The sequence below is a fragment of the Suncus etruscus genome, chromosome 19, assembly GCF_024139225.1.
Source record: "Suncus etruscus isolate mSunEtr1 chromosome 19, mSunEtr1.pri.cur, whole genome shotgun sequence".
NCBI lineage: Eukaryota > Metazoa > Chordata > Mammalia > Eulipotyphla > Soricidae > Suncus > Suncus etruscus.
The window spans coordinates 37,620,056-37,908,413 of record NC_064866.1 but is presented as its reverse complement, the minus strand read 5'-3'; the positions used below and the strand labels follow the sequence as shown (position 1 = coordinate 37,908,413).

The 288,358-nt window shown below is 36.8% G+C and overlaps 3 protein-coding genes across 3 annotated transcripts; all 3 read right to left on the bottom strand.

The window, feature by feature from the left end:
- Window positions 1-223,497: 223,497 nt before the first annotated feature.
- LOC125997184 (uncharacterized protein DDB_G0271670-like) lies at window positions 223,498-228,376 on the bottom strand. The gene is made up of 3 exons (XM_049765622.1): window positions 228,350-228,376; window positions 226,603-226,716; window positions 223,498-224,568 (listed from the first exon to the last, which is right to left on the bottom strand). Exons 1-3 carry the CDS (start codon window positions 228,374-228,376, stop codon window positions 223,498-223,500), a joined length of 1,212 nt encoding a protein of 403 aa, XP_049621579.1.
- Window positions 228,377-229,423: 1,047 nt separating this feature from the next.
- Window positions 229,424-230,995, bottom strand: LOC125997350 (induced myeloid leukemia cell differentiation protein Mcl-1 homolog). The gene is given in 4 exon segments (XM_049765796.1): window positions 229,424-229,553; window positions 230,254-230,433; window positions 230,435-230,490; window positions 230,566-230,995. Coding segments are annotated over 4 exon segments (783 nt in total). The 3' UTR covers window positions 229,424-229,436.
- Window positions 230,996-234,442: 3,447 nt separating this feature from the next.
- LOC125997182 (uncharacterized protein DDB_G0271670-like) lies at window positions 234,443-236,390 on the bottom strand. The gene is made up of 3 exons (XM_049765621.1): window positions 236,375-236,390; window positions 235,829-235,965; window positions 234,443-235,723 (listed from the first exon to the last, which is right to left on the bottom strand). Exons 1-3 carry the CDS (start codon window positions 236,388-236,390, stop codon window positions 234,443-234,445), a joined length of 1,434 nt encoding a protein of 477 aa, XP_049621578.1.
- Window positions 236,391-288,358: the final 51,968 nt, after the last annotated feature.

Genomic DNA, 288,358 nt, shown 5'->3' with positions numbered 1-288,358 from the left:
TTTGATTTATTTTAACACTTATTATGGTGTCTGGCGTTGAAAGACTTCAGAAGTAAATTTATTTGAAATGTTTTGCAAAAATCAATACAACACATTAAAACAAGTATTAAAATATAGCAAATGAGAAAACAGTTTATTACTAATTAGTAAACCCGAATAGCTTGGGAGGACAGCTTTGAACACACAACATAATCCAGCACAGATATATAAATCAATTACCCCCTGAATATATATCATGTGGTTTTTCCATAGACCAGGAGGAAGTGGAATGTGTAACTAGAATATAAGGTAGAATATTATATAATATTTCTGAATTTCTTCAGAGATTCACAAGTGAATGGGAGTAGAATTAAAATCTTTATAAACAGAGCAATTAAAACTACATTCCAGTCATGCCTACCATCTTTTATAAAAATATTGATTACTTATATATGTTTGTATGTGTCACACTTGGAAGTGCTCAGGGGCCACACCTAGCTCTGTGTTCGTAGGATATAATATGTAATGCTGGAGTGAATCACTGTCAGTGCTGTGTTATGTGCAGAGCAAATACCTTAATATCACTACTATTTCTAAAGAAATATAGTAAAGTGGGGCTGGAGCTGTGGTGTGAGCGGGAAGGCATCCGCCTTGCCCGAACTAGCCTAGGATGGACCATGGATTGATCCCCCAGCATCCCATATTGTCCCCCAAGCCAGGAGCTATTTCTGAGCGCATAGCCAGGTGTAACCCCTGAGCATCACTGAGTGTGGCCCCCAAAACAAACAAAAACAAACAAACAAAACAAAAAAACAAAAAAGAAAGAAATATAGTAAAGTATCAACAAATGATTAAAGGAAACAACTTGAGAGTTTGCTGCACAGTTTTGAACTTTCTTAAAAAAGGGAGCATTGGGCTGATCGGGAAAAGTTCTTTGGGCTAATTGAGAGCTTAATTTGTTGTTTTCATGAAACAATATCATCAACATTATTGTAAAAGTCATTCAATAAAAATGAAAAAAATTGATAACATAATGAGCTTATTTATCAATTGATTTGCTTCTTTTACAATTATCAAATTATCAAGGTAAGAGAAATCAAGGCTGATAAGGCACTGAATGTTAATCCAAGTTGTCCAGGAAAAGAAAGCTAATCAAATATATATCATGTATACATATTATATAAATGTATATATGTTTATATCTGTCTATATGTATAAATACAAACATTTCTATTAAGTTATATTAAATTCATATGAAAAATTTAAATTTTAACTATAATACATATACTTTAAATTATTTATATAGAGAGAAATATTTTAAACAATTATCTTAAAGGACTGTGAGTCTAAAATGAGCAGACCAGCAGAGTAGGTGAGGAGATTTGAGACTGTAGATAAGTTACAACTGAAATTCAAAGAAGGATTTTCCTCTTGCTTGAAGAGGTGCATCTTTTTAAATCAGAGCCCTCAACTAATTAAAAAAGTCAAGCCACATTACAGAGGTTAATGCTCTTTCATCAAAGTCTTCTGGTATATATGTTATGTCATAAAAATTATAAAAATCTTAAATAGTGTTTAACCATAAATGGGTGATGTTCTGAAACCAGTTTGACAATAAAATGGATCGTCACAGATGTCTTCTTTGCCTGCAATGGTTCACAATATTGAGTATGGTGCATTAGTAAAACAAAAAGTCCCTACTCTGTGTAATTATTATTGACAGAGAATTTCCAGGTGCCATAAAGGCACAGAGGGAGCAGCTAATTTAACCCTGAGGATATGGACTTGCAAGTTAGATCCTGAAAGTGTAGACACGTAAAGGTGTGCATGGTTTGAGAACAAGGCAGCTTATCAGAAAACACAAGGGGCTGTAAAGGAGAATTAAACACACTCACAGGCATACAGACATACGACTGCAATCATAGATTAAAAACTGAAAGTTAGTGAAGGCCACCTGGCTATTGTAACTGACATTTGTATTATTTATTTCTGTGCAAAAACATTTATTTGTTGTCAATAGTTAATATTCTCATTCTAACCATATGGTATTCTAGGTCATTTGCATAGAAAAAATGCATAAGTGGGGCTGGAGAGATAGCACATGGCCAACCCAGGACAAATGGTGGATCTATTCACCGCATTCCATATGGTCCCCCAAGCCTGCTAGGGACAATTTCTGAGCTCAGAGTCAATAGCAACCCCTGAAAACCTCAAGAAAAAAAAAAGAAAGAAAAAAATGTATGTGTCTTTCTCCATAATTTCATATTTTTTCTCTCTCATATTTTTCCCCTGCAATTTTCTTCAAGGAAAATTTTTATTTCAAATCATATTATAGCTTTGAGGAATATGTTCAGTACTTTAGAAATACTGTATTTAAGTATCATAGAATCCTAAATAGTAGACACTTGGGATTTGTTTCAATTGTAGGGCAAAAATCTGGTATGCATGAGGTCCTAAGTTTGATCTCTGGACAATAGAAGCCCTCTGCACACTGCTGGGTATGATTCTCATGGCCCAAAGTGCTGGTAGGTCCACACACCACTGAGAATTCCCCTTATTATAATTAAAATTCATAGTATTAAACTTATGTCCATATACACTAAGTATGAAGAATGAGAATTTCATGTAGCTTAATTTAGCCTAATTATTTGTTCTACAGTTAACTTTTCTACACATCACCAATATAGAAAAATTGGAGTCATTCTTATCAAATCCTGATTTCCACATCTTCTGTTACATCCCTGCCACATTATCGTGTTTCTGTACATTGGCCATCTTGGAATTTTTCTAAACACCTCAAAGGGGTCATACAGTCTTTTCTATTGTCTGATTTTTTTTCACCTTTATGCATAATCTTCCACTTTTATCCTAGCTTATTTTCCAGTTCCTGGCTAAATTTAATCCTATGTCCTTATTAGGTAATTCAGGTGCCTCTATTATATGGTCACCTATATAATTTAGAAAACTTCCTACCTTTGGTAAGGCAGTAATCAATACTGATTTCATTCTCAGTGTGTCTCCCAAAATTAATTGTATATTTTATGCCCTGTGCTGCTAGTAAAATCCAGGGCTCCAAAAGAGAATCTTGTGAGTCTCAGGTCTGAAACCAAACATTGATGCAGGAAATAATTCACATAGTGAAAAGGTACAATAATGGGTTCATGAAATCCAGTACTCAAGCAAGGAATCCAACCACGCAAGCCTTTTTCTCCTAAGAAGGGATGCAGTTTAGTGGAAAGAGACCAAAGAATGAGCACCTGCCTTCCTCAGACCCCTGCTTTTATTGACAAAAACTAGGCCAAACCCTAGTGTGGGAGAGGAATACCAAGTAGGGAATAATCCAATAATGCCATCACCAGGTCACACCCTAGGGTGGAGTATGAATATTGGCTAGTAATCCGATATTGTGCTATACTTTCACTAGTATTAGCATGGAGTTGCTCAGAAAATTAATGAATATTTAAATAAAGGCATTTTGGGGCCAGAGTGATAGTGTCGCAGTAGGGTATTTGCCCTACACTCACCAATTCAGGACAGACCTGGGTTTGATTGCTAGCATCTCAAATGGATCCTTCAGCCTGCCAGGAGTAATTTCTAAGTTTAAGGCCAGGAGTGACCCCTGAGTGCTCCCAGGTGTGCCCCCAATATCAAAATAAATAAATAAATAATTTAATAAATGAAATAAATAAATAGAGGCATTGTGAAATTTGTTTGCTTAAAGACAAATTACAGAACTTAGTAATAATTCCAAATAAAAGTAACTATGACACAATATCCTTTAATCTAAAAGTTTTGAGAAGAGAAAGTTGGCCTCCTTGATTTAAAAAACGTTGGCTTCCTCTCTATCATTTCAGTTTATTTATAGTTCTAATTTAAAGATTAATATTTATAAAATTAGTTTTCTAAATTGAGTGTAGCCCTCCTTTTGTTGAAGGCTTTTCTAGATTTCTTATTGAGAATAACAGGCCATCTACCTTTAAATAAAACTCAATAAATTGTTTGGTTCAGGTCAAGATGACCAAACTCCCTAAGAGCATGAGGAATTGCTTATTGGCCCAAACTGCAGAAAACGCATGTGAGGAATTTTTGGCTCAAACTGGAACTGAATCTCTTTAGTTGGGGTCAGTCTGCACAGACAAAGAAGAGAGATGCAATCTTTGAAGTAGACACATGTATAATTTACACATAGCTGGACATGCTTGACTCCCATTGCTTCTAGCAAAATATCTTCTCTGACCTGGCTTATGATTGCTTAATTGCCCCATGAAGTCTGGTTTATCTCACACAAAAAAGTGAAATCCACTGACACTAAGTAGGTCAATAAACCCAAAGTCTACCAGTATTGTAAAGCTTGAAGTGTGCCTTAGGAGTGTGAGACATCTGAAACATGGGGAATGGACATTGAAACCTTACATTTGTCTATCACTACTCAGTTTATAAATTACTCAGTTATTACAGTTTATAAACTACTCAGTTTATAATTATTGGCTATATTTGTATTCTTTAATTCCTACAAAAGTCCAACAATTTAGGTTTGTATAGTCTGAGCAGTTTATTATTCTTGTTCCATACTATGGAATGGTCCTTATCTATTGCAGCAGGAGATAATGGAATGAATTTGTCATTAGATTAAAACTTTATAAAGGAGACTGAGTGAAAGTAAATAAATTAATTAAAAAAAAGAGGAGTTAGAGCAATAAAACAATGGATAAGACATTTAAGTTGCATGCAGTGAACCCAGGTTAAATCTCCAGAACCCAAATGGTCTCATGAATGATCCCTAAGCACAGGGCCTGGAGTAAGCCCTGAGTGCTGACAGTTGAAGTGCCCCACCCCAACAATAAAACCTTGAGGACAGAACAAAAATTAGACTGAAAGTGTGACTTCTTGGCCCACTTTAAACTTTTTTTACTCATCTTAACGCTATGAAGCCTTCAAAGATCATTTTATTTCTCTGAAACTCACTTTTCTCATCTAAAGAGAGTATTAGAATAAATTTTCTTACTACCCAATAAAGTTCCTTGGGAATTTGATAAGTTAATTATAAGTGGGGATATTTACACAACTATAAATTCCAATATTTTATTAGAAATTATTTATTATTGGTCATTTATATTGGTCCTGGGATAGGTTCTGCACTGAAACATATTGTTAGGAAATGCTGCCACTGGAGTCTCTGGCTTCCAATCATATTCTTCTCCAGCATCTGTATATGAGCTCCCTAAGACTTTATTATAGGCCTTTGTAGTAAAAAAGACCTTTGTATAAAAGGACTTTAGTCTAAGCTTTGGCCTACGACATGTACAACAACCAAGATCTCTAATTCCAGAGACCTGAGTGAAACAACTGCAACTGAGCAGAATTTCTGGAAACATAATGAAAGCCTATCCTGGGCTTCACCCTAGGATTGGTGCAAAAACCAAGACCACCAACTACAGAAGACTGATTAAAACAACAGTGATGGAACAGTACTTCTAGAAACATATTAAAAGTCACCCACCCTAGGCTCCATCCTATGACCTGTTCAGATACCAAGATTTTTAGTTACAGAGGCCTGATTTTATCATCTACGACTGAGCAGAAAGTTTCCAGACATCACAAAAAAACCTAATATATATGTTCATTTTACCTATTTTTTAGGTATGAGAAGGCAATAGAGATTTGTCATATACTAGAAGTTTAATACTTGATTCAATCAAGTTTTGCATCTAGAAATTCTCTAAGTATAACACTGAGATTGAATGCATAAAATTATATTATAAATACCCATGTGTATGTGTGTATGTGTATCTAAATTGTTTCCTGGTGTATTTAAACTATAGGCACATAAATTAAATTAAAGATAGTACCTTTAATTGAAGAGACAATTTTATCCTCAACACTATTATTCTCTATCTTAAATCCATTACTTTGGAGATTTTTAGTTTCTTCCAAGGAAATTACTTTCTCAGTGATAATTTGTTGATGGGAAGGGAAGACACTTTTTATTTATCCTTTGTGTTTCTAAGCACTGTTTCTACACCCTGGATTATAGTTATAAAATATTCTCTTAATGAATTAATTTCTGATGCTTTTTTATTACTATCTTCCTATGAAAAATTTTATAATATGAATTAATATAATTTTTACTTAATTTGAAAGTAGACAAATTATTTTTCTTAGAAGTCATTTTATTGACCTCTAAATTAGTACTTCTAGTATGGTGATTCTATATACCTAAATCTTTGAGGATATGGCAAAGGAATTATTGATTTAAGTAGATTCAACAAATAGTTGGTTATCTAAAGTTTTGATGGTTCATTTTATCTTCTGTGAAATTAGATTCAATAATATTTAACATATCAGTATTAAAATGTTATGTTCTTACTCAAATAATTGAAATACTCCCAAAGTAATTTATTTTTTAAAAATCCTAGCTGTATGGCTATCAAATTTTCTTTGCCTACTTTAATATATACTATTAATGAAGTTGCAAAATGGACACAAAGACTGATGTCTGTCTGAATGTTCTCCTTAGAAAGTAATGATTATTCTTCAAGGAATAAGTCTGACATAATAGTTTCTATAAAGTTTCTTCTAATACTCTTCTGTTCACACTATTTGAATTTTCCAGATTGAGTAGGTTTCTTATCAGTAGAAATTATAGGGTCCTCTTTAGCCATGAACATGCCACACACACACACACACACACACACACACACACACATATCTTAGATTTAAAGTGATTTATTTAGCTATTGTCTCTACTAATTTGTGATTACCTGAAACAGACTTTGTTTCTAACTCTTAAAGTTGCTAGATGCATATATTTTATTTACTAATAAGGAAGCATACATGAGATAAAACAGAGTCAAGAGAGGAAATTAAGTGTGTATTGACAACATGGTTAGAATATCTGCATCCAGTTGTGTCTGAAATGACATACTTTTAGAGTTTTTATTTAGTTGATAAAACCAAACATCCCATCTTCCATCTTGTCATTGTCCTTCTCTCCTTGTCCTTCTTGTTTTATTCTCTTGCTCTCCTAATCCTCTGTGTTCTCTCTTCTACCTTTCAGTCTCCTATTGTCCCTATTCTTTCTCTTCTCCCTCCTCCTCTTTCTGATTCAGTTAAATTATTGTCACTTGCAAAATAAACATTGTTCGATTTTTGAACTGAACTGAGGTGAGTGAGCCCAGACAAAAGCATGACTGGGAGAAAAAAAACCAAAGGACTGCTGATTTACAGTGGCAGGAGTGACTGGTGGCAGTGTTTGGACTAAAAAGTGCCATTTTGAACTGTATTAAGGTGAGTGAACAGTCAAGAGTTTGGATGGGCGAAACTAAAAAGAGCTGTTGACCTGCAACAGCAGAAGGCTGTGGACTGCATTTAGAATGAAAAGCTTCATTTTGAACTAAACTGAGGTGAGTGTAATCAGGCAAGAGCATGGCCAATCCACTTTGCTCTACAGCCACACATTTCAACTAGGCTCCACAATACAAAAAAACACCACCGCACTACAAAAATCATGATGGGAAAACAACACAGAAACACATCACACGTTGTGAATGAAGATGGTAGTTTGAAGATTTAACTAACATCAGCCACCTATATAGCCACATTGATCAGGTCTTTAGAGAGGAAATGCTAAGGCTGTTCAAAGAACTCAAAGAAATCATGGAACAGACAGCCCATAAAACTAAAGCGAATATGAGAATAGAAATGAGAAAACTTTAAACTGAAATAACAGGTTTGAAAAACTTGCTATGTGAAATAAAAACTTCCTTAAGCTCCTCCAGCAGAATAAGCGGCTGAGGATGAATCCGCGAGTTGGAACATGAGCTGCAAAACACTTCCATTCCACAGAATCAACTGGAAAAGAGTCATAAAACAAAGAACAGAAGATGTAAAACATCGTCAAAATAAGTGAACAAAATACAGTAGACCTTTGATAAAGTTAACAGGAACAACCTAAAAATCATTGAAGTCCTAGAGGGCCAGGAAGAAAACTTCTATGAAAAGCAACAATCAAAAGACATCATCATCGAGAAGTTCCTAGAGCTGAAGAATGCTTGCACCCATATTCTGGATGACCAAAGAGTAACAGCTAAAAAAGACCCAAATAAAAGCTTCCCAAGGCACATCCTAGTCACAATGATGAAAACCATAGATAAAGATCGAACACTGAAAGCAGCAAGATAAAGAAGAGAAATGTCATACAAAGAAGCAAACGTAAGATTTATAGTGAATCTGGGCCTGGAGCAATAGCACAGTGGCAGGGTGTTTGCATTGCATGTGACCGATCTGTACCGAGGTCTGATCTCCAGTGTCTCATAAGGTCCCCTGAACCTGCTAGGAGCGACTTTTGAGCACAAGGCCAGGAGTAACTTCTGAGTACTGCCAGGTGTGGTTCAAAAACAAAAACAAAAACAAAAAAATCCCTCCAAATATGTAATGCATTTATAACAGGTCATGCTCTAGGCTCCAAGTCACTGGTGAGATAAATAGTCAAAAAAAAAGAACCTTAATGAAATGAATGCCTCACCAAGAATACTTCACCTAGCTAGACTTTAATTCAAGTTTGAAGGAAGGATACCCAGCTTTGTAATGAGACATTCTTTGGGAGTTGGGTTGAGGTTTGGTTATTCCGCAGTTTTCAAAAGGGAAAGGAATATCCCATACTCTCTATCCAAAGAGGACAAGAGAAGCTGGTTTGTTAACAATGCTCTGCAATAAGTAATCCACACAAATATGGAGGATATAGCTAGAAGGCAAGAAAATTCACACCGCAAGCTGTTCACCCACAAGCCAGTTACTACAACACACAGAACTATAAGTTCGATGACAGCCCCAGCTAAACTTTCCTGCCATCCATTTATTGAAATCCAATTCAAGCCCCCTCCCAAGGGAAGGGGAAAAATAGATGAAAGGCAATGGGAAAACAAGAACAGTAAAGGAACCAACTATAGGTTCCAGACTAATTCTCAATCCCCAAAGCACATTCTGCAAAGTTCTCAAAAAGTCTTCCTTTGTAGACCAGATGACAAAGCCTGAGTTCAGAGTTCATGGATCTGGAAGTTTATGAAGCAGTCTATGAAGCAGTCGGAGAGTCATGTGGTAATTCACAGTTAGAGAACTTAGGAGGAGATTTAAGGAAGTCCACCTAGCAGGCAAGATAAAAGTTTTTTTTTTTCAGGTCATATTCAGGATGACACAAAAGTCAATGTTAGGGATCAGTTTTGAGCCCATTCCTGGAAGATGATATATGTACCCCCATATGTCACTGGAGATAAAACTGCAGTATCTCACTAATGGTTTCTTGGGTTTTTTATTTGTTGGTTTTTTGGTTTTTGGGCCACTTCCGGTTATGCTCAGGGGTTACGCCTGGCTGTGCTCTCAGAAATTGCTCCTGGCTTGGGGGGGGGGGCATATGGGATGCCACAGCATTGAAATGCAGTTTGTGGCCTAGTCTTTAGCCAGCAAGGCAGATGCCTTACCGCTTGTGCCACCACTCTGGCACCTACTTGGGGGTTTTGGCACTGAAGAAGAAAAAGATCTGTCAAGCTCTTCATTCTTAGCCAGAATTCATGCAGAATTCTATGATAAATCAAAACATGAGTTACAAGGTATAGGGCAGTTTGGCTGATTATTGATTCATGGGAGCCCAAGTCAAATAACTAAGACAGGACGCTACAGGTGACGAGCCTCCCTGTTTTAAGAAAATATGTGAGGTTCATTCTTAATGGATAGAAACTCTTTTCTGTACCTACAAAGTTTTCCAATTTATGCACCCATGCAAAAATCTTGCCACAAAATATAAAAGAGGCTAATTGAAATAATGATGATAAATCAACAAAAATCAATAACTCAGTTTAAGAAAAATTCTAAAAACATGTTATGTAAAGTAGAATCCTACAAGTAAAATAAAAATAGGGGGAGAGCTATAATTCCATAAGAAGATAGGAAGTAATGGTATATACAAATCAAAGAAAATACACCCATATGAAATATACACAAGAAGTCAACATCTTCTAAGGGTCCATTTCAAAAAGATCTGAAAAAAATATCTGGAAAGCCATTTGAGCCATCAATGGAGTCTCAAGGAACCTGAGCAAATGGTTCTTAACTATCACTGGCAAGCAGAACACTGAAAGAGGTGGGTCTCTTCCAAAGGCTGAAACAAGAAGCTTATCGCTGAGCAAGGAGGTGATAACTGGTGGAGATGAGAGGGTTTCTGTATGGATAAAGTTAAGGACTTAGATAAGAGATTAGTTCTGGCTGAAAGCATCAATCAGTTATGAGAGAATATATATAATATGGACTAAAGACAATACAAACTATGAACAGACATTAAGGTGGACACCACACATATTTATAAACCACACATGAAATAAAAATTTCAATTTCAAGGGATCCAAAGATAACAAATGAAAAAGCCAGCTGGAATGATTTAAAGCACTTCAAAATATAATAGCTGGCAAAGTAGGTAGAATAATCACTGCAAAATCACAGAATTTGTTTTCAAGAGTGAAGAAAAGCAGAACTAAAAGGGGGGTGTCACTACAGACACTACAGAAATTCAAAGAGTAATCAGAGATTACTTTGAGAATCTTTATGCCACAGAACAAGTGAACCTGGAGAAAATATATTAGATCTTGGACTCCTATAACTTCGCAAGGTTGAATCAAGATGAAGTGAAATACCTGAACAGATCTATCACTATTGAGGAAATTGAAAACTAATCAATCCTCTGGATCCGTTTAGGTTTTGTCTGTCAGGAACAAAGCTCTGAATATCTGAATACATGCCTGTGAATATATGTATTACATTCTCTTGGATATATACCTAGAAATTGAGCTTTGAGCAACTAAGAACATAAATTTACACATAACAACTTTAAGTACTGTAATGTTTAATGTTTGTAGGTCATATGAAGATTTCTGAACTTCCTCATCCTCACTGTTCTCTCTTCTTTACTAGTGTGTTCTTTTAAGTAATTGAATGAGTAACACACATTATCTTATTGTGGATCAATTTCATGTACCCCACTATTGAATATAGTTATAAGCATTTATTTTTTATTTAATGATCATCCATATATTTCTTTTAGGTAAAATCTCTATTGCAATATTTTAAATTGGGCCATCTAGGTAGGAGGTGGGAGTGACTCCCAACATCATACTGGGGGAATTCTCCTGAGGTTGTTCAGGAGAAAATGCTATTTGGGGGACTGAACCATATTTATAGATGTGCAAAATAAGTGCCAAAATCTCTGTGCTCCCCCATAGTGCCATTTAAAAATGATATTCTTAGGATGGGGGAGGGATATGGGCAGCACTGGTGTTGGAATGTTTCAGTGATGAAGGGGGGTGTTCTTTTTATGATAGAAACCCAACTACAAACACGTTTGTAAACATGGTGCTTAAATAAATAAATATTATTTTGATTATTATTATTATTACTACTCTTATTTTGTTTCTTTGGGTCACACCTGGCAGCACTCAGGGGTTACTCCTGCCTCTGCTCAGAAATCGCTTCTGGCAGGCACAGGGGACCATATGAGATGCCGGGATTCGAACCATAGTCCTTCTGCATGAAAGGCAAACACCTTACCTCCATGCTAACAGTTTCTTTAGCCATTCATCTGTTGAAGGGCATCTTGGTTGTTTCTGGAGTCTGGCTATCGTAAATAATGCTGCGATGAATATAGGTGTGAGAAAGGGATTTTTGTATTGGATTTTTGTGTTCCTAGGGTATATCCCTAGGAGTGGTATAGCTGGGTTGTGGTTATATATTTGAGATGGTAAAATCCCAAGGTGGCAGGAGCTGTGAGAATAAGTGACACAAGAAAGGCAAAGATGCCAAAGTTACTGCATCTCAAGGTACATTAGACTGAGGTGTGATCAACTGAATTAAAGTATCTCGCCATCTTAGGGGGAAGAAGTATCTATTGATTCTCTGCTTTCATCTCTCATTGACTCAAATTTTGCCTCTTCGATTTCACTTGCAGCCAGAGTAGTTCAGGTATCTTAGACTGTAATAAGGAGGAAACCCCAAGCAGTGACTGACCCTCTGTTAATTAAACCTATTGAAGTCTGACTGCAGCATTCCAGAAGCCTATTAAGTACCCAAAAGTACAGAGAGGGGTAAAAAGGATTGTGATCTTATTCAATGTTGTTTAGGAGGTGTTGGCTCAACCTGAGTGCCACCAGATGTGGCTCCAATCGTACTTGGCCTTCACAAGAACTACACTGCGTCAGAACTAAATCTTGTAGAATTGAGTGTTGCTGGGACTTGCCAGTTCTCCTGAACTCGACTTGAAAGCATCATACCCTTCAAAATGGAAGGGTGGGGTATTGACATAAGACATTATTATTTAGGTACTGTTTTAATAAGCACAAATGTTTACTTATTTTTCTATATATTTTCATAGAGTGGATGGAAAAATCTATCAAAATGGTTCACTTGAATTCTTGAAGGCACTAGAGATATAGAATAATAAAAATACACAGCTATTAAAATATTAGTACTAATAATTTATTAATTTTAATTAATTAAAATTAAATTTAATTAATTAAATATGAATATTAATGCTATAAATCTCCTGGAAATGTTTTTATTGCCATATTTTCAAAATATGCCAATACTACATCCAAAGGTATGTCTTTGATCAAGAAATGTGATCAGGTAAAATATTCGCTAATAAGATATTTTTGGGATATATATTGTCTTGCCTTTTTTTTGAGCCACACCTAGAAGTGCTCAGAGTTTACTCTAGGCTTTGTATTTAGGAGAGCTCTTGATGGGGTTCTAAGGACCACATATAGTGTTGGGAATAGAACCTGAGAAGTCTGCATACAAACAAGCACCTTACCCTCGACTTCTGCTCTGGTTTCATGAGGAATTTCTTAACCATTTATTTATTTTTAATAAATAATTATTTAAGGTCCATGATTACAAGTATTTTTGTCGTTGGGTTTCAGTCATAAACAAAACACCCCCTTCACCAGTGCAACCTTCCCACCACCAATGCCCCCTCTTCTCCCCCACCCCTGCCTGTATTCGCGACAGGCATTCTACTTCTCACATTTCTTTTTGTTTTTGCTCAGTTCCCAAGATATACTTATTTTTATGTTATTTTGTCATTCTCTAAAATTCTCTCTATATAAATTATTGTATCATCTAAAATTTACCTTTTCTTTTCCATTATTGTTTTTTGAACTATGCAATACTACTGGCTCTAATCTAAGGGATTACTTTTGGAAATGCTCCAGGGAATTTATGGGATGCTGAAGATTGTACCTGAGTTGGCAATGTGCAAGACAAATACTCAACCTGAAAGGCCTGTCATTTTGCTCTTTCTTTTTCAATTCCTGTCTCTGTTTTTTTCTTTCACTTTTTTTTTTTTTGGTTTTTGGGTCACACCCGGCGATGCTCAGGGGTTACTCCTGGCTGTCTGCTCAGAAATAGCTCCTGGCAGGCACGGGGGACCATATGGGACACCGGGATTCGAACCAACCACCTTTGGTCCTGGATTGGCTGCTTGCAAGGCAAACAGTGCTGTGCTATCTCTCCGGGTCCTCTTTCACTTTTTTTTTTTAATTTTTTAAGTTTTTAACTGAAACCTAACAACAAATATGTTTATAATCACAGTGCTTAAAAAGACACTATCTGATTTTACCATCCAAGATGAAGCAGAAGTCTTCCATACACCACAAATGCACTGAGGGGAGAGAAAATGATCATACAAGGAGTCTACAGTTAATCCCATGACAGTATATTTCAGGGGTGGAGAACCCTGTAACTCCTAGGTCAAGGGAATTTCCTCTATAATATCCCCAATACTTAATGTGCCTATGCAGGGGGAAAAAGAAAAAAAACACAAAATAATCATCTTTCCACACATTTATTGATTGATCGATTTTTTTTGACGTCTTTATTTTGGTGTAGATATTGAAGTGATAGCTCCAATTTTATTTTATTTTATTTCATTTTATTTTATTTTATCTTATCTTTCTCTTTCTTTTTGCATTCGGCATGATTTGATTTCAGAACCGAGACTATTGTGTGTTGCTTGTCTTTATTGCTGTATTGCTCACTGGATATTTAATTTGATATTTCTTTCTTATTGTTGTGATGTTTCAATTACCTTTTTCATGTCCTCTCTCAAACTGAGTTTGAAAGCTTCTAGAAGGTCTCCACCCATTTTCAGCATATTTGACTTCTTTTATTGTTTTTTTTTTATTTTTTTATTTTGTACGCCATTATATTGCTTTTCTTTCTTTCAAACAAAACCACATAACTCACTTTATCTAGCTCTGCCTCTTAAATATAGAGGGAAACAAGGGAGGGTACCAGGACCAAACAGATATATGACCACTAATAGTAAGCTTGACAAAGAGGGGACCACCTACTATAGCAGCCCGGGAAGTGATGCTGGTATATATGGAATGCAGAAAGGGAACTGGGATGGGGGGAGGACAAATTTGGTGATGGGTATTCCCTTGATTCAATGTTAATATATACCTAAAATGAGGGAGGGACTTCAGAGCATAAAAACCGGCTAAGCTTTGCAAGAGCTGGCTCCCTGTGTGTGACACCAGGCGGGGAAAATCCGCGAAAGTACACCGGCCCAGTGGGGCTCAACTGTGAAAGACTGTGAGTGTGACCTGTCTATGTCTGTCTACTATCCTCTTGCGTGAAACTCTTGCGAGTGGGGCAAAAAGAGCCTCCAGAAACCTCGCTCGCCCAGACACCATTTTCAGGGAGTGACTTCAGAGCATAAAAACCGGCTAAGCTTTGCAAGAGCTGGCTCCCTGTGTGTGACACCAGGCGGGGAAAATCCGCGAAAGTACACCGGCCCAGTGGGGCTCAACTGTGAAAGACTGTGAGTGTGACCTGTCTATGTCTGTCTACTGTCCTCTTGCGTGAAACTCTTGCGAGTGGGGCAAAAAGAGGCTCAGAGGAGCACGGCCGCTCCGCTTCGCTACGCGGCCGTGCACTCTTTCTAAGGAAAGAACTCCATTGCAACAAGAAGGAAAAATCACACTAAGAACGGCGCTATATCACAGAAGCAAACATTTCTCTCTGGACTGTCTTCTCTGTTGCATGCTCGGGCCTAAGATTTGACCCAGTGTGAGGCTTCATCCACGGAGGACTCCCCTCCCTTAGAGGCAAGTCAGCCCATCCAGAAAGGGAGGAGCCAGAGGAGTGTGCTGCCTACATCATATAGACAATGAATACCACCACAACACGTAGAAAAACCCACAATACAAGTGTGACAATGGGGAAACAACGCAGGCCAGCATCAGACATAGAGAATGAAGATGACAATTCTGAGGACCAGATAATGACTGAACAACTAATCAACCTCTCAGATAAGGACTTTAGACTAGCAATATGGAAGGTGCTCAACAGACTCCAAGAAACCATGGATCGAGTTGAACAGAACACTAATAAGAACCAAGAAAATATGAAGGCAGAAATGACAAAACTCCAAACTGAAATAACATGTCAACTAACAGGACTGAAAAAGTCAGTAAACGAAGTGAATGACAAAATGGATAAGCTCTGGGACAGGGTATCAGAAGCTGAGAATAGACTTGGTGCTGTGGAAGATGAGATACATAACAATTCCATACAGCAGGAGAGATTGGACAAAAAACTTAAAGCAAATGAGCAGACAATGGAAAAATTAGTCAAAGAATGGAACAGACGAAAATAGAAGTCTATGATAAGATCAAGAGAAACAACTTAAGAATCATTGGAGTCCCAGAGACCCAGGAAGAAAATTTCCAGGAAGAATCAATGGTCAAGAACATCATTAAAGAGAAACTTCCAGAGCTAAAGAATATATGTGATCAAATCCTGCATGCCCGAAGAGTACCAACCAAAAGAGACCCCAGAAAAACCACCCCAAGACACATCCTAGTCACAATGACAAATCCCACAGATAGAGACAGAATTCTGAAAACAGCAAGATCAAAAGGGGAAATCATGTTCAAGCAAGCTTCCCTGAGATTTACAGCAGACCTGTCACCAGAAACACTCAATGCCAGAAAGCAGTGGTGGGATATTGTGACAAGACTGAATGAAATGAATGCTTCACCCAGAATACTATACCCAGCAAAACTCACTTTCCGGTTTGACTGAAGAATACATGGTTTCACAGACAAAAAACAGCTCAGAAACTTCACAGACACAAAACGAGTCTTAAGAGAAAAACTGAAAGACCTAATCTAAGACAAGACTACCCAAAAGACACACCAAATTTTGAAATAAAGATGGCGTTAAATCCCAGGACAATTCTTTCTCTCAACGTCAATGGACTAAATGCACCAGTTAAGAGACACAGAGTGGCTAAATGGATCAAAAAACTCAATCCAACCTTCTGCTGCCTACAAGAAACGCACCTGAATAGTCAGAACAAACATAGACTCAAAATAAAAGGCTGGAGAAAAGTTATCCAAGCAAACAACACCCATAAAAAAGCTGGAGTGGCCATACTAATATCAGATAATGCAAACTTTATACTCAGGAAGGTTGTAAGGGACAAAGACGGACATTTTATATTAATCAAGGGGTACGTAGAGCAGGAAGAATTCACTCTCCTAAACATATATGCACCGAATGAGGGGCCAGCAAAATATTTAATACAACTGTTGACAAATCTGAAAAATAATATCAACAACAACACAATAATTGTGGGGGACCTTAACACGGCTTTGTCAACACTGGACAGGTCAACCAGACTGAAACCCAACAAGAATATACTAGACCTGAGGAGAGAAATGGAAGAAAGAGGCCTAGTGGATATATATAGGACACTCCATCCCCAGAAACCTGGATACACATTCTTCTCCAATGTACATGGGACATTCTCCAGGATAGACTACATGCTGGCACATAAAACATACCTCCATAAGATCAAGAGGATAGAAATTTTGCAGGCTACCTTCGCTGACCACAAGGCTCTGAAATTATTTGTGAACTCCAAAGGGACTCAGAAGAAACACTTTAACACCTGGAAGTTAAACAGCCTCATGCTCAATAACCAGTGGGTCCGAGATGAAATCAAGGAGGAAATAAAAAGGTTCCTGGAAACAAATGACAATAAAGACACAAACTCTCAGAACTTATGGGACACAGCAAAAGCAGTACTGAGAGGAAAATTTATAGCTTTGCAAGCACACATCAGGAAGGAAGAAGGAGCTTACCTGAGTAGCTTAATGACACAGCTAATAGAACTAGAAAATGCTCAACAAAAGGACCCAAGAATAGGAAGACAGAAGGAAATAACAAAGCTGAGAGCAGAAATCAACGAAGTGGAAACTCAAAAAACAATCCGAAAGATCAACGAAAGCAGAAGTTGGTTCTTTGAAAAAATAAACAAGATTGATAGACCACTGGCAAACCTAACAAAGAAAGAGAGAGAGAGAAACTTGATAACTCGTATCAGGAATGAAAAAGGAGAGATCACTACTGATATGACAGAGATTCAAAGGGTAATCAGAAACTACTTTGAAAAACTCTACGCCACTAAAAATGAGAACCTGGAAGAAATGGATAAATTCTTGGACTCTTATAATCTTCCACGGTTGAAGGAAGAGGATGTAGCATATCTAAACACCCCCATCACCATTGATGAAATTAAAACAGTAATCAAATGTCTGCCGAAAAACAAAAGCCCAGGTCCAGATGGATTCACTAATGAATTCTATCAAACTTTTCAAGAGGAAGTACTGCCAATCTTGGCAAGACTCTTTCATGAAATTGAACAAACAGAAACACTTCCAAATAGCTTTTATGAAGCCAACATCACCTTGATACCTAAACCAGACAGAGACGCTACCAAAAAAGAAAATTACAGACCAATATCACTGATGAATGCAGATGCAAAGATCCTCAACAAAATCCTGGCAAATAGGATTCAATGCCTCGTTAAGAAGATCATCCACTACGATCAAGTAGGTTTCATCCCAGGAATGCAAGGCTGGTTTAACATCCGTAAATCTATCAACATAATACACAACATCAATAACAAGAAAAATAAAAACCACATGATCATATCAATAGATGCAGAGAAAGCATTTGATAAGGTCCAACACCCATTCTTGATCAAAACTCTCAGCAAGATGGGAATGGAGGGAACCTTTCTCAATATAGTGAAGGCTATCTACCACAAGCCAGTGGCAAATATTATCCTCAATGGAGAAAAACTGAAAGCCTTCCCTCTAAATTCTGGCACAAGACAAGGCTGTCCTCTCTCACCACTCCTATTCAACATAGCACTGGAAGTACTTGCTATAGCGATTAGGCAAGAAAAGGATATCAAGGGAATCCAGATAGGAAAGGAAGAAGTCAAGCTCTCACTGTTTGCAGATGACATGATACTCTACATAGAAAACCCTAAAGACTCTATCAAAAAGCTTCTAGAAACAATAGACTCATATAGCAAGGTGGCAGGCTACAAAATTAACACACAAAAATCAATGGCCTTTCTATATACCAATAGTAATAAGGATGAAATGGACATTAAGAAAACAACCCCATTCACAATAGTGCCACACAAACTCAAATATCTTGGAATCAACTTGACTAAATATGTGAAGGACCTATACAAAGAAAACTATAAAACTCTGCTCCAAGAAATAAGAGAGGACACACGGAAATGGAAACACATACCCTGCTCATGGATTGGCAGGATTAACATCATCAAAATGTCAATACTCCCCAAGGCATTATAGAGATTTAATGCCATCCCTCTGAAGATACCCATGACATTCTTCAAAGAAGTGGATCAGACAATTTTGAAATTCATTTGGAACAATAAACGCACTCGAATAGCTAAAGCAATCATTGGGGAAAAGAATATGGGAGGAATTACTTTTCCCAACTTTAAACTGTACTACAAAGCAACAGTTATCAAAACAGCATGGTATTGGAATAAGGATAGGTCCTCAGATCAGTGGAATAGGCTTGAATACTCAGAAAATGTTCCCCAGAGATACAACCATCTAATTTTTGATAAAGGAGCAGGAAATCCTAAATGGAGCAGGGAAAGCCTCTTCAACAAGTGGTGTTGGCACAATTGGATAGCCACTTGCAAAAAATTAAACTTAGACCCCCAGCTAACATCATGTACAAAGGTAAAATCCAAATGGATTAAAGACCTCGATATCAGCCCCAAAACCATAAGATATATAGAACAACACATAGGCAAAACACTCCAGGACATTACAGGCATCTTCAAGGAGGAAACTGCACTCTCCAAGCAAGTGAAAGCAGAGATTAACAGATGGGAATATATTAAGCTGAAAAGCTTCTGCACCTCAAAGGAAATAGTGCCCAGGATACAAGAGCCACCCACTGAGTGGGAGAAACTATTCACCCAATACCCATCAGATAAGGGGCTAATCTCCAAAATATACAAGGCACTGACAGAACTCTACAAGAAAAAAACATCTAACCCCATCAAAAAATGGGGAGAAGAAATGAACAGACACTTTGACAAAGAAGAAATACACATGGCCAAAAGACACATGAAAAAATGTTCCACATCACTAATCATCAGGGAGATGCAAATCAAAACAACGATGAGATACCACCTCACACCACAGAGAATGGCACACATCACAAAGAATGAGAATAAACAGTGTTGGCGGGGATGTGGAGAGAAAGGAACTCTTATCCACTGCTGGTGGGAATGCTGTCTAGTTCAACCTTTATGGAAAGCGATATGGAGATTCCTCCAAAAACTGGAAATCGAGCTCCCATACGATCCAGCTATACCACTCCTAGGAATATACCCTAGGAACACAAAAATACAATACAAAAACCCCTTCCTTACACCTATATTCATTGCAGCTCTATTTACCATAGCAAGACTCTGGAAACAACCAAGATGCCCTTCAACAGACGAATGGCTAAAGAAACTGTGGTACATATACACAATGGAATATTATGCAGCTGTCAGGAGAGATGAAGTCATGAAATTTTCCTATACATGGATGTACATGGAATCTATTATGCTGAGTGAAATAAGTCAGAGAGAGAGAGAAAAACACAGAATGGTCTCACTCATCTATGGGTTTTAAGAAAAATGAAAGACACCCTGGTAATAATAATTTTCAGACACAAAAGAGAAAAGAGCTGGAAGTTCCAGCTCACCTCAGGAAGCTCACCACAAAGAGTGATGAGTTTAGTTAGAGAAATAACTACATTTTAAACTGTCCTAATATTGAGAATGTATGAGGGAAATGTAGAGCCTGTTTAGGGTACAGGCGGGGGTTGGGTGGGGAGGAGGGAGATTTGGGACTTGGGTGATGGGAATGTTGCACTGGTGATGGGTGGTGTTCCTTTTATGACTGAAACCCAAACACAATCATGTATGTAATCAAGGTGTTTAAATAAAAAATATATATATATATATATACCTAAAATACTACTGTGAAAGATATGTAACCCATTATGATCACAATAAAAATTAAAAAATATATATATTTTAAAAAAGACACTATAATAAGTGAAAAATTAAAAAATAAATCTTGAGTCCATTTTCCTTTTTTCTCTTCTTTTTCTTCTTCCTCCTCTCCTTTTCCTCTTCTACTTCTTCCTCCTTTATTCAACTTCTTCCTCTTCTTTTTCTTTCTCCTCTTCTTCATTTTCTTCTTCATCTTCTACCCCTTCTTTGCCTTTTCTTGTTTTCTCTTCTCTTTTTCTTTTTCATATTTTTCCTCTTCTTCCTATTTTTTATCCTACTTATCTTCTTCCTTCTATTCTTCTTCCTCCTCTTCTTTTTCTTCTTCCTCTTCTTCTCCCTCTTTTCTTTTCTTGTTTTCTCTTCTCTTCTTTTCCTTCTTTTTTCCCTCTTCTTCCTATTCTTTTTCATCCTCCTACTCATCTTCCTCCTCCTCTTCTTTTTCTTCTTCCTCTTCTTCCTTTATTCTTTTTCTTCTTCTTCCCCTTTTTCCTCTTCTCGATCTTTTTCCTCTTCTTGCTCTTCCTGCAACATTTCTTTTTTTTCTTTATTTTTTTTCCTTATTGCTTGCACAACCACTTCAGCCCCTATTTTATGATTTTTTTTTAATTTTTTTTTTACACCACCCATCACCAGTGCAACATTCCCATCACCAATGTCCCAAGTCTCCCTCCTCCCCACCCGACCCCCGCCTGTACTCTAAACAGGTTCTCAATTTCCCTCATACATTCTCATTATTAGGACAGTTCAAAATGTAGTTATTTATCCAACTAAACTCATCACTCTTTGTGATGAGCTTCCTGAGGTGAGCTGGAACTTCCAGCTCTTTTCTCTTTTGTGTCTGAAAGTTATTATTGCAAGAATGTCTTTCATTTTTCTTAAAACCCATAAATGTGTGAGACCATTCTGCGTTTTTCTCTCTCTCTCTGACTTATTTCACTCAGCATAATAGATTCCATGTACATCCATGTATAGGAAAATTTCATGACTTCATCTCTCCTGACAGCTGCATAATATTCCATTGTGTATATGTACCACAGTTTCTTTAGCCATTCGTCTGTTGAAGGGCATCTTGGTTGTTTCCAGAGTCTTGCTATGGTAAATAGTGCTGCAATGAATATAGGTGTAAGGAAGGGGTTTTTGTATTGTATTTTTGTGTTCCTAGGGTATATTCCTAGGAGTGGTATAGCTGGATCGTATGGGAGCTCGATTTCCAGTTTTTGGAGGAATCTCCATATCACTTTCCATAAAGGTTGAACTAGACGGCATTCCCACCAGCAGTGGATAAGAGTTCCTTTCTCCCCACATCCCCGCCAACACTGTTTATTCTCATTCTTTGTGATGTGTGCCATTCTCTGTGGTGTGAAGTGGTATCTCATCGTTGTTTTGATTTGCATCTCCCTGATGATTAGTGATGTGGAGCACTTTTTCATGTGTCTTTTGGCCATCTGTATTTCTTCTTTGTCAAAGTGTCTGTTCATTTCTTCTCCCCATTTTTTGATGGGGTTAGATGTTTTTTTCTTGTAAAGTTCTGTCAGTGCCTTGTATATTTTGGAGATTAGCCCCTTATCTGATGGGTATTGGGTGAATAGTTTCTCCCACTCAGTGGGTGGCTCTTGTATCTTGGGCACTATTTCCTTTGAGGTGCAGAAGCTTCTCAGCTTAATATATTCCCATCTGTTAATTTCTGCTTTCACTTGCTTGGAGAGTGCAGTTTCTTCCTTGAAGATGCCTTTAGCCTCAATGTCCTGGAGTGTTTTACCTACGTATTGTTCTATATATCTTATGGTTTTGGGGCTGATATCGAGGTCTTTAATCCATTTGGATTTTACCTTCGTACATGATGTTAGCTGGGGGTCTAAGTTCAATTTTTTGCAAGTGGCTACCCAGTTTTGCCAACACCACTTGTTGAAGAGGCTTTCTTTGTTCCATTTAGGATTTTTTGCTGCTTTATCAAAAATTAGATGATTGTATGTCTGGGGAACATTCTCTGAGTATTCAAGCTTATTCCACTGATCTGAGGGCCTGTCTTTATTCCAATACCATGCTGTTTTGATAACTATTGCTTTGTAGTAAAGTTTAAAGTTGGGGAAAGTAATTCCTCCCATATTCTTTTTCCCAATGATTGCTTTAGCAATTCGAGGGTGTTTATTGTTCCAAATAAATTTCAAAAGTGCCTGGTCCACTTCTTTGAAGAATGTCATGGGTATCTTTAGGGGGATCGCATTAAATCTGTACAGTGCTTTGGGGAGTATTGCCATTTTAATGATGTTAATCCTGCCAATCCATGAGCAGGGTATATGCTTCCATTTCCGCGTGTCCTCTCTTATTTCTTGGAGCAGAGTTTTATAGTTTTCCTTGTATAGGTCCTTCACATTTTTAGTCAAGTTGATTCCAAGATATTTGAGTTTGTGTGACACTATAGTGAATGGAGTTGTTTTCTTAATGTCCATTTCTTCCTTATTAGTATTGGTGTATAGGAAGGCCATTGATTTTTGTGTGTTAATTTTGTAGCCTGCCACCTTGCTATATGAGTCTATTGTTTCTAGAAGCTTTTTGATAGAGTCTTTGGGGTTTTCTAAGTAGAGTATCATGTCATCTGCAAACAGTGAGAGCTTGACTTCTTCCTTTCCTATCTGGATTCCCTTGATATCCTTTTCTTGCCTAATCGCTATAGCAAGTACTTCAAGTGCTGAGAAACTCAGTAGATGAATTGAAGAAAAACATGTTTGAGATTTCCCACAGGTTAACAGCAGCTGAGGATAGAATCAGTACACTGGAAGATGAGATACATAACAATTACATACAGCAGAAGAAATTGGAAAAAAGCCTCAAAGCAAATGATCAAACAATGGAAAAATTACTCAAAGAATGGGAACAGATGAAAATAGAAGTCTATGATAAGCTCAACAGAAACAACTTAAGAATCATTGGAGTCCCAGAGACTCAGGAAGAAAATCTCCGGGAAGAATCAACAGTCAAGAACATCATTAAAGAGAAACTACCAGAGATAATGAATACATGTGATCAAATCCTGCATGCCCGAAGAGTGCCAACTAAAAGAGACCCCAGAAAAAACACCCCAAGACACATTCTATTCACAATGACGAATCCCATAGATAGAGACAGAATTCTGAAAGCAGCAAGATCGAAAAGAGAAATTACATTTAAGGGAACATCCTTGAGATTTACTGCAGACCTGTCACCAGAAACACTCAAGGCCAGAAGGCAGTGGTGGGACATAGTGACAAAACTCAATGAAATAAATGCTTCGCCTAGAATACTGTACCCAGCAAAACTCACTTTTTTCTTTATTTATCCTCCAATATTTCTTAATATAATCTTCCTGGGTCTCTGGGACTCCAAAGATTCCTATGTGTTGTTTACGTTGGGTTTATCAGACTTCTATTTCCATCTGTTCACATTTTTTGTTTGTTTTTTTGGTCACACTTGGCAGTGCTCAGGTGTTACTCCTGGCTCTATGCTCAGAAATCATTCCTGGCAGGATCAGGGGACCATATGGGATGCTGGGATTCGAACCACCGACCTTCTGCATGCAAGGCAAATGCCTTACCTCCATGCTATCTCTCTGGTCACTTCTGTTCACAATTTTGAGTAGTTTATTTATTGTCTGATTATCTGCTTTACGGTTCCTTTCCAATCTCTTCTGCTGTATGGAGTTGCTCTGCATCTCATCCTTTGGCTTGCTGACCCCATCCTCAGCTGCTGTTACTCCTACGGCGTGGCTTTCCATTGAGGTGTTCATTTCATCTACGGAGCTTTTTCCAGATCTCTTATTTCAGTTGTAAGTTTTGTCTTTATACAAAGACCTGGTACAGGCCTCAGAAGAATGGGCATTCTCCATTCACCCCTGATCTAGAAAAGACATCTACAAAACATCCAAGGTTGTATATAACATCACCTGGAGGCATTCCTCTACCAGGGAAGACCCTACAGCTGCTCTGACATCGATCTACTCAAAAAAGACTTCCCTTAACACTAAGAAGACTTAACAAAAACAATGACCTGCTTACTGGACAGGGCTTGCTGTATTGCCCCTTAATTGTGAGGTTTGTCTATAACATCACCTGTAAGCAATTCTCTACCACGGAAGACCCTACCACTGCTCAGACATCGTCCTGCTGAAAAGAGACTTCCCTTAACAATGAGAAGACTTAACAATGACCTGCTTACAGGACAGGGCTTCCTACACTGCCCTTTCATGGTGAGGTGAAACGAGAAGACACTCCACATCATGACTTCAATTTAGGATATGCAGATTGCAGAATCTTTAATACAGAAACATGATACCAACAACAGAGACTGTGTGAAAAGTGTGTTGGCACTACGGACAATGTCTTGGATCGGACGATAACTTGCCTGAAGCCTAGAGTTGGTCTTATGCCAGGAAACTTCAGGGGTAGGATCTCTTTGTATTTAGGTCAAGGTTATTCCTTTCCATGCCTCTCATATTTTGTTGGGCCTATGCAAACAACAATTGCCACTCTAACACCGTTTTTACTGTGCTCCTTTGACTCTAATTCTTAAAATGCACCCACTTAAAATTTGAGGTTAAATGCACCCACTTAAAATTTGAGGTTAACTTAAGCTAATATGCATGTACATGGAAATGTAAAAAATACTATGCCTCTAATGTTTAAGGAGTTATGTAAGTTTTATGGCTTTAGATTGCCTTATGTGCTGTTAAGAAATATTATAATGTGCTACAATCTGGGAACTTGAGGGACAAAGTAATTGTACATGGATTTTGTTTTATTTATCTTAACGTTCTTTGGCTAAAAGTTCCAAGTTAAGATATAAGCAAGGGGACTTCTTCTGAGAATTATGTTATGGGTGATTGTCCTTCCACTGTAACTTTACCTTGTCCTCTTTCTTTGCATCTTTTGTTCTCATAATTCAAAATAAAAAAATTAAAAAAAAAGTTTAGTCTTTATATTCTGGTCAGATCTAACTGTGCTTGCTTTGAGTTTTTTGAGCATTCTCCATAGTAATACTAGAAACTTCTTATCTGAGAAGCTTCTCAGGACATATTCATTCTCTATGTGTGATGTTGTCCTGCATTGTTTCCCCCTTGCATCACATGTATACAGATTTCTACTATGTGCTGTGCAACAGCTTGTGAACTAGAAGATGCACGATGATGCAGAGCATCTTGTGCAGGACAAGCAGGAAAGTAGACAGGGAACAAGGCAACAGTCCTTGAATGGCCCTCCTTGTTGGGGCCTTGAAGATTGTGTTCGATGGCTTCTTCTTGGCTGTCTTGTGCAGGCAAGTCTACTTCTCTCATTCTTGAACATTGTCATGCTAGTTGTTGGTGTAGTTATTTCCCTAATAGAGTTCACCACTCTTTGTGATGGGCTTCAAATTTTGAGCGGGTCCTAACTAAACACAACAGTTTAGTTCTTTACCAGTAAGTAGTCACTTGGATTTTGTCTGTTAGGAACAAAGCTCTAAATATCTGAATACCTGTCCGTGAATATACGTATTCCATTCTCTTGGATAAATACCTAGAAGTTGAACTTTGGGCAACTAATAATATAAATTTATATGTAACAACTTTAAGTACTGTTATGTTTGTTTGAACGTCATATGATGATTTCAGGAACTTCACATTCTCACTGTACTCTCTTCTTTACTATGTATGTTCTTTAAATAATTTAATTTATCTTATTGTGGATCAAATTCTTGTACCCCACCATTGAATCTCATTATAAGCATTTATTTTTCATTTAATGATCCTTTGTTTATTTCTTTTAGGTCAAATATCTATTCGAATGTCAATATATAGAGAACAACCTATGTGCTGCTCTATATACCTTATTGTTTCAGGTCTGATATCAAGGTCTTTATTCCATTTGGATTTTACCTTCATATATGGTGTTAGCTGGGGTTATGAGTTCGCTTTATTGCAAGTGGCTAACCAGTTGTACCAACACCACTTGTTGAAGTGGCTTTCCTTGCTCCACTTAGGATTTCTTGATCATTATCAAAAATTAGGTGATTATATGTCCGGGGAACATTTTCTGAGTACTCAAGCCTATTCCATTTATCTGATGGGTCGGTCTTTATTTCAATACCATGCTGTTTTGATAACTATTGCTTTTCAATACACTTTAAAATGGGGAAAATGCTTCCCATATTTCTTAATTTCTTTAAATTTTTATTTTGATCATATTGGCTTACATATATTTCACTGTAGTATTTTAGGTACATATTAACATTGAATCAGGGGAATACCCATCACCAACTTTGTCCTCCCCCCATCCCCGCTCCCTTCCTGCAACCCATATCCCCCACCATCACCCCCTGGGCTGCTCGAGTAGTGGTCCCCTTTTTGTCTAGCTTACTATTAGTGATCATAAATCTGATTGGTCCTGGTACCCTTCCTTGTTTCCCCCTCTATTTGAGAGGTGGAGCTAGATGATTTGAGTTTTGTGGTTTTGTTTGAAGGAAAGAAGAGCAATAGAATAGGGTAAAAAAATGAATAAATAAAAAAAATCAAATAAACCGAAAATGGGCAAAACGCGCAGCCGCAGGCTGTTTGCGGCCCTCCGTACAACATTTTGTGGCCCTGCCCTAGAAGAATCTTTTTTTGTTTTGTTTTGTTTTAGTTGTTTGGGTCACCCCCCCCCCAATATTCAAGGCTTACTACTGACTTTGCACTCAATGATCACCCTGATTTTGCCTCCTGCGGCCCCCAGGTAAATTGAGTTTGAGACCCCTGTTTTAGAGGCTTTCAACCTCAGTTTGAGAGAGGACATGAAAAAGGTAATTGAAACACCACAACAATACAGAAAGAAATATAAAATTAAATATCCAGTGAGCACTACAGCAATAAAGACAAGCACCACACAATAGTCTCGGTCCTGAAATCAAACCATGCTGGAGTGCAAAAAGAAAGAGAAAGATAAAATAAAATAAAATAAAATTGGAGTCATCAACTTCAATATCAATAAAGAAGTCAAAAAAATCGATCAATCAATAAATATATATGTGGATAAAATGATTGTTTTGTGCTTTTTTTCTTCTTCTCCCCACCCCCACCCCCACATAGGCACAGTAACTATTGGGGATATTATAGAGGGAATACCTTGGCCTAGGAGATTCAGGGCTTATCCACCCCTAAAGTATACTGTCATGGAATTAACTATAGACTCCTTTCATGATCATTTACTCTCCCTTGATGCGTTTTTGGTGCATAGAAGACTTCTGTTCTGTCAGACCTCTGTATCTAGAGATCTTGGTGTCTGTACAGCACAAGGAATGGGGTTTATGATTAAGTCTTTCTTTGTGGTTCTAACAGTCCTGCTTCTTCAGTGTCATTTTAATCCATCTTCTGTAGTTGGTGGTCTTGGTCATTATGCTGCTGCTAGGATGGAGCCTGGAATAGAGTCTTTCCTTATGTTTCTGGAAGACCCGTTAGGTTGCGATTGTCTCAGTCAGACCTATGGAATTGGAGATCTTGACAAACAGGGTTTTCTACACCATCTCAAGAAATAAGAATTCTAACAAGGAAGGCTTCACTACTACCATGGCACTGACTTACTCCAAAGATAGTACTAATGGCACCCTGATAACCTAGGAACAGCAATAGTCTGCTTTTAGGCAGGATTCTCTGCAATGCAATGGTGGAAATGAAGGCTAAATTGATCAGATGAGGTTTGTTTTGAGTCACAGAGGCTTTTTAAAATAGCAGTTCAAATTATTTTGAGGGGACTTTAGGGCAACCTGATGACTTCAGTGACTGGAAATCCACGTTAGACAGAGGAATTCAGTATAAAGCTCTCTTAGCATCCATTACCCTGAGGAGCGATTCACTTCCCTGATTTACCATCACTACAGTTAGAAAGCCTTACAAATTACCATTGATTTCCCAAACACGTACTGACCATATTACATTCTCAGTAGTCACATTCTTTCTTTCCCAGGATTGATGGGGTTTGCCTCTTAGAGGCCAGTATTGAACTGATTCAAGAAGGGGAATGGATGATAATTCTCACGCCATTCCCTGAAGACCACTTCTGATTATGTCGTGATATTAACAATAATCAGTTACTGCTTGTCCTTGAGTCATTTTCACCATTGACCAAAGACATGGTTTGGCAGAAAAGTTTTCTTCTTCAAGTTGTGGTGCACATCTTTTGTAATATGTGAAAATATTGGACAAGGTGGGAATTAGGAGAAAACTGTGGTTAAAAAGAGAAGCAAGATGAAGTAGCATAAATTTAGGGCATGACATGGCAGAGTCATTTTGCTTCATGAATAATGGCTGATCAACATTTAAATCAGAGACTATTTACTAGCTCATTCTCATAAATCAGATTTGGGAATTGTAATTTTTATCAGTGACTAATGTCATTTGATTTTAATATAGCCAAATATTTTAATAAGATTGCAGACTTTTCAGACCCAGATGTTCTACATAATGTCAGATCTCAAGGCACTAAGGAAAGAATTTGAAATTAAGCACTGCACTTTAAATATTGAACTTTATTGATATCTGTGTTGTCTTCCCATCCCAGACCTCCTGTCCCCTCCACTTTCAGCAGCTAAGATGTGATCAGATTTATGGTACCTGGATCATTTTCTTGACGACCTTTTTCCATTTTATACAAGCTACTAAATGTAATTTATGCATGAGAAGCATACATTTTAAATTTGAACACTTTTACAACTATTGAGGTGGTTCCTATGAAGTAGTTTGCTTAAAGATGCAGAGAAAGAAACACTGACTTGTGAGACCAGAGTTGTCACATTCAATTTAAACCCTAAGAACTTTCAGTGTGACCTTGAGCAAATCACTGTTTATCTCTGGTCTTTATTCACAAATGAAAGTATTGACCTACATAGCTATTTGACTTACTCTCAAGAGCTATTTGGCTATACAGTTCCTAAACTGAAAAGATACTATTTCTTTTGTTTTCTTTTGTTGGGGGGGTCACACCTAGTGATGCTCAAGGGTTACTCCTGTCTATGCGCATGCTCAAAAATTGTTTCTGGCTCCGAGATCATAAGAGACACCAGAGATGGAGCCAAGGTCCTTCCTGGATTGCTGCATGCAAGGTAAATGCCCTACTGCTTGCTATCTCTTTTAAATTTTAATATTTTATTCGAATGTCTTATAGAAGGAAGAAAAATGTACATCATGAGGAAATTATTAGGTGGTGTTCAGAGAAGTAAAAAGGATACAAAAATATGTTGTTTAGGATACGTAGGGAAATGAATTAAATAAGATATTAGACAAATTTTTCCAGCAGTATTTTCATAATTTATTAATAAATAAATTAATAAATCAATACATTCACTAATAAATGTTCATTTTCATATGCCTGCTATATGTAGAATGAAAGATGGAATAGTTTTTATCTCTGTGTTTATCAGCTGACATGGGGAATTACTTATACAAATAATGTATCTCGCATAATCACTATAGAATATTATTGGTGGGATAAAATTAACTTTACTAGAAATCTTTGGGAGGTAAGTATTAATTATGTTAGTCCTGGAACATTTTTGGCACATATTAGTTAAATGAGTTATTAGTTCCTGAAAAAATAAACCTAAGTGTATGAAACTGAATTGTGGAAAAAAAAAAAGGTAATAGGACATTTTAAGAATTGGGGGATAAGCAGCTGGCAAAAACTTTGGCTAATTTTACTATTTGAGCTAGAAGAGCATTTCTAGAAAAGAACTACTCCATCTTCAACCACAGTCAAGTTTTTATCACTAGATATTGAAATGTGAGGAGTAAAGGACTTGAAGATAGAAAATGAGAATTGTTGAGTTCCTATTAGCAAAATTAGTGTCATGCTGGAAAGAAATAGAAACAAAGTTTTTGCTTTTCGTTTTCCTGGATGGGGAGGGGACTGTATATTTTGCGCTATCCCCAGTGGTGCTCAGAGGTTACTCCTGACTGCTGAGGAATCATTTCTGGCAGGTGCTGGGGACCATTAGGGGTGCCACGGTTTGAACCTAAGATGGCAGCAAACATAGCAAACAACCTACCCACTTTACTATCACTCTGGCCCTAGAAATAAAGGGTTTTTTCTATTTCTACTTCAAGAAGAGAAATCAAGGGGATTTCATATTTACACCAAACTTTTATATTTACACCAATGTTCTGTATAAGTGAATTTTCTTTTTCTTTCTGATATTGCATCTATCACATAAATATAGATAATTATTCTAGCTTATTTTGTGCCCCTGGCTAGAAGAGTTAGCAATTTCAAATACATGAGTAGGTGTACATTACATTTTTACAAATACACTATATGCAACTTCCTGGAAAAGTTTGTGGAATAAAAAAGAGATAAGTCCTTCCTAAAAGAGTACATATATAGTTTCTTTACAAAGATAGACTATATATATTTAACCTTGCCACATTTTCTTTTCTTTTTTCACTCTTTTAAGTTTATATTTATAGCCTCTAAACAGAAGCTCCAGCTAGATTTTTAATAGAATCATAGAACATAAATTATATGGTTCTTCCTCATATTTATATGTCTTCCTACAAATTGAGAAAAAAGAAAAGTCGATGGTACCAGGACAAAGCAGTCTCATGAGCATTGAATGAAATTAAAAAGGATCAGACCTAAATACCCTACCCACAGTCAATGACAATAGAGTCAAGAGACCCAAACTACATACAACAAGCTATATACAGAGGGGACCTGCTACACTAGCAGTCCAGGGGGCTAAGGGTGTAGGTATGAGATGCATGTTGAGAACAGTGGCAGAGGAAGATCAACAATGGTGGTGGGAATAGCCCTAATTCACTTTACTATGTATCTTGAAAATTACTGTGAAAGACTTGTAATTGTTAAAAAAAAAGATGGACTATAAAAAAAATGCTAAAGGAAAAGAACCTAACAGAATAAGGTTTTCAATACAAGTTCATCAATAGGGTAAGATAGGAGAAAGAAGGAAATAAAATCAATAGTTAAGACAAAAAAAATTTTCTTTTTTGTTTGTTTTGTTTTGGGGCCACATCCTGTGGTGCTCAGGGCTCTGCATTCAGGGGAGCATACAGCTAGGGATTGAACCCAGTCAGCCACATGCAAGGCAAATAACCTACCTGCTTTGCTATATCACTTGAGCCCTGAAAGAATTATTCTTGGGACTGGAGCAACAACACAGCGGTAGGGCATTTACCTTGCACGCAACAGACCCAAAACAGACCTGGGTTTGATCCCTGGCATCTGATACGGTCGCCCAAGCCAATGAATTTTTTCAAACCTTTCAAGAGGAACTCCTACCAATCCTAGCCAGTCTCTTCTATAAAATTGAAAAAAAAAATGGAAACACTTCCAAACAGTTTTTATGAAGCCATCATCACCTTGATACCAAGAAACAGACAGAGATGCTGCCAAAAAAGAAAATTACAGACTAATATCTCTGATGAATGCAAATACAAAGATCTTCAACAAAATCCTGGCAAATAGGATCCAATGCATCATCAAGAAGATCATTCACTACGATTAAGTAGGTTTCATCCCAGGAATGCAAGGATGGTTTAACATCCATAAATCTTTCAACATAATACACAACATCAACAACAAGAAAAATAAAAATCACATGATCATATCAGTAGATGCAGAGAAAGCATTTGATAAGGTCCAACACCTATTCTAGATAAAAACTCTCAGCAAATTGGGAATGAAAGGAACCTTTTTCAATATAGTTAAGGCCATCTACCACAAGCCAATGGCAAATATTATCCTCAATGAAGACAAACTAAAAGCCTTTCCTCTAAACTCTGGTACAAGACAAGGCTGTCCTCTCTCACCACTCCTATTCAAACATAGTACTGAAAGTTCTTGCTAAAGAGATTAGGCAAGAAAAAGATATCAAGGGAATCCAGATGGGAAAGGAAGAAGTCAAGCTCTCATTGTTTGCAGATGACATGATACTCTACATAAGAAAACCCTAGAGACTCTACCAATAAGCTTCTAGAAATAATAGGTTCATATAGCAATGTGGCAGGCTACAAAACTAACACACAGAAATCAATGGCCTTTTTATACACCAATAATGATAGGGAAGAAATGGACATTAAGAAAACAACTCCATTCACATTTGTGCCACACAAAGTCAAATAACTTGAAGTCAACTTGACCATAGACATGAAGGAACTATACAAAGAAAACTATAAAACTCTGCTCCAAGAAATAAGAGAGGACACACGGAAATGGAAACACATACCCTGCTCATGGATTGGCAGGATTAACATAATTAAAATGGCAATAGTCCCCAAAGCATTGTACAGATTTAATGTGATCCCTCTAAAGATACCCATGACATTCTTCAAAAAATGAATCAAATACTTTTGAAATTCATTTGGAACATTAAACACCCTCTAAACTTAAGCTAAAGAAATCTTTGGGCAAAGGAATATGGGAGGCATTACTTTCCCCAACTTTAAACTACATTACAAAGCAATAGTTATCAAAATAGCATGGTATTGGAATAAAAAGAGACCCTTGATCAGTGGAACAGGCTTGAGTACTCAGAGAATGTTCCCCAGACATACAATCACCTAATTTTTGATAAAGGAGCAAGAAATACTAAATGGAACAGGGAAAGCCTCTTCAATAAGTGGCATTGCAAAAAAGCGAACGTAGACCCAAGCTAACATTATGTTTGAAGATAAATTCCAAATGGAGTAAAGACCTGAATATCAAACTTGATACCATAAGTTATATAGAACAACATGTAGGTAAAACACTCCATGACATGGAGACTAAAGGCATCTTCAAGAAGGAAACTGCACTCTCCAAACAAGTGGAAACAAAGACAAACAGATGGGAATATATTAAGCTGAGAAGCTTCTGCACCTCAAAGGAAACATTTCCCAGGATACAAGAGACATCCACTGAGTGGGGAAACTATTCACCCAATACCCATCAGATAAGGGGCTACTATCTAAAATATACAAGACACTGACAGAAATTTACAGGAACAAAACATCTAATGGGGAGAAGAAATGGACAATTTGAGAAAAAAGAAATACAAATGGCCAAAAGGCACATGAAAAAATGCTCCACATCACTAATCATCAGGAGATGCAAATCAAAACAACTATGAGGTACTATCTCACACCACAGAGATTGGCACACATCACAAAGAATGAGAACAAGCAGTGCTGGTGAGGATGTGGAGAGAAAGAAACTCTTATCCACTGCTTGTGGGAATTCCATCTAGTCCAACCTTTATGGAAAACGATATGGAGATTTCCCTAAAAACTGGAAATTGAGCTCCCATAGGATCCAACTATACCACTCCTAGGGATATACCCTAGGAACAAAAAAATACATTACAAAAATTCCTTCTTTACACCTTACACTTCATTGAAGCACTATTTACTATAGCCAGACTCTGGAAACAACCAACAAGCCCTTCAACAGATGAATGGCTAAAGAAACGGTGGTACATATATACAATGGAATATTATGCAGCCATCAGGAGAGATGAAGTCATAAAATTTTCCTATACATGGATGTATATATAATCTATTAGGCTGAGTGAAATAAGTCAGAGGGAGAGAGATAGACACAGAGTAGTCTAACTCATCTATGGGTTTTAAGAAAAATAAAAGACATTTTGCAATAATTCTCGGAGACAAAAGAGGAGGGCTGTAAGTTCCAGCTCACTACATGAAGCTCACCACAAAGAGTGATGAGTGCAGTTAGAGAAATAACTACATTGAGAACTTTCATAACAATTTGAATGAATGTGGGAAGTAGAAGCCTACTTCGAGTACAAATGAGGGTGGGGTGGAGAGGAGGGAGATTTTGGACATTGGTGATGGGAATGTTGCATTGGTGAAGGAGGGTGTTCTTTACATGACTGAAACCCAACCACAATCATATTTGTAATGAAGTTGTTTAAATAAAGGTATTAATTTAAAAATATTGAAGCATATAAATACTGGGGCTGGAGAGGTGGAGCTAGAAGTAAGGATTCTGCCTTGCAAGCACTAGCCTAGGGCAGACAGCGTTTTGATTTCTTGGCATCTCATATGGTCCCTCTCAAGCCAGGAGCAATTTCTGAGTGCATATTCAGGAGTAAGTCAAGAGTAGCGTCAAAGGGGTGTGGCCCCCAAAACAAACAATAAAAAGCATATCAATACTGAGAAATGAGAGCATATGGGGTAGTAAGTTATAATTTTGATGGAAGAAAAGTTGTGATAACAAAGTGGAGTGATAGAATCAGTAAATTCCAAAGTAGAACTGGTCTAGGGGATGAGAACCTGTCAGGTGAGTGATTATAATATGACAGTTTTTAGCAGAGATGAAGTAAAAGTAATCTTTAGATGGAACATCAAGATATTGAAATTGCACAGAATTGAGTCAAGTGAATACTGAATCAAGTGCCCAGTTCTGTAGTGAATGATATGCAATGAAGGATTCCTAAATCATAGACAAATAGGTGAAAATGATTATTATTTTAGGTCACTAAATATTGGAGTGGTCTATTACCACAAAAGTAAACTGACAAAATTGAGTTGACGGGGAGTAGGGCAGCAGAAGTCTAAAGCAGAACATAAATATCAAGAAAAAATAGTTCTATCAAAACAAGTTTTTACTTGTATAGAAAATGTTATATCTTTATATAATTAAATTCAATTAACTTGATTTTAATATTTATGTTACAGACTCAAGCTTCTTAAATGTATAAATTGAAAGAATTCAAAGCATCTTAGTAAAGATTCTAGATCATTTAGAATTTTGAACATCACAGGGTCTTGTTGCTATGACCATCACAAGCAAAACCATGGTAATAAAATTGTAGGATCTTTTGTCTAGAGAGATGGCTTGTTTATTTGCAAATGACTTACTATAGTAACTGATCTAGGATCTTATTCCTAGTCATTCTTTCATTTAAATAGTTTTTTTTCTCTCTATCCTATTTGCTACATACAGTGTTGAATGAGGAAGAAATTATTTTCTTTCCTCTACTCTTCTTTCAATAAATAGATGAATAGAGTTATCTACCTGTTTCTAAATTTGAGTTTATAATCTCTACTTGATAAATTTATGTAATCATAAAAAGTCTACTTAACTAAGCTCTAAAGTGGATAGTAATATTTCTATCTGAAGATTTTTTCCCCCTTGGTAATAGGAGAGAATGACATGTGAAAAGCACAATAAGCCAAGGAAATTTATGAACTGGTTCACCTACCTATCTACAGACTTCATGTTCTTTGAAAAGTCACTTGCAGTCATTTTCTAGGACTGATTCTGGGGCCTTTTCTTTAGCCTTATGCACTGAATAAAGCTGATATCTCGTGAAGCCTGACTGCCTGTGAGTTTTCTACCGGCGGCTCTCCTGAACCCAGATACCTGCCGGCTGAACAGGGTGGCAGCGTGGAGCTGGAGGAGAAAGACCTCATCCTTCATTCCACCATTATCCAGCCCCATCAAGGGCTGATTTGCAATAAAAGACCAAGATTTGATTAAGAATTTACTAGGATTGGGGCTGGACCAGTAAAGCAGCAGATAGGGCACTTACTTACCTGGCTCATGGACAACTTGGGTTTAGTCCCCAAAACTGCTTATGGTCCCTGAGTTCTGCCAGAGTGATCTCTGAGTACAAAGCCAGAAGAAAACCCTGATTTCTATCAGATGTGACCCCCCAAAACCAAAAGAGATAAAACCAAGATAAAACAAAAATACAGGGTTAAAACAGTTGTCTCAGTACTGCTGACTCCAATTAGAATCCTGAGCACATAGAGTCACTTAACAGAGTGGCCTATAACAAAAATCTCTACAAACATTTCCTCTTCCTGGGTCACATTTCTGGCCAAGGATTAAACTTTATTTTGTTTTTGTTTGTTTATTTGTTTTTTTTTTGTTTTTAAGCACACCTGGTGATGCTCAAGAGTTACTCTTGGCTCTGTGCTCAGAAGTGATGCCTGGCAGGCTTGGGGGACCATATGGGATGCTGGAATTCGAACAGGGGTTCCTTCTGTGTTGGCCACGTGCAAGGCAAACGCCTTACCGCTGTGCTATCGCTCTTGCCCCACAGATTAAACTTTAAAGACTCAATCTACTGTTGAAGGCAGAAAGCCTCTACCCTAATAGTACTGTCACCCCTAGTCTGATCTTTGTGTCCCCCTACAAACTGCCTTACTGCCTGGTAATCACACTTTGTAATCTAAATTCAATTCTTTGGTATTAGGTACAGTTTATTTCCTCTTTTGGTCTCTAACTACAGATTAGCAAGATCATCCATTATTTGTCCTTCTTTCTCTAACAGTTCACTTAACATAATGCCTTCTAGTCCATTCACAGTGCAGTGAGTGCAAGATTTCATTTTTTCTGGCTGTACATTGTTTCTGCATTGTTTTGCATCCAAGTTCCAATTTTTTTTTAAATCCAATCATTTGCTGTTAGATATCAGAGTTGTTTCCACATCCTGGCTATTATATTCAGTGCTACAATTAACATAGATGGTTGTATTTAGGGGATAGATGCAGAAGATCCAGGTTTGATCCCCAGTACTATATAACCGAACCCTCCAAAAGCCCTTGAGAACAGCCTCCTACAGCCAAGAGCATGGCCCTCAAACCAGTATGATAGCATGACAGTGGTGGAGCAATAGCACAGCAGGTAGGACATTTGCCTTGCACACAACTGACCTGAATTTGATTCCTGGCATCCCATATGCTTTCCCCAAGCACTCCAGGAATAATTTCTCAGTGCAAAGCCACAGTGTAATGTTGGGTGTGGCCCCCAAAACAAAAAATATACTAAAAAAAAAATAAAATGGCACCTTCCCATTGAGCATGTCTTTGTCCCTAGATTCCCAGCGTACAGAATTTTCAACCTATTTTTGACAGAGGATAGAGCAATTTACAGTCCACATACCAATGTATCAGACCATTTTCTCCATATCCTCTAGTTGTTTCTAATCTGTTTGATACATTCTGTTCTCATGGGTCAGAGGCAATATCTCACTGTGGTTTGGATATATATTTTCCTAATTTTTATAAAACAATTTCCATATCTATTGTTCCTATCTCCACAGGGTTATAATATATGAATATATATACACACATATATAACTTAGGAAGGGGAATATGAATTTCAATATACATAATTAACAACTTGCTTAAGATATGACCAGAGAGCCTAAGAGCTGGCTAAGTCATTAAGAGCATGTGCCTACCAAGGCGGAGGCTGTGGATTTCATATCTAGACTCACGTAGACTGGTCCTTGGGTCACAGTTGATTAAAACCCCCAACACCACAATGATCAAGTATGTCTTCTGCCATAAACAGCAACAAAGATGTGAGAATAATGTAACCAGAATGGGTGATTCTTGGCCAAAAAAAAGAAAAGAAAAGTCACTTACCTCTGTTTTCTGATTTAAATAAAGTTAATACTTCACGTACTTTCTAGGATTTGACAAAAGACACAGTAAAATTAAAACTATTGATGTAAAATGAACAGACAGAACATGTTGCCCATTGATTTACTCTTCTTCCTCCCCTACCACCTTGGTTTATTAAGTCTCATCTAATTATAGTGATTACTAAAATAAAATCTATAGTAATAAAAATATGTATTTTTAGAATTTTTTAAGATGCTTGTATCTTTAGAAATAATATAAATCTCTTTTTTATATTAATATCTTTACTTAAACACCTTGATTACAAATATGACTGTAGTTGGGTTTTAGTCATGTAAAGAACACCTTTTTTATAAAATAAATTCAAAATGAACTTGTTTGTATTCAAACAACTAGTTTAAGACTAAGACATTGTAAACTCTGAAGTTAGGAAGTATTTAATATAAAATATAAAAGATGACATACATTGTATTTAGTAGTTATACACATATGTAGCACATATGTTTATATATGTTAGATGTTAGATGCATGCTTTTTATGAGGAGACTCAGTGGAAAAGTTTGATTTTAAAATATGGTCAGCAAATGAGGGTTTTGTTCATGAAAGATTGACAGTGCAAATGACAAGTACCATAATGGTTACATGCCCCTGCTGAAGCCAGAACATAGGCCACCAGACTTGGAAAAGGCCACATGTCAACAACTTTGTATTTTTCTCCATTTCAAGATAAAGTCTTTCAAGTTATATATCACCCTGGAAAGGCCATCTGTCTAAAATTGCTTAGACTTGGGTAAGATATTTTTAGGTCAGATGTATTACTCTTAATTCTCTTGAACTTTATGGGGTTTGTTTTTTTTTTGCCCCTTGACCTCTTAAACTCAGTAGTTTGTCCTGTTTTATATTTCTAAAGATTTTGAAAAATATTCATAATATAGTAACCAAGAACAACCTCCAAAAGAATGATTTCCATATGAGAAATCCTCCAAAGAGGGCATAGTACTCATTAGATAGGGATAAATTTGTTATCTTCCATGGGTATCTTTCCTTGCAATGAGAGGCTTTTCCTGAGAACTGCCCACTTCTTAATTTACTATATATTCTATATATATACTATATACATGTACATAAGCTCATGTCTTCTGATTATAATTTAGACTTTTCTTCATAAATTACTTCTAAAACATATTCAAAGAAATAAGAATCATAAGGGAACAAACTTTATTTCTCAAGTGCAACTACACTGTAATTTCCTAAGTGTGAGCAGGAAACTTTCTGGATTTCTTTCTTGCCATCTACATGTCTTTCAGTGGTTTCTCTTTTCCAAGATCTTATGTCTTTATATAAGATATGTACATCTCTTAATAAGATTTCACAGGGGGACCTATGTTGTCATATTTCTGAAGAAGAATAGAAAAAGTTTCTAATTACATCTCAATCTCTTACAACTTAAGAGAATCTTTTAGGTTCCCTCTCAATTGTTCTATCACTCCCCACTCTCCAGTCTCCACCATGGCATTTGCGCCATTTACCTTTTTTTTTTTTTTATCACAATTTGGGACTGATATCCAGGCATTATTATGGATTTATTAAAGTATTGTTTCCAAGCCTAGAAGAGTTAGTACCTGAAGATTATGTATAACTTATGACCGTTTATGGCATTTGGTGTGAGATCAGTGTTAATATTTCACTATGATAGAGTTTTGTGGGATGAGAAGGTGTGTCCTGGAGTTCAATTAGCCTCTTATTTTCAGTATAACACATTGTCACAAAACTAGTGGCTTGAAACAATGTAAATTTATTATCCTAGTTTTAGCATCCAGTAAAGAGCTAAAATCAAGGTGGCAAAACCTTTTTTTTTTTTTCTGTTTTAGGTTTTAGGGAATTGTTATCTTTCAGAGGGTTCTTACATTTTTAAAATTTGTTATCCTTTTCTCTGTATTCAAGTCCAACAGCAAAGCACCTTTCAATCTTTATTTTCATCATCTCGTTTGTTCTCTGACTTTGCCTTTTTGACCTCTCTCTTGTGCCTTTTAAGGATCCTGTGATTATATTGTATCTTCCTGGGTAGCTCAGAATTAATTTCCCATCTCTGGCTACTTAATCACATAGTATCCTTTCCTCTATTTTTTTTTATAAGTTATGGATATTTGGATATTTATAAAGGACCACATTCAGCCTATCACATACATCCTTCTGATCCTTCTTTCTTTCATTCATATTGTACATGAAAAATAAATTTACTCTGTCTCAATATCCACAAATGTCCATCTATTTCTGCATCTATGTCAAAAAGCTTATTCTTTTTTAAATCTTGTCAGTTTAAGAGTCCCAAATCCCATGACAGTATATTTCAAGGGTGAAGAAATCCTGTATCTCTTAGGCCAAGGGCATTCCCTTTCTAATCTTCCCAATATTTATATGCCTATGCAAAAAAAAAAAAAAAAAAAGAAAAAGCACAAATTAATTTTTGGATCTGTTATTGTTTGTTTGTTTTTTGTTTGTTTGCTTTTTCCACTTTTTTCTCTTTTTGTGCTTTGTTTTGTTTTTATTTTAGGACCATAGTTATTGTGTGGTTATCTTTATTGCTGTGGTCCTTTTCGAGTTCTTTGTTTAATTATTTTTGTATTGTTGTTATGTTTTTCTTCCTTTTTCCCTTTCCTCTCTTAAGTTGATATTTATAGCCTCTAGAAGGACCCCTCCCATTTTTGCTTGCTTGATTTCCCCCCCCCACCATTTTTTTTTCTTTTCTTCAAACAGAACCACATAACTTGAACCATCTTGTTTCACCTCACAAATTGAGGGGAAAATAATGAATGGTACCAAGACCAAACAGTCATATGTGTTGTCTTAATATAAATTAAAGAGTTCTAGAGTTGGTGTGGGGATGGTGAGGGCTTTCTGGTCTCAACCCGGCTCCCACAGCCCCTATGCCTGTCGGGTCTGAAGGTTGCAGAGTGAAGGCAAAGAGATTCCCAAAGCAGTCATATAAAGTTCCAGGAGTCAACCAACCTTATTTCACAGTCCCTACTGCCATGCACACCTCCTCATGGCCTCTAAACTAAGCCTTTTCCTAGCAGCTACTTCTCTACTACTGAGCTCTCTTGGCTTCTGTCTCCCTTTCAGCTGCTTTTTCCAGGCTTCTTAGCTGGCTTCCAGGCTGACTAACTCCCTCTGGTGATGCTGCTGCTGCTTCTTCGATGATGCTCAAGTGCTAATGCTGAATCTGATGCTGTATCTCTGATGATGATGGCTCTCTCTCGCTTCTCTCTCTAACTTTCCTTCTTAACCCATCTCTCTCCCCGCTGCAGACTCCTCTACCCGCCCACTCCAGGTGTGGGCAATTCTGATCATTCAGGTGGGATAAATACCCACGGTATGAACATTAAGTAGAAACAAAAATCGATCAGACTTAAACACCAAATCCAAAGCCAACGACAACAGAATAGATACCCAATCTACAACAAGCTGGACACAGAGGGGACCACGGATACTGGCAGCCCCGGGGGGGGGGGTAAAGAAGGGGGATGTGGGATGCATGCTGGGAATGGGGGTGGAGGGAGGACAACATTGGTGGTGGGAATGCCCCTGATTCAATGTCACTATGTACCTAAAATATTACTGTGAAAGATTTGTAATCCACTTTGGTCAAAATAAAAATTAGAGGGGTCCACCTACTCTAGCAGCCCGGGGGTGATGGTGGGGTATATGGGTTGTAGAAAGGGAACTGGAATGGGGGGAGGACATATTTGGTGATGGGTATTCCCCTGATTCAATGATAATATGTACCTAAAATACTACTGTGAAAGATATGTAAGCCTATATGGAAAAACTTGTGTTTTTAATCAGAAACTTTCTTTGACTTACATGTATTATTATTATATCAATCATATTATATGTTATGTCACTATATTATGTTATGTTAGTTTACCTCATTATGCTAATCAATTTTGTCTCTTGAATAAATTCTTACAATAAAAAATAAAAAATTTCAAAAGCAAAAAAAAAAAAAAACAAGAGTCCCAAATCCTATAATCTCAATAAACTAAATCTAATCTGAGTGAGAAACTGAATTTTATCTTTTCTGGGTCAAAAATATTCTACCTATTGAAATAGGAAATGAACTATCTGCTCTTAAGAAAATAATAAAAAGAATATAATGAAAGAATAAATAGATAATTAAAGATAGTTCAGCATTGAAAGGAAAAACACAAAAGAATGATTAGTCTGAAGACCTTTTCAGATTTGCCAAGAGAGTCTATATATATATATATATATATATATATATATATATATATATATATATATATATATATATATATATATGAATAGTCTGTCTTCTGTTGTCCTTGAAACTCTCTTTTGGGCTCATTTCTTGGCTTTTAGAGGTTTTTTACTTTTTTATTTTTTTAAAATTACTTGTATTTGCTGCTGATTACTTGTATAAGCTACATAATTCTTGTAGAATTTTGAGACTAATAGCCTTTCTTCATTAATTTTTCATATATGTCTATGGTGTTTTCTCATATGACAGAGGAACTATATATTCTAATCCCATTGATTGGAATCAGCCATGTGACTTGTTTTAGCTTATGGAATGTGGTTAAAATTGATATGTGTAGGTATTTAAAATATGTGTAAGTGTGTCCTGGCTAGAACTCTAATACATATATCAGTTTCTATGAGAAAATGCTGTAGGTAGCTTCCCTGTCCCTAGAGTAAACAAACAAAACTCAAAGCCTAGACTGACTCTATCAATCCCAGATGAACCTAGAAGAATCTATTGGAGATTCACAGGGGACAAATAAATCCTGTCAAAGAATGTGAAACATCGCAGATCTAAGCAAACAAGATAACCTGCTGTAAATTCATGGATGCTGACGGGAGACATGAAACGTACAGATGAAAGACTGGGTTTGATTATTCAGAGCAATAGTCAGAGTGTCAGCATTTTCTGATATCAATTTCATACACTCCAATACCCACAGTGAGCCAGTGAGGGTCAGGGGACAACTATGTATATTGTTAGTTTTATTACAAATAATGTTCCCTCAGCTTAAGGAACTCTTTTTTTAATTAGACAGCAAATGCGCATTACCATCTGCTGTGAAGACAGATATTATCTTTTAATATTGGACAGTAAGCATTACTTTGTTCTTCAGAAAGACACTATCTCTGTACCAGTCTGTTCACAATACAGATATCCTTGTAAGGAAGGGGTTTTTGAAACAAAAAGGCAATTACTGTCTTGATTTGCAAGATAAGCAGACACACAAAAGAAAATAAGCCCAAAGTCCTCAATGTGACAAATTCACTTTAAGGTAATGGTGTATGCTTAAAAATATATAGTAGTCACGTGTACAAGATAATTTCAAATAATTTTGAATACACATGATTATACCTTAATGCTATCCAGCATCATGGTGATTTATTCACAGTTTTCAGCTTATATACCTATATTGAAATATTGGTCAATTAAAAATAATGCTGAGGGTCTTTAATTTTATGCTATGAAAATTATACCTTCTATTAATACTTTTTCCCACTCATGTTTTATGCCCCCTCTTTAACTATTCCAGTAACAGTGTGGTTGGAATTTTTCTGATTACTGTATAGAGATTGGAATAGGCAAATTCACAGGGAATAGTCTCCTCTTGGCATAAGAAGCCAGATTAGGACAGGGATCATATGTTATTCTAAGGCTTGTGCTCTTTCCATGTTCATGAATTTCTATTCCCAATTTAAATTAAAAAATTTTAATTGCCCTCACAAATCCCAAGTCTCAATGGAGAAGTCTATATAAAAAAGGAAGTAATAAAAATAGAACCAAAATTTTCTGATTCCTAAATTTGAAGCTTTTATATTCTATTGATAGCCTAATATGTGCAAGAGGGTGAGATTTAATACATATACATACATAATATATTCAGGGGTCCTCAAACTTTTTAAACAGGGGGCCAGTTCACTGTCCCTCAGATCATTAGGGGGTCTGACTATAGTAAAAACAAAACTTAAGAACAAATTCTTATGCACACTGCATATATCTTATTTTGCAATGAAGAAACAAAACAGATACAAATACAATATGTGGCCCGCAGGCCATAGTTTGAGGGCCACTGAATATTTATAGTTATCATTAGAGAATCAAGGAAAAGAAATAAATATTTTGCAGCCCCCCCCCAAAATGGTATTAATAAATACCAATAGAAAAAGGACAGAAGCATGAATTTCCTCTTTATTATGGTTTACACTAATGAAAGGAAAACAAAAAGAGAAATTTTGGAAGTCAATTTATTTATGAATTTTCCCATGAGTAAATAAATAAAGCTTTTAAAAACATAAATAAAAATTTTATAAGTGGATGAGGGATTCCATAATGTGACATCTGGTAAATTCTTTTTGTTTCTGTTTTTGGTTTTTTTTTTTTTGGGGGGGGGGTCAGACCTGGCAGCACCCAGGGGTTACTCCTGGCTCTGTGCTCAGAAATCACTCCTGACAGGCTCAGGGGACCATATGGGATGCCAGGATTTGAACCACTCTGCTTCTGCATAAAAGGTTAATGCCCTACCTCCATGCTATGTCTCCAGCCTCACATCTGGTAAAATTTGAAGAAAGACCTTGCTAACAAATAGTAATTTTTGCTCCTTATTACTTAAGAATAAGTCATTTTTAGTATCCAGAAATAATTGACAGAAACAAACAGAAGAAAACATTATTTCCTTTTTAATCAAAGATCTTTTATTCTTACCTACCTACAGGTATTTATACCTGTTCTCAATGAAATAATAAAAATCAGTATGTTACATGATATTGTTTAGTGCATAAGTATTTTTAGGTCAAATATAGTAAATATATTTTTTCTTAACATATAGTGAGGACTTACATATAATAGAACCAATTTTAGCTTTCAAGTTCACAGGTTAAAATTATTTTTAAGTATTGAAACATCATCATCTCCATCATCCTTATCACTTATTTATTCATTTGTTTATTGGTTTTTTTGGTCATACCTGGCAGTGTTTGGAGCCACACAGAGTCCTGAATTGAGGTTGGACACATGCAAAGAGAGTGCCCTAGGCATTGAATCTATCTCTAAATTCCTCATTATCACTTATTCTATCATCTTATTATATGTAAAAATATTTGCCAGGATCTGTAGAGTTCCTTTTTTGATGTTTTCATTTATAACTCTCTATATTATTAAGTCTATAATTGTCTTTATTTGATAACTAAAACAGTAGGGCAACGCATAGGCTAGAAGTAAGCCTTCATATTATACAGTGAGCAAATAGCATAAAAAGAATTCAGACCTTCATTGAGCTAATCCGTGGGTCACTATCTACAAAATTCAACTTATGGTTATTTGATTATTAGACACTATCTTGTGATTATAACTATTAGAAATAGATTAATACAATTATAAAATGAACTCCCTCATGCTTTATCACCATCCTAGTTCTACATTGTCTTTTTGTTCCTCAAACATGTATGCTTAGATCTTTCCTCAGGATAAAGGGTTGCTGCTAGACTGAGCAAGCTCATTGCTTTTCTTGTCTGTTGTTCATATTACACTTACTATTTTTCCTTATAATTTTTTCTCATTTATTAAATTCTGTCAGAAATAACTGCTGTACATTATAGCAAGTATTGAGGAAGGGCTTGGAGTGAAATTGAAATAATAAAACAAACTGTTGACTTAAAGGGAAAACTATAGGTTTGAGGAGTTGGAACTAAAGTCTTTGTTTGCTTTTCCCTGGAATTCTCTAGGCCTCGAGTTCAATATTTTGAAAGAGATTTTACCAATTGCTATGAGGAATAAATATGGAAATGTTTGATGTTTACAACATGATAGCAGGTGCACAGTAAGATTACAATTCACCTAAAGATAAAGGAAAATACCCCTCTCAAAGAAATAGTTGAACAATATTTTTGGATCCAGACACTTCTTTGACATTTCTTCAAAAAGGAAGAATAATCTTTTTTTGTGTTGCAAGCAGGCAGGTAGGACAGTAGTCCAGTGTCAGAACTGTACTGTTGTCTACTTACAAACGGGGAAGACATTGGAATACTGTAAAACCAATGGGAAATGAGAAGTCAGTGAGACAGCACCAAAAAAAAAAAATGTCTCAAGAGTGAACACTGAGGAAATGGGGTATAATATGCCATGCTGATCAGTTTGCGTTTTTATAGAGTTATTTCCAGGAATGAGCTTCTCAAGGACGAACGCTTTTGGAACCCATGCTCAAATATTTCAGCAGCAGTTTACAAAAGTAACTTTTCTCTGTGCTACATCATCTACTTGTATGCTTGTATATCTTTTGCCACTTTTCTAAGGATGAGTTTCTCTAAAAGCAATCCTGAGGCTAATAGACAAACTCATTACAGGTCAGTTAATTGTAAGCATTTTAAATAAATTAATTCATTAAAAATATGCTCACTATGTACTTACTATATTCTACTTATTATTTTGAAAGCAAGGAATACAGTGGTGATAAAAAAGGCAATATTTTTATCATCAGTTTCAGTATTTCCCAGACCTGAAAAAGGACATACTTGAAAATAAAGTTAAAAAATAATGCTTAGCTCCTGATCTATCTTCATTGTCCGTGTGTGTGTGTGTGTGTGTGTGTGTGTGTGAGTGTGAGTGTCTTGTGGTAGACACTTATATGTCTGTCTAATGTCCATTTGTATTGTACATGATGTCTGTCTATGTTGTATATTGTCCTTTCCCATTATATATAACTTTCCTTTTCCGCCGTCCCTGCTTACCACTTTATCCTTTTCTAGCCTTTCACTCTCTAACTTCTGACCTGCTGTTTATCCCTATTTAACCTTTTTTAAACCCTCAGTTCTTAACTCCTTAGGAACCTGAAAGTTCCCTCTACACCACTGCCAGCCAAGTCTCAAAGTGAAAGGACAGCCTCCAAGCCCTACCTTGCTTCAGCCAAGGAAGAACCAACCACTGCCACTGCGAGGTTAGGTCTTAGCGATGGCTGCCCAGCCTCCTCTCCCCATGACCCCATCTCCTTCACTGTGGACTGTTGCTTGCTACTAGATTTGGCTTCTGAGAAACCCTATACTTGAGGACTTTTCCTAATCCATGACTGCTGTGGATTTTTTCAGACCCCACATGACTATGTCAAAGGCTAAAGCTGTGCTCCAGATTTTATCCCCTCCCCCGACTATTTCAAAAGACTTAAAGGTATGTATATGTAAATTTGTATATTTTAGATGTATTTCCTTAATAGATATAATTTTTTTTGCATATTTACTTATGTAGATGTAGTTTTCCCCACCTCTTTTTTGGATTTATTTGTTAGGAAATTCTAGTATATAAATTTCTCCTGGGTTCTGAGTCATGTTAGAACCTGGTTATAGAGATTGCTTAGCTTGTTATTTTTACCCCTATATGCACCATTAGTATCCTGTGACATTGTTCCTTTTTGCAGAGGCACATTCAAATAAAACATTTTAGGTATAGAAAGAAGTTCTTATCTAATAGGGATAGGAACTCCTAATTTTTTTTTTTTATTGCAGGGGCCCTTTCACCCTGAAAGGCTATTTGTCATAGTGACTTGACTTACGCATCAATAAATTGGATAATGGCCAATCACCTCTGAACCTTGGATTCCATCTTTGGAACCAGCATCGTTTTCTGCACCAGCACCAGGAACTGAACTTCTACCAGGGAAGGTCCTAATGCTGCTCTGGCACCAAATTGTTTCAGTGTGGGTTCATTTGACATTCTGATTACTTGGAAACAAGTTGTTTTCAGACTAGGTTTTCCTGCCTTGCCACCCAATGTTGAGATAAAACCATTAGATGTTCTGTGACACGCTTACTTCAATATAGGGTCTGTGTAAAAACCAAAATCTCTAATTGCTGAAGTCTGTGACAACCACGATTGATGAAAACTTTTCCTGGAACCACGAAGAAAGTCTTTGGGGGACAAATGACTTAGTATGCCTAGAACCTATAATGGGTCATATGGCTGCAGGGTTCCAGAGTAGAAGGACGAGATCACACAACTGGAATAAAGTTTAATACTTTAATCCATCTGCCAAAAAGATACCCTAGCCTTATCAGCCAGAGCTATCCCCCAAAGGAGATGAGTCCAGCCCAAGGTCATGAGGAAGATTATATGGGGAAGGCATATAGGGAGGTTCCAGCTTTCTGATGATCCTTAAAATGATTGGCTCTTGTCTAGGAGGTACCGTCCTACTGCTCCCTTGTCCTTCCCTGATAGCCTACCTGGAATGTCCAGGTATATTGAGGCGGGGTCTATGGAAATAGGTTTGTGAATCTCTAGCATATGGTTTATACCATGTGGTCCTTACAAAATTGTGTCTCTCCCTGCTCAGAACCTAAAAAGAAGACTGGCATATGGGTTCTACAAAATGGCATCCCTCCTTGTTCAGAATTCAGGCAAGATGATTCATGGGTAGGGATACTTTGTTTTTTAGACCAAATATTTTCTATTTCCTCAAATTTTCTTGTGCCTATGCATTAAACTACAAGACTTTGTTTATCTTTTAGATAGGGGCTCCTGACTTTTTCTTTTTTTTATCCTAAAATTTATTTTTTATTATTATTTATTTATATATTTTATTTAAACACATTGATTACATACATGATTGTGTTTGGGTTTCAGTCATGTAAAGAACACCACCATCACCAGTGCAAAATTCCCATCACCAATATCCCAAATCTCCCTCCTCCCCACCCAACCCTCACCTGTACTCTAGACAGGCTTTCTATTTCCCTCATACATTCTCAGTATTAGGATAGTTCAAAATGTAGTTATTTCTCTAACTAAAGTCATCACTCTTTGTGGTGAGCTTCATGAGGTGAGCTGTAACTTCCAGCCCTTCTCTTTTTTGTGTCTGAAAATTATTATTGCAAGAATGTCTTTCATTTTTCTTAAAACCCATAGAAGTGTGAGACCATTCTGCATCTTTCTCTCTCTCTCTCTGACTTATTTCACTTAGCATTAAAGATTCCATGTACATCGATGTATAGAAAAATTTTATGACTTCATCTCTCCTGACAGCTGCATAATATTCCACTGTTGTTTCCAGAGTCTTGCTATGGTAAATAGTGCTGCAGTGAATATAGGTGTAAGGAAGGAATTTTTGTATTGTATTTTTGTGTTCCTAGGGCAGGATTAACATCATTAAAATGGCAATACTCCCCAAAGCATTGTGCAGATTTAATGCGATCCCTCTAAAGATACCCATTACATTCTTCAAAGAAGTGGATCAGGCACTTTTGAAATTCATTTGGAACAATAAACACCCTGGAATAGCTAAAGCAATCATTGGAAAAAGAATATGGGAGTAATTACTTTCCCCAACTGTAAACTGTACTACAAAGCAATAGTTATAAAAACAGTATGGTATTGGAATAAAGACAGGTCCTCAGATCAGTGGAATAGGCTTGAATACTCAGAGAATGTTCCCCCAGACATACAATCACCTAATTTTTGATAAAAGAGCAAGAAATTCTAAATGGAGCAAAGAAAGCCTCTTCAACAAGTGGTGTTGGCACACTGGCTAGCCACTTGCAAAAAATTGAACTTAGAACCCCAGGTAACATCATGTATGAAGGTAAAATCCAAATGGATTAAAGACCTCGATATCAGACCCGAAACCATAGATATATAGAACACCACCTAGGCAAAACACTCCAGGACATTGAGACTTAAGGCATCTTCAAGGAGGAAACTGCACTCTCCAAACAAGTGAAAGCAGAGATTAACAGATGGGAATATATTAAACTGAGAAAATTCTGATGCTCAAAGAAAGCAGCACCCAGGATACAAGAGCCATCCACTGAGTGGGAGAAACTATTCACCCAATACCCATTAGATAAGGGGCTAATTTTCAAAATATACAAGGCACTGACAGAACTCTACAAGATAAAAACATCTAATCCCATTAAAAATGGCGAGAAGAAATGGACAGACACTTTGAAAAAGAAGAAATACAAATGGCCAAAAGACACATGAAAAAATATTCCACATCACTAATCATCAGGGAGATGCAAATCAAAACAACTATGAGATAACACCTCACACCCCAGAAATTGGCACACATCACAAAGAATGGGAACAAGCAGTGTTGGCAGGGATGTGGAGAGAAAGGAAGTCTTATCCACTGCTGGTTGGAATTGCCGTCTAGTTCAACCTTTATGGAAAGCAATGTGGAGATTCCTCCAAAAACTGGAAATAGAGCTCCCATACAATCCAGCTATACCGCTCTTGACTTTTTCATAGAACCTTAGAATACAAAATACTTTATTTTACCTCATATTTATGTATTTCTTTATAAAATTAAGAAGGAAAAAAATGGGGGCCGGGGCCAAGTGGTCTCAAATGAATTGATGGAAGAAAAATAGGAAGGAACTAAATATCCAAGCCAAAGACAACAACAATAATAGATTCAGATATCCAAAGTATAACAATCTAAACTTAAAATGGGTCTTTTTATACTGTCAGGCAGGGGGTCACAGCGTGGTTGTGTAGGATGCAATCTGGGAACAGTGCTGGAGAGAGGTTGACACTGGTGTTGGGAATGGTCTAGATTCTAGAAGATTCATTGTATGTCTGAAAATCAGTTTCTAAATCACAATGGTTTCAATAAAATATAATTAAAATAATGCTTATAGTTTTGCTAAATTTTTATTGTCTGGGAAATACAGTTCAAAATAGATGCTGTATAAAGCTACTTTGGTTTTTAGTGTGCCAAAGTATCACAATTTACACAAAATATGTTTAATAAAAATAGATTTTAGTCTCTTGTTATATGAGAAATATGGTAGCCAATACCCCCTTTGTTGTTTCTATTCTTTGGGTCCACACCGAGAGGTGCTCAAAGCTTTAATATGGTGTTCTGAGAATTGAATGAAGATTAGCTGCATACAAGGCAAGATCCACCCCTTGTACTAGTTTGTCAGCCTTGTAGAAAATTTTCTAAAATGTGTCTTTTTTTGCACAAGATGTTAAAAATTTGTTGAAGAATAAAAGCTCATTATTTTCTTTTGTATTTTTCATTTTTTATAAATATTTAAGCACCATGATTACAAGCATGTTTGTAGCTGGGTTTCAGTTCTGTTTATGGCTATTTATGAATGACTCATTATTTTTTTAAATAAGAAATGACCAATTTGCTATGGAGTAGTTTCTCTGCCTACTGCCTTCTCTTAGAAGTATTCTGTGGCCACTTTTTTTCTGAACTACCTCTGTTTCATTCAGTCCCAGGTGCAATAATTCCTTTAAACATGCTATTCAACTTTATTTTTTTAAGATAAAGAATTCAAGTACATATATCATTGAGGAATTTCCTTTACACCCTAAGTTATATGGCACAATGTCTTTATGATTCTTAGAAACCTCTTTTTCTCCTTTAAAGAGCCTAATTTATGAGATACTACTCTAAACCTGTTCTGAATACAAATCTTCATTTTCTTCCATTTATTTTTACTTTATTAAAAATAAGCTATTCTTGCATTTTTAAAATTAATATCTTTATTTAAACAGCTTGATTACAAACATGATTGTGGTTAGGTTTCAGTCATGTAAGAACAAACCCCTTCATCAGTACAACATTCCCATCACCAATGTCCCAAATCTCTCTCCTCCCCATCCTACCCCGCCTGTACTCTAGACAGGCTTTCTACTTCCCTCATTCGTTCTCATTGCTATGATAGTTCTCAATGTATTTATTTCTCTAACTACACTCATCACTCTTAGTGGTAAGCTTCATGAAGTGAGCTGGAACTTTCAGCCCTCCTCTCGTTTGTCTCTGAAAATTATTGCAAGAATGTCTTTTATTTTTCTTTAAAACCCATCGATGATTGAGATTATTCTGCATCTACCTCTCTTCCTTTGACTTATTTCACTCAGCATAATGAATTCTATGTACACACATGTATAGAAAAATATTATGACTTCATCTCTCCCGTCTGCTGCATAGTATTCCATTGTGTATATGTACCACAGTTTCTTTAGCCATCCATCTGTTGAAGGACATCTTGGTTGTTTCAAGAGTTTGGCTATTGTAAATAGTGCTGCAATGAATATAAGTGTGAGGAAGAGATTTTTGTATTGTATTTTTGTGTTCCTAGGGTATATCCCTAGGAGTTGTATAGCTGTATCGTGTGGGAGCTCAATTTCCAGGTATTGGAGGGATCTCCATATTGCTTTCCATAAAGGTTGGACTAGACAGCATTCCCATCAGCAGTGAATAAGAGTTTCTTTCTTTCCACATCCCCTCCAGCATTGCTTGTTCTCTATTCTTGCATTTTGTCTTGGTTTTGCATGTAGAAAGATCTATAGAAAATTTTCCCTATCAAAGTAATGACTTTAGTAATTATTTACTGATTCCTTTGTATTTACCAAGTACATGGCCATAATACACACAAATAATTCTAATTTTGCCACATTCTTTTGAATTTTTTCTTTCTTTTGAGTTTTTTAAAATTTCCTCCTTTCTCCTAAGTCACTCTATCAAGTGAAACCAGCAGGTTAGAGTAGAGGTAGTTGTAATGATATGAACTAGGTCCAAATTAAATTTCCCAAGGGGTGTGTAATTTTGATACTGATTCCGTGATTCCAGAACCTTACAGTGACATAAACATGACTTGATTTAAAGAAGACTGAATGCCTTAAAAATTATTTTGTATATAGACCTTGACTTTGGCAAATCTGTAGCTTTCATTTGTGCTCACAGTTGTACATAAATGATCATAATTTCAATATTGCTCTCTCCACATTTGTTCAGTTGTCATTCACTTTATTTTTTCAGTTACCATAAGTACAACAGGAGCTCCTGGTGGGTAGGAATTGTGTGTGTTTGTGTGTGTGTATTTACACTCTATATCTCAAGTAGCTAGCAGGATGTCCTCCAGTTTTGTAAAATACTTGCTAGTATTTTGCTAAATTGTTGAATGTGCAATGAATGAATATGTGCATAGATAAAGCACAGTTTTTAGTTGAGCATTGAATAAATGAACAGAATCCTGATATCATTGAGGTTCTCATCCCCAAACAAAATACTGAATGAAATTGAGACCTTACTTCCCCTTCCCTGGATTCATAGTTAAGATAACTAATGGGTCATATGAGCTTGCTGACTTACTGACTTCCTTTGTTGAACTTCCTTTTTTTTTTAACAGGATTAACAGTAGAGACACATTTTAATAACAATATCTCCTTTTCCATTTTGGTGAAGAACTACTAGATCTTATGAAAACTGAATCAAGCATGACAATTTATGAGCCTTCAATAGGCTCTTGCATATTAGATTTACTTCCAGTATTATCTAAGTATATTAGTTTTTTTTAAGGAATATTATCAGGGATAGGTAATCAGCTATTGGGGTAGGCAGTCTGAGATCACTTTTCTTCTTCATAAACATCACAAAATAAACTTTTCATCTCTCTACTATTCTTGGATATTTTTTATACTAGATCTACATGTTCACATATATAAAGTTCAATGCCTTAGTTTTGTTTGTATAGATTTTATAAAATACTAGGTTCGCTGGATTTTATTTAATTTGTCATTTTGCTTCTACCAGAAGGACCAAATAAGTAAGTCTCTTTGGATCCAGCTTATAGTATTGATATATAATATAGAATATGAATATAAATTATCTCCTTATTGCCAAATGTGGCCAACTAATAATGACCATCTCATGCAGATATTGCTGGGTTTTGAAAGGTAGGTGATATCTAGGCTTAATGAGTACAAATTCCATGGTTAGAAGAGTACAGTCAAGTTCATATAATATGTTTATCTTTTATCCTCTAATGTTCTAACACTTAAATACAGGATATATTTCCCAAATCAAATTATCTTCTCTCAATTCTTTGGTCACTTCATCTCACAATAGTATCATTCTTCTCAGACCTCTTGCAGCATATACTGTTTGATCCATTAACTTAGAGCTTCCTAAGGTTTTTCAATAATTTGATCAAACCAGCAAGTTGAATTCCCCAAGTTGATGGCATTGGAAGTGGAATTCTAATTGAAACCTGAAATGGTCTTTGATAACCTAGAGAGAATCCTCATCTTATCAACTTAGAATCTTATTATCTCAGGTCCTTTCCTAGGATCAGTGCAAAGACCAGGACCGCCAACCACAGAAGACGAATTAAAACGACACTGAGGGAACAGAACTTCTAGAACCACAAAGAAAGACATAATCATAAGTTCAACTCCTTGACTTGTGCAGATACCAAGACCTCTAGATACAGAGGTCTGATTTTATCACCCAGGATGAAGCAGAAGTCTTCCATACACTACAAAAGCACCAAGGGGAGAGTAGATGAACGTGAAAGGAGTCTATAGTTAATCCCATGACAATATACTTTAAGGGTGGAGAAACCCTGTATCTCTTAGGCAAAGGAAATTCCTTTTTGAATGACCCCAATATTTACTGTGCATCTGCAGAAGGGGGAAAAAGAAGCACAAAAATTATTATTATTATTATTATTATTATTATTATTATTAACCTATTTTTTGGTTGATTTCATTGTTGTGGTTTGGCTAATGAAGTGGATGTCTCCATTTATATTTATTTATTTATTTTCTTATGTGCTCTGCCTCAATTTTTTATCTCAATACCATGGCTTTTATATGGTGCTTACCCCTGCCCCTTTTTTTTTGAATGCTCACTGGTTATTTTATTTGACAGTTCTTTATGTACTGTTGTGGTGTTTCACCTTCTTTTTCCCCTTCGTCTCTCAAACCAAGGGTGAAAGCCTCTAGAAGGTTCCGCCCATTTCCGGAGTATTTGATCCTTTTTTTCTTCTTTTTTCCCCAGGTTATTACTTTTCTCTTCTTCAAACAAAACCACATAACTTGAACTATCTAGTCCCGCCTCCCAATTAGGGGAGGGGAGGGAGGTACCAAGACCAAACAGGTGTAAGACCACTAAGTAGTAAGCTAGGCACAGTGGGGACCACTTACTCTAGCAGCCCCAGGGGTGAGGGAAGAAGATATGGGAAGTAGGACAGGAACGGAGGTGGAGGGAGGACAATTTGGTGATGGGAATTCCCCTGATTTTATGTTAATATGTACCTAAAATATTATCGTCAATGATATGTAAGCCACTATGATTAAAATAAATATTATATTAAAAAAGAATTATATTATCATAGAGCAAGGCATTATTTTGAGGGGAAATCAACTGGTAGTATTCAGTAGTTACTTCTGGTTATGTACTCAAAGGTAATTCCTGGCAATGGTTAACTATAAGGGAAAACAGAGATCAAACCAAAGTTGGCCACATGCAAAGCACATAACCTACCCACTCTGTTATCGCTCTGGCCCCTAAAGCAAAGCACTTAATCTAGTTTACTTTTCTGAAAAATAAAGCTCACATAATTGTGATGAATAAATGAGAAAATACAAATATTTTACAAGTCACTTTAGACTCTTGAAGAACTATATGACAAAGAAAATCAAGAACCTATAGGCATAGAAACATATTCTAATAACAATTGGAAACAATAAATACTGTCTGATTTTTTAAAAAATAAATACTTTATTTAAAAACCATGGAAACAAAGTCATTTATAATACAGTTGTTCTTTTTTACATATACAAGTACATATTCATTATTAAATTTCACTCATGTAACGTACAACACCCATCACCAATGGACATTTCTCACTATCAATGTTGCCAGTTTCCTCCCCAAATTCCCTCTCTTCGTATGTGAGTTTTCTTCTCTTTCTCTCTCTCTCACAAACTACTTTTCCCCCTTTTAGACATTATGGTTTGAATTATTGTTACTATCACTTTATCTTTTTCAGCTTCCAGTTCTTGTCCAGAGTCATCATTTTCAACTAGAATTGTCATTGTGGTAACTTCTCTGCCCTCACTGCACTCTGGCTATTTGTGGGAAATTTTGTACCATAAACTGACCATCCTGGCCCATATCTCTTATTTAAGTCTTGATATGAAAATACTTTGAATTTTTCCTATATCCCATGAAGAGTGAGATCATTCTTTGTCTATTCCTGTCTTTACTCACAACATATTCTCTGTATACATCCATGTATAAGCAAATATCATAACTTCATTTTCCCTAACAAATATATAGTATTTCATTGTAGTTGTTGGATCACAGTTTTTTTACATATAATATTTATTTTAATCATAGTGGCTTACATATCATTGACGATAATATTTTAGGTACATATTAACATAAAAACAGGGGAGTTCCCATCACCGAATTGTCCTCCCTCCACCTCCATTCTCGTCCTACCTCCCATATCCTCCTCCCTTACCACCGGGGCTGCTAGAATAAGTGGTCCACTCTGTGCCTAGCTTACTACTTAGAGGTCCTATACCTGTTTGGTCTTGGTACCTCCCTTGTTTCCTGCTCTAAATGGGAGGCGGGGCTAGATAGTTCAAGTTATGTGGCTTTGTTTGAAGAAGAGAAAGGTACTAAATTGGGGGTAAAAATCAAATACGCCGAAAATGGGCGGAGTCCTTCTTGAGGCTCTCATCCTAGGTTTGAGAGATGAAGGGGAAAAGAAGGGTGAAATACCACAACAGTACTAAAAGAAGTGTCAATTAAAATATCCAGTGATCACTCCAACAATAAAGATAAGAACCACATAAAGACCATGGTCTTGAGATAAAAAAAAAAAATGGCAGAGCACATAAAGGAAGAAAAGAAAAGAAGAAAAAAAATATATAAATGGAGACAACAACTTCAAAAACCACACCAAAACAAAGAAATCGACAAAAACTGGATAAATAACTAAAAAAAATTGTTTTGTGCTTTTTTTGCCTTTTTTTTTTTTTCTTTTTTCTTCTCTCCTGCACAGGCACAATAATTATTGGGGTCATTCGAAAAGGAATTCCCTTGGCCTAAGAGATACAGGGTTTCTCCGCCCTTGAGGTATATTGTCATGGGATTAACTATAGACTCCTGTCAGGTTCATTTACTCTCCTCTTAGTGCTTTTGTGGTGTATGGAAGACTTCTGTTCCGTCCTGGGTGATAAAATCAGACCTCTGTATCTAGAGATCTCGGTGTCTGCACAGGTCAAGGATTGGAAATTATGATGAAGTCTTTCTTTGTGGTTCTAGAAGTTCTGTTCCTTCAGTGTCGTTTTAATCCTTCTTCTGTGGTTGGTGGTCTTGGTCTTTGCGCTGATACTAGAGTGGAGCCTGGGGTAGCGTCTTTCATTATGTTTCCAGAAGACCCATTCCGTTGCAAATTGTCTGAGACAGAACTCTGAAACTAGAGGTCATGGTTGTTGTGCAGGTCATAGCTTAATCCCTAGACTAGGCCTTTTTTATTGTGGACCATAGTTTTTATATCCACTCATCTTATCTTGGTAAATTGGGTTGCTTCGAGTTTCTGGCTATTGTGAATAGTGCTGAAACAAACATAAGGTTGCAGTGGGCTTTACTACATTGTATTTTTGGTTCCTAGAGTATATTTCTAAGAGTGGAATATGTGGATCATATAGATGTTCAATTTCTAACTTTTTTAGGATTATTGTGAATATCCACATTGTTTTCCAAAAAGGGTGAACCAGTTGGCATTCCCACCAGCAGTGAATAGGCATGCCTTTCTCCTCACATCTGAGCCAAAAACTCACTATTCTTGTTCCTTGTGACATGTTCCAGTCTTTGTAGTTTGGAATAGAAGATTCTTAGTTCAGTGTAGTCTCATTTGTTTATCTTTGCTTCCACTTTGCCATTCTGCACCTCTTACTTGTGCATTTAATCCATTGACATTGAGAGAGATGATTACCATATTTTGTACTATCTTTAGGTAGAAATTTTGTGTGTTTGTTTTGGCTGTCTTGCCTTAAAGTAGAACCCATCATTACTTCTTTTTTTTTTTTTTTTTGGTTTTTGGGCCACACCCGTTTGACGCTCAGGGGTTACTCCTGGCTAAGCGCTCAGAAATCGCCCCTGGCTTGGGGGGACCATATGGGACGCCGGGGGATCGAACCGCGGTCCTTCCTTGGCTAGCGCTTGCAAGGCAGACACCTTACCTCCAGCGCCACCTACCCGGCCCCCATCATTACTTCTTTTATGGTTGGCTTTAAATTGCCTGATTTAAATTTTCTGTTGAAATTATTTGTAAATTTTCTGAGCTGTTGTTTATCCATGAAGATGTATATCTCTCCTTCAAACCTGAAAGAAAGTCTTTCTGGGTGAAATATTCTCGGTGAGGCATTCATTCCATTGCATTTTTATTCACTATATACTGCTACCCTAGGGCCTTAAAGGTTACTTGTGATAAATCTGCTGTAAATCTTAAGTTTGCATCTTTGTATGTAATTTCCTTTTATGACCTTGTTGCTTTCAATATCTACCTCTATGTTTAGTTTTCTTCATTGTGACTAAGATCTGCCTTGGGGTGCTTTAATTTGGATCTCTTTTAGCTGAATTCTGATATTCTTCAGCTCTGGGAACTTCTCATCAATGCTATCTGTGACTATTCATTATTTTTTGTTCTGTTTTGTTTTGCATTTTTTGGCCACATCTGATGACGCTCCGGGGTTACTGTTAGATATGTGCTCAGAAATCGCTCCTGGCTTGGGGGACCATGGCTTGGGGTCTATCCTGAGCAGCCACATGCAAGGCAAAGACCCAATTGCTGTGCTATCACTCTGGCCCTGACTATTCATTCTTTAGAGGGTTTTTTTTCCTGGCCCTGTGTGACCCCAATGATTTTTACTTTTTTCTGTTAATATATCTCAATGGTTTGCTTTTGTCTGCTTGCTTACTTTGAGGATATTTTCTCATCTTCTGTTCATTCATTTTAAGGCTCTTTTCAAATTTTTTCTGTTGAATGGGCTGTTATGCAGCTCATTTTCCATTTTCATTTTCCTCATTTCACTGATTTTATCCTCAGCAGTTCTTACTCTGCTGTTTTTCTCATGGCCTTTCTCTGATCTTTACTATCATATTTTTGATGATGACTCCATGTATGGGGTTATGGAAATGTGGCCAATATTTGTTGTTGTGAATTCTGTTTCCATTATCACAACTTCCATAAGCAAGAAAAACATATATCAGAATTTCTTGATGATTTGTATTAAGCATGTGATATCTTAACTCACATATCCAAAATTCCATCTGCCTGCTTATTTTGATTTTTTGCTGCTGCATAGGAAAGAGTAAAACATTGTATATAGAGTGTATACCTGAATGTTCTGGTCAGCCAAGACAAATTTGCTAAATTCCAAATGTAAAATAGGTTGATTATGAATGTGTGGATGTTATAGTCACTGTGAGGATAATTTTTCATTACAAATTAATTAGTTGTTAATTCAGTAATCTCTTTTTTAGGACATTTTTACATCATTATGTTTTACCATCAATACTATACTGAAGTAAAAGCAGACAAATTTATTTACTCTGCTTTATATACACAAGTGTTCCCAAGGCTATTCTCAGCTTTTAATTATAGATTAAAAATTGTTTATTAGGTCTTCCTAAGAAAGGAAGACATTATGTGCTGTCAAAATAACTTCTTGTCACTCATAATTGTTATTAATATCTTTATTTAAAAACCTTGATTACAAATATGATTTTTGTTGGATTTCAGTCATGTAAAGAACATCCCCCCACCTTCACCAGTGCAGCATTCCCATCACCATTGTTACAAATCTCCATCCTCCCCACCTCACCCCCACCTGTATTCTAGGCAGGCTTTCTATTCCCTCATTCATTCACATTGCTATGATAGTTCTCAGTGTAGTTATTTCTCTAACTGCACTCACCACTCTTTGTGGTGAGTTTCATGTCGTGAGCTGGACCTACCAGCCTTCCTCTCCTTGTCTCTGAGGATTATTGCAAAAATGTCTTTTATTTTTCTTAAAACCCATAGATGAGTGAGACTATTTTGTGTCTATCTCTCTTTCTCTGACTTGTTTCACTCAGCATAATGTATTCCATGAACATCCAGGTATAGGAAAATTTCATGACTTCATCTCTCCTGATGTGCATAATATTCCATTGTGACCATGTACATAGTTTATTTAGTCATTCATCTGTTGAAGGGCATCTTGGTTGTTTCTAGAGTCTGGCTATTGTAAATAGCGCTGCAATGAATATAGGTGTGAGGAAGGGGTTTTGTATTGTATTTTATGTTCCAATGGTATATTCCTAGGAGTGGTATAGCTGGATTGTTTGGGAGTTCAATTGCCAGCTTTTGGAGGAATCTCAATATTGCTTTCCATAAAGGTTGGACTAGACAGCATTCCCACCAGCAGTGAATAAGAGTTACTTTTTCTCCACATACCTACCAGCACTGCTTATTGCCAATCTTTGTGATGTGTGCCAATCTTTGTGGAGTGAGATGCTACATCATAGTTGTTTTGATTTCATCTCCCTGATGATTAGTGATGTGGAGCATTTTTTCATGTGCAGTTTGGCCTTTCAGTATCTCTTAATGAACATCTTTGAATGATACTGTCCTTTATACCATTCAACAAATCTGAAAAAGTGCAAGCTGCTCTCAGAGTGATATAAGAATTTATTAGAAACAATACTCTAATATTATGTAGAGTAGACTGTTCTTTTCCCTCTTTGTGTATCTAAAGTAACCACTGGTAGAATTTAGAACGTTTTCTTTGAATTTGTGATATAAATACCTTCTTGCAATTGAGCTCTTACAATTCAAGGTTTCTTGGTTATAGGAGTTTTGCTATCTGGCTTAGCAATCCAGACAACATTGGGTGATCACTTATATGTGCTTAAAATTCCACAATAATGCTATTATTTTTTTGTAGTTTCATTCCATTTTACCCATGGTGAAAAATCCCATAGGTCACTCAGGCAACATAAGGGAAGAAGAAAGATGAGTAAGGAAAAAAATTAATTATTTCTATTGAAACCAATTTGAATTACAAATCTTATCATGTTATGTTTAAGGTATGTTGTTATGTTGAAGTTATGTTTAAGGTACATAGTGACATTGAATTGGGGCATCCCTCAGCCATTGTTCCCAGCATGCCTCTCATGCCTCCACCCTTAGTCCCCTGTTCTGCTGGTGTTAAAGGTCCCTTTTGTGTAAAGCTGTTGTAGTTTGGGTCTCTTTGATTCCATTGTCTTTGACTTTGGGTTGGGTATTAGGTCTGATCATTTTTTATTTCCACTCAATGTTTGTGAGACTGATTGACCCTGGTACCATCCACTTTTTTCCTCTCAATTTATAGTCAGAACAGGTGAGTAAGAAATTTTATGAAGAAAATGAAACAAGAAGGAAAAACGGAATGCCACTGGAGATAATTAGAGGGATTCAGCAGTCCCAGAAGCGGACAACAGTCACACTGAAATATTTGTGTGGATTTTTATCTGACCATATTTCTTTGTTCTCAATTTTGGTAGTTTCTATAGTATCCCTTTTGCTTCCATTGCTTCCTAGGTGACACAGTTCTAGTGATAGGATATGGTAGCACCCTTTGATTCTTAAAATGAACTGTCTGTAATAATTCTGGTCATTGGCCTTCTTAAAATTGAGCTTTTATAATTCAAGGTCCTTTGATTATAGGCAGTTTTGCTATCTGGATTAGCATTCCAGAAAACATCTGGTGATCACTTATGAATTAATAAACCAACCCCTTAGTTGACTGCATTATCAAGTTTGTAAACAGTAAATTATCAGTCTCTGAACATTTCTTTTCTCTTTGTATAACTTCTTAAATAATGGAAGGTTCTGACAATCAAAACTAATAATGTATTTAATGTTCCATGAATACTTTGGGAGTACAATGGTGACTATATGAAGCTTACGGATGGATTTAGAAATGCTTTATATTTTAGAAATTGTTCTTCCTATTTAGATTCCATGAAAACACATAGCTTTCCCCTTCGAATCTAGCAATTTTGCTCTCATCTTTTACTCTTCCAGGAAAATTCAAATCCCTTTTATGCTTACAGAAAATCTCATTACTATCTTCAAACAGAGCAAGGAAATTCCATATTGTGACTGTCTATTTACATATCTTTCTTTTCCATTACTTTCTATTTTCATTAAATCAATAACTATGCCTGGTTTTTATTAAATCACTGGCATCTAGCACAGTCCCTGGAAATATAATAGATGCTATCACATGTTTACAATACAGTTTGAGGGTGAGATTTTAGTCTTGTTTTGGCCAGTGATGCAACTATTTCCAAATCATGAACAACCAACCAACCACTTCATACATAGGATTCTACATAAGAAATAAATAAAAATGGAAATATAATATAGCAGAATAACCTCATAATTGCTCTCAGTAGAGAACCCTCAAACCAAAACTATAATAAACTATATGACCAAGGATTGAGGCCAACAAGAGTACCCTTGTTTCTACTTGTTTCTAAGTATATATAACTTAAACATTAAATTTAAATTAGAGAAGCAGTATATCCATTTGCTTTTAAAGAGAGAGTGGAATTGGTAGATCCCCAGAAAATCCCTAAAAATAAATACTCATCTGACTAGATACAATGCTTAAAAGAGAGAAATGTGAGTGATTAATAAAGTATGACTATTAAGCACTATCCTAGATGTGAGAGAGTAAAGGAAGAATAAAAGCACAACCCAAGTGCTTTTATTTTTAGCAATAACAACATATAGCTACAATGTCTAACCAACCAGTGGCTTTGATAGCCATTGAATAGATTAACCAAACCTCTCAGTACCAGACACATATGAATGAGCTAGAATATTCTTAAGCTCTTTTCCACTTTATTCTGCCATTGTTTTAAACCTAATACACAGTTTTTGTAATTTATTCTGTCCGGAGTTCTGCCAACTGGAAAACTTGGATTAGCTTAACACTCTATTTCCCTCCTCCTTGCCTACTCGCACTCCCCTTACCTTCTGTATCTGGGTTTGTTTGAGAACCCAAGACTCTCTGGACCCCAAAAGTAGGTAATGCATTTTTTTTCTCTAACCACTCTGACTACTAGGAAGCAATTATTGATACAGCTTCTCTCAGTACAATCTCCAAAGATGGATCAATTTACACAGTGGTGATCAGCTCACATGGTTTATGACATTTTGCTACCTTAAGTTTGGAGATTTATGAAAGAAGCAAATTTAGGTTTGGGAGAGAATGCTAGATTATTGTTTACATAGAATTAGTTAATTAATTAATGATAAGACCAGTATTAATGGAGTTAAAAATTAAAATTGTCTGGGTATCTTCATTTTACTTTAATTTTGTGGTAACGGGGATTTTAATCAGGGTCTAATTTGTGAGTTCAATTGCTCTCTATCTTCATCTGGTTATCTTAGAACATACACAAGTCTAGGTCACACCCTACAGCCTTCAGTTAAGAAATTATCCTTCAGTTAAGAAATACAAAGATATTATCTTTGTATGACAAGCTAGGGAACCACTGTGCTGAATGATGGCAGGGGCAATAAAAGTTAAATAATTTGTTATAAGTTTTAATTAAACATTATTAATAAGAACTGAATATTAAATTACCAGCTTTTTGTATATGATCAAATATATGACCAGTGATTCATGAAAACTCTTTGGAAAGCAGATAAGGAACATATATATGCAAAAAGCCTTGAGCCACTGCAAAATAAAATCTGTCATCTAGCATCTTTATCATCTTGCACCCAGAGTAACCTTTGCTATGGACAAAGGAAAGGCTGATAGACAAATCTAAGTGCCTTAAGTTGTCTGTGGCTTTCTTTAACATTTGGAAATGCCCATTTTTCAACTCACCTCTTATAATTGGCATTCAGAAAAGAGATTCACTTCATTAAAATCAGTGGATAAGATCTCTTGGTCAGGTCACCTGCTTTTATATTCCATGGCAGCTGGCTGTGCTAAAGAAGGAATTTTACAGCTGGCTATCTAAGGAATAAAAAAAGAGAGAAATAAAAGGAAGTTTGAAGATGACATTTTATATTTGTGGAGATAGGGCCTGGAAGGAAGAACATTTATTTTATTCACCCTCTTGCTTTTACTAAACTATGAACTTAACTTTTCAAGTTCAAAACTTTATTTATTTCAAGTTCAAAACTTCACATGTAATGACTTCACATTATTCAGAACATTCCCTAACATTGGGCTTGGGAATCACCATGAAATAGAAAAAAATTAAGTTTAGTAAAGGCAGGACTCAAATGTCATTTGCCTTTACAGCTAAGAACTAAAAATGTATACAAATATTTTTGAGATTACTCATAATTTAAAAAAATGGTAAAATATTACCATCCAATGAGATTATTTTTGAAGCAAAATTAGCCTGTGTTGTACTCCTGAATAAAGGTTTGTTGCCTTTTATATTTTCTTTTGCACTTCTCCTAACTCCATATTTCTTTTGTAGATAGGGTTGATAAATGTACAATATAAAGTTACTGGACAGCATGATTTCCGAACAAATAATATAAACTGTCTTTTTTTATGTTGCTTAACACAGTTTTTAAGTCATAATAATTGATTGAAACACTAGGATGTAGTGAAAAGACCACAGATCTCCAATAAATATTTTTGTTTCTTTTGGTGGTAATATCTGATTGTGTTCAGAGTTTAATTCTGCCTCTGTGTTCAGAGGTCATTCCTGGCATGTTTAGGGGACCAGGTAGTATGCTGGACATTGAACTGGTGTATGATGCTTGAAAGGTAAGTATCTTATCCACTGTATTATCATTTTGGTTTCTTAAGCTATATTTTTAAGTAACTACATTAAAGAATGTTGTACTGGGACATATGACACATGGGGTCAAGTTCAATGTATCCTAAACTGAGAAGCTTTATTTCTCTCCAGATTTCAATTTTTTTTGTGTAAAACAGTGGGAAAAATTAAGTTTACTCTTTCCAATCTAGAATTCTGAGATTTATTTGAGATGTAAGCACTGCACTTCTTAAACACCACTTGTCCACATTGAAGATAAGGGACTTTTGCAAGCAATCTTTTCTCTGTCTCATGCTTGATGTGAGTGATAGAGAACTTAGCTGCTTGTACATTGGAGCAAACCTATTAGTTTATTTTCAGTATTTTTACTTCATGGTTGCCTGAACCTAACTAAAGCATACAACTTTTGTGTTTCAGTTTTATCTTTTATCAAATAAATTTATGATTACTTAATCTTTTCCTAAGTGATAGTTAGAATCCTTCTGGAGAGTGAGGCATGTTCTATGCGTTAATTCTCAATGCTAATTTTTCTTCAATCTTCAGCACTTACCTGTAATATCTGAATAATAAAAAGCAAATATTTGTTCAATATATGAATGCATGCACAGGGAATGTATGCTTTATTCAAATATGTGATACTTGATATGAACTCATGGGTTTCTGGTAGTCTTAAAAATGCATGGCTATAAAAGATATGTTGGATGCCAAGAAATTTTCATTAGACAGTTTGAAATAGTACCATTTTGAATTCTGACTCTGGTTGTTCCATTCATGTTCATGACTGTCATCAGAACAGTCATGAGAGGTATCTGACACTAGAGAGTGAAAAAATGTGTAATTTAGACAATTAAGGTAAAACAATAGAACATCTCTTTCTTGAATAGGATGCTATATTGGTTGTCTCCTTATCTAGTTTTTCCTCTCTATTTAATTACTTGCCAATCCACAATTTATTCATATAACTGGTATTGATTTCTAGTATAAATGTGTGTGTTCAATGAGTAGGAGTAGTTTAGAGTGGCTTAGAAAGTTTCTTTAAAAAAGAGCTTTCTGGGGCCGAGTGGTGGCGTAAGTGGTGGGGAATTTGTCTTGCAAGAGCTGACCTATGATGGACTGTGATTCAGTCCCCCGGCATTCCATATGGTCCCCCAAGCTAGAAGCGATTTCTGAGTGCCTGAGAGTTAAAAAAAAATAGCGTTGTACAGCAACCGTGACTGAGCAGAACTTCTGGAACCATAAAGAAAGACTCTATTCCAGGCTTCATCCTAGGACCTATTTAAAAACCAGATCTCAATTACAGAGGACTGACTTTGACAACTATAACTGAGTAGGGCATTTACTGGCACCATAAAAAACCGTGGGGTTTGACAATGAACATGTCTAGAGCTTGTAGTTGGTCTCATGAGAGTATGCTTCAAGGGTTGAGACACTCTGTATCTTTTAGGCAAAGAGAACTTTCTTTCTAATTTACCCAATATTTACTGCGCCTATACAAACAACAACAACAACAACCTTGCCACACCAGCCCCTCTTTCATTCTTTTCTTATTCTTTCTTTTAAATTTATATTTATAGCTTCTAGACAGGGGCTCCTGCCTGATCCCCCCTTTTTTAATAGAACCATAGAACATGAATCGTCTTGTTCTACTTCATATTTCTATATCTTCTTATAAACTGAGAAAAAAATGGATGGTACCATGGGCAAAGCAATCTCATGAGCATTGAGTGTAAATAAAAAATGATCAGACCTAAATACCAAACCCAAAGTCAACAACCAGAGACTCAAGAGACTCAAACTACTACAAGCTATACACAATAGGGACTTGTTACACTAGCAGTCCAGGGGGCTAATGGTAGAGGTATATAATGCACGCTGGGAACAGTGGCAGACGGAGGTCAACATTGGTGGTGGTAGAAATTGCCCTAATTCGGGCCGGTGAGGTGGCGCTAGAGGTAAGGTGTCTGCCTTGCAAGCGCTAGCCAAGGAAAGATCGCGACCGTGGTTTGATCCCCCGGCAAACCATACGGTAACCCCAAGCCAGGAGCAATTTCTGAGTGCTTAGCCAGGAGTAACCCCTGAGCATCAAACGGGTGTGGCCCGAAAAAACAAAAACAAAAAAATAAATAAATTGCCCTAATTCACTCTCACTATGTCCCTTAACTATATCGCTTATAACTCTGAAAGACCTGTAATTCAAAAACAATAAAGCAAAATTTAAAAATTAAAAAAGTAGAAACAAAAATTTAAAAAGAGCTTTCAAGAGAAATAATTAAAATACTATATAATTCATATATTTAAAGTACATTTTCAATGAGTTTTTGTATATTTACACTTGTACAATCATCACCACACAATTTTTTTTTTTTTTTGGTTTTTGGGCCACACCCGGTGACGCTCAGGGGTTACTCCTGGCTATGCGCTCAGAAGTCGCTCCTGGCTTGGGGGACCATATGGGACGCCGGGGGATCGAACCGCGGTCCGTCTCCTAGGCTAGCGCAGGTAAGGCAGGCACCTTACCTCCAGCGCCACCGCCCGGCCCCAACCACACAATTTTTAAAACACTTAAATTCAAGAGAAACCTTATGTTTATTAGCAATCATTATCCAGAGAACACAACTCTGTAAAAAAAAAAATCTTGAATTTTTCTCCAGGATGTAAATTCTCAGTATTTCATATAATATATAATAAAAATGATGCTGAGAAATATACTTTTTTAGGTTCTTTGATAGGGAGACAGAAAGCAATTCTATCACTCAGGAACCTTATGTTCCATATTGAACTATACAGATGGACCCCAAATTAAAACTAAGCAGCATAAAATTCCTTAGAATGAATGGTGCAAGAAGACATATATTTATATTCTTACGATATGTCAAGCTCTTTGCCAGATCACTCTGCTAGTAAGTGATGGACTGGCATCTGTCTAACTTCAAAGCCTGTGTTCTTAAAAGAAAAGCACGAATAAGAAAGAAAAGTTGAATATGACTGCTAGATGTTTTGCTTTAGCCAGCTGTGCAAATCCCTGGATTTACTGGCTCCCAAACCAGCTGCCTCCTAAAATGTTACTTCCTGTTTTTTCAAACATAAATACAAAGTAAACAACTCCAAGACCTTTGGTCATCGGCCACCAATGTAAAGACTTTTCTCTCCTGGATACGGTCAGCTAAACCAATGACATCTTTGTTGGTAGAATTATGGGAAAGGGAGTAAAGAGACAAGAATAGAAGGGTAATCAAAATGATTTAAAGTTCTCTTTTTTCCTGCTGTAATCCTGAGGATTTGAATTCTCCAACAAATCAAATTCAGTTTGAGTTCTAACTTTCTTACTTGAAAATCCAGGTTTAAAAATAGCTTCATGCTCCTATGATTGTAAACAAACAGTTGAGTATGGAGTCGACCAAAGGGCAACAGACATTACATATTCCTGTAGGAATGTGGAATTTAATATAAATGGAGGAGATTTTATACATATGTGCTATGTCCTTACTCTGTTAGCAAAGTTCTCTGGAGGAGAAAGAAGCACCATAAAGTATTTGCTCTAAAAAGTCTTTTTAAATCATGTAGACACTGCTTCATTTTGGAAATGATAGACTTGAGACCAAGAGACAGTGAGTGGAAGCTTATCTACTTAGTGCAGAGATAAGGGGAAAACATAGTTCTCCAGAAACTCTGGTGATTATAAATCTATGACATATAGTGTATGCTATGGTTGTTCAACGCTAGAAAGGAATTTTATAACTCTGTATTAATTGATCAAATAATTAAGATGGTAAATTTTATGTTACGTGTGTTTTAGCACGATAAAAGAATGAGGAGGAAGATGAGAAATATTTGGAAAATGAACTAAGTGACCTGTATATGTCCCGATTAAATGAGATGCATTATAGGGTGATTCATTGAAGTTGATATGTTTCAGGGGTCATAAAAATAAATCTTAATTAAGATCATGAATTTAAAAAAGATCATGAAGTAGGATGTTTGAAAAATTAATTAACTAAGCTTTTACTTAACTTTCTAGTAAAAGAGTCAAAAAATTTACTCCATCTTGAGTTTTTAGACTGGTTAAATGATATCTAAGCTTGACATCTGATATTTAAGTGCCCCTTTTCTTATCTTTCTACTCAGCTTTCTCTTCATTCAAAAGATTTAACTTACATATTTCACATTTTTGAATCCTTAATTAGACTCTATTAATAAAAAGTAACACTTTGGGGAACGCTGCACTTGTGAAGGGGGGGGTGTTCTTTACAATGACTAAAACCCAACCAATCATGTTTGTAATCAAGGTGTTTAAAAAAAGATTAAAAAAAAACATAACTAGATATACTTAAGAATGACAAATTTAAAAACAATGAAGAGCTATAAAGAGACCAAACAAATCCTGATATCTAGGTTGAGGATGGACACAACAGTGGAAATAGCTAGGGCCTGAGCCTTCTATGTCACGATTTAGGAAATATCTTGGAACTTTAGAACCTAACACAAAGTGAATAAGCAAGAACGAATTTGCAAAGGACACAAATCTGAGGCAGGACACATGGAACTTCAAAGGAATGAAAGAGGGATATGATTACATGAATAAAAGAGCTACTGAATTTAAATATGAAAAAAATAAAATACACATCGATTCATTGATAGGTACGGTATTTTTAACTCATTACAAAAGAATATCTCATAATTTCTAATATCCCCTTTCTCTGAATTCTTGGTTTATTGTTCTTACAATGCCCCATGGAAGAGCAACATTTAAATTGCCCCTTTAGTATTTATCTTGATTTGACCACTATCTGCTTATACTATAAGCACAACTAAGATGGATAATAAAGGAGATTTCCTTGAGATTTTGCTGGCAATTAATATAAAAAACCCAGGTAATTTTCTTCAGGGCCCTCAGATTCCTAGTGAATTGACTTGACTGTGTAACAATACAGACATAACAAGGATAGTACACATATAGTAACTGTGTAACTGTACTGTATACCAATAATACAGCCATAAAATGGAGAGGACCCTTCAGAAGGTACAATATGTGTTAGGATGGAGCACATCACTGGCTATAACAGTCACTTCAAGCATATTCTATGAGGATTATTTCTCTTTGTATTAGAAGCATATTCTATGAGGGTTCTTTCTCATCAGTATCAAAGTTTAGGGTCATAAAGTAAGAACAAGAAGTATTATTTTCTAATAAATCACATGTGATATATTTTCTAATAAATCATCTGGACTATGAGTAACATAGTTTGTTCATTATTTTTTCTTCTATTTTCCTTGGCTACTAGGATATCACAATTACTTCTTGCACATAACTGCTTTATCTTCTTTAACTTTTTTTTTTTTTTTTTTGGTTTTTAGGCCACACCCGGCGGTGCTCAGGGGTTACTCCTGGCTGTCTGCTCAGAAATAGCTCCTGGCAGGCACAGAGGGACCATATGGGACACCGGGATTCGAACCAGCCACCTTTGATCCTGGATCGGCTGCTTGCAAGGCAAACGCCGCTGTGCTATCTCTCCAGGCCCACCTTCTTTAACTTTTTCAATTACAACTTCTCTACTCTTCCAATGAATTTTCACCTATAATTTTTTCACATTTGAAAATGAAAAAAAATTTAAAATTTTTATTTATTCATTTTATTATTTTATTATCAGCTGCCTCCAACTGCCTATTTCTATAATTAGAGAGATAAATGCCCTAGATATAGAATAGTTATTCATAATTCTGGATCCTGAGAACAGAAAATACAAAAAGATTATGATCATAAAAGAAATGCTAATATTAATAAATAAAAAATCAAAAAAGAAAGAAATATAGTATTCACTAAGGGAAATATTATAATTTTTATGAACTATGGAAATTAACATGCATACATACTATGCTATATCAGTGTAAGTAAGGAATACATCCATAAGAAATTGTTCCCATGCATTTCTGTTATTAATCATTTCTCACAACTAGAAATGTGAGGTAGTTTGGGGTTAGGATGAAGCCTTTTTTTTTTTTTTTTGGTCACACCCGGTGGTGCTCAGGGGTTACTCCTGGCTTTCTGCTCAGAAATAGCTCCTGGCAGGCACGGGGGACCATATGGGACACTGGGATTCGAACCAACCACCTTTGGTCCTGGATCGGCTGCTTGCAAGGCAAACACCGCTGTGCTATCTCTCTGGGCCCTAGGATGAGGTCTTAATTGAAAGATAGCACATCATCACTTATCCTTAGTACTATGCCTGCAACAGTGTCTCACGTATATTTAAAGAATAAATGCACAACCTATAGAGCTAGTATAGTGGGTAGGGCATTTTTCTTGCACAAAGCTGATTTGTGAATGATCCCTGGCACCATATATATTTCCCCAGGCACACCAAGAAAGCCCTCTGAGTACAAAGCCGGAACGATGTCCTTCGTATTGCTTGGTATAACCTCCAAATTAAAAATTAATAGATAATAATAGTCAATAACCTTAAAGATTACTATGTAGGAGTCATTATACTCAAAGATTTGCAAAGATAATCCTACTTAATCTTCACAATAATTTTATAACTAAAGAGTTTATAAGATTATTTCTACTTTTCACAGATAAATTGAAATACAGAGAGGTTAAGTATTCTGTTGGTAGTATATGGCAAAGACCATGCTCTCATTCTAGAGTAGAATGAAGGAATAAAAGAATAAATGAATGAAGAAATAATTTTCTTATGCTGTGATTCCAGGAATAATTTAAGGATATTATAAAGCCATACCCTCTGATAATATTCCTCTAGGTAGAAGACTTCTATTATTTCAGAAATAAGCCTGAATTATAAAAAGCATTGGTATGCCACATTTATTGAACACAGTTTTCGTTATCTATCATGTGTTCTCAATCTACTATACAAACGTAGGTTTTTGTCTATACTTTCCTTCAGTATAGTACCTGCAGAATAGCAATTTAAGCTCATTATTTTACTGTTATTCTGCAATGTCATTGTGAAACTAGAGAATTTTGGAGAAAGTCTAAATTCTCAATGGTTATGAATCATGTATAATTAATTTACAGGTCTATAAAAGGCATTCAAATTTAAGACTCTGATCTAAAGATGAGTGTAATTGCACCTGGTTTGAGATGATTTTTCATTCTGTGACTCCATTTTCATTTTACTACCACTTAACTTTGCGTTGTTTAATTGGTGCTCTGAAGAATGATGTTTGCAGCCTATGATTTTACACTGAAACAGCCTCCTTGTAAATACCACACAGCTTCAGCAGCATTCTCTTGGGCTATGCAGGTAAAAACGTATTATTTACAGAAGGAAAGGTAACCCAGATTCTGGTGATGCTGATGTGATTTGGGAGACATTGTTTGCAGAGAACAAATGGAATTTATAGCAAACTGAAAATATTCCCATCTCAGAACTTTGCTTTAGTGCCTATCTCATCATGACCCCAAAGAATATATTGCATAGAAATATTTCCTTCTCTTTGAAAGATCTCCAAACCATCTGGAAAATCTTTTGTCTATTGCTTTTACAAATGACATTCTGGCTCATAAGCAAATTGTTAAGGGGGAAGGCAACCAACATGGCAACTAACGATCCTTGCTCATTTGCTTCATTAGATAAAATAACATAAGAACACCTAACACAGAACCTGGCTTTGAACAGAGACTGAGATTAGTTGTGGCATGCACGGCAAATCATCATAATGTTAAACATAAAGATTAACATGCTTTTCAATGAATTCTGCAGATCTCTTTAACAATATATGTTGCTTCTCTGTTAGAATATATATTCAAAGTTCAAGACAATTTCAATTTGCTGCAAGGTGACAGGTTAAGACCTCAGTTCTATTGACCTTTAATTTATAGGAATTGCAGGCACTTTTACCCTCTAGTCATGTATTTCTGACACTGAAATCAGAAAAGTACAGGCCTGAATTTCGTCTTGAAACATTATTTTCTTAAAGGAGAGACTGAGTTCTCAGAAGTAGCTAAACGGGATGTAAGATCTTTTGCAATTTTCAAGAGAAAGGGCACTCTATGTGGTGCAAATGGGATGCTCAGAGAAAACTATAATGCAGGTGGAACATTTCTCATCTTCATAACTCTGACAGCAGACTCCATATGCAAGTCCTCTTCAGGTTAAGCATAAACGCAACCAGAACCACTTTTATGTGAAAAAAAAGGAAAAGGAAAAAGAAAAAGAAAAACTTCCAGGGATGCTTTCCTGGTTCAATCTGTCACTGAACAGTGAAGGTACTAACTTTCTATTCTGTTCTTTCATAAAGTTAGACACTTTAATTCTATAGAGAACACTTATTTTGACCACTCAGATTCAACTCAGTGAAGAAATTAACACTGTTTTTAGGATGTATTAGGATTAAGTAATTAAGATATCAGAAGTTTGTGTGTGTGTGTGTGTGTTGTATTCCATGGGAAAAACAAGTTATTATTTTTGAAATTGTATGATTTGGGACTGCTAACAGTATATATATCTATACATCTTTGCCTTGTTTAGAACAGGGCATGAGAACTTCTTGCTGAACTCTTCTGGGATCTTTTTTTCTCTGGATTTGGACAAGTTTTACTGTAGAAGATAACTAACAGCTAAATGATTTGAGGGCTCAAAAATTCCATCTTGCTTCAAAGTGGAGCAACTCTATATGTCTGAAGTTATACTTCAAAACTCACTGTGGAATCGGGTAAGAGAAATATGTGAGTTTATTGAACTCTTATTTTTGGTCCTCTTCTCTTCCTGTCTGTCCTGGGGCACTCCTTATGTTATACCTGAGATTCACTGCTCACAGGCTTTCTTTTCTAAGAGTAGACTGTGATAACTTTTATCTGGTGTAAAGCATGGGTTCAAAGATCTCTAGCTTAGTTTCCTTCTGCTCCTTCCTCCAGCAACTATATATAATTCCTAGATTTTTTGTTCTGAGAAAAATATTATTATAAAAACTCCAGAACCAGTACCAAAACATTGAAATATGTGTAGAATGAATTAGAAAATTCTGTCAAGTTATTTGCCATATGTACCCAAATGTTTTAAGTTTTGCATTCAGTTAAAGAAATACAAGAAAATTAAAAAGCAACAGAAAGAAAACAATGGAGAACAAGGTCTGTCAATAGAAAGAAAACCTTGGAGAACAGGGACTATTAATTCACAGAAAAGGAAACTGGAATGGCCAAGACACACATGAAAAAATTAATCTCAGTAGGAAAAATGAGATTTTGAATCTATTCCTTAGGCAAAATTAAAATGTCTAATAATATTGGTTTTGGCAAAAATATGAAACAGTTTCTCATCTCACTGGGATGAATGTTCATTAACATTGCCACTTGAATTGAAATTTCTAAGTATTTTGTAGGCTTGAGGATATTTTGTAATTCATCAATGATATCATCGAGAATTTACTACTCATGACTGTCACAGACAATCAAGAATTTTCTTGGCAGCATTATTGTCAAAGCAAAAGCAAACTAAAAAAACTTGAGAGCAACCTTAATATTGTTATTTAATAAGTAAAGCCTTTGAAGCATGTTTGTGGAATGAATACCAGAATCTCTAAAAATGGATGTAATAGAACATGTCGTACATTATATACTGAATATAATGTGAAGAAGAATGCAGTTGTGAGAAGTATATTCAGTATAATGTTTTAACTGCTATAGTTCAAAATTTCTATAGGTGTCTCCTCTAAATATTCAGAAATGTAGATATGTACAAATACAGATGCAAAGAGAGACTTTAACCTTAATCTAGAAAAAGAAGAGACCCTCTAATGAACATTAGCAGAGATGAGGGTTTCAACATCATTTGTAATGTTTGAACTTTTCTCCATAAAATTTGGAGCAAACATAGGAAAAATCTTAAAATGCATTCTCTCTGACTTGTGAGAATAATAATCATTTTTCTCTAAGCTTTCTCTTAATGTAAAAAATATGCTGAAAAATAGAACTCAACTACTGGGCATAAAACTTAAAGGGCAGAGCTCCGCCCCCTTCCTCCCTCCACGGAGCACCGCCACCCGAGTGCTCTGAGCCTGGTCGCCACCCTCCCGACCTACAGATGGGCAATACAGCTGAGCCCCCCTGAACCCTGAATTGGAGCTTGGACCCCAAGGGGCGGAGGGAAGTTGTCGGCCCTTCCTGAGGGGGCAGGAACTCGATTGACTCCTAGGCAGGGGAGGAGCCAAGGGAGCTAGGCTCAACAGTGGCCTCATCCATTGTGGCCAGGAGTGGAACTCCACTGGCTGGTAGGTAGAGGGAGAGGGTAATTGAGGCTGCACTTGCACTGGAAGAAGTGAGAGGGGCCAAACCTCACTGAACTCACCCAACTCAAAAGCGAGCTGAAATCTGAAGAAATTGCACTCCAAGCCAAACCAATAAATGAAAAGAAATATGAGTAAACTAAGGAAGACTTTAACACCTGTGGACCTGGAGAGAAATCCTAACAAATTCCCAAGCCCACCAAAACACACAGACACAACAGAGGGACAGTTAAAAGAAGCCACGAGAAAGGAAATACAAGCCATGGTGAAAGAAATGAGAGAGTCACTATCCAGAGAGTACAACAAATCCATGGAGGAACAAATAAACAAACTTAAAGAAAACATACTACAAGACATGAAAGAAATCATACAAAGAGAATTGAAGGAAATAAAAGACAAGGTAGAAAGCCACATGAGCAAAATCACACAGTTGGAGAAGCACATAGAAGAATTCAAAGGAAAACTGCAAGCAAAAATCAACCAAGAAGCCAACAAGGAAATAAAAGGCAAGGTACTGGAAGAAAAAGTTCAATATTTTCTGAACAAAGACAAAAGAAATAATCTAAGATTTGTAGGTATACCAGAAGGGGAGGAAATAGGGAAAGGGGAAGAACAAGTAGTCAGGGAAGTAATAGCAGAAAACTTTCCCACCCTCTGGAAAGAAGCTTCAGTGTAAATGCAGGAAGTGAAGAGAGTTCCTAATAAAATAGACCCTAATAAACTAACACCAAGACATAATAACCTAAATGACCAAAAACAATGAGAGAGATGACTCCTTAAAGCAATAAGGGAGAAAAAAAGTCCTCAAGTACAAAGGAAGGGACATAAGAATCAAACCAGATCTCCCATTTGAAATAATCCAAGCAAGAAGACAGTGGAATGACATATTTAAACACCTGAATGAAAGAAATTTCCAACCTAGGGTCCAATACCCAGCAAAACTCTTATTCATAATGGAGGGCAGACTAAAAACATTCTCAAACAAAAACAAACTTACATTATTTGCGCAAACAAAGCCGATCCTAAACGACGTACTCAAAGATGAATTACAAAATCCAAACCCCTGATTGTAACAACAACCACCCTACACAACCGTCCTCTCTCTCAATAATCTCCCTAAATGTTAACGGACTAAACTCTCCCATTAAGAGACACATAGTGAGGCCTCCCCATGTGCCAGCGGCCTTTTGGTCCGGCCTAGGGTCAGGGGGGCCCGGACCTGGGTCTCCCGACCCCCCTCTCCCCCATTCCTCCGGATCTCCAGGTGGGTTCCTGGAAGGAGTTGACGGGGCACCCTGGGTTTTCCCCACTCCCAGGCCAGGCCCGGACACTGGCCTGGGGTGGGGTCAAATCCCTGTCCTTCGGGCTTGGGAAGGTCCCTCTCCCTTCCTGGAGCAGGATTTTTAGCCGGCATGGACGGGCAGCTGGCAGGCCTCCCCATGTGCCAGCAGCCTTTTGGTCCGGCCTAGGGTCAGGGGGGCCCGGACCTGGGTCACCCGACCCCCCTCTCCCCCATTCCTCCGGATCTCCAGGTGGGTTCCTGGAAGGAGTTGATGGGGCACCCTGGGTTTTCCCCACTCCCAGGCCAGTCCCGGACACTGGCCTAGGGTGGGGCTTAGGGGGTGGAGTTTGATCTGGTGGGTGGCAGATAGCTGCTCAGCTATACTCAGGCTGTCACTGGAAATTTCATACCAGTCTACATTTTGCAAACCCAACCATCGGTACCCCAGATTTACCCTTCTTAACTTTAGTAACACATAGTTTTAATCTCTGACCTAAGACATACAGTAGTTCTAACAAATCTCAGAACTATTTAGAAGGACACAAATTGAACACATATTGAACACATATATCTCTTGAATACTTTATGGGTATTTTCTTTAACTGATGTAACTTTCTATATATTTTTCTACCATGATGTTTCTATCCACTTTTCATCTTGTCTTTTCTTTGTAAGCTGTATAGTAAGGATTGTTGTTGGAACTGTCCCTCAGTTTGATGCCTATGATTGAACTATGTCATGGAAATTGCTGGTCTTGTCCCTATTGCCTCCAGATGCACCAATAATGCTTCATGGCATTGATCCTTGTTTGCATAGACACATTAAAATGGGAAAACACCATACATATAGATAAGTTCTTATCTAATAAATCTCAGTACAATGTACCTTACACCCTGAACATTGATATAATAACCTGGCACAGGCCTCAGAAGAATGGGCTTCCTCCATTCACGCCGGAACCAGGCAAGCTATCTACGAAACATCCAAGGTCTTTTATAGCAACAGCTGGAAGCAGTCCTCTACCAGGAAAGACACTACCAAGGGTCTGACATCGACCCCCTAAAAAGAGACTTCCTTTTACACTGAGAAGACTTGACAACATCAATGACCTGCTCTACAGGACATGGTTCTCTCTAGTGCCCCATAAGTGTGAGGTGAAACGAGAGCATGCTCTGCACCATCCTGACTGCAATATGGGATATGCAGACTCCAGGATCTATAATACAGAAGCATGATACCAACAACAGAGACTATGTGAGGAATGGAGGTGTATTGCTACTACAGACGATGACTTGAATTGGACAAACTAGTTTGCCTGGAGCCTAGAGTCAGTCCTGTGCCAGGAAACTTCAGGGGTAGGGTCTCCTTGTATTTAGACCATAATTTGTCTTTCCAAGTCCCTTATGTTTTGGTGGGCCTATGCAAACAAATGCCACTTTAATACCGTTTTTTACTAAGTTCCCTTGACGCTAATCCTTAAGAAAAATAACCCACTAAAACTTTTGAGGTTAACTTAAACTAGTTAGCATGTGCATGGAACTAGAGAAATGTACTTTGCCCTCAATGTTTAAGGAGTTACATAAGTCTAATGTCTTTAGATTATATTGTGTGCTGCTAAGAAATAGTATGTACTACAACTGGGGATTTGAGGGACAAAGTAATTGTATTGTACATGGGTTTAGTTTTATTTTTCTTAATGTTCTTTGGCTGAAAGTTCAAGGCTGGGATATCATCGATGGGAATACTGTGAATTTTGTTTATGGGTGATTGGGCTTCCACTGTAACTTTACCCTGTCCTCTTTCTTTGCATCTTTGTTGTCATAATTAAAATAAAAATAATAATTAAAAAAAAAGAGACACATAGTACAGAACTGGATTAGAAAACATAAACCGGACTTCTGCTACCTGCAAGAAACTTATATACAAATACAGGACAAGCACAGGCTTAGAATAAAAGGATGGAAATAAATTATTCAGGCTAATGGAAAACAAAAAAGAGCAGGAACAGCCATTCTTATATCAGACCAAATTGCATTCAACTTCAAGAAAGTGAACAGAGGCAAAGAGGGTCACTACTTACTGATCAGGGGAACACTAGATCAAGAAGTACTAACCCTGGAAAATATGCACCTAATGTAGAGCTAGCAAAATATGTGAGGCAACTGCTCTCAAACCTGGAGAAACACATGAAGAGAAATGTGGGAGATCTTAATACCCCACTATCCCCCTGGATAGATCCACCAAACAGAAAAACTGCAAAGAAATAAGAATCCTAAATTAAAAATTAGAAGATCTAGGGCTAATAAACTTATATAGGACCCTCCATCCTCAGAAAACAGAATGAACATTCTTCTCAAGCCCACATGGAACATTCTCCAGAATAGACCATGTCTTAGAATACAAATCTAATGCATATAAGACCACAATTGTAAGGATCATTAGAAGCACCCTATCAGATCACTATGCAACAGAGGTCAAAATTGACTGCAAGAAGAAGCAATGAAGGAAAACTAGTACCTGGAGATTAAACAACATGCTGCTCAACAACAGCTGGATCAAACAGAAACTCAAGGAAGAAATAAAAGACTCCTTGAGACAAAGGATAATAAAGAGCAACTAGTCAAAATTTGTGGGACACAGCAAAAGCAGTAATTAGGGGGAAACTCATAGCAATACAGGCCTATGTCAAGAAAGAGGAAAAATGAAAAAAATCAACAACTTAAAGGATCATCTCAAGGAATTGAACAACAGCAGCAAAGAAATCCAACCACAACCAGAAGGCAAGAAATAATAAAAATCAGAGCAGAAATAAACAACATAGAAACTATGAAAACAATACCAAAAATCAATGAGACCAGGAGTTGGTTTTTTGAAAAAATAAACAAGATAGACAAACTACTCGCAAAACTCACCAAAAAAAAAAAAGAGGGAAACACCCAACCCCAAATCAGTAGGATCACAAATGAAAGGGGAGAGATTACAACAGAACCCCAAGAAATACAACATATCATGAGATCATATTATGAACAACTATACTCAGTCAGACTAGAGAACCCAGTAGAAATCAACAGATTCCTGGAAAAATACCATCTTCTGACACCGTAAAAGGAAGACCTAGAAAGCCTAAATAGACTAATAACTCCAGATTCCTGGAAAAATACCATATTCTGAGACTGGAAAATTAAGACCTAGAAAGCCTAAATAGACCAATCACTCAAGAGGAAATTGAAGATTTAATTAAGAAACTCCCTAAGAACAAAAGTCCAGGCCCAGATGGATTTACAGGTAAATTATATCGAACATTCTGAGAAGACTTACTACCACTTTTACATAGAGTCTTCTAAACCATTGAAAAAACAGGAACCCTCCTCAACTCCTTTTATGAGGCTAATATCACACTCATTCTCAAAGATGGCCAAGACACCACCAAGAAAGAAAACTACAGACCAATCTCACTAATGAACATAGATGCAAAGATACTCAGCAAAATCTTAGCAAACCGAATCCAGAAATTCATCAAAAAGATCATACACCATGACCAAGTGGGTTTTATCCCAGGAATGCAAGGTTGGTTCAACATACGCAAATCAATCAACATCATACATCACATCAAAAACAAGAAAGATAAAAACCACATGATCATATCAATTGATGCAGAGAAGGCATTTGATAAAATCCAATACTCTTTCATGTTGGAGACACTCAGCAAAATATGGTTAGAAGGAACCTTCCTCAAAATAGTTACAGCTATCTATGAAAAACCCTCAGCCAACATTATCCTTAATGGCAAAAAACTAGAAGCATTTCCACTAAGGCCAGGAACTAGGCAAGGCTGTCCACTCTCTCCACTCTTATTCAATATAACATTACAAGTCCTAGCAATAGCAATCCGACAAGAGAAGGGAATCAAAGAAATCCAAATTCTGAAAGAAAAAATCAAACTTTCTCTATTTGCAGACAATATGATGATATACATCGAAAACCCTAAAGAGTACACTCTTTAGTAAAACTCCTAGAAACAACCAATACAGCAAAGTGGCTGGCTACAAAGTCAATACACAAAAGACAGTAGTGTTTCTCTATACAAATAACGAAGTTTAGGAGAGAGAGATTAAAAATACAATTCCATTTAAAGTAGTATCAAAAAATATCAGGTACCTAGGAATCAACCTTAAAACTGAAGGAGCTATTCCAGGGAAACTTCAAAACACTTCAGAAAAAAATTGAAGAGGATCTAAATAAATGGAAGAACATCCCATGCTCATGGGTAGATAGAATTAACATAGTCAAAATGACTATCCTATCCAAACTAGTATAGGGATCCGGGGTCTCAAACTCACAGCCCGCGTGCCACAAATGGCCCTATGTACAAAATGTGTGGCCCTACCCTAGAGGAATCTTTTTTGTTTTGTTTTGTTTTAGTTGTTTGGTCACATGCCCCAATGTTCAAGGCTTACTACTGACTTTGCACTCAAGGCTCACCCCGACTTTGCCTCCTGCAGCCCTCAGGTAAATTGAGTTTGAACCCCTGATATAGATTTAATGCAATCCCTATCCAAATTCAGACATCATTCTTTAAACAATTAGAGCAATAAATCACAAAATTTACCTGGAACCACAAAAGACATAGGATAGCAAAACACGTAGTGAAAAACAAGAAGCTGGGTGGCATCTCTTTACCTAACCTAAAAATATACTATAAAGCCATAGTGATCAAAACATCATGATACTGGAACAAAGACAGGACCTCAGACCAGTGGGTCAGAACAGAATTCCCAGACATAAACTCCTAAATATGCAGCCAACTAATATTTGACAAAAGAGCCAGGAACTTGAAATGGAACAAAGAAAGTCTCTTCAACAAATGGTGGTGGTACAACTGGAAAACCACATGTAAAAAATTGAAAATTGACCCATACCTCACTCTTTATACAAAAGTCAACTCAAAATGGATTAAAGACCTTGAAATCAGATCCGAATCTGTAAAGTTTATTTAGAATTAAATAGGCAGAACACTCAAAGATCTTTATATCAAAAAGGTCTTCAAGGATGGAGCACCAATGGCAAAAAATTTAGCATTAAACATAAACAAATGAGACTACATCAAAGTAAAAAAACGTCTGCATGTTGAAAGATACACTACTTAACACAAGAAGACAGTTAACTGAATGGGAAAAAAAATCTTTGCACTCAGCATGTCAGATAAAGGGCTGATATCTAGAATATACAAAGCACTCAGCAAGCTGAGCACCCCAAAACCAAACAAAGCCATAAAAAATGGGGAGATAAAATAAATAGACACATCTCGGAAGAATACAGAAGAATAGCCAACAAACACATGAATACATGCTCACATTCACTCATCATCAGGGAAATCCAAATCAAGACAACTATGAGGTACCACCTTACACCAGTGAGGATGGCTCACATCAAAAATAATGGGAATAATCTCTGTTGGTGGGGATGCGGTATGAAAGGCACTCTCATACACTGCTGGTGGGAATGCCCCCTAGACCAACACCTATGGAGAAAAGTCTGGAGAGTGCTCTAATAACTCAGAATTGAGCTGCAATTTGACCCAGCAATTGCTCTCCCAGGTATCTACTCCCAAGGTGGAAGGACATTCATTCCAAAGTATGTGTGCACCCCACTCTTTATCACAGCACTCAGTATAATAGCCAGGTCTTGGAACCAATCTCAATGTCCAACAACAGATGAATGGATCATTAAGATGTGGTATCTATACACAATGGAATACTACATGGCAGTCAGAAATGATACAATCACAGACTTCGCAGCAACGTGGATAGTTCTAGAACATACTATGTTAAACGAAGCAAGCTAGAAGACGAAAGATAAACACAGAATGATAGCACTATTCTGAAGCACCTAGAACATACACCTTATATACAACTAATACACAACAATCAAAAAATAGGGTTTAATAGAGTAGAAACTCCAAACACTGTAACAATCAGCATATGAAAGAGGAACAACAAAAACTCTTGACTACACATTATACCAATAAGAAACCAGCAACAGCAGAAAGAGCAGCATAGAGAGAACAGGTTTGTAATCAGCCTCTACAACAAAGACCCACAATAATCCATTAGGGATCTTATACAGGATCACAGGTAAAGAATACCATGGGAAATTACTGACCTCAATGGAAGCATCCCATAACAATATGTTTTAATGACTTAATCTTACTATATTTAAAATAACCTCTTAGCTTTTCTGTCAACAGGCATTCTTTGATACAAAGGGTGGACAAACTAAGATGGCATCTCGGGGCTCAGTCACACGAGATAACATACCCAGCTTGTGTTACAAGAATATCTCAATAAAACTCTTTAACATACCCTTTATCTCTAGGTTATACCTTCTTTTAGGACTTGAAGCATGTGACCAGCCAGATCACTGAAGCAGCACTGTGACCTTCAGACTTATACTACAGGCTCTACTCATTGAACACATCCAAGCAAACTAGCATTCCCTTGTTCTTTTTTCCTCTCTTCTCACTAATTTCTTTTATTATTATTATTATTTATTATTATTATTTTTATTTTTTATTCTCTCCTGCCCCTTCCATATGCATTTTCCTTTCCCCCCTCTGGAAATATGACTATCTCTTCACCCCTCAATCCCATCCAGATTTCCCACCTTATTACAATTCTTCACCCTCAGTTCTTATTCAAGTAGGCATCAAGACTGACCTCCTACCCCAACAAACCAGTACCTAGCACCCAAGTAAAGGGACACCCAGTCAACCCACACCTCGTCCCTGGCAAGGAAAGGCAACCAACTCCCCTGCTGACTCATGCTACTTGACCCTTCTTACCAACTCCTCCGAACTTGGACTGTTACTTGAAACTGAACTTAGCTCTATAAGGATCCCCAATGCAAGAATTCTTCCCAAGACCTCCCTGCCGCAAATTGTTTGCCAATCTCAAGAAGGTCAGGGTGTGTGATGAAAGGGCGCCCGGGAACCCACACACCACAAGAAAATCTCAAAAGACAATAGGAAAACCTACACTTCCATCATAAGTATAAGTCCTGTATTACAGTACCTCTTAACTGCTTTGCTCCAAAAGTAGTCTCTTGCATCACTTTGTTCCTTTAATTACTCTTTTATTTCATTTTTCTACATCTTTTATATATATATATATATATATATATATATATATATACACATGTTGGCTCATATATTTTTATTTTATTTTTACCTTTTTTTGGGGTGTGACCAGTTTTTGTTTTCTTCTCTCTCCATCCCCAAACACACCGGCAATATAATGTAGTACCATTTCTCCCTGCAAAGGCACACTAAAAAGGGGAAATCTTACGTATAAAAACGAGCTCTTATATACTAAGGATAAGAACTCATACTTGTTTACATTAGAGGGGGAAATAAGGGAGGTACCAAGACCAAACAGCTTTAAGATCACTAAGTAGTAAGCTAGGCACAGAGAGGACCACTCATGCTAGCAGCCTCCGGGGGTGAGGGAGGCAGGACGGGAACGGAGGTGGAGGGAGGACAATTCAGTGATGGAAATTCCCCTAATTTTATGTTAATATGTACCTAAAATATTATTGTCAATGATATGTAAGCCACTATGTTTAAAATACAAATATATTATTAATAAAAAAGCTCAAAGGGCTAGAGAGCAAGCTTCTTTTTTTTTTAATTGTGATTAATGTTACAACTCTTTCACAGTAATGTTTAAGGTACATAGTGACATTGAATCAGAGATATTCCAACCACCAGTATTGTTTTCCCTCCAACCCTGTTCCCAGCATCCCCCATCGTTGTCCCCTGGACTGCTAGTATAAATGGTTCCCTCCTGTTTATAGCTTGTTGAATATTAGGTATCGGTTCTGTTGTCGTTGACTTTGGGTTTGATGTTTAAGTCTGAGCATTTTTTATTTCTACTCAATGTTCATAAAACTGTTTAATTCTGGTACCATCCATTTCCCCCCTCAATTTATGAGGTAGAACAAAATGATTCAAGTTATGTGGCTCTGTTTGGAAAAAAAAGAAAATAAAAAAAGAAAAAAACAAAAACAGGAATATAAAAAACAAAACCAACAAACAAAAAACTGGGAGGAGTCGATATAGAGATTATAAATATCAATTAAAAAAAAGGAAAAAAAATAATCACAAAAAAGTAAAAAAAAGCACATCCCAAAAACCCAAGACACAAAAATCAACAACAACCAAGTAGACAAAACACAAAAAGAAACAAAAATATTACACAAAAGACCATAACCAGCAACTACAACAAAAGCACCATAGCAACAAATGCAACAACCAAACAACAACCACCAGACCAAAGGGGAAACAAAAAAAAGAAAATACAAAAGGAAGGAGGGCTGGTGTGGTAAGTTTTTGTTTTTAGTTAGTTTTAGTGATTTTTTGGGGGAAAGGGGCGTCTTTGGGCCACATCCAGCTGCGCTTCCTGTCTCTCTGCTCAGAAATCTCGCCTGGCAGGTAAAGGGGACTATGTGGGATACCAGGATTTGAACCACCACCTGTCCCGAATGCAAGGCAAATGCCCTATTGCTGTGCTATCTCTCAGCCCCCCCCTTTTTTTTTACATAGGCACAGTAAATATTGAGGAAATTAGAAAGGGAAGTCGCTTGGCCTAAGAGTCAGGGTTTCTCTGCCCTTGAAGCATATTCCCATATTTATGGGAATAACTACCTGCTCTGTACACACTCACCCCAAGGAATTTTTTCGGTGCCATGGAACTTTCTGCTCAGTTGTGGCTGATAGTATCAGGCCTCAAACTAGTATTTGCACAAGTCATCGGATGAAGCCTGAATAGCTCTTTCTTTATGGTTCTAGCAGTTCTGTTCCATTACTGTTGTTGTAATCAGTCTTCTGTAATTGGTGGTCTTGGTTTTTGCACAGATTCTAGGGCAAGCCTAGATAGAATCTTTCATTGTGTTTCCAGATCTGCTCTGTTGCAGTTGTCAAAGTCAGAGCTCTGGAATTAGAGATCTTGTTTATTGTACAAATCTTAAGACGAAGCCTAGGCGAGGGTCTTTCTTATTGGTCCCAGGATAAATTCTGCCCAGTTATGGTTGTCAAAGTCAGTCTTCTGTTGTTAGTGGTCTTGGTTTTTGCATAGATCAAAGGATGACATGTCCTCTGATTTCATCTTACCCTTAGGTGATTAGAAGGCCAACCTGCTCTTAAATCAAGTTGTTGCCATTTCCTTGTTGTCAGGATGTCATAGGAAAACAGGCACAAGTTGGTGCTAGAGTGGTATTAAGAATTTCCCAGGGGTAGTTTGGTTCCTGGTGCTGTCACAGGGAACTGTGTCCATTCTATATTTGGGCTCTAGGGCATGGGATTGGACCATTGCTGTCTGATCACATGAAGTCTACGTTGGGTCCACATGACACATGTTCAGGGTGGGAGTTACCCCTGTATTATAAAATGTATGGGTTCTTATCCCTAGTAGATAAGAGCTTGTTTCTATACATAAGATTTCCCCTTTTGTTTAGCAAAAAGGAATGGTGCCATGTTATATTGCTGGTGCATTTGGGTGTAAGAAAATCTGGCTACACCATCTACACCATGACCTGAAATTTAATTCCTGGCAAAATATTTTCTTGTACATTTTCATACTAAGCAGAACCAAAACAGGTGATGTTAAAGAAAAAAAAGAAAAAGATATAAATAATAAAAGAAATATATTAAAAAATATTGGAGAAAAATACAGTGATGTAAGAGGCAACCTTACATTTGGGGATAAGCAGGCTCAGAGGTATTATTATAAAGCTATTAAACATATGAGGGAAATATAGGCTTCCTTGTTGTCTTTCGAGATATTCTTGTTGGAAGTGAAATCCAGGGCACATTTTCATCACACACTCTGGTCCTGTTGTGCTTGATAAATGATTTGCAGCAGAAAGGGATCAGGTAGAATCCTTGCCCTGGGGGTCCTTTGGGAGCTGAATCTGGTATCAATCAACAGTCCACATTTGGGAAAGTGAGAAAAACGGCCACACAGCATGAGTCAGCAGTAATGTTGGTTGTAGTTTCTTGCTGGGGCACGAGATGTGGGGCTGAATAGGAGTCCTTTCTTTTTTTTTTTAATAATATTTTATTTAAACACCTTAATTACAAACATGATTGTGGTTGGGTTTCTGTCATATAAAGAACAACCCCCCATCACCAGTGGTGAAAAGGTGTCCTTTCACTTTGGGAGCTCAGTGATGACTTATTGGGGCAGGAGGTCAGACTAGGTATCTAATGAGTTAAGAACTGAGGGTGAAAAGAGATAAATAAGGAGATATATTAGATCATAATTGGGGGATGAGAGGATAGAAGGATTTCTGAGGGGGGAAAGGAAGCTTCTGTATAAGAAATTGGGATTCAATCCCTTGCACTCCATGGTTCCCTGAGTACCAAGTATTCCAAGTATGGAGTAGCCACAATCTATATAGGCCATGTGTAGTCATAATGAATAAACAAAGAAATAATTATATTGCAGTGCTGATGACAACTCTGGGGTCAGGGTTTATGCTTAAGCAAGGACACAAGTTCAATTCCTGACAGCTCAAAAACTGAAGTTTTATTCCTGCCATCACCAATGTCCCCAGTACAAGTGGTCATATCCCTGGAGGTCCTTGAACACTGCTGACTTGCCCCTGGTTTCTTGCAACCCTCTTGGCCTAATCAGTATACATTATTGACCAAACATTGAACCATCTGTCCCAGTTGGCTGAGTTTTTCTGGGAGTGGACCCAGATCCTCTGGACATTGGTTGGTACTCATCTCCCTTCCCAATAGAACATTTCATTGATTTCTATAAATAATTTGTACTTGCATTAATAATGAAATATTTTCTTGTTGTGTATGTTCACACCACTCTGATTTCAGGTCTAACTTTAATAAATTCCTTACTAATATATACAACATCATTAAATCCTAAATCCATCTCAGTTTTTCTGTTTTCCATGAAATTTCCTGGATGACATAGAAGGATTTGATCAAAATCCTTTATTAAAAACTGCAGCACCCTTATTAGACCAATGACATGATTATAATTACTTTATACATTTTTATCTTTAAGTTTATCTTTAAGTGTTTTAATATTGTCTACTTTTTTAGAATTTTTATAGAATTTTAATAGAATATTTTTATATATTTTATAGAATAATTTTTATAGAAGTAACACCTCTTATGTATCACATAAACTTTTGTAAACAACTCTACATAATGTAAATGATGTCTAGCAATAATTTTACCCAAGATTTTTTAAAATTATAACCAGATGATTCAACATTTTTGAGTGTCTTTCTGTGTTAGTAACTCAGAATATAAAATGCCGTTAAGCAGAACTATTTCTAAGATACATATATTTTGGTTGGTTGAATTAGATTGTGGCATATATGTACATTTCTTGTTACATTCATTTAGCCTATGCAACCAACAAAGGCTTATCAAACACCTCTGAAGTAGTTGCTCTATTTAAGGCTAGAGACATAATAATAATCATGAAAATAAAAATACATTTCCCTGGTATTTATGACTGATTCAGCTTGAACTACAAAAAGTGATTTGTGTCTGACAAAAGACTTCTAAGACTCTGCCTGGTACCAAAGGAGGATTTGCAAATTTAGCTTGAACTGGATTAATACAATTTTAGATTTTTGAAGGAAATGAAGATGTGGTTTTAGGAATCATATCTACGTGTTTATTTTATTTCTTCTCCTTGTTGATCTTTAATTTTCAGTAAATGTATTATTTAGTAATACTATTAAATATAATTTTGATTATTTTTTATCAAACAGATCTTTCTTTTTAAGAGTGATTCCTGAAACTATAGTGTTAATTATTTCTTATCCCCAGATATCAACAGTTTTTCCTTGAGGAAAATGGGACAAGTTTACTGTTTCTTATATTATCAAGGAGAAAGGTAATTCTTAGAAAGTATCAACGTCTTGAAAAGGAAGCTAAAATGAGAAAACAGAATATCTGTTTTATTTTATTTTTGGTTTTTGGGTCACACCCAGAAGCACTCAGGGGTTACTCCTGGCTTTACACTCAGAAATCTCTCCTGGCAGGCTCAAGGGACCATATGGGATGCCGGGATTTGAACCACTGTCCTTCTGCATGCAAGGCAAATACCTTACCTCCATGCTATCTCTCTGGCCTCGAACACGGAATTTCTGACTCAGAAAAGAAAGCTTTGTATTTTATTATGCTACTCTTTATGTATCAAAAATTTTAGAAAGCCAGAGATTGTGAATAAGACACTTTTTAACCATCATTTTGAACCAAATAATTCTTTATTGTGATAGAAGGAAATAGTCATTGTGGAATATTCCTAGGTGAGGACCTGGTAAGGTGAGTTATATCCTACAGGGTTAAATATCCTCTTTAAGATTCAGTGCTTAAGAGTATTTCTCAAAATAATTTTATTTTTCAATGGCCCTCATGAAATCTGGGCATGGAGAAATAGTGTACTAACCAGGCTCACCCATTTTCATTTGAACTATATAACAAATTCTGACCAAATGAATTTATTTTTTATTTATTTTGTATAATAATTATTTTTATTTTGGCCAAAGTGGATTACATATCTTTCACAGTAATATTTTAGGTACATATTGACAATGAATCAGAGAATACCCACCACCAAAGTTGTCCTCCCTCTATCCCCATTCCCAGCATGCATCCCATATTCCCCTCCCTCCCCCCTCCGGGCTGCTAGTATAAGTGGTCCCCTCTGTGTCTAGCTTGTTGTAGATTGGGTATTGATTTTGTTGTCATTGTTTTGGGTTTGATGCTTAAGTCCGATCATTTTTATTACTACTTAGTGATAATAGAACTGTTTGGTCTTGGTGCCCTTTATTGTTTCCCCCTCAATTTGAAAGGCAGAACAAAATAGTTCAAGTTATGTGGTTCTGTTTGAGGAAAGGAAAAAATAAAATGGGGGTAAAAATCAAACAAGCAAAAAATGGGTGGGGTCCTTCTAGAGGTTATAAGTATTAATTTGAGACAAGAAAGGTAAAAAGGAAGAGAAATACATCAACAATACAAAAAGAAAAATCAAACAAAAAATTCAAAATGCACCACAGCAACACACTAACCATGGTCCTGAAATAAAAAAACAACAAAGCACAGAAATGATAACAGCAACAACAATAACAACCCTCCCAAATTATTTTTTGCTGCCTTTCTTTTTCTTTTTCTTTCTTTCTTTCTTTCTTTCTTTCTTTCTTTCTTTCTTTCTTTCTTTCTTTCTTTCTTTCTTTCTTTCTTTCTTTCTTTCTTTCTTTCTTTCTTTCTTTCTTTCTTTCTTTCTTTCTCTCTTTCTTCTTTCTTTCTCTTCTTTTTCTTTCTTTCTTTCTTTCCTTCCATTCCTTCCTTCCTTCCTTCCTTCCTTTCTTTCTTTCTTTCTTTCTTTCTTTCTTTCTTTCTCTCTTTCTTCTTTCTTTCTCTTCTTTTTCTTTCTTTCTTTCTTTCTTTCTTTCTTTCTTTCTTTCTTTCTTTCTTTCTTTCTTTCTTTCTTTCTTTCTTTCTTTTTCTTTCTTTCTTTCTTTCTTTCTTTCTTTCTTTCTTTCTTTCTTTCTTTCTTTCTTTCTTTCTTTCTTTCTTTCTTTCTTTCTTTTTCTTTCTTTCTTTCTTTCTTTCTTTCTTTCTTTCTTTCTTTCTTTCTTTCTTTCTTTCTTTCTTTTTCTTTCTTTCTTTCTTTCTTTCTTTCTTTCTTTCTTTCTTTCTTTCTTTCTTTCTTTCTTTCTTTCTTTCTTTCTTTCTTTCTTTCTTTCTTTCTTTCTTTCTTTCTTTCTTTCTTTCTTTCTTTCTTTCTTTCTTTCTTTCTTTCTTTCTTTCTTTCTTTCTTTCTTCTTTCTTTCTTTTTCGTTCTGTCTTTCTTTTTCTGTCTCTTTCTTGTTCTTTCTTTCTTTTTCTTTCTTTCTTTCTTTTTCTTTCTCTTTCTTTTTCTTTCTTTCTTTTTCTTTCTTTCTTTTTCTTTCTTTCTTTCTTTCTTTTTCTTTCTTTCTTTTTCTTTCTCTTTCTTTCTTTCTTTCTTTCTTCTTTCTTTCTTTTTCTTTCTTTCTTTCTTTTTCTTTCTCTTTCTTTTTCTTTCTTTCTTTTTCTTTCTATCTTCTTTATTTCTTTTTCTTTCTTTCTTTCTTTCTTTCTTTCTTTCTTTCTTTCTTTCTTTCTTTCTTTCTTTCTTTCTTTCTTTCTTTCTTTCTTTCTTTCTTTCTTTCTTTCTTTCTTTCTTTCTTTCTTTCTTTCTTCTTTCTTTCTTTCTTTCTTTCTTTCTTTCTTTCTTTCTTTCTTTCTTTCTTTCTTTCTTCTTTCTTTCTTTCTTTTTCTTTCTTTCTTTCTTTTTCTTTCTTTCTTCTTTCTTTCTTTCTTTTTCTTTCTTTCTTTTTCTTTCTCTTTCTTTTTCTTTCTTTCGTTTTCTTTCTCTTTCTTTTTCTTTCTTTCTTTTTCTTTCTTTCTTTCTTTCTTTCTTTCTTTCTTTCTTTCTTTCTTTCTTTCTTTCTTTCTTTCTTTCTTTCTTTCTTTCTCTTTCTTCTTCTTCCTCCTTCCTTCCTTCCTTCCTTCCTTCTTTCCTTCCTTCCGTCTTCCTTTTTCATTCCTTCCTTTGTTCCTTCGTTCCTTTCTCTTTCTTTTTCTTTCTTTCTTTCTTTCTTTCTTTCTTTCTCTTTCTTTCTTTCTTTCTCTCTTTCTTTCTTTTTCTTTCATTCTTTCTTTCTTTTTCTTTTTTCTTTCTTTCTTTCTTTCTTTCTTTCTCTCTTTCTTCTTCTTCTTCTTCCTCCCTCCTTCCTTCCTTCCTTCCTTCCTTTTCTTTCTTCTTCCTTCTCTTTCTCTCTTTCTTTCTCTTTCTCTTTCTCTCTCTTTCTTTCTTTCTTTCTTTCTTTCTTTCTTTCTTTCTTTCTTTCTTTCTTTCTTTCTTTCTTTCTTTCTTTCTTTCTTTCTTTCTTTCTTTCTTTCTTTCTTTCTTTCTTTCTTTCTTTCTTTCTCTCTTACTTTTTTTGCATAGGCACAATAAATATTGGGAAAATTAGAAAGGGAATTCCCTTGGCCTATGAGATAAAGGTTTCTGTCCTCTTGAAGTATACTGTCAACGGGAAAAACTACCGACTGCATACTTGTTCATTTCTTCTCCCTTATGTCCTTTTGTGGTGTATGGGAATTTAAATAGAATTTGAGTTAGTAGCTTTCTTCGTCACTAACCATACCTACACCTTGGGGGTCATTTTTTTCCCCTCTGTTTTATAGCAAACAGCCAACTTGTTGTAAAGACCAGTAAAACTAGATATGGTCAAACCCCAATTTCCAGGATAAATGGAATCCAGGATATCTGGAATCCAGATAACTTGAATCCTGGAATCCAGGAGGACTGGAAACAAAAAAACATGTGATACTAAATTGGATGAGAATGGCCATTCCTCATTATAACAACTAAAATTAGGGATTTGATATCTGCCCAAATCAAAATAAATAAAAACTCTTTTTAAAGACTTTAATCATTATAGTAGAATTTCAGTGATTTTTTTTTTCGGGATAATTATTTACCCATCTTCTTAATATTTTCCCTTATTCTTTGTGAATATACTCTTCCATGCATCCTACAGTTTTTCCTACACTAATATCATTTTAAACTGGAGAATATTCTCAAGTAGCTCTCTCTAAAAATATTTATAGTGAATAAAACGTTTGACATCTTGAACATGTGAGTTTCTTTCCTCTTCACTCATAATTGACTTAGTGTGAATGTCACAATCGTAGAATTTCCATTACTTCTCTACTGTCTAACAGTGTAGATCTTGAGAAAATCAGTGGCATTCCAATTCTGTCTCCTTGCTGAATCAAATTTTTATCCTCTGTATTCTCATGATCATCAGGTTCAGTATATTTTCTTGTGTTTAAAAAATTTACGTTTCACTGCTTTCTATCTCCTTTATTCATAACTCATTTTATGAAGTGTTGAACTTTTTCATATGTCTCTAAAAATAGTCCTTTTAAAAATTCTTTATTCTTTTGTTCCCTAATTTTGTAAATTCATTCAATTTTACTTTACTGAGTAGTTTGTCTTGATCATGTTATTAATATTCTTAATTTTAAGAGCCCCTTATTGCTCTTGAGTACTCCTTACACAGCTTAGTAATTGTGATTGTTTCAAGTATGTTTCATTTATTTCTAGATTTTCTATGAATGTCTCACAGGTAAATTTTAGAATTATTTAATTCCTTACTCAAATCACTTTAGCCCTGGCTATTCTGATATTCTTGAATCCTCTTAGGTTCATTTATAAACTATGCTGAAAATAATACTGTCTTAGAGCTTGTTTTTGCACCAGCTCTCAGCTACCCAGGCTACAACAGTCATGGTGCTTCTAAATGCTGAAACTCGGAAATTCTTTTGCAAAATTGGCTTACATCTTGTTGGTATTTTAATTCATAGTCATTTATGTGGAAACTTTCTCTAATTTGTTGAGTCAGAATTAACTCCACATACTTTCACTTTTCCTGAAAATAGCTGATTTGCTGATATTCTGTTGTTCTTTCATTTGATCAGATAGGTTTTTCTTTTTTATTGCTTGTCATTCCTTTGCTTTCATTCTGGCTAGATTCTGTAGAATGAATGACAAGTGTTTGTGATATAGTCATCATTTAAAAACCTGAAGCTTCCCTTAGGAAAGTTACTTTTAGAATTTACTTCATAACATATAGGAGATCATAAACACAATTTTTAACAGTTACATATGCTTTGATTCTTTTAGCCCCTAAATTGCTTGTTTTTCTTTCCTAATAAACTTTTAGAAGGCAACTGACTTCATTTTTATTGAGCATCATGGACTCTGAAGCAAGCTTCGTGTAATAAACTTAGAAATCTTCATGGATATGCAATCTTCATGGCCATAAAGCTGTTCCTTCTTCAAGGCAATGCAATTTTCATGGACATTCAGCCTATTTAGTCAATATTTAGTCAAACTACGTAGAGGGGAAAAAAAAACCCAAAAAACTATTTAGTCATTGTTTAGTTCTACTTTTCGAAGGGACCTGAATTTGGTTTAATTCTGTTGCCAATGACCTCAAATTACTATTTTTGGATGAAGACATTTTATTTTATACCACATACTATAAATTATAACAATTATTTTAGTTTTTGAATTATACTTTAATGTTGAATTATAATATGTACATTGACACAATTAGACACAATTGCAGAAATTGCCTTTTATAACTTTCCTGCCACTTGTCATGCTAGACGTGCTCTACCACTTTGAGACCAGTATGTATCCATGGACTCAGTGCTTTAGAATAAAAAGATAATGGTGAGAGCTGTGGATTTTGCATGCTTTCATGTGAAAGTTTAAATTTTGGCCTTTGTTTCAATTAATACCATACGTGAGCACTTACGAAGAAAAGAAAATTTACAACACAATACACTTATATCTTGGCCAGACAATTGAAAAGGATCTTTCATTTACTTTGCATAGCGGACTAAAACATAATTTTGCTATGCTGGTTTTCTTCTTAGAACTTTAATTTCTTCCTCTGTAATATGCAAATAAAAATATTTATGCTATCTGCTTACAGAATTATGAGGGCCAACAATAATAAATTGTTATTATTGAAACGTTAATCTGTTTCAGAGTGTCACACACATTTTATTAGTTACTGTGGTTGTTTTACCAGTAAAATAAAGTGGGTAAACCAATAACAATAACAAACCAAACAGGCTGACACTGAAGATTTTATATGGCTTTCTTGGGGCCATATGAAAGCAGGGTGAAACCCCCAAAGCTAGTGTCTTTTCTACTCTATTTTTTTGCCTAAACTATGTAATTCTGAACATAAGAAATCTGAGTCCTTTTAGATTTAGTGATGAATATTTATAGCAACAAATCTTATTTCTCCATTTTCAAGGTTGAACTTTCCATAGAAACGTCCTGTATTCATGTTTGGTTTTGCAGCACAAATTTGAGATTCTTCTGGAACTCCATTTAAATGGCATTTATAAAGGTATAAGCTGATTAGAATCTATCTATAATACTTAGGATTTTCAACTAATAAGGAATTATAGTAGAAATGTATTGCTACTAAGAAGTATATGTATATGGTAGTAAAACCATAAAAGACATAATATCTTATAAACCAATATTTCCTCAAAAAATATAAAATAAAGAGGCAAACACATGTTCATTTTTGAATGGGCTTCACTTATTTATGTCTTGCCACAACTCACTCTTATTGGAATCAATCTCAAAAGATGTCATAAAATTTGACAAGGGTTTTGAGGTTCTGATGAATTAGAAAAGCTTATTATTCAATATTCTTCTGTTTTTTTACTTCAAAAGTGCAAAGATTCTCTTTACTTGAAAAACTAAAATTACATTCTGTCCTTTGACTTGATAAATCTGGTTTTGGATCTCATAGTTATTTTGTGACAGTATCACACTCCTTTTAAATATTTATCTCAATGTTTATTGTTGTTAATTTGTACAACAAAAATATAAAAGTAATGTCAGTAGATGATTTTAAAAAGAAATGTGGTATATTTATGTAATGAAATACTATTTAACTTTTTTTAATTTTATTTAGACACCATGGTTACACAATTGTTGGGTTACCTTTTTTTCACACTTACAAAGTTGTTCATGGTTGCCAGTTGTCATACCATATGTATCACCTGCAGTACACATTTCTCACCACCAATGTACCTAGTTTTTCTCCTGCACTCCCCCTGCTTGCCACTGGGAAGCACCTTACAGCAACCACCATAGTTTTGTCCAGAGTGATCATTTCCAATTATTATCATAGTGGACCCTCTCTGCCATAAATGTACTCCTCTGTTATTTATGGCAAGCCTTCTACCATGGTCTGAATCTCCTACTCTGTCTGTTGTCTCTGAATATTCTCATCATAATATATATTTTTAATATCCCACAGGTGAGTGATATTACTCTATGTCTATCCTCTGACTCATTTCACTTAGCATAATACTCTCCATATCTACCCATGTATAATTAAATTTTATTATTTTATTTTTTTAAACAGCTTCATAGTATTTCATTGTGTAACTATACCAGTTTCTTTAGTTACTCATTTGTTCTTGGGCACTTGGGATGTTTCTAGATTCTGTCTATTGTGACTAGTGCTACAATGAACAAGGGAGTGCAGAGGGCTATTTTGCATTATGTTTTTGGATCATTAGAGTATATTACTAGGAGTGGTATTGCTAGGTCATATGGAAACTCAATTTCCATTTAATTGAGTAATATTCATATTATTTTCCAAAAAGGTTGGCCAGTTAACATTACAACCAGCAGTGAATGAGAAATTTTTTCTCCCACATCCAAGGCAGCACTAATGGTTCTTGTTCTTTGTGGTATGTGCCTATTTCTTTGGTATAAGATGATATCGTATTGTTGTTTTGATTTACATCTCCTGATTATTTTCAGTCCAATTTCTGTGTTGTCTAATAGTAGTATGTCCACCACTGCCTTTATAATGTAGTTTTTTGCTTGAAGTATTATATTCCAACCTTTAACTTTGAGCCTGTGTTTTTTCTAAGTATTCAGATGTGTTCTTTCAGGCAGCATAATATTGTATTCGATTTTCTGACCCGTTTTACCACTCTGTCTCTTAACTGGTACATTTAGTCTGCTGATGTTGAATAAATTTATTGTCATAGAATTTTGTGTCACCTTTATGTTTGGTGTGTTTGTTGGGATTGTATTGCCTTAGACTTTTCAGTCATTTTTTTAAAGTTGGTTTTATGTCTGCAAATTTTCTGAGTTTTTTTTTAATGCATTAAGCTGTGCATCCTTCCATCAAACCTAAATGAAAGTCTGTTTGAGAGAAGAATTCTTTTTTTTTTTTTTTTTTTTGGTTTTTGGGCCACACCCGGTAACGCTCAGGGGTTACTCCTGGCTATGCGCTCAGAAGTTGCTCCTGGCTTGGGCGACCATATGGGACGCCGGGGGATCGAACCGCGGTCCGTCCAAGGCCAGCGCAGGCAAGGCAGGCACCTTACCTCTTGCGCCACCGCCCGGCCCCCAGAGAAGAATTCTTGATGAGACATTAATTTCATTGAGTTTCTTAACTATATCCACCACTGTTTTTGGGCATGGAGGGTTGATTTTAATAAATCTGCTATAAATCTTTTGTATGCTTTATTTATATAATTTCCTTCTTTGATCTTGCTGCTTTCAGCATTTTATCTCTTTCATGATAAACATTGTGACTGGGATGTGCCTTTGGGTGCTTTTTATTTGGGTCTCTTTAAGCCTGTAGTCTTCAGGCATCTAGGAAATGGGAACATCAGCTTTGAGAACTTCTCAACAACAATATCTTTAACTCTTGTTTCTTCATGAACTTTTTCCTTTCCCAAGTTTCTGGGACCCCAATGATTATTATGTTTTTTTATGTTAAGTTTATCCCAGAATTTTGTTGTTGTCTTGTTAACCTATTTTGTGGATTCTATTTTCTGTTTATATACTTTAATGCTCTTTCCTAACCTCTTATACTGTATGGAGTTGTTTTTTCAGCCATCTTCCAGACTACTGATTATGTCTTCTGCAGTTGTTACTTTACTGTTCTTTTTTTATTTAAACACCTTGATTACATACATGATTGTGTTTGGGTTTCAGTGGTGTAAAGAACACTACCCATCACCAGTGCAACGTTCCCATCACCAATGTCCCAAGTTTCCCTCCTCCCCATCCAACCCCCGCCTGTACTCTAAACAGGCTCTCTATTTCCCTCATACATTCTCATTATTAGTACAGTTCAAAATGTAGTTATTTCTCTGACTAAACTCATCACTCTTTGTGGTGAGCTTCCTGAGGTGAGCTGAAACTTCCAGCTCTTTTCTCTTTTGTGTCTGAAAATTATTATTGCAAGAATGTCTTTCATTTTTCTTAAAAACCATAGATGAGTGAGACCATTCTGCGTTTTTCTCTCTCTCTGACTTATTTTACTCAGCATAATAGATTCCGTGTACATCCATGTATAGGAAAATTTCATGACTTCATCTCTCCTGATAGCTGAATAATATTCCATTGTGTATATGTACCACAGTTTCTTTAGCCATTCTTCTGTTGAAGGGCATCTGGGTTGTTTCCAGAGTCTTGCTATGGTAAATAGTGCTGCAATGAATATAGGTGTAAGGAAGGGGTTTTTGTATTGTATTTTTGTATTCCTAGGGTATATGTTACTTTGCTGTTGAGGCCTTCCAGTTAGTTTTTTTTTTTTTATTTTGCCTTATTGTAAAGGCTAGGGAGGTGGCTGATTCAAATTGGGTGTTCAAAACTACCATTTTTATTCACTAAACATGGTAGGGCTCTGTGTTAGTTTTTCATTGTGACCTTTGCAATGTGGTTGTGCTTTAGTGTTCTGCTGCTCATTGATTAGAAAAAAAATGCACAACCACTTTGCTTAACTCTGCATATACCCTGGTCTCGCAGTGACCTGAGTCAGACTTCTTGCTGGTTTTCTTCCCAGCCGAGCTCTCGTATGGTGCCCAGGTCCCAGATGATCAGACATCAATACCCACAAGTTTTGCTTAGATTTACTTTGGTGAATTAAATGTGAAAAATCATTTAAACTCACCCTGATCACCAGCTTCAAGAACTAAACTAGCATGATTCTTCTATAGTATAATTTCTGCTCTTGGACCATTAAGTCCTAGATCAGCAGTGATCTTTCAGCCTTTCCTGGAATAAAGAAGACTAAGATCAGATCTTTATTTTACCTGAAAAGAGGCATTCAACATGGATGACAATTAAATCTTTTTCTGCAAGCTACCAAGATATGTTTGAGTTTATTTGCTACTTTATATGACTTATACTTTGCTGATTGGCATGGTATATTATGTCTCTGAATCATCTTTTTTTAGGCAATAAATTGCTACTTATATTCCTGCCCTTTATAATATTTGAGATTGTACAATGCACAATGTACAATGATTTATGTTACAGAAATGGTTCTGCACCTGATTGCCTTGGAATCTTTAGAGGAACTTCTCTTTGCTTGATTTAATATAAATATCTAGAATCCACTCTGGAATATTAGATTCTATGTATGTAAATTCTTAGAATTGGAACCTCTAATAATGCTGTAAGAGTTTGTTTACCAAGTGCATCTTGGAATGAGGACTAATATTTAAGTTGGAAGAGTTTAGTTTCTTCATAAATAAAGTCACCGAATCAGATTCTGTTCTTGACAGAAAAGAGACAGAACAGAGAAATTTCAGATTAAAGTAAAAATAAAATACTGCACCATCAGTGAAGAATGGAAATATAAATAAATCACTGTCTCAATAATTTTCAGAGTCTGTAGCCTGAATTCAGCTGAAGCAGCTGTTAAGTAATAAGGAAATAGATGAATTTCAGAAAGCAGAAATTTCAGACAAATATATTTTGTACATTTTAAAAAACCTCTAGGAGAGGGGCTTCCTAGGCTATACAAACATATACTTTTTATGAATATTATTTTGAAAATAGGTAAAGACTAAAATGAGCACTATTACTTTATTGGCCCAGTTTATTGAGGACATTACAAGTTTATTAGACATTGTGACATAAATAGTACTTCAAATTTATCCTATTTCCCATAAAAAAGATGGAAATAAAATTAAAGAGATAAGATTATCCTAGACGATGAATCAATATAGCATTTTTCTCTTGAGCAAATTGTATTTTATCTTCTTTTCTCTTCTCATCCATCAAATCTCCATCCTTCTAAAATATATTGAGCACTAAATATTCCTTTCTTTTATTAATCTAATTGGCATTTATTGAGGGTATATCACATTCCTGTTACTGAAGCCAGGTTAAAAATTATCCTGGTACTCTTATCCCAAGATATGTTCTAAAATCAAATAAACTAATATAGAGCTTTATATATACTTTGAAGTGCTATTAAGATACAAAGAAATATTGTTATCCAATCTTTAATATTACTCTTACATAATCCAATATTCTAGTACATTTCAACTTGTCAATAGGCATACATCTGACCCAGAACTCCACAAAGCTGCAATCAAAAAACTGCAAAAATTTATAAATATACAATTTGACTAATTCATCCCTAATTCATTAGCAGATTGAGTATTGTAATCACTCTAAGATATATTGATGAGTATTTTGGAATGGAAAGAAGAGCTTTGCTACATAACTTAGAAGATTGCATAAAGATTACATTAAATAGTTAAGGAATTTGTCAATTCTGACTTACAGCAATAAATAATTAATGGCATATATGGGGCATTAGAGACTTTGGTAGTTGAAATTTTTATAACAAAGAAAAGTAACTTTTTCATTTTTTAAAATTTTTAAATTATTTTTTTATTGAGACCATTGTGATTTACAAATCTTTCACAGCTGTATTTCAGGCATTTAGTGAGAGTTAATTAGGGACATTCCCACCACCGTGTTGACCTCCCTCCACCCTAGTTTCCCAAATACATCCCATACCTCCACCCCTATTTAGCAGAACTACCAGTGTAACAGGTCCATTTTGTGTTTAGCTTGCTGTAATTTGGGTCTCTTGATTCTATTATCAATTGACTTGGGATCTGTATTTAGAACTAACCTCTTTTTTTCCCCCATTGAATGCTCCTGAGACCACTTGGCCCCTAAGCCCAATCCATTTTTGTTTCTTTTCTCAATTTGTAGGAAGACATAGAAATATAAAACAGATCGAAATGATTCAAGTTCTATGGTTCTATGAAAAAGGTGGGAGCCCCTATCCAAAATATAAGTAAAGTTAAAAAAGAAAAGAAAAAAATAAGGGGGAGGAAAGACAAATATGGCTTTATTTATTTATTTATTTATTTATATATTTATTTATTTATTTATTGCATAGGCATAGCAAATGTTGGAGAAATTCGAAAGAAAATTACATTGGCCTAGGGGTCTCAAACTCAATTTACCTGGGGGCCGCAGGAGGGAAAGTCGGGGTGATCCTTGAGTGCAAAGTCAGTAGTAAGCCTTGAACATTGAGGGGGTCTGACCCAAACAACTAAAACAAAACAAAACAAAAAGAGAATCCTCTAGGGCAGGGCCACAAAATGTTGTATGGAGGGCCGCAGGCCGCAAGTTTGAGACTCCTGGCATGGTGTCTCCACCCATGAAGCAAATTGTCAAAAGACTGACTACAGGCTTTGGGCTTGTTGGTTGTCTAACCCCAATGCCTTTCTTTATGGTCCCAGAGAAAGTTCTGCTCAGTCTCGCTAATCAGTCAGTCTCCTATAGTTAGCAATCTTGGTTTTAGCACAGGTCTTAGGATGAAGCCTAGGATAGAGTCTTTGTGGTCTCAGGACAAATTCTGCTTAGTAGTGTATGCATATATATATATGTATATATGTATATATATGTATATATGTATGTATGTATGTATATGTGGGCCTTCAAAGCACATTTTCGTCACACATCCTGGTCTTCTTGAGTTGAGAAAAGATTTGCGGCAAAGAGGTCTCGAGTAGAGTTCTTGTGCTGGGAATACTTCTGAGGCTGAGTCCAGTACCAAACAACAGTCTATGTTTGGGAGAGGTGAGAAGGATGGTCACACAGCATGAGTCAGCAGGGTGTGTTGGTTGATTATTTTATTTCTTCTCACCATTGGATGGTAAGGTAGGGCAACCTGCCTGTACATCAAGTTGTTGCTGTCTCCTCAACAATTGTCAGGGTGTCTGCCAGGGCAGCACATGGACCTCCCCCAAGGGGAGTTTGAAATTGATGCTATTGCCATAAACTGTGCAGGTACCAGTGTTGGGATCTGAGGTTTGAGGTTGAATGGTTGATGTCCAATCCATTGAGGTCTAAGTCAAGTTTCCATGACAAATGCTCGGGGTGAAAGGCAGCCCTGCACTATAAAATTTATGAGTTCCTACACCTATTAGATAAGAGCTTCTTTCTATATGTAAGATTTTAGAAACAATAGAGTCATATAGCAAGGTGGCAGGCTACAAAATCAACCTACAGAAATCAATGGCCTTTTCATACACCAATAATAATAGGGAAGAGATGGAAATCAGGAAAGCAATCCCATTCACAATAGTGCCACACAAACTCAAATATCTTGGAGTCAACTTGACCAAAGACGTGAAGGACCTATACAAAGAAAATTATAAAGCCCTGCTCCAAGAAATAAGAGAGGACACACGGAAATGGAAACACTTACCCTGCTCATGGCTTGGCAGGATTAACATCATTAAAATGGCAATACTCCCCAAAGCATTATACAGATTTAATGCGATCCCCTTAAAAATACCCATGACATTCTTCAAAGAAGTGGATCAAACACTTATGAAGTTCATCTGGAACAATAAACATCCTCGAATAGCTAAAGCACTCCTAGGGAAAAGGAAAATGGGAGGCATTACTTTCCCCAACTTTAAACTGTACTACAAAGCAATAGTTATTAAAACAGCATGGTATTGGAATAAAGACAGACCCTCAGATCAGTGGAATAGTCTTGAGTTCTCAGAGGACATTCCCCAGGCATACAATTACCTAATTTTTGACAAAGGAGCAAGAAATCCTAAGTGGAGCAGAGAAAATCTCTTCAACAAGTGGTGCTGGCAGAACTGGTTAGTGACTTGCAAAAAAGCGAACATAGACCCCCAGTTAACATCATGTACGAAGGTAAAATCCAAATGGATTAAAGACCTTGATATCAGACCAGATACCATAAGGTATATAGAACAACACGTCGGTAAAACACTCCATGACATTGGGACTAAAGGTATCTTCAAGGAGGAAACTGCACTTTCCAAACAAGTGGAAGCAGAGATTAACAGATGGGAATACATTAAACTGAGAAGCTTCTGCACCTCAAAAAAAATAGTGCCCAGGATACAAGAGCCACCCACTGAGTGGGAGAAACTATTCACCCAACATCCTTCAGATAAGGGGCTAATATCCAAAATATACAGGGCACTGACAGAACTTTACAAAAAAAAAAAAAAAAACATCTAATCCCATCAAAAAATGGGGAGAAGAAATGAACAGACACTTTGATAAAAAAGAAATACAAATGGCCAAAAGACACATGAAAAAATGCTCCTCATCACTAATCATCAGAGAGATGCAAATCAAAACAACGATGAGATACCACCTCACACCACAGAGATTGGCACACATCACAAAGAATGAGAACAATCAGTGCTGGCGGGGATGTGGAGAGAAAGAAACTCTTATCCACTGCTGGTGGGAATGCCATCTAGTACAGCCTCTCTGGAAAGCAATATGGAGGTTTCTTCAAAAACTGGAAATTGAGCTCCCATTCGACCCAGCTATTCCACTCCTAGGGATATACCCTAGGAGCACAAGAATACAATACAAAAACCCCTTCCTCACACCTATATTTATTGCAGCACTATTCACAGTAGCCAGGCTCTGGAAACAACCAAGATGCCCCTCAACAGACGAATGGCTAAAGAAACTGTGGTACATATACACAATGGAATATTATGCAGCCGTCAGGAGAGATGAAGTCATGAAATTTTCCTATACATGGATGTACATGGAATCTATCATGCTCAGTGAAATAAGTCAGAGGGAGAGAGAGAGACGCAGAATAGTCTCACTCATCTATGGGTTTTAAGAAAAATAAAAGTCATTTTTGTAACAATCCTCAGAGACAATTAGAGGAGAGCTGGAACACCAGCTCACTCCATGAAGCTCACCACAAGAGTAGTGAGCACAGTTATAGAAATAACTACACTGAGAACTACCATAATCAAGTGAATGAATGAGGGAACTGGAAAGCCTGTCTGGAGTACAGGTGGGGGTGGGGTGGGATAGAGGGAGATTTGGGACTTTGGTGGCGGGAATGTTGCACTGGTGAAGAGGGGTGATCTTTATATGACTGAAACCTTATCACAATCATTTATGTAATCAAGATATTCAAATAAAGAGAGAAAAAAAAGATTTCCCCATTTTAGTGTGTTTATCCCAAAAGGAACGATGCCACATGATACTTCTGGTGCATATGGGAGTAAAAATAGCAAGCTAAACAATCTCAATAACCTGAGTTCATAACCCAGCCATGACATTTCTACAAGAATTTTCTACTAAGCAGACCACAGCAGGAATGGGGAAGCTACCTTTACATATGGAAATAGACACTAAGAATGATAACTATTAAGGAAATGCATCTATAGAAACATACAAAACATATAGAAATCAGCTTTAAGTCTTTTGAGATTGTTGAGGATGTAGAATTCGGAGCACAGTTTCATCCCATGTCATGGTCTCCTGGAGTCTGAGAAATGTTTTAGAACAGAGGTTAGCCATCAGGTAGAGTCCTCAAGCTGAGGGTCTCTTGAGAGCCTAATCTTGTAGCAAGTTACAGTCCATAGTAGGAGGAGGTGGGATCAAAAGGACTGCCTAGTGTGGGTATTGAGAAGTGGTGTTTGCAGATTCCTCCCGGGTGAGACATAGCAGGCTGGGAAGGTGTCCTTTCACTTTAGGAGTTGGCTGGCAGCTGATTGGGGTAGAGTGAAGTTTACCATCCCTCAGTTAAGAACTGAGGGTGGAGAGGGTTAAATTAGAGGGTTGGGGGAGTGAGAGGATAGAAGAGGATTTGTAATGTGGTAGATGGGCATGGAGAGGAGGAATATTATATATAATAGGAACTATAGACACTATTGGCAGAAATTATGGACAATACATATTGGACAAGTGTAGAAGAGGCCACAACATACATACTCACACATATAATGGAGATCTCTTCATAGGTTACATTTGAAGGAGTGACCTTTATGGAATGGCTCAGAGCCAAAATGATGCCAGTACATGGGGAGGGGGTATTTCAGTATCTAGGTAATTCATCTGTGATGGCAGTAAACTTTGCTAAATAAAAGCTTCTGGGATTAGATTGTGCATGAAGCATTCTGAGAACAATCATACTTTTCCCATCAAGGTTATTAAGCAATATGAGAATAAGCTCTGTAAGAGGAGTCTACTCCATGGTGTATCATTTACCATGTCTCAAGAATATATATCCAGAATATATTCCTGGAAGCAATCTGACAATGTGAGCCTTGTGGTTTAATAGTGAGATATCTTGGCTTAAAAGACAAAAACAAAAAACAGAAAGAAAACCACATTGTAAAAGTTATAGTCAATGAATGGGTCCTGTGACAAAAGTCTATGGTGGGCAGTTGCCTATTTCGACAGTCTCAGTGACCATAAGCATTAGATCATGACAGTAGGCAAAATGAAATGGAAGATGGATACATTGGAGTATTTTGTCAAGGCATTACCATGTTGAGGACTGTATTTAGAGTCTAGTATGATAAACATTAAAATGCAAAACTCAGGCCACCAACCTATATTTTCAAGAATCCCTGTAGACAAGAAAAAAGTTGAAGAGTTATCGTAGACATAGTTAAGACATAGAAACACTCTAATGTGAGCTCTTTAGTGTGAGTCCTTGGGTTCTGAGCACATATGCACTTGTTTCTGTCGAAAAAAGTATTAGAACATTATTATATGTTTCTATGACGAGTGGTTGCTTGAACACCTACCTGTTCAGTCTAAATAGCTGTATCCATTGTTGCAGATTTCTTTTACATATATCTATATATCTATATCTATATATACCTTTTTGTTTTGTTTTTGGGTCACAATCGGCAGCACTCAGGGGTTACTCCTGGCTCTATGCTCAAAAATAGCCCCTGACAGGCACAGGGGACCATATGGGATGCCAGGATTTGAACCAATGATCTTCTGCATGAAAGGCAAACACCTTACCTCCATGCTATCTCTCCGGCCCTCTACTTATATATTTTTCTTCTTCCACTGAGTTTGTTTCCTTCTCCTTGCTAATTTCTGCCACCTACAGTGATCGAGATATCTATCTATTAAGCCATCATATTTCTTCATTAGATATTCTAAATACCACATATAAGTGACATCCTTCTGTATTTCTTCTTCCTTTGGCTTCTTCTGGCTATTTTAACATAATTTTTTCTAGATCCATCAATGATGCTGCAAATTGCATAAATGAATCATTTCTTACCACTATGTAGAATTCCATTGTGTATATATGCCACATCTTCATGATCCACTCATCTCTTGATGGGCATCTAGGTTTATTCCAAGTCTTAGCTATATTACTGAGTGCTGCAATGAATAGTGGTCTGCATACATCCTTTTTTTTTTTTTTTGGATAAAAGTATTTATGTCCTGGGGGTAGATACCTAAGAGAGGGATTTGCTGAGTCATTTGGTAGCTCAATTCTGAGTTTATGAAGAGTCCTCCATACTGTATTCCCTAGGGGTTGGACCAGGCATCATTCGCACCAGCAGTAAAGTAGAGTTCCTTTTTCACCACATCCCTGCCAACAGGGGTTGTTCCCATTATTACTAATTGATATATGCCATCCTCACTGGTGTAAGATGATATCTCATTGTTGTCTTGATTTTCTCCAAGGATAAGTGATATAGAACATATTTTCATGTGTTGGACATCTTTTGGCCTTCTTAAGAGAAGTGTCTATTCATGTACTCTCCCCATTTTTTGGATTTTTTTTAGGTACTGTGAAGTTAACATTTGTAATCACTTTATCATACATATCAAACCTTTCTCTGATGTATTGAGTGCAAATTTTTTTCCAATCAGTTAACTGTCTTCTAGATTTAGCCCACGGAAACTAACTTTTTTAAAGTAATAGTCAACCAATAATATTTCAAGACTTTTATTGACCACTCAATAGATAAATAGTTGGATTAGCATTTAAAAAATCAAATCAGTGAGACCACGTAAGGAATCCCTTCAGTTGGATCTTAGGTTGAGTGTAAGTTTGCTTGACTTTAAAAACCTTCACTTCTAGCCTATATTTCTTTTTCTTTTTTGGGGGGGACACACCTGATAATGCTCAAGAATTATTTTTGACTCTGTACCTAGTAATCACTTCTGACTCTAAGAATCACATATAGGAGCCTATATGAGATTCTGGAAGGTTAAACCCAGGTCAGGGATATGAAAGGCAAGCACCTTACCCACTGTACTATCACTCAGTTCTTCATTTCTAACTCTTTAAAGTTCTCAAGAATAAACTGATGGTCCCAAGGATAGTAGAGGAGATAGGGCAATTGCCTTCCATGCTGCTGACTTGGGTTAAACCCTGCCCATCCCAAATTCTCTTTTTCCCCACTTGCATTTCATATAGTTTCTAGAGCATGAGCAGGGGTGATTCCCGAGTTCAGAACCAGAAGGAATCCCTGAGCATAGCTGAGTGTGATCTACAAATAAAGTTAAGGGAATAAACTGTTGTTATATGGACTTTTACATCTTATATATAGTAAACGATTTCTTACATTTTTTGCTTTCATTTAAAATTGTCTATGACTATCACAACCATATGAGAAAGTCAAAATAGAAACTGTAGGCCAGAGCACTATTACAGCGAGTGTATTGCTTGCCTTCCATGCACTCAAATGACCCCTCAAGGATTAATCTCTGAGTATATGTACAGAAATAAACACTGAATCTACAAACAAAAAATGGAAGTTGTTTCCACAAAAATATTTTAACTTTTTGGAACTTAGAGGTTTCCTCCTTACATATTTATTAACTCATTCTTTTTTGCTAGTGCATAGAGATCTTTGAGTGACACATTGATGTCTTGAATAATTTAAACCCAAAGATAATGCATTTTAGAGTCTATTGTCATATGAATCTTTAATAATCATAGATTACCATGAAGACAAAGATTTCCTTTGGAGATACATTGTAAAATAGCAGTCGAGGTGTTGCCTGGTAATTCTAGCTTTTAAGGTGATGATATAACTTGAATAGCCTGTTTGCTGGCCTTAGATTCTTACTTTTGAGTTTTTGTATTAAATGATTTTTTTCTGGAGCTGAATGATAGGATAGTGGTAATGCCTTTGATAATTACAGACATGAATTGTTTTTAAAAATGTATGTGGTTAAAAGACACAGTAAGTTCTGCCACAGACCTCTGACTATTGAGAAATTTAAAACTGAGATGTCACTCAGTGATGCTGTAAGTAAGCAACTTGAGGATGAGGACAGCCTCATGAATCTCAATCTACTGCCTTTTCAGGCAATCCTCAGAACACAAAACGTCCCAGAGTCAAATCTGAGTAAAGACATGCTTTCAGATCCAAACATTTCCTGGTACTGTTTTGTGACCACTAATCAATCTTGAAATAGGAGACCCATTTACATCTAATTTCTTCATTTAATTATTTTTATTAATAATTTTTATTTTGACCAAAGTGGATTATAAATCATTCACAGTAGTATTTTAGGTACTTATTGGCATTGAATCAGGGGCATTCCCATCACCCATGTTGTCCTCCCTCCACCCCTGTTCCCAGCATGCATACCATATCTACACTCCTTTGGCCCTCCGGGCTGCTAGTATAAGGATCCCTTCTGTGTCTAGCTTGTTGTAGATTGGGTATCGATTCTGTTGTCATTGGCTTTGGATTTGGTGTTCAAGGTTGATCATTTTTTATTTCTATTCAATGTTCAGATGACTGTTTGGTCTTGGTGCCTTTCATTATTTCCTTCTCAATTTGTGAGGCAGAACAAGATGTTTAAAGTTTTTGGTTCTGTATGAAGGTAAGGAAAAAAAAAAGAAAAAGAGAAAAGGGGGGGGCAAAAATTTAAACAAGCAAAAATGGGATTATTATTGAAGCTCTTAACTCAGCAAAGTGCGTTTCTTTTGGTGGGGCACGGGAAGAAAACAAGTGATGTGCCTGAGTGTTTACATATGTGTATGAGAGAGTGGTTTTGCAAGAGAGCACGAGATTGGATGACTAGAATCAGTAAGTGGGGAGAGATCTGTGTTCCCAGGGAAGAATTCTTATTTCTGATGGGGAAACTTCGTCTTGTCTGTGCTCTGCCACCCCCATTCTAACACCTGTTTGAAACATCTTAATCACGACTCATCTCAGGAATTGTAACTGAGAACCTTTAAGTGTGAGGGATTTTAGTGAATTTCTAGGGCTTTTGAGAGGAAAAATGAGTGAACTTGATGATATATTTTAATCCTTGAGATCAAGCTCTCAGGTTTTGTAAGCAGAGCCATAGAAAAATTTTCAAGTTGGGGAATATTTCACAGGCCGGTTCTCATTTGATATGCACCCTAAACTATGCAGTATTGACTCCTAACAAATGGAGAGGTCTTTCTTCTCTAAGAATTGTAAGCTCTAGGTATCAGTCAATTAACTAAACCAGTTGTCCTCCCTTTCTATGCTATGTAGCAAGTTGCAGAAAAATGATAGGCTTCAGACAACTTTAATTTATTATCCACAATCTCTATGAGTCTGGGTTCCCAAAGTACATTACTTTGGTTGTCTGTGTAGCATCTTATAAAACGAATCTAATTTAATTTTTGAGAAAAAAGGAAAGAAATTATCATTTTAATCACGTTGTTTTCTTACATGTTGATTTAAGTTATGGAGAGATTTCATTCTTTATGGTGATAGAAATCAGGTACTTATTTCTTAGCTACCATCTATTTCCATTGTTCTCCTCAATGCAGCTCCTGAAAGATTCTCACAGTTTAAGATAATAATATATACTGGACCTATAATAACTTTTCATAACTGTATTTTAAATCAGTTTATAGCAACAGGTAAAAACATCTTATTGGTAACTCTAATCCTACTTATCTCTTTAGACTTGGTGCAGGCAGTTTACTTGTTTTCTAAGGGTTCCAAAAAAGTGATTGATTTTTCATTTGTTCATGTATTTCTTTTTGGAAGGGCAAAAAGAAAACAAAAAAACATTTAATTCCATCTATTTTCTTTCACATTCCTTTTACTTCAAATAATAAACTCTAGAAGAGAGAGGGGCTTTCATCTCCACACGCATAATAATGTCATTGCTAGAATTGTGCGAGGATCACATAGAGGAATGTAGCTAAGTGCTTCCCCATAGGATGAGTACACAGTAATGGCCGGAAGTGACCTCAAAGCTTATCTTCTCCAAATCGCCTTTGTATGGTTGATCAACACTTTTATTATCTAGCTAAGTGGCTGCCTCCCCTCTGCTTGAAAATCCCCAAGAAGGATTAATTAGTTCCCAGAAAACCTATAGATAGTAAGTGACACCACACTCAAGAACATGTTTGCCTCATGTGAGAATTCTAAGCCCTAACTGTACTGCTGGGGAGAATTGATGCTATCTATCCATGAACAGATTAATGAAAATCAATGCAGAGTTTTCATTTTGATAAAAAATTATCTCTCCATAGTTTTTATGGAGCTGAAAGTCATTGAAAAGCTAGCAGAGTGACAGAAAATAATATAAAGGGAAATCAGAATCAAGAAGGAAGGAAGTGTGCTGAGAAGAGATGACGATGGAATTATGCAGCTTCCAGTTTCTATAAGAGAAGACTTAGAAGTTGCTTTTATCGTCATACTCAGGAATCAATTTGGACTCAAAAGTATTTATTTTTGGTCTTCCTGATATTTATTCTTTATTTAGCTACCCTACCATCTTTGAAAAATTCTGCTAGCTTCTCCTGAGGACCAGTGTGACCTCCTTGCTTGCTAACAGTACTATGTTTTCTATGGATCAGCAATTGTTCTGAGTTTTGAAAACTCAATCTTTGTAGGGAGAGGCTTATTCTTTTACCTACAGAATTTACAATTATGTATAAACCAACTTTTATGCATATTAATCAATAAAAACAGAATAATACTAAGATGCATATGATAGTAACCAATATAGCTATACACATGTATACAGGAACATCTTGATTTTTTTCTACAATTAAACAATAAGCCAATATTTTATTTATTTATTTATTTATTTATTTATTTTGGTTTGGGGACCACACTCAGTGACCTCAGGGGTTACTCCTGGCTATGCGCTCAGAAATCACTCCTGACTTGGGATCATCTGGGATGCTAGGGGTTAAACCAGGTCCTTCCTGGGTCAGCTATGTGCAAGGCAAATGCCCTACAGCTGCGCTATTGCTCTGGCCCCCATAAGTCAATATTTATTAACTAGTTAAGTCTCAAAAGTACCTAGTATCTATTATTCTTAAAATTAAGTTGAGTTTCCTTATTGTATGATTTTTTTCAGAAATATGTTTATATACCCAAAGCAGTTTGAATTATTTTCATTACTTTAAGCTTCATAGTTTACAGAGCTGTTCATAATGCACTTGTTCTGGCAATCAATGTTTCAACATCAGCCTCATCACCAGTGTGACATTCCCACCAATGATGTTCTCTGTTTCCCATCTACCCTCCAGCCTGCCCCTTTGGCAGGCACACAAAATTGATTTTATATTGCTTGTTGTGATTAAATGGCTAATAGAATTATAGATAAATAATTATAGTTGGGGTCACTAAATCATTATCTGAGTGTCTGCTAAGCTATTCTAAGCTGTATTTTTTTTTTTGCTATAGTTGAGCATTCTGTATTGTTTTGTTTACTGATTTGGTGTACTCCTACTGGTTTGTCAGTATGAGAAATTTGGATGGGTCATGTGGCCACATTTGCAGGTAGAAACCCCAGTATCCATAGACATGGGCCTATGAGCTTACACCTATGAGCTTACATGATGGTAGCTGTGGGATATGGATGTGGCTTTTGGGGCTTTCAGGAGTATGGAGAAGTGTGGATAGAGTGTCTATCCCCATTCCAAGGAGATCCCATAGTTTTCAGCTCCCAAACAAGTGTACCTGTACATTTTGTCAGTTAAATGTCTGTGCAGAAACTAGTTATAAATTAGTGAGGTTGGATCTCTGGCGTGGTGGGCTGTGGAGTGTGGATGCACACTGAACTTTATTTTCCCCCTGAAGACACTCTATTTTATATTGTAAATACAGCTCTGTAACCAACTCCTATATATTTGAATTGTATTTATTAAAATACGTGTATATATAATGAAAAAGAAATTAAGTTAAAACAGCTGCTCACCAAAATATTGCTTTGATGTTTGTTGTTTAGTTTAATAATGTATTCTTAATGGGTGGGGGAGGGTGGGTCACATTTGGCAGTACTGAGGGGTTACTTCTGGCTCTGCACTTGGCTCTGCACTCAGAAATCACTTCTGGCAGGCTCCAGGGACCATATTGGATGCTGGGAATTGAAATGAGGTCTGTCTGGGGCTAAATATGTGCAAGGCAAACATCCGACCACCCTGCTATCGCTTTGGCCCCTAATAATGCACTCTTAGTCTACCTTCTGATAGGAACATGAGCATGTCTCTTACGGTAAATTTAATATTTCCAATGTGGGCTAAAAAAATTCTTGAAAGGAAAGTCTAAGAACTGGGTGAAATGTTTCAGTTGCCATCTCTCATGTGGTTTCTCACAACATAGTTGAAGGAAATAGTGATCATTAACAGAAGATAGAGAACCTTGGAAAAATAAAATATAGAGGAATTCTGCAAGTGTGTGTGTCTTCTTGTACCTGCTTATAGTCATCATCCACCACAAGCAGCTGGAGTCTTCTGTCAACAAATTGTTTTAACAACAGCGAAATACTGGAGTCTCAATTATTATTTTTTAATCTGAATCCCCATTTTTTGAAGCAAGATAGTTTGAATTGAAACATATTTAGAAAGTTATGAGGGAACAAGGAGGGAGAAGGCCATGTTTGAGAGGGATCATACACTTCTTTAGAGTGGAAATAACAAAGAAAAAAAAAGTAGAGCAAAGAAAACAACATAAGTGTTTGAGAAAGTTCATGAGCTTGATGAGAAACTGCATCTCCCAATATTTTTTCCTAATTTTTTTTTATGAATTAATCATTTTTAGTTTGACCAAAGTGGATTAACAAAGCATTAGCACTAGTATTTTAGGTATATAGTGACATTGAATCAGGGAAATTGTAGACTATTTTGGGTCTGAAAGACACTTGCTATCATTGTCTAAATGTGTACTTACAGCTCTTCTGCTAAAAAGTGGGGTGGTAAAAGAGAGTACACTTAACTCTGGAGTGTAGAAAGCACTTGTCATTTTCATTTCTAACAGGTCAGTGTCACAAGCATATAGTTGTACATAATAAATCAGACCACTCAGAAACTTGAAAAAGAAAGAAAACAAATAACCCACTAACTTGTAAAAATATTTACTCTTTTTTCCCAAAGCTCTCCAATTCCCTAATGAGGTCTGAGTAGCTCAAGCCAAACTCAAATTTAAATAAATCCATGTCTTAAAAGGAAAAAAAAATAGAAGGTGATGAAAGTGCAGGAAAAATTGGTTTTATCTTGGGTGACACTGATGATTGATGTCAGTTTTCATGATAACTTTACTTGCATGATCTTTCTACCTTTTTGATACTTGGTCCAGATGTGTTGGGCTGATGGTTCAATTTTCAGACTCAACAATGCCTTCATATTCAGGCCCAGAAATGCTCAGAGAATATTTGACTCTCCTTGGTGTTGAGGGTGAGGTTACATATAACTATCAAAGTGTTTGTTAAATAAATACTCAGGGCACCCAAACTTACTCTTCTATTTTCAGCTTTTTATTTGTAGATCATAAATGATCCCTCAAAACAAAAAGGGAGCCAAACTTTTTTACCATTGTAATAATGTAGTAAGTGTAATAAACTACAATGTAATAAATTAAAAATGTAATGAAAATATAATAAATGTAAAATTTTTTAGTAAATCTCATGGTTTGCAATCAAGTCCAGTGCTTAGTATCCTAGTTTTTCTCTAATATCATGTAAGAAGACTGTTTTGATTCTATTATCTATTCAGAATGTTTTACTTAGTTAGTTCTCATGGAGGATCTATGATGTGGCTTATATTCAGATTTAATGCACATGGAAACTAGGTGGGTATCAGAATATAGCACATACAGATGCCAAACTATGATGCTTGCCACTGTAAAATTATACGTAGTCATGTATCTTGTGTTTGATGAATTTTAGACTTGTCTCATATTGCTTAACTGACATTTATTCTGTAAAGAATGAGTCTAGAGCAGAAGAAAACACTAGATAAAGCCAAAAGAAAGTGCTCTTTGCCAATAAGAGGGATGAAAGCACCTACTCTTCATAACCATGCCAGAGCCTTGGCACTGACAGAGCAGAGCCCTATTTATTCATTGTGAAATAGGGAATGATATTTTATTTTTGGCAATATTTTACACACTGTGGGAATTAAAGATCATGTGTACAAACTGAAACAGGCATATATGAATGTCTCAGTGAATGACAGCTATTTTATCATAATGTATCATAAAATATTACGGCTGTAAAGTCTCAATAATATCACCTAAAAGGTAGACTATTCAATATTCAGCTATTATATCTCTTCTTGAAAATAAAATACCTGTTAGTCCTACTATATTGGATACATAATTTTTTTAAAAGATAAACTATTAATATAATGAAGTTGTTACTAAAGCTATATATGTTTGATAAATAATAAGCAATAAATTAAAATAAAACGAGTTTAAACATTGTATTACCTAACTCGTAGTCATCATATGAATGTTAAACATACTTCATTTGTGACATAGTATTCAAAGTAAATTATAAGCTCTGGAAAAGTATATAATTTCTTATAGCATAGCATTTAGGTACTTGTTCTCTTAAATATGTAATTGTCACATTTTGGAAAGAAACTTCTAATACTGTTCCAGAGATACAGTATTTTTTGAAGTTGGATAGATACTTACAATGAGAAATATATTTTGCTTTGCAACATAGTGCATACACAAATACAACTATACAAAGCAGAATTGAAATATTACATAATATTATGTCTTCTTCCAAAACTATTCTATTCTATTTTATTCTATGTTCTATTCTATTCTGTTCTGTTCTGTTCTATTCTATTCTATTCTATTCTATTCTATTCTATTCTATTCTATTCTATTCTATTCTATTCTAGTCTATTCTGTTCTGTTCTGTTCTATTTTATTCTATTCTATTTATCCTGTCATCCTGTCCTGTCTGTCCTGTCCTGTCCTGTCCTGTCCTATTCTATTCTTTCCATTCCATTCCATTCCATTCCATTCCATTCCATTCCATTCCATTCCATTCCATTCCATTCCATTCCATTCCATTCTATTCTATTCTATTCTATTCTATTCTATTCTATTCTATTCTATTCTATTCTATTCTGTTCTGTTCTGTTCTGTTCTGTTTTATTCTGTTCTATTCTGTTTGATTCCATTCTATTCCATTCTATTCTGTTCTATTCCGTTACATTCCATTCCATTCCATTCCATTCCATTCCATTCCGTCCTTTTCTATTCCTCTATTCTATTTGATCTGATTTAGAGTATTGCTAATAAAACATAGTAGTTTGACTACCAAATACACTAATAGGTAGTGCTTTTGATTTGTAAAAGGCCCCAGGATTAAGCTAGGAAATGATTGGTGTTTGTAGTGCTTCTTGTATTACATTTCAAACGTACTTGAAATGTAATGTTCTCTAGCTTCAAAATGTCTATGGAAGGGGCATTACTAGAAAAGAGTCATATTGCCAACTTGATGAGACACAGATTCAGTCTTCCAGACCTGGAAAAGGGAGAAATATAAGTGAGTCCTAGTGCCTTTGGACAAAGACCGTGGGTATTAAGAATAATAGTTTGAGGCTTTACCTACCACACAGAATGGAAAACAATGGACAAGATGTTTATTTCATAAGTTTTCCAGTTTGTCATTCCTACAACCCAACCAAGTAAAACTTGTTCCTTAATAGACAACCAACATACTGCTATTTTAGCCAAACCTATCCACATGCTCATATTTCAGATTTGAAGTCTCCTCCCTCTTTATTTCTTTCCTCTTACTGTCAAAAATTAAATTTCTACTTATCTGTCATATATGTTGTTGAAACTGTCCTTATAAATTATCCTAATTCCCCACCCTCAAGATACTAAATACTGGAATTGAAATAGATGCTTCATCTCTATGCTTAGTATCCCAAGTTACTTTGATTGTATTTAATTATTTTTCTACCCATTAGACTGTAGAATTCTACGGGGAAAGTACTGCTCTCTATGTGGTTTTCTACCCAATTTCTAGTACAAATGTTTGCCTATATCTGAAATATTCATTCCTTAAGGTACATGATAAATAAAGCATACTTATTTCATAAATGCTTAGAGTGGACTTATATTGCTTATGTGGTGGGGCATCTGCTTTCAAGTACACCACTTTTTTTGGCCACACCTAGGGGTACTCAGAGGTTACTCCTGGCTCTGAGATCAGAATTCACTTCTGGCAATCTCAGGAGACCATACAAATTTGGGGATTGACCTGGGTAGGTTGAGTGCAAGACAAACACCCTACCCATAGGTCCCTTAAGTGTACATTACCATTTCAATCATTAGAATGCATTGTGAAGCTAAAAAGGAAATCTTACTTGCAAGTAACAGGTGGCAAAATCAATATTTAGCAAGAGATTGATGGAGGATACAAGTTCTGGAATCAACTTCACACACAGAAGGATTTTCTATGTTCCCCGTTGCTCCTTACTAAAGTCTTTTACAAGACAAAACTGTCACTATTAACTATACCTTTTAAAAATTCTAGAAGACATTTAACATAATAAACAGATCTTAAAAATATAATGCTCAGGGGTTACTCCTGGCTAAGCGCTCAGAAATTGCCCCTGGCTTGTGGGGGACAATATGGGATGCCGGGGGATCGAACCACTGTTCTTCCTTGGCTAGCACTTGCAAGGCAGACACCTTACTTCTAGCGCCACCTCGCTGGCCCCCAAAATATAATTTCTTCTTTAAATTAGATTGGCCCTATCTTATCACACAGATTTTGAAATAAAAATTATTTGAAAATATTAAGGGATAAAAAGTGTTTTTGTTGCCATGTATTCTGCATCAAAAAATCGGTACATAAATAGATGATTTTGTATAATTCATGTTATTTCCTAGAAAATTTTTACTGATCCTTCCCCGAACATCATTATACTCTCTACTATAAATATGCATTTATACCCTTTCCAAACCACTAGCCGTTTGCCCAGTGGGCCATAAAAGCAATGTATCATGTAGCCATATATTCGGATGAAATTTCAAAAGCTCTCCATTTAGGCAGCAGACCTTAGTGGGTTTGGGAAGCTGTAACAGTATCCATTTAATTATACATTGGGACACACTATAAAAAAACTGCATTATTTACACAAATGCCTGTAATATTCTCTCCAAGCTGTTAGACCTCAGTCAGAAACCATTAGAATGCAAATCAAGACAAGAATATAAAATCTATTTCCTTAGTGCAATAGCAGCAAGTTTTCTTTAACATGTTACCCTTCCACTCCCAACACCTCTAGAATGTGTAACCTCAAGGACTTTCTACAGCTCTAGATGAATACTGGATTATTAAATTGGGAAAATGCATGTTGTCCTAAAGTTGGCTATATTTTTCAAAGATCAGTGTATTGTACACAACATGGTACCCTATATTTGGTACAAATTAATGGAACATGCCGCTCAATTAACTGGTCCTACCAGAGACCATTGAATCAAACATAATTTAGGTCAATTACTTGAAAGACAAAGAGAATGTTTTCTTTTGAACCTAGTTGTTGTAGGCATGATAGAGGAAAACAAGGTATATCTATATCTATATCATCTATATCTATATCTATATCTAATCTATATCTATATCTATATCTATATATGTGTGTATGTGTATTTGAGGTTCAGATACTTATTTTTTATTAATAATTTTTATTTTGACCAAAGAATTACAAATAACTCACTGTAATATTTTAGGTACATAGTGACATTGAATCAGGGGCATTCCCACCACCAATGTTGTCCTCCCTCCACCCCTGTTCCCAGCATGCATCCCATATATAGCCCCTTCTTTGGCCCCCTGGGCTGCTAGTATAAGTGGTCCCATTGTGTCTAGCTTGTTGTAGATTGGGTATCGATTCTGTTGTAGTTAGCTTTTGATTTGTTGTTTAAGTCTGATCATTTTTTATTTCTACTCAATGTTCATACGACTGTTTGGTCTTAGTGCCCTCCATTATTTCCCCCTACTTTTATATCTTATATTTTTGAAATATGACAGTTATATGCAATCTATGTTGGTGCAGTATATACAAAGAGAAAATAAATAGTTCCTGTATTATGGAATTGTAATATTGAGAGTTAGGAGGTAATGAAGGAGAAAATTTGTAGGTCAGTAAAGCTCTGACAGAATATTCAAAATATTAGTGGTATTGTTTCAAGCCCAGTAGTTTTTGCATGGGTACATGATGTTCTACATACATTCAGACTCATAACAATATTTCGTGCATTCTTGTCTGCATCCTACTAGGCTCCACAATTTGCTACCTTAGATTTCTACTTAGATCTATTAATGGGATTCCTACATGTCCATATACAAATTTGCTTCTTGGCCTTTGCCTGAATTTTCACTCCAGGGTTGAGTTTTCTATCCCTACTTGGAAGAGGAATATTCAGTAAAGTATGTAGAGTCTTGATACTGCTAAAATTACAAATAGTCAAATTTCAAGTTAGTACAGAAGAACTCAAACTTCTAATTTATTTTTTAAAATATGAATTTTTTGACTCTGAGTGACTAGGATTCGCATAATAGATAAACTATTACTTTGGTTTTTATTCTGTGTTTTTGTTCACTGCTTATTGTTCTAGAGTCCAGCTGGAGTTTCCATATTATCGTGATACATCTATCTGTGACATTTTGGGAGATCTTAAAGCAGTTTCCTCTAGTGGAAGTCCTTGGAATATCAAAGGATGCATGCACAATAGATATAGTAATGTCATAAATCCTATCTGACATAGCAATACTGTTTTCAGAAAATTGTACTTTACTTAGAATGATAGTAAATGTTGACTCATAGGGTTACACATAATATTTGGCAGAAACATTTTACAATAAGATTTGGGAAAACACTTTACATGTTTCATTTAATGTCAAGAAAGAAAGTTGTTGTTTCCATATTAAAATTAGTCCTTGAGGAAATATCTATTAACTTCTTGGAAACTTCTTTTTAAATGAAATAATCGATATAACATTACCTGCACCTGGGTAGGGTTGAGGACTGAACCTAGCTTGGTAGCAATCAAGGCAAAATATGTACTGGCTGTACTATTACTCTATACCCAAACTGAAAGTCATTTTTGTTCCTTCTTAGAAACATTTTTGAACTTTAACAATTTATTAAAAATCTTGAAATTTGCTCTTTTGAGGGGCTATTTGGGACAAGAAAATTGTAAACTATTAAATGTGTTCTTCATTCTTACTATTATGTCTATCCTATCTTTTATACCCATGAGGTATAGTGGAAATTATATAAAATTCCTTTAAGAATGGATACATGCTATTTTTCTCTTCTATTTCATAGAAATACTAGCAATTGTATTGCAAGGTAGAATCAAATGAAATAAGATTCATAAAGCACCAAACCTTAGATATATGAGATATAGATATATATCTAAGGAGCTCTCATAGAACAAGTTTGGGCAAATTAACATTTCCTCTCTCTCTCTCTCTTTTCCCCTACTTCTTTTCTTTTTTCCTTTCTTCTCTTCCACTTATTCCTCCTCCTCCTCCTCAATTCAATCTACGTCAAATAAAACCCACACTGATAGTTTCTGTTTAGGAAAGGAACTTTGATACTTAAGATGCAGCAGAGGAGCCACCTACATAGGTAGGCCTCATTACCACATTTTTAGTACTCAAGACGTTACACCTATGGTTTTCCTAAACTTCTCCAGCCATTATCTAACCCTGAAACCTTCATTTAGCAAGGCCCAACTTCACCACTGACAAAATGCCTAGAACATGGGAAAGCCTCCCAACTCTAACCCACCAACCCAATCTCTTTAATTTGATTTATTAAATATTTTTTAAATTTATTTTATTATATTTACCTATTTTTCTGTTCTACTCTCTCTCATCCTTTGCTCTCCCTTCCTCTCTTTCTTAAGCTAATTATTTATCTTAACTCAACCAGTCTTTAAGAAAGACCATTCCTATTAGCGTCCGACCTCTAACAACACCTTAAGAATAAATCACTAATGCTTGTCTTTATGTGGGCATGAGTACATAGAGAGAGGACTCCTCTATGAAAGCCAAACCTAAACTGTAAACGAACCATGCGTATAGTGTATATTACCCCTTCTACGTACAAGCACTCCTCCCCCTTCAGAAATTCTACTATCCCTTTACCTCCCCCAATCCCAATTTGATATCCTGCCTTATTAACACTCTTTACCCTCAGTTCTTAACCCATTGGGTATCAAGATCAACCTCCTGCCCCAATAAGTCATTACCCAGCTCCCAAGGGAAGGGACACCCATTTAGCCTCACATTTCATCCCCCCGGCAAGAAACCACAACCAACATTTCTGCTGACTCATGCTCTGACTCATGCACTCCTTCTCACCCCCACCCCCAAATGTGGACTGTTGCTTGATACCAGATTCAGCTCCAGAAGGACCCCCCCAGTGCAAGAACTCTACCCAAGCCTTTTCAGCTGCAAATCATTTCTCAAACTCAACAAGACCAGGGTGTGTGATGAAAATGAGTCCTGGATTCCACCTCCAACAAAAATATCTCAAAAGACAATGGGGAAGCCTATATTTCCTTTATAAGTTGAAGACCTCTTAACCTGTTTATCCCCAAATATAAGATAGTCTCCTACATCACTTTGTTCCCTTAATTACTTTTTTAAACTCATTTTTATTTATTTTTCTTTATATGGTGTGTATACACACACACACACACATATATATATATATATACATATATGTATATATATTATCTTGTTTTTGTTTTCTTCTTTTTATTAACTTCATCTGTTTTGGTTTTGCTAGGTTCAAAACCTTCAAGAAAAATTCTTGCCGGGAGTAATTCTTAAGCAGTAAGAAATGTCCTCCCCTGAACAATGACAGGTATACCTCTCCCAAAAGAAAAATATTGTCATTTATAATTATAGGAGATAACTTTAATATCAATCATTAACTTGTGATAAAAAGAAAGAAGAGAAAACAGAAAAAGTTCTGAGTAGCTAAAAGAACAGAAAAAATGTTAAGGTGTGTGAAATGTAACATTTCTTTGTGCAGAAATCTTCACTGAATATCTCTTGGGCTCAAAGGCCAGGTTGGCTATGCTGTAGTAATCAGAACTTCTGTGTTTATTTGTATAATCCTCACTTCAGCTGGCAGCTGCTCCAGTCCAGGAATTTTATTGCAGGAAATATAAAGGGCTATTGGATTCAGGAGCTTCAGATCCTTGGGCAGAATGTTTCCATCTTAAAGGGAGGGGAAAAAAAAAAGTAAGAGAGTGACAATCAGTTAAGGACTATTAAGTTTCATGGCTTTGATCTATCATATTGCATCTACTTTTACCAGTTCTTAATCACTAAAATGTAATAACATCTTTTAAATTTATCGAGACAATTAGAAGCAAACAGTTCATTTGACCCCTAGTTTGTTCAAAGTCACATGATGCTGTCAGAGAAGTAGAACCCTCACGCTAACTTTATTTTCAAGGTTTGCACTTTAGTGTCCATTTTAAATTTAAGGCCTCCTGAGGAAAAGAAAGCTGGACTTCAGATCCAAAAAGTCTGGAGATGTGGTCTCTGCTATTTCTTTGAATTGTGAGATAATCTTGGGGCTGCAGTTTGGCTTCCCTGAAACTTAGATGTAAAATGGGAATGAATACCAGGCCCCTCTCATCTCCCAAATTTTTCACTTGAGACAATTGCCAACAATGTTGATTTCATCCTTTACAGCACCAACTAAATAGGTAGTAGAACCTGTGACTTCTCTCCTTTGTGCAGGCCACAGGAAAATAGACAAGAGGATGGTTGAAAAAAAAATCAGAAGGCCAAGTTAGAGCTTTCATAATCTGACACTGGCTAGGAGAGTCTTTGATTGGGAAAAATCAAAGACTGAGTAGGATGTTAAAATTAAAGGCCATGAGGTCAATTCATTATTGGCAGAGGACATTGTGCTTATTCTGGTATAAAGTGGTAGAGCTGGCTGTTAAGGAAGGTCTAGCAAAACAGATAGGTTGAAGCCGATCTGAGATGCTATCGTTAGGATATTTTGACAGTCTTGGAATATATGCATATGTGAATACAAGTACACATACACAATCACTCACAAATAATACAGGAGGCAGTAGGGAGGAAATTAGTTTAGGACTGAGTATATAGAGCCTAGCAAGAAGGCCTCTTCAGTTTTGTTCTCTGAACTTAAATTTAGCCTTGTTAAATTGTTCAATCCTTGGGTTTAACTAAAAATAAATTAGCTTATCTTTCCCACAAGAAAAATGTAGTTGTAGCTCATAAGACTGATGTTTTTGTGAAACTGTAGATGTAACACTAAATGCATAACGACATTTTTGTAATTTAGTAAAATATGATAAGTATATCATAATTTATTACTCTTTACTTTGTATGTACACCCACAATAAACATTATTTTCCTTTCAGTAGGTGAAATGAAATTCTTTCTTCTCTTAGAACTAATAAAACCTAACTATAAACCCATTTTTTTTTCAGTATGTGGCTCTTTTTTTAATCTCATTTCTTTCTTTCGCTTTTCTCTGTTCAATTTAGAATGCTTCTTACTATTCAGTCAAAAGAAATGATCCTTATACTTTATGACCAATCTTTACCTTTCTTCCATGAAGCCATCATTGATTACCATACTCTGATTTCTGATTTGGGGCTGTGCTAAATCTTGTCTGACAGAATGATGTCTGAGATGACTATTTCATCTATCTACCACAGCAGATAACTGTATGTTTTGATTGTCATCTTCATGACAGTTCATATCTCAATCTTCTCTCTTCCATCAAGTATAAGTTTTATGAAGGTAAGGGGTATATTTTTCAATTATTTCTCACAATTATGGAACTATAACGAAAATAGGTATGCTTGCATTATTGGACAAATTTTGGACAAGCCTTGAAATTTTACTCTAGAAAGCAATTCTTCTATTTTATATTGACCAGAAATTTATTTAAAAGAGAAAAAAACTTTCAAAGTAAATAACTATAAAGTAACCCAATGCATCTGGCTTCCCCTGATACATGTGAAGTACAGAAACTGCTTGACACAGAAAATTATGTCTTCTGAACCTCAATTTTAATATTTGCTAATAGAAGTTGACAAATGTTTTCACTTTTATATTTTCTGCCTGATTAGTTTAATACACATCAAAGGTTATAGCTGATTTCGTAGAATTTTTTTCTTTATCAAAACCCTTTGACACCAATTTTTGTTCTTGGAATAAATGCTGCCTTAGAGGCAATATAACATGGAGGCCAATGTAGGACCTTAGATTTGCACAGAGTCTTATTTGAATTCCAGCTCTGCACATAAACCACGATCTTCATCAAGACACTGGACATCTCTGATTTTCAGGAATAAAATGTTTCTCTAAGCACTGGCATGGAGAACAGCACAATTATTTGTACTAAGTGAAAGCATTTAAAATATGATGGGCAAGGTCAGGATTTACAATAACATAACATATTTAGTTCTCAAACCCATATTAGGCTGGCCTCAACTATTACTGAGTGGGGCCTATGAATGAAGGAAAATTATTCACTTTACTTGGTTGGATTGGTGAATAGTACACAGCGTAGCTTCTCAGAAAAATCTTTGCTTATTGACTGTGGTAAGTAGGGAATGAGGCAGAAGGAAGTTCTGGCTGAGTCTAGGCACAGCTGGGAAAACCACAAACACACAGATTATTTGCATTATGTCTTTATTGAATAAAGTTTCTGCATTGTGCTTGCTGTCAGAATCTTGGAGACCGATCTCAGATGGTGTCTCTTCTTTTCGATGTAAGTCTATGTCAATGATGTGTCTACTGACCCTCAGTTTGACCTCAAAGTAGATTTAGCACTTCTTTAAGTCTCTCATCTAAATGTACTTAATAAACACAATAATTTCTTTTTATAAAAGCTCAAGTAATACAAAATGAGATTTAGAATAAAAATTTTAAAATATTCTCACCCTTTTCCATGCAGTTAGCTAGCTTTGAGAAAACAGTGATGTTTGAACACAGTAGAGTCATTGGGAGAAAATGGCATAGATGGACTAATGGCAAGTTGTCGAACATTTCTGAGCAGAGGTTGCAGCATAGTCTGTTCTTTAATAAGGTTATTGTCCTGAGAACCATCTTAAATAGAACATAGTAGGCGTAGACATGTATACATATTTATAATTATTATTGACTCATGACAACATTATATTACAAACAGAACTTGCAACCTGTTACCTGGCTATATTATCTGTGTAACAGAGCTACTCCAACTACTTCTGCTGCTACTGCTACAACAGTAACTATTTTGAATATGATTTCTATTCTATTCAAACACTTTATATCTGTTGTCCAGTTTAATATATTGACAGTAGTTCTATTATAGAAATAGTATAATTATTATAATATTATATATGATATAATTGAATCAATATAAACAAGAAAAATATAATAGCAAAATTTAGCACAATTATATTGGGATATATATATATATATATATATATATATATATATATTTTTTTTTTTTTTTTTTTGGTTTTTGAGTCACACCCGGCAGTGCTCAGGGGTTGCTCCTGGCTCTATGCTCAGAAATTACCCCCGGCAGGCACAGGGGACCATATGGGATGCCGGGATTTGAACCAACGACATTCTGCATGAAAGGCAAATGCCTTACCTCCACGCTATCTCTCTGGTCCCAAATTGGGATATATTTTTATGATTGTTATTATAACTAGGTTACATATGCTGGTGCTCAGGGACTATATTTAGCTCATCCTCAGGAGTTGTTCCTGACAGTGTTTGGAGATATTTTGCTGTTCAGGGAAGTGAATCTAGCCTCCTGCATGAGAAGCATGTACTCAATTTGTTGACCTATTTCTTTATTTCATAACTGGGATTTAATTTTAATCAAGCTGTATCTTTTGGTTTAGATATACATAGAGAATACCAAGATTCAGGAAATGGCATTCCCTGAAAAACATGTAGGAAATATTTATGAAAATATTTGGAGAGGCATAATACCTGAGCTTTGAACAAATGATCTAACATGTGTGAAATAAGTATTAGCAATTTCAACCCTGTATACATTCCGCATTTTATATTCTTGTAGTCTGACCTTTTATAGACTTTATATTCACTTCAAATATGAGAAACAGAGGGAAAGGTAGTGAAAGAGATTGGTATCGTCACAATGACCATTTACAGTAGACAAAATGTTCCCTGTTACATAACAAAACATGGAAGATAGCATTGTAACATTTTATGGCTATATGATTGGGCATTGGTTTAAGAATGATCCCTTGTTCTAAAGATTTTTCTCTAAATAGTTCTCAGTACTCTAAAGTTATTATCATAGTCCAATTCTCAGGGCTAAGCATTTCTATTTCTCCAATAGCCAAAGTTTCATTTGAAAGTACTACTGTAATGAAAGCTGATATTGTGATTTCCCATCTGGGGAAATTAATTCATTAATAATTCTTAAAACTCAATTCAGAGTATGCACAGGCACCGAATTCAGGCACTGAAGTGAGACACCTATAATCATTCTACTTTTGTTTGCTCATTTTATGGCCTCTTACTCTTTCTTTTTTTCCTCAATTATTCCACCTGCCATCAGGAATTCACATCATGGAGGCTCCTTCGCTGCAGCATGGCTAAGCATCTCAATTTCCAAACATCTGGCTGGTTTCAATCAATGAGCCTCTAAACACCGGGCTCTGAGGTGAAATTGTAAGGGTGGGGATAGCTGAATGCAGGATGCAGATTCAATAATAAGCCACCAGCGGGCCTCTGAATTCTTTTGTTCGTGAAAACTTAGATTTACACCACCAAGGCTGGGCTAGACAGGGGAAAGTGAAAACAAAGCTTTACTCAGTTAATGGAAATGACAGCAAATTTAATGTATTTGTAAATTCCCACAAAACTAAAATTCTATTTAGCAACTGCAGAGAAACAGAATTCAGATAGATTTGCAGAGAAATTGGGACAAGAAATTGATACCGAAATCTGGGCAAATATGTTTGTGCTAAAAGAGGGGTCACAATAAGAAGTTCTTTTATAAAAAGCAGATATAACATCCACATGTTGTAATCATAACAAACAGGAACTCAGAACAAACTAAAGGGTTCAAATTAGAATCTTCCAAATTATAGCTAAGTGAACTTAAGAAAGTCACTTAACCTTTTGGTGTGTCATTTTTCTGGGAATTATAAGTATTTTCTCTTCCTAATGAGATTTTGGGGTAAGAATGAAATAACACAACACATGAAAACTATTTGTTTTACTTTCTTTGGAATTTTGGGCTACACCTGGCAGTGCTCAGGGATATCTCCTGACTTTATGATTGGGGTTTTCCTCAAACTACACTCAGGGCCAGAGAATAAACCTGGGTTAGGCAAATTTCTCAATTCCTGAGTTATTTCTTATTCCTAACTAAAGCTTTTAGAATTTTCCTATTATAAAACAAATTTCTGTATATGTGTTTGCTGCTTTTATCTCACTTTTTTTATTTTTCCTTTTTAAAACCAACGACCTAAAAACACTGCAAAGTGGGCCTGGAAAGATAGCACAGTGGCGTTTGCCTTGCAAGCAGCCGATCAGGACCAATGGTGGTTGGTTTGAATCCCGGTGTCCCATATGGTCCCCCGTGCCTGCCAGGAGCTATTTCTGAGCATACAGCCAGGAGTAACCCTTGAGCATCGCCGGGTGTTGCCCAAAAACCAAAAAAAAAAAAAAAACCCAAAAAAAAAAAACACTGCAAAGTATGTATTATCCATAGGATTATTTCCAACAATTTGAATTTACTGAAACAATGAAACCTAAAAAGTTATTGAGAATTTTAAGATTAGCTCAGTAGTAATTTGTGGCGTTAAGGCTAAAACCAAGCTTCTGTGATGTTTTTTTTTTTAAACCATTTATTTACTTATTGATTTCTTCATTCAGTCTGAATTGAGCCCTTGCTCTGTGCGAATCATGCTGTCAGGGATACAGTACTATCTGATGGAAATATTTCCTAAAAGATATCAGAGGATAATGATGAAATGATGAATAACATAAGTTGGCTTGGGGGAAAGTTGGAAGTGATTTTGACAGTGGATGAAGACTTCATTCAATATCAACCTTTTCTAAAAATTCCTAAGGGTTCCCAAATGCTTTTAAGAGATGGGACCAGAAGTTAATAAGGTTTCACTCTTTAGGAATCAGAACAATTCATGTTACTTGAGGAAGGAACACTGTCAAGTTCATATTATATGGTAGAAATCATGCGATCAAAATCCAAGCTCAGTACTTGAACTCTCTGTGATGAAATGCTAACCCTCTTTCCTTTATATTGATTTTGAAAATTATAATAATCCCTTAAAAATAAAATATTCGGGTTCTAGCTCTTGATTAAACTATTTTCTTTTATTGAAAACATTGTGATTTACAAAGTCCTTCATAGTTGGGTTAAGCATACAAATAAATCAGAGCCAAGTGTCCATCTCCCTCCATCAATGTTCCTAGAGTGTAACCCAAAAACCATCACATCACCCCCCAATCCCCTGCCTGCCAGTATAACAGGCGCCTTTAAGTTTAGATAGAGTTTGGGTCTTTTGATTCTATTTTTGTTGTCTTTGGCTTGGATATTTAGTTCCGTCCTTTTATTCTCTAACCTTCACCAATCCATCTGAGACTGGTTGGCTCCTAGCCCCCATCCATATTTGTATTTCTTCTCTTCCACTCAGTTTCTTTCCTTTTTCTGAATATACTCTGTGCATAAGGATGTTCTAATGGGATTGCTAAATGGTGTTATAAATGAGAGACAACTCTTATTTAGATCATTCCTTTTTTTATAGGACTATCAGAAAATGGTTGGAAGGAAATATGATAGGATTTTCCATATGGTTTTGAGTATCGGCTCTTTTTTCGGAGGATATTTCTGAGAATAATATTCTGAGAATATTGATTGACAGTCTTCAGAAAGTCTACAAACATCAACGTGGGAATAACTTTCCAATAGTTAAAATATTTGTTTTATTATGATTTTTGTATTAGGCTGTGCCTGAGGATAGTTAATAAGTAATGGCATACTCTGAATTCAATCATACTGAGTAAGAGGTAAAATCAATTTGATTCTTGTAAATCTTGAGGTCTGTTAGCTTTAAATATAAACTAAAATGTGCAATAAATTTTAATTAGTTTCACACCTATTATGTGTTAAATACTGTTATACACAGTACATAAACAAATAATTGAGTAAAACAAGGCCCAGCCTCTCATAGAACTTACATTTTATTGGAGCAAGAGGTAATAAACAAATAATCATTTGAAATCATTTAAATAATCATTTAAAATAGTGATATATCTTGTGAAACAGATTAACAATATAAATGACTATTGCTACTAGTAAAAATGACTATTGCTACTAGTAAAAGTTAATAATGTTGTTGATTGTTGTCGGCAAGTACTAATTCTGAAATAGTTAATAATGTTTCATATATACAAGTATAATACATAAAGGCTTGCAAGCTAAGCATCAAAATATTTAAATGTTACAGATCAATAAACTTTTAAGTTTTTTACCCTATCTTGAAAATGCAATGTCATAACAATCTGGAAGTACAGATTTGGGTTTAGAATTCCTACACTTTTCCAGTTTATATCATGGATGGTGAGAGCAGGGGACAATTGATTTCTGAGGGTTACCATTCTTTCATTCAAGTTCTGTTTAGAAATACAAGAGAAGATTCTTGAAGATATTGTCTCTTGTCCATACACATATACTAATAGCTTTGTAAATCATAATTCTTTAAATAAAATTAACTATGAAAAATAATGAAACCTTAAATTTCTCGAAATTCTAGAGTTATAAAAACACATCACAGACTCATAAAGCACAGGTAGTTTGTTCTCTATCACTTCCATTTCTAGAATTGCATCATTCAATGGTTAGAAATTGGATGTTCTTAAACCTATTGCTGAATAAACCTATTAGTGCTGAATGTTTGGGGTGTTTTGTCTATCAACAAGAGTATTTTATTGAAAACTCTAAGCAATCTATGTAAGAAATAGAATGACATCGCCATAGTTTAGTAATGCCATAATTACAGAACAAGACACAGAATTGGAAAATATTATAAAGACATATCTTGAAAGTCAGATTATTAATTGATCATGTAAGATTACAGAAACTAGCAAATATCAAACTTAGAGTAGGAAAGAGTAATAAAGCTTAAAATTATGGGTGAAATGTTTTCTTTTCTTGAATCTGATTCCCATATAAAATGTATGTTTTGGATTCTAAAACACTCTCTAAAACACTCCTAGATTAATGAGATCTTCAAAGCATCTTCTTTCCTTATAATAATCAAGAGCATGTATTAAGGGGAATAGTCAGAACAATGAAATCTTTACTGAGAGAAATAAATATATCTTCTATTCCATTCATTTGAGTTTGTATAAGAGGTTCTTGCTAATATTGTCTCATTGGATCTCAAGCTTGTGAAGTTGGCATTGTTTTCTTCATATGACAATAAAGTAAATGAAGCTTAGGGAAGATTGGAATATTTATTATGATCTCTCCAAACTTTGGTGGACTGAGAAAGATCAGGTCTCAAGCCCATGCATATGCAGGCATTTTAGCCATTGCTTTCTGTAAAGGTAGACTGGCAGGTATAAAAATTCATTTTTCCTGAAGGAAGAGATGAATACAAAACAGCAAGCATATATATATGTATATATATGTATATATATATATGTCTCTTATGACTCATTAGTTAACTTAAAGAAGATTTTTATTGCAGATGGGAAAGCAATAATGCAGCTGCTACCAGGCCAATCCACATGAATGCCCATGTACTTTCACAACTGTCTTATTTGCCCTGGACACTGAAGCTCTGGAATAATGTAGCCAGTGGGGCACTTTTTGAACACATGCGTTGTAAAATCAATAAAAGTTGAGAGCTGTCTCTGAGTACTGCTTCTCTTTCATCCCTTCAACAGATTGTCTGAGCAGCCTGGCACTTTGCCTACAACATTCTACCTGGCACGCTGGGAGAGGTTATGCTTAGCTGGTGAAGAAATGGAGACTTCACTTTCCAGAATGTTTTCCTGAGCTCACTCTCTGAGTGATTCATGCCAGGCAGCAAAACGCATCAATAAATAATTATCAAGTGAGTAGTGAAAAAGGAAGAAGGGGGAAGTATAATATGAAGAGCTGAATGCGCAAAGCATTGCAAAGAAATCAAACGAAAATGTCGATTCAGCGAAAATAAATCCACTGAAAGATAATAAATCAGGACAAGAGGAGAGATAAAAGATAAATTCATCCAAAGAAAACACGTTTTTGTGGAATAATAGCTTGCTCAGGCCAGTCAATTCCCATGGAAGGGGATAGTTAATTAACTTTTATATAACTTCATTTTTTTTTGGAAAATAGAAATGAGTACAACCATCACACAGGTTTCTATACTGGACATGTTATATATTTTACACAAAGAAGTTAATTCAATATTAACATCATAGTTTTCTAGGTAGCTGCCATAATCAAAATCAATATCATTAATTTATTTCCTTTTTCTTCTCTTCTCTTCTTTTCTTTTCTTTTCTTTTCTTTTCTTTTCTTTTCTTTTCTTTTCTTTTCTTTGAATCCTTCTCTGCAGCACTAGGGACCTTGGAGCAATCTCCCTATAATGTTTAGCCTGGAGGTAGTATAATGGTGTTGCTGGAGTTTACCAGCCTATTTCCTGCTATGTTGAGGGAACATTAATACTCCATTCTTTATGAACTCTCTTCTTGGCTCTGTAATCTCATTTTTATGCATGCCACAAGTCTTCAGCTAATGCAACTCTACTTATTAAACTTTAATAATTAAACTTGATGAGAAATAATTTATATATAATTATATAATTTATTTAACTAATAAAATTCAACCACTAATACACTAAAAAGTTCTCATACATTAAATCTCTGCTATCCCTTCATGTAGTTCTGAAATCACAGTTTAAAGTCCCACCTTCACTTTCAGATTCATCTGTTCTGTTCATAGATATCTTAGTTTTTTCCGTAAAATTTTATAATAACAATACTGTAGTATGTGCTTCTTCATTCTGGCTCCCTTCTATAGCAATTGAGTAAATGCTGAATATTGTATATTCTGAATGGTTAAGTAATAACATTTTGGGTGTATTCTTTCAAGCTGCATTTGCTTTTCAATGCACCCGATGCCCAAGACCGCAGTTGTTGGTGCTGGGACCAACCCCTTCCAGAAGAGCCTGCAGAAGCAACTCAATGGAGGTGAGCTGCCCTGACCACGAAGAGCGGAGCTAGAGGAGCCCCACAGCTCTGCTCAGCTCCGCATCCCTGAAAATCTTTAGTCAATGAACTCCAGTACAACACTCAGAAAACATCACACTACAAGTGAGACAATGAGGGGAACAACGCAGGCTTCCACAATGCATAAGAATGAAGATGGCAGCTCTGATGACCTGAAAGTGCCAGCCACCTATTTAGCCTCTCAGATAAGGGGTTGAAAGAAGAAATATGGAGGTTTCTCATAGAATGCAAAGAAAAAGTGGATTGGGCTGAATGAACCACAAATAAGAATCAAGAGATTGTGAAATTAGAAATCAGAAAACTCCAAACTGAAATAACAGATTGAAAATCTTTGTGAAATTGGGTTTTAATAAAGTATTTCTTTATTACAAGTGTTTTTGCTTCTATCTTAGTAGCAATTTTATAAAATATACTCCTCTAAATTTCCTCAGTCCAGAAGTCTAAAAAAGGTTCAAAAATATTTATTTTAATTTTATCAGGAGATTTTATATGGGGAATAGGAAAAATGTAAAAAAATAAAGCTATCCAACATCTGAATTGGATAATTGCGAAGTACATGTAGATAATACTTTTGTCATTCTCTGATACCTAAAACCTTTTATTTATGTCAAATTTCAAATAATAAATGCACTAAAATATTTTGAATATTTCAAATGAAATATTCAATATGAACACATAGCTATATAATCTGCTATTAAATAATTGTTATAAATGAATAAATACCACTAATAAATTCTAGAAATAAAGTTATTAATAAAGAACAAACAAATAAAAAATAGAACAACTTTGTAGGTGAAATGAAAACTTCTTTGAAAGACTCTCCAATGGAATAACAAAAACAGCAGAGCACAGAATCAGTGGCCTGGAAGAGGAGATGCATAACAACTCCATACAACAGAAGAGATTTAAAAATATCTGTTTTAATGACTATTGCTTTGTAATAGAATTTAAAATTGGGGAAAGTGATGTTTTGCACCTTCTTTGTCCTCAGGATTCCTTTAGCTATTCCTGGGATTTTATTGTTCCAAATAAATTTTAGGATTATTTGATTCACTTCTTTGAAGAATGTCATGTGTATCCTTAAAGAAATTGCATTAAATCAGTACAATGTTTTGGGGGGAGTATTGCCATTTTAAAGATGTTAATGGTTCAATTCCATGAACAGGGTATGTGTCTCCATTTACTTGTGTCCTCTTTTATTTCTTGAATCAGTGTATTGTCGTTTTATTTGTATAGAACTCAGTGGTCAACAACGTGTAGCTCGCAAGCCACATGTGGCTCTTTACACTTTTAATTGGGCTCTTCTGTGTGCCTGGCGGCAGCTCCAGGAGTCAGGACTCTGCTCCTAGCCTGTGTCAGTGCGCGCCCTGTGTGGCTCTCAAAATAAATTTCAATCATGGTTTTGGCGAGATTTGGCTCAGTTGAATAAAAAGGTTGTCAAACACTATAGGTCCTTCACCTCTTCAGTTAAGTTGACTAAAAGGTATTTGAGTTTCTGTGGCACTAATGTGAATGGTATTGGTTTTTAATGTCCATTTCTTCTCAATCACTATTTGTATATAAGAAGGCCTTTGATTTTTGCAAGTTAATTTTGTAGCCTGTCACTTTACTATATGAAACTATTGTTTCTAGAAGCTTTCATAGAGTCTTTAGGGTTTCCTAAGTATAGTATTATGTCATCTGCTAACAATGAGAGCTTAACTTCTTCCTTTCCTATCTGGATGCCCTTGGTATCATTTTTTTTGCCTAATTGCTAAGGCAAATATTTCAGTACTGTGTTAAATAGAAGTGGCAAGAGGGAAAGCCTTTTCTTATACCAGATTTTGAGGAAAGGCTTTTAGTTTGTCTTCATTGAGTATACAATTTGCCATTGGCTTGTGGTTGATGGCCTTGACTATATTGAAAAAATTTACTTCTATTACCATCTTTTTGAGAGTTTTTATTATGAATGAGTGTTGGATCTTATCAAATGTTTCTCTGTACCTATTGAAATTATCATATGGTTTCTATTGTACCTTTAGTTAATCTGGTGTCATATTGATTGATTTATGAATGTTAAACCATCTTTGCATGCTTGGAATAAAATCTACTTAATCATGGTGTATGACATTTTTGATGAGATGATTGGATCATATTTGGCACGATTTTGTTGAGGATCCTTGCATTTGTATTCATCAGAGATATTGGTATGTAGTTTTCTTTATTTGCAACTTCTCTGGTTTTGGTATCAGGGTAATTTTGCTTCATATAAACTATTTGGGAGTGTTTCTGTTTCTTCAATTTTCTGACAGAGCCTGAAAAGTATTAGTAATAGTTCCTCTTGAAAGTTTTGAAAGGATTTGTTTGTTAAGCGACCTGTAATTTGTTTTTGAGAAAACTTTTGATTGCCACTTTAATTTCCTCAATAGTGATGGGTCTGTTTATATATACTAGATCATCCTGATTCAACCGTGAAAGATTATGAGTTCCAAGAATTTATCCATTTCTTTCAAATTCTCATCTTTTGTGGCATAAACTTTCTCAAACTAGTCTCTGGTAGTGTTCTTTTATATTGCACATTAATAGAAAAGTACACACTACTAGAAATTTGGAAAAATGGAAAGAAGTATATATTTTTCATCCTCTCTAGGAGTGATAGTTCTATGTTTTTCATTGTAAAATGCTGAAAATTTTTTAATCTATTTTAATTGTTTAGGCAAAGAAGATACCTTTTGATCTCAGTCAATCTCAGACTATGTGAGGAATTCATGTACTCCCTTTAAGAAGATTTGATGACTCTATCAACTCCACAAGAAGCAGTTAGCTGTAGAAATGAGAGAAGAAACTAGTGGTCAATGACTACTTTATGTCATTGACACATTGTGTCAGAAATATAAATATTGTCTGATAAGAATATTTTCAGTTACTGAATTTGGGTCATATTGAATTTTCATTACTTTCAAATTAAAGTCCTTTTATTCTTTTCATATCCCTACATACTACATTTGTCAGAAAAACAATTTAAAGTAAAGGATGATTTTTGTCATTGAAGCCTGTTAAAACTAGTTTTAGAATGAGAAATTTTTGTCTCTTGATTCTTTCCAAAACTAATTTTCTTTTTTTTTCATTTTTAAGAATACATTTATGAAGATACGTGTGCAAGCACATATCTTGCTCAAAAGTAACAAGTCTATGGAAATGTATGAGAGTAGGAGCGCCATTCCCATCTGACACTGTCTAACTCTAAGTCTGAAAGTTTTTTTATTTAAACATTGTGGTTTCAAGGTTGTTCATGATACAGTTTTTCCCCCACAGATAAAGTTGTTCATGATTAAATTACAGTCATACAATATATCACAACCTTTACCAGTGTACATTTCTGTACTGTGTTCCCAGTATTTCTCTTACCCTCCCTATACTCCCATCTCACTCATCCTCTCTCCCCCCCTTCTCTTTTCTTTGATGACATTGTGATTTGCACTACTGTTAATAAAGGGGTTCATATGTGTCACTCTATCTTCTTCAGCACTCAGTTCTTGTCTAGAGTAATCAGTTCCAAACAAGTTCTACTATGGGCCCAGAGAGATAGCACAGTGGCGTTTGCTTTGCAAGCAGCCGATCCAGGACCAAAGGTGGTTGGTTCGATTCCCGGTGTCCCATATGGTCCCCCGTGCCTGCCAGGAGCTATTTCTGAGTAGACAGCCAGGAGTAACCCTTGAGCACCACCGGGTGTGGCCCAAAAGACAAAAACAAAACAAAACAAACAAACAAACAAGTTCTATGTGTACTTGAAACAAAAGTGCAAAACACCACAAAAATAACTATGATATTGAAAAATATGACTACCAGAGTTAAAAGGAAATATAGTTAAGTGAAATAGGTAAAAAGAGTTCATTTTGATGGATTAATAGCATTAGAAATGTAAGGTTTATTTGTTTTTGCAACTCAGTACTATTCTTGTACTGATGGTAAGGGGTTACTCCTGGTAATACCTTGGATACCATATACGGTGCTGGGATTGAATACATGTAAGGCAAGTATCATAAACCCAGTATTAAGAATCTGATAAGTTGTGGTAAGGCATATCCCATTATAATCCTAATTTCATAGTATTGAAAACCAGTGGAAAAATCAATATCATTAATTAAAAAGAAAATAGTATAATAATTTACATATAACATGATATTATTAATAATATAATAGATAATATGTTAAAGTCATATAGACTACTTGATTCCTAGTATACCTTCTAATATTAACTCGTGGGACTAATAAAACATATTTCAAGTTATTTTAATGTATGGTTATCCATTAGTTATCTTTCCACTTTTCTTTTTATTTATTTATTTATTTATTATATTAATATCTTTATTTAAACACCATGAATACAAACATGATTGTGGTTGGTTTTCAGTCATGTAATGAATACCCCCATTCACCAGTGCACCGTTCCTATCACCGATGTCCCAAATATACCTCCTCCCTACCCCACCCCACCTGTCCTCTAGACAGGCTTTCTACTTCCCTCATTCATTCACATTGTTATAATAGTTCTCAGTATAGTCATTTCTCTAACTGCACTCACCACTCTTTGTGGTGAGCTTCATGAAGTGGGCTGGAACTTCTAGCCCTCCTCTCTTTTGTCTCTGAAAATTATTGCAAGAGTGTCTTTTATTTTTCTTAAGACCCATAGATGAGAAGAATATTCTGTGTCTCTCTCCCTTATTTCACTTTGACTTATTTGACTTATTTCACTCAGCATTATAGATTCCATGTACATCCATGTATAATTTTTCCACTTTTTTAATTTTTCCTTCAAATTGTGTAAAGTAAGATCTTTATTGATATCTCTATATAATGCTTTATTAGCCTCCAATTGCCAACCTTATTCCTCTCCCATATTGTACAATTAAAATTTAAATTTTTGGCTATTTTATATTTAATTTTACTATCCACACCATCTTTGAGAAATCTTACTCAAATCTGAACTATTCACCAGTAAATCTCTTACCTTTTTAAAAGTTTTGATTTCTTTTGTAAGCTTCCAATTTGGCATCACCACTTGAATATGTTGTAGTTGTCTTAATTTTAGTTAGGTTAAAAAAGGAATTTATAATTTTCTTAGTGCTATTCTCTTCTCATTAAAAAAATCAAATCTGTTGTGTAATATTGGATAAAATCATGTCTTAACAGAGGACAGGATATCATTACCACTCTCATGAACTAAGATGTTCTAATGCTTCTAGACTCTCCAAAATGTTTTACTTAATTTATCTTATTAATTCATTATTTTTTGTTCATTCTTTCCATTTATTCCAGTTAATATCTCTGGTTTCTCTAGATCTATTATTCACCTTTTTCATCATTTTAACTGTTATGTGTCCATGACACTGTTAGATATGTATCATATTGTAGTGTGTGTGTGTGTGTGTGTGTGTGTGTGTGTGTGTGTGTGTGTCTATGGGTGTGCTTTCTCCAGTATTTGGTTGAATTTGACCCGTGAGGAGTTCTGGGAAGATATCAAGTGTCGATGGTTTTATGTGGTTTTATGTTTGAATGTGTCCCCCCCAATTTATATGTTGAAATTAGAATCCTTGGTATATGAAGTTGGGTTTCTAAAAGATACATAGAAACTCTCCGTGTCTCTGTCTGTGTAATTGTTTCATTCTTTCTGTGCATCTGTGATGGAAGACTTTGAGCAAAGAACAAGAAAATGTGTCTGAGAACTTATAGGGAATTTTACCACACTCTAAGCCTGCTGGCATCTTGATTTTGAACTTAAAATAACCGGAACCATATTAAAATTAATTTCCATTGTTCAAATTCATGGTATTTATGAATATATACACATATAATTGATGTGTATTTCATTTATATGCACATAAATTCTATAACGCATATGTATTTTTATCTGATATATGTTTGGCAGGAATGATGTTTGATATTAGAAAATATTTTGATACACATGACACACTTGATCTCATGGAATTTATGATTTAGTGAACAATACAGTTTGCTACTTATTAGCTTTTTCACTAGGTTTACTCTGTATAAATTTGGGCAGATCAAAAAGAGATTTTAGTAGGAAGTTACAGATGCTGATATAACTGAGATTAATGAGTAGTTCTTCCTGTCCAATTTGACTATAAAAGTAATTAAATGATATCGATTATTTTCATCGAACAAATAATTATGAGTGTTTGCCAATACCAGACATTAAGATATAGAACACCGAACAGAAATGGACAGAATACCCTCTCTCACAGAGCTTATACTCTACTTTGAGAATTCCGTGACTCAGACATATTAAAATGCAATAAATTTTACTTATTTTATTACCTTTCTACTGTTATTTATTTATAATGTACATGTTTACCTCCCTATGTTCTTATCATTTTCAGCGTCCATTTTATTCATTCTCAAGGTCATAGTTTGTTTTATTCATTCCTGTGTCCCCGGGAATCTGTAGTTTATACCGGGTAGTCAATAAATGAATAATTTAGGAGTCATATTTAACAAGAAGCTCCGCAGGCACTCACTGAGCCTCAGCCGCTGCTGCTCAGAAGCTGTGTCTCCTCTCTCGCCACTGGGAGGGAGCAACCCACACCTGCAAACCCGAATTTGTGGACCCCTCATTTGAGCACAGCTGGAATGTAAGGGCAGGCTTTAAACTCAGACCACGTGTAAGCAGCAACTCCCCCAATTGTACTCACAGCGCCTCAGCCATCTTTGGGCTGGAGAGATCTGGAGAGATCAGTGGGATCTGGATATACACGCTCAAGCAGTGCCTCCCTGCCCCACAAATCCCACTGATACCTCAGTCTCTAGCAGACAATACTAGGCAGACCAGATCCTACTTCTTTCTGCCTTAGAAAATATATATCTCTTCTGCTGTATGGAGTCGTTATGCATCTCATCTTCCTGTTTATGACTAAAACCCAATTACAATCATGCTCGTAATCATGGTACTGAAATAAATATTTTATATATTAAAAATATATATAGCCCCATAACCAAAAGAAGAATCCAACACACTAGATTGTAATGTCTTTACCATACTGAAGTAACCTTGAGTACCTAGAATAAATAAACGCTAAAATAGATCTACCCCCAACCACCTCCTACACAATTTAACAGATCGCTTAAGAAAAAACAAACCTAAAACTCCAGCACCCAAAACTACCCTCTGCAAAGAACAATGGGGAAACTAAGAAAGACACCAGCAGCTGGGATATAAAGTTTTGCCACTCCCTGGCAAAACTTTTATTTATATGTGAGGGAAGACTAAAAACATACTCGGATGAAAAAGAACTCACAATATTTGCGCTAACCAAACTGACAATAAATGAAATAATCAAAGATCAATTTCTCAATTTCCCAAACTAAACATACAACTTAACAACAACAATCCTACACAACAACCCTCTCAGTCAATAATCTCCTTAAATGTCAATGGACTAAATCCCCCCCATTGAAAATCACAGGGTAAAATGAGGATCAGAAAACAAAACCTTGATATCTGCTGCCTGCAGGAAACACATCTAAAAGATCAGTATCGACTAAGCTTAGAACAAAAGGATGGAAATCAATCATGCAAGCCACTGGAAAACAAATAAATACCTGGGACAGCCATACTTATATCAGAACAAATCATATTTAAACTCAAGAAAGTGCTCAGAGACAAAGAGACACTACTTATTGATCAGGGGAATGTTAAACCAACAAGTACTAACTCTGATCAACATTTATGCACCTACCATAGAGCCAGCAAAATATGTAAGGCATTTGCTTACAAACCTAGAAAAACATATGGATGGAAATGTGATAGTAGTAGACTTCAATACACCACTATCACTAATAGATCCACTAGGAAGAAAACTAGCAAAGACATAAGAGCCCTAAATGAGAAACTAGAAGAAAGAGGACTAATAAACTTTTACAGGGCCTTCTGTCCTCAGAAAGTGGAATACATATTCTTCACAAGTGCAAAAGAAACCTCTAAAATAGACTATGCCTTAGAACAGAAATCAAACTTGCATAAAGTTACAAATATAAGAATTATACCAAGTACCCTATCAATTCACAATGCAACATAGATCAAGATTTATTGCAAGAAGATTTTGAGGAAAGCAAACACCTGGAGATAAATAACATGCTACTCAACAACAGCTGGATCAAAGAGGAAATCAAGGAAGAAAGAAAAAAAATTTTCATGAGAAGAATGACAATGAAGAAACAAGTTTTCTCTCATTCATTAAAGCAAATGGCTTTAGAGGCAACTTCTATCAAACATTCCGAGAAGTATTACTACCGTTGATCCTCAGGTTTTTCCAAAACGTTGAAATATAGAAATCCCCCATAATTCCTTTTATTAGGCTAATATCATGCTTATTGACAAAGCTGACAAAAATACCACCAAGAAAGAAAACTGCAGATCAATCTTCATAATGAACATGAATGCAAAAATAATTAACAAAATCTTGGCAAACTGAATTCAACAATACAGCAAAAAGATTATACACCATGACCAAGTAAGTGAGCTTCATCCTAGGGGTGCAAGGTCATGGTATATATTCATTATGGATAGATGATAGAACTGCAAGGTATATAGCATTAAATCTAAATAAATGGGGCTACCTCGAACTAAAAAGTTTCTGTATGCAAAAGAAACACGGATTAAAACTAGAGGAAAGCTAACAGAAAGGGAAAATTTTGCATTCAACACATTAGATAAAGATTTGATATCTAGAGTATATAAAACAGTTGGAACTGTTAGCTCCATAGAAACTAAAAAAATTAGAAAAATGTGGGGAAGAAATGAATAGACACTTCTCTGACAAAGAACAACAGATGGCCAACAGGCATATGAAACACATGTTCATCATCACTCATCATTAGAAAAATACAAATCAAGACAAAGATGGGGTACCATCTTACACCAGTGAGGATGGCACATATCAAATAATGGGACCAATATCTGTTGGTGGGGATGCGGTAAGAAAGGAATTCTTGTCCTTTCTTAAGGTGGAAATGCTGCCTGGCCCACCCCCTATGGAAAATAATATAGAAAAAATCTCAAAAATCTCAACATGACCCATCAATCCCTCTCTTGGGTATTTATCCCCAGGACAGGAAGAAATTCACCCAAAACTATGTATGCACACCACCATCCATTGCAGCACTCAGTACAATAGCCAAGACTTGGAATCAACCAATCAACCAATCAATCAATCCAACAACAGATTAGTAGATCATGAAGATGTGATACATACACACAATGGAATACTACCCAGCGGTAAGAAATGATACGATTTTGTAATTCTCAGAAACATGGATGAAACTAGAAAATATTATGTTAAATGAATTAAGCCAGAAGAAGTATAAATACAAAATAGCATCACTTTTATGTGGTATTTGGAATAAATCCATGAAGAAACAGCATTTTAAATGATAAGTACTTTGAACACCATAGTGTATAGTGAGGAGAAGAGATCAAATCAAGCAGAAGAGGAAAAACACAAAGTCTTTACTCTCTATAAACTACAACACCTGCAACTATGAAAATAGCTGTTTAGATCGAACAAGAGTTCAATAAATCTATCACTACAAAGTCCTATAATAATGTACTAATTTTTGTTTTGTTTTGTTTTTGGGTCACACCTGGCAGTGCTCAGGATACTCCTGGCTCTATGCTCAGGAATAGCTCCAGCTGTACTAATGTTTTTATATACAGAATCAGGTGGAGAATATGATTTGATGTGGGGATTCTGCAGCAGTGCTCACTATCTGTATGTTTTAGCATGTAGATTTTATTTTGTATAAAATAACTTCTATTTTTTGTCCTTGGAGATATATATTAGACACTTTAATTTTGCAATTCGGTGCTATAACTTATTAGACTCCATATACAGAGCTCACTATTACAATGTTTTGATCAAATACTCAATTTATCCATTTCCTTCTGATTATGTCTTCTACTCTGACCCAAACCTCATGACCATACATACCACTGAAATGGGCAACCGCACACCATATACTTACATAACAAGTTCCACTCACTACGTATGCTTTTGCAAATTACTATTATCCCTTCTATTTATATATTTTATTTCTCTATTTCTCTTCTTTTTTTCTTTTTTAACTCAAAATATCTTGCTATTATATTATAATGCCCACACTGTCGGTTTCCTTTTAGAAAAGGAACCTCAATGTATAAGAGATGGTGGATGATACTACATAGTGTAAACTCCTTGTATAGTAGTTACTTCCATTTTGCTTAGTATTCTAGACATGAAAATTTTGTTTATCCTAAAATGCTCCATGCACTATATAACCCAAAAGCTTCATTTAGCAAAGTTCACCCCTGCCACTAATGAAGTGCCTAGAAATTGGAAAACCATTTCCCTCCTATGTGCTGGCTTAATTTATTTATTTTTATTTTTTCTCTTTATTAATTTTTCTTTTTCTTTTTCTTTTTGGCTTTTTGGCCACACCTGGTGACACTCAGGGGTTACTCCTGGTTATGCTCTCAGAAATCGCTCCTGGCTTGCGGGATCATATGGACACAGAGAAATTCAATCACAGTTTGTCCGAGGCTAGCACAGGCCAGGCACACACCTTACAGCTTGTGCCACCACTTTGGCCCCTCTTTCTCTTTTCTTTTAATCTATTTATTTATTTTCTTAATTTAATTATTTTTAACCACTCATAAGGATCAGGCCTCCAACTACAACCTATGACTAATGTCTGTCATAATGTCTCTAATGTCTGTCTATAAGTGGGTATGAGTTTATATGCAGTGGACTCTTCTATTTTTGCCTAACCTATATTGTAAACAATCCATACCTATATTGCATATAATCCTGTTATATATCATCTGGTCCTCCCATTCAGAATTCCTTTTATCCTCTCACCCCTCAATCCTGATATGTTATATCTCCCTATTTAACCCTCAGTTCTTAACTCCTTAGGAACTATGATGATCTCCTTCCCCAGTAAGCTGCTACCTGGCTTCCAAAGAGAAAGGACACCCTCTCAGCCCCATATCCCTCGCCCCAGCAAGAAGCTGAAACCACCACTCCTGATGACTCATTCTATGTCTGCCCTTTTTCTACCAGCACCCCTCAATGTGGATTGTTTCATGCTACTGAACTCAGCCCATTTCTTAGACTCATTAAGACCATGGTGTGAGATGAAAATGTGCTCAGGATTTCACCCCCCACCCCAAGAATAACAAAGGACTTAATGGAGATATCTGTATTTTCTTTGTATGCTTAATTCCTTAATAGTTATACATCTTTGAGTGTTCATTTCCAAATGTAAAGGTAGCTACCTCCATCACTCTTTTCGTTGTTGTTTGTTTTCGTTATATTTAGTATAAAATTCTAGTAGAAAAATTTTGCTTGGGATAAAAGTTCAATTCAAAATAGAAGCTGAGAGATTGTATAGCTTGCCATTTTTATCCACAAGTGCACCAATAATATAATATGCCATTTTTCCTTTTTGCATAGACACAATAAAATGGGAAAATCTTATGTATAGAAACAAGTTCTTATCTACTAGGGATAAGAACCCATACATTTTGTAATTCAGGGATACCATATGTCATGGGGACTCAACTTATAGCTCATGTGATCAACCATCAACTGTCCAAACCCAAACCCTGGATCCCAACCTTAGAACTGGCACAGTTCCCTGCAGCAGCACCAGGAATTAAACTTCCCATGGAGGAATCTCTAATACCGCTTTGACACCAACTTGTTCTGGGTAGGTTCATATAACAACCCGTTGATGAGGAAACAGCAACAACTTGATCTAAAGGCAGGATGCCCTACCTCATCACCTAATGGTGAGATGATATCATAAAACACTTTGTTCTTTGATCTGTGAAAAACCAAGATCAGTAAATACAGAAGACTAACTATAACAACCCTGACTGAGTAGAACATCTAGAACCATAAAGAAAGACTCTATCCACGATTTTGTCCTCAGTTCTGTGCAAAAACCAAGATCTCTAATTATAGGGGACTGACTCGGATAGCATTTACTGGCACCATAAAGAAAGATCTTGGGATTTGACAATGTACATGTCTGGAGCCTGTAGTTGGCCACATGAGAGTATGCTTTAAGTAGAGCACCCTGATTTTCTTATGCCAAGAGAATTTTCTTTCTAATTTCCCCAATACTTACTGTGACTATGTAAAGCAAAACAAAACAAAACAATGGGGCCAGAGCAGTGGCGTGAGCCATAAGGCATCTGCCTTGCACGCGCTAGCCTAGGACAGACAGCCGTTCAATCCACTGGCATCCCATATGGTCCCCTTAACCAGAGTGATTTCTAGGCATATAGCCAGGAGTAAGCCTGAGGGACACCGGGTGTGGCTGAAAAACCAAAACTAAACAAAACCAAACCAAAACAAACAAAAAACAAAAAACAAAACAACCTCTCCATACCAGTCCTACATTTTTTTTTCATTTTTCTTTAATAAAAAATAATTATTTATAGCTTCTATACAGACTTCCCCCATCTGCTTTCCTTATATTTATAGAACCATAGAACATGAATCATCTTGTTTTGATTCATATTTATATGTCTTCTTATGAACTAAGGGAAAAAAGAAGTGGCTGGTACGGGGCAAAGTAGTCTCATGAGCATTGAGTGGAAATATAAAATGATTAGTTCTAAATACCCAACCCCAAAGTAATGACAATAGAATCAAGAGACCAGGGCTCGGAGAGATAGCATGGAGGTAAGGTGTTTGCCTTTCATGCAGGAGGTCATCAGTTCGAATCCCGATGTCCCATATGGTCCCCCCGTGCCTGCCAGGAGCAAGTTCTGAGCATGGAGCCAGGAATAACCCCTGAGCGCTGCCGGGTGTGACCCAAAAACCACAAAAAAAAAAAAAGAATCAAGAGACCCAAACTACAACAAGCTATACACAAAAGGAACCTGTTACACTAGCAGTCCAGGGGGCTAAGGTAGAGGTATTGGATGCATGCTGGAATAGTGCCAGAGGGAGGTCATCACTGGTTTGGGAATTGCCATATTTCACTGTCACTATGTACCTTAAATATAACTGTGTCAGACTTGTAATTCACATTGGTCTTAATAAATTAAAAAAATGAATAAGAAGGTATTTTATGGGTTATTTTCATGAGTAATACAACAGTAATGCAAATCTTGTTTTTTACTAAGACTGTTGCCAAGTGAAACAGACACGAGCTTACTAGTATTTATGAGTATAATTTCTAAATTTTAAACCTTAGTCACTGTTGAGAACATTATTTTTCAAGTAGTCAGAATTGCCCAAATGGTTAAAGTGTTTAGTTCAAATTTTATCTAGTCCAGGACTTGGTACATAGTAGGTGTCACACATATCTGAACAATTAAATTTGAATAAGATAGCTTTTAGATTTTTATGTAGACTCTAATTTTTCTCATCTAAAATATTGAAAATTTAATGGTCTCCGTTAATCCGATTGTCATTGTATCGGGTGGAAAGCCTCCATATTTTGCTCCCTATTTCTTCTAAGCACAAGATTGAAGAACAGCTTGTTTCTCATCATGCTAACAAGATATCAATCACAGCATGTACACTAATGTTAAGAGGAATGTGTGACTTGAAATAGTTTGTTATGATCTTTTAAGAGGCACTTCTTCCAAAACAAATATCAATGATAAGGAGAAGTAACTATGTCTCCCAACCTCCAAGATGCTACACACTCTAATATACTTGCAAAGCTTAGTTAGGCTAGTTAAAGTGCTTAGAAATAGACTATAGAGAGGCAGAGAGATAGCAGAGATAGCACAGCTGTAGGGCATTTGCCTTGCAAGCAGCCAATGCAGGACAGATCTCGGCATCCCATATAGTCCCCTGGAATCTGCCAGGAGAGATTTCTGAGCACAGAGCTAGAAGTTACCCCTGAGCACTGCTGGGTGTTATCCAAAAACAAAAATAAATCAATGAATGAATAAATAAATAGACTATAGAAAAGCATCACAAGGTTCATGACTGATTAATTAAACCATTTAATCAGGAAAAGTATATCAACTTTTCTAAGTAGAGGTTTCTATTTTTTAATAATTTCTTTATTGAAGCAAGATAGTAAGAAACACACCATTTTTCCTGAAGAACTTGTTTTACATCATGTATTTAGAAAAAAATCTGTATATATAGCATAGGCCAAAAATAAATAGTAAATATAACACTAAAGCTATGATTTCAGAGATAGATACATAATAAATCACCTTTTTTTTTTTATAAATTATTGACTTGGGGGATGTTACTTAATCTCTCTATAGGAGGCAGAATTGAGTGGTTATACTCCTGTAGTTTTGATGCATTTTCCAAATCCTGTTGAAGAACATATCTTCCCAGTTGCTGGGAGTTTTCACAATGAATGATTCTCAGCAATAAGCCCTCTGTAGAAATTGCCCTTGGCTGAAAGTTGTCTCATGCAACATCAAAACTCCCTCCTGAGGGCAGTTTTCATTCAATGACTAATTGCTTTGGGAATCTAAAAGCCGATTACCCTGTTGCCAATTTAGGACAATTCTAAAAGGCCACTGCAGCTTCAGATATTGAATCAAATGAGCCTGGCCAGCACTACTAGGCAATCCATCTCTCTCACGGTAGCATTTTTCTTCTCTCCTTTGGGTTATGGATGTTTTCACAGGAGCGTTCTTCAAGATCTCTTCTGAATACTCACTTCTAGCAAGCCTGCCTAAAACAGACCTGGAAAGGACAATAATTGCATCAGATACAATCTTGTATTTTAAAGCAATAAATATTTACATGCTTTATGTTTACCTACACAGAGGGCTTTTCTCCACATGGTCACTTGGTCATTAGGGCTTGAAGAAGGTAGGAAGTCAGATTATTGCAGATGGGGTACAAGGATAGTCCTAGCAATAAGTTTTAGGAAGTAATGAAACTGAGCTATTTTTTTTTTTTTTTTGGTATTTGGGTCACACCTGGCATCGCTCAGGGGTTACTCTGGCTCCATGCTCAGAAATTGCTCCTGGCATGCTCAGGGGACCATAAGGGACACCGGGATTCGAACCAATGACCTTCTGCATGAAAGGCAAACGCCTTACCTCCATGCTATCTCTCCAGCTCGCTATTTTATTTTTTTCTTTTTTTTAAAAAATAATAACTTTACTTAACCACAGTGATTACACACATGATTGTAGTTGGGTTTCGGTAATAAAAAGAACACCTCCCCCCTTCAAAAGTGCAACATTCCCATCACCAGTGTCCCTATCTCCTCCCACCTGTATTTGAGACAAGCTTTCTACTTCCCTCACTCATTAACATTGTTATGACAGTTCAACTGAGCTATTTTCTAAAAAATACATATTCTCTGTCTCCATTCCTTTTTGCAGCAGGCAATTCAGGCAGGCTGGGCTACCCTTGGAAAGTCAGGTATTCGGTCCACTAAAGCTCCAAATAAAGGCACAGAAAGATGTAATAAGAAAATAAATGAAGACCGCCCCAAATTTAAAGTCCCCTCTCTCTGACAGTATCCTGTCAACTCTTTATGTGGAAAGCCCTAAGTTAGGGCAGTTTGAAAAATCTTAAACAATCAATCCTGTTGAAAGTAAGCAATATCCGGGGCTGGAGAGATGGCATGGAGGTAAGGCGTTTGCCTTGCTTGCAGAAGGACCATGGTTTGAATCCTGGCATCTCAGATGGTCCCCTGAGCCTGCCAGGAGCGATTTCTGAGCTTAGAGCCAGGAGTAACCCTTGAGCGCTTCTGGGTGTGACCCAAAAACAAACCAAAAAAAATGAAGAAAGTAAGCAATATCCATTCTAAGGTTACCCACATTTAAACTTGTAGTGTCTAATACCTTTTACTTCTTGGGGCTCTCTCTCTCTCTGAAGAAGCCCAGATTTTTCTCTTGAGCATGTTACCTTCTCTCTTCTCCTTTTAATAAAATTTTCCTTAAATTCTCTTCTCTGAGAGTAGAAAAGAAGTCTTGGATTGCTAGCCAGAGGTCACTATGACTTCTTTTCCTATAAAAGAACTATATTTTTTGCCTATACAAGGCTCCACAGAAACTAGTGTGACTGGGGAATAGTTCCTGATGCAGTTTCATAGCTGCCTTTAGGGAGTTGTGAGACCCTGAAATCCATACTGCCTAGGAGCTCATAGCATATTTTTTTTGAATACCTTGATTACATACATGATTGTGTTTGGGTTTCAGTCATGTAAAGGACACCACCCATCACCAGTGCAACATTCCCATCACCAATGTCCCAAATCTCCCTCCTCCCCTACTTTTACCTGTCCTAATAATGCAGAAGGGCAGTAACAACCACTCTATTAAGGCTAGTAACTCCCTAGACCCCTTACCTCTTACAAACAGCAAGCTAATCTAGGCTCTGTCTTCACTCAATTAAATATGATTAAAAAATAATCTTAAATTAGAAATCTTTGACACAGCCACAGGAAGATACATTGACCCCCAAAGTGATGCACAAATCTGCTACATCAACCAACAATTGGAAAAATGGAAGAAAACGTAGTGGTTAGGTTAAGATAAAAAGACCAAATACGTTTTCCAGAAGTAAGACTGCTTAATGTGACAAAGTCACGATTGATAGGAGCAGAGGACCAAGAAAATGTGTCCTTTGGAAAAGTTGTGTCCTTTAAAAGGTTAAAAAAAATTTGAGTTTTTAATCTTTCTATTTTTTCATGTTCAGTTTTATTTGTTTGATATTTTTAGCGAAATGAACTTAGGTTTCTTCAAACAAGGCATAAACTTGACTGATGAACTATATATGCCTAGGTTCTCATTCAGCTATTTTGATTATACATGTGTTATGTAAAATAATATATCTGCATTGAGAAATATTTAAAGAAGAATATTGTTGCATCTTATGAGAGGAGACCAAAAGTATTCTCTGAAGGCATATATTTTTAAAATGTTATCCCTTTAAAGTTATCATCTATAAGTAAGAACAGGAACTAGGAAGGTAGCTCAAAGACTAGATCACATACCATGTGTACAAAGCATCTACATTTTATCTTTGGTACTATATGTTTGGCTGAGTATTGACGGTAGTGAACTCTCAACCCACTGAGCATTATCTGTTGTCCCCATGCTTGAAAAAAAAACAAAGAGGATGGAGATATAGATAGTATAATGGGTAAGGCTTTTGCCTTGCATGCAACCAACCCAAATTTGATCCCTGGCATCCCATATGATCAGATGACCATCCAGTGTGCCATCCAGAACAATTCCATAGTGTAAGAACGAGGAATAATCCAAGTACCACCAGCTGTGACTTCTCCCCAAGACCCACAAATATCTATATATCTATATATATAAAAAAGTAATTATTTTTTCAATAGAAAATGTTTTTTGCTAGAAGGATCTGAACATCAAGCACATTTTGTACTTGTTAAAATATTAATTAGCAAAGCATAGAGGCAAGATAGCACCAGTACTCAAATGAATATTTTTTTTTAAAAAATGTAAAACTGGTAGGGAAGCTTATGTTTTCATTAGGTTATTCAGGGGATTTCATGTGATCCTTGTGTTCTTGTATGCGCTGAAATCAATACAGAATGTCTCAGAAACTCAAAACCTGACAGCCAAACTAGCTTAAAATTATTACATTTTTTTACAGCTTTATTCATTGCAGCACTATTTACCATAGCCAGACTCTGGAAACAACCAAGATGCCCGGGCCCGGAGAGATAGCACAGCGGTGTTTGCCTTGCAAGCAGCCGATCCAGGACCAAAGGTGGTTGGTTTGAATCCTGGTGTCCCATATGGTCCCCCGTGCCTGCCAGGAGCTATTTCTGAGCAGATAGCCAGGAGTAACGCCTGAGCACTGCCGGGTGTGCCCCCCCCCCAAAAAAAAAACAACCAAGATGCCCTTCAACAGACGAATGGCTAAAGAAACTGTGGTACATATACACAATGGAATATTATGCAGCTGTCAGGAGAGATGAAGTCATGAAATTTTCCTATACATGGATGTACACGGAATCTATTATGCTGAGTGAAATAAGTCAGAGAGAGAGAGAAAAACGCAGAATGGTCTCACTCATCTATGGGTTTTAAGAAAAATGAAAGACATTCTTGCAATAATAATTTTCAGACACAAAAGAGAAAAGAGCTGGAAGTTCCAGCTCATCTCAGGAAGCTCACCACAAAGAGTGATAAGTTTAGTTAGAGAAATAACTACATTTTGAACTGTCCTAATAATGAGAATGTATGAGGGAAATGGAGAGCCTGTTTAGAGTACAGGCGGGGGTCGGGTGGGAAGGAGGGAGACTTGAGACATTGGTGATGGGAATGTTGCACTGGTGATGGGTGGTGTTCTTTACATGACTGAAACCCAAACACAATCATGTATGTAATCAAGGTGTTTAAATAAAAAAAAAAGAGTAGTTTTTTTCTGACATTTAGGTTACATTTAATTCTACATCTTAAATTCTAACTGCTGGCCCTGGTTTGATTTTTTTAATTAATCATTTTTATTTTGACCAAAATGGAAGTGATAATTTTATTAAGGCACAAATGAAATATAACATTCTGTAAGTTTCATATACACAACATATTGATATGATATTTCTATGTTGGAGATGATTGTCGCAATTAACTTTGAAAACCATAACTAAAATTATTAAATATTTCGGTTCTTAATGTGTCCCCAAACTCCTCCCCACAAACAAATCACAAGAAATGTACTCTGAATATCTTTCAAGTGTATACTTCAATACTATTAATTAGTGCGACCATTAGTGCAGCAAATGTATCTCATGTCCTGAGAATTTACTTATCCTCTAACTCAAATTTTGTACCCTTTGGCCAACATCTTCCCCTATCTTCGACCTTTAGCCCCTGTAAACTATCATTTCTGTTCTCTGTTTTTATGATCTCAGCTTTTTTAGATTTTAGCCATAAGTGAGACAGAATTTTTCTTTCTCCATCAGACTTACCATGAGGCCCTCAGTATACATTAATGCAATTGTGAATTACAGCTTTTACTTCTATCTCATACCAGAATTACAGCTACTGTGTGTGTATTTGCATTTATATCACTTTGCTATTCATTATCTGTTGATGGACAGTTAAAGATTTCTACATCTTGTATACTGTGAATTATGCTGCAATGAGCACGGGAGTGCATCTAGCAATTATACTTTTAAGCATATGACAAAAGAAAAACAATAACTCTTTTGAAGAGGTATCTGCATGCTATGCTCATTGTAGCATTATTCACTATTTTATCTTGAGTTTCAGTTGAGATTTGATAACAAAAAGTCAGAAGCAATTGCTTCTAATGAGCCTGAAACTGAAGACCCCCAAATTAATTAAAATCATCAGGATCAACTTCACTCAGAACCAACCTTTAGACTTTCAGAAGCTTGCTCCAACACATCAATATGGCTACTCTCTCATTGGAATATTATATTACTTTTTTTTTTTGAGGGATACGTCCAATGCACCTTTCAAGTGACTGTATCCTTGAACATTGTGGTAGGGGCTACTTCTCAACAAAACTCAGCCTGCTGGGCCAGATGTTTTAGTGCACTGGCTCAGTGATGCTACTCACCCAGTGTGCTGCAGACCACTTGGCTGTCTTCAGAACTCATGAGATATTGCATTTTGAAGTTTAACATGGAAAATATGTGCTTAATGTTTGAGCTATCTACCTAATCTCTATTAGAGTTACATTAATTTCTCTTTCTATAATTCTAACTCAATATCTCAATTTTGTCTTTAGCCTAGACATTTGGTGTCAGTCCCAGTTTCTGGTTAACAATAACAACATCCCTTTCCAATGAGTATACATGAATATGCCATAAAATTAAAGAGATGAATACTTTCTGAAGTCATTGAAAGTGTGTCCAACTTTGAACAGCCTTCAGTTAATGTGATAACATAAAAGGTTAGATTATAAAACTTTCACTACTATTAAAATTGTTTGCATTTTTTTATTATTACAAATAATATTGAAATAAACATTTTAGAATACTTGCACTCTTTTTATTACTTTCTTGCTATAAATTCCTAGACAAAACTTTACAGAATATAAATTACACATTCTTATAGATGGAGTTCATACTGCCGAATAACCTTTCAAAAAGATTGAACCAATTTACTTTCTCAATAACCCTATAGCAAAATACTTCTCCAATTTTCATAAAAAAGATTGCAGTGCTCAGCTTTAAAAAAGCGTTTCTTTGGCTATTGGTACAATAGAACATTAAAAATATTTGTTATCCCTTATTATTTTCCTGCTATTTGCATTTCTTCCTTTTGTTATTACTGTTGTATTTTCTGACCTTTTAAAATCCACCTCTGTATCCTTCCTTTCTGATTTAAGAGCTTTCTATATATTGAGAACATTAATATTTATGTTATCTTTCATTACACATATTTTATTCTTTCTGCCATTTGCCCTATATTTTACTTATTCAATGTTCATGATGACAATGATGCTACTACCATTTGTATTATATTTTGTATGATGTTTTTGGTAGTGATATTAGTTTTGTAGGGTTCATTTTAATACAAATGCTAGTGGTATGGCATTGCTTCAGATTACAGATATTTGAGTTCCATTAGTATTTACAATTATATATCTTTCATTTGGGGTCATTACAAAAGCTAAATTAGAAGACTACTGTAGGGACCGGAGCAGTGGCTCAATTGGTAGGGCATTTGCCTTGGATGCGCTAACCTAGGACAGACTGCTGTTCGATCCCCTGACATCCCATATGGTCCCCCAAGCCAGGAGCGATTTCTGACGTGCATAGCCAGGAGTAACCCCTGAGCGTCACGTGGTGTGGCCCAAAAAGAAAAAAAATACTACTGCAATGATAAAGTTATATAAAACTAAATGCATATTGTAATAAGGCTTCTATTGCTACAAATGTATATATTCACATTAATTTTATAGTAAAATACTTAGAGATAATTTAATATAAGTTATGTAACAACTTCAAAAATTTAAAAGACCCTTAATACATTTTTTATATACCTAGTGAGAAGGCAGACACAATTGATAGGAATAGAGACATTAATAATTTTTCTTTCTAAGATCAGAGATATAGAACACCATCTAAAGCACTTGCCTTGCACACAGTTAACCTGTGTTCTATTCCCAGTGCTCCATCTGGTTCCCTGAGCATTTCCAGTGGTGATCCCTGAGCATAGATAGGATTGAAGTGGGAGTTCTATCCTGAGAACGTGAAGGAAAACCTTGGGGTTGGACAATTAGTATGCCTGGAGCCTGTAGTTGGTCTTATGAGAGAAATTTTGTATATGGTATATTGTATATTGTAGAATTTTTGTATATATCTTGGGACCAATAAAAAAGCTCTAGTCTAGGGTTTGAACTACGACCTGCACAACAACCATGATTCCCAGATCCAAAGGTCTGGCAGAGACAATTGCAAAGGAATGGGGCTTCTGGAAACACAATGAAAGACGCTATACTAGGTGCCATCCTAGGATCAGTGCAAAGACCAAGACCACCAACCACAGAAGATGGATGAAAATGACACTGAGGGAACAGAACTTCTAGAACCACAAAGAAAGACTTCATCATAAATCCCAGTCCTGGACCTGTGCAGATACTGAGATCTCTAGATACCTCAGAGGTCTGATTTTATCACCCAGGACGGAGCAGAAGTCTTCCAAACACCACGAAAGCACCACCGGGAGAGTAAATGAACCTGAACAAAGTCTATAGTTAATCCCATGACAATATACTCCAAGGGTGGAGAAACCCCATATGTCTTAGGCCAAGTGAATTCCTTTTCGAATGACCCAATATTTACTGTGCCAGTGCAGGAGGGGAAAAAAAGCAAAAAGCACAAAACATCTTTTATTTTTTATGTATTATTTTTTATCTTCATTTATTATTATTATTTTTTATTTTTATTTATCTATCTACTTTTTGTCGATTTCTTTGTTTTGGTGTGGTTATTGAAGTTGTCCCCATTTATACTTATTTTTTTCTCTTCTTTTCTTTCTTTATGTGCTCTGCCATGTTTCTTATCTCAAGACCATGGTGTGTGTGTGTGTGTGTGTGTGTGTGTGTGTGTGTGTGTGGTGCTTATCGTTATTGTTGGAGTCCTCACTGGATATTTGACACTTCTTTTTGTATTGTTGGGGTGTTTCACCTTCTTTTTCTCCTTGTCTCTCAAACGGATGATGAGAGCCTCTAGAAGGATTCCGCCCATTTTCAGCGCATTAGACTTTTACCCCTGTTTATTACTTTTCTCTTCTTCAAACAAAACCACATAACTTGAACTAGCTAGTCCTGCCTCCCAGTTAGAGGGGGAAATAAGAGAGGCACCAAGACCAAGACTACTAAGTAGTAAGCTAGGTACAGAGGGTACCACATATTCTCGCAGCCCCGGGGGTGAGGGAGGAGGAAATGGGAGGTAGGACGAAAACGAAGGTGTAGGGAGGACAAATCGGTGATGGGAATCCCCCCTGAATTTATGTAAATAAGTACCTAAAATATTATTGTCAACAATATGTAAGCCACTATGATCAAAATAAAAATTATATTAAAAAAAGAAAAGCTATCTTGTATATATAAACATCTTTAATACTGAGAAGTTAATTTTAGGATACTGAACTTTCTGTTTTACTTAATTTTTTAGGTAAAGTATTTATTGACTTTATTTTTAAATTAAGTTATAATTAAAATTGCATATACAATTTATAAAAAGTTAACACTGATTTTAATATGTTTGTGGGTCATTCGAGCAGGAATTAGGGACTACTCAGTAAATGTTTGACACCATATTGTGCAGGAATTAAATCCAGGACACTTGCACAGAAATCATGTGCTCCAGCCCATTGAGAAGTCTTTTTTCAGTCCCCAGTCTCTAATTTTTAAATAAAATTTTGAAAACAGTGATTTGTATTTCGAATAGTTATGCTACGTGTTCGTCAATTTTTTTATTGTTTAAATTTTCTATAAATTTATTTTGGCAGTTAAATAATATTAGCTCATATTTTATAATCAACATAATACTGTAAGAATCTATTGATAATTGCTTGGAGCAAATTAAATTATGTCAGTTTTATAACTAAATATGCCCAGTGTATTGAACTAGTTTGGTTTCCTCTCCTGTCTTTAGGTATAGATTTCTCTGACCCAGTTATCTGCTAAACTCCAACAATACTTGCAATTTTTACTAAAAATATCATCTGCCACTTTGTACCATTTAGATAATTGCTTATTCCTGTTTTTTTCTTCTTAGTGGTGAAAATTATTTTTTACTTTGGAAGGAAATACCCCATATTTTCCTCTCCCAGCAGCCATGATGAGATTTTATCTTATGTAACTTCATCTAAAATATATATATGTATTGACAGAATTACTGTTTTGTTGGTTTGAGGGCTGTATCTGGTTGTGCTCAGAGCTTACTCCTATGACTTGATCAGGGATCCTCCTGGTAAAGTTTGGGGGACCATACGCTGTGCAAGAAATCAAACTGAAGATAACCATGTGCAAGGTAAGCACCATGTCCCCTGTATCTCTCTAGCCTATGTTTTAATTTTTTTCTTTCCCATTTTTTCTCTATTCCCATTGATTGATATTTTTACAGTGATTGGGGGAGCTTATGCTTTGTTTTTAGTGCTCAAAGGAATTGTCATCTTTTTAGCTGTGATTTTGCACACTGTGATTATAGTGCCTGCGTAGGTTTGTTTGCTGTGTTCAAGAGAGCACATGCTGTGATGTGTTCCCTGGGCTTCCAAAAAAATGCCACTGGAATCATGCTCAGCATGTGGCAATGGCAAGAATTAAACTCAAGTTTTCATGCTTCTTAGGCAGACACCAACTGAGCCATTCCGACCTCCCTAAAGTCAAGTGATTTTTTATCATTATAGTTGAAAGCCCTTTTAGTTTGCTTCTCTGTAATAGCCTGTGAAATTTGAAACAATTGGGATATTTATCAAGTTTCCTTTATAGATACTAAATATGTTTTATATTTTACTAAAGATACAGCTAGGAAAAAACTTTATTTAGTGTTGGACAGGAGTATATAGGATTTCTCTATGAAGCATTATTGTAAAACCAAAAAGAATATATTCTGTTTGATGATGATCTGTTCCTTTCTATTTTTCAATTATAAAATACATTTGTTCTCACACAACAAAATAAAGTGGAAATTTTAAGTGTGACTTCAAAGCCAAAATGAAAAAATAGGAGAAAAATTGCTCTCTATCATCACAGCCAATATTACTCTCTAGTATTTACCATATAGTCTTACTAAGTCTTGGATGTGAGTGAATTCATGAGCTATTCACAGTCATTTTCAAATGTTCTCTAATGTATGCAGTTTGCTTTTGTTAGAGAAATAATTAATGAATGATTTGGGAACTTGTATGAGGAATGAATTCAGCTAGAATTTGTTTAGTCAGAGTTAGTCAACATGATTTTCCCAAATGCAGTCTTGTTTTTTTAACCTAGATTATATCATATTGTCCTTCTATAATTAAGAAAAAATTAACTTTGGAAAATAAATGGAGACTAGTTAAAATGGTTATCATATAGTAGTGGTTCTTCCATAACATTAATTATTTTTAATTTAATTAATTAATTAATTAATTTTGTTTTGGGGGGTCATACCTGGAAGCGCTCAAAAGCTACTCCTGACTCTATGCTCAGAAATGGCTCCTGGCAGACTTGAGAGATCATATGGGATGGTGGGATTTGAACTACCGTCCTTCTGCATCAAGGCAAATGCCCTACCTCCATGCCATCTCTCTAGCCCCCCCACAATTAATTATTAATTAGCCCTTTAATTAGCCTTTATGAATACAGATTCTAGGATCCAGAGAAATAAACTGTAAAAGCTATGCAATTGGTAAATATCTGAGCCATGATGATATTTAGACTATGTTTGATATTTAGACTATATTTGGATCCAGTTCACGGATCCAAATAAAAGCGATTCTATATGTCCTGTTTTTTTTATTTATTCGCTCAGTTATGAGCTGTCCTCATTAAGAGAACTGTAGAAATAGATCCTATATCTTACTTTTTTTTCTTTACAGAAATCTAGCCAGTAACCTGAATTTAATTTAATAAAATTTCGTGACTTATACCTCATAGTATTGCTTTGAGTCATGTAAAAAGAGTAACAGATTTTTATAGTTCAACATTAAATTATTTTTCCATTCACTCATGATCTTGTGGGCAATTAATTGCTGGATGTTTAAGTAAAACAAAGAGATGAAAATTTTTTATGAGCTGCCTAAAGTTGAGTAAGTGGAGAATAATGCCCTACAAAGGGTCATTCCAGAGGAAGCAAAGAGTGCTTTCTTTGTGGAGGGTTTTCCAGTTATAATTTAGTTCCTAAGCACTTTTGATGACTATTGTGTTTATTCTGATAAATCCAACACGTGTTAGATTTCATATAGTAACAGAGTTTTTATACATGAGGTATCTATGCTTTTTTTTAAGGTTTTAACTACTCTTTTTTTTTTTTTTTTTTTTTTGTTTTTTTCAGGCCATACCCGTTTGATGCTCAGGGATTACTCCTGGCTAAGTGCTCAGAAATTGCCCCTGGCTTGGGAGGACCATATGGGACGCCGGGGGATCGAACCGGGGTCCTGATCCTTGGCTAGCGCTTGCAAGGCAGACACCTTACCTCTAGCACCACCTCTCCGGCCCCGGTTTTAACTACTCTTGATAAAATGAAATGTGTTATTCTTGTACACTTTTTCCCAAGAAAAAAAAGTATCAACAATGAAAATACCAACAGCATAAAGTATAAATACACTCCTTATCAGTGATTACAAAATAATTATGCTCTCCAATGAGCTGCCTTTAGACCAATAAAATTCAAGATGATTTTCTTCAAACCAAACCAAGATACTCTGACTCATTTTTCAATCAAAGTAAGATCCCTTTACCTATAAAAACATTGTATTTTTACTAATAAAATATTAGAGGTTCTTAAAGTGTATTTGTTATTCATAGTGGTACCATCTTTTGAACAAATTGTTTTTTAGTTTTTGGTTTGGGGGCCACAACTGGCAGTGCTCAGGGTTATTCCTGGATCTGCACTCAGAAATTGCTCCTGGCAAGCTCAGGGGATCATATGGGATTCCGGGTATCGAACCTAGGTGTGTCCTGGGTTGGCCGCATTCAAGACAAACACCTTACTGCTGTGTTAACACTCTGGCCCCCATCTTTTGAACAACTTATGATGAAGGTAAACTAAGTTAAGTCACATCCTTAGCATTTAATTAGGATAGGCATGTTAGAAAATATATAAAGAAGCAAAACAATTAATTCCTTTGGTAGCACACTGAAGCTTGGAATAAGTTTTTCACTGTCTAAGAAATATCAGACGACCTTCTCTGCGGAAGTGATAAGTTAATTGTTTAAAAGAAGATTTGAAATGCAATGCAATGCAAAGGGAAGAATTGTGAGGACATGCAAAAATAAAAGAGAACAGGGGCTAAAATTTGGGTGAAGTGAGACTGGCTTTATGGAATGCTCCAAACAATGCATCTCATATGTTTAATAAAATTTATATACATAATCAGTAGTGAATACTTGTTTCTGTAATTTATAAGAACCTATTATAGTCCAGGTTGGTGTGAAACTTGTTAAATAAATAATTTCTATAAGCTGTTATGACAACCAGGATAGATAAGTACTAAAACTTTGGAAACAAATATCCAAGAGAACTTAACAAATTTAGTAGTGGGTTAAGAGGTTAAAGAGTAAAAACAAAAGGCCTGGAATATAAAAATATCATTTTTAATATTCTAATGTTTAACAAGTTTCAATAAACTAAATCAGTCAACTGTATATTAGAGTTTAAAATAATAAATTTGAGGGGCCTGAGTAGTGGCATAGGCTGTCAGGCATTTGCCTTGCATGCACTAACCTAGGACGAACCTCGGTTCAATCTTCCAGCATCCCATATGGTCCCCCAAGCCAGGAGCGATTTTTGAGTGCAGAGCCAGGAGTAAATCCTGAGCGTCACAGGACTGGGTGTAAATAAAATAATAAATTTGAGAGATGAAACTGAGAAGAGATGGTTAGATTTGAAAGATCTGTATCCATGTAGAGATTGTTACACACGTGTGGTCCCATAGATCAAAGATGCTGTTTAAAAAGTTTTTCAGTCTCAGTTTGTAGAGTGACTGAAACGTTTTAGGGGAATGTCAAAGGACTAAAGGTAATAGATACAAAGAATAGAAATGATTTTTAGTAGAAAATTTGCCACTTGGTTGGGAGTGTGGTGATAAGTTAGGGAAGGGAATACTAGGTAGGACAATGGTGAAGGGGGGATATTGCATGCCAGAGACAGGCTAGTGGACAAGAGGGAAATAGGACATTATGAAGACTAGTAGATACTTGTGAAGGGATTGTTGCTGGAATATTGAACACTCGAAACTCAATCATGAACGTCTTTATAACGCATGGTGATTCGATTTAAAAATAAAAGGGAAGAAGTTTGGCAAATCTGATTTGAAACTCATTGAGTTGAAACTTTGAAATCTTCCGCAAATAGGTTGTATTCAGAGTCACTTTCCAGTTACTAACCGCATATTATGGTACAAGCCAAAGCTGCCTAATCAAGAGAAACTTTGCTTTTTTGTCATGGAAAACGTGGTACTTATATTGATATGATGCAATTACTTATTTCATCACCACTTACTTCTAGATAAAAGGCAGTTTCTTCGGATAATTGAATTTCCATTTTATGGGTGGCAAAAAATAATAAATATGCAAAGAAAAACTATTCTACAGCAGAATACATACGAAACTAATAGAATTTTTGCTCTTTTTCTGCTCTCCTGGTGTTTAAGAATGGAAGCATCTCTTGTCAATGGTGAATAGGAGCAGGCAGAATTATTATTATAGTCTCTGGCTCATAATTTAGGTGTCACAAAGATATGAGTTCTTTACTATTGCACTTAGAAAGCTTTGGGATATTAGCTACATCCATGCTTTCTCTCTTTAGTAGTTACAGAAAACTGAGATGATAGAATAACATTTCTAGGGAGATTTTGCTCTTAGACTTATCTCTTCCCAGTTGTTTTTCCAGAGGGCAAGTTGTATTACAGATGATTAAAGCAGAGTTGTTCCTATAGACATTCTGGTTTATCTCTCTGTACCCCAATGACATATGTGAGAAATTAGGAATCAGGGTTAGTGTAGTGGTTCAAAATCATGGAAGACAATATATATATTTGAACTTCTATTTTCACATATTCTCAGTGAAGAAGACTTGCTGTTTTGAGATTTAATCTACTTACCTGAATCTTCTAAGTGCACATCAAAATCAAAATAAAAATAAATAAACAGGGATAATTTTACAAAACTTAAAATTTCAACACCGACACAATGAAAATAACCAGAGATTTCAATTTTAAAGGTGATATAAAAATGATTCTAATTTTATGAAAGCTCCTAAAAGATGCTAAACTGGGTCTTAACATTCATAAACAATAAGAGAAAGGTTGTAATTTCATCTTAAAGAACATAAGCAAGGTTTTTTTTTTCATAAGCATTAGTTTTCACATGTGAAATGGCACTAGGCTTAAAGAGTGTTGCTAGGATAAAATGATGTGAGATATATAGAATACCTAATAGCTCAGCTACAGAGGTTTGAAGGAAGCTTTCTTTTTTTTTTAACTAGATATGAAGAATAGTTATCTCTTGATATTGCTTCACTTAATATCTCTGTCCTCATGCTTCTCAGTTACACTGAGATAAATTTAAGACAATGATCAACTATCTTTTTGTTTGGTTTTGGTTTGGGGGTCCCATCAGCAGTACTCAGGGGTTATTCTTGGCTCTTGCTCTCAGAAATCACTTCTATCAATCTAGGGAGACCATCTGGGATGCCAGGGATTGAATCTGAGTTGGCTGTGTGAAAGGCAAAAACTTTATTTGCTGTGCCATTGCTCCAGTCCCTGACCAGCAATGTTAAGAGTTACTGTCACAACCCCATGACCACAACTTTGTTGTACTACAATAGTTCACTAAACTTCTTTAGATTATTCATATACCTGCTAAATTATTTAGCATTTGAAAAAGTCATAACACCTAAAAGATAACATGGTTTGAAGAATTTCCTACATTAATATTCTACTGTTTTTTGGTAAAACTGGTCATTATTTTGCAATTGCAATAGATAATATGCATCAAGTATCACAATAAATACATCTTTTAATAAAGGAATGCGTCTATATATAAAGAAACTTAAAACAAAATGCCTTGCCTGAGAGATAACATGGAGGTAGGGCGTTTGCCTTGCATGCAAAAGAACAGTGGTTGGGATCCTAGCATCTCATATGGTCCCCGAGCTTACCAGGAGCGATTTCTGAACATAGAGCCAGCAGTAACCCCTGAGTGCTGCCGGGTGTGACCCAAAAACCAAAAAACAAACAAACAAAACCAAAATACCAGATTAGTAGAAATTTGTTTTTGCTTTTTTTGGGGGGTCCAGGTAGGGGTTATTATGGTTCTGCACTCAGAAATCATTCCTGGCAGTCTCAGGCACCAAATGGAATGCTAGAGATCAAAACTTAGTGGGCTGCGTACAAGACAAATGACCTACCCATTGTGCTACTGCTCAGGGATTATTCCCAGAGTGCTTGGGAGACCATATATGGTGTCAGGTATGTAAATTGGGTCAGTTATGTATAAGGCAAGAAATCCACAATGGTAAAAAATCTCTTCAAGTCCATTAATAGAGATATGCTTTGTAACAATATATGCGATATCAAAATTACTGAAATATGTGAATGATATAATTATAATTAAAAATTGAATACTAAATTATATCTAAATTATGAAAATAATTAAATTAACTACAATTTTATAGATGAGAATGATGAGAAAAATATGAAAATGTAATTGTATTAGATATGAAAATATGCTTTTTTAAAAATCAATTTCTACTCCAACTTAAATGTATTTTTGAAAAGATATTCAGCAAGTTAACAAGAATGTTACTGCAAAGTTTAAAAATTATTTTCAAACATATTATTAAAAGAACTAAAGTAAAAATTATTTTCAGTTTTCTTCTCCTGCTTGAGAAAATATTGCTTCTATCAAAACGCGAAAGCCAAGAAAAAAATTTCACAGATCTTCATATGGAAGGTAGAATTACATTAGTTCTCTGTGTGACTTTGTTTACTTTTGAAGCTATCTTTTCTCCAAACTTCACATCTAATTGCTCTTCTAATATTTTTAAAGTCTGCTTACCTCCATTAATGCTTCTGTATTCTTCCAATTATTACTGTAATGCTTTATTTATTTAGCCATAAGAGATAAGACAATCTTGAATAGTCCATCCATCCATCTATCTGTCCTTTCCTCAAATCAACAAAGAGAGCAAACTTGCTACTCAAAGTTTATTTGGAACTTAAGATATTCATTTGAAACTACTATTATATTTCTTTTCAAGAACACTGACAAGAAAATAATGACAGCAATCAGTTGTCTCTCCATCTAATTTTAAAATATAGTTTTGTTCATCATTCCTGATGAGCATTTGTCTAATTCAACTATATTCTGAAAACATGAGCCAATAGCTAAATAGCTCTCTTTATTGCATTGGACAGGAGCTTTACTATTTTTCCAATATCTGGTGAAAAATATCCATTCATATAAACAGAAACACCAAAATAGGAACCTGTGGAAGTTCTGAGGTAATGTCTCCTATCTCAAAAAAGCTTCAATTTGGAATTTTCTGGAACAACCAATGAAGCAGTCTGAGATCCTTCGTTCCCATTGACTAGACATGCATTAAAGAGAGCATACAGGAAAGATGTCAAAAAGATCGCCATTTTTCAATCAGTATAAGATTTCTAATTTATAGTTCACAAAAATTTTCCAATCACAGAGAAGACAAAGGATAGGTACCTAGGATATATGTTTGGGAAAGAACAAGCTGAGAAAGCATTTAAGTCCTTGCAATGTGCCTTCTTTATACACAAGGTGCTTGATATCACAATTAATTTCCAATGAACCTGTTACAGGTGACTTTATAAAATGCAGAGTTGGCCTTAAGAAAAGAGTACTTTAAGGGGCCGGGTAAGTGGCGCTGGAGGTAAGGTGTCTGCCTTGCAAGCGCTAGCCAAGGAAGGACCGCGGTTCGATCCCCCGGCGTCCCATATGGTCCCTCCAAGCCAGGGGCGATTTCTGAGCACACAGCCAGGAGTAACCCCTGAGCGTCAAACGGGTGTGGCCCAAAAACCAAAAAAAAAAAAAAAAAAAGAGTACTTTAATCTCTGCTCTATCTACCAGGGGAGATAATAAAGTCTGCTATAAGTACATACACAGCAAAGATTCTCTGGTCATTCCAGCCCCATGTGGAAGCTGTCAAGTTGTTCCTGAAGCACTGGTTCTGCTCATCTTGGGGAATGATGCCTGCTGTTCATTCAGACTGGAGAGAGGAACTTCTATTTGCAGGAAAGGAGTCAATCAATCCGAACCTCACAGGTACAGGACATCAGGTTCAATACTTTCCCTCATAAAAAAGAATTACAAGAGGAGGAGTTCAAATAGTGAATAAATGGGAAGTTTGTTTTCTTTTTTCAAGGAGGGAACTCCCAACCCGCATTCAGGGCTGGCTCTGTGCTTGTGCTCAGTGGTCACTTCTGGCAGGTTTGGTGGACCATATGTTTTGTTTGGGACTGAATTCATGTTTGCCATGTGCAAGGCAAATACCCTATTTGCTATACTATTACTCTGGATCCAAAGGTAGTTTGTATTGAACAAATTTCACTTGAAAAGACATGAGTGGGAAAGAGGAACCTAGGTTTCTTCTGAGATTGAAAAAGCAATCAAACAAAAATATCTGTTCCACAGAGATCGGGGGCTTGAGAGAGCAAGTTGGGAGATGTACTATAAAGAAGAGTTTAAAGATATTGCTTTCTTGGAGTTCTCTGCAAAATTAAAAGTTAATCCGGGCATATCACATGAAAGCTTTGCATTATTGATGGTCTTCTCATAATGTTCTCCTTGCATTGTTTATGGTCCTTTCACAATCTTAGGACAACTTTTAGATTCTTCTGTGGGTTTTTTTTTCCTTAGGAGTCAATACTTCTTTGGGTAGAACTGCAGTTTCTCTTCTCCAAAGAGCTCAGAATTTGCCTATCAATAGATGTAGTCTTTATACTTTTGGGTTATTTTAGAGCTAGGAAATATTTTCTTAAGTTTTATTATTACCCCAAATTCATTACAGGCCCTCTCCCAGTTGCGTGCAACAGGACTATGGTTTTGATAGTCATGAATGGATTAATAACATAACTTCTCATTAAAAAACATTTCCCCTCCTAAAAATATACCCTAGGAACACAAAAATACAATACAAAAATCCCTTCCTTACACCTATATTCATTGCAGCACTATTTACCATAGCAAGACTCTGGAAACAGCCAAGATACCCTTCAACAGATAAATGGCTAAAGAAACTGTGGTACATATACACAATGGAATATTATGCAGGAGAGATGAAGTCATGAAATTTTCCTATACATGGATGTACATGGAATCTATTATGCTGAGTGAAATAAGTCAGAAAGAGAGAGAGAGAAAGATGCAGAATGGTCTCACTCATCTATGGGTTTTAAGAAAAATGAAAGACATTCTTGCAATAATAACTTTCAGACACAAAAGAGAAAAAAGCTGGAAGTTACAGCTCACCTCATCAAGCTCACCACAAACAGGGATGAGTTTAGTTAAAGAAATAACTAAGTTTCCAACTATCCTAATAATGAGAATGTATGAGGGAAATAGAAAGCCTGTCTAGAGTACAGGCGGGGGTTGGGTTGGGAGGAAGGAGATTTGGGACATTGGTGATGGGAATGTTACACTGGTGATGGGTGGTGTTCTTTATATCACTGAAACCCAAACACAATCATGTATGTAATAAATTTGTTTAAATAAAAAAATTTTCAAGTAAAAAAAATAACGTTTCCCTTTCTTATAATTACTCTCTTACTTGCCTGAAAATTTTTTCTAGTATTGTATCTCAAGTGAATAAGATACAATAAAGTCTTATGTATGGGCCAGTTTCTGGGAGAATTCAAACAAATATATTTCTTGAACAGGAAGCATAATTAAAGTAGAAGAGTTGAATCTGGTATCTGTGTCAAGTAGAGTTTCATTACACTATCACCTCTGTAAGAATTTTTTCAATGTGCATATTAAAAGTTAAAATGTGTTTTTATGCCTCATCTTAAAGTAATCAAAGTTTATGTACCAGTAAAATAATATGGTATTGTTCCTTTTTGCATAGGCACACTAAAATGGGGAAATCTTAAGTATAGAAAGAAGTTCTTACCAAATAGGTATAAAGCCCATACATTTTATAGTACAGGGGAGCATTCCACCCTGAACATTAGTCATGGGAACTTGACTTAGGTCTCAATGAATTGGACATCGACAACCCACCGAAAATTCCAGAACCCAACATTAGAACTGGCACAGTTTCCTGCACTAGCACCAGGAATCAAACTCCCCCCAGTGGAAGCCTTAATACTGCTCTGGCACAAATTTGCTCCAGATTAGGTTCCTGATGATGAGGAAACAACTTAATCTAAGGACAGGTTGCCCTACCTTACACCTAATGGTGAGATGAAATCAGAAAACATTCTGATTTTAAAAAGACTGACTTGGAGAACTGCAACTGAATAGAACTTCTCCTGGGACAATAAAGAAAGACCTTGGGGTTGGACAACCAACATGCCTGAAGCCTGTAGTTGGTCTTATGACAGTATACTTCATGGGTGGAGACATTGCATCTCTTAGGTCATGAAAATTTCCTTTCTATTTTTTCAAAAGTTTAAGCCTTGCCAACCCAACCTCCATTTTGTTTCTTTTTATTAATTTTATTTATATCTTTTAGATAGGGGCTTCTGCCTTTTTCATAGAATCTTAGAACTTTAATCATATTTGCTGCCTCTTATTTCTATATCTTTCTATAAATTGAGAAAAGAAAATAAAAGTAGATGGAACCCAGGGGCCAAATGATCTCAGGAGCATAGAGTGAAAATAAAAAAAAGGTCAGTCTTAAATATCCAAAACAATATCACTGACAATAAAATCAAGAGACTCAAATTATAACAAGCCGAACACAAAATGGAACTGTCACACTAGCAGTCTACAGGGCTACGAATGGAGATATGAGATGCATTCTGGGAACTATGATAGAGGAAGTCAATACTGGTGGTGAAAATGACCCAAATTCATTATCATTATATAATAGTGATATTAGTGATATAATAATATCACTAATAGTGATATTAGCCTCTGAGAGGCTAATAATTGACAATGGTATCAGTAAAATAAAAAAGTAATTACAACTTTGTTTAATAAAACTTATGAGCCAAATCTTGTCATCTGTGTGGGTTAGTATTATGTTTCTTTTTAATGGTTCCAAATATTCAAGCTAAAATATTTTTATGTTTGTAAATGATTATTGCATATTCCTATAAGCTAAAAAGATCTTATTTAAGTAAATTATTTCATATAATATACATTTTAATAACTTTATATATGTACAGATGACTAACATTATGAGTTCATATATATTGTTATCTAAGTTGTTCTGAATGTTGTCTTTTGGTTTAGTAAAATAGAACTACTGATCATATGGCCCTAAACAAATAATTTCCAACCACTTATCTAGATGGTATTTTAAATCATTGCCAGCTCCATAACTATCAAATTTGTATTAAACATATCAATTATGGTATCTGATAATTTAGAATCCTGGGACTAAATTTACTTGATAAGTATTATCCTATGATATAAACAACACACTGTATCCTCTCCTAAAAGAATGATCATAGCCAATTAGTTGTCTTCTCTTTAGAATTTGACATGGAAGAAGCTGGAGAGATAGCACAGTGGTAGGGTGTTAGCATTGCATACAGCCAACCCGGACAGGTTTCTGGGTTCAATTCCTGGCATCCTATGTGGTTCCCAAGCCTGCCAGGGACAATTTCTGAGTCCAGAGCCAGGAGTAACCCCTAAGCACTCTTGGTGTGGCTCAAAAGCAAAAACAAAAAAATTTGACATGGTATACATGGAGAAATTGATAGATTGCAGGAAATTATAAAGTCTTAAAAATTATTTACAGAGAAGCTATTAGAATAATTTTAGAAATATTGGGCTAAGATATGAATACAGAATATTCATAAGGGAGAAAGACACCCTTGTAATAATATAAGACAAAAGTTGTGATAAATCTAAAAATTTAAAATTATGCAACAGCAAGATTGTCTCCAGAAAACTGTCAGGTTCTGGATGTCAGTTATCTCACTCTTCATGGTAATTCCAGATATTTTAATTTGTCTAGTAAAGCTTTATTAACATCTGAGTGGTAAATCAATGCATTTGTCTTTTAATTTTATGCTCCAATGGAGTATATTTTGATTACTTTTCTTGCCATTATGTATATTTTTTAAGCAACTTTCTTCACTTAGCACCTCTATTCTCTTTAGAAGACTCCCCAAACTGAAAGTTGTAATGAGAAAACTTTTTAATCATCACAAATTCTAATTTAGACATTGAATAAATATTTGGAGAATGATGAAATGATATGTTAAAATTTTTATGTATTTAGTTTTGCAAGAAAATGTACAGAATATATTTTTACCAGAAATAGTATGTCCAGTATGCCACACCTCATCTATGCTTATCAAACTTTCACTATATCCTATAGCTATTTTCTAAAGATGTTATCATCAGACAATATCTGGCAACTTTGTTCATCTTTTCCCATCTCCCTAATACATTTTTCATCCATAAGTTTCCTCTGGGACTCAGTCTTGGCAATTACAAGAGGTCTCTAAAAATATTCCACTATTCTATAAATAGGTAATTTTTCAGGAAAAGTGAAATGCTTTGTTCTTGAAAATCAATACCCAGAATATTAATTTTTATTATTGGCACTACTTTCATCTAAAAGTGATTTACCTTTAAACAGAGTCACTATACAATATTTAGTATTATGGACCAACAGTGTTCTTAGAGAAAAATTGTGTAGTAGAATACCTACAGAATGTTTTCCTGTTAATCCATAAGAAAATTCAGCTTAACATGTGGTGCTTGATCTGTAATTTAGGGTTGAGAATTATTTTGGGAGACTTATCTTCTGTGAGCTTCTTTATACTTTGATTTTGCATGTGCCAGGGAATGTCACTGTTTCCTCATGTTCAGTCTCATTGTTTTCAATTTATTTAGTCAGATGGCTCTTGAGCAGATTCAGCAAAAAGTCAACCACAAAAATGAACAGTTGCTGTTTATAAAATCCACACATTGTTATATAATACAGATGACAACACAAGTGTGAAATGTTGTTAAGATGCATTTTTAACCACAGTTTTAACACTTGTAGGCAGTAAATATGTTACTAAGTTTTACCTTAGTAAAAAAAAAAAAATCTTGGTCGATACAGAAATAGCTTTATTGCATTAAATTAAAAAAATTGATTTCATTGTTTTATTTTAATTATTATTTAAATTCTTTTGTTAAGACCATTGTTACTTACAACATTATTTATTGATAGTGTAACTTTAGGTATGCAATGTTCCAGAACCAATCCCACCACAATTGTCAACTTCCCTTCTCCAGTATTCCTGTATTCCCTCCCATCCACTAGCCTCTCTCCTTGATAGACAAAATTTTAAGTTTGTTGTTGAATCTCATGATTTAAATATTGTCACTTCGGTGGTTTGGAGATATATAGCTATAGCATTTCTCCAAAGCACCAATGTGCCTGAGGAACCTTGATATTGGCCCTCATTACTTCCTGTTCTCTTCTTACTCTTACCCTCCTGATTAATTTCCTTTCCTCTTTTTTATTTCTATATTTTGGAATAAAAGGTAATTTACGTATAAGCCTTTTAGTCCTCATATCCACGAGTACTAAAATTAAAAACAGAATTAGGGGCTGGAGAGATAGCATGGAGGTAAGGCGTTTGCCTTTCATGCAGGAGGTCATCGGTTCGAATCCCAGCATCCCATATGGTCCCCCGTGCCTGCCAGGAGCAATTTCTGAGCCTGGAGCCAGGAATAACCCCTGAGCACTGCCGGGTGTGGCCCAAAAACCACAAAAAAAAAATAATAATAAAAAAATAAAAACAGAATTAAAATTTAATTAATTAAAAATTAATTAAGGGGCCGTAGAGATAGCATGGAGGTAAGGTGTTTGCCTTTCATGCAGGAGGTCATCGGTTCGAATCCCGGCGTCCCATATGGTCCCCTGTGCCTGCCAGGAGCAATTTCTGAGCCTGGAGCCAGGAATAACCCCTGAGCACTGCCGGGTGTGACCCAAAAAACACACAAAAAAAAAAATTAATTAAAATAAAATCAAAAACAGAATTTCATCTGTTTCAGATTCTATGGAAAACAATATTGACTTCTCAGATAATTAAGAATAAAAATTAATATGACACAGCAATCACACTTCTTGAAAACAACTCTAAGGTCCTCAAAACATCGTCTAAAAAAAGACATTTGACAGATGAATGGATCATGAAGATATGACGAATCTACATAATACTAAATAGCTATAAGGAATGATTGAATCATGTAATTTTTGCAACATGGATGGTAATGGAGATATGCTAAGAGAAGCAAGCTAGAAAAAGGATTAAAATAGGGTGATATCACTCCTAAGTGTTATCTAGAATAAATTGATGTGAGAATACAATGGTTTAAAGGGAAGATGCTTATATCGTCCTTAGCCCCAGAGTATAGAGAAGGAAAGAAATAGAGTGCAGGGGAGGAGGAAAAAGACAGATGAGAAGTGATGAGGATTAGGGGTAACAAAGATTCAGGTACATCAAGGTATATCAGTGTTAAAGAATTATTGAGCTAAATATCTACACCTTCGTAAGAACGGTAAAAGCAAGAGACTCAAACTTTAACAACAAAACAAAAAATACATAAATATAAGCACTTAAGTATTTATAAATATATACAAATATGTGTATATATTATGTATTTTTCAAATTACTAAACTCATAAATCATTTTATTTTTAAAGAAACTTGCCCAGAACCCTATAATAACAACATAAATATGATGCCGATATATATTTTTGATTTTTTTAAATAAGTCTTATTGTGATCAAAGTGATTTACAAATCTTTCACGTTAATATTTAAGGTACATAGTGACAATGAATTAGGTCATTCCGACCACCAGAGTTTGATGCCAATATATATTTTTAAATTAATAATTTTTATTTTGACCAAAGTGGATTACAAATCATTCACAGTAGTATTTTAGTTACATAGTGACATTGAATCAGGGGCATTCCCACCATCAATGTTGTCGATATATTTTTAAAATTTTTATTTGAAGCATAACCAATCAGGTGTTTAATAGATTCCTAACTAACATATATAACTAATGTATATATTTCTTAAATTTTATGTAAAATAGTAATATTAAAATCATCATACAGCCATCTGTCCTTTCTTAACCTTTCTTGATTTACTTGAGGGGTTCCTCATCAAACTGTTCTTTAAGCTTCAGCAAGTTGATATTTACTGTTCCCCTTGACTTCAGAAAGAATTCTAAATTAATTATAGAGAATTTCACTGCACCAATGTTTCTGCTTATTTCTTTAATTTATTTTCTTAGTAACTTCCCTGGATTGGTATGCTTGCATTAATATGAATACTGTGTGGTTATTCCAGAATGTTTTGACTTCAATCATTATCTATAGCCTGCACATGATATTTTTGTTTGCTACCTAGAAACATTTGCTTTTTCTTTTACATTCAATTTGAGCGGGCATTTTTTCAGACTTGAGGTTAGCAACTATTGGCTTTGGGGAGCTTTCCTTGATTTCTAAGGACCGTGTTAAATGTCTTTCTACTAGGCTTTAATTATTTTTAATTAAAATTTTTAAACTTTACTAGATGCTTGTATTTGTCAATTATTTCTTTGAAGACCTGTATTTGTTATTCAGATCATATCTTTGGGTCTATGCTAGAAACTGACATGACATATAACAAGTTTACAGTAATCATTCTAAAGAAATGACATACTGATGAAAAGAAATAAAGTTGGGTTATTTGATGGATTATATGAGGATTAATTTTTGTGCAATTATCATGACATTCATGATATTGTGAGATAAAGCCAATAAATTGGTGTATGTGTATATATATATATATATATACATTTAACAGGAGTAATTATATTTATTACTCTCAGTATTTCCTTCTGAAAGCCTACATAGATAAATAAATTTACCTAGATAACAAAAGGACTTAAGCCAACTTAACTTTAAACACTTACACTACTTGCCTTAGTTTGTATTTTTTTACTGTATTGAGACAGATTACCACAAAGTTAATTGCTTAAAACCAATACCCATTAATTAGCTCAAAAGTCTTTGATCAGAAGACCTCTATGACATAAATAGATTTTCTGACCAGAGTACCACAAAGTTGAAATTAATAGTTAAACTCGATTGAATTTTTATCTACAAGTTCTCGACAAACAAACCCTCAAACCTCTTCTAATTTATTTCTCATTCTGGACAAAATTCAATTCCTTAAGGCTTAGGACTATAGCACTCATTCCTTTTTGGAGTTAACTCTCAATTTCTGTTATTTAATGGTCATATATATAAAATCAATATCATCCTATTTCACCTTCAAACCAGCAAATAATTTTCAAGTTTTGAATTTTATTGCCAACTGGAGAAAACTATGCTTTTAAAGAGTTCCATCCTTAAAAGGGATCCTTTTTAAAGGTCAGGACAACCCTTTCTCTACCTTTATAAACTGATGTAGGAACTTACATACCACTGCAAAGTCCTTTCTTGGCTTTAATTTAACTGATGTTTGATTGAATAAAAGAGAGGCATATTTGCATACCAAGAGCCAGAAATATTGCTGACTCTTTTAGATGTCTACCTTTCCTATAGAAAAAACATATGGAATTTATTTTTTAAGTGAAAACCAAAGAGAATATTAAAAACAAAAGTTGGCGAAAAGAATTGAGTTTGAATGAAAAGAGACATGCTATAACTCTATAAGGGAAATTTTGTTTTATTATACTGTACTGGATGTTGAGCATTTTAAAACCGATATGTACTTTTGTAGATGTAAATATGGGGCATAATCTTTTCTCTGCTTTACTTTTTGTGGCCCCTTGCTTGCTTATTAGAGAAGATAGACACTGGGCACAGGTTTTGCTAAATTTCTTCTCTTTCTTGTTTTCACAACTTTTAACATTTTTTTCCTTGGGTCTATCTACTCTGGACAGTGGTCATCACGTGTTGTGTATGTAAATATTTTGGGGAATTATTGTGTTGCTGACCCTAACCTGGTCGGTGATTGTGCCCTACCCTAGGATGTGACCTGGCATTCTGCCCCCACCCTAGGGTAGTACCTGATTCTGCTTCCACCATTGGGTGGTGTCTGATCCCACCATTGGGTGGTGCCTGATTCTGGGGGATGGAGACAAGGGTCTGTGGAAGGTGAGAGGCTTTTTGCTGGAACTGAGGCTGAGTCTTTACAATCAGGTTTACCCATCTCTGTATTCAGGGGTCAATCCTAGCTCAGAGGACCATGTAGTATTATTGAAGATTGAACCCAGGCCTTCTGCTTAGCTCACTGAGCTATCAATCAAGCTTATTATTGACATTTTATCAACAATTTCATTATTATTGTACATATATTAAGTAGCAACATATCATGTATTATGTACTTTAACTTCTTTATTAACCATAGTTTGTTATTTTTGCACCCATGCAATAAATTCACTTAGGACTATTTGGTATCTAAGTCCTGGTGGTGCCACCCTAAAGGTCATTTGTTTTTTTCTTGATATTCTCTGTGTCTTTTGATAATATGACAAATCACACTCATTCAGGAACAACACATAACACATTCTTCGTTAGAAATATAAAGATTAGAAATCAAATGATATTTTCAAGATTGTTCTTCAAATTTCTCCATGTTCAGAATCAATAACTGGTCAAACATTCTACTCATCTTCTGGGAATTGGTTTCAATGGGCAAATAACACATTCTACATTTATTACTTCTATCATTATTAGTTGTAAATGAAGTGACCCAGTGATTTTAATGGGATTGTCTTTTAAATACAGAATTGTAAACTTGCATGAATCATTATCATGTGTTCTGTAAGATGTCTTACTTTCTTATTTAATTGAATTTTACTTTAACATTCTCAGTAAAATATTACAATAGGATGCTCTGTTTCAAGAGTTAGTCAGACCCAGCTGCTATGAAAATAATATATTTGAGAAAATTGACTTGACATTTGATGGCCTTATGATTCTTCTGACAGGATATAATCAACTCATTAGACAGAAACAGAAACCTTCCTTGTATATAGCCATATTTCTGGACATGACTGCATTCCCTCAAAGTGGGAAGGGCAAATGAGCTACATTGCCTCAGGGACAGTAGGCTAAGTGACCAAATTTACGTTCTCTTCCTCCGTCCACTGTCTTTTATCTGATGAATGGAAAACATTACATTTTTAAGCCAATGAGGCCTTTACTTCTTCTTTTCCTGCCTTGAAATCTAAATTTATAAAAGAGCTTGACTTTTAAAAGATTCTTTCAGTCTTCTGTCCACGCAGAAACAGCTGGGCCAGCTCTCTTGGGAAAGTGATTAGAAGCAGGAAGTAGCAACTGGGATTCCAGATTTCTGTTCCCAGGCCTATCCTGAGATCCTGGTGGGACACTGAAGGGGTCATCATGTCTTTTTTGCTAAGTTCCCTGCTATAAAATTTTAGTTTCCAACATTCTTCTGCCTTCCTCTCTCATTCCCTAAATTGGAGATAGAAAGGAAGAAGATGCCCTTATTTAAAGGCCAGTTCCCCAGGAATTGAGGAAGAGAGAAAATATTTTTAGGTTACATTTGTAAAATGGAACCAATAATGTTCGGCTAGAAAAAAATATTGTGAGTGTCAAATAATGTCACCATACAATTTTTGATATGTTTATCAAATTTTATACTAGATCTATTTAACTGAAACTTTATGAAAGTCTTAATGTTTAGGATTTAAAATTAAATGACTCAACACAACAGATAAAAGTTTGATATCTAGGATAAAAAAGTACTCACAAAGGTCAGCTCTACAAATCCTAAAAATATTATCAAAAAACGGGGATAGAAAATGAATAGACATCTCTCTGAGAAAAACCAACAGAGAGCCAACAGACATATGAAAATATGCTCATCATCATTAACCGTAGGAAAATACAAATCAAGACAACAATGAAATGCCATCTTGACCCACATGGCACAGAACAAAGGGAAGAATCTCTGTAGAAATGCTGCCTGGTCCAATTCCTATATAAAACAGTATGCAATGTTCTCACTAAACTCAAAACTGAGCTAGTATATGACCCAGAAATAGCACTCTTGGATATCTAGCCCCAGGACAGGAAAACATTCATCCAACATTCATGTATTCACACCACTATTCATTTCAGTACTCAGTACAATAACTAAGACTAGAAATCAACCTAGATGTCTAACAATAGATGAGTAGATCATGAAGATGTGGTACATATATACAATGGAATACTACACAGCAGTAATAAATGATACAATCATGCAATTTGCAGCAACATAGATGGAACTAGAAGATATTTTGTTACATAAAGTAATCCAGAAGAAGGATAAACACAGAATGATATCACTGATAGGTGATATTTATAATAATCGCACAAAAAATATTCATATAAATGGTAGATATCTCTCACACCATAGGCACCAGGATAGAATGAAGATAAGGAAACAAATTGAGTGGAAGAGAACACAAAAGGCTTTATTCTATTATGCTTCAAAGAAACTTTCACCAACAAATACAGCTGTTTAGATTTAACAGTATTAAATCAACTGATCTTTATAGAGGTCTTATAATAATTTTCTAATGCTTTTATCCATAGAATCAAGTACAGAACGCATTTTAAAGCTAGGGATTCCCTCTACAGTGCTCACTATTAGAATGTTTTGTGTCTTAATTTTAATATATCTAAAATAATTCTTCAATATATTTGTTCACAGCACTACTTGGAAATATAGGTTGGTCATTCTAGTTTCATATTTTAGTGCTATGTCATATTAGACTCCAAATACAGTGTTCAATATGGTAATGTCTTGAAAAAAAACCTATCCATTTTTCATTTGATTGCACCTGCCAATTTGACCTAAAACCATTAAAATAGGTTACTGCACACATCAAACTTTTGTTATACTTCGAGTTCATTGAGCATGCTTTTGAAATTTAGTTTTTTTCAAGTCAAGCTAGTTTTACTTTTATATCATAATGCCCATGTTTCCAGTTTGTTTTCAGAAAAGAAACCTGGATTCTCAAGATGCAGTAAATTATGTTTCATGGGGTAGACAACTCTTATATTGCTCACTAACATATTGCTTAGTACTCTAGATATGAAAATTATGATTGTTCTAAGAATGCTCAATGCACAATATAACCCCAGAAGCTTTTATTTAGAAAAGTTTACTTTCACCAATTATTTTTTGCCTAGAAACTAGAAAAACCTTTCCCCCTGAAGTTCCAGCCTCATATTTTTAAGCTCTGACTCATTCCAAAAGGGTCAATTCTTCAAATGCAACCTACAAATCGATCTTTTTTGTTTGTTTTGTTTTTCGGGCCACACCCGTTTGATGCTCAAGGGTTACTCCTGGCTAAGCACTCAGAAATTGCCCTTGGCTTGGGGGGACAATATGGGACGCTGGGGGATCCAACCGTGCACTCAGAAATTGCCCCTGGCTTGGGAGGACCATATGGGACACTGGGGGATCCAACCGTGGTCCTTCCTTGGCTAGTGCTTGCAAGGAAGCTTACCTCTAGCGCCACCTCGCTGGCCCACAAATCAATTTTTAATATCTGTCTATGTGGGTGTGTGTGAGCGTATATGTGGTGGACTAATGTTTGATCAGTATTGTATGTCTAGTCTGTCTATGTTCTATATAGTCCCTGTTATATATAACCCCGTCTTTCCCACCTCCCCTGCTTACAGCCTTACAAATTTTCTTCTATCCTCTCACCCCCTCAAACTTAATGCATCATCTCTCCCTATTTAACCCTCTTTATCCTCAATTTATAATTCCTCAGGAGCCATAAACTTCTCCTTGCCACAGCAAGCTGCCAACTCTCTCCCAGCCCACATTTTTTTGGCCTGTGAAGAAGCTGCAACCACCGATCCTGCTGACTCATCCTATGAGGCCCCTTTTCTTCCACCTTATCTGCCTGTGGACTGTTGATTGCTACCAAATTCAGCTCTGGAGAGACCCTCAGCTCGAAGACACTACCTGATCCCTGACTTCTGTGAAACATTTCTCAGACTCCACAGACCATAGAGCAGGATAAAACTTTGCTCTGTGTTTTATCTCCCTACTCCAGACCATCTCAAAAGACTTAAAGGAGATATCTATATTTCCTTTATATGTCTCTTTTGACTTATTTCCTTAATTGTTGTAATTTTTAGTGTATTTTCTATTGGGATAGATAGCTTACACGATCCCTCTTTTGGCTCTGTTCAGTGGGAAATTCTAGTAGATAAGTTTCTCTTGAGATCTGAGTTCAGATGAGAATCAGGTTATTGGGATTGTTTGGCTTGTTATTTTTACTTCCATATGCACGAGTAGTAACATGTGCTATTGCTCCTTTTTGCATAGGCACATTAAAATGGGAAATATTACATATAGAAAGGTCTTATCCAATAGGGATAAAAACTTACAAATTTTTTAGTGCAGGGGCACCTTTCACCCTGAATATTTATCATAGTGACTTGATTTAAGCCTCATTTGATTGGACATTGATCGTCCAACTCCGAACCAGGAAGCCCATCTTGGTACTAGTACAGTTGTCTGCACAAACATCAGGAATAAACTTCTACTGGGAAAGGTCCTAATTCTGTCCTGGCACCAACTTTCTCCAGGGTAGATTCATATGACATCCCGAGGGTCAGGAAACAGCAAAAACTTGCTTTCAGGGCAGGTTTCCCTGCATCTGCATCACTGCCGAATGATTAGATGAAACCAGATGATGCTCTGTGATACCTCCCTGACTTTGACATAAAATCTGTGCAAAAACCAAAATCTCTAATTACAGAAGCCTGCCTGTAAAAATTAGGATTGAGTAGAACTTTTCCTGGGACCATGAAGAAAGACATTGGGGTTTGACAACTAGTATGCCTGGAGCTTGTAGTTGGTGTTATGACAGGATAATTCATGGGTAGAGACAACTTGATTGTTTTTAGGCCAAGAGTATTTTCTTTATAATTTCCCCCAAAGTTTGCTGTACGTATATAAAAACAAACAACCCCCCTAAAAACCAAAAAGAAAACAAACAAATATCCCCTGTTAACCCTTTATTTTATTTTATTTTATTTTATTTATATCTTCTAGATAGGAGCTCCTGCCTTTTACATAGAACCTTAGGATAAAAATTACTTTGTTTTACTTCATATTTCTGCATCTTTCTACAACTAGAGAAGAAAAAAACAGAAGATGGGGCCCAGGGGGCAAGTGGTCTCAGGTGCATTGATGTAGAAAAATGAAGGTCATAACTAAATACCTAAGCCAAAGTCAGAAACAATAGAATTAGAGACTCACACTACAATAATCTAAACTTAAAATGGACCTATTACTATTACTATTATTGCTGGAGATACACTGATAGGCCTGGGGGTTAAGGGTCGAGTTATTGGATGTACTTTGAGAACTTTGGTGGAGGGAAGTCAAAGCTGGTGATGGAAATAGCCCTAATTCACTGTCATTATATACCAGAAATTGAGCTATGATGAACTTGTAATTCACAATGGTCTCAATAATATTATTTTAAAGGTGCCTGTTATTATGGCAGGCTGGGCTAGGAAACAGGTATGAGACAGACTCTGGGAAATTTGATGGAGGAAGGATGACACTAGGGGTGAGATCGGTGCTGAAAAATTGTATAAATATATTTTAAAAATGAATAACTTTGTAAATCACAATGCTTTTAGTAAAAATAATTTATAAAGAGACAAAATAATTAGAAATAGTCTAATGATAAAATAAACACATTAAATATTAATTTGACAATTTTTCCTCTTTTTTATTTTATGAAGACAACGATGCAAAGAAAGAGGCCAAGGTGAAGTTACAATGGGAAGACAATCACCCATAAACAGAATTCTCTTTTAAGTATTCAGCCAAAATACATTAAGAAAAAAAAAACAAAACACCTGTAAAATTACTTTGTCCCTCAAGTTCCCGGACTGTGGTACATCATAACATTTCTTAGCACAGTAATTTTTTTATTATCACAGTGTCCTGAATACTTAAAAGTGTCATGCTGGAACTCTTTGTAAGTATAAAACTCAACCATAAGTAACTTTGAAATTCATAATGCTTCTATAAAATAAAAGTTACAAAAGAAGAGTTTCTAGTATATAGAAGGCAATTTAGAGATTGCTGAATAAATTAAGGAGATAATGCACTTTAATATTTCCTCCATTCTTTATGCTTGACCTTATCTTATATTCTTTCCCTGGCTCAGTAAATATTAGCTTAATGCCCAAGTACTTTCTGTTATTTATTTTTAAATAAGATTTTATTTAAATACATTCATGATCATCTATTACATATTTTCTATTGACTATTTTTGTATAAAACAGAAGTGATCAGTTGTAACAAAGATTACATGAGTGAAAAAAAGGAAAATTAGTTTCATAGTTTATAAAACATTTTTGAACTTTGTTTTTAACCATATAGAAGTGTTCTAGGGCACTTGGGTTGTTTCTGGATTATGGCTATTGTGAATAATATTGCAATGAACATAGGAATGCACAGGGCTTTCAGCATTGTGTTTTGGGGCTCTTACGTTATATCCCTAAGAATGGGATTGTTGGATAACATGGAAGCTCAGTTTCTAATTTCCTGAGGATTATCTATATTGTTTTCAAAAACAATAACAGTCTACATTAACAACAGAAGTGAGTCCTTTTCTTCAGCTTCCACACCAGCACTGGTGTTCTTGCTTTTGGTACTGTGTGCCAGTCTCCCACTGTGTAATATTAATAATATATAAATATAATCTATGTAATTATAATATATATTTTAGGGACTTGAGCTTTGGGACCACATTCATTGGTCTCAGGAGCTTCTCCCGGATGTATGCTGGGGAGTGGGCAGAATTGCTTAGGGTCTGCTTAGAGAACCTTGTGGTGTGAGTCAAACTTGGACTAGATGCATATAAGTAAGTACTCTCCAGTGAGCAGTTATTAAGTACTGGGTCACTGTCCTAAATGTCTTTTTTTTTCTTTTTATTTTTAACAGCCCCTTTCACCAGTGCAACATTCCCATCACCAATGTCCCCAATCTCTCTCCTCCCCTTACATAATATTTTATAAATTGATATTGTAGTGACATGACATCAGTTTTTTTTTTTTTGGAGGGGGCTTCACCTGGTAGCTCGCCCTCAGGCATTTACTCCTCCTGGCTCTGTAATTAGAAATCACTCCTGGCAGGCTCAGGGGACCTCTGAGATGCTGGAGATTGAACCTCGGTAGGCTGTGTGATTAACAAACCCTGTGCCCACTTAATATTACTTCGGATACTCATGGCATTATTTTTGACATATTACACTTATTGTAGGTGTTTAATAAATGCAGCCTGAATCAAGAGGAAGGAATTATGCAAGGGTGTAGATTCTAGGAAATAGAGGTTTTTACTGGTCATTGTAGTTTCTGCTTTCTGCACTAACACTACTATGCATTCTACTGTTGAACTTCTTTATGTATATATTACTTCAAGTTTTATTCAAAGTATAATCTGATTTATATTTTCTTTAACAAAAGTTTAGTTAAATTTCACATTGAAATTTTATGTAATTATTTGTTTATATTGTTTGGGGGGGTCATAGCTGGCAGTGCTTAGGGCTTACTCCTGACTCTGCACTTTGGATCACTCGTGGTGCAGCAGAGGGGGCCATGTGAAGTACCAGAAATCAAACATGGATCATTCTTAGGCAAGGCAAGTGCCCTATATCCTGTAGTATCTCTCCAGGCTCATATTTGTATTTTAGATAATTATTTGTTACTGTGACTATTTTATGCATTATAGTGTGTTAAAAATCACGCAGCTCATTAGATGCAACAATTGTTCAGTCCTCCTAATTTTAGCTATTAAAAACCTCATCAGATATTACCAACAAAATTAAATTAATCAGGACTCAAACTCATAATGCATTATGTTATAAGCTCACAAAACCAAGGTTCTTCTACGAGAAACTGTATGTGTTGTATAGGTACCAATTAATATCTTCTAAAATGAGCTAAATCTAAATTTATGTAGTTCAAGGATTAGATAATAGAGTAAGAACACAAATTGTGGGGCTGAAGCTATATAGCACAGTGGTAGGGCATTTACCTTGTGGCAGCTGATCTGAGTTTGAACCCTGGCATTTCATATAGTTCCCCAATATTGCCAGGAGCAATTTGTGAGCCAGAAGTAAACCCTGAGTGTTTCCTGGTGTGTCCCAACACCCCCTAAAAGAACACAAATCTAACTCTATGAGACTTTAAGGATACAGTAATTCTAAAAGCAATAATGGAGAAAGTAAGAGAAAACAGAAGTCCATATAATATGTCAACAATAGAAAAATTCTGACTTGATAAAACTAAAATTTCAATGCTTAATGTTTAAATTTGTATTACCTAATCAATTAAATCTTTGCATTACTAAGAGTAAAGATTTCTAATTTTTTAGCCAACACATAGCCCACTCCCTCTACATATAGTCTATAAAAAGAAAATTAATTTTATTCATTCCCAATTCTAATATATATGGATAGATTTTATTTGGAACATGAATATGCAGCCTAGAAAGTTATGTTATGCTCCAAATTTATAACATTTATAAGTATGTATCTGCCAGGGCATACCTAAGCTTTTAGGGGGGCTCAGCCCACCAGATTTACCCTCAGATTTTCCTTGTGGGTAGAACTAATTTAACCCCCATGGGGTTTCTCAGAAGGTCCGCTGTGGATGCCTTTTTCCCCTGCATGGATGGTTGAGGAATTCCAAAAAGATGCCTGGCATTACATTTTCAGACAGTATTTGACTATCTCTCCTTTGTATATATCAGGCAAAATAATAGCCTCTATCAAATAATTTGGCTCAGAAATTCCAGCACCAAAGTTTATTTGAGTATCCCCTTTTTCTGGATATAGTCAGCCCTAAAAGCAAAGACAATTTTTCTCTTTGCAACTGCAGTTTCTGGTAATCAAGGGCGTAACCTGAATGCAGATCTTGACTATTGACCCTCCTTTAGAAATAGGGAAGCTCATTGTTGTGGATTTGGTACCTCCCTTCACTTAACCTTTGAGTCTAAAACAATAGAGTCCAGCCTAGAAGGACCAAGTTTCTAGATATTTACTACTTCCTCCTAATCCTGATTTTGCATTTAAGTTTGCAAGGAGTTACCTTGAATTGTGACCTTCTCTCTTGTAGTTTAGAATTTTTAGTCACATCCATAGCTTAGATATTGTTATTGTTATACTAGGCTTTGTGATTACAATTATTCTTCACCTGTGGCTAATTTTACCCCTATAAATTCCCCTGCTCAACAAATTAAACTTGTTGCACTCCTGTCAGAAATGTGTTGACCCCACATTCTCTGTGTGGTTTCATTTATTTCATATTTCATATTCGGCCGCTCGTGCTTCTGCTTTCCTCTCGTGCAGTGCTGAGACGCATCACGTCTACAGCATGTATCTAAGAGTATGAGCACATAAACATAATGTGTATGTTTGTGATTATACATTTTAATGTATTAATTTAAAAATCAACTTTAATGAATATTTTATATGCCTTAAAATTATCTTAATTTTTTCAAAGTAGAGGCATGAAAATTACTTTTAATTCATTTCTATTTATTTTAATAATAAATTTATTTAAGCACAATAGTTACAAACATATTTGTAGTTGTGTTCAGTCATTAAAAGAACAGCTCCCTTCACCATTGCCCATGTTCCCCAATTTTAGACCAATTCAATTACACAAATGTTCATTGAATATAAACATTCACTTTCATATGATCATATTTTATTCCACTATTATTCATTTAAAGCCTGGTACTATGACATTTTCCTTCACTTTTAGTGACACTGTCTTCATCTTGTTCTCATTATACTTTACTGGAATAATGACATTATCTGGTGAATGACTAAGGCTATTTAAATGTCTTATACTAGATAAGGAAGATTGCTTGAAAAGAAAACCAATCAGAGGTGATAATCTGTCATCTAATCATAAATTTATATCTTTGATTTATACTTATAACCATATTTGATTCTAATCTATTTATATAGAATCAGATGAGTTGTAGGGACAATCATTACAGTCAGGTGCTTTATAGTGATTGAAATAAAATGCTTACTTTTACAAAGGTTTTTCTACTAGTTGCAAACACCAAGGTCAGATGAATTGGTATAGATTGCTAGCTATATAAACATAAAGCATCAATTACTTTCATTGTAGTAGATCAATATGGGGTTCATTCTTTCATTTGAGCATAAAGGAGATATGTATCTCTATTCACTCTAGGTTTCCATGACTTTAAAAACAAGATAACTGCTCAGGACTTTACATCAAATGTAATAACTGTGCCCAGAAATAATTCTCTTTTAGGAATTATTAGTTTGACATAGTAGTATATCTCTTCACTATTAGTTACAAGATTTAGGACTGTCTTTTGGTTTTGATAGTAAAGAAGAGATTATGAACGTGTCATTAAGGCTGAAGTTTAGTTCCAGCATCAGCAATCTGCAAATGACTGTTTACATTATTTTGTGTAATATTACTTTAAAGATTATGTAAAACATTATTTACAAATTGAACATAAATATATATTTTAAAATAAGCCAATTTGGTGATTATCAAACTGACACAATTTGAAATACCTTTTCTTAATACACAATAATAATTTAAAGGAAGTTCTCTGCTTATTTAACCTTTTAAATGTAGTTTACTCTGCTTTGTTTAATGGAAATGATAATACCCCAAAATATGCTACAGTGATTAGATGCAGACTTTTAGTTCATTTATTAACAGCTAAGCAATACTCATACATAAATATGAATATTACCCAGGAATACTACCATAGTGTATACTCTTGATATACTTTCCTGAGTACTTTGAAGGAAAACATTGAAATGGAAAATAGAAGCTCAGGAAGAAGGTAATATTTCTTTAGTTACATATGGATGTTTATAGTCTTCATCTAAAGAGTAGTCATAAGTCTGTGTTACATCCCCAGTTGAGATATAAGAAACCAAAGTTTCAGAGAGGTTAACAGGTTTGCATAAAGTCACACAGTTAGTGAAAAGATGTATAACATTGTTTTGTTTTTCCCATTTCTCTTTGCAATAGTGTGGAAAGTACTTTATCCCATTTATCATGAAAAGATTAATCATATTATTTCTATTTACTGCTTATGTGAAAAATAACAGCATTTCCCAAAAGCTATAGTTTCTTAAATTAATATGCCATGTCTTAAAATATTTCTTTATAGTTGGTCAGCCTCCAAATGTTTCAAGTATCTAAAAATGCGACTAGACTTAAACTATTATAAAGAAGTAAACACAGCTGAAATGCTACATGAAACACACCCCATAAGAACTCTTTTTATCAGGAATGTTTTACAATAGCAATCTTATTGTTCTCTATTTCTGAGTATGTGTGTATAAAAATAGATCCCCATTACTTGGTAAAGACATGCCCTTCAAATATTGCAGTATCAGATGCTTGGTATACTTTTTTTCTGGTGATAAAGACAAAAGAGTTTTGAGTTTCATGCAGGTCAATTATTTCAACCATCCTGGCAATCTGAGGACCTCCAGTGAATGTTTGAAGAGAAAGCAATTGGTATCAGGACCCTGAAGATAGAATTTATAATCTTGATTAAATTATTTATTGTTCTTATTCAAGTCCTTAAGGTAGTAGGTAGCATTTATAGACTCTTTACTAGCCATGTCTCTTTTAAATATGAGAAATATCTATCTAGATATATATGACTAAGTCTTTAATGATGCAATGGATGGTCAATTAACTTATTAGCGTGGCCTGTTTTAAAGGTATATATATATATAAACATATACATGTGTATGTATATGTATACATATATGTACCTACATATATGAAAGAACTGGTATCAACTGTCTAAAAGCAATGTCTTCAATGGTTTTATGGTTTTAACCCAAGTGTTTCCTCAGTGCAGTGTCCTGTGTTCTAATACCTTGAACATCATCAATATAAGATGAAAGAGCAGAAAGAAACGGATTCATTTTGATATCTCAGCTCAACTTAAGATTTAAATTAAAAAAATAAAAGAATCTTGGTTCATACATGACTCTGAGTATGTGTGGTCTTGGAAATAAAGTCTCCCCTCTCTGCAATTTGATTAATTTCATTACATGGATTTATGAGTATTCCCTTCTATTGTTATAAGGTTATTGTGAATACTAAATATTCACAATCTCGGAGGTACAAGGGTGTTATAAATTCTAGGCCATACTTTATTGAATCAGGGTTGTGACAGTGTTGACTCAGAAAAATCTGAGGAATATTGATGGTATTGTTTTTTTTTGTTTAATTTCTATGGTGTTTCACACCTCAACCGCATAATTCCCAAGCTTCAAGTGCTTTCTATCCTACCTTAAGTAGTTATATTAGAGTAATAATATCTAGTAGTGTAAGAATAAATTAACTATAAGGAAATATATACTTCACACGTGTTTCTGAAACTTTCTTGTAAAGCATGCCTCTGTGAAATAAAGTTTTATTAATTTCTGGGCTATAAGGAATCCAAAAACTTCTAAAATTACAAGAAAACTAAACTATCTGTTGTTACTTTTTTATGGGAGACATATATGAAAGTACTCTAGGCCTTCTTCTGGGGATGGTTGGTAGGATAAGGTCTTGACCACGATTGATCCTGGGGGTTCCACATACAAAGAATTCATTCTAACTTTTTGAGTCATCTCCCAGCCACCCACACTGTAAGACTTTAATTTTGTTTTTACTTTTTGTTGGAATGCTCTTTGACTTCCATAGCTCCATCTGTGGACCTCCATCTCAGTTCCTAGGCCTAACAAAACATTTTTATTTCTATTGCAAAACTTTCCCATTATCAATTTGATCTTCATCCTAAATAATCTATTCTTTGTGTTTCCAATCTCATTTGTGACATAGTTGTCTCTATCAAGTTGTATTTTTTTAAATTTTGTAGCTACATCGTTTTCCCTTGTGTTATTTTCATATCATCAGAAGTGTAACCACAATGAAGAAAGGCCAGTTATTCACAATAAAAGCTCATAAATCTGTAGTTTATAAACTATTATTGAATAATCAATGAATAAGAAGGCAATGTATAGATTATAGAGTGGAATCTTGACTCATTGTGAGTGTCATCATGTCTGATCCATTCTACATCACATTGCTTAATATATTGGTTCATGAAATAAAACAAAACCTCAATAACTGTCTAATAAAATTTAGGTATAAGTGAATACAGAATAGCACATTATAAATAAATCAGACTGAGTTTAAAACTCTACATTTTAATATAAATTTTTCTATCAATACTTCCTAAGAAAGTGGATAAATTATATTTTGTCTAAGGGTCTCAATGCCCTTAGTGAGACAATATTGAAGAGATCTCTCTGATCACTTTCAGCCTTAGCATTTTATGAGTTTAAGAAAACAAACCATGGCCCTACATTCTGGGCTGATTTCCTGGTCCTTCTTGGAAGAGACAAATTGTGGCATAAAATGCACTGATTTCAATTTAAAAAATCTTGTAATACAAAGACTTACATTCAAAATGTGGTAAGGAATTAGCATTTTCATAGTATTGATCTGGGTTTTGTAAAATTACCTCCAATGTGTGAAATTCTGGAAATGTTGCCTAATTTCCCCGAAGAATTTTTACATGGCTCTCCTGAGTCAAAGATTCTCTGAAAGATCTGAATCATGAATCAAGTCTGGTAAGTTAAGAGGTGGGTCAAGAAGCCAAAGGCCATGATGGGAATCAAGATCCAAAAACTGAACCAAACCTCAAATCTGGCAGAGGGCCCGGGAACATACAATTATGAATCAAATGTTCTTCCCATAAAGAAATTGGAAAGAGTAAAATTTTGGTAGCTATGTACTTGAATCTTTTCACTCATGATACAAAATTATTCTCTCATGTAGATAATTTACTAGATCTATGCCATCCAGAAGAGACAGTTTTTCAGATTAGCCATATTGTTTCCTAGGACCATAATTTCTTTATGGGAAAAAGCATTTATTTGTCTCAGCTTTGCTGTTGGGAGAAATACAGGTGTGACTGCATGTAAAAAGTACTTTGTTGAGATGAAAAGTGCCTGGGGAGGGAGAGATTGGTGACAGTGTGAATAAATCAAATATGTTCTGAAGTTAAACTCATTTGTTCTTTAAACCTAATTGAAATAGTTTTGTAGGTTATAACTTTGTAAGCTACGTTTCTATAATTTTATCTCTAAAGAAACAAGCAAAGGCTTCTAGAACTCAGAAAATACAGACCTGAGTTTATAGCAACAATCAACACCATTACTTAAGAGTGGAAGGGGGAGGACGGAGGGAAGCTCATCGGTGGGGCCACAAGCTGAGTGCATAGGTCACTTTCCGTTTGTCCGTTGGGAAGGTCTGAGACTAGGGCCATTAGCGGCCCTAACAGGGCCCTCCCCGAGCTCGGGGAGGTGAGTTCTCAGAGAACGGGGTCCTGTCGAGGGCAGACTGAGCAGGGGATGCTCCGGACCCAGACCCCGGGAAACTTCCCTTGGCATGGGGCCTAGCGGATGATGTTTCCTTAGCCAGAGCTTGGAAAAGATTAACGGATGGCCAAGTGAGTTCAATGGCTGAGGTGAGACACCCCACCCCGATGGGGGCTTCATAACCTAATTAAGACTACTCTCCCCGCTCTTGAAAATAAAAAAAGAAGAAAAAAAGAGTGGAAGGAGGAAGTGGTAGATAGCACATGTTTTCAGTTCCAACCCCAGTTTAATTTTCAAAATTGAATACCCAGAATGCTCTCAGTAGTGACACTGAACACAGAACCCAAAGTAAGCTTAATGTCCCACCATCACTCTTACCCCTCAAAACTGGTAGAAGTGAAAAGTAACAAGTTTTATTCACTAAAATACACTACTTCCTAAAGAATGGAATAATACATATTTATTCCCTAGTTTATTATTTTTGTTTTGGGACCACAGTCAATGATGCTCAGGGATTACTCCTGACTCTGGGTTCAAGAACCACTACTGGTGGGTAGTGGGGACCAAATGTGTGCTGGAGATCAAAACAAGTTGACTGCTTCCAAGGCAAGCCCCATAAATGTTGTATTATCTCTCAGGCCTCTGATGATATCATTTTAACCTATATCTAAATCACAAAAAGTGGAACCTAAGATAGATCCTTCTGATACTAGTGAAGATCCCTATATGACTTATTTAAAGTAGGGAGGGGGCAGAAAGGCAGCAGCCCTAAACTGTGGTACATATACACAATGGAATATTATGCAGCCGTCAGGAGAGATGAAGTCATGAAATTTTTCTATACATGGATGTACATGGAATCTATTATGCTGAGTGAAATAAGTCAGAGGGAAAGAGAGATGCAGAATAGTTTCACTCATCTATGGGTTTTAAGAAAAGTAACAGTCACTTTTGCAACAATCCTCAGAGACAATGAGAGGAGGACTGGAACTTCCAGCTCACCTCAAGAAGCACACCACAAAGAGTGGTGAGTGCAGTTATAGAAATAAGTGCACTGAGAACTACCAAACCATGTGAATGAATGAGGGAACTGGAAAACCTGTCTAGAGTACAGGTGGGGGTGAGGGTGGAATGGAGGGAGATTTGGGACATTGGTGGTGGGAATGTTGCACTGGTGAAGGGGGTGTTCTTTACATGACTGAAACCTAATCACAATCATATTTGTAATCAAGATGTTTAAATAAACATACTAATGATAAAAAGAAAGAAAAATAGAAAAAGAAACAAAAATAAAAAAGGGGGAATTTGCAGCTACTTACCTCTGCTAGGTAAGTGGACAGGAAGATACAGGAAATTAGGTCTTACCCTGGCAAGAGAAACAAAGTCAGGTCTTTCAGGTATATTTTTCGTCATCACAGAAATGAATTTCAGGAAGAAATTTCAGGTGCTGTGAAGTAAAATCAAATTTTATTTGGAGGTACTGAAGCAGAGGAAAAAAGATAATAAGAAGAGAGAGAAGTGTGCTCAAGAGAGAGTACAGGAGTCACCAACTGCCTCTTAAGCTCACATATAGATTTGCTAGTCATGGTTTGACCAAAATGATCCCACCAGGTTAACATGGAGCCATTCAGAAAATGTCAATCTTGACTCTCTGATTACTCCCCAAGAGTAGTACACAAATGCTCCAGGAAGCTGTGAGCTCAAAGGCCTGATTGACACCTATGTATATCCAAATGTAGTCTTCAAGTAGCTACACTTTTTTTTTAATAACATTTTATTATGGTCATTTTTTTTTCACACTGGTAACTTTTATCATTTGGTTAAAATGATAAATCTCAGACTTTGTATCGCAGACTTTGCAAAACATTTCACCTTACACCTCAGGACACAACCAAGGTCTTCTTGATCTTGTGAGTAAAATTTCTGCAAGGGTCTTGGGAAAGAAAATCCTCTGGTAGACACACATATCTGATAAAGTTATTCTTGGTACTAAAGACCATGAACCCTGAGTCACCACCCAAATCCATGTAACTTTGCTGCTGTAAGCACTGACAACTATGACAACTGACAACAACTTAGTGGTCAATATGACCTACTCAATCTTGGTGATATTATTAATTGAACTAAACACACTATTCCTAGTAACTATCCATTTCCTTAAAAACTCATAGTCACAGCCTGAATTTGTGATTGTTAATCCCTGATCACTGTGTAAATGTGCTTAAACATAAGACCTCACACCTAAAACTAATATAATAATCTTATTTATAATGATTATAATGAATAATAAAAAATAGAAGAATTGACTTGAACTAATAGATAAAAAGAGAATCTGACAGAGTGCTGAGCACATAAGCTATTTTTCAATCCACTGATAAAGATTTTTTAAACATTTATTAAAAGAAAATAAATCCATAGTTGACATAACTGATCATAGTACATTTGTTACAGAATGACAGAAAGTGAAGTTATCCAAACATAGAAAGAAAATAGAGTATTAAGAAAATAGAATATTCAAAAATGGAAAAAAGAAGGAAAGAGAGTTCATTAGCAATTATATTTGTGAAAATTATTGAATCACCAATAAAGTCGTTAATACAATATCCTAAGGTTTTGTACCCCCCCTGTTTTTTTTTCTTTAGAGATGGGAGATACATTTAAAAAATGTATGTGTGTGGCAGGTGTCATTGGCATAGGAACAGCAAAATATGGAAGAAATTGAAAGGAAAGACCTTTGGCCTAAAAAACAGGGTGAGATCTTACCCCGTAGTATTTTGGCATAAGACCAACTCAAGGCTCCAGACATACTTGGTTGACCAATCCCATAGTCATTCTCGGTGGTGAGCTCTTTAGTCTCACAGTGTTGCTGTCAGGTTTCTGTAGTTATAGATCCTGGTTTTCGTATAGGTGCAAAGTCGAAGTCCAGGTGCTGTGTAGTGTCGTCTGGTTCTGTCTCACCCTCAGAATTGCAAAGAATCCTGCCCTATAAGCATACTGCTGCTGTTTTTTGCCTGGTCCTCAGGGTGATGTAAGAACTGTCTTTGGATTAAGTCAGTGACTTACAGTGGGGCCTTCCTTGGTAGAATTTGTTCCTGGCGCTGATGTAGGAAACCATGTTTGTGTCCGTAGCTGAATCCACGATTCAGGATTGAGTGGCCATTGTTCAATCGGCTGGAGTCGAGGGCAAGTCACTATGCCAAGTGTTTAGGGTGTAAGGTCCCACTGCAGTATAAAACTTTTGTGGTCCTATCTCTATTAGATAAGAATTTGTTTGAATCTGTTAACTTTTCAGATTTTAATGCGCCTATGCAAAAAGGGACAGGGTGGCCCAGGCAGTATTCCCTTGCTAGCCTTCAGCTCCCAGTGCTACAACCAGAATCCTGCAGATGCATGGGAGCCAAGCAACAAGGAAGTCCCCAGCCCCGGGGTCTCTAGCACCCCAGCCCTTCTCACTCAGGTGGGTCCAAAGGGGGCAGGGGAAGGAAAGGCTAGTCAGTGATCCCGCCCACTAGGGCTTTTCCCTTTTTCCTTTTTCTCATTAATCCTTTTTTATGAAACCACGTTCTTGTGACAATTGTTGTTAGTCTACCATTGTACCACAATGCTTATAACTATAGGTTGCCTCTAGGGAAGGAAACGGGTTGTGCAAAACCCACAGGATAATAATACACGGTATATTCTCTTTATACATTGCTCATCACCATAACAAGTTTTCACTAGAATGCTCTATACACAACCTAACCTATCATAGGTAGCCTTTCCCCGATAAAAATTTCCCTTACCAAACAGGATCGGACCAAGCAATGGAAAACCTTTGCTGGCTTTAATTATGTCTCCTTTCTCTCTCTCTCTCTCTCTCTCTCTCTCTCTCTCTCTCTCTCTCTCTCTCTCTCTCTCTCTCTCTCTCTCTCTCTCTCTCTCTCTCTCTCTCTCTCCTTTGTATACAGAATTAAAAAATTTTATTTATTTTTAATATACCATTTTACCTGGGTCCGCTTTTTAACTGTAACCCAGAGATAAATCGCATGAGCATATATGTTCATCATACCAATGGCTGTCTGTAATAGATATAATAACAATTTCATGGTACAGTCTCCCCAAACAGTGTTTATTACCATGTGTCTTGGTTATTTAGACTTGAAAACTATGATTGTTCTAAAGAACTCTCCACACCAAATTAAGCTATGAAGATTTTTTTTCAATCTAGTTTATCCTCACCAAACATAATCAGCCTAAAGGCGAAGTGGTGGGAAGGAAAATCTTCTACAGTAGACTTGTCAGATTTACTTTCTTTTCTTTTTTATTTTCTTTATCCCTTCTCTTTAAGTGTTCTGTCCCATATAACCTGGGAAATTTTTCAAATGTAACCCACAAATATATCCCCTGGCTGCCAATGTCGTCACATGAGAATATGTGTACGCCATACCAAAGTCAGTCTAATATGTGTCTGCAATAGATGTAATCCCTATATAGTGTTCTCCCTTCTATTATAGATAATTCTTCCTCAACCCTTTCTCTCTTTTTTGACTCACCACCTTACAAACCCTTCATGTTATTTCTTCACAGTTCACCATTATTTTACTCTCAGTCCTTATCTCCTCAGAAGCAGAAAATTCTCCCCAGGCCAGTGCCCAAAGTTCATAGATTCTCAGAATGAGAAGAAACCTACAGCATGTTTCTATGAGTTTCTCTTGGTGTTCCCTCTTCCTTCACCTCCCTTGACAGTGGACAACTGCTTGCTACCAGATTTGGTTCTTGAGAAATCCTCAGATTGAGGACACTTCCTGATATGGGATGGTTGGAAGCCATTTTCCCTAGATTCCACAAACCAAATCAAATGTTGAAGCTGTGTCCTGGATCTTACCCCTTCCCCGCCGATTTCAAAGATTCAAAGATGACATATAAATTTCCTTTAAATATTTCTTTTCAATACATTCTCTTAATAGGCATAACCATTATCAAATATCTTCTTATGTAGTGGCAACTTCCCCTACTCTTGGTATCCGTTCACTATGAAATAATAGTAGACAAGTCTCTTTTCAGAGTTCATGTAAGCTAAAGGTCCTGGGGACTGTTGGTCTTGACACTTTGCCCCCCCCCATATGCACTAAGATTTCTTTTTTTAAATTTAAAAAAAAATTAAAAAAATTTAAAAAAATTAAAAAAAATAAATAAATTTAATATAATTTTATTGAAATAATTTTGATTTACAGAGTCCTTTATAGTTGAATTTTAGATATACAGTGAGTCAGGAACATTTTCACTACCAATGTCAACCTCATTTCCCAAAGGACCCAGAATGCATGCTATACCACCACTCTTTGTCCCTGGCCTGTCAGTATAACAGTAGTATTTAAAATTTAGATTGTTAAAGTTAAGGCCCCTTGATTGATTTGTCACTGACTTTGGCTTGGATATTTAGTTCTGTCCTTATTTTATTTCACACCAGTACACCTGAGACCACTTGACCCCTGGGCCCCAGACTTTATTTTTTCCTTTTTTCTTAGTTTTATAGAAAAATGCAGAAGTATGTGTAAAACAAAATATTCCATGTCCCAAAGTTTTACAAAAAAGGTGGGAACTATTGTTTAAAATATAAGAATACTCCTGGCTATGCACTCAGAAATCACTCCTGGCTTGGGGACCATATGGGATGCCGGGGTATTGAACTATGGTCTGTCCTAGGCTAGCACGTGTAAGGAAGATGCCTCACTACTTTTGCTGTCACTCGTGCCCCTATATTACACACATTATTCAAAAAAGATTTAAACACTGTGATCAAATGAGTTTTATCCCCTGGATGCAAAGATGATTCAATATATGGAAATCAATGAACATCATACACCACATATGTGATGAAGAAAGGGTAAAATTTATATACATGGATGTACATGGAATTGATCATGCTGAGTGAAAGAAGTCAGAGGGAGAGAGATGCAAAATAGTCTCACTCATCTATGGGTTTTAAGAAAAACAAAAGACATTTTTGCAATAATTTTCAGAGACAAAAGAGATGAGGGCTGGAAGGTCCAGCCCACAATATGAAGCTCACCACAAAAAGTGGTGAAGTGCAGTTAGAGAAATAACTACACTGACAAGTATCATAACAATGTGAATAAATGAGGGAAGTAGAAAGCCTGTGTACAGGTGGGGGGGGTGGATGGGAGGAGGGACGTTTGGGACATTGGTGATGGGAATGTTGCACTGGTGAAGGGTGTGTTCTTTACATGACTGAAACCCAACTACAGTCATATTTGTAATCAAGGTGTTCAAATAAAGATATTAATAAAAATGATAAATCACATCCTGAGTGTCACTGGGTGTGTCTGCCCCAAATTCATATAATCATATCAATTGATGCAGAGAAAGCATTTGACAAGATCCAATACCCATTCATGATTATAAAACTCATAAAAATAGATGTGGAAGGAACTTTCCTCAAGATAGTAACAGTTATCTATTAAAAAAAACAAAGCCAACATTATTCTTAATGGAGAAAAACTGAAAGCATTTTCATTAAGTCAGGTGATAGGCAAGGATTTCCATTGATTTCAATTCTATTCAACATAGTATTAGAAATCTTAGCAATAGAAATCAGGTAAGAGAAAGAAATAAAAGAAATCCAAAGTATAAAAGCTTAAGTCAAACTATCCTATTTGCAGATAATATAATGGATAAACATCAATTACACTAAAAAAAATCTATGAAAAGGCTCCTAAAAACAATAAACCAATACTGCAAAGTGACCGGTTGCAAAGTCAATACACAAAAGAGATTTTCATTCCTTTATAAAAATAATGACTCAGAAGAGAAAGAGATCAAAGAGTCTATCCCATTTAAAATAGTGTTCAAAACTATCAAGTATTTAGTAATCAAACTAAAAAGGAAGGCTACAGATCTCTATCATAAAACATCCAAATTGCATGAGATGGTAATTGAAGAAAACATAAGAAAATGGAAGAACATCACATGCTCATGGATTGGAAGAATCAATATCAAAATGACCACTGTGGCGCTGAGCAGTAAGGCATCTGCTTGCTGATGCTAGTCTAGGATGGACCAGGGTTTGATTCTTTGGTGTCCCATATGATCCCTCAAGCCAGAAGCGATTTCTGAGTGCTCCAGGAGAAATTCCTGAGCATCACCGAGTATGACTCAAAAAAAGAAAAACAAAAACAAAAACAAAAAAAAAAAAGAAGCCAAAAACACTATGGAATAAAAAAAGTCTCTTCAACAAATGGTGTTGGAACAATTGGAAATCTATGTGTAAGAAATAAAGATTGATTCATATCTCACACCTTACACAAATGCCTATTTTAAATGGATTAAAGACCTTGATATTAGACCAAATTTATAAAGTTCCTTGAAGAAAATATAAGCAGACCCCTCCAAAAAAGACCTTAAAGAAGTCTTCTATGACAGGATGCCAATGAGAAGAGCTATAGCATCAAATGGGACTACATCAAACTAAAATGTTTCTGTATGGTAAATGAAACATGGGCTAAAATTAGGAAACAGATAATTGGGTGGGAGATAACTTCTGTACTCAACACATCAAAAATGGAGAGAGGAAATGAACAGACACTACTCTGAGGAAGACCAAGAGATGGAAAGCAGGCATATGAAAAATGCTTATTATAACATCTTTAGGGAAATCCAAATCAAGACAACGAGATATCATCTTACACTGGTGAGGATGGCACATAACAAAAATACTGGGAACAATCTCTGCTGATGGGGATGTAATGAGAAAGGGACTCTCATTCACTGCTGGTGGGAATTTTGCCTGATCCAACTCTTATGGAAAACAGTATGGCGACATCTCAGTAAACTCATAATTGAGCTGCCATATGGCCCATTAATCCCTCTTTTGTGTATTTATCCCAGAACAAGAAAACATTCATCCAAAATTATTTAAGCACACTGCTATTCATTGCAGCACTCAACACAATAGCAAAGAGTTTGAATCAACATAGATGCCCAGCAACAGGTGAGTGGATCATGAAGATGTGGTACATACATACAATGGAATACTACATAGTTGTAAGGGAAGCTGTAACTATACAATTTGTCACAACATGAATGAACTGGAAGATGTCTTAAATTAAGTAAGCCAGAAGAAAGATAACTATAGAATTATTTTATTTGCATATGTTAATGAAGAATAACTGCATGAAAAAATTTAACTGTCTAAATGGGAATTGTCTCGAAGACCTTTGGCCCAAGATTATATTGAGGAGAGGGAAAAAAACTAAGTAGAGGAAGCAAAACACAAATATGGTAGGATGAGGGTCAGGGGCCAACTAGTTCCAGGTGCATTGATGGAGGTAAAAACAAAGAAGAGAACCAAATATTCAAGCCAAAGTTAACAAGAGAATTAAGAGACCCAAACTCTACCAATCTATACCTGAAGTGGGCCTGTTATACTTACAGACTGGGGGTTAAAAGTGATGGTATAGGATATACTCTGGGAACATTGGTGAAGGGTAGTTGACACTGGTGGTAGGATTGGCTCTGATCTATGCTGGCTCTGATCTATGTCTATGTCTGAAAATCAACTATGAAGAACTTTGTAAATCACAATTATTTCAATAAAATAAATTAAAATAAAATATTACTTGCTCATCAAAACTTAAAGGAATGGCATATGGAATATCAGAAAATAAACCAATAAATGTTAGTTTGTCATGGAAAAAATGAAAAGAATTTCTGATCATAAAAGCTGATTTTTGAAAAATACTAATGGTCTTATATAAAAGAAAAAGAAATTTAAAAGTAGTAATATAGTAAAATGTTTAAAATATGGCAGTGAATTATAGTATTATTACATTCTCTTAGAATAAAGATGAAATGCACTTGTTATGGATTTTAATTAAGATGGACCAGAGAGAGGATTTCTTGGGTTACAAATGGCCAGCCTTGTTAGATTCTTGGCACCACATATGGTCCCTTGAGCACTGAAATAAATAATCCCTAAGTAAAGAGACAAGAATATTTCTGAAGTACTGCCAAATGAGGGCCAAATATTAAATAAATAAAATATAATGGAAAGTTAGCTTAGAATGCTAGAGGTAAACTTCCACATGAAACCTAACCACTATTTACAAGGTATATAGGAAAGTACAAGAAGAGAAAGTCTAAGAAAAATAAAATAAAAATGGTAAAATGGCCAGAATCTCTATATAAAAATTTATAATAGCTTCTTTTAATGAGTTATTTTACCAGAAATCAATAGCCTGAACTCACAAATGATAAAGAACAGAATTACTGCATGGATTAAGAAACAAAGCCAACTGATATTTCTTCGAGATCATCTACTTCAGTGATAAAATAGAGTAAAAGGCTGGAGAACAGCCATATCATAAAATGGTAGCCTAAAAATGGCAGGTATAGTCATAGTTTTACCAGACAAAACATATTTCACACTCTAGAACCGAACAAGAGATATGGATGGGTTATACATGTTGTTTGAAAATCAATACACCAAGAAGACTTAATCCTCGTTATTATATAGATAACATACGTAGAAGTATTAAAATATATAAAGTAACCATGAACAGGACTTAAAAGAAACATCAACAGAAATATAATAGTAGTAGGTGAAATTTCCCATCATTGTACAGCTCATTGTACAATGATGTACAGAAAATCAACATAAAAACTACAGACTTAGATGAGAAATTTAAAGAGTTGAACTTAATAGTCTTATAGTCCTTTCTATTTACCTCTAAATAAAATACTCATTTTTTTTCATGCATGTAAACCATTCTTAGAGAACATACCTTAAGTCAAAAATCAAGTGTAAGCAAAATAAAAATTAAAATCATATCAGATATCTTTATAGATTATAGAGCTACAAAGGTAGAACTTAATTAAAAAAGTGATTTGAAACAAATAAAAACATTTGGAGATTAGAAAAACATATTCTTCTCTAATTATTGAGGACAGTCAAGTAATCAAGAAGGAAATAAAAATCATGAATAGAACAGTAAAGACATGAGCTCTTAGAACAGATGGTATACTGCAAATGAATATTTTGCAAAAGCAAAATTTTGTAGCAATACATTTTCATATTAGAAAATAAGAAAAATATCAAATAAAGATATATAACCTCTTTCTTGAGGAACAAGCAAAAGATGAGCAAATGAAGCCTATGGTTATCAGAAGAAATAAAGTTATAGACACTTAGTCAGAAATAAATGAAACTAACTAAAGATAATACAAAATAGCAATGAAGTCAAGAACTAATTATATGAAAGAATAAAGAGGATTGAAAAACCATTAGCAAGATTTAATTAAGAAAGAAAGAAACTCCAAATAATTAGGATAATAACTAAAAGATAAATTTCTATAGATATCAAAGAGATACAAGAATTGAGACTATATGAACAACTTGATACCAATAAGTTGAAGAAGATAGAAAAAAATGGGAAAATTTAAAATCATACAAATATGCAAGTGTGAACTAAAAAAGTAGGATTCAATCAAGACAATTGAAATTGTAAAAATATCTTTTTTCAAATAAAAATGTACTTTGATATGGTGGTGGGTATGACATGTTAATATTACCTCAAAGTATATAAATAAATATATATATAAATATATATAAATAAATATATATAAATAAAGTATATAAATATTTATATTGTGACCAATATTACTCAAATAAAATATAAAATAATAAGTGAAATATAAATATATTATAGCTTATATCTCAGGCATATGAAGATGCTTATGCTATATTAATATTTTTTTAAAAAGTAGGTAATGTTTAGTATGATATACATTTTTTGTTGGTTTTTTGTTTTGCTTTGTTTTTGTTGGGTCACACTCAGCGGCGCTCAGGGGTTACTCCTCTCTAGGCTCAGAAATCGCTCCTGGCAGGCTCGGGGGACCACATGAGATGCCGGGATTTGAACCACCATCCTTCTGCATGAAAGGCAAACGCCCTACCTCCATGCTATCTCTCCTGCCCCAGTATGTTATCCATTTTAAGAGTTTATATGTATTTTTTACATACTACAATATGTAAGAAATACTTGTGTTGCTGGTGAACTGAATGAAGTGGCGGAGATGAGAGGTAACAGCAAGGGGACAATGTGGTTATTATCTCAGCAAAGTTCATTTTTTTTATAGTTTTTATAAACTGCCTCCAAAATCTGTAGCTAGGATTATTTAGGGGGAAAGGTTAAAACTGCGGATGGTATATATATATATATATTAGCTTGACTTTGTTTCTATGATGGGGTTCTTTTCCTTTTAGGGAACTCGGCTTAAACTCTGGGACTAGACTTCTATGTATTTTTTTTTTTGTGGTTTTTGGGTCACACCCGGCAGTGCTCAGGGGTTATTCCTGGCTCCAGGCTCAGAAATTGCTCCTGGCAGGCACGGGGGACCATATGGGACACCAGGATTCGAACCGATGACCTCCTGCATGAAAGGCAAACACCTTACCTCCATGCTATCTCTCTGGCCCCGACTTCTATGTATTTAATGCTTTACAAGATATTATAATGGGCCCTGTATTTCAAAAATTCTCATGTCTTCGGGTTAATTTTCTTAAAGCTGTGTCTTTATGCATAAATATGCTACCATTTGCCCCCAATCTTTCTACCTATATGACATATACCAAAATATAGTTTTAGATGATTTCTTGACTTGTTTACTATAATTTGCAAAGTTAACTTTGCCTGCATTTTTATAATTAGGTACAATTTTTATATAAATCTACATATGCATATCCACATTCTTAATAATATCTATATGTTCTCTAGGAATAATGACGAAAATAAAACGTTTTGTTTGTTCTTGGAGGTATTATTTTTCTTAATGATACCTTATATATATTTTAATTATCTCATTTACCATGAAAAAGAAAAAGCTAAACCTAACCAAACAGCATGGATAAATTGTTAAGAGCTAAGTCAATAAGATTAATTCCTTCCTATTTGCAGTTATCGTTTTAAGTAAGACTAAGATTTAAATCTTAGATTATCATTGCCTAGAATTTAACCTTACTTGGCCATATGTGACTAAATTTAAGCCCATTTAATGAAAGGAAAGGATAAGCATCTGCAAAATTATTATTTTGTCAGGTATAGAAAGAACAGTTTCTTCTTCTGCATTATGTCTATTGTGGTTGAATTTAAATCTTAAATTTTATAGAGGCATTTCATATTAGATTGATCTTCTTTTTAATTTTATTTTATTGAAACAGTTGTGATCTACGAAGTCCTTCATAGTATAATTTCAGAGAATACAGCGAGTCAGGGACATTCCCACCACCAGTATCAATCTCCATTTATCTATGAACCCAGAGTAAATATTATACCACCACCCTTTGCCCCCAGGCTTGCCAATATAATAGGGTATTTAAATTTAGATTGTTAAAGATTCGGTCTCTTGATTCTATTGTCATTGACTTTGGTTTGGATATATAGTTCTGTTCTTATTTTTTCCTAAACAATGCATCCTAGACCACTTGTCCCCTGACCTCTAGTCTTTCTTTATTCCTTTCTTCTTAGCTTAATTGAAAAATTCAGAACTATGTGGTAAAACAAAGTAATTCTGTACCAAGGTTGCTCCCAAGGAGGGACCCACTATTTAAAATATAAGAAATAAAAAGAGAAAAGAAAAAGAAATAAAGGGTGTGTGTGGCAGATTTTGTTGTTGTTATTGTTTGCATAGGCACAGCAAAAGATGGGGAAAATAGAAAGGAAAAATCACGTTGAAACAGGGACAACCTACTCATATAGTATCCTGGTCTGGGCATATAAAGTTGTCTACCCCAAAAGTCTGTCTTTGTGGTCCCAGTAAAAGTTCTTCTCATTCACAGTTGTTGCAGTCAGATGTCAGTACTTATTTTACAGACCCTAGGTCGAAGTCAGGGTAACATGTAGCATCTTCTGGTTTGATCTCATCTAGGTGTGAAGAAGGGAACCCAGCCCTGAAAACAAATTTTGGCTGTTCTGGGAGAAACTCTCATTCACTGCTGGTGGGAATGCCATCTATTCCACCCTTTATGGAAAAACAGTAGAGTTTCCTCAAAAAAAATTGAGCTCTCATATGATCCAACTATACCACTCCTAGGATTATACCCTAGGAATACAAACACACAATTCAAAAATCTCTTTCTCACACCTATATTCATTGTAGTACTAATTACAATAGCCAGACTCTTAAAACAACCAAGATGCCCTTCAACAGATGAATGGCTAAAGAAACCATTGTACATATACACAATGGAATATTATGCAGCTGTCAGGAGTAAAGAAGTTATGAAATTTTCCTATACATGAATGGAAATGGAAACTATTATGCAGAGTGAAATAAATCAGAGGGAGACACACAGAATAGTCTCACTCATCTCTGGGTTTTAAGAAAAATAAAAGACATTATTGTAATAATACCCAGGAACAACAGAGATGAGGAACATAAGGACTGGCTCATGATATGAAGCTCACCACAAAGAATGATGAGTCCAGTTAGAGAAATAAATACACTGACAATTATCATGACAATGGTAATGAGTGAGACAAGTAGAATGCCTATCTTGAACATAGACAGGGAGTGGGACAGAGGGAGAAAGCACTGGAAATTGAGCTCCCATATGATCCAGATATGTTACTCCTAGGGATATACCCTAGGAACACAAAATCACAAAACAAAATGCCTTCTGCACACCTATATTCATTGCTGCACTATTTTACAATAGCCAGAATCTGGAAACAACCAAGATACCCAGAAACCAGATGAGTGGCTAAAGAAATGGTGGTGCATATACACAATGGAATACTATGTAGCTGTCAGGAAAAAAAATGAAGTCATGGAATTTTTCTATTACATAAATGGACACAAAACTGTTATTCTGAGTAAAATAAGTCAAAGGGGGAGAGAGAGACACAGAATAGGTTCACCCATCTATGTGTTTTAAGGAAACAAAAGACATTATTATAATGATACACAGAGACAATAGAGATGAGGGCTTGAAGGACCATGATGTGAAGCTTATTACAAAGAGTGATGAGTCCAGTTAGAGAAATCACTACACTGACAATGATCATGATAATGGTAGTGAGTGAGAGAAATAGAATTCCTGTCTCCAATACAGGCAGAGGTTTGGGGAGGACGGAGGTGAGTGGCATTGTTGGTAGGAAGGATGCACTGCTGAAGGGGTTATTTTTTTTTTTATAACTGAAACCCAATTACAAACATGTTTGTAATCATGGTGCTTAAATAAATATATTATTAAATAATTGAATCTTAACTGAATCTATACTTCTTTAGGTAAAGACTTCTTTCTACAACTTTCTTTTTCTCACTTATAATAGATTTCTTTGAAACTCACAATAAGCAATGTAGTCTGAAATGATCTCACAAACCTGTCAGAGAGCAAAACTGTCTTTTACTTATCAATTAATGTCAATATTAGTTAAATATTTTCCTGTTATTAATTTTAGAGATTTTCTACTAAGATAGTGGTAAATACTAATGAAATAATTTCAATTATGAAAAAAAATCTTCAAAATCTGAAACTATTTCTGGAGAAACAGCAGGTAAGACATTGCAATATATGTTGCCTGCCTGAGTTTAAACCCTAATAACACAGGAAGAATTACTGAGCACTGAGCACAGAGCCAGGAGTAATAATATTTATAAGGAATAAGTAATAATATTAGTAATCTTAATACTACTAAGTGTGACCCCAAACAAATGAAAAATAACAGATTTTATTTTTTTTTACCCTGTAACCCAATACATGGGCCATTTTTTAAAATAATATATTTAAGATAAACAGAATTTTAAGAGATCATGATTTGAAAGTTTTTCCTCTCCCAATTTTCATAAAAGTAGCTACAATTGAAATTCAAGAAGTACTTGAAAGATTTTAAAGATAGGTTTCAAATTTTAGAACTTGTCTATGAACTATTCCACTCTCTAATACCTAGGGTGGTAGGAAAAAAGTTATTTTCTGACATATGGTGACCCAGCATTTATTGACTTGGTGGACTTAGCTAGTCACCATTTTGTGCATTCTTAGAAAGACTATGAATCAATATTTGCTGTCCTCTTAATAAAGAACTATAATCCCTAGAGACCAGTACATTTTCATTCCTTCAGTACTTTCTTTGGATGCTGAAAAATAGTCAACAATCTGTATTTTGTCTATCAGACTTTCTCTCACAACTTTTTGCTTGTTCACTGAATCACAGGAGATAAAAGTGGCCTGAATCTTCATAATGGCTGTTTCATTCTAGTGAGAATATCTTCTTGTGGCCTTTGTTCTCTTCTGAGATTTCTGTTCTTATTGAGCCTTATTTATAAGCCTTATTTATACTAGCCTATCATTTTCTTTTGAGATATTAGCAACATTTTAGAACATTTGCACTTTGTCTAAGTTAACTAGATTTGAACTCTCTATCTGTCAATAAATAACTAAAAAAATACAAAGCAACAAAACAAAACAAAAAAGTGAATCTATTTATTTATTATTTATTTTATTTTTTATTTTTTTTTATTTTTTGGTCCATAGCCAGTGATGCTCAGGGGTTACTCCTGGCTGCATGCTCAGAAATCTCTCCTGGCTTGGGGGACCATATGGGATGCTGGGGGATTGAACCGTGGTCTATCCTAGACTAGCACTGGCAAGGCAGATGCCTTATTGCTTGCGCCACTGCTTCAGTCCCAGAAAGTGAATTCATTTATTTTTTTTATTTTTATTTTATTATTTTTCTAAGTGATGCAAGGTAATTTTTATTGAATGAAATTTACTTAGCTGTGGCGGAGGGTGAAGGAAAGGAATAGGTTTTCAAAGATAACATGAGCTTGAAAGCAAGCAAGCAAAGAGACATAAGAACAAGGAAATGAGAGAGATACACTTTCAATTGACAGCACAGACATGAAGTGCCAGTAGAACCCATCACTTAATATCACTGTCATCTTGCTAGTGTGAAAACAGTCACTTACTAGACTTTTATTTTATCCTCTATATAACTTAAAATCATTTCAGCTGAATTAACAGAAAAATGCACAGTGCTGGATGTAATTTTCCTCTTTCTCATGTAGACTAAATCTAAAGGTAAAATCTGATTTAGCAGTTGTGTGTGTGAGGCTATCTGGCAGGCAGAACCTTGCAGCTAACTTCTCTTTAAGAACAGAGTGTTTCCCTAATGATCCAAGATAGCCTACACATCATATGTATATTGAGTCAACTGCTTAGGATAGGATTAGAGAAGAGTGCTATCTTGTCTATTTTGAAAATTGTACTAGCAATATAACACAATGTCTCTCTCTATATATTTCATTTGACATAACTCAGTCATAGTACGTATCTAGCTATTAAGATTATTAAAATGCCGATTATAGAGTAAAGTGTATTATAGGCCATTTTAATATACTTATCTATATTTATAGACATATAATTCATATTTTAATGATATATAACACATGTAAACATGGAATTTCCTCAAATTTATTATATTATGCAAACTATATCTATAGCATTAAAAAGAACATTGTCAGTTCCAAAATTGAATTTTCTTTTTTTTTTTTCATTAAAATGTGGGGATATGTTTTTGGTGGCAACTGGTAACAGTGATGTCTGCTGCAAATCCAACCACACTAGACTAGTTATTTGCTGGATCTTTCATTTAAGCATCCATTTCTTCCTCCAAATGAATCTATGCAATTAATATTTTATAATTACACTTTTTGGACAGTGTCAATAATTGAACCCAGTGTCTCATATATGTAGATATGTCAAGTGGTCTACCATTGATCTTTAATACCTTCTGTGTTCTTTATTTGTGGGGCGTATTCCCAAGTGGTACCCAGGGCCACTCTCAACTATTTTCAGCCAACTAAGAGCATTGCTCAATTTAGGATCAGAGGAAGTAGAACTATTTGGTTTCCTGTAGCTAGGAACTACCAAGTCTATACTTAATGGTTCTTTACAGGGAATGTAGAAACTGGATTCAAATGCTGAATGCTTGTTTGGAAACATGTCCCCTGCATATTGACTGACACAGGAAAGATGTTCAATAAGTTTGAGCTGAGTAACTTAATGGACAAAAGAGTTAAATATTTTTCAAACATAAAATTTTGAATTAACTTATTTACATTTGAATTTAAAAATATATTTCATAAAGCATTTGGATTTATGTGTCATAGAGATAGCCCAGAATTTTATCCCAGCATCACATGGTCTCTTGAGCTCTTATAGCTATGGTCCAAAACAAATACAGAATCCAAAAATATTTGGATTAATATAGGAAGAAATGGTCAAAGATTATAACAACTTTGAATCAATGGCTGTTTCCTTGTTGTTGCTGAGTAACTTGTTACCATATTTCAGGCACAAAATGGTTCTATATCTTATCTCTTTAAATTTGGCTATTAAATTCAGTTATGTTAAAATTTGAGGCTCAGATGATTAGGTAATTGGCCCAAAGTTACCATATTTTCCTAAAATTTATATTCTATGTCACCATTTTGATCTAAAATTTTGAACTGTTTTTCTTGCTTTCTTTTTAATGAAGACTGGATCATGATCTAACCTTTTTGTGTAGTTTTTCCCACCTCTGAATTCTATTATTTCTCATATTAATGTCTTCTATATATAGTTTATATATCCCATTTTTACTTCTCTATTCATGCACACAGCACTTCTATGAATTAAGTTACTAATTCTTCAGGCCTCAGTTTAGATACTTCCTTTAAGTAAGTATTCTGAGTTTTCTGTGTCAATTTTTTTTCTGACTACATTTTCACCCTGAATTACAGGACTTCCCAATTTTATTCTGATGCTAGCTTTCTTGATAAACTAGAGGAGCATCCTGTTCTAGTCACTCTTTTATTTTTATTTTCACATAGATACTTAGCAATAGAGATTGGATGATTGAATAAATAGATGCAATAGTAGATATATGATATAAAGTCACTTCTTGACAATTTCAAAGATTAAAACCTAAGCATGTGATATGTAGTGTCACTATAGATCCTTTGTCATAAAGAAAAAGAACTGTCATAGCATTATAGAATACAAAACAGGCTTTATAGTCCCCAGATTAACATTTTACCCACCTGGTTTTGCCATAAATTACAACTTTCTCCCTCTGCTCTGAGACATATTTCTTCATATTAGATCTCAACACAGTTATTATAAGTTATCATTGGATGTAACTCTTATCATAATGCTTGCTTTCCATTGTATTGTTTTTACAAGTGTTCCTTTTGAGACATCGGAAATGTAATATTTTTTTGGTTAAACCCAGTTGGTGAGACTTGATGGGATACATCTCCATCAACCATCAGTTGCTTTATCATTCCAAATATAGGAAGGCTGGACATTTATGTGTATCCTGTGCAGAAACTCTCTAAAACACTTTCTTTCCAAATATCACTTGTACCTTGAGACATGATCCATCTTCAGTATTTTTTTGGCTTCTCTGAGCTGAGTAGGCTGGAGTTTGATTTGATGTTAGGGTAGGTGACTTCAATAAATAAAGGCAATTTTCCACTCTTATTGTTTCACCTCATCACAGCCCTGGCTCAGACGTGGTACAGGCCATTTGTTGTGGATGCAGAGCTGTGAGTTAGATGGCCTGAACAGTGTGATATACGTGCTGTATCTCAGCTTCTATAGGGCAGCTGTTACTCAGAGGATCAAGCTCAGGTAACAGAAGTGTGAATTATGAGTCCTCATCAACTTGGTCATGCTTTGTGGCCTGGGAAAAGCCAGAAGTTTTTTATGATTTGAGAGTGGACTTTTGCAGCCCAAGGAGCAATTAGCTAACATTTGAAATGGATACCCTATAAACATAGCCTGTCCTTGGGGATCCACTGTGATCGGTTAATGTGGGAAGTAAGGCCATAAGGGCATCTCCTACAACAAACACTTAGATTTTAGGAAATGACCTGCAATCAAGGGAGATAATATGATAAGCTAAGAAAGTATAAATTCTAATAAGAGTGGAGCATCAATACATATATGGTTGTCTTCACTACTATGTCAGAAAGTCAAAGAAATTCTACAGTTTGAAAACTAAAGATTAAAAGGAATAACGGTATTTATTCTGAAAGTCCAGGAGTTTATCTAACTTTGCAATGATCAGATCCAAATTATGTTTGTATAAAGGAAGACTTCCAAACGTTTAAGAAAGACGTGGTATGTTTCTCATGCTTAAATAAGAACCCTATTCACAACAAAATGAGACCTCTGTCCTTATTTGTGCATGATTATTTCTTCTCTAAACAATTTTAACTTAAGACTTGTGATTACATTCATTTAGAATAAAATTAAGCATTCACAGTGTTGTACAATTCTCATTTCTATTACCAAACTATTTTTTAAAGTAAGACTCTAAAACCATTAAAAAGGCAAACTTTGTTTTCTTCTTCCTCTTTTTCCTGTTATTTTTCTTCTTGTTCTTCTCTTTCCTCTTCTCATTCTTCTCCTTCCCTTTTCTCTTCTTCTATCAACTACCTCCTCCTCCTTTCCCTCCACTTCCTGTTCTACCTCCTCCTCTTATTATTATTATTTATTATTCATCATTATTATTTATTTTCTTCCCACAACAGTAGTGCTAAGTGCTTACTTCTGGCTCTGCAATCAGGAATTACTCTGGGCAGTTCTTAGTGTTATATAATTATAAGCAAAGCAAAGTTCTACCTTCTCTATAACCTCTGGAAATTATTGGTCTTCTGTTTCTATGGATATTATGAGCATTAAACAGTAAAATTAATTATATAATAAATGTGACCTCTTATGTATGATTTCCTCTCTGGTGCATAAGAACATTTTAAAATTAGATCTATAAAAAGACTATTTGACTCTAGAAATTTGGTTCACAGATTGTCACTTATTTGATAGAGAAACTAAAAACATGAAAAATAAAACCTTTAAGGCAAATTACTGTTATTCCTCACAAATAGAAATAAATTAAAGGATCTTCTGAGGGTCAAATAAATGGTAAAACAGGTAGAATTATTTATTTTTGGCCTACTTGGCTTTGATTCATGGTACTGCATATAATCCCCTGAGCTTTGCCTGAAATTTCTTCTGAGGACAGAGCCAGGAGTAAGAGCCCTGAGTACTGCTGGATGTGGCCTTCAAATATAAAAATGAACAAAAATTCATCCATTTACTTTCTGAGCCTAATCTTATACATCAGTTGTATTACCTCCCTTTACTTCACCTTATATCTGACTATCAAATATTTTCCCCAAATATTAAAGATTCCTGAATACTTGTATTTTTCTAATGCATCTTCATTAAAATAAAAAGGAAACACTCCATGACATTGAGACTAAAGGCATTTTCAAGGAGGAAACTGCACTTTCTAAACAAGTGGAAGCAGAGATAAACAGATGGGAATACATTTACTTGAGAAGCTTCTGCACCTCAAAAGAAATAGTGCCCAGGATGCAAGAGCCACCCACCCTGTGGGAGAAACTATTCACCCAACACCCAACAGATAAGGGGCTAAAATCCAAAATATACAGGGCACTCACAGAACTTTAGAAGAAAAAAGCATCTAATCCCATCAAAAAATGGGGAGAAGAAATGAACAGACACATTGATTAAAAAAAAAAAAGAAATACAAATGGCCAAAAGCACATGAAAAACTGCTCCTCATCACTGATCATCAGAGAGATGCAAATCAAAACAATGATGAGATAGCATCTCACACCACAGAGATTGGCACATGTCACAAAGAACGAGAACAATCAGTGCTGGCGGGGATGGGGAGAAAAAGGAACTCTTATCCACTGCTAGTGGGAATGCCGTCTAGTTCAACCTCTATGGAAAGCGATATGGAGATTACTCCAAAAACTTGAAATTGAGCTCCCATTCGACCCAGCTATTTCACTCCTAGGGATATACCCTAGGAACACAAGAATACAATACAAAAATCACTTCCTCACACCTTTATTTATTGCAGCACTATTCACAATAGCCAGGCTCTGGAAACAACCAAGATGCCCTTCAACAGATGAATGGCTAAAGAAAGTGTGTTCCATATACATAATGGAATATTATGCAGACGTCAGGAGAGATGAAGTCATGAAATTTTCCTATACATGGATTTACATGAATCTATCATGCTGAGTGAAATAAGTCAGAGGGAGAGAGAGAGACACACACAGAATGGTCTCACTCATCTATGGGTTTTAAGAAAAATAACAGTCACTTTTGCAACAATCTTCAGAGACAACGAGAGGAGGGCTGGAACTTCCAGCTCACTTCATGAAGCTCACCACAAAGAATGGTGAGTGCAGTTATAGAAATAACTACTGTTAACTATCATAACCATATGAATGAATGAGGGAACTGGAAAGCCGGTCTAGAGTACAGGCAGGGATGGGGTAGGATGGGAGGGAGATTTGGGACTTTGGTGGTGAGAATGTTGCACTGGTGAAGGGGAGTGTTCCTTACATGACTGAAACCTAATTAAAATTGTAATTGTAATTAATATATCTAAATAAAGATATTATAAATAAAAACAAAAAAGAAAACATCAGTGGATTTTTAAAAGTAAAAATCCAATTATAGGCTGCCTATAACAAATGCACATTAAATATAATGACACAGGATAAAAGGAAAAAGATAAAGATCCATACAATTTCAATAATAGAAAGCTGGAATAGTTAGATCTTTTGTTTTTAGGATAATGTGAATTAAATATATAATGTAGCACTATATACCCACTTGAGTTAGAATTTAAGGTACTGACCCTATCAAATTTTAGGGAGAATATGAGGGAGGTGGAGTATTTTATTTTGTTGGTAGGAATGTAAAATGGCACATCTTCTTTGGAAAAGAGTTTAGCAGGTTCTTAATAAATTAATCTCATACTTAAAAAAGTAAGATTATTGTTGTTTTCTTTTAAATAATTTTTATTGTGACCAAAGTGAATTACAATTCTTTTACAGTAATATTTAAGGTACGTAGTGATATTGAATCAGGGCCATTCCCACCACCAGTGTTATCCTCCCTTCACCCTTGTTCCCAGCATGTATCCCATACACTTTGCCCCCTGGACTACTAGTAGAATTGGTCCCTTCTGTATATAGCTTGCTGTAGATTGGGTATCTACCCTGATGTCCCTTACTTTGGATTTGATGTTTAAGTCTGATCATTTTTTTATTTCTACTCAATGTTTATATGATTATTTGGTCTTGGTACCACCATTTTCCTCCCCTCAATTTATGATGCAGAACAAGATTATGTGGGTTTTTTTTTTTTGAAAAAAAAAGAAAAAAGAAGAAAAAAAAGAAAACAAAGGAAAAAACCCAACCAATCAAACAAACAAATGAAAAAAAAACTGGGAGGAATTCGTCTAAAGGTTATAAATATCAAATTAGAAGAAAGGGCCAAAAGAAGAAAAACATAATAGACAAAAAATGCAAAAAACAAAAACATTCAAACAAAAATCAAAACAATAACAACAAAAGAAACAAAAATCAAACAAAAAACTGAAACTAACAACTATAAAAAAGCACTACAGCAATAAAGACTATAACCAAACAATAACCATGAGCATGAAATAAAGAGAAAAAATGTGCTGCTGCTTCTTTTCTTCTCCTTCTCCTTCTTCTTCTCCTTCTCCTTCTTCTTCTCCTTCTCCTTCTTCTCCTTCTTCTTCTTCTCCTCCTTCTCCTTCTCCTTCTTCTTCTCCTTCTCCTCCTCCTCCTCCTCCTCCTCCTCCTTCTTCTTCTTCTTCTTCTTCTTCTTCTTCTTCATCTTCTTCTTCATCATCATCATCTTCTTCTTCTTCTTCTTCTTCTTTTCCTCCTCCTCCTTCTCCTCCTTCTCCTCCTTCTCCTGTTTTTCCTCCTTCTCCTCTTTCTCCTCCTTCTCCTCCTTCTCCTCCTTTCTCTTCTTCTTTCTCCTTCTTCCCCTTCTCCTCCTCCTCTTCATCTTTCTCCTCCTCCTCTCCTCCTTTCCTCCTCTTTCTCCTTTTTCTTCTTCTCCTTTTCCTCCTCCTTCTCCTCATTCTCCTCCTCCTCTTTCTCCTTCTCCTTCTCTTCCTCCTTCTCCTCCTTCTTTCATTTTTTCATAGGCACAGTAAATATTGGGGAGATTATAAAGGGAATTCTCTTGGCCTAAGAGATACAGGCTTTCTCTGCTCTGGAAGTATATTGTCATGGGAATAACTACAGACTCCGTACATGCTCATTTTTCCAACCTCAGGTCTTTGTATGGAGCTTTCGTTCAGTTGTAGATGATCAAATCTAGTTACTTCTGTAACTAGAAGTATTGGTATTTGCACAGCTCATTTCATGAAGCCTAGGACAGAGTCTTTATTTACAGTCTAGAAGTTTTGTTCCATCACTGTTGTTGTAAATCAGTCTTCTGTAATTAGTGGTCTTGGTTTTTGCTCAGATCTTAGAACAAAGCCTAGGATAGTCTTTCATTATGTTTCCAGAAGTTCTGCTCAGTTACAGTCGTCACAGTCAGACCTCCGGAATTAGAGATCTTGGTTATTGTAAAAATCCTAGGCCAACGCCTAGGCTAGGGTCTTTCTTGTTGGTCGCAGGATAAGTTCTGCCCAGTCATGGTTGTCTAAGTCAGTCTTCTGTAGTTAGCAATCTTGGTTTTTTCACAGATCAAAGGATGAAGTTTCTTCTGATTTCATCTTGCCATTAGGTGATGAGACAGGACAAACTGCTCTTAGCTCAAGTTATTGCCATTTCCTTGTTGTCAGGATGTCATATCAAAACTGGTGCAAGATGGTAATAGAGCAGCATTAAGATTATTGTTTATAACACAAATATGAATAACTTTGTAAATACTGGTGTTTTAATTTTAAAAAATGATGCCAAATAATTACATAACATTAAAAAAGTATTATTTTCTTTCTGTATCATCAAAACAACACATTTTGGTGGGTAACATCAGCAGTATTTAGGGCTTATTCTTGTTTCTGTGTCTAGAGATTACTTCTGCAATGATCCCTCAGGGGAACATATGTGTTTTGTGGAATTGAACCTGGCCATTCATATGCAAGGAAAGTGCCATAGTCACTATACATCTATGTTAACCCCCAATAACCTTATTTATATACTTTCATTTTAATATAGACTTCTGCTGCTATCACACATTTTAAACAGAAGTTTGGGGTATTTTTAAAATATACATCTATGAAAATATATTAAAAATTAATTGATGACTTCAAAATAAAGTTGACTTGTGCAACTTGTCCAGCATATAACTCTAATATTATTCATCTCAACTTAGTATTTACACACTTGTTCTGATTTATATATCCCAGCATTTTATCTCAGATTTTGTATAGCTATTTTTTAAAAATGATTTTACTCAATCTCCCAATTATTTATGTTCTAGTACTTTTTAAATCAATTTTTATTACTTTTTTTTGCACCATGCTTTACAAACTTGTTGGATTTCTAAAATTAATAAATTAATTGATGAATTGATTTTAATTTAAACACCACAGTTAAAAGGTTGTTCATACTACAGGTTTTTTTTTCACAGGTAAAAGTTATTCATGATTGAGTTAGAATAATATATTTGACAAACTTTATCAGTGGGCATTTACACCACTAACATCAACAGTTTCCCTCTCACCCTCCCTGATGCCTTCTTTTCTCTCAACTACCCTCTCCCACTTGCCTCTGAGGCCAGTATTTTAATTCATTCTTGCTTTCTATTTTTATTGTTTAACATTGTGGTTTGCACTACTCCTAATGAAGGAATATCATGAATGCCCTTTTTATATTAGACTCTAACTTTACTCTCCACTCTTCGTGGCAAGCTTCCTACCATATTGGACTGGTCCTACTCATACTCATCTCTATTGTCTTTGGGTATCATTCCCATACTGTCTTTTTTATTTTTCATATATTTCACAGGTGAGTGAAATTATTTTATGTTTATCCCTTTCCCTCTGACTCTTTTCATTCCGCACAATACTCTCTGTGTCCATCCATATATAAGAAAATTTATGACTTTATTTTTCCTAAAAGCTACATAGTGTTTCATTGTGTAGTTATACCACAGTGTCTTTAGTCCATTACCTGTTGTCAGGCAGGTTTGCTTCCAGATTCTGGCTATTGTAAATAGTGCTGTAATGAACATAGGCATACAGAGAACATTTTTGTAATGTGTTTTTGTGTTGTTAGAGTATATCCCTAAGTGTGGTATAGCTGGATCATAAGGAAGCTCAATTTCCAGTTTTTTAAGGAATCTCCATATTGTTTTCCAGAAAGGCTGGACTGGACAGCATTCCCACCAGCAGTAAATGAGAGTTCCTTTCTCACCACATCCTCTCCAGCACTGGATGTTCTTGTTCTTTGTAATGTGTTCCATTCTCTGTTTCATTCCTCTGCTACTCTATTTCCTGAACAGTATAAAATGTGAAAGTAGGTATTACAGATAATTTATTATTGTTTTCCCACTGCTTAATACAAGACATATCTTTCTTTATTGGTAGGCCATAAAATATTGGAAAATCTTAGTTAACTGATTTTAAAATGTCAAAAATTAAGTGTTTGCTATATAGGGACATATTACATATGGTTCTTGATAAACTGAAGTAGTGTTACCAGGGGTTACAAAGAAGAAATATTAAGAAAGTTCCTACTCAGTTGTGCTGGGAGAAGCAGAATATGAGCCATAATAATTGTATTCATAATTCATAATAATGTAATTTCATAATTTTCATTCCAAGACTATAATCTCCCAAAGTTTGGTACTGCAGATATATTCTTCTTGCTAAAAAATTGTAAGACTTAGATAAATTTAGTCACATGCTGAACTGGCTTCTTGACATCAGTTGATGAAATGGAGAGAATGGAATGTCATATCCCTGAAGGAAAATTCACCCAATAAAACCTATCTTATGCCAGAAAATGCTGGCAATGAAATAAGTCCTTATGTCTCTCTGGTCACTGAAACAACCACTGGTCCTTGAGTTTGGGTTTGGAAGACTGCCTTAAAGTACTGAAACTGATTTTACTCATTCTCCCAAAAGAATCAAACATTTGTTAATTTTTTTTTTAGAATTTTGGGGGAGCAGAGGGTCAGAACAGGTGGTGTTCAGGGTTTACTCTTGGTTCTGCACTCAAGAGCATTTCTTGTAGTTTCAGGAAAATGCATAGAGGGTGTTGAGGATCAAAATGTTTGGTCACATGTGAGGCAAGAAAATTCCTAGGTGTACTGTCACTCCATCCCTTTTTTAAAATTTTTACCATACTTCAAACACATTTGGCTACTCTCACAGTTTACTAATATAGCACATTGTACAGATGACTACTATGGCATTATCGCTCTGATGTATAATTATTTAGGAATATAACTGTCTCATTTTGAGGAAAGAGAATGCCTCTGAAGCTCTCCTCCCTATCTTTTGTGTGCAGCACAGAGCACTATATGAATTAAGTATTTAAATGGACTACTTTAATAGCATCAAATAGCTAGCTATTTCATAAGAGTAAAATTATATCTAATTCTTTTTTCTCTAGTACCACTACGGTTTTATAGAGTCTCTTAATTATTGTTATTTTATTATATAAATTAATAAATTTTGCTTGCTTCATGGGCATAACAAAGCTACTAATAAGACTATATTTCAAATTGTGAAAGTTTGGCAAGAATTGACAAAATGAGTATGTGAGACTTACATGGTGCTTCTGTATCAGACACATACTGGGAATCATGGACATGTTTCTTATGTGCTTTTTATATTTTAAAAGACTATTTGGAAATTTTCATGTGTGTAAAATATTATCCTATCATAGGTTGAATTTTTATTTAGACTTATAGAAATGGTTTTATATAAAATCAGTATCATCTGCCCTAGCAGAGACAAGATCAAAACTGAATGTGTCTTCTTGACCATCACCAGACCTTGGAACCCAGGCATTCAGGAAATTGTGTCTCTTGGTAAAGATTATTTCATCATGACCCATTTTCCTGAAGAAAAAAAATAGAATGGGACTCCACACTGAGATCCCTACTGGAAAAATTATAATTCTATTTTCCCCAAAGGGAATCTTAAACTCAGAAAAATCTTTTGCCCAATTTGTCCTTTGGAAGATCTTCCAGCAGTTTTATTCTTTGTACTTTTTGAGCTGTGTCCTTTTCTCTAACAACTGTTTTTGGAGTAAGCAACGAGTAAATAAAGGTAGATAGTAAAAGAGAGCAGTGATCTATAAAGAGGAATGAGGACTGTTAAGATAAAACAGGAATTTAGGCAGAATGAATGTGGCCCAGAGAAAATGGATGTGGTTCTGAAATCCCCTGAGTAACACTGAGGTGACCTTTGTAACTAGGAAAACCTAGTTCCCTCATACTGTAGTATATAGATATCATACATATCATGTAATATAAATAAATAAGTAAATAAGACAATAACTAAGATAACTTCTGGACCAAAGTCCTAGCAAAGAAAAAAGTACTAGCAAAGAAAACTGAACACAATAAAGTTATATGACCTTGAAAAAAGTGAACTTTCAACCAATTCAGAAATATTTCCTAATAATTAACTATAAACTCTGAATCAGTAACAGGAATTCAGTATTTTATTCATATAAGCAAGGGCATTTTTATAAGATGGGTCACAAGGAATCTATTTCAATTTCTTTGAGTTACACTTTACCTAATGGGCCCATTGAATTTGCTTAGTTTTAGGAACATTTTGGGACTTTTGGATTAGCTATAGTTCTTGGTTGTGATTATGACTAGTATTCTTACCAAGGACTGAGGTAGAATGTTACTGACTAAATGTTTTGCAGTTCACATACACAAATTCATAAGTTGAAATTCTAAACATTTGTCACATTGTGACAAAGTGATTCAGAGTTTTCTACCAAAGACCAAGTCTCAGTTTCTGTACCTTTTGATATTTGCTTTTCCCCTATTATTTTTTCTTTATGTCCTGCATATGAGAGAGAGCATTATTTACCTACCCTGGTCCTAATTTCACTCAGCATGATATTCTCCATATTCATCCACAATGCAGTGAATTGCGTGGTATGATCTTTTCTGAAATCTCTTGTATATCTGTATCAAGTTCTTGGAAACTTGGTTTGTTTCTAGATTTTACTTATTGTGAGCAGTGCTACAATGAACTAGGTGCCCAAGCATCTTTTCTGAAGATAGCTTTGGGGCCCAGAGGGTAGTTATCAAGAAGTTTGGTCATATTGAAACCCAATTCCTAGATTTCTAATAAGTGTTTACATTGATTTCCATAAAGACTGAACCAATTGACATTCCCAGTAGTAGTGAATAAGGGTCCCCCTTTTCTCACACATATGCCAACAGTGTTTGCTTTTGTTAGGCTAAGTATGCCAATCTGTTTTTTTTTTGTTGTTGTTTGTTTGTTTGTTTTTGGTTTTTGGGCCACACCCGTTTGATGCTCAGGGGTTACTCCTGGCTATGCACTCAAAAATCGCTCCTGGCCTGGGGGAACCATATGGGACTTCAGGGGATCAAACCACTGTCCGTCCTACGCTAGCTGCAAGGCAGACACCTTACCTCTAGCGCCACCTCTCCGACCCCTATTAATAATTTTTATTTTGACCAAAGTGGATTACAAATCATTCACAATAGTATTGTAGGTACATAGTGACAATGAATCAGGGGCATTGTGGGTTTTTTTTTTTAATATACCAACCTTATAAGTGCAAGTTGATATCTCATTGTTGTATTTTGCATTACCCTTATGATATCTTTTGTAGAGTACTTTTTATGTATATGTGGCCATCAATATGTCTTCTTTGAGGTGGTTTCTATTCATCATTTCTCCCCCATTTTATTCCCTTGTATTTCTTTGAGTGCTTTATATACATTAGTGGGTGACTATTCTCTCCTCATCTGAGAGGCGTCTTTTTCATTCTCCAAATCATTTACTTTGAGAGTCAAGAGCCTGTTCATTTATTGTAGTACTATTTATTTATCTTTGCTTACATTTGCTTGGCCAAAGGCATTGGATTACTGAAAATATGTGAATTTTTTTGTTTTCCTCAAAATTATATATGAATTCTTATCTCTAGTTTTTTTTCTTTTGTTGTTGTTATTGTTGGTGTTTGTTTGTTTTTGAATCACACCTAGACATTTTCAGGACTTAGTCCTGCCTCTGTTTTCAGGATCACTTCTAGTGGGTTTAGTTAGCGGGGAGTGTCAGGAATCAAAACTGGGTTGGCTGTGTGCACAGCAAGCATCCCACCCACTGTACTATCTTCTGGCCCTCAAATTTTTAATTCATTTTGTTTTGACTGTTGTGCATGGTTTGAAAGGATTCTGATTTTATTTTACTTTGATGTATCTAACCAGTTTTCTGAACTTCAGTTTTTGAAGAGTATTCACTCTTTATCCAAGAATAATGTTTTACTTGAAAGAAAGATAAAATACATAACTATAAATAGCAGAAAAAAATGTCTTAGGTGGGTTAATAATGTTTTCAAAGCCCACAAAAATTCTTATATTTTTTATATTCTAATAATATAAATAGAAACAATATACTTTTGAGCACACATGTGTCCTTTTCCTCCCTATTCTATATTCTCCCCTATAAAATATTTATGTTTTAGTTTAGTTTAGTTGACATCAATATAAATATTTTTGTGGTTTGGGGATATAATGGTATTCAGTATGAATTCAATGAATAACTCTTCATTATAGCCTATAAGGACCTTTTCTTTCATTTTTCCACCTTCTTCAACAAGTATTGTTGTCAGGTATTTATTTGTTTTCATTGGATATTGTCTATTTCCTGGCCTCTTTTTTGTATACTAACATTGGGTAATATTATATTATATTTGTATATATCTTTCACACTTATGCTACATTAAATGACACTCTTAAATTCCATTATTTTTCAGAAAAACATATTTTTATAGCTCACTAATCATTCACTATGTATATATACTACAATCTATTTATTCACACATTTGTCAGTTAACACTTGGATTGCTCCTATATATTGGCTTACTAAATAATTCTGATATTAAAAAGGATTAACATATATTCTTGTATTTATTATGATAAACACTGGAAAATAGAATTCCTGGATCATATTACAGTTCTGTTTTTAATTTTTTGAGAAATCTGAATGCTACTATCTAACACTAGAAGTTAATCTGGTTTACTTGACCTTCAATTTACAGATCAAAATTTCTTTTTTATAGTATTGTGAATTTACATTAGGGTGTATGCAAATCAACCATTAACTACTTATTGATTTAGTCTTTCACATAACAACCATTTATAAATCATCTCCTGGTATTAAGGCTTGTATTAGTTATGCTAGTAAACTAAAACACATAAATTGCTAAAATATTATGGATTGCACAAAGCATGCAATTATGTTATCGCTGTAATAGAAGTAGAATATATTGTATAAAACAACTATTAGCTCTGCCTTAGGATGGTGATTTTTGAATCCTCAAAATGTATTAGTAGTATCCTAAAACTAATTTATATAAGTTTCCCAGATGTGTGACCTTGTTTATGCTATTCTTTATTTTTGTGAAGGAACACTCCCTTTTAATTAAATTTGCTTTGAGAATATAAATGAGCTTTATATAGATGAGAAGTGACAGGAAGACACTTGAAAGAGTTTGCTTGATGTGCAACATACTAAACAATGAACAAGAACACAAAATAGTCATGGCCCTCCAAAACTTGTCATTTGTAAAGCAAATTTCTAGGGTTTTGTCTTTCGCTCACACACCTAGCCTTGTATAAGACTGCACCTGCACCTGTTTCCTCAGGTGTAAAATTAAGAGGCAGCATGAAATGAACTCAGTGTGTGAACAACTAACTTATTATTCCACAATTCTTACATTCTCTGCAGCACTTAATCACTATGTCCTCAGTGAAGTCAATGACTGTTTAGTTTGAGAAAATAAAATGCATGGAAATCTCATTCTGCTATGAATTCAGATACTAAAAAATACCACCTCATGAAGAAGAATTTGTCAGATTGGATGCATTCATTGGAAAGTAAGAGAACTCAGAGGAAATAAGGAAGAAGGAATGTTAAATGCCCATTTCTAAACTTATTATATACTTGTGCTTAGACTTAAACTTATATAATACTTATATATACTTATACTTATGCCTGAGATCATTAGTTCATGTTTATGATTTATTTCCTATATAGTGTAAGTTATTTTCCATCCCACACATATATGCAAAGATAACATTATCATATTACTTTTACCTAATCCATTTTCTACCACGTTTAAAATTTGATTACTTCTCTCTTTATTAATTTGCAACTACCATAAGTTGTTGATAATTGTTAGAGACATAGTTATAATTCTTGATCTGGATATTATGTATATTCTCTTTATCTCAAGTCTTGCATGCAAAGTATATCATTTATTTTTCCCAACAATTGCATATTAGAGGATAGGTAGGGGTTATTATTTATTTCATAGGTATATTTATAGATTACTGGTGATTTAACTCACCCGAAAGGCATAATTTTTCTTTAATTGTTTTCATAACATTTAAATAACACTTAAATACATAAAAACACTCAAGGCAAAAGAAAGCCACAGAGCAAGTGAAGACATTTATATTATATAGCAAATATAACAAAGGAATCTGACATAAATACCTTCTAAAATTTGTGGATTAATATATTAAAATAGAATATTAAAATATGGTCAAAAAATATAAATAGAAACTTCATGAGGACTGTATTTGAAAAAACATTATAAGTTGATGAAAGGTAGCTCAGATTCATTAGTCATCAGAAAAATTAAAATGGAGATAATTTAATATCAATTTACATACACCTGAAAAGTTCAGCAAAAAGAAACTATCATTTCAAAAAGTAATTTTGTAAGAATGAACAAAATCAATAATAATAATTAATATATATAGTAGTGGAATGTTGAGCATTATACTTTGCTAGTGGAAATGTACAGTCTCAACACTTTGGAAAATTGACAATATGAGACAGTTACTTTCATACCATATGCTTTGATGTATTTATTGCTAAATTGCAAAATAAAGGTATAAATATGTTGTCAAAATCATGTCCGAGAATATTTTATAGCAAAACTATTTGATCAAGTTGGAAAAACATAAATAATTCTTCACAGAAAATGGAAAACAACTGTGATACATAGTCAACATAAATAATCCTTCACAGAAGAATGGAAAACAAACTGTGGTACATAGTCATGTGACAATGCATTGGTCAATAGATACCATATATGAGAGTGGTCTACTGCTTATAAGAGCAAGTCATGGATAAGGTGATTCTCTCCCAAGATACCTTTACATAGTATTGTGCCAATAAAATGGAGAAGTAGTATTTGGAGAAACACATATAATGTTCACACGATAATAAAATTGCCTAATATGTATTTTCTAAAAGCATGAAACCATTGCAAAACAAGGAAATACAGAATTCTCACAACAGAATGTTGTATTGAAATAGAAAAATAACAAGCCCAACTACAACTAACAACATTAATTTATCTTATAAATCAGGAATTCAATAAAGAACTACTGAGGGGAAAAAGTCCCTGTGATAGTAATATTGGTGTTAGAAACTATGACAGTAGTCACCTTTTGATTGTGGTAACTGGAAGAGTAGACAGACAATATATTCTGGATTTTGAAAATGTTTAACTTCATGGAATCCATGTTGTTTAAAAATGTATGAATATTTTATGAAAATCTAATTTGTAACTTTTGTATTTAAGTACATTTCTTTTAATTCTGATATACTTCAATAAATTTTTACTAAGTCCAAAATGTTAGAAACTAGAAATGTGGCATACATTTATGTATGCCAAGAAGCCGGAGAACTTATGAATGACTGCCAAGAAATTTGGGTGTAGCTTATTCAAGAAAGTACAAGAGGAAATGAAAAGACACATTAGACTGTGAAGAGAGCATTGGCCACCTGCCCAAAAGGAGACAAAAGTTCCATGTGTATAAAATCATTGTTGAGAGACCACCAGGTCAAAGCTGGAATTGCAATCAAAGATTTTTTTTTTTATTCTATAGCTCATTCTCCTTTAACTATACTTTCTTAGCAGGTAATATTTTACTTTAGTTCATAACAAAGAGGAACAGGAAAAGCAGAAAGAATTAAAAGAGTAATGTCGCTGATTCTTTGTCACTATGCACCTACAATACTACTGTGAATGATTTGTATTCCACTTTGGTCAAACTGAAAATTATTAATAGGGGCCAGAGAGGTGGCGGTAGAGGTAAGGTGTCTGCCTTGCAAGCACTAGCCAAGGAAAGACCATGGTTGGATCCCCCAGCGTCCCATATGGTCCCCTCAAGCCAGGGGCAATTTCTGAGCACTTAGCCAGGAGTAACCCCTGAGCATCAAATGGGTGTGACCCAAAAACAAAAAACAAACAAAAAATTATTAATAAAAAAAGATTGGCATTGGCTATTTAGATATAAAAGAAGTGTATAATTATATTTATACTTATCAATACTCTTTAATAGCCATATTATAAACTTTTATACTTAAATAAGTTTTAAATCTAGATAAATGAACATTTTGTATGATATAAATGTACATAAATATTATTATATGACTAAAAAAAGAGTAATGTCATCAAGAAATAATTTAAAGTATTTCTTTACAGTCTATATAGGCGTTGTCTATGTCTGTATCTATATGAATATATATGCTTACATAAATTCTATGAGAAAGTAAATTTTATGTATTTTATCAACTGCTTTCTGGCCAAATCAGTTCAACTGAAGATTCATGTATGAATGAATAATTACATGAATAAAATCAAGGGAAAGGACAGATTTGAGTATGAATGATATTATACACTATTAAATGACCGTCTTCTCTGACAGACTTTGCCTTTTATATTATAAATTACTAAGAATGCTCCCCAGATATTCCACAGATATATAGGCAAAACACTTTGTCTACAAATGTAGAGATCTCAATAGCCTTAACTGCAGTCTACACAGAAGCAATGCTGATCTCAGTCTTGGCATGTCTCCTGTTTAAACATACTTCCCAGAAATATTAGGCAAATTGCCATAGCAAGAAAAAGATTTACATCAGAATTTGAGTAGGGTAATCTTTGGAGGGTGAAGAGGAAGGAGAGGGTGAGTTGTTAAAAGTGGCCAGAGTGAGGCTTTTCATGGATGCTACAACTGATCATTATTTCCCTAATTCTGTGTAAGGACAAAGCAGTCATTATTACTCTTTGGCTCACCATTACCTCCACAACTCTGTTCTGAAATCCATTGACTGCCTGAAGATTCCTTTGGGGATACCAAATAAGTTAGGCTCTGATGCTAAAGAATTTTACTCTTTAACTGGTGTTCTTGATGGCTTGCCATAATTAAATGATTTCCTTCTATTAATTATAAATGGTCTTTAGTATTCCCCTTAGTTCATAGAATGATATTGAAATAACCTCAGAAAATATAAATAAAATTCTTTCCATTGCAAGAATTTCGTATCATAAAAATCATTGCCTATTTTATCATATTTTCTCATACTGGAAACAGTTGTTTGAAACTTAAAGTTCAATTCTTTTTTATTGTATACAACATTGTAATAAATTTTATCTTATTTTGGTTATGGATCACAACTAGCAGTATTCAGGGTTTACTCCTGGTTTTGAGCTCACTCCTGCTAGTCTTAGGGTACCATATGAGATGCCAGAGATTAAACTCTGATCACTTGCATTGAAAGTGGCCTATTACTGTACTAACATGTCAGCCCAGAGTTATGAATATTTTTAAAGTGGAAGTATTATATTAACACCAACCTGTACCACTATATTGATGTAATAATATTGATGTAAGTTAATCATATAAATCTTTATGATTTGTTCATAATCTTGTAATCTCACTTGTAGACAAATTCTAGTCAATCAGATCTAAGAAAATTATTTGTCCTAAAGTATTTTTGAAAAGAAATTTGACTTCTGATAAAGAGATGCACACACATTTCAAAGCCCTTTCTCATTGTTGCCTTGAATGAATATGATAGCTGTCATTTTTTCACCATGACATTCATGGCAAAAACCCTATAAACATTGCTAATTTATTAAATCAAAACATATAACTTACTTTTAGATAAATTGTTGTATACTAAAAGCTTAAGTCTTTAGATTAAGTAATTTGATTTTTGCAAATACTGGTATATATTCATTATGCTGTACCAGTGGTCGGCAACCTTTCTTTTCTTTCTTTTTTTATTAATATCTTTATTTAAACATCTTGATTATAAATATGATTGTGGTTGGGTATCAGTCATGTAAAGAATACACCCCTTCACCAGTGCAACATTCCCACCACCAATGTCCCAAATCTCCCTCCTCCCACCCCTGCCTATACTCTAGACATGCTTTTCAGTTCCCTCATTCATTCACATGGTTATGGTAGTTCTCAGTGTAGTTATTTATATAACTGCACTCACCACTCTTTGTGGTGAGCTTCATGAAGTGAGCTGGAAGTTCCAGCCCTCCTCTCATTGTCTCTGAGGATTGTTGCAAAAGTGACTATTATTTTTCTTAAAACCCATAGATGAGTGAGACTATTCTGCGTCTATCTCTCTCCTTCTGACTTATTTCACTCAGCATGATAGATTCCATGTACATCCATGTATAGGAAAATTTCATGACTTCATCTCTCCTGATGGCTGCATAATATTCCATTGTGTATATGTACCACGGTTTCTTTAGCCATTCATCTGTTGAAGGGCATCTTTTTATTCAACTGAGCCAAATCTCGCTAAACCCACGATTGAAATTTATTTTGAGAGCCTCACAGGGCACGAATGACAGAAGCTAGAAGCAGAGTTTTGACTCCTGGAGCAGCTGCCAGGCACACAGAAGAGCCAAATTAAAAGTGTAAAGAGCCACATGTGGCTGGCGAGCCACAGGTTGCCGACCACTGTTCTGTCCAATGATCAGATTGGTGGATATGTCCCTGGGCTAAGTGTTAACATCTTACAAAGCCACTCTGTTCAATGAGCACCCTTGGGATCCTTAGTCATTGCTACAGAACATTTACTATCTCTTAGCTTGGTGTAAATATGTGGACAACAATACAGTTCTGCTGATGGTTAGGACCCTCAGACATTAGGTAAACTTCATCTCTATCTCAGAACTCAGTTTAGCTTTGATGCCATTGATTTTGTTGTCAGTATGGTCATCACTTTTTGTTCATCTATCATGGGATTGAATGTAATTCCCAAGTCCTTTGGGAAGATGAGTTACTCAAAGAAGCAAAATGGATTGTTATTGTTGTCATTGGTGGTGCTGGTGGTGTTGGTGGTGGTGATGGTGGTTTTGGCCACCCTCAGTGTTGCTCCGGGTTGATTCTTGCTTCTGCTCTCACGGATTATTCTCCTTAAGTCTGAGGGAACCTAGTTCAGCCAATTCCAAAGCAAATGACTGTCTTCTGTACTAGCACCCTAGCTCGTATAGACATGCACTCTTTCAAATTTTATTTCCAGAACCATCCAGCTACATTGTCTTTGAATTTATTTAGCTATTTGCCTTTGAAGAGCATAATTCAACTCATTTTCATGTTAGGAATTGGTTGATTGTTTGGGGTTGATGTGTCTAGATAGGCTCAGGACATACTCTTGCTTCTTTGCTGGGGGTATCACTCTTGGCATTGTTCAGGGCACCATATGTGCACTTCAGGGGGTCAAATGTGGAGTTGAGGATTGAACTGGGGTTAGCAAATTTCAAAATAAGCACCGCATTTCTGTATTATTTTGTCAGATTCCTATGGATTGCTTTGTAATGTTCATTAAAATAGACATACTTCTTGAAGTATGATAAACACTATTCATTTTGAAGGCCAATATTACAAAACAGTCCCTTGTGTCTCCTAACTTTTGTATTCAATATGCTCTTCTGCAACATATCAGTAGCGCATATTTTAAGGAACCCCATTCTAAAGATCTAGCCAACCCAAAATTTAGAGGCATTCACACTTTCTATTTCAAGGTGCCTGTTTGCCACATTCATTTGTGTGGCATTTCTAAGTCATGCAATGAAGCGTTTATGGGAAGAGCCTAACTGATTTCCTAGGAAGACACGGGCCAGAGGCCTTTTCAAACCAGAGAGGCACAGAAGCTCTGTTGCCCTGCTGGTGTGGGAGCTCATTTCCAGCCCTGTGCTCAGTGCAGAAGCCAGCCCATACTCTCATTATCGGTGCTTTCAGTAAAATCCCAATTGGACCCTCTATTTTCTTTCTGCACCATTGGCTCACTAGATGAGTGCAGGGTATGTGCCTCATGAGGAGGAAAGGACCTGAGCATTGGTAGCCTCTGAGAATACTTGAAGAAGAGAATTAAAATTTCCCTAGGTGTTCTGCTTTGGTTGAAGGCACAAGCATACATAAAGCAAGGTAGATTTTAGAAGTGCTTTATTTTATTATTGAAATGATTACTTTAATAATAGTTTATAATTTAATAATTTTAGAATATTATTGATAACTTGATTTATTTTAGAAACAGAAGACTGTTTGAAAAGGTAAAATTATAATAATTATTTTCTTTAAGTTGTAAAATAACTCAATAAATTCACTCAGGGAATCAGGTTCGAATCCCGGTATGCCATATGGTTCCCCGAGCCTGCAAGAGCGTTTTTTAGGCATATAGCCAGGAGTAACACTGAGCACTGCCTGGTGTGACCCAGAAACTGAAAAAAAAATAATGTAGGCAAAGACGCTACCAATGCGGTAAATGATTACCCTGTCTCATTCTGTAGAGGGAGCATAGGCAAATGAAAAGAGAAATGGCTCCCAAAAGTAAAAATAGAGGCCCAGAGATAGTACAATGGATAAGGCACTTCCTTCCAAAAGCAAAATAGAGAACAAGAGATAGTACACTGGTTATGGCATTTCCTTCCATGCAACTAACCAAAGTTTGGTCCCTAGAGCCACACCAAGAGTCCATCCTAAGTGCATAGTCAGCACTGAATATTGCTAGCTTTGGCCTCAAGTCCAAAAAAAACCAAACCCAACAAAGATCATAAAAACAAATGCGAACAACAAAGGAAAAGAGACTCAAATAGACCTTGAACAAAAGGAAAAAACGGAAAAGGAATACTAGGCCCAGATCCATCCAAAGCACATGGAATAGAGAATGATGGTTGACAGCAAAACTTCTGGACACTGGATTCCCAAAAATAGGGATTCCTGACAATGGCCTTTGGATCAGAGGGTGTCAGGGACCGACTCAGCATATTCTAGTTAGAAGGCATCTGCTCTCCCACTAAGCTGTGTCTCCGGAACTTGTAGACCATTCTCTTCCTTGCTATCTGATGTAGGGAACTCTCCTCACACCTACTGGAAAACTTGCAGGCCCCAAACTCACCCCTCCAGCTTATTGTCCACAAGCCAGTGGCTCCACCATGTAGAACCAAGAGCCAAGGTAGCTTCCCCACTCCAGGCCGCCTGAGGAGCCTTTGTTGGCATTAACCAAGCCACCCCCAAGGGGAGGAAAAAGCCAAACTCGGAGGCAATAGAAAACAAAAACATTTTATTCCATCTCCAGTTGGTCCTATAAAGCGTCCATCATTTTGGACAGGGCCACTTCCTTTGCCATCGAGGCAGTGCTGTATCCATCCGTCGTTGACACCTCCTTGAAGATGCTACCGCCGATGCCACCGCCAATGCTGCTGCTGCTGCTGCTAGTGGTGCTGTATCCAACCACTGTTGACACATCCTTGAAGATGTCACGGCCGATGTCACTGCTGCTGCTGCTGCTGCTGCTGCCGCCAGTGGTGCTGTATTCAACCTCTGTTGACACTTCCTTGAAGATGCCTCCACCGATGCCACTGCCAATGCTGCTACTGCTGCTGCTGCTAGTGGTGCTGTATCCAATTGCTGTTGACACCTCCTTGAAGATGTCACCGCCGATGTCACTGCCGCTGCTGCTGCTGCGGCTGCCGCCAGTGGTGCTGTATTCAACCTCCGTGGACACCTCCTTGAAGATGTCACCGCCGATGTCACTGCCGCTGCTGCTGCTGCTGCTGCTGCCAGTGGTGCTGTATTCAACCTCTGTTGACACCTCCTTGAAGATGCCACCGCCGATGCCACCGCCAATGCTGCTACTGCTGCTGCTAGTGGTGCTGTATCCAACCACTGTTGACACATCCTTGAAGATGTCACCGCCGATGTCACTGCCGCTGCTGCTGCTGCTGCCTGTGGTGCTGTATTTAACCTCCGTTAACACCTCCTTGAAGATGCCACCACCGATGTCACCGCCAATGCTGCTGCTGCTGCTAGTGGTGCTGGATCCAACCGGCGTTGACACCTCGTGGAAGATGTCACCGCCAATGTCACTGCCGCTGCTGCTGCCGCCAGTGGTGCTGTATTCAACCTCTGTTGACACCTCCTTGAAGATGCCACCGCCAATGCCACCGCCAATGCTGCTGCCACGGCTGCCAGTGGTGCTGTATCCCACCGCTGTTGACACCTCCTTGAAGTTGCCACCTCCGATGTCACCACCAATGCTGCTGCTGCTGCTGCCAGTAGTGCTGTATCCAACTGCCGTTGACTCCTCCTTGAAGATGTCACCGCTGATGCTGCTGCTGCCAGTGGTGCTGTATCCAACCACTGTTGACACCTCCTTGAAGATGCCACCACCGATGCCGCTGCTGCTGCTGCTGCTGCTGCTGCTAGTGGTGCTGTATCCAAGAGCAGTTGTCAGTTCAATCTCATTGACTGCATCAGGGTGGAACGGGGAAGAGTGGCAGATTTTGGTTACACTAGCGTTCATCCCAGCTCTTGCCTCGTTACTATTAGTTCCCTCTGAATGGTCACTTGCCCATTCTGGGCAGTGAAACTGCAGGTGGGACTCCGCGAGGCAACCTGGATCTACTCTGTGCAAGACAAGTGCCCTACTTGCTGTCCTGTGGCCAGTCCCTGTAAGGTAAGTCTCTTACCCGATCTCCTAGGCATGTCTACCTGATTCTTGGAGGGACTATGTCAGTTGTTGGACCTAGAGGGGAAGCAAAGCCCAAAAGTCTCCCACTGGACCTCTCTCACTGCACTGGCCTCTCCCAACTCCAGTGCTTCCAGCCCAGTCAGATCCCAGGGAGAGAGATGGGATGCTGAGAGGTCTCTGTGCTCTGCGATGGATACTGTGTGACTCTCTGAGAAGGAAAGGCCCAGGGGAGTGCTCTCCCCACAGGCATGTCATGCCAAGGTCGGAGCTGGGCACTGATGTTCATGAAAACCTCCCTAGGACTCTGCTCCAGGCACAGGGACAGGTGGATGCAGAAAGCCTAGTGCTCAACTCTTTCTGTGGAACTCACTGGAAATCAAATTTTACCTCTGTACTTCAGTGGAAAAGACCCAGCATTCTGCAAGCTCAGCAACACCAATATCACTCCTACAAAAGCATCCATTCTTGACCAACGAATGAATATTCTCCTGGGCTAGGAGTCCTCCCAGGAGACTAAAGTCTCTGCTCTGTGAGGTCATCCAATGAGATCATGAATAGAGATGAGGTCGATGCATAGATGTGGGGGACAATCAGATCTCAGATGTTCCATGGTGTCATGTGTGTATATGTGGTACTTATACAGAAAGAAATACTACACAATTATTTGGAAAATAAAGTCATCAACTTTCCCTATTTATGGAGGGAGGGGAAGATGGAGGGAATAAGGAAGGAAGGAAAGAAGAATTGGAATGAAGGGAAGAAGGAAAGGAAGGAAGGTAGGAAGATTTAGTTTTAAAAATTATTCAGATGGAGGACATGAAAAAGGGAATTGAAACACCACAGCAATACAGAAAGAAATATCAAATTAAATATCCAGTGAGCAATACAGCTACAAAGACAAGCACCACACAGTATTCTCGGTCCTAAAATCAAACCATGTCGGAGTGCAAAAAAAAGAAAGATAAAATAAAATAAAATAAAATTGGAGACATCAACTTCAATATCTAGACTCTAGAAGGACTCTGCCCATTTTCAGCTTTTTTTATTTTTTTTTTTTTTTTTTTTTTTTTTTTTTTTTTGGTTTTTGGGCCACACCCGGTGACGCTCAGGGGTTACTCCTGGCTATGCGCTCAGAAGTCGCTCCTTGATTTTTTACCCCATTCTATTGCTTTTATTTCCTTCAAACAAAATCACATTACTGGAACTATCTATCTCTGCCTCTCAAATAGAGGGGGAAATAAGGGAGGGTACCAGGACCAAACAAATATATGATCACTAGTAGTATGCTAGACTAAGAGGGGACCACCTACTCTAGCAGCTCGAGGGGTAATGGTGGAGAATATGAGTAACAGGAAGGGAACGGGTTGGGGGGACGACAAATTTGGTGATGGGTATTCCCCTGATTCAGTGTTAATATGTACCTAAAATACTACTGTGAAAGATATGTAAGCCAATAGAATCAAAATAAAAATAAAAAAAGGAAGAGATCTTGAAACAAAAAATATTTATTCAGATCATTTACAGGTGAAGTCTATCAAACATTCTGATAATATGCGTAAAAATCCTCAACAAAATCTTGGCAAAACAAATCCAACAACACCAAAAGATTACTCACTATGTGCAAGGGGTTTTATCCCTGGGATGCAAGGATGGTTCAACATAGGAAAATCAATCAACATTATTCATCACATCGACAAAAAGAAAGACAAAACCCACAGGATCGTATCCATCGATGCAGAGAATGCATTTGTCAAAATCCCACATCCATTCATGATGAAAACACTCAGAAAATAGGGCAGGAAGAAACATTCCTTCAGATCGAACAGCTATCTATAAAAAACCACAGCCAACATTAGCCTTAATGGCGACAAACTGAAATCATTTCTACCAAGGTCAGGATGTAGGGAAGGCTGCCTAGTGTCTTTCTATAATCGTTCTCCAATCATTTTCTTTCTTTTTTTTTTTTTGCATTTGAATAAAAAATATATTATTTCTTCTCAGGAAGAACAGAAAGTTAGGGAAACACTACATTTTACAGCCCACACGAGTTTGTAGTTGGTCCTAACCCTTCCTGGCACAAGTGTCAACAACATTTAACCAGAACTACGGATGTTCACCCAAAGCACACACAGGGACTCACAACACTGAAGGACTGCATGTTTTTCCCTGAGAGAAGCTTAAGACAGAAGTTGCCGAGCCATTTTTCCAGCAGCCCCTCCCTATCCATTTCCACCTGCTTGTCACTACTGAACACTCGTCTCTCCTCTTCCTACAAACGAAGGCCCCCTCTTTCCCAAAGGCCCCAGAGCCCTGGCACATTTTCACCGAGACCCTCTCACCTACATTTCTGCAGTCACACCTGGTAAACTGGGAAGTACAAACCCCCAAATTCCAACCCACACCTATGCACTTGTTTCTCCAAAAGGGTAGACAGGGCCCTTTAGTCACCTGAACCAGATCTCAAGATTAGAAACTACATAAAGTGCTTTCAGGTCCTTAGAGATAGACATGACATAAATAAGTGGCTTACGATCAGAAAGAATAAACACACAGGGAGAACAGATCTAGCTAGATGATATTCTGGCTCGAGATGGGCAGGCAGAGCAATTCTTTCAATTACATTCTTAAGTCATCAATTATGCCTAGTTTTTCAATCCAAAGTCCACAGACTAAAAGGTAATCCACCCAGGCCAAAGTTCTCAAATCACCCTGGTTTCCACTGTCAACTCCCTTCAGCTCACAGTAGCTTTTTATATTCTTGAAGCTTGACAAAACCCACTTCTATACATTGTAAATGAGCATATTTAAAGCAAAGGAACCAAGAAAAAGGTAAGAAAAACCTGAAAAGGAACTAGCCTTTAGGATTCCTCCCCGTAACACTTCTCAAGCAGAAATTCAGGAAGGATTTAATGTCTGTGGACTCCTTGGGTGGGGGCTACTAGGGTTCCTTACTGGAGGTCAAACTGCCACAAACTGTAGAGGCATTATAGTAAGAAAAGGGTTGTATGGAATTCATCTGAACAGCTAACATCTGCTGTTCAGGAGGCAGACCAAGCAGCAAATACTGAAAAGGAAAAAGAAAGAAACTACAGGACACTAGATCTGAAACGCAGAGATGGCAATACAAAAATGTAAAACAAAGTCTGGAAATCATTACTAGAAATGAAACACGGATACTTTTAATTGACATACCAGGCTTGGACCTGTGTTAACAAGCAAGCCTAATAATAGCACCATGGTTAGACTCCTGCCTGCGTTCCCAAGACACCATTTCTATTTCACAATTTATTGTGCAAACATGTGATCAAATGTATCTCGTCCACCTGATGTGATCTTTTTATACACAGACTGCTAGTAACAGAGCCCACTCTGAACAGCTGAAACGCTCAGCAAAAGCTCTGAAGATGAGCTCCTAAACTCAGTTTATGTCACCAGTTAAATTAGGTCAAATGAAGGAACTTACATGTGCAGCTGCCCTATCAGAACCCATTATGTCCAAGTATCAGCTTGTGACTACTTCCCTGATCCCCCCACCAAATAAAACCCAAAACTTAAAACTTCACTTTGACTGGACCATTGAAAACCTACAGGTGACAGAGAGAAAGGTCTCATCTCCATCAGATCAATCCCAGGTCTTTTGCCCTCGTTGAAAAAATAAACCCAAAGCTATCTAAGGACTACTTACCAAAACCAGATAGGAAAATTTAAGCCTGCATAGTCATCTATCAGAGTTGTTCCACTATAACCACGTAGCATATAATTCCATCAACAGGTTCCACACACACTCTAGAACTGACCAGAACAAAGCTTAGAAAAGTGTAAGAAAGAGGTTCCTAGCTACCTAGGGGCTGCAAATTTCGAAAGGGTGTAGAAAAACGAATATAAATGACAGACTTGCTTTAAAGGGCAAATAAGACTTTCTGTAAAAATATATACAACTTTTACAGACAAATACATTGACAGGTTGTTTTTGTAACGAATGGATGAGTCGTAGGTCAAGTATTCTTGGCCAGTAATAGGCTAATAAACTAAGCATCACTCAAACCGAGCCACGTAGAACAGGTCTAAAAAGTCCCGAATACTTGTTGTATCTCCAATCCATGGTGCACACATCACTGCCTCTGCTAGTGCTTCCCTTTAACACTTAACAGAAATGAATGCATTTAGCAGACAGCTCTGATGATTTCTACGACTAGCCTAGCTACTGGTCACTCTGCCAGTGCAAACCAAGAAAAGAATCGCGTCTCCCTCTTACCATTTTCATTAACTCTCCTAAGTTTTCCGCTATGGCTCTAAAGTGTGCCGCCTGCCAGAATGGAACTTGGCTCCTTTCACACAGTGACTCTTCAAGGGGGACTATCTTCCCATGCCTTTATTCCTGTTGGCCACGTCTTCTTGCCACTCGCTGTTCTTCCTACTCGGCTAGAGAACCCTTGGAGGTCACAGCCTGGGCAGCTTGAAGTTCAACTTCATGAATAGATGTGATTTCATAGCAGTCTTAGGTGACTTGGCGGCTGGAGTCGGTAAGAGTCAATGATTGCACTTATAGGCTATCTTATCAGATATGCCAAAGCAGCCCCGACTCCAGCGACGCCGGCAAAAGCCAGCAGCACATTCCTAACGCCGCCTTCTAGATCTTCTACGTGGAAGAACTCCACAAACCCATCCTAGGGAAGAGAAAAACAACTGCAGTCACTTTTCCGTCTGCTTTGAAAGGACAGAAGGCAAATCAATCTATAGGAAGCCCTCCCCATGCATTCGAGAGCCTCAAAGATGCCATTTCTCAAATTGAGGAACCCAGAAAAGTTAAAATTCGATTTTTTGGCCTGTGACCGAGCTGGTGTTGACAGTGACCCAGGCATGGGAGGGAACATCGTTAAAAGAGATCAGAAAAGGGGATGGTCCAAAGAAAATGCCCCAATATTGGAATTTCTTTGAGAATGGCCTTAGAATGTGCGCCTACAAGTTGAAGATGATCCTCATTCCTTGTTTCTCTGGTCTGTTATAATGGTTTTTTCCCCTCCACCTTTTTTGGAGATCCTACTTCACTTACAAAAAAACTTACAGAATGAGAAGTAACTCGAAGACCCAAGTGCTTAGGCCCTCCAGTTCTACCTCCGGGTTTCTCCAGTGATTGCTATCTGTGTTTCTCACGGTGGGGCAACGCAGACCTGGGAGTCAGCAGGTGGGAGTCAGCAGGTGCCTTCAGGGGGCAGATGTTGGCTTTGTGCACATCTGCCGGGGGTCTGTCCCTGGCACCACGTCACGTCGGGTGCCCCGAGGCTGCCCAGAGCTGGCAGAGGGAAGGCCTGGGCTGCGGCCCCCGTCCTCCTTTGAGGCGGGGGTCCCCCCAGCCCCACGACTCACCCAGCCCCGCTGCTGGACGAGTCAGTCGCGCTTGGTGCCCACGTTGCTGCGCGCCAGTGGCTCTACGCAGCACTCGCGGCCTGTGCAGTGCAGGTGCTTGGCTGCGCAGGCGCGGAAGGCTATGAGCGTCCTTACGCAGCCGCAGTTGGTCACCCCGGCGCTGAACACGTGCGCCATCACGCAGCGCCAGCGCCCACACGTCAGCCTCGCCCTTGGGGACCAGCTTGCGCAGCATGCCTGAGGGGAGAGCAGAGAGGGGTGAGCGGGGCCTGCCGGGGGAGGGGCCACGACCCCTGACACCCAACCCCTGACCCTTGACCCCCGGCACAGCTTGGAAGGCAGCGCGGTCACCCAGGCGCCGCAGTGTGTCGAACGCCCTCCAGCTGGAGTGTCCCGGGGGCGCCGCGTCCTTGCGGCCCGACGCCTGCTCGCACAGGTAGCGCGAGATGATGTCGAGCGACAGCCGGTACAGCGCGTCCGCGTCCCCGTCGCCATCACCCCCCGCCAGCCGCAGCGCGGGTTCGTCGCTGTCCAGCTCCGCCTCGGGCGACAACATGGCGGCGGCGGCGTCGGCGTTCTCCTCAGGCAGCGGCAGCGGCGCCGAGCAGCAGCCCGGGCAGAAGAGCCAGCTCCGCGCATGCGTAGCGGCGCCTCCGTGGGGCTCCTTCCGCCCGCCGCCGCCCGCCGCCAGCCCCGCGCAGCCGCAGTACAGGTTGAGGGTGTTTCTCTTCAGGCCCAGCATGGCGGCGGAAGTCGCTCTCTCCAATCATTTTCAACATAGTTTTACAGTCCTAGCACTAGCAATCAAATAAGAGAAGGGAATCCAAGGAATCCTTTAACATAAATCAATCATTTAACTATTAATTTAATAGCATGGAGGTAAGGCGTTTGCCTTTCATGCAGGAGGTCATCGGTTCGAATCCCTGTGCCCAATATAGTCCCCTGTGCCTGCCAGGAGCAATTTCTGAGCCTGGAGCCAGGAATAACCCCTGAGCACTGCCAGTCTGACACAAAAATAAAAAAAATGATAATAATAATAAAATTAATAACGATAATAAAATATTACAAAATTCATTGTTTAAAATAAATTGAACAGTGTACTAGACTTTTTCTAGTACAAGGATACAAACTGTTGTGTTTTCACTTTCTTCTTGCCTGACACCTTTAGACATGGAGACGGGTAACATCCTATGATCACATTACTTCTGGAAGTTTAAATGACTCTCCTCAACTCTCTCTCCTCGGTATGTTATATATATAGCTATGTAAATATATATACATATATAGGTATGTATATATAGTGCACTAAAACCAAATACTTTGTCTATACTATTATATTCCATGTTAGAAACATTTTAAAGTACACCATTATACATAGAATTTATATCTTAGACTTAGTATATTGAATTGTTTTATCAAAAAGACGTGTTAACTTGAGAATGGTTATTTTATAGCTGACTCTCTCTTTATAGCTGGTACCAAAATGTGAATAAAAGATACTTCCTCGTCGAATTTATACTGGCTCCTGGTCAACCCAATTTCGGACAATGTCTTTGTCCTTTTGGAAGAAACCACTTTGTCCTAATCCTATGTGTGTGGTGTGTGGTGGGACAATGGTACTTTGTCTTGAGTCCCCTTTCTCAGCCATTAAGGAAAATGTATTTCTTCCACCTGGTATCCTTCTATATCAATTCTATTTTTCTAAATGTATGGATCCTTGATTGGTGCTCCAGCTTGTTTTTTGACTTATCTTCATGAATGTATCATGGGCAGTGGAAAGTGATGTCTAGTTGCATAGTTGGAGGTGGAGTATCTTGCGCATGTCAGTACTCCGAGCTTTTCAGTCACACTGTTTCCTTTTCCAAGGTTCATGTTTCCCTGTCAATGGAAAACAATCTATATTTGGTCTGTGCCAGTGGCCGGCAACCACTTTTTTCAACTGAGCCACTCTCACCAAAACCACGATTGAAATTTATTTTGAGAGCCACACAGGACACGAGTCCTGACTCCTGGAGTGGCCGTCTGGCACACAGAAGAGCCACATTAAAAGTGGAAAGAGGCACATATGTCTCGCGAGCCACAGGTTGTTCACCACTGTTATACAAAAAACACTGTGTTACATAAGTTATATATTAGATATATAGAGTCATTGTTCTGATGCCCCTTTAAAAATAAAACCCTGACCAGTAATGAGGCATAACCAAAATGAAATTATTTAAAAAATGCAACCTTTAACAAGTAACTTCTTCACATCCACATCAGCTACAATTCTTACGTAATATATCACTCTTGCTTTGGGTAATCTGGACATACAAACACAATAGTTTGACTTTAGATTTGCCTTCATTACCTAAAAGATTGAAGTAATAATCATGATATAGGAACACAACCACCATTGAATTTTCATATAAAACTACATCTTAAAGTAAATTTAGTACATAGAGTTGATCCACTTTATCATGAAAGAGAACGGAATGTATTGGGTTTTGTTTATTTTAATTCTGAATGACAAAACATTTCCAAAAGCCTTATTTCTCTGTTTTAGAGAGTTTTTTTATGGTACAATTTTACAAATGTTTTTCTAACTGCATAAAAGTCATTCTGTATTTTTCCCCAGATCTGTAAATTAGGTTTTCATATAATATTTTAGATAGTTACGTTTATGTAAAAATTCCTGCAAAAGTTCACTTTTCCTGTGAAATAATGTTCATCAAACTAATAGCATTACAGTAATGGCTTATAATTAAAAGTCATCATTGCCTTTAACAAATAGAAATTATCTGGAAATTTAATATTAGAATTCTAAGGACTGAATTGTTTATTTGTTTGCTTGTTTTGTTGTTGATGTTTTTGGCCACCACTTGGATTATTCCTGGATCTGAGCTCATAATTTTCTCCTGGCAGGCTTGGGGGACTATAAGGAATACAGGGCATCAAACCGTGGTTCGTCCCAGATGGCTGTGTGCAAGGCAAATGCCCTACTGCTATTGTTCCGGCCCAAAGGAATAAATTTTTGAGAATATTCATCAATCAAAAAGTAAGAGGGACATTTAGGACATAGGTTATGGGAATGTTGCACTGGTGAAGGGGGTGATCTTTACATGACTGAAACCCAAGCACAATAATGTTTGTAATCAAGGAGATACTAATTAGGGGCCAGAGAGATAGCATGGAGGTAAGGCATTTGCCTCTCGTGCAGAGAAGGTCGGTGGTTCAAATCCCGGCATCTCATATGGTCCCCTGAGCTTCCCAGGAGTGATTTCTGAGCATAGAGCCAGGAGTATCACTGAACACTGCCTGGTGTGACCCAGAAACTGAAAAAAAATAATGTAGGCAAAGACGCTCACCAATGTGATAAATGATTACCCTGTGTCATTCTGTAGAGGGAGCATAGGCAAATGAAAAGAGAAATGGCTCCCAAAAGTAAAAGAGGCCCAGAGATAGTACAATGGATAAGGCACTTCCTTCCAAAAGCAAAATAGAGACCAAGAGATAGTACACTGGTTATGGCACTTCCTTCCATGCAACTAACCTAAGTTTGGTCCCTAGAGCCACACCAAGAGTCCAACCTGAGTGCATAGTCAGCACTGAATATTGCTAGCTTTGGCCTCAAGTCCAACGAAAACCAAACCCAACAAAGATCATAAAAAACAAATGCGAACAATAAAGAAAAAGAGACTCAAATAGACCTTGAACAAAAGGAAAAAACAAAAAAGGAATACTAAGCCCAGATCCATCCAAAGCACATGGAATAGAGAATGATGGTTGACAGCAAAACTTCTGGACACTTGATGCCCAAAAATAGGGATTCCTGACAATGGCCTTTGGATCAGAGGGTGTCAGGGACCGACTCAGCATATTCTAGTTAGAAGGCATCTGCTCTCCCACTAAGCTGTGTCTCCGGAACTTGTAGACCATTCTCTTCCTTGCTAACTGATGTAGGAAACTCTCCTCACACCTACTGGAAAACTTGCAGGCCCAAAACTCACCCCTCCAGCTTATTGTCCACAAGCCAGTGGCTCCACCATGTAGAACCAAGAGCCAAGGTAGCTTCCCCACTCCAGGCCGCCTGAGGAGCCTTTGTTGGCATTAACCAAGCCACCCCCAAGGGGAGGAAAAAGCCAGACTCGGAGGCAATAGAAAACAAAAACATTTTATTCCACCTCCAGTTGGTCCTATATGGCGTCCATCATTTGGACAGGGCCACTTCCTTTGCCATCAAGGCAGTGCTGTATCCATCCGTCGTTGACACCTCCTTGAAGATGCCACCGCCGATGCCACCGCCAATGCTGCTGCTGCTGCTGCTAGTGGTGCTGTATCCAACCGCTGTTGACACATCCTTGAAGATGTCACCTCCGATGTCACTGCCGCTGCTGCTGCTGCTGCCCACAGTGGTGCTGTATTCTACCTCCGTTGACACCTCCTTGAAGATGCCACCGCCGATGCCACCGCCAATGCTGCTGCTGCTAGTGGTGCTGTATCCAACCACTGTTGACACATCCTTGAAGATGTCACCGCCGATGTCACTGCTGCTGCTGCTGCTGCTGCCGCCAGTGGTGCTGTATTCAACCTCCGTTGACACCTCCTTGAAGATGCCAGCGCCGATGCCACCGCCAATGCTGCTGCTGCTAGTGGTGCTGTATCCAACCACTGTTGACACATCCTTGAAGATGACACCGCCGATGTCACTGTTGCTGCTGCTGCTGCTGCCAGTGGTGCTATATTCAACCTCCGTTGACACCTCCTTGAAGATGTCATCGCCAATGCCACCGCTGATGCTGCTGCTGCTGCCAGTGGTGCTGAATCCAACAACCGTTGACACATCCTTGAAGATGTCACCGCCGATGTCACTGCCGCCGCTGCTGCTGCTGCCAGTGGTGCTGAATTCAACCACTGTTGACACATCCTTGAAGATGTCACCGCCAATGCCACTGCTGCTGCTGCTGCTGCCAGTGGTGCTGAATTCAACCACTGTTGACACATCGTTGAAGATGTCACCGCCGATGTCACTGACGCTGCTGCTGCTGCTGCCAGTGGTGCTGTATTCAACCTCCATTGACACCTCCTTGAAGATGACACCGCCGATGCCACTGCAAGTGCTGCTGCTGCTGCTAGTGGTGCTGTATTCAACCTCTGTTGACACTTCCTTGAAGATGCCACCGCCGATGTCACTGCCGCTGCTGCTGCTGCTGCCATGGGTGCTGTATTCAACCTCCGTTGACACCTCCTTGAAGATGTCATCGCCAATGCCACCGCTGATGCTGCTGCTGCTGCCAGTGGTGCTGAATCCAACAACCGTTGACACATCCTTGAAGATGTCACCGCCGATGTCACTGCCGCTGCTGCCGCTGCTGCCAGTGGTGCTGAATTCAACCACTGTTGACACATCCTTGAAGATGTCACCACCGATGTCACTGCCGCTGCTGCTGCTGCCGCCAGTGCTGCTGTATTCAACCTCTGTTGACACTTCCTTGAAGATGCCACCGCCAATGCTGCTGCTGCTGCTGCTGCTAATAGTGCTGGATCCATCCAGCGTTGACAACTCGTGGAAGATGTCACCACCGATGTCACTGACGCTGTTGCTGCTGCTGCTGCCGCCAGTGGTGCTGTATTCAACCTCTGTTGACACCTCCTTGAAGATGCCACCGCCGATGCCACCGCCAATGCTGCTGCTGCTGCCAGTGTGCTGTATCCAACTGCCGTTGACTCCTCCTTGAAGATGTCACCGCCGAATCCACCGCCAATGCTGCTGCTGCCAGTGGTGCTGTATCCAACCACTGTTGACACCTCCTTGAAGATGCCACCACTGATGCCGCTGCTGCTGCTGCTGCTACTGCTGCTGCTGCTGCTGCTGCTAGTGGTGCTGTGTCCAAGAGCAGTTGTCAGTTCAAGCTCATTGACTGCATCATGGTGGAACGGGGAAGAGTGGCAGGTTTTGGTTAGACTAGCGTTCATCCCAGCTCTTGCCTCGTTACTCTTAGTTCCCTCTGAATGGTCACTTGCCCATTCTGGGCAGTGAAACTGCAGGTGGGACTCCGCGAGGCAACCTGGATCTACTCTGTGCAAGACAAGTGCCCTACTTGCTGTCCTGTGGCCAGTCCCTGTAAGGTAAGTCTCTTACCCGATCTCCCAGGCATGTCTACCTGATTCTTGGAGGGACTATGTCAGTTGTTGGACCTAGAGGGGAAGCAAAGCCCAAAAGTCTCCCACTGGACCTCTCTCACTGCACTGGCCTCTCCCAACTCCAGTGCTTCTAGCCCAGTCAGATCCCAGGGAGAGAGATGGGATGCTGAGAGGTCTCTGTGCTCTGCGATGGATACTGTGTGACTCTCTGAGAAGGAAAGGCCCAGGGGATTGCTCTCCCCACAGGCATGTCATGCCAAGGTCGGAGCTGGGCACTGATGTTCATGAAAACCTCCCTAGGACTCTGCTCCAGGCACAGGGACAGGTGGATGCAGAAAGCCTAGTGCTCAACTCTGCTTCTGGGGAACTGACTGGGAATCAAATTTTACCTCTGTACTTCAGTGGAAAAGACCCAGCATTCTGCAAGCTCAGCAACACCAATATCACTCCTACAAAAGCATCCATTCTTGACCAACGAATGAATATTCTCCTGGGCTAGGAGTCCTCCCAGGAGGCTAAAGTCTCTGCTCTGTGAGGTCATCCAATGAGATCATGAATAGAGATGAGGTCGATGCATGGATGTGGGGGCCAATCAGATCTCAGATGTTCCATGGTGTCATGTGTGTATATGTGGTACTTATACAGAAAGAAATACTACACAATTATTTGGAAAATAAAGTATTCAACTTTCCCTATTTATGGAGGGAGGGAATAAGGAAGGAAGGAAAGAACAATTGGAAAGAAGGGAAGAAGGAAAGGAAGGAAGGAAGGAAGGAAGGAAGGAAGGAAGGAAGGAAGGAAGGAAGGAAGGTAGGAAGATTTAGTTTTAAAAATTATTCAGATGGAGGACATGAAAAGGGAATTGAAACACCACAGCAATACAGAAAGAAATATCAAATTAAATATCCAGTGAGCAATACAGCTACAAAGACAAGCACCACACAGTATTCTTGGTCCTAAAATCAAACCATGTCGGAGTGTAAAAAGAAAGGAAGATAAAATAAAATAAAATAAAATTGGAGACATCAACTTCAATATCTAGACTCTAGAAGGATTCTGCCCATTTTCAGCTTTTTTTGATTTTTTACCCCATTCTATAGCTTTTCTTTCCTTCAAACAAAATCACATTACTGGAACTATTTATCTCTGCCTCTCAAATAGAGGGGGAAATAAGGGAGGGTACCAGGACCAAACAAATATACGATCACTAGTAGTATGCTAGACTAAGAGGGGACCACCTACTCTAGCAGCCCGAGGGGTAATGGTGGAGAATATGGGTAACAGGAAGGGAACGGGTTGGGGGGGACAACAAATTTGGTGATAGGTATTCCCTTGATTCAGTGTTAATATGTACCTAAAATACTACTGTGAAAGATATGTAAGCCAATAGAATCAAAATAAAAATAAAAAAAGGAAGAGATCTTGAAACAAAAAATATTTATTCAGATGGTTTTCAGGTGAAGTCTATCAAACATTCTGATAATATATGTAAAAATCCTCAACAAAATCTTGGCAAAACAAATCCAACAACACCAAAAGATTACTCACTATGTGCAAGGGGTTTTATCCCTGGGATGCAAGGATGGTTCAACATAGGAAAATCAATCAACATTATTCATCACATTTACAAAAAGTAAGACAAAAACCACAGGATCGTATCCATCGATACAGAGAATGCATTTGTCAAAATCCCACACCCATTCATGATGAAAACACTCAGAAAATAGGGCAGGAAGAAACATTCCTTAAGATAGAACAGCTATCTATAAAAAACCACAGCCAACATTAGCCTTAATGGCGACAAACTGAAATCATTTCTACTAAGGTCAGGATGTAGGCAAGGCTGCCTAGTGCCTTTCTATAATCATTCTCCAGTCATATTGAACACAGTTTTACAAGTCCTAGCACTAGCAATCAGATAAGAGAAGGGAATCCAAGGAATCCTTTAAAATAAATTAATCATTCAACTATTAATTTAATAATAATAAATGAATTACAATAATAAAATATTATTAAATTAATTGTTTAAAATAAATTGAACAGTGTACTAGACTTTTTCTAGTAAAAGGATGCAAACTGTTGTGTTTTCACTTTCTTCTTGCCTGACACCTTTAGACATGGAGAGGGGTAACATCCTGTGATCACATTACTTCTGGAAGGTTAAATGACTCTCCTCACCTCTCTCTCCTCGGTATGTTATATATATAGGTATGTAAATATATATACATATATAAGTATGTATATATAGTGCACTAAAACCAAATACTTTATCTACACTATTATATTCCATGTTAGAAACATTTTACAGTACACCATTATATAGAGAATTTATATCTTCGACTTAGTATATTGAATTGTTAAATCAAAAAGACGTGTTAACTTGAGAATGATTATTTTACAGTTGACTCTCTCTTTATAGCTGGTACCAAAATGTGAATAAAAGACACTTCCTCGTCGAATTTTTACTCGCTCCTGGTCCACCCAATTTCTGACAATGTCTTTGTCCTTCAGGAAGAAACCACTTTGTCCTAATCCTATGTGTGTGGTGTGTGGTGGGACAATGGTACTTAGTCTTCAATCATCTTTCTCAGCCATTAAGTAAAATGTATTTCTTCTACCTGGTATCCTTCTATATCAGTTCTATTTTTCTAAATGTATGGATCCTTGATTGGTGCTCCAGCTTGTTTTTTGACGTATCTTCATGAATGTATCATGGGCAGTGGAAAGTGATGTCTAGTTGCATAGTTGGAGGTGGAGTATCTTGCGCATGTCGAGTGCTCCGAGCTTTTCAGTCACACTGTTTCCTTTTCCAGGGTTCATGTTTCCGTGTCAATGGAAAACAATCTATATTTGGTCTGTGCCAGTGGTCGGCAACCTCTTTTTTCAACTGAGCCAACACTCGCCAAAACCACGATTGAAATTTATTTTGAGAGCCACACAGGATGCGAGGCCTGACTCCTGGAGTGGCCATCTGGCACACAGAACAGCCACATTAAAAGTGGAAAGAGGCCTTTGGCGGGCCGGCTGGAGGAGTGAGTGAGGGAATTTCTGTCTCTTTGCGCCGGTGTCTGGGTCGGACCCTTTCCCCAGGGACCCCGGCGGGCTGGCTGGAGGAGTGAGTGAGGGAATTTCTGTCTCTTTGCGCCGGTGTCTGGGTCGGACCCTTTCCCCAGGGACCCCGGCGGGCCGGCTGGAGGAGTGAGTGAGGGAATTTCTGTCTCTTTGCGCCGGTGTTTGGGTCGGACCCTTTGGCGGGCCGGCTGGACGAGTGAGTGAGGGAATTTCTGTCTCTTTGCGCGCGGCATTTGGGACGGACCCTTCCCCAAGGAACCCCTGCGTGCCAGCCGGAGAGGGTTGAGTGACTCCCTTCCCCCAGGTGGGTGACTAGAAAGTCAAGTTGAGCGACCCGAACAGACGGGAGAGATAGGGGCAGCCATCTGGACTCGCAGGGGAACTAGAGCAGTCCACCTCCCTGGACCCTGGAGTGGACCAGGGACTCTCCAAGGGTGAGGACAGAGCCTGAAGGGTTGGACTGAGGGAACCCTTCAAGGGAGGCGTGGAGGGGGCGGAGCTCCATTGACTCCCAGAGAAAGGAGGGGGGACTGAGAGCTAGGCTCAACAGCGCCAGTAACCATTGTGGCCAGGAGTGGAACTGCACCGCTGACAGAAATAAGGAGCAGAAAGGGACAAGACCCACAGCAGGAAGGCTGCACTCTAGGTAGCAAAGGGGAGGAGAAAGGGCTAGGCCCAACAAACTCACCCAACAGGCCCCTCTAGAAACACCTTCAGGAAGGGGACCAAAGCAGGCCAAAATTAGAAGCTAAAGCACTCCAAAATACACCATTAAATACAAAGAACAATGCGTAAAGCAAGGAAATCGCTAATAACTGGAGACACCATAACAAACCCTATCAAATTTCCAAGTCCACCAAAGCGCACAGATCCACGGGAAGAAGACCTAAAAGCAGTCATGAGGAAGGAAATGCAAGAATTACTAAAAGAATTAAAAGAAAACCTAACAACCGAATATAAAAAATCCATGGACGAACGAATCAGCCAAATTAAAGAAGAAATGTCAAAGAACATGAGAGAGTCCATACAAAAAGAAGTGAAGGAATTAAAAGACAAGGTAACAAGCCTTACGAGCAGAAACACAGAGTTGGAGAAGCACATAGAAGAACTCGAAGGAAAACTGCAATCAAAAAATGATCAAGAAACCAACAAAGAAATAAAAGGCAAAGCACTGGAAGGAAAAATCCAGTATCTAATCAACAAGGACAAAAGAAACAATCTAAGAATTGTGGGTATACCAGAAGGGGAGGAAATAGGGAAGGGGGTAGAACAGGTAGTCGGGGAGATAATAACAGAGAACTTTCCCACCCTCTGGAAAGACAATTCAGGACAAATCCAAGAAGTCAAGAGAGTCCCTAATAAAATAGACCCCAATAAACCCACACCAAGACACATAATAATCCAAATGGCAAAAAACAAAGAGAAAGAGGAACTCCTGAAAGCAATAAGGGAGAAAAAAAACCTTAAGTACAAAGGAAAGGACATAAGAATCAAACCAGATCTCCCATTTGAAATAATTCAAGCAAGAAGACAGTGGAATGACATATTTAAACGACTGAATGAAAGAAATTTCCAACCCAGGGTCCAATACCCAGCAAAACTATCATTCATATGGGAGGGCAGACTAAAAACATTCTCAAACATGAATGAACTTGAACTATTTGTGCAAACTAAGCCGATCCTAAGCGACTTACTCAGAGAAGAATTACACAATCCAAACCCCCGATTGTAACAACAACCACTCCACACAATACAACTGTACAACAGTCCTCTCTATCAATAATTTCCCTAAATGTAAACGGACTAAACTCTCCAATTAAAAGACACATAGTAGAGAACTGGGTTAGGAAAAATAAACCGGACTTCTGCTGTCTGCAAGAAACACACCTACAGCTACAGGATAAGCACAGGCTTAGAATAAAAGGATGGAAAGTAATTATTCAGGCCAATGGAAAACAAAAAAGAGCAGGGACAGCCATTCTTATATCAGACCAAATTGTATTCAACCTCAAGAAAGTGATCAGAGACAAAGAGGGTCACTACTTACTGGTCAGGGGAACATTAGATCAAGAAACACTAACCCTGGTCAACATCTATGCACCTAATGTAGAGTCACCAAAATATGTGAGGCAACTACTGGCAAACCTGGAGAAACACATGAAGGGAATTGTGATAATAGTAGGGGACCTCAATACTCCACTATCACCACTGGACAGATCCTCCAAGCAGAAAAATAGCAAAGAAATAAGAGCTCTAAACGAAAAATTAGAAGATTTAGGGCTAACAGACTTATATAGAGCCCTCCATCCCCAGAAAGCAGAATACACATTCTTCTCAAGCCCACATGGAACCTTCTCCAGAATAGACCATGTCTTAGGATACAAAGCCAACCTATGTAAGATCACAAAGGTAAGGATCATTAGAAGTACCATTTCAGATCACTATGCAACAGAGCTTAAAATTGATGTCAAGAAGAAGCAATGGAGGAAAACTAATACCTGGAGACTAAACAACATGCTGCTTAACAACAGCTGGATCAAAGAACAACTCAAGGAAGAAATAAAAAGATTCCTTGAGACAAATGACAATGAAGAGACAACATGTCAAAATCTATGGGACACAGCAAAAGCAGTAATTAGGGGGAAACTCATAGCAATACAGGCCTATGTCAAGAAACAGGAAAACAACAAAACCAACAGTTTAAAAGATCACCTCAAAGAATTGGAACAACAGCAACAGAGAAATCCAACCACAACCAGAAGGCAAGAAATAATAAAAACCAGAGCAGAAATAAACAACATCGAAACTAAGAAAACAATACAAAAAATCAATGAGACCAGGAGTTGGTTTTTTGAAAAAATAAACAAGATAGACAAACCATTGGCAAGACTCACCAAAAAAAAGAGGGAAAACACCCAAATCACTAGGATCACAAATGAAAGGGGAGAGATTACAACAGAACCCCAAGAAATACAACATATCATGAGATCATATTATGAACAACTATACTCAACTAGGCTAGAGAACCCAGTAGAAATCGACAGATTCTTGGACAAACACCCTCCTCCAAGACTGGAAAAGGAAGATCTAGAAAGTCTAAACAGACCAATCACTTCAGAGGAAATTGAAGAGGTAATTAAAAAACTCCCTAAGAACAAATGCCCAGGCCCAGATGGATTTACAGGTGAATTCTATCAAACATTTAAAGAAGACCTATTACCACTGTTCCAAAGGCTTTTCCAAACCATAGAAAAAACAGGAATCCTCCCCAACTCCTTTTATGAGGCTAATATCACACTCATTCCCAAAGAAGGCAAAGACACCACCAAAAAAGAAAACTACAGACCAATCTCACTAATGAACATAGATGCAAAGATACTCAACAAAATCTTAGCAAACCGAATCCAACACTTCATCAAAAAGATCATACATCACGACCAAGTGGGTTTCATACCAGGAATGCAAGGTTGGTTCAACATACGCAAATCAATAAACATGATACATCACATCAACAACATGAAAGACAAAAACCACATGATCATATCAATCGATGCCGAGAAGGCATTTGACAAAATCCAACATCCTTTCATGTTAAAGACACTCAGCAAAATAGGGTTAGAAGGAACCTTCCTCAAGATAGTTACAGCTATTTATGAAAAGCCTACAGCCAACATTATACTTAATGGCGAGAAACTAGAAGCATTCCCACTAAGGTCAGGAACTAGGCAAGGCTGTCCACTCTCTCCACTCTTATTCAATATAACCTTAGAAGTCCTAGCAATAGCAATCCGACAAGAGAAGGGAATCAAAGGAATTCAAGTAGGGAAAGATGAACACAAGCTAGCTCTATTTGCCGACGATATGATGATATACATCAAAAACCCTAAAGAGTCCACAGTAAAACTCCTAGAAACAATCAACCAATACAGCAAAGTGGCTGGATACAAAGTCAATACACAAAAGACAGTAGCGTTTCTATATACAAACAATGAAGTTGAGGAGAGATTAAAAATACAATCCCATTTAAGATAGTATCAAAAAATATCAAGTATCTAGGAATAAACCTTACAAGAGAAGTGAAAGACCTTTACCAGGGAAACTTCAAAACACTTCAGAAAGAAATTGAAGAAGATCTAAAGAAATGGAAGAACATCCCATGCTCATGGATAGGTAGAATTAACATAGTCAAAATGACTATCTTACCCAAACTTCTATATAGATTTAATGCAATCCCTATCCAAATTCAGACACAATTCTTTAAAGAAATAGAACAATCAATCACAAAATTCATCTGGAACCACAAAAGATCCAGGATAGCCAAACACATACTGAAAAACAAGAAGCTGGGAGGCATCTCCTTACCTAACTTGAAACTATACTATAAAGCCATAGTAATTAAAACAGCATGGTACTGGAACAGAGACAGGAGCTCAGACCAGTGGATCAGAACAGAATTCCCAGACATAAACCCCCAGATATACAGCCAACTAATATTTGATAAAAGAGGCAAGAATCTGAAATGGAACAAAGAAAGCCTATTCAACAAATGGTGTTGGTACAACTGGAAAACCACATGTACGAAAGTGAAAATTGACCCATACCTCACTCCTTATACAAAAGTCAACTCAAAATGGATCAAAGACCTTGAAATCAGACCTGAATCTATAAAGTTTATCGAGAATAAAATAGGCAGAACACTCGAAGACCTATATATCAAAAAGGTCTTTGAGAACGGAGCACCAATGGCAAGAATGTTAGCATCAAATATAAACAAATGGGACTACATCAAACTAAAAAGCTTCTGCATGGCAAAAGAAACCCTACTTAATACAAGAAGACAGCTAACAGAATGGGAAAAAATCTTTTCACTTGACATATCAGATAAAGGGCTGATATCTAGAACATACAAAGCACTCAGAAAGCTGAGCCCCTCAAAACCAAATAAAGCCATAGAAAAATGGGGAAATGAAATGAATAGACACTTCTCTGAGGAAGACAGAAGGATGGCCAACAAACACATGAAAACATGCTCACCTTCACTCATCATCAGGGAGATCCAAATCAAGACAACAATGAGATACCACCTTACACCAGTGAGGTTGGCTCACATCAAAAATAATGAAAACAACCTTTGTTGGCGAGGATGCGGTATGAAAGGAACTCTCATCCACTGCTGGTGGGAATGCCCCCTAGTCCAACATCTATGGAGAAAAGTCTGGAGAGTGCTCAAAGAACTCAGAATTGATCTGCCATTTGACCCAGCAATTGCTCTACTAGGCATATACCCACAAGATGGAAGGACATTCATTCCAAAATATATATGCACCCCACTATTTATTGCAGCACTCAGTATAATAGCCAAATCTTGGAACCAACCTCGATGTCCAACAACAGATGAATGGATCATTAAGATGTGGTACATATACACAATGGAATATTACATGGCAGTCAGAAACGATACAATCACAGACTTTGCAGCAACATGGATGGACCTAGATCATGTTATGTTAAACGAAGTAAGTCAGAAGACAAAAGATAAACACAGAATGGTAGCACTATTCTGAAACACCTAGAACACATAGTTTATACACAACTAAATCCTATCAAATAACAGGGTAGAAACTCCGAACACTGTAATAGTCAGCATAGACATGGGAGCAGTGTCCAAAATACATGAAAAAGGAACAACGCAAACTCTTGACTACACATTATACCACAAAGAAAACAGCAACAACAGAAATGGCAGCATAGAGAGAACAGGTATGTAATCAGACTTCTACAACAAAGGTCCACAATAATCCCTTAGAGTTCATATACAGGAACACAAGTATAGAACACCAAGGGAAATCACGGACTACAATGGCAACATACCATAACACTACCTTTTAATACCTTTATCTTACTATACTTTAAATAACCTCTCAGCTTTTCTGCCCACAGGTGCCCTTGGATACAAAGGGCGGACAAACTAAGGTGGCAACTCGGGATACCACACGGGATACCATACCTTGCTTGCACTACGAGATGGCCACAAGAAAACTCTTTAACATACACTTTATCTTTAGGTAATACCTTCATTTAGGAATTGAAGCACGTGACCAGTCAGACCACTGAAGCAGTACCTGAGACGTACAGACTTAAACTACAGGCTCTATTCTTCGAACACATTCAATCAAACCAGCATTCCCTTGCTATTCTCTCCCCTCTTCTCACTACTTTTTTTTTTCTTCTATTCTGCTCATTACTTTTCTCCCTTTCTCCCCCCCTTTTCTCTCTAAGGTATTTTCTCTTTTCTCTCCCTTCAAACCCTTCCCATACACCTTCCCCTTTCCCCCCTCCGGAAATCCAACTATCCCCTCACCCCTCAATCCCATCCAGATCTCCCACCATATAAAAAATTCTTCACCCCCAGTCCTTATTCTATTAGGCATCAAGATCGACCTCCTACCCAACGAACCAGTACCCAGCATCCAGGCGAGAGGACACCCAGATAAAACCACACCTCGTCTCCTGAAAGAAAAGACAGCCAACTCCCCTATGGACTCATGCTGCGAGGCCCTCCCGACCAACTCCCCCTAACGCGAACTGCTCCTTGAAACCGGGCCTAGATCCAAAAGTATCCCCAATGCAAGAACTCTTCCAAGACCCCCCTGCCGCAAATATTTACCAATCTGAAGAAGGTCAGGGGGTGGGTTAGGAAGATGCCTGGGAACCCACACACCACAAGAAAAACCCAAAAGACAATGGGAAAAACTGTACTTCCAACATAGGCATAAGACCTGTAATACACCACCTCTTTACCTGCCCTCCCCCAAATGTAAGGTAGTCTTTTGCACCACTTTGGTCCCATAAAAATTTCGCTAACTCATTTTATTTCTTTTTTTTTTAATTTATTTATTTATCTTTTTTTTTAAATGTTTGTCCTTCATATATATTTGTGAGCACATACAGTTTCAATCCCCCCCCCTTTTTTTTTTCTTTCTTCGTTTTTTGGTAGGTGACCTGTGACTGTTATCCCATCAGTCCACCCACGAATACACAGACATTATAATGTAGCACCACTTCCCCCTACAAAGGCACACTAAGTAAAGGGGAAATTTTACATTTAAAAAAAAAATAAAAGAGAGCTCTTATCTACTAGAGATAGGAACTCATAGTTATTTAAAATATAGGGATATCTCCTGCCTTGAAAATATGTCATGTGGAATCAAATTAGACCTCAGGTGATTAGATACCATTCATCCAGCCTTGAACCCTGGATCTCCGACATAGAAACGGCACAGCTCTCCACAACAGCTGCAGGAAACAAACTCCATCCAGGACGGCCTTAATACGACGAGACCAACAACAAGGCCCAGCTCTAACATGATATCCTGACAACGGGGAAAATGCGATCATCTTGACCTTAGAGCAGATTAGCCTACCTTATCAACTAACGACAAGACAAAACCAGAAGTCTTGGCTCCCTTTGGTAGGACAAAAACCCAAGATCGGGATTTACAGATGACTGGCTGCTTGATAAACGACCAGACTGTATACATCTTGGGACCAATAAATAAGCCCTAGTTTAGGGTTTGAACTATGACCTGCACAAGAATCATGATCCCCAGCCCCAAAGATCCGGCAGATACAATTGTAACGGAATGGGGCTTTTGGGAGCACAAAGAAAGACGCTATCCTAGGTGCCACCCTAGGCTCAGTGCAAAGACCAAGATCATCAACCACAGAAGATGGGTTAAAATGACACTGAGGTAACAGAACCTCTAGAACCACAAAGACTGACTTCATCATAAGTCCCACCTCAGGATCTGTACAGATACTGAGACCTCTAAACACAGAGCAGAAGTCTTCCACACACCAAATGAAAAAAAAAAAGAAAGAAAAAAAAAAAAAAACACCACCGGGAAAGTAAAGGATCCTGAGCAATGTCTAGAGTTGATCCCATGACAGTATGCTCCAAGGACGGAGAAATCCCACATCTCTTAGGCCAAGTGAATTCTTTTTCGAATGACCCCAATATTTACTGTGCCAGTGCAGGAGGGAAAAAAACAAAAATACAAAAAGCACAAAACCTTGGTTATTTTTTTGATATAAATATATATATTACCTTCATTTATTATTGTTATTATTATTTTTGATTTACCAATCTATTTTGGTCGATTTCTCTGTTTGGGTGTGATTATTGAAAGTGTAGTCCCCAATTATACTTATTTTTTTTATTTATTTATTTTTTTTTTTCTCTTCCTTTCTTCTCTTTCGTTATGTGCTATGCCATGTTTCTTAATTCAAGACCATGGCGTGATTTTTGTTTGTCTGTTTTTGTTTTATTTTTTTTTCTACTTGTTTGTTTGTTTGTTTTGTCTGCTCTGTGTGGTGCTTATCGATATAGCTGGAGCCCTCACTGGATATTTGACACTTCTTTTGGTACTAGTGGAGTGTTTCACCTACTTTTTCTCCATCTCCCAGATTGATGATGAGAGCCTTTAGAAGGACTCCGCCCATTTTCGGGGTATTAGACTCTTACCCCAGTTTATTGCTTTTTTCTCCTTCAAACAAAACCACGCAACTTGAACTAGCTAGTCCTGACTCCAGATAGAGGGGGAAATAAGGGAGGCATCAGGACCAAACAGGTGCAAGACTACTAAGTAGTGGGTTAGATACAGAGGGGACCACATATTCTAGCCGCCCTGGGGTGAGGGAAAAGGAAAAGGGAGGTAGGATAGAAACGGATGCGTAGGGATTACAATTTGGCGATGGGAATCCCCCCTGATTTTATGTAAATATGTACCTAAAATATTATTGTCAACAATATGTAAGCCACTATGATCAAAATAAAAATTTATATTAAAAAAAAAAAGTGGAAAGAGGCACATATGGCTTGCGAGCCACAGGTTGTTGACCACTATTATACTAAACACACTGTGTTACATAAGTCATATATTAGATATATAGAGTCATTGTTCAAATGCCCCTTTAAAAATAAAACCCTGACCAGTAATGAGGCATAACCAAAATGAAATTATTTAAAAAATGCAGCCTTTAACAAGTAACTTCTTCACATCCACAACAGGTACAATTCTTACGTAACATATCACTCTTGCTTTGGGTAATCTGGACATACCAACACAATAGTTTGACTTTAGATTTGCCTTCATTACCTAGAAGATTGAAGTAATAATCATGATCTAGGAACACAACCACCATTGAATTTTCATATAAAACTACATCTTAAAGTAAATTTAGTACATAGAGTTGATCCACTTTACCATGAAAGAGAACGGAAAGTATTGGGTTTTGTTTATTTTAATTCTGAATGACAAAACATTTCCAAAAGCCTTATTTCTCTGTTTTAGAGAGTTATTTGTATGGTACAATTTTACAAATGTTTTTCTAACTGCATACAAGTCATTCTGTATTTATCCCCAGATCTGTAAATTAGGTTTTCATATAATATTTTAGATAGTTAGGTTTATGTAAAAATTCCTGCAAAAGTTCACTTTTCCTGTGAAATAATGTTCATCAAACTAATAGCATTACAGTAATGGCTTATAATTAAAAGTCATCACTGCCTTTAACAAATAGAAATTATCTGGAAATTTAATATTAGAATTCTAAGGACTGAATTGTTTATTTGTTTGTTTTGTTGTTGTTGTTTTTGGCCACCACTTGGATTATTCCTGGATCTGAGCTCATAATTTTCTCCTAGCAGGCTTGGGGGACTATATGGAATGCAGGGCATCAAACCGTGGTTCGTCCCAGATGGCTGTGTGCAAGGCAAATGCCCTACTGCTATTGTTCCGGCCCAAAGGAATAAATTTTTGAGAATATTCATCAATCAAAAAGTAAGAGGGACATTTGGGACATAGGTTATGGGAATGTTGCACTGGTGAAGGGGGTGATTTTACATGACTGAAACCCAAGCACAATAATGTTTGTAATCAAGGAGATACTAATTAGGGGCCAGAGAGATAGCATGGAGGTAAGGCATTTGCCTCTCGTGCAGAGAAGGACGGTGGTTCCAATCCCAGCATCTCATATGGTCCCCTGAGCCTGCCAGGAGTGATTTCTGAGCATAGAGCCAGGAGTATCACTGAGCACTGCCTGGTGTGACCCAGAAACTGAAAAAAAATAATGTAGGCAAAGACGCTCACCAATGTGATAAATGATTACCCTGTGTCATTCTGTAGAGGGAGCATAGGCAAATGAAAAGAGAAATGGCTCCCAAAAGTAAAAAAGAGGCCCAGAGATAGTACAATGGATAAGGCACTTCCTTCCAAAAGCAAAATAGAGACCAAGAGATAGTACACTGGTTATGGCACTTCCTTCCATGCAACAAACCTAAGTTGGGTCCCTAGAGCCACACCAAAAGTCCAACCTGAGTGCATAGTCAGCACTGAATATTGCTAGCTTTGGCCTCAAGTCAAAGAAAAACAAACCCAACAAAGATCATAAAAACAAATGCGAACAATAAAGAAAAAGAGACTCAAATAGACCTTGAACAAGAGGAAAAAACAAAAATGGAATACTAAGCCCAGATCCATCCAAAGCACTTGGAATAGAGAATGATGGTTGACAGCAAAACTTCTGGACACTTGATTCCCAAAAATAGGGATTCCTGACAATGGCCTTTGGATCAGAGGGTGTCAGGGACCGACTCAGCATATTCTAGTTAGAAGGCATCTGCTCTCCCACTAAGCTGTGTCTCCGGAACTTGTAGACCATTCTCTTCCTTGCTATCTGATGTAGGGAATTCTCCTCACACCTACTGGAAAACTTGCAGGCCCAAAACTCACCCCTCCAGCTTATTGTCCACAAGCCAGTGGCTCCACCATGTAGAACCAAGAGCCAAGGTAGCTTCCCCACTCCAGGCCGCCTGAGGAGCCTTTGTTGGTATTAACCAAGCCACCCCCAAGGGGAGGAAAAAGCCAGACTCGGAGGCAATAGAAAACAAAAACATTTTATTCCATCTGAAGTTGGTCCTATAAGGCGTCCATCATTTTGGACAGGGTCACTTCTTTTGGCATCAAGGCAGTGCTGTATCCATCCGTCGTTGACACCTCCTTGAAGATGCCACCGCCGATGCCACCGCCAATGCTGCTGCTGCTGCTGCTGCTACTGGTGCAGTTTCCAACCGCTGTTGTGACAACCTTGAAGATGTCACCGCCGATGTCACTGCCGCTGCTGCTGCTGCTGCCTCCAGTGGTGCTGTATTCTACCTCCATTGACACCTCCTTGAAGATGCCACCGCCGATGCCACCACCAATGCTGCTGCTGCTGCTAGTGGTGCTGTATCCCACCGCTGTTGACACATCCTTGAAGATGTCACCACCGTTGTTACTGCTGCTGCTGCTGCTGCCGCCATTGGTGCTGTATTCAACCTCTGTTGACACTTCCTTGAAGATGCCACCGCCGATGTCTCTGCCGCTGCTGCTGCTGCTGCTAGTGGTGCTGTATCCAACCGCTGTTGACACATCCATGAAGATGTCACCGCCGATGTCACTGCCGCTTCTGCTGCTGCTGCCGCCAGTGGTGCTGTATTCAACCTCCGTTGACACCTCCTTGAAGATGCCACTGCCGATGCCACCGCCAATGCTGCTGCTGCTGCTGCTGCTAGTGGTGCTGTATCCAACCACTGTTGACACATCCTTGAAGATGTCACCGCCGATGTCACTGCCGCTGCTGCTTCTGCTGCTGCTGCCGCCAGTGGTGCTGTATTCAAGCTCTGTTGACACTTCCTTGAAGATGCCACCGCCGATGGCACTGCCAATGCTGCTGCTGCTGCTGCTAGTGGTGCTGTATCCAACCACTGTTGACACATCCTTGAAGATGTCACCGCCGATGTCACTGCTGCTGCTGCTGGTGCTGCTGCCGCCAGTGGTGCTGTATTCAACCTCCGTTGACACCTCCTTGAAGATGTCACTGCCAATGCCACCGCTGCTGCTGCTGCTGCTGCTGCCAGTGGTGCTGAATCCAACCACCGTTGACACATCCTTGAAGATGTCACCGCCAATGCCACCGCTGCTGCTGCTGCTGCCAGTGGTGCTGAATTCAACCACTGTTGACACATCCTTGAAGATGTCACCGCCGATGTCACTGCCGCCGCTGCTGCTGCTGCCAGTGGTGCTGTATTCAACCTCCGTTGACACCTCCTTGAAGATGCCACCGCCAATGCTGCTGCTGCTGCTAGTGGTGCTGTATCCAACCACTGTTGACACATCCTTGAAGATGTCACCGCCGATGTCACTGCCGCTGCTGCTGCTGCTGCCAGTGGTGCTGTATTCAACCTCCGTTGACACCTCCTTGAAGATGTCACCGCCAATGCCACCGCTGATGCTGCTGCTGCTGCCAGTGGTGCTGAATCCAACCACCGTTGACACATCCTTGAAGATGTCACCGCCGATGTCACTGCCGCTGCTGCTGCTGCTGCCAGTGGTGCTGAATTCAACCACTGTTGACACATCCTTGAAGATGCCACTGCCGATGCCACCGCCAATGCTGCTGCTGCTGCTGCTGCTAGTGGTGCTGTATCCAACCACTGTTGACACATCCTTGAAGATGTCACCGCCGATGTCACTGCCGCTGCTGCTTCTGCTGCTGCTGCCGCCAGTGGTGCTGTATTCAAGCTCTGTTGACACTTCCTTGAAGATGCCACCGCCGATGGCACTGCCAATGCTGCTGCTGCTGCTGCTAGTGGTGCTGTATCCAACCACTGTTGACACATCCTTCAAGATGTCACCGCCGATGTCACTGCTGCAGCTGCTGGTGCTGCTGCCGCCAGTGGTGCTGTATTCAACCTCCGTTGACACCTCCTTGAAGATGTCACTGCCAATGCCACCACTGCTGCTGCTGCTGCTGCTGCCAGTGGTGCTGAATCCAACCACCGTTGACACATCCTTGAAGATGTCACCGCCAATGCCACCGCTGCTGCTGCTGCTGCCAGTGGTGCTGAATTCAACCACTGTTGACACATCCTTGAAGATGTCACCGCCGATGTCACTGCCGCCGCTGCTGCTGCTGCCAGTGGTGCTGTATTCAACCTCCGTTGACACCTCCTTGAAGATGCCACCGCCAATGCTGCTGCTGCTGCTAGTGGTGCTGTATCCAACCACTGTTGACACATCCTTGAAGATGTCACCGCCGATGTCACTGCCGCTGCTGCTGCTGCTGCCAGTGGTGCTGTATTCAACCTCCGTTGACACCTCCTTGAAGATGTCACCGCCAATGCCACCGCTGATGCTGCTGCTGCTGCCAGTGGTGCTGAATCCAACCACCGTTGACACATCCTTGAAGATGTCACCGCCGATGTCACTGCCGCTGCTGCTGCTGCTGCCAGTGGTGCTGAATTCAACCACTGTTGACACATCCTTGAAGATGTCACCGCCGATGTCACTGCCGCTGCTGCTGCTGCTGCCAGTGGTGCTGTATTCAACCTCTGTTGACACTTCCTTGAAGATGCCACCGCCAATGGCACCGCCAATGCTGCTGCTGCTGCTGCTAGTAGTGCTGGATCCATCCAGCGTTGACACCTCGTGGAAGATGTCACCACCGATGTCACTGCCGCTGCTGCTGCTGCTGCCGCCAGTGGTGCTGTATTCAACCTCTGTTGACACCTCCTTGAAGATGCCACCGCCGATGCCACCGCCAATGCTGCTGCCGCTGCTGCCAGTGGTGCTGTATCCCACCGCTGTTGACACCTCCTTGAAGATGCCACCTACGATGTCACCGCCAATGCTGCTGCTGCTGCCAGTGGTGCTGTATCCAACTGCCGTTGACTCCTCCTTGAAGATGTCACCGCCGAATCCACCGCCAATGCTGCTGCTGCCAGTGGTGCTGTATCCAACCACTGTTGACACCTCCTTGAAGATGCCACCACCGATGCCGCTGCTGCTGCTGCTGCTACTGCTGCTGCTGCTGCTGCTAGTGGTGCTGTATCCAAGAGCAGTTGTCAGTTCAAGCTCATTGACTGCATCAGGGTGGAACGGGGAAGAGTGGCAGGTTTTGGTTAGACTAGCGTTCATCCCAGCTCTTGCCTCGTTACTCTTAGTTCCCTCTGAATGGTCACTTGCCCATTCTGGGCAGTGAAACTGCAGGTGGGACTCCGCGAGGCAACCTGGATCTACTCTGTGCAAGACAAGTGCCCTACTTGCTGTCCTGTGGCCAGTCCCTGTAAGGTAAGTCTCTTACCCGATCTCCCAGGCATGTCTACCTGATTCTTGGAGGGACTATGTCAGTTGTTGGACCTAGAGGGGAAGCAAAGCCCAAAAGTCTCCCACTGGACCTCTCTCACTGCACTGGCCTCTCCCAACTCCAGTGCTTCCAGCCCAGTCAGATCCCAGGGAGAGAGATGGGATGCTGAGAGGTCTCTGTGCTCTGGGATGGATACTGTGTGACTCTCTGAGAAGGAAAGGCCCAGGGGAGTGCTCTCCCCACAGGCATATCATGGCAAGGTCGAAATGGGCACTGATGTTCATGAAAACCTCCCTAGGAATCTGCTCCAGGCACAGGGACAGGTGGATGCAGAAAGCCTAGTGCTCAACTCTGCTTCTGGGGAACTGACTGGAAATCAAATTTTACCTCTGTATTTCAGTGGAAAAGACCCAGCATTCTGCAAGCTCAGCAACACCAATATCACTCCTACAAAAGCATCCATTCTTGACCAACGAATGAATATTCTCCTGGGCTAGGAGTCCTCCCAGGAGACTAAAGTCTCTGCTCTGTGAGGTCATCCAATGAGATCATGAATAGAGATGAGGTCGATGCATGGATGTGGGGGCCAATCAGATCTCAGATGTTCCATGGTGTCATGTGTGTATATGTGGTACTTATACAGAAAGAAATACTACTCAATTATTTGGAAAATAAAGTCATCAACTTTCCCTATTTATGGAGGGAGGGAAGATGGAGGGAATAAGGAAGGAAGGAAAGAACAATTGGAAAGAAGGGAAGAAGGAAAGGAAGGAAGGAAGGTAGGAAGATTTAGTTTTAAAAATTATTCAGATGGAGGACATGAAAAGGGAATTGAAACACCACAGCAATAAAGAAAGAAATATCAAATTAAATATCCAGTGAGCAATACAGCTACAAAGACAAGCACCACACAGTATTCTCGGTCCTAAAATCAAACCATGTCGGAGTGTAAAAAGAAAGGAAGATAAAATAAAATAAAATAAAATTGGAGACATCAACTTCAATATCTAGACTCTAGAAGGACTCTGCCCATTTTCAGCTTTTTTGATTTTTTACCCCATTCTATAGCTTTTCTTTCCTTCAAACAAAATCACATTACTGGAACTATCTATCTCTGCCTGTCAAATAGAGGGGGATATAAGGGAGGGTACCAGGACCAAACAAATATACGATCACTAGTAGTATGCTAGACTAAGAGGGGACCACCTACTCTAGCAGCCCGAGGGGTAATGGTGGAGAATATGGGTAACAGGAAGGGAACAGGTTGGGGGGGACAACAAATTTGGTGATGGGTATTCCCTTGATTCAGTGTTAATATGTACCTAAAATACTACTGTGAAAGATATGTAAGCCAATAGAATCAAAATAAAAATAAAAAAAGGAAGAGATCTTGAAACAAAAAATATTCATTCAGATGGTTTCAGGTGAAGTCTATCAAACATTCTGATAATATATGTAAAAATCCTCAACAAAATCTTGGCAAAACAAATCCAACAACACCAAAAGATTACTCACTATGTGCAAGGGGTTTTATCCCCGGGATGCAAGGATGGTTCAACATAGGAAAATCAATCAACATTATTCATCACATTGACAAAAAGAAAGACAAAAACCACAGGATCGTATCCATCGATACAGAGAATGCATTTGTCAAAATCCCACACCCATTCATGATGAAAACACTCAGAAAATAGGGCAGGAAGAAACATTCCTTCAGATCGAACAGCTATCTATAAAAAACCACAGCCAACATTAGCCTTAATGGCGACAAACTGAAATCATTTCTACTAAGGTCAGGATGTAGGCAAGGCTGCCTAGTGCCTTTCCATAATCGTTCTCCAATCATATTCAACACAGTTTTAGAAGTCCTAGCACTAGCAATCAGATAAGAGAAGGGAATCCAAGGAATCCTTTAAAATAAATTAATCATTCAACTATTAATTTAATAATAATAAATGAATAACAATAATAAAATATTATTAAATTAATTGTTTAAAATAAATTGAACAGTGTACTAGACTTTTTCTAGTAAAAGGATACAAACTGTTGTGTTTTCACTTTCTTCTTGCCTGACACCTTTAGACATGAAGACGGGTAACATCCTGTGATCACATTACTTCTGGAAGGTTAAATGACTCTCCTCAACTCTCTCTCCTCTGTATGTTATACATATAGGTATGTAAATATATATACATATATAGGTATGTATATATAGTGCACTAAAACCAAATACTTTATCTACACTATTATATTCCATGTTAGAAACATTTTACAGTACACCATTATATAGAGAATTTATATCTTTGACTTAGTATATTGAATTGTTAAATCAAAAAGACGTGTTAACTTGAGAATGATTATTTTACAGTTGACTCTCTCTTTATAGCTGGTACCAAAATGTGAATAAAAGACACTTCCTCGTCGAATTTTTACTGGCTCCTGGTCCACCCAATTTCTGACAATGTCTTTGTACTTCAGGAAGAAACCACTTTGTCCTAATCCTATGTGTGTGGTGTGTGGTGGGACAATGGTACTTTGTCTTCAATCATCTTTCTCAGCCATTAAGGAAAATGTATTTCTTCCACCTGGTATCCTTCTATATCAATTCTATTTTTCTAAATGTATGGATCCTTGATTGGTGCTCCAGCTTGTTTATTGACGTATCTTCATGAATGTATCATGGGCAGTGGAAAGTGATGTCTAGTTGCATAGTTGGAGTTGGAGTATCTTGCGCATGTCGAGTGCTCCGAGCTTTTCAGTCACACTGTTTCCTTTTCCAGGGTTCATGTTTCCGTGTCAATGGAAAACAATCTATATTTGGTCTGTGCCAATGGTTGGCAACCTCTTTTTTCAACTGAGCCAACACTCGCCGAAACCACGATTGAAATTTATTTTGAGAGCCACACAGGATGCGAGGCCTGACTCCTGGAGTGGCCGTCTGGCACACAGAACAGCCACATTAAAAGTGGAAAGAGGCACATTTGGCTTGCGAGCCACAGGTTGTTGACCACTATTATACTAAACACACTGTGTTACGTAAGTCATATATTAGATATATAGAGTCATTGTTCAAATGCCCCTTTAAAAATAAAAACCTGACCAGTAATGAGGCATAACGAAAATGAAATTATTTAAAAAATGCAGCCTTTAACAAGTAACTTCTTCACATCCACAACAGGTACAATTCTTACGTACATATCTCTCTTGCTTTGGGTAATCTGACATACAAACACAATAGTTTGACTTTAGATTTGCCTTCATTACCTAGATGATTGAAGTAATAATCATGATCTAGGAACATAACCACCATTGAATTTTCATATAAAACTACATCTTAAAGCAAATTTAGTACATAGAGTTGATCCACTTTACCATGAAAGAGAACGGAATGTATTGGATTTTGTTTATTTTAATTCTGAATGACAAAACATTTCCAAAAGCCTTATTTCTCTGTTTTAGAGAGTTATTTGTATGGTACAATTTTACAAATGTTTTTCTAACTGCATACAAGTCATTCTGTATTTATCCCCAGATCTGTAAATTAGGTTTTCATATAATATTTTAGATAGTTACGTTTATGTAAAAATTCCTGCAAAAGTTTACTTTTCCTGTGAAATAATGTTCATCAAACAAATAGCATTACAGTAATGGCTTATAATTAAAAGTCATCACTGCCTTTAACAAATAGAAATTATCTGGAAATTTAATATTAGAATTCTAAGGACTGAATTGTTTATTTGTTTGTTTTGTTGTTGTTGTTTTTGGCCACCAATTGGATTATTTCTGGATCTGAGCTCATAATTTTCTCCTAGCAAGCTTGGGGGACTATATGGAATGCAGGGCATCAAACCGTGGTTCATCCCAGATGGCTGTGTGCAAGGCAAATGCCCTATTGCTATTGTTCCGGCCCAAAGTAATAAATTTTTGAGAATATTCATCAATCAAAAAGTAAGAGGGAGATTTGGGACATAGGTTATGGGAATGTTGCACTGGTGAAGGGGGTGATCTTTACATGACTGAAACCCAAGCACAATAATGTTTCTAATCAAGGAGATACTAATTAGGGGCCAGAGAGATAGCATGGAAGTAAGGCATTTGCCTCTCGTGCAGAGAAGGTCGGTGGTTCAAATCCCGGCATCTCATATGGTCCCCTGAGCCTGCTAGGAGTGATTTCTGAGCATAGAGCCAGGAGTATCACTGAGCACTGCCTGTTGTGACCCAGAAACTGAAAAAAAATAATGTAGGCAAAGACGCTCACCAATGTGATAAATGATTACCCTGTGTCATTCTGTAGAGGGAGCATAGGCAAATGAAAAGAGAAATGGCTCCCAAAAGTAAAAAAGAGGCCCAGAGATAGTACAATGGATAAGGCACTTCCTTCCAAAAGCAAAATAGAGACCAAGAGATAGTACACTGGTTATGGCACTTCCTTCCATGCAACTAACCTAAGTTTGGTCCCTAGAGCTACACCAAGAGTCCAACCTGAGTGCATAGTCAGCACTGAATATTGCTAGCTTTGGCCTCAAGTCAAAGAAAAACAAACCCAACAAAGATCATAAAAACAAATGCGAACAATCAAGAAAAAGAAACTCAAATAGTCCTTGAACAAAAGGAAAAAACGGAAAAGGAATACTAAGCTCAGATCCATCCAAAGCACGTGGAATAGAGAATGATGGTTGACAGCAAAACTTCTGGACACTGGATTCCAAAAAATAGGGATTCCTGACAATGGCCTATGGATCAGAGGGTGTCAGGGACCGACTCATCATATTCTAGTTAGAAGGCATCTGCTCTCCCACTAAGCTGTGTCTCCGGAACTTGTAGACCATTCTCTTCCTTGCTATCTGATGTAGGGAACTCTCCTCACACCTACTGGAAAACTTGCAGGCCCAAAACTCACCCCTCCAGCTTATTGTCCACAAGCCAGTGGCTCCACCATGCAGAAACAAGAGCCAAGGTAGCTTCCCCACTCCAGGCCGCCTGAGGAGCCTTTGTTGGCATTAACCAAGCCACCCCCAAGGGGAGGAAAAAGCCAGACTCGGAGGCAATAGAAAACAAAAACATTTTATTCCACCTCCAGTTGGTCCTATATGGCGTCCATCATTTGGACAGGGCCACTTCCTTTGCCATCAAGGCAGTGCTGTATCCATCCGTCGTTGACACCTCCTTGAAGATGCCACCGCCGATGCCACCGCCAATGCTGCTGCTGCTGCTGCTAGTGGTGCTGTATCCAACCGCTGTTGACACATCCTTGGAGATGTCACCGCCGATGTCACTGCCGCTGCTGCTGCTGCCGCCAGTGGTGCTGTATTCAACCTCCGTTGACACCTCCTTGAAGATGTCAACGCCAATGCCACCGCTGATGCTGTTGCTGCCAGTGGTGCTGAATCCAACCACCTTTGACACATCCTTGAAGATGTCACCGCCAATGCCACCGCTGCTGCTGCTGCTGCCAGTGGTGCTGAATTCAACCACTGTTGACACATCCTTGAAGATGTCACCGCCGATGTCACTGCCGCTGCTGCTGCTGCCAGTGGTGCTGTATTCAACCTCCGTTGACACCTCCTTGAAAATGCCACCGCCGATGCCACCGCCAATGCTGCTGCTGCTGCTAGTGGTGCTGTATCCAACCACTGTTGACACATCCTTGAAGATATCACCGCCGATGTCACTGCCGCTGCTGCTGCTGCCGCCAGTGGTGCTGTATTCAACCTCTGTTGACACTTCCTTGAAGATGCCACCGCCGATGGCAACGCCAATGCTGCTGCTGCTGCTGCTGCTGCTGCTAGTGGTGCTGTATCCAACCACTGTTGACACATCCTTGAAGATGTCACCGCCGATGTCACTGCTGCTGCTGCTGGTGCTGCTGCCGCCAGTGGTGCTGTATTCAACCTCCGTTGACACCTCCTTGAAGATGTCACCGCCAATGCCACTGCTGCTGCTGTTGCTGCTGCTGCCAGTGGTGCTGAATCCAACCACCGTTGACACATCCTTGAAGATGTCACCGCCAATGCCACCGCTGCTGCTGCTGCTGCCAGTGGTGCTGAATTCAACCACTGTTGACACATCCTTGAAGATGTCACCGCCGATGTCACTGCTGCTGCTGCTGGTGCTGCTGCCTCCAGTGGTGCTGTATTCAACCTCCGTTGACACCTCCTTGAAGATGTCACCGCCAATGCCACTGCTGCTGCTGGTGCTGCTGCAGCAAGTGGTGCTGAATCCAACCACCGTTGACACATCCTTGAAGATGTCACCGCCAATGCCACCGCTGCTACTGCTGCTGCCAGTGGTGATGAATTCAACCACTGTTGACACATCCTTGAAGATGTCACCGCCGATGTCACTGCCGCTGCTGCTGCTGCTGCCAGTGGTACTGTATTCAACCTCCGTTGACACCTCCTTGAAGATGCCACCGCCGATGCCACCGCCAATGCTGCTGCTGCTGCTAGTGGTGCTGTATCCAACCACTGTTGACACATCCTTGAAGATATCACCGCCGATGTCACTGCCGCTGCTGCTGCTGCTGCTGCTGCCGCCAGTGGTGCTGTATTCAACCTCTGTTGACACTTCCTTGAATATGCCACCGCCAGTGGCACCGCCAATGCTGCTGCTGCTGTTGCTGCTGCTAGTAGTGCTGGATCCAAATGGCGTTGACACCTCGTGGAAGATGTCACCGCCGATGTCACTGCCGCTGCTGCTGCTGCTGCTGCCACCAGTGGTGCTGTATTCAACCTCTGTTGACACCTCCTTGAAGATGCCACCACCGATGCGACCGCCAATGCTGCTGCCGCTGCTGCCAGTGGTGCTGTATCCCACCGCTGTTGACACCTCCTTGAAGATGCCACCTACGATGTCACCGCCAATGCTGCTGCTGCTGCCAGTGGTGCTGTATCCATCTGCCGTTGACTCCTCCTTGAAGATGTCACCGCCGAATCCACCGCCAATGCTGCTGCTGCCAGTGGTGCTGTATCCAACCACTGTTGACACCTCCTTGAAGATGCCACCACCGATGCCGCTGCTGCTGCTGCTGCTACTGCTGCTGCTGCTGCTGCTGCTGCTGCTGCTGCTGCTGCTAGTGGTGCTGTATCCAAGAGCAGTTGTCAGTTCAAGCTCATTGACTGCATCAGGGTGGAACGGGGAAGAGTGGCAGGTTTTGGTTAGACTAGCGTTCATCCCAGCTCTTGCCTCGTTACTCTTAGTTCCCTCTGAATGTTCACTTGCCCATTCTGGGCAGTGAAACTGCAGGTGGGACTCCGCGAGGCAACCTGGATCTACTCTGTGCAAGACAAGTGCCCTACTTGCTGTCCTGTGGCCAGTCCCTGTAAGGTAAGTCTCTTACCCGATCTCCCAGGCATGTCTACCTGATTCTTGGAGGGACTATGTCAGTTGTTGGACCTAGAGGGGAAGCAAAGCCCAAAAGTCTCCCACTGGACCTCTCTCACTGCACTGGCCTCTCCCAACTCCAGTGCTTCCAGCCCAGTCAGATCCCAGGGAGAGAGATGGGATGCTGAGAGGTCTCTGTGCTCTGGGATGGATACTGTGTGACTCTCTGAGAAGGAAAGGTCCAGGGGAGTGCTCTCCCCACAGGCATGTCATGCCAAGGTCGGAGCTGGGCACTGATGTTCATGAAAACCTCCCTAGGACTCTGCTCCAGGCACAGGGACAGGTGGATGCAGAAAGCCTAGTGCTCAACTCTGCTTCTGGGGAACTGACTGGAAATCAAATTTTACCTCTGTATTTCAGTGGAAAAGACCCAGCATTCTGCAAGCTCAGCAACACCAATATCACTCCTACAAAAGCATCCATTCTTGACCAACGAATGAATATTCTCCTGGGCTAGGAGTCCTCCCAGGAGACTAAAGTCTCTGCTCTGTGAGGTCATCCAATGAGATCATGAATAGAGATGAGGTCGATGCATGGATGTGGGGGCCAATCAGATCTCAGATGTTCCATGGTGTCATGTGTGTATATGTGGTACTTATACAGAAAGAAATACTACACAATTATTTGGAAAATAAAGTCATCAACTTTCCCTATTTATGGAGGGAGGGAAGATGGAGGGAATAAGGAAGGAAGGAAAGAACAATTGGAAAGAAGGGAAGAAGGAAAGGAAGGAAGGAAGGAAGGAAGGTAGGAAGATTTAGTTTTAAAAATTATTCAGATGGAGGACATGAAAAGGGAATTGAAACACCACAGCTATACAGAAAGAAATATCAAATTAAATATCCAGTGAGCAATACAGCTACAAAGACAAGCACCACACAGTATTCTCGGTCCTAAAATCAAAACATGTCGGCGTGTAAAAAGAAAGAAAGATAAAATAAAATAAAATTGGAGACATCAACTTCAATATCTAGACTCTAGAAGGACTCTGCCCATTTTCAGCTTATTTGATTTTTTACCCCATTGTATTTCTTTTCTTTCCTTTAAACAAAATCACATTACTGGAACTATCTATCTCTGCCTCTCAAATAGAGGGGGATATAAGGGAGGGTACCAGGACCAAACAAATATACGATCACTAGTAGTATGCTAGACTAAGAGGGGACCACCTACTCTAGCAGCCCGAGGGGTAATGGTGGAGAATATGGGTAACAGGAAGGGAACGGGTTGGGGGGATGACAAATTTGGTGATGGGTATTCCCCTGATTCAGTGTTAATATGTACCTAAAATACTACTGTGAAAGATATGTAAGCCAATAGAATCAAAATAAAAATAAAAAAAGGAAGAGATCTTGAAACAAAAAAATATTTATTCAGATGGTTTTCAGGTGAAGTCTATCAAACATTCTGATAATATACGTAAAAATCCTCAACAAAATCTTGGCAAAACAAATCCAACAACACCAAAAGATTACTCATTATGTGCAAGGGGTTTTATCCCCGGGATGCAAGGATGGTTCAACATAGGAAAATCAATCAACATTATTCATCACATTGAAAAAAAGACAGACAAAAACCACAGGATCTTATCCATCGATGCAGAGAATGCATTTGTCAAAATCCCACACCCATTCATGATGAAAACACTCAGAAAATAGGGCAGGAAGAAACATTCCTTCAGATCGAACAGCTATCTATAAAAAACCACAGCCAACATTAGCCTTAATGGCGACAAACTGAAATCATTTCTACTAAGGTCAGGATGTAGGCAAGGCTGCCTAGTGCCTTTCTGTAATCGTTCTCCAATCATATTCAACACAGTTTTACAAGTCCTAGCACTAGCAATCATATAAGAGAAGGGAATCCAAGGAATCCTTTAAAATAAATTAATCATTTAACTATTAATTTAATAATAATAAATGAACAACAATAATAAAATATTATTAAATTAATTGTTTAAAATAAATTGAACAGTGTACTAGACTTTTTCTAGTAAAAGGATACAAACTGTTGTGTTTTCACTTTCTTCTTGCCTGACACCTTTAGACATGGAGACGTGTAACATCCTGTGATCACATTACTTCTGGAAGGTTAAATGACTCTCCTCACCTCTCTCTCCTCGGTATGTTATATATATAGGTATGTAAATATATATACATATATAGGTATGTATATATAGTGCACTAAAACCAAATACTTTATCTACACTATTATATTCCATATTAGAAACATTTTACAGTACACCATTATATATAGAATTTAAAACTTCGACTTAGTATATTGAATTGTTAAATCAAAAAGACGTGTTAACTTGAGAATGGTTATTTTACAGTTGACTCTCTCTTTATAGCTGGTACCAAAATGTGAATAAAAGACACTTCCTCGTCGAATTTTTACTGGCTCCTGGTCCACCCAATTTCTGACAATGTCTTTGTCCTTCAGGAAGAAACCACTTTGTCCTAATCCTATGTGTGTGGTGTGTGGTGGGATAATGGTACTTTGTCTTCAGTCATCTTTCTCAGCCATTAAGGAAAATGTATTTCTTCCATCTGGTATCCTTCTATATCAATTCTATTTTTCTAAATGTATGGATCCTTGATTGGTGCTCTAGCTTGTTTTTTGACTTATCTTCATGAATGTATCATGGGCAGTGGAAAGTGATGTCTACTCGCATAATTGGAGGTGGAGTATCTTGTGCATGTCGAGTGCTCCGAGCTTTTCAGTCACACTGTTTCCTTTTCCAAAGTTCATGTTTCCGTGTCAATGGAAAACAATCTATATTTGGTCTGTGCCAGTGGTCGGCAACCTCTTTTTTCAACTGAGCCAAAACTCGCCAAAACCACGATTGAAATTTATTTTGAGAGCCACACAGGATGCGAGGCCTGACTCCTGGAGTGGCCATCTGACACACAGAACAGCCACATTAAAAGTGGAAAGAGGCACATATGGCTTGCGAGCCACAGGTTGTTGACCACTATTATACTAAACACACTGTGTTACATAAGTCATATATTAGATATATAGAGTCATTCTTCAAATGCCCCTTTAAAAATAAAACCCTGACCAGTAATGAGGCATAACCAAAATGAAATTATTTAAAAAATGCAGCCTTTAACAAGTAACTTCTTCACATCCACAACAGGTACAATTCTTACGTAATATATCACTCTTGCTTTGGGTAATCTGGACATACCAACACAATAGTTTGACTTTAGATTTGCCTTCATTACCTAGAAGATTGAAGTAATAATCATGATCTAGGAACACAACCACCATTGAATTTTCATATAAAACTACATCTTAAAGTAAATTTAGTACATAGAGTTGATCCACTTTATCATGAAAGAGAATGGAATGTATTGGGTTTTGTTTATTTTAATTCTGAATGACAAAACTTTTCCAAAAGCCTTATTTCTCTGTTTTAGAGAGTTATTTTTATGGTACAATTTTACAAATGTTTTTCTAACTGCATACAAGTCATTCTGTATGTTTCCCTAGATCTGTAAGGTAGGTTTTCATATAATATTTTAGATAGTTACATTTATGTAAAAATTCCTGCAAAAGTTCACTTTTCCTGTGAAATAATGTTAATCAAACTACTAATAGCATTACAGTAATGGCTTTAAAATTAAAAGTCATCACTGCCTTTAAAAAATAGAAATTATTTGGAAATTTCATATTAGAATTCTAAGGACTGAATTGTTTGTTTGTTTGCTTGGTTTGTCGTTGTTTTTTTGCCACCACTTGGATTATTCCTGGATCTGAGCTCATAATTTTCTCCTGGCAGGCTTGGGGGACTATATGGAATGCAGGGCATCAAACCGTGGTTCGTCCCAGATGGCTGTGTGCAAGGCAAATGCCCTATTGCTATTGTTCCGGCCCAAAGGAATAAATTTTTGAGAATATTCATCAATCAAAAAGTAAGAGGGACATTTGGGACATAGGTTGTGGGAATGTTGCACTGGTGAAGGGGGTGATCTTTATATGACTGAAACCCAAGCACAATAATGTTTGTAATCAAGGAGATACTAATTAGGGGCCAGAGAGATTGCATGGAGGTATGTCATTTGCCTCTCATGCAGAAGGTTGGTGGTTCAAATCCTGGCATCTCATGGTCCCCTAAGCCTGTAAGGAGTGATTTCTGAGCAAAGAACCTGGAGTAACCCCTGAGCACTGCTGGGTATTACCCCAAAACCAAAAATAAAAAAGGTATTAATTTTTAAAAAAAGACAAACGTAGAAATTGAATAAAAATCAAACTAAACAAAGGGGGGGAGAGATAGCATGTAGGTAAAGCATTTGCCTTGCATGCAGAAGGACTGTAGTTCGAATCCTGGCATCCCATATGGTCCTCCGAGCCTGCCAGGAGCGATTTCTAAGCATAGAGTAACCCCTGAGTGCAGCCGGGTGTGACCTAACACCCCCCCCCCAAAAAAAGAAGTATGATCATGTACTAATTCTCTGCAGACTGTTTTTTCCACAATAATGGACAATGAAACATTATTCCCAGGAATATGACTGAATTTGTATATATATACATATCACTTTTTATTTATAAAAATCATGTATATTTTACTTCCTTTCATATTTGTCTCTATATCTTATTAGGGAACAAGTCATGTCCAAACACTTAACTAAAAATGAATGATCTAGAATAAAGTTTGCATTTATCTCCTCTCAATTTTTCTCCACACCAACATATAATCTTGGCATTCCCTTTCTTCAAAGTTATATGTAAGAAACTATGTTAAAAACGGAAGGAAGATGTAACTAAGAAGAAAGCAGATTATGGAGGCAATCTGCTCAAATCTAGGATAAAAGGAGGGAAGCCGTGATGGTGAATAAAAAAGCTCAGTTGGAGGGGATAAAACCACAGACTGGTTTTTTAATTCTAGGATCAAATTACCTAGGACTCTCATCACTTGTGGGTTCTGGAAGTATAGATCCTGTAAAGCAATGGAAATAAATGAGGACATTGGATGGGAATATTTTCAATTTTGACTAAAATTATAAAAATTTTTATGGTAAAAAGAAAGTGGTTAAAAAAAGGAGACAACAAGTAAGAAAGTGAAAATAAAGCTAAACAGATAGGGTAAAATAGAAACAAGTGAGAGAGAGAGAGAGAGAGAGAGAGAGAGAGAGAGAGAGAGAGAGAGGAAGAAGTTAAAGAGCAATCATTTCTCTATAGACAACAAAAGTCATATACTATGGGATGAATTAAAAGGTGAAGAATGCTGGCAGCAAAAGTTTCTAAATCTGTAATATAGAGTTTGAACCTATAAGTAAAGAAGGAGATTGGTGGGGTGGAGTGACAGCACAGCTGTAGGGTGTTGCCTTGCACTCAGCTGAACCAGGACAGATTTCGGTTGGATCCCAGGCATCCCATTTGGTCCCCCAAGCCAGGAGTGATTTCTGAGCGCAGAGCCTGGAGTAACCCCTGAGCATCAACAGGTGTGCCCCCTCCCCCAAAAGGAGGAGATTTATTGGCCTCTTTATAATTTATAAAATTACAATAGTTCCTGAACTTTGGTGTTAGGTTCTAGGAAATTTCCACTTTAAAGAAAATGATGTATTTTGAAGCAAATTTATTATAGACTAATAGGTTTGAAAAAAATGTATTTTTTTCTGGTCACAAAAAATTATCAGACTTTTAAGTGAAAACTCAAAAATACTTTTGAATATTCAACAAAAATTGAATTAATAGTTCATTTCTAATTCACTATCTCCAGTTTAGGGCCATAGAATATTCACTACCAACTCAGAACCTCACCCTCATAAGAACCCTTCTCTTTTACACACACAAACTCCAATTGGTGTTAACATGAAAACGGATTTCTCTGTGTTGGTGGGTTCTTGGGATTGAATAAAGGATTTGTGTACAAAAATTGAGGAGGTTAAGAACTTAGAGTTTATTGTATAGTTCAAATATATGGGTCCAGGTCCTTCCCCAATGTCCAGGCCTCTCTTTTTATGCATGTATAAGGTCACTCATTCTCTTCGTTGTTGCTGGTCTAGTTTATAACTTCCTATTTATCATCTCTTTCAACCTCCAGCATGCATGGACTGGTCTGTCCCTAAATTGTTCTCTATTAAATGTTCACTTTGCTAGTCTGAAATCTTATAGCTGGATCTCTTAAAGATTCAATGATACCCTGATTGCTTCAGCTGTCCTTCAGTCTCTATCCATAGTCAACTGTGTTACATAAGATCTCTGTCACTGTGCCTCTCTCAGACTGTACCTTGGTGGTCCTCTGACATCTAGGCTTTTCTTAATCCCCAGACATGGCCACGTGCACTTGGGCAAGATCCCTGCTATCCTGCTCTCTGCAAAAGAACCCTGCCTGATTTTGCCTTCTCTCTGGACTCTTAGGTCCTACTTCACACTGTCTTCCATTCAGATGTGTGGACACTATCTAATTCAGCATTCTATCTACATGTAAGTGAATGTATAAAGAAAGAAATGGCTTGACTGAGAGTTTCCTATTGTCTGCTGCTATCACCATCACCATCCCTCTTTCTCAGCCATTTCCTTATCTATTTTGATTGAATAACATTTCAATGGATGGAATTTAAATTGACTAACTAAATTAGTTAGCTAATATGTCTCTCCAACCTTCTACTCCCACTGTATTCCTCAGGCCAAGTAACATACCATTGAACCCAACATTTACATGTGGGGAAAAAAAAAAAAAACGGACTACCCAGAGAAAACCCACTGGGCATGGAGAAGAGGTATAATTGTACTATGACCCTCATTGGGAAATAATTATTTTCTCTTCGATGTTATGGTAAAATTGATGTTATTTGAGGATGTTTCATAGTGGGCACTCATGGTTATTGTAAAATATATGGAAAATAATCAGGTGATCTAGATGTGCTGTCAAACACTGGTGGAGTTTTGTAGGGACCACAGCCTCAGTGTAGGATATCAGGTACCTTCAGAAGTGATTACAGTATTAATAAAAAATTATTGTCATTTGCTACTAATTAGGATAGAATATGACTGAACTAGAACAAATATAAAGGCTATACCTATAAAGGATATAAAGGGAATTGAAAGGTACCATGTTTTTACCACATTTTTCCCTAGTGAGCAGATCTCAAGGAAAGCGAAGTCACTACCAGTTATATATATGTATGTATATATATGTATATATATATACAATTAAATAAGAGAAGACACAAAATATCATTTAAAAGCTGTATGTGGAGTTCATGAAGAAAAAGGGAAAAAAACCTAGATTTAGAGGAACTGAAAGAGAAGACTTGATTGTAAATTATAGCAGTTGATTGAAGACATTTTCTCATGCTCTGTATACCTATCACATTTTATGTCATTTTAGAGGGGTCACAAATTTTGCTTTAAGGATTGCTGTGGAATATAACTAGGATTTCCTAGCATTTTCAGTTCTTTAAAAGCCTGGACCATTGGTGGTGGGAAGGTTGCACTGATGAAGAGGGGAGGGTGCCCATTTTTATGACTGAAACCCAACTAAAACCATGTTTGTAATCATGGTGCTTAAATAAAGATACTATTTTATTTTAAAAAGCCTGAGATCAGTTTCTATTTGTATTTTTTTTTGTATTTTTTTTTTTTTTGGTTTTTGGGCCACACCCGGCATTGCTCAGGGGTTACTCCTGGCTGTCTGCTCAGAAATAGCTCCTGGCAGGCACGGGGGACCATATGGGATACCGGGATTTGAACCAACCACCTTTGGTCCTGGATCGGCTGCTTGCAAGGCAAACACCACTGTGCTATCTCTTCGGGCCCATCTATTTGTATTTGTTTTTAACTCAATTTCTGTCTTTATACAAAGTTCACGGGCCAGTTAAAATATCTACCAAAACAAACTCCAGTTTGGCATCAGTAGACAAATCCATTACTATCTGAATCACGTGAGATCTGATGAAGTATGTAGCTACTCTGTATATGGATAGTTTCTACATTTTAGGAACATATGTACAAGTAATGTTCCTTAGGAAGGGCTACTTCTGAAAAGACTATTTATGACTCACTAATTGGCTTTAATTTCAGGCATGGTTTTTTCTAAACTTTTCCATCTTTTATGGACATAATATTTTATTAAACAACCTTTTTTTTTGAATATCTATGATGGCCAAACATTATATGGAGGATAAGGAATTATATATTCCTGGTTTTTAGATATGAGATGACAAAACTGGAAATCGAGCTCCCATACGATCCAGCTATACCACTCCTAGGAATATACCCTAGGAACACAAAAATACAATACAAAAACCCCTTCCTTACACCTATATTCATTGCAGCACTATTTACCATAGCAAGACTCTGGAAACAACCAAGATGCCCTTCAACAGACGAATGGCTAAAGAAACTGTGGTACATATACACAATGGAATATTATGCAGCTGTCAGGAGAGATGAAGTCATGAAATTTTCCTATACATGGATGTACACGGAATCTATTATGCTGAGTGAAATAAGTCAGAGAGAGAGAGAAAAACGCAGAATGGTCTCACACATTTATGGGTTTTAAGAAAAATGAAAGACATTCTTGCAATAATAACTTTCAGACACAAAAGAGAAAAGAGCTGGAAGTTCCAGCTCACCTCAGGAAGCTCATCACAAAGAGTGATGAGTTTAGTTGGATAAATAACTACATTTTGAACTGTCCTAATAATGAGAATGTATGAGGGAAATTGAGAACCTGTTTAGAGTACAGGCGGGGGTCGGGTGGGGAGGAGGGAGACTTGGGACATTGGTGATGGGAATGTTGCACTGGTAATGGGTGGTGTTAAAAAAAAAAGACATCTTCAAGAAGGAAATACCACTGGAAAAAAAAAGAAATAAAAAAAGAAAGAAAGAAAGAAAGAAAGAAAGAAAGAAAGAAAGAAAGAAAGAAAGAAAGAAAGAAAGAAAGAAAGAAAGAAAGAAAGAAAGAAAGAAAGAAAGAAAGAAAGAAAGAAAGAAAGAAAGAAGGGAGGGAGGGAGGGAGGAAGAAGGAAGGAAGGAGGAAGAAAGGAAGAAAGAAAGAAGAAAGAGAGAAGAAAGAAAGAAAGAAAGAAAGAAAGAAAGGAAAAGAAAGAAAGAAAGAAAGAAAGAAAGAAAGAAAGAAAGGAGGGAGGGAGGGAGGGAGGGAGGGAAGGAAGGAAGGAAGGAAGGAAGGAAGAAAGAAAGAAAGAAAGAAAGAAAGAAAGAAAGAAAGAAAAGAAAGAGAGAGAAAGAAGGAAAGAAAGAAAGAAAGAAAGAAAGAGAGAGAGAGAGAAAGGAAGAAAGAGAGAAAGGAAGAAAGAGAGAAAGGAAGAAAGAAAAGAAAAGAAAAAATTTTTAAAAAAAGAAAGATGACAAAATAAACAGCTCACTAAAAATTGTGGTCACTGTTAAAACTGAATTATAATTTAACTTTTTGGGAGCATGCCTCCAAATTATATCATTTTCTTAAGATACTGCTGGGAAGCCCTATTTTCTATTACTGTGTTTCCAGGAGAAAAGTTTTATACCCTGGAGTAAAATAAATTAAACAGGAATGCTTCTTTATTTCTATTTGCTGTGTTGGCGATCAAGCTAGATCCTCCTGGATGCAAGGCACATACCCTATCCCTGAGCTATATCCTCAGCCTGGAATAGGAACATTTTTAACGTTTGGAGCCATCCTTCTCACCGTAGCAGCATGTGATCTGAATGTACAAGTTTGCATGTAGTCTTAGCTTTCTTTTCCAGTTTTATTATTATGTTTTTGTTATAGCAAGCCTTCACTGTACAATTTCTACGAAGAGAAAAGTTCCACTGCTGGGTTAGAGATGGGAAAAGAATAATTGGAAATCATAATCTGACATAATGTAAAGTGCTTCCTCTAATTCAGCTTCAGAAGTAATATAGTGTTGTGCTCACTCTTCTAATCCTCCTGTTTATTTTTCTTTTCTGCAGTTATTAAATAAATTGTTCTCTAGGTGCCACAAAGCCCATGTTTGTTTATCATGCTGTTTCAGGATCCTTTATCCTTCTTGATTTTACATATGCTCATTTATTAGAATGTGAATAAAAAGAATTATTTTTTCCAAATGATTATGATATGCTATTCTTTAGTTCTGCTAATTCCTGCCTGATATATTTTCGAAGCTATGAAATTAGGAGGACATATGCAAATTTAGAATGTTTTTGTTTACTCATAGTTATTTTCCATTATAAAAAATGGTACCATTAAAAGTTGTAGTAATGTTTCATATTTAAAATTTCTCTGTTGAATGCTATTATGCACCATACTTTCTCTATTTTCATATTGCATAGCTTTTCGACTTTTAATTTCACTATTTCTCTATCATTTAAATTCAGGTATATTATTTTTACTGAACATGTGATTTATTAATATTTTCTTTCCATTTAAATATTTTGTCCATTTACATTTGAAATAACTTCTAATATATTTTAAAATCTATGTACCATCTTTCTACTTGCATTTTCCATTCCTTGTCTTTATTTTGACTAATTATTATTATTTAATTTTCTTTCTTATTATATTATTTGTGCTTTTATGTTTTCTGTAAATTTCCCTGCAGAATTCTACTATGATGACCTTACAACATCTTATTAAGCTATTGACACTAGATTCTTTATGTCGTTTAAATTTTATGGGTATCATTAATTTTACTTACATTCTTGAGTCATATAGAATCGCTCACATGTTTATCATTGTTGGTATTCTCATTCCCTTCAGCATTTCTAAGTTTTCATCATTTGGGGGGGGCACACCAGTGATTCTCAAGGGTTACACCTTGCTATGTGCTCAGAAATTGCTCCTGGCTAGGGGGACCATATAAGATGCTGGGGGATGGAACCACTGTCCATCCTAAGCTAGTGTGCTCAAGGCAGATGCCTTACAGCTCACACCACCACTCAGGTCCCAGTTTTCATCATTTTTCTTTGACTTATAAAAAGTTCAATTTATTTGTTTTAATATTGGATTGAACATTATTCTTTTTTGTTTTAGAGTTCTTCTTTAGATTTTACTTTTGTTTTTGAAAGATATTTTTATTCAATTGCAGAATTATAGATAAGTAGTGATATTGCTCATTACCAAATATGTAATTTCATTTATGCCTGGATCCCATCTTTTATCCTAAATCATCAAAACTTGCTAATGTTGATGCTCACTTGTTTATTTCTATTAGGGCCAGAAAGATACTTCAAAAATTGAAGTACTTCCTTTGCACACACCTGACCTATGTTCAATTTCTGACACATCACAGAGTCCTTGGATTTGTCAGGAGTAAGGCCTGAGCACCACCAAGTATGTCTCCTCCAAGTAAATAATTCATACACTTGTCATAATTCCTAAACTTGTATTATTCTAAACTTTTTCTCTTTTCAAGTATTCATAAGTTTCCTGTTTATTTCACATTATTTTTGGTTTTTTTTTATTAATTTTATTGAAATTCTGTGGTTTATAACGCTATTAGTAATTATTCCTCAATTACGCCATTACAGCGGCACACCCAAATCTGTGTACCATTTCTTCTCCCATTTCAACATAAAAAATTATTTTTCCATGCTATCAGTTTTCTTTCAGGAAAGGAAACTTGATGCACAAGACATGGTGGATTATACTATGTAGGGTAAGGTAAGCTCCTCTTATAGTGTTTACTACCATATTGCTTAGTACTCTAGACATAAAAATTATGCTTATCCTAAAAAGTTCCATGCACAATATAACCATGAATGCTTCATTTAGCAAAGTTCACCCCCGCCATTGATAACATGCCTAGAAATTGGAAAATCATTTCCCTCTGATATCCGGGCCCAATTTTATTTATTTATTTATTTATTTATTTATTTATTTATTTATTTATTTTTCCTTAATTCTTTTCTCTTATATCTATCTATCTATATATCTATCTATCCATTCTTAATTCAATTATTTCTTAAGCACTCTGACTCATTAAGGGTCAGGCCTCCAACTAAAATCTATGAATAGATTTTTAATGTCTGTCTATAAATGGGAGTGAATTTGTATGCTGTGGACTCTTCTATGTTTGCCTTATCTATATTACAAATAATCCGTGTCTATATTGTATATAGCCCCTATTACATATTATTCCTATTTCCCCCATTCAGAAATCTCTATCCTTTTACCCCCTCAATCCTGAATCATTATCTCTCCCTATTTAACTCTCTTTACCTTCCATTCTTAACTCATTAGGAACAGAGACTATCCCCTGCCCCAGTAAGCTGCCACCTGGCTCCCAAAGAAAAAGGACATCCACTCAGCCCCATATTTCTCTCCTCAGCAACATGCTGCCACCACTACTTCTGCTGACTTATTTCTATGCAGCCTTTTTTCTCTCCTACCCCTCATTATGGGCTGATATATGCTACCAGATTCAGCTCCAGAAGGACCCCCATCTCAAGGACACTACCTGGTCCCTTACTATTGCAAACCATCTCTCAGACTCAATAGGACCACTGTGTGAGATGAAATGTACCCTGGATCTTATCCCCCAAGACTAACTCAAAAGACTTAATGGTGAAATCTATATTTTCTTTGTATGTTTAATTCCTTAACAGCAATACATTTTAATATGTTTATTTCCAAATATAAAGATAGTCTTCTCCATCTCCCCCCTTTATTTACTTGTTTTGGTTCTTCTTAGTAAAAAATTCTAGTAGAAAATCTTGCTTGGGATAGAAACTCAGGTAAAAAGCAGGGCACAGAGATTGTATAGGTTATCATTTTTACCCCCAACTGTACCAACAATATGGCATCATTCCTTTTAACATAGGCACATTAATTGCAGAAATTTTATGTAGAAACAAGTTCTTAACTACAGGGAACGGAATCCATAAATTTTATGATACAGGGGAGCCTCCCAAACTGAACATTTGTCATGGGGAATTGACTTAGGCCTCATGTGATCAGAAATTGACTGTCCAACCCCACACCCCAGATACCAACCTTAGAACTGACACAGTTACCTACAACAGCACTAAGAATCGAACTCCCCACCCTCCCTGAGAGAGTTCCTAATACCGTTCTGACACAACTCGCACCAGGGTAGGTTCATATGACATCCTGATGAGGAGGAAACAGCAACGACTTGATGTAAGGACAGGTTTTTCTACCTCATCTCCTAATGGTGCGATGAAATCAGAAGACACTTCATCCTTTGATTTATGCAAAAACCAAGAACACTAATTACAGAAGACTGACTAAAACAACCACTAAACAGAACTTCTGGAACCATAAAGAAAGACTCTATCCTAGACTTTGTCCTAGAATCTGTGGAGAAACCAAGATCTCTAATTACAAAGAACTGATTTTGACAAACAAAATTTTTCTGGCACCATAAGGAAAGACCTTGGGTTAGACAATGAACTTGTCTGAAACCTGAAGTAGATCTCATGACAATATGCTTTAAGATCGGGGACAACCTGTACCTATTAGTCCAAGGGAATTTTCTTTCTAATTTCCCCAATACTTACTGTGCCTTTGCAAAACAAAACAAAATAAAACAAAACCAAAAAAATTACCACTCCAGCCGTCCCTTTATTTTTTAAATTTTCAGTTTTTCTTTTTCATTTTTTTCATAAAACATTTATATTTATAACTTCTAGACAGGGGATTCCTGCCTACTTTACTTGCATTTTTTTGTTTGTTTGTTTTTGGGCCACACCCGGTGTTGCTCAGGGGTTACTCCTGGCTGTCTTCTCAGAAATAGCTCCTGGCAGGCACAGGGGACCATATGGGACACCGGGATTCGAACCAACCACCTTTGGTCCTGGATGGGCTGCTTGCAAGGCAAACACCGCTGTGCTATCTCTCCGGGCCCCTACTTGCATTTTTTTTAACAGAACCATAGAACATGAATCATCTTGTTTTGCCTCATATTTCTATGTCTTCCTACACATTGAGAAAAATAAGTGGATGGTACTGGGGCAAAGCAGTCTCATAAGCATTTAGTGGAAGTAAAAATGAGCAGATCTAAATATCCAACCCAAAGTCAATGATAATAGAATTGAGACCCAAACTACATCAAGCTATACACAAAAGGGACCTGTTACACTAGAAGTCGAGCTGGCTAATTGTGGAGGTATGTGATGTATGCCTGGAACAGTGGTGAAGGGAGGTCAACAATGGTGATGGGAATTGCACTAATTCACTGTCACTATGTACCTTAAATATGTGACAGACTTATAATGCACATTGGCGTCAATAAAAATTATAAACATTTTTTTTCTTTCTTTTAAACTGTTAAACTCTAGCTGTAGTCACAGGACTCTTGGACCTCTTTGATTCTTTTCTCTAGCTGTGTTTCTCTTCCTCCTTTTGTGTTTGCCTACAAGACATTTGTTTATAAATCTATCGTCCAGTTCAATATTTTTCCTTTAACTTTACATTAAGCATATGCATATATTCATTCATCTCAAATCGCTTAATTCTAAATATCATGTTTCTGTTTTATTTTACATTTTCTATTTTTTTGCTAAAACTATATTGCCATTGATTTTTTAATTTTTTCAGTCATAACTATTTTGAAGACTGGTCTAATAACTGGAATAAATACTTCTTTTGAGGACACATATGAGGCTGGTAGCCACGTGCTGGCTGAGGTCAAGGCTTTTCTTTCTGGTTTTCTTCCTTAGGGGGGGGGTTCAGCTCACTTGACCTGCAGTGGGGTCCCCAGTGCTGACTGGAGTTCATGTTTTTATAACTGATTTCTTTATGTATCTTATTGTTTCTTTATGATCAAATATCCACCAGAGATATTTGATTTGATTGTGGCAAGAAATTTTGATAAAGATAGATCTCTTCAATTTTGGATGAGATTAAATTAAATTGGCTGCTTCATTTCTAAAGTGCAGCTCATCGTGTGTCTTAGTAATTGTTATGTCTTGTATTTACATGCTAATTGTAACTAAACTTAGAAAAGCTATGATGAGCTATCACCCTGATAAAACAAGCAAAGCAAACCAACACAGAGTGCATAGATCAGGAAACCATGAGAAATGTGTATAAGTGGGCATTAAATACTCATAGAATTGAAAATGACTTGGTACCTTTGTGTTTTATGGCACTTTGCATTATAGTAGATATTTAAATATTAACATTTTCTTTTTTAAATGTTATGCATTTTTTTCAACACATTTTTCTTGTTTTTCAAAATTGGAATGTGATCATTTTTTACAATTTTACAATATTTTTGTATTTGACATTCGAATGGAACTCAAAATCTTTTGTTCAACTTCTTTATTTATTTAAACATCTTGATTACAATTATGATTGTGATTAGGTTTCAGTCATGTAAAGAACACCTCCTTTCACCAATGCAACATTCCCACCACCAATGTCCCAAATCTCCCTCCATCCCACCTCACCCCCACCTGTACTCTAGACAGTTTCCAGTTCCCTCATTCATTCACATGATTATGGTAGTTCTCAGTGTAGTTATTTTTATAACTGCACTCACCACTCTTTGTGGTGAGCTTCATGAAGTGAGCTGGAAGTTCCAGACCTCCTCTCATTCTCTCTGAGGATTGTTGCAAAGATGATGTTATTTTTCTTAAGACCCATAGATGAGTGAGACTATTTTGCATCTCTCTCTCTCCCTATGACTTATTTCACTCAGAATGATAGACTCCATGTACATCCATGTATAGGAAAATTTCATAACTACACAGAGAACTACCATAATCATGTGAATGAATGAGGGAAGTGGAAAGCCTGTCTGGAGTACAGGTCGGGGTGGGATGGAGGGAGATTTGGGACATTGGTGGTGGGAATGTTGCACTGGTGAAGGGTGTTCTTTACATGACTGAAACCTAATCACAATCATATTTGTAATCAAGATGTTTTAATAAAGATAAAAAATTAGAAAAAAAGAATAATGTATAACCAAGTGTTACTGATACTCTGGGTCTTATACAGACTGTTTATTAGATAATAATTGCAGGCATATATGAATGATAATTGAGCCCGATGGATATGTTCTCTACAAAAATTTAGCAGACTTGAAATTCAATATAATTTCTGTCACTGTTATTTGTCAGAAGCACTCCAAGGAGATAATTGATAAACATTTCTCACAAGGGGGTTGTATTGTCAGTCAAAGCTTCAATGAGAAAATAAGTTACTATCAGTTATCTGGAAAGGTAGAAATGAGTGAAGTTCAGAGTTCCTGAAAAAGGAATTCATGTGATATGTACCACATTGAAAGTACCTCTCATCTGTTGTAGTAATACACTGCTATATGATAAAAATCTCTCAGGGAAGGAACTAAGAATGCCCTGAGCTGATTGTCTTACTTTTCCCTTTCCTTTACTGGGTTTCCCATAGCCAAAAACCAATTAAGTATTGCTGTCCTTTAGATTAACCCCATAGGAACTAGACAATCTCGAGTTACCTGCTTAGTTATCTTGGATTCACTAATTCATTGAGTCATCCCTAATCTTATATCTAGTTTCCTTGGATGCCAGTTTCAGGAAGCATGTTCCCTTGAAATATGAGAGCTGCCAAAAACATTCCTACTTTCTCCATCCTCTAAACTCTCTCTTATTACTATCAGACTGCAAGAGTTGGCCCTGAATCCAGTTAATAAGACCTCATCAATAAAATTAGTCTGATGACAGTACAGACCAAGAAACATGCTGAAAGTTGAATCTTATAGATCTGAACTCTGTTACACTCATTTATTCTGAGTAATTTTTTGCTTGTACATTATTGTATAGCTATGATTTTTTAATTATCATGCCATTAATAATTGACACTATTAATAAGGCTGTAATCCTATAAATAATTTAAGATGCATAATGGAAATGTCTGGAATTAATTTGTTATCATTAATTTTCTGTGCCAGTTTACCAGAGTTCATTAGAATGGTGATCAGAGCATGTGCATCAAATTATTTAACCAGTATTCTTCACACTTAGGAGACGAAGGAATTGTGAAGTTTACTTCAACTGTTTCTTTTCCTGTTATTATAATTCCCTCCTCTGTTCTTCTTCAAGAAAAAGAAGAAGAGATCCTCTTTAAACAGCACCATATAATTTACTATATTTCACTCCTGATTTGTGAAATAGTCTAATGAAGAGAAGGGAAAAAAGCTACTTGAGTTATATGCCTAGCAGCAAATTTCTCCTCAGAACACCTAATCTTTCCAAGCCAGACTTTTAATTTATTGCCTCCAAGGATTGTTTGTGATCACTTTTCTCTTTCCTCATAAAACAATGGCCACCAGTTTACTTCCCTGCAATCACTCCTCCTTAAACTGAACAAAAAATATTCATGATTTTTCCCATCTCTTCTGACAAAACTCATTGAGCCTTTTAAAACATAGAGACACAATGATAACAGAGACCTAAAAGGAAGGAGCAAGAGTCATCAACCTGTATCTTGTATACAGGGCTTTGCAGAACCCCAGTCTTCATGTAAGGTATTGAAATTTATTTCTTACAATATACTTTTGGAAGGAGGAACACCTGGTCGTATTTAGGGGTTCATGAAGTGCCAAGGGCACTCACATATACTAGAACATTTCTGATAAAGTCACATACTTGTCCTTGTGGCTTATTTCTCTATGGACAAAATGGTACCATACTCACAGCTAAAATAAACATTGCAGATGCAGCTGTACAGAAGTTCTGTCACAGAAGCTATTAGGAAAAATCTGGTGTCTGGAACAAAGGAGCATCTATAATATTCAGCTATCAATGCTTTGAGGATCTACTTAGAAGCTGAGAATTGACTGTTTTCTATTCCCAGACAGAAGGATCAGTCTTTTTCTGCACAAAACACCTCACATCTGAGGATAATCTGGTGTTGGGTTTGATACCCTGAGTATTAAAAACATGGGCATTGCCTGGAGCCTTTGACAGGGCCAATTCTTTGGGAAGTTTTAGGGGCCTTATCTGGAACAATAGATCTCCTTTCCCCCTAAGATTCTGCTCTACTTCCCCTCTCTTAGTACAGCTGCACACAAAGCCCAGTGAGGTCTTCTGACAAGACAATTAATGTGATATGTTCCTACCAAAAACTAGCTAATAGTTCAGTCTAATAGCTCTCTCCATCCATCCTTTAATGATCGCTACTTCTGTACTTGTCTTTCTTTGTCTCCCAGATGGGAGTCTCAAATCACCTGCCAGCCATGGGCACATTTGTGTACTAAAAAAGGAACAACTGTATGACATTTTGCAGCCCATAATTCTCTCTTCTATACTCATCCATGGTTGAAATAATTTTAAGTATATGTAGATTGTAAATTATCCAAATATTAGAAGTTATTTTTACTGAACTCTGCTTTGTGCATAAACTTCTAATAGAAAAAAAATCACTTCATGAATTATTCATGTGTTATTTTAAACCTAGAAATACTGTCATATCTCTGTTTAAACATAGACTGATCCAGTTTTTGAAATAGGTCAAAATGTGTTAAGATTGTTGTTTTGAATTTTACTAAAATTGTCTGAGAAAGAAAGTAATAAACTAGTAATATCTGCTAGCAGTTTCTTAAATTAGTAATCCTCTGTAATTTGATTGAATGGTTCACTTAGCTTTTTAACATCTTTAAAAATTTTATCTTTGCCTGCTAGAACTTTTTTCTCTTGTGTCCCAGGAGATATGTATAAATAGATATCATCACATGATATATAATGCAAATTATACCTATTTTTCCATCTCTCTGACCTTGTGTAACCCTCCTTCTGGATTCAGTCTTCCCGATTAATCAGAGGGGGAAAGTTTATAGTATTACCCAAATGTTTTGCTGAAGGATACTGAATCCATGTGATAGAAATCATCTCTGCCTGCTGAAACTTATCAACTATTAATTAGTTCACTCAACTGACCAGAGATCTATCTACATCAGATAATATTAAATGCTATAGGAAAAGGAAACATCTGAGGCTCAGAGGTCCTTCAATTTGAAACTCTGCCCTCCTATCACTGAAGTTTGAAATTGGGTACTGCTCTAATTTAAAGTGGAAAGTCAGCTCCAATAAAAATGATTAGCTCTTATATTAACATGCATAATTATTTTTATGATTAATATCAAATAAATAAATTCTATGTGGCTAAATATTCTTGTGAAGAGCATCTGCCACACTAGATTATTTTTTTGGCGTTTGGGCCACACCCAGCAGCACTCAGGGGCTACTCCTGGCTCTGGGCTTAGAAATCACTCCTGACAGGCTCGGGGGAAAATATAGAAGCCACTGATAGAACCCTGGTCAATCCAGGGTTGGCCATGTGGAAGGCAAATGACCTACACACTGTGCTATTGCTTTGGCCCCAATATTTTTTTTTGTTTACTATGTTTTAATGATATACCTAGAATTTTGGGGGACAGTTTTCTGGCTATGCATTCAGGAATTACTTCTGATGGTATTCAGGGGATCATATGGGATGATCGGGTTTCAATCCAAGTTGGCCACATGCAAGGTAAGTACCCTTTCTCTGTACTATCTAATCAGTCCCCTGGCACAGTAGATTTTTATTTATGTATGTTGATATTTCAAGATCATAAAATCTCAAGTAGAAAAGCTATTTAAAAACCAGTTAATCTAAGAAACATTTTAAATGCTCTACAAAATGATTGTCTTGAATATAATTATTCTGTATTCATGATAAACAATTCTATGATAAACAATGCCTTCTAGGAAAGAAACCCAAATATATTACTTTCTGACATAAAATAAATTTATTCACAGAGAACTGTTTTTATAAAAAAAAATTTTCTAGTTTTGCCCTTGTTAAGATGGAATGCACCTTAGCCCTGGAGGGAATAGTAGTGCTCACAAAGTTAACTGCATTACTTTTTTACAGATAATTTTGAGTCGCCATCTCTCTTTATGGCGTAGGTGCTATTTGTTCTTATTTATTTTTTGAAAAATTCTAACAATACATCATGAAGTAATCTTTAATTTATTTATTGTTTGGATAGTCAAAATAAGCTGCAGAGAGTCTTAATGAGTCATTCCATTAAAAAGTGGCCAAAAACACAGTTTTAAATTCAGGTTTCTATTGTTATTATGGATATCACTTAAATAATAACTATTAACTAATATATGCTGCTCACTTATACAAATCAAAATGCTCTAACAAATCTATCTCCTCTGTAATTAACTTGGGTCCTATGACAAGCAAAGGCAGTATTCTCCAAGTAAAACTTAAAAAGACACATTCAAATTCCAGCTATATTCTTTGGCACACAGAAGATATTTTAAATGGCCTCTGCTCTGCTCTGTGAATAGACTATGTACCACCCCACACAGAACAGCTCTAGAGGGCATGACAACAGAGAACATTTCCTGGGAGCATGTCAGTAGAGGTAAGCTGTCTCCGTTCATGAAGGACGGACCCAGAGGAGTGAAGCTAAACGTATCTTCTAGCCAATGAACCCCAGAATAGCACATAGAAAACATATCACTACAAGTGTGACAATGGGGAAACAATGCAGAACAACACAATGCACAGAGAATAAAGATGGCAACTCTGATAACCCTGAAAAGTCCCAACCCCCTATTTAAACTCAGATGAGGTTAGAGAAGAAATATGGAGGATCCTCGTTGAACTCAAAGAAAGCAAGGATTGAGCTGAACAAATAAAAGTCAAGAGGAGATGAAAATAGAAATGAGAAAACTCCAAACTGAAATAAAAGAACTAAAAAATTTGAGAGGTAAAATGAAAATCTCACTAAAAAGCCTCTTCAACAGAGAAAAAGCAACTGAAGACCAAATCAGAGAGCTGGAAGATGAGTTGCATAACAGCTCCATATAACAGGAGAGATTAAAAAAAAAAAAAAAGAGCCTAAACAAAAAGGATCAGACAATGGAAAAAATCCTCAAAGAATTTGAAAAGATAAAATGGAAATGTTTGGTAAACTCAACATAAACAACATAAGAGTCATTTGAGTCACAGAGACTCAGAAGAAAATCCTCAGGAAAAATCAACAGTCAAGAATATATTTGCAGAGAAACTCCCAAAGCTAAAGACTGCATGCAATGAAATCCTGCATTTCCAAGAATATTAGCTAAAAGAAACCCAAATAAAAGCACCCCAAAACATATCCTAGTCACAATGACGATCCCACAGATAAAGAATAATAAAAAATATCAAAATCAAAAAATTAGATTAAAAGAAGCATCTTTGAGATTTAAGGCAAAACTATCACAATAAACCCTCATGATCAGAAGGCAGTGGTGAGATAATAGTGACAAAACTCAATGATATGAATGCTTTGCCTACAATACTTCACTCAGCCAGACTCACATTCAGGATTTTAGGAAGTATGCATAGCTTCACAGGTTAACAAAAGCTCAGAATAAAATAAATAAAATAACATAAAATAAAAATAAGAACAGGCTTAAAATACAAAATGAAAGGTCTAATTTAAGACAAAGCAAACCATTAGATGCACCAAACTCCTACACAAAGATGACACTAAGTTTCATGACAATTATCTCTCTTAATGTCAATGGTCTAAATTAATAGTTAAGAGACACAGAGTGGCAAAATGAATTAAAAACTGAATCCAACTTTCTGCTGCCTACAAGAAATACATTTGAATATCAAAACAAACATAAACTCAAATCAAAGGTTAGAGGACTATCATCCAAGCAAACAAATTCCTTAAAAAGCTGGAGTGGCCATATTAACATCAATGACACAAACATTAGACTTAAAAAAGTTATAAGGTACAAAGATGAACATTTTGTTATAATACAGTGATATGTACAACAGGAAGAAATCACACTCCTAAACATATATGCACCCAAGAGGGACCAGCAAACTATTTAAAATAATTGTTGACAAATAAGAAAGAATACATTTATAGCTACACAATAATAGTGGGAGACCTTAACTCACCTGTCACCACTTGAAAGGTCAATCAGGCTCAAATCCAACAAGAATATATAAGCTCTGAAAAGAGAAATGATAGAAAGTGGCCTAGTAGATATATGTAGGGCACTCCATACTCAGAAAACTGGATAAACATTATTCTTCAGTTCAAATAGGTCATTCTCCAGGACAGACCACATGCTGACCCATAAAATATACCTCCATAAAATAAAGAGGATAGAAATAGTACGGACTAACTTCTAAAATCACAATGCATTGAAATTAGAAGTGAACTACAAAGGGATAAAACTACAGAGGTATACAAAACTTGAACTCCTAGAAATTAAACAGTTCATTACTGAAAAACCAATAGGTCAGAGATAAAATCAAGAAATCAAAAGATTCCTGGAAACAAATACAAAAGCTGTACTAAGAGGAAAATTTATATAGCTTTGCAAGCACATATCAAGAAAGAAGAAGGGGCATGCATAAATAGTTTAATGACACAGCTTATCAAATTAGAAAGTGACAAAAAATTAACCAAAAACGGTAGGCAGGTGGAAATAATAAAGCTTAGAGCAGAAATCAATGAAGTGGAAATACAAAACAATAAAAGATCAACAAAAGCAAGTATTGGTTCATTGAAAAAATTAAGAAGAGGGGCTGGAGAGATAGCATGGAGGTAAGGCGTTTACCTTTCATGCAGAAGGTCATTGGTTCGAATCCCGGCGTCCCATATGGTCCCCCGTGCCTGCCAGGAGCAATTTCTGAGCACGTAGCCAGGAAAAACCCCTGAGCACTGCCGGGTGTGACCCAAAAACCACAAAAAAAAAAAAAAAAGAAAAAATTAAGAAGATTGATAAATCACTATCAAAGCTCACATAAAAAAGAAGAGGAAGAAAATTAATAAACCAGACTAGAAATTAAAAGGGGGATATCACTGCAGATAGAATAGAAATTTAAAGGGTAATAAGAGATTACTTTAAGAAACTTTATGCCATGAAACATGAGAACCTAGAAGAAATGGATAAATTCTTGGACTTTTATAATCTTCCATGACTGAATCAGTTTGCTAGAATATGTAAACACACACATCACTATTGAGGAAATTAAAATGACAATCAAAAGTCTTCCAAAAAACAATCCAGATAGATTCACAAACTAATTTTTAAACATTTCAAGAGGAAATAATACCAATTCTTTGCAGGCTCTTTTATAAAATTAAAGAACCAGAAACACACCCAAAAAGTTTTTATGAATCTAACATCAGCTTGATACAAACCAGACAGAAATGGTGCAAAAAAAAAACAAGAAAACTACAGACCAATATCCCTGATGAACACAGATGCAAAGGTCCTCAAAAAATTATGAAGAAGAAGATCCAATGCCTCACAAAAAGTTCATACACCATGACCAAGTGGGTTTCATTCCATAAATGCAAGGTTGGTTTAACAAACATAAAAAATCAACATAATACACCATATAAACAAGAGTAAAAATAAAAACTGTATGATATTATCAATACAGAGAAATCATTTGATAAGTTCCAAAATTATTCATGATAAAAAGCTCAACTAAATAGGAAAGAAAGAAATTTATCTCAATATTGTCAAGGTCATCTACAGCAAGCCAATGGCAAATAAACTAAAAGCTTTTTCTCTAAAATCTGGTACAAGACATGGCTGTCCCCTCTCATCACTCCTATTCAAAATGTACAGGAAATACTTGCCTTAGCAATTAGGCAAGGAAAAAATAACAAGGGCATCCAAATAGAAAAGGAAGAAGTCAATCTCTCACTGGTTGCAGATGACTTGCTACTATATTTGAAACCCCCTAAATTCTACCAAAAAACTTCTAGAAACAATATGTTCATATAAAAAATTGCAGGCTACAAAATTACTGACAAAAATCAATGACCTTCTTATACACAAATAATAAGAGAAAAAAATGAACATTAAGAATACAATCCCATTCAAATTAGTGCCCCATAACCTCAAATATCTTGAGTCAATTAACTAAAGAGGTAAAGAACCTATGCAAACTAAAATACTACAAAACACTACTTCAAGAAATAAAAGAGGGTGCAAGAAAATGAAAACACATACCCTGTTTGTGGATGATTGGAAGGACTAACATCATTAAAACGGCAATATTCCCCAAAGCATTGCACAAATTTTACAAAAATCTTCTAAGGATATCCTAAGGATACTTCTAAGAACATAATTCAAAGAACTGGATAAAACATTCCTGATTCATTAAAAAATAAACACCTATGAATATTTAAAACAACCCTTGTGAAAAAGAAGGCATCAATTTCCCCAACTTTAAATTTTATTACAAATCTTTATTTATTAAAGCATGGTATTGGAATAAAGATAGACTCTCAGATCAAGGGAATAGATTTGAATATTCAGAGAATGCTCTCCAGATGTACAATCAATTATTCTTTGATAAACCAGAAAGAAATGCAAAATGGAGTAAGGAAATTCTCTTCAATAAGTGGTCATGTGAAAAATGGTCAGTCACATGCAAAAAAAGCAAACTCAGAATTCCATCTAACACCATGCACAACAGTCAAATCCAAATGGATTAAAGACCTTGATATCAAACCTGGATTCATAGATATATAGAAAAACATAGAGGTAAAACACTTCATAACATTGAGACTAAAGGCATCTTCAAAGAGGAAACATCACTGTTTAAACAAGTGAAAGTAGAGTTAAACAAATGGGATTATATTAAGTGAAAAGCTTCTGTTCTCAAAAAAAAAAAAAAAAACTAGTGACTAAGATTCAAAGTATACTCACAGAATGGGAGAAACTATTCACCGAATACCTAATAAGGGGCTAATAGCTAATATGTAAATAGTACTCACAGAATTTCATAAGAAAAATAAATTAATCAATAATTAATCAATAATTAATCAAAAATGGGGAGAATTGTTCAAAAAATTTCTCAAGCTTCCTCCCTCCCACCCAAACCTGCAGCGTGGTAGCCCAGGGCATCATGGACTGGCAGGTGAGAATTGCCTGCCTCTTCCCTCCCTCCCTCCCTCCTAGAACTGCAGTGCCACCTACCCCGGGACCAGCAGATGGGCAATACAGCTGAGCGAGGCTCTGTTCTCCTTCCATGACCCCGTGTGCATGCCTCGTTGCCTGGAGACTGGGCACACTAAAGAAAACCTCTCCCCCTGAACCCTGAATTGGAGCTTGGACCCCAGGGGCTAAGGGAAGTTGTCTGCCCTTCCTGAGGGGGTTCCATTGATTCCTAGGTGATGTGTACGTAAATATTTTGAGGGATTACTATGTTACTCACCCTAAACTGATTGGTGATTGTGCCCTACCCTAGGGTGTGACCTGGCATTCTGCCCCCACCCTAGGGTAGTACCTGATTCTGCTTCCACCATTGGTTGGTATCTGATCCCACCATTGGGTGGTACCTGATTCTGGAGGATAAAAACAAGGGTCTGTGGAAGGCCAGGGCTTTTTGGCTGGAACTGAAGCTGAGTCTTTGGACTTCAGTCTTATCCACCGAATAAAGCGAATATGTCCACAAGCCTGACTGTCTGCGAGCTGTTTACCCGCCTTTTCACCTCAGAACCGTTGGCTAGACAGGGTGGCAGATGCGTGCTCTGAGCTGGAAGAGAAAGGCCTCATCCTCCATCCCACCATCAGTCAACCTCTTCAGGGGCTGACTTGCTACACTAGGTAGAAGAGGAGCCGAGGGAGCCTAGCTTTCTCAAGAGCGCCCTCATCCATTGTGGCCAGGAGTGTAACTGCATGGGCTGGTAGGTAGAGAAAGAAGGTAATTGAGGCTGCACTTGCACTGGAAGATATGAGAGGGGCTAAACCTCACTGACCCCACCCAACTCAAAAGCGAGCTGAAATCTGAAGAAACTGCACTCCAAGCCAAACCAATAAATGCAAAGAAATATGGGTAAACTAAGGAAGACTTCAATACCAGCGGACCTGGAGAGAAATCCTAACAAATTTCCAAGCCCACCAAAATGCACAGACCAAACAGAGGAAGGATTAAAAGAAGCCATGAGAAAGGAAATGCAAGCCATAGTGAAAGAAATGAGAGAGTCACTAGCCAGAGAGTACAACAAATCCATGGAGGAACAAATAAATCAACTTAAAGAAAACATACTACAAGACATGAGAGAAATCATACAAATAGATTTGAAGGAAATAAAAGACAATGTAAAAAGCCACATGAGCAGAATCACACAGTTGGAGAAGCACATAGAAGAACTCGAAGAAAAATTGCAAGCAAAAAACATCCAACAAGCCAACAAGGAAATAAAAGGCAAGGTACTGGACGAAAAAGTCCAATATTTACTGAACAAAGACAAAAGAAATAATCTAAGAATTGTAGGTATACAAGAAGGGGAGGAAATAGGGAAGGGGAAGAACAAGTAGTCAGGGAAGTAATAGCAGAAAACTTTCCCACCCTCTGGAAAGAAGGTTCAGTGCAAATCCAGGAAGTGAAGACAGTCCCTAATAAAATAGACCTTAATAAACCAACACCAAGACATATAGTAATCCAAATGGCCAAAAATAATGAGAAAGATGAACTCCTTAAAGCAATAAGGGAGAAAAAGAAACTCAAGTACAAAGGAAGGGACATAAGAATCAAATCAGATCTTGCATTTGAAATAATCCAAGCAAGAAGACAGTGGAATGACATATTTAAAAGCCTGAATGAAAGAAATTTACAAACTAGAGTCAAATACCCAGTAAAACTCTCATTCATATGGAAGGGCAGACTAAAAACATTCTCAAACAAAAAATAACTTAAATTATTTATGCAAACAAAGCTGATCCTAAGCGAGCTACTCATAGATGAATTACACAATCCAAACCCCAATTGTAACAACAACCATCCTACACAACACAACTGCACAACAGTCCTCTCTCTCAATAATCTCCCTAAATGTTAATGGACTAAACTCTCCAATTAAGAGACACATAGTAAAAAAATGGATTAGAAAACATAAACCGGACTTCTGTTGCCTGCAGAAAACACACCTATAACTACAGGACAAGCACAGACTTAGAATAAAAGGATGGAAATTAATTATTCAGGCTAATGGAAAACAAAAAAGAGCAGGGATAGCCATTCTTATATCAGACCAAATTGCATTCAACCTCAAGAAAGTGGTCAGAGACAAAGAGGGTCACTACTTACAGATCAGGTGAACACTAGGTCAAGAAGTACTAACCCTGGTCAATATTTATGCACCTAATGTAGAGCCAGCAAAATATGTGATGCAATTGCTCTCAAAACTGGAGAAACACATGAAGGGAAATGTGATAATAATGGGAGATCTCAGTAGTCCACTATCACCACTAGACAGATCCACCAAACAGAAAAACAGCAAAGAAATAAGAGCCCTAAATGAAAAATTAGAAGTTCTAGGGCTAATAGACTTATATAGGACCCTCCATACTCAGAAAGCAGAACACACATTCTTCTCAAGCCCACATGGAACATTCTTCAGAATAGACCATGTCTGAGGATACAAATCTA

Excerpts from the sequence above, each read along its gene's own strand:
- LOC125997184 (XM_049765622.1), bottom strand. The coding sequence starts at position 228,376 with ATGGGTTCTGATAGGGCAGCTGCACAT. Across the intron at positions 226,717-228,349 it reads CTGATAGGGCAGCTGCACAT|ATAGCTGTTCGATCTGAAGG; the intron begins GTAAGTTCCTTC and ends GGTTTTTTATAG. Across the intron at positions 224,569-226,602 it reads GCATCGATGGATACGATCCT|GAGGTGTCAACAGTGGTTGG; the intron begins GTGGGTTTTGTC and ends GGCATCTTCAAG.
- LOC125997182 (XM_049765621.1), bottom strand. Across the intron at positions 235,724-235,828 it reads GCAGCAGCAGCAGCAACAGC|GAAGTGTCAACAGAGGTTGA; the intron begins GTCAGTGACATC and ends GGCATCTTCAAG.